Source organism: Lissotriton vulgaris, chromosome 4_1 (assembly GCF_964263255.1).
Source record: "Lissotriton vulgaris chromosome 4_1, aLisVul1.2, whole genome shotgun sequence".
Classification (NCBI taxonomy): Eukaryota; Metazoa; Chordata; class Amphibia; order Caudata; family Salamandridae; genus Lissotriton; species Lissotriton vulgaris.
Window position 1 is genome coordinate 30741385 of NC_141691.1, and position 254270 is coordinate 30995654.

Sequence of the window (254270 nt, forward strand, 5' to 3'; positions counted from 1 at the left end):
TCACCTTCTGCAGTTATTTTTTCTTTCTGCACTACTCTTGCCAATTTCTGCAGCTTTTCTTCTTTCTGTACTTCTCTTGCTACTGTCTGCGCTTCACTTTCCTCTTTCTGCACTTCACTTGCCTTTTTATGCATATTTCTTCCTTTATCCTCTCCTCTATTGCTTCTGTCATGACTTCTTTTGCCTGTTTTTGGAACTCTTTTACCTCTTTCTGCATTTCTCTTGCCTCTTTCTGCACTTCTCTTGTCTCTTTCTTCACTTCTGTAGCCTCTTTCTGTACCTCTCTTGCTTTTTGGGTACCTCTCTGGCTTCTTTTTGCACCTCTTTTGCTTCTTTCTGTACTTCTCTGTATTTCTCTTGCTCTTCATTATATACATTTCTTGCTCTTACTGCATGCCTCTTGCCTCTTTCTGCATTTCTCTTCCTTCTTTCTGCACCTCTCCTGCTTCTTTTATCACCTTTCTTGATTCTTTCTGCATCACTGTTTTCTCTTTCTGCATCTCGTTTGCTTCTTTCTGTTCCTCTCTTGCTTATTTCTGCACTTGACGTGCCTTTGTATGTATATTTCTTCCTCTATCTTCATTTCTCTTTCTTCTTCAATCACTTCTCTTGCCTCTTATTTACTTCTCTTGCCTCTTCCTTCACTTTCCTAATGTCTGTCTGCTCTTCTCTGCCTCTTTCAGCACTTCTCTTGATTCCTTCTGTACATGTTATCTTCTTTCTTCACTTATTTTGCTTCTTTCAGCACTTCTCTTGCTTCTTTCCTTACCTCTCTTGTTTTTTTCTGCACTTCTATTGCATTTTAAGCACTTTTCTTGTCTCTTTCTGCACATCTATTGCTTCTTTCTCTCTTGCCTTTTACTAAACCTCTGTTTCATCATTCTGCACCGCTCATGCCCCTCTTGGCACATTTCTTCTTCTTTCTGTATTGCTGCCTTCATCCCCTCTATTGCTCAATTCTGCACCCCTCTTGCTTCTTTCAGCGCCACTCTTGCTGCTTTCTGTACCTTTCTTGCTTCTTTCTGTACTTCTCTTGCTTATTTCTGCTCCTCTCTTTCCTCTTTCTGCACTTACCTTGTCCTATTCTGCAATGTTTCTTCCTCTTTTTTTTTGCTTTTTCTTGCACTTCTCTTGCTTCTGTATTAACCACTTATACTTGCGCTTCTCTTGCTTCTGTACTAACCACTTATTCTTGTTTTAGCACCCTTCTTGCCCCCTTTGGAAGCTTGCTTGCTTCTTTCTGGAACTCTCTTGCTTCCTTCTGCACTTTCAAGGCAAAATCACAGACATCCAAGACAGCTACAACACTGCCAACCCAGCCTCCGCCGCCGAGACCAACACCTCTGCAACCACTACCTGCACCAGCCGCCTGACCGCCTGACCACCTGGTCCAACGTCAGCGATGAAGACACTATCAAGACCATGTACTCCATCCAGTCCGGAACCCCATCTGACCCATGCCCACATCACCTTTTGAACAAAGCCAGCACAGCCATGGCACCCCACCTCCGGAAAACAATCAACATCTCCTTCAAGACAGCAACTTTCCCGGATAGCTGGAAGCACGCAGAGATCAACGCCCTACTGAAGAAACCCAAGGTGGACCCCAAGGACCTGAAGAACTTCCGGCCCATCTCCCTGCTCCCTTTCCCGGTAAAAGTCATGGAGGAGATAGTCAACAGCCAGCTGACTCACTACCAAGAAAACAAGAACATCCTAGATCCTTCCCAATCCGGATTCCACAGCAACCACAGCATCGAGACCGCCCTCATCGCCGCCACCGATGACATCAGGATCCTCATGGACAAAGGAGAAACAGACGCCTTCATCCTCCTGGACCTATCAGCCAGCTTTGACACAGTCTGCCACCGCACCCTAACAGCACGCCTCCATGACGTCGGAATCCAAGAGAAGGCCCGGCCTGGACCACATCCTTCCTCTCCAGCAGAACCCAGAGCGTCCGCCCCCCCCCCTTCCGATCCAACACCACCAAGATCATCTGTGGTGTTCCACAGGGATCATTCCTCAGCCCGACACTGTTCAACATGTACATGGCACCACTCGCCCACAGCGCCCGACAGCACCGCCTCAACATCATCTCCTACGCCGACAACACACAGCTGATCATCTCCCTCACCAAAGACCCCCGCACCACCAAAACCAACCTCCAGAGAGGAATGAAGGCCGTCGCCGAATGGATGAAGGAGAGCATACTGAAGCTGAATTCAGACAAGACAAAGGTCCTCATCCTCGGCTCCACCCCCTCAGACTGGGACCCCCCAGAACCCACCCACCACACACGCAATCTGGGGGTCATCCCCGACTCTGCCCTCTCCATGATCAAGCAGGTCAACGCCATCTCCACTTTATGCTTCAACACCTTTCAAATGCTCTGCAGGATTTTCAAGTGGATCCCTTCCGACACAAGAAAAACTGTCACCCAGGCCCTCGTCACCAGCAGACTGGACTACGGGAACGCCCTCTAGGCAGGAACAACAACCAAGCTCCTGAGACGGCTCCAACGCATATAGAACGCCTAGGCACGACTGGTCCTCGACGTCCCCCGACGCAACCACATCACACCCCACCTGAGAGATCTGGATTGGCTCCCTGTCAACAAGAGGATCACCATCAAACTCCTCATCCACGCACACAAAGCCCTATACAATGCCGGACCAGCATACCTTAATGGTCGACTAAGCTTCTACACCCCTACCTGCAGCCTCAGCTCAGCCAACCTCACCCTCACCACAGTACCACGCATCCGGAAAACCACCGCCGGCAGCAGATCCTTCTTCAACCTCGCTACCAAGACCTGGAACACTCTCCATACCAGCCTACGTCAGACCCAGGACCTGCTGGCCTTCAGACGACTTCTCAAGACCTGGCTTTCGAGTAGCAGCAGTCCCCCTGCCCCCTGTGCCTTGAGACCCTCGCGGGTATGTAGCGCAGTCTACAAATGATTGATTGATTGATTGATTGATTGATATTGCTTCTGTATGCACTTCTCTTTCCTCTTTCTTCACTTCTCTAACCTCTTTGCCTCTTTCTGCACTTATCTTGATTCCTTCTGTGCACTTCATCCTCTATCTGCACTTCTTTTGCCTCTTTCTGGGCTTTACTTGCCTCTTTATGCACAATTCTTCTTCTATCTGCATCTCTCTTGCTTTTTTCATCTCTTCTCTTGCCTATTTGTGCACCTTCCTTGACTCTTTCTGCGCTTCCCAGGCTATGTTCTGCACCTCTCGTGCCTCTTTCTGTACTTCTCTTGCCTTTTTCTACAATTCTATTGCCTCTTTCTGGATTTCTCTTGCTTTTTTCTGTACCACACTTGATTCTTTCTGCACACCTCTTGCTTCTTTCTGTACTTCTCTTGACTCTTTCTGCACCTCTCTTACTTTTTTTCTGCACATCCCTTGCAACTTTCTGTACCTCTCCCTCCTCTATCTGCACTTCTCTTGCTTTTTCTTTTATTTCTGTACCCCTCTTGCTTCTTTCTACAGTTCACTTTCCTCTTTCTCTACTTGTCTTGCCTCTTTATGCACATGTCTTCATCTATCTACACCTTTCTTGCTTCTTTCATCACTTCCCCTGCCTCTATATGCACATCTGTTTGCACCTCTTTTATCACTTTCTGCACCTCCATTGCTTCTTTTAGTACTTCTATTGCCTCATTCTGCAGTTCTCTTGCTTTTCTCTGTATCTCTATTGCTTCTTTTTGCATCTATTGTGTTTATTTCTGCAACGTTCTTCTTCCTTGTCCATTTCTTTTGTTTCTTTCTACACTTCACTTTCCTCTTTCTGCACCTCTCTTGCTTCTGTCTTCACTTCTCTTGCCTAGTTTGCACTACATTTGCCTCTTTCTGCACTTCTCTTGCTTCTTTCTGTACCTCTCTTGCTTCTTTCTGCACCTCTCTTGTTTCTTTCTGCAATTCTCCTGCCAGTTTCCCTACCTCTTGTGCTTCTTTCCGGACCTTTCTTCCTATTTTTGCACTTCTGTTGCCTCTTTCTGTATCTCTCTTGTATCTTTCTGCACCTCTCTTGCTTCTTTCAGTACTTCTCTTGCCACATTTTACACCTCACATGCTTCTCTCTGTACCTTTCTTCCTCTTTCTACAGTTCAATTGGTTCTTTCTGCAATGCTCCTGCTTCTTTCTACATCTCTCTAGCGTCTTTCTGCACCTCTCTTGCTTCTTTCTGCACTTCACCTCCTATTTTCTATATCTCTCTTACTTCTTTCTGCTCTTCTCCCGCCTCTTTCTGCAATTCTTTTGCCTCTTTCTGCAACTTTCTTCTTCCTTGTCCATTTCTCTTGTTTCTTTCTACACTTCTCTTTCCTCTGTCTGCACCTCTCTTGCTTCTGTCTTCACTTCTCTTGCCTAGTTTGCACTTCATTTGCCTCTTTCTGCACTTCTCTTGCTTCTTTCTGTACCTCTCTTGCTTCTTTCTGCACCTCTCTTGTTTCTTTCTGCAATTCTCCTGCCAGTTTCCTTACCTCTTGTGCTTCTTTCTGCACCTTTCTTCCTATGTTTGCACTTCTGTTGCCTCTTTCTGTATCTCTCTTGTATATTTCTGCACCTCTCTTGCTTCTTTCAGTACTTCTCTTGCCACATTTTATACCTCACATGCTTCTCTCTGTACCTTTCTTCCTCTTTCTACAGTTCAATTGTTTCTTTCTGCAATGCTCCTGCTTCTTTCTACGTCTCCCTAGCGTCTTTATGCACCTCTCTTGCTTCTTTCTGAATTTCACTTCCCATTTTCTATATCTCTCTTGCTTCTTTCTGCTCTTCTCCTGCCTCTTTCTGCATTTCTCTTGCCTCTTTCTACACATCGCTTGCTTTGTTCTACACTTATCTTACCACTTTCTGCACCTCTCCTTCCTCTTTCTGAACTTCTCATGCCTCTTTCTTAACATTTATTACCTCTTTCTGCACCTCTCTTGCTTTTTTCTGTAGCTCTCTTGCTTCCATCTGCACCTCTTTTGCTTCATTCTGTACTTCTCTGTCTTCTTTCTGCACCTCTCTTGCTTATTTCTGTACCCCCTTGCTTCCTTCTGCACTTCTCTTGCTTCGTCCTGCATTTCACTTGCCTTCTTCACTACTCTCTTGCCTGTTCATGCACACGTCTTCCTCTATCTACACCTCTTACTTCTTTCATCAATTCTTTTGCCTCTTTTTGCACCTCTTTTGCCTCTTTCTGCACTTCTCTTGCCTCTTTCTGCACTTCTTTGTCTCTTAATTGTCTTGCCTCTTTCTGCACATTACGTCCTCTTTCTGTACCTCCATTGCTAATTTCTGCATCTCTGTACCTCTTTTGCTTCCTTCTGCATCTCTTTTGCTTCTTTTTGTAACTTTCGTCCTCCTTCTGCAGTTCTCTTGTTTCTTTCTGCACTTCTCTTGCCTCTTTTTGCACTCTCTTCCCTCTTTGTGTACTTTCCTTGCCATTTTCTGCACCTCTCTTGCCTCTTTCTGCACTTCTCTTGCCTCTTTTTTTATTTCTCTTACTTTTTTCGGTACCTCTCTTGCTTCTTTCTGCACTTCTCTTGCCTCTTTCTGCACTTTCTTTTCCTATTTTTCCTTCTTTCTTTCCTCTCTTCTTCCTGTACTTCCTTTTCCTCTTTCTGTACCTCTCTTGCTTCTTTCTATACTTCGCTTTCCACTTTCTGTACCACCTGTACTTGCTTCTTACTCTACTATTCTTGTGTCTTTCTGCTCCCCTTGTAGCTCTTTCTTAACCTCTCTGTGGCTCTTTCTGCACTTATCGTTCTTCTTTATTCTCCTATATTGTACTTTCCTTGCCTCTTTCTGCACTTCTCTTGCTTCTGTAAGCACCTCCCTTGATTCTAACAGTATCCTTCTAGCCTCTTTCTGCACCTCCCTTGATTCTTTCTGCAACTACTCTCTTGCCTCTAACAACACTTCTCTAACCTCTTTCTGTACTTCACTTGCCTCTTCATTTACATTTCTTCCTCTTGTTGCACCTCCCTTGCCTCTTTCTGCACTTATCTTGCCTCCTTCTGCACTTCCCTTGCTTCTTTCTGCACTTATTTGCCTCTTTCTGCACTTTTCTTGCCGGATAGGTAAGGGTAGGAAACTGTGGCCAGGAGACTGTGTGGTTAGTTCGTGAATTACATGCCACCTCTCCCGACTGACAATACGTTCACTAGGGATAGTCCTCTGGTAGAAGGCCCTTCTCACCCAACAATCATCTTGCTACTAGGCAACCTCCTCCACTACCCATTGCCAACAGATTTCTCCCTTTGAGTGGACTGGAGTCCTGCAATTGACTGGATCAAACTGAATTCTAAAAGAATCCTGGACACCCCCAGACAGTTCCATCCCAGAAACACACTGGTCTTATGGTGCTGTCCTGGAAAATTACAGGTCTTGCTTCCAAGTTTAGTGACCCTAGATGGGTCTTGTATGTCAAACGATTCCATATAAGTGTCTTCAAGAAACATGGACAATTGATAATAGCTTTTGTCTGCAGGGACTCACTATTTATTTTGTACCTGCAATGCCTTTGTGGCTAATAGGGCCAGTAGGGCTTAAATATGTTTGTTAAAATTAATTTGAGTTGGTTTATCCCAGGCCTTAAATGGCAAGCTCACACACTTCAGGGTGTACGACTTACATTGCCAGGTTATTCTTCAATGGTTTTAATCAATTTTTATAATACTAAGGGAGGACAATCTGAAACCCCTGGAATGCCTCGCCTGGATCGCGCCTTGAGTTGTATTCCAGCGATGGGAGATGGTCAACTGCCAATTGCCCTTGTTGGTGATTTTAATTTCCCCAGAGGTTTGCTCCTTCAATGGTAGTTGTTGGTTGAATGAAGGCTTACATTTTGTTCACTCACAGAAGGGGTGGGAGTTAAATGAACTTTTTGATACATACAACCTGGTCTTCACTATGGATAAATTGGCAAATTCACAACATTTAGCAAATTGTCCATCCTATAAAGGGAGGGGTAGTGGTTTGCTTATCGATTTTATATGTGTATATCTCCTAATTTCTCATTTTAATATCTTTTCACCCCTTTTAGTAAACCCAATTCATTATACCTAACCCTGGACATCGCAGTAGGCCAAAAAAAACATTAAAGAGGTGCGCTCATGATCTTGTCCATTGTTGGACAAAAGCCGAAGGCAGAATTGTACTTAGGTGGACCCTAAGCATCTTGTTTTCTTCTTGTCTGCATGATTTTACCATTTGTCTGGACAGTGATGTGGGGGGAGGTATTAGAATCATATGAAGGCATGATTCGGAGGGTTTGCAAACTCCTGATGCCCACACTCACCAGTACTCAGGAGTCACTAATCCCAAAATAGTTTGACAGGGATTGTTCAAGAACTCTGCGCCATTTAAAGGCAGCCTTAAAGCAGTCCCAGAGGCACTGGCAATTGATTAGAAATTGCAGGCGGGCCTACAAGTTGGCTCACTGCAATTTACAGGAGTCTGCCTGGGAGGAGCTATGTCAAGGCTGTGAAACCTGGGATAGTTGCCTTTTTTAAGGTGGTGTGAACAGGCCTTGTTTCTCTGTTGGTCCTAGCTTGCTTTTATGTCATCATATCCCGTGGCAACTCTGGGTGGCTCATTTTTAAGTGGGGATGGGATAGGTTCAAGTTCAAGTTCGGTCATTTATATAGCGCACTGCTCACCCAGAGGGTCTCAAGGCGCTGGGGGAAGGGGTACATTATTTGTCGAATAGCCAGGTTTTAAGTTCTTTTCTGAAGGAGATGTGGTTTTGAGTAAGGCGGAGGTGAGTGGGGAGAGAGTTCCAGGTCTTGGCAGCAAGGAAGGAGAAGGATCTGCCACCCATGGTGAATTTTCGGATGCGCTGGACTGCGGCGAGGGCTTGATTGGACGATCTTAGTTGGCGGGTGGGTTTGTAGAAGGACAGTCGGGTGTTGAGGCATTCAGGTCCTAGATTGTATAGGGCCTTGTGTGCGTGGGTGAGAAGGCGGAAAGTAATTCTTTTGTTGACGGGAAGCCAGTGTAGGTCTTTTAGGTGTCCGGTGATGTGATCTTGGCGAGGGATGTCTAATATGAGTCTTGCTGATGCGTTTTGGATGCGTTGGAGTTTATTCTGTAATTTTGCTGTGATTCCGGCGTATAGTGTGTTACCATATTCCAATCGACTCGTGACCAGCGCGTGGGTGACAGTCTTTCTTGTCTCGAGGGGGATCCAGCGGAAAATTTTTTGGAGAGAGCGAAGTACGTTGAAACAGGAGGATGAGACTGCGTTGAGTTGTCTGGACATCGAGAGAGAGGAGTCTAGGATGAAGCCAAGGTTACGTGCATGGTCAGTGGGTGTGGGTGCTGTGCCCAGGGCGGAAGGCCACCAAGAGTCGTCCCAGGTGGAGGGGGAAGATCCTAGGATGAGCACTTCCGTTTTGTCTGAGTTGAGTTTTAGGCAGCTATGTTTCATCCATCTGGCTACTTCTTTCATGCCTTCGTGAAGATTGGTTTTGGCGGTGTTGGGGTCTTTGGTGAGGGAAAGGATTAACTGGGTGTCGTCTGCGTAAGAGATGATGTTGAGGTTGTGTTGACGCGCGATGGAAGCGAGTGGACTCATGTAAACGTTGAAGAGGGTGGGGCTGAGTGAAGATCCTTGTGGTACACCGCAGATGACTTCGGTGCCCTCTGATTTGAATGGGGGGAGGCGGACTCTCTGGGTTCTTCCAGCGAGCAACGAGATGATCCAGTCCAAGGCTTTACCTTTTATGCCGATGTTGCTGAGGCGTTGTATAAGGGTGCTGTGGCAGACTGTGTCGAAAGCGGCGGAGAGGTCGAGTAGAATGAGGGCCACTGTTTCTCTGTTGTCCAGTAGTGTTCGGATAGCGTCAGTCGCTGCAATGAGGCCGGTTTCGGTGCTGTGTTTGGCTCAAAATCCAGATTGAGATGGATCGAGGGAGTTGTTGGATTCAAGGAAGGCAGCGAGCTGGCTGTTGACGGCTTTCTCAATGACTTTGGCCGGGAAAGGGAGGAGGGATATGGGTCGGTAGTTTTTGAGTTCAGAGGGGTCTGCTGTGGGTTGATTCAGAAGGGCGCTGAGTTCGGCGTGTTTCCAGCTTTCTGGAAAGGTGGCAGAGTTGAACGAGCAGTTGATGACATCACGGAGATGGGGTGTGATGATGGAGTCAGCTTTGTTGAAGATGTGGTGGGGGCAGGGGTCGGTTGGCGATCCAGAGTGGATTGAGTTCATTAGGCGGATGGTGTCTTCAGTGGTGATTGGGTTCCAGGCGCTAAGGTTGTTGGTTGGCGGAGTAGGATCTGAGGGGGGTGCAGAGGGTTGATCGCTGGGGGTATTCTTGAAGCTGTTGTGGATGTCGGCAATTTTGTTGTAGAAGAAGGAGGATAATGCATCGCAGAGGTCTTGAGAGGGAGTGATGTCGTTAGATGCTGCGGTAGGGTTGGTGAATTCTTTGACAATGTTGAAGAGTTCCTTGCTGTTGTGGGCGTTGTTGTCGAGACGATCTTTGAATGCTGATTTCTTGGCAGATCGAATCAGTTGGTGGTGTTTGCGGGTGGCTGCCTTAAGGGTGGCCATGTTGTCAGTGGTGGGCTTTTTTCTCCATGTTTTCTCCAGGGTGCGGCATACTTTTTTGGATTTTTTAAGGTCATCATTGAACCAGGGAGCCTTTTTGCTGGCTGATTTGATCTGGTGTTTTTTCAGGGGTGCTAATTCGTCAGCACTGTGGGTGATCCATCACTTGAGATTGGTGGCCGCTTGATTTGGGTCCAGTGAGAGGGTGGGAGGGTTTTGGTTGAGTGATGTGAGGAGTTGGTCGGAGGTGAATTTGTTCCAGTTTCTCAGAGGAATGGGTTGTGGGCGGTTGTGGTTCAGGCTGGTTTTGTAGCTGAAGTGAATACAGCTGCAATCCGTCCAGTGGAGAGCTGTGGTGCGATCGAAGGAGATATGCTTGCTGGAGGTGAAGATAGGGTCGAGTGTGTGTCCGGCTGCATGGGTCGGAGTGTCAACAAGTTGTTTGAGTCCGAGGTTGGCCAGGTTGTCTAGAAGGGTGGTGGTGTCACTGTGGCATCCGTTAAAATCGGCACCGAGTGGTTTTCACATTAGATGAAATATAACAACAAATGATTGCCTTTTACAGAAGCTAGGCCCCCGGCCAGATCTGTTTAAACCTAATATTGAGGTTTATGCCCTGCTATTAACACAGGTCTTAAATATTGCTGCAAAGGAGGGGTTACTACATTTCTGGTAACTGTCGTGATTGTCCCCATATTTAAGAAGGGGGAGAAAGAAAATCCACAATGCTGTAGGCCAAGCTCACTTTTGGATGCCATTGCTAAGGTTCTGGGGAGGGTGGTGTTATATAGGCAGTCTGACAGGGCAGAAGAGAATAATATCTTGAGTGACGTCCAGTATGGATTCGGGGTATGGAGTTGGACTGCAGACCAATGCCTCAACCTCCAGCTATTTATCAATAAATGCACTGTGGCTCGACCAGAATCCCTACATCTCACGTTTATGGATTTGAAGTCCACTTTTGATAAGGTGATTTGAGCTAAATGTTGGGCTCTGCTTAGCGAGCTGGGGGTCGATCCTAGTACTGTGGCATTTTATCTGATCTGCACTCAATGACCTCAGCCTTGGTGCATTTCTCTCAAAGAGCAGCACATACCTAATCATTTGCAACCTTCGACCGCCGGGCCCCCAAAGCAGTTTTACAAGTCTGTCCCAGCCATTTTGGCCATGCAGGTTACAACCGCCTCCAACTTCACACTATTAGGTGACCCCAATCTTCACATTGCTATGGAACTGAGGGACGATTTAGCGGCCCTACAGTTAGACCAACGGGTTGATTCAGCCACCCACATTAAAGGTCACCTCCTGGACCCGGTGTTCAGTAACTGCACCGAGCTTATGGTCGGGTGCCCAATCCGTTTTTCTTGGACCGACCTCTCGCTTGTTCCCCTGACCTGGACCACTCGCAAGGCACCCTTTCCTAACCCTATTGCAAGGAACTCCAGAAACTGGGCTAGACTGCCAGTAGATTCTTGGTCCACCCATCTCGCAACCTCCTGCCCCCACCCAAATGAGGACCCGTGTGCAGCCAACCACGAATTTGAAGATTGGATCGCGAAATCCATTGAGGCCACTCTTCCCCTTGGTAAAGTCACGCTGAAACGAGCACGAAAAACTGCTCCCTGGTTCTCCAAGGCCCTTAGGGAAAACAAACACCACTGTAGGAAATTGGAGAGACGTTGGCGCCTGGACTACTCCCTGGATGAGAAGTCCCAATATAGAGAGGCAATTAGCGCGCACAAGGATGAGGTAAAAACTGCCCAATCAGTTTATTTTTTGGGGGAAAAATAATGCGAGCCAAATCCAAACCAAAGGACATTTTTCAGATAGTAAAAAGCCTGACTAACCCCCACCCCCTTCTGTTATGCAGCCCGGTAATACCATAGCCCTCTGTAATGACCTGGTGGAATTCTTTCATCAGACATTCCACCATATTTACTCCTCCTTTCCTACCATAGAATCAGCTCCCATGGTTCAGGGACCGGCTGACTCGATAGAAGCCTTATCTCAACCCCGGGCTATTCTGGAACTCTTTCCACTGCTATAGCTCGAGTCCACTGAATCTTTAGCCCACCAAGCAAAATTAGGCTCACCATGTCACCCAGCTCCACCAGAGGCAATGTTATCAGTACTTCAGGTCGTTCTGCCTACCATCATGAACCTCCTGAATGCCTCCATCACCTCCTGTATTGTCCCGCCCGCTTGGAAGCAGGCTATGGTCCGGGCGCACTTAAAAAGCCAAATTTAGACCCCAGTGATTTCAGTAGTTATCGCCCGATTTCCCTGCTCGCCTGGGTGAGCAAAATTCTCGAAAAGCACATCAACATCCATCTGATGGACTTTCTCGAGACCAACCAGCTGTTGGGTGCCTCCCAGATGGGCTTTCAAACAAGACACGGGACGGAGACCGCACTGCTAGTGGTGACCGAGGAAACCAGAAAGATCTTAGACCAGGGGGGATCAGTGGCGGTGGTCCTCCTTGATCTGAGCACAGCATTCAATACGGTCAGCCACAACACCTTGCTGAACCGTCTCTCGAATGTTGGAGTATCAGGCAGCGCTCTGTCTTGGCTTAAGTCATTTCTGAGCAATAGGTCGTTCCAAATCTTCGAGGGAGATACGGTCTTTGCCAGCAGACTATTGAGCTGTGGGGTTCCACAGGGTTCCTCTTTAACCCCTGCGCTATTTAACATCTACATGAGACCACTGGCTGAGGTTGTCCATCCGTTTGCCATTAAAATCATTTCCTATGTGGACGACACGCAGCTAGTGGTCTCTCTGGTGCAGGAGGACGGCCAGTCAACACCATCAGGGCTAATGAAATGCCTCGAGGAAGTAAAGGGATGGATGACAACATCCTCCCTCAAACTGAATGGGGACAAAACTGAGCTGATGCTCCTGGGCCCCATAACACCCCTACACTTTGACTCCCTTTGGCCCTCAAGCATGGGCACCCCCCCAGTACCTAAGGACAATATAAAAAGCTTGATGGTATGGCTGGACAAAGCTCTGTCCTTTAGCACCCAGGCCACTAAACTTTCTGCAACCTGTTTTAGCCTCCTTAGGATGCTAAAAAAAGTTCTTCCACTCTTACCTATGGAAGCCAAGCAAGTGGCCGTTCAGGGCCTGATGCAGTCCCGACTGGATTTCAGCAATGTCCTGTACCTCGGCGCCCCGGACTATACTCTGCGCAAGCTGCAGATAGTTCAAAACTGCGAGGCCCGCACATTGCTCCAGCTGCCCCGCAGACTGTCAGCTAAACCGGGACTGCGCTGCCTGCACTGGCTGCCAGTACGGCAAAGAATCACCTTTAAGGCAATGTGCATATCTCATCAGGCCTTCTGGCATAAAGGTCCAGTAATCAGCCGTGAATTAATTTCACAATGCCATCCCAGTAAAAACCTTTGCTCTAGCCAGGCTTTCCTGGATTCAGTTCCTAGAATAAATAGAGCAAGAGCTGGTGGCAGAATGTTTTCTCATAATGCCGCCACGTTGTGGAATTATCTCCCCTTTCAGCTCAGGTCCAACCCAAACCTGTCCTCATTCCGGAAGCAACTAAAGACATCAATAACTGTCCCCTAGTTAATACCTAGGACAAACTGCCACACTTATCTATCAGCGCTTGGACGCCCCAGGGCAGCAACTGCGGTTTACAAATGTATGTTTCATTTCATTTCATTTCAATAAGCTGTAGGTTCGCTGGGGTGCATACATACACCTTTTTTGTTAACTTTGTATTTGAACTGGTTAGAGTCCACAATCCTATCTGTGTTTTCTAGCTGTCTTGAGATCAGGAACAGATTTTTTTCCTGTTTTACTATATGCGGACAGTGCGGTTCTGATGGCTCTGTTTGCACAGGGGCTTGACTTTCTGCTGGCCAAGTATGTGCTTTTTATGGAACTCCTGGACCTCTTGCTTAGTTGGGAGTGGGCCCCAAATCAACCAGCAGTAAGACCTCTAAGGTATCCAATTTTACTGTATCCAAAGTCAATGACGTCCCATATTTTATTTGATGCCAAAAATTGTTGGAAACCACTGGTGGAGGCCAAAAGTCCATAAAAATCAATGGGACAGTTTTTAGTTTTGCACATAGTCTTCCTTCCAGGGCACCAAGGGACCGTTTAAAAATATAGCAAGCTAAGTGTATCGCACTGCTGCAATATGGTGGCAAGGTTTGGGGGTGCACTAAGGTAGATTGGATTCAGACTATGGAGAACTTTCTGTGCATGCTGTACCAGGTCCTCCAGTCCACCCTGGCATTTTCTGTGCATGTAGAATTAGGGCTTGAGTATGTCTCAGACCTAGTCACCCTAATCCCACTTTTTGTTCTGGATAAAGAGCTGGAGTAGGAGGAGCTGAAGTTAATTTGGTTGATTCCAGACTACTGTCTGTCTCTAGACTTGGTATTGAGTATTCCATGGTTTGCTCACGTTAAGGCATCCTTTCTTTCTTTAGGTAGGCCTGACATTTTTGGGGAGTGCTACAAGATTGTGTCTGGAATGCTCCCATTTGGAGAGAGAAAGTCTAGAACTTCAGAATCCAGTACTTAGGGGTCACATGCTTCTAAAATCTGTACAGGGGTTGGAGCCATACCTTTGTTCATTTACTGCAAGACATGTTTTTAGATTTAATCAATTGCATAATTACATGGCTGCCCTGCATAGGTGGGTTCATCGGAAGTGATTTCAACCTGATGAAGGGCATCCTTTGGCTGCGACAATGTGTCTCCACAGGACTTGCTTAATCATAATGTTTTGCTCTTACTTCAGTTGGCCGAGGAACCGTGTTTTAGTCTCTTTGCTGCAACCATTGCATTTTAAAGCATTTTAAACAAGTTAGGCCTGCCTTGTTGTATTACAGATGCTGCCCACAGTCCAGGTGATTTACTGTTTTATCCTTTTTATGGGCTGTCTGGTAATCGAGGGAATCAAGACCTGTTAAATGTTTCATGTGTTACCTATTTTTTTATAAGTAATTGTATTGCCCGCTTTTATTCTTATCTTATGAATCTGATTTTATCATCATGGATTTGTATTCTTATATGGTGTACCAAATAAGGATTTATTGAATGTATTTGCTAATGGCTAACAGACACACAACTATCAGGGGAGCCTTTCTTACTTAGAATTGTCCTGTCAGTGCCAATTTCCCCAAATATCCACAACATTCCTTCCCAACAACTTTGTGATAACATTTTCAGCATGTGAAGTACATTAGTTATATTTCTTCTAAAAGTAGGACTCCTGTTTAAGGCGTGGGTTATGGCAGGTCTTATCCCATAGCATAGTGCCCTGAGCATTGCTTTATCAAGGCTGGATGATACCAAAGCTTTGTTTAGAAGGCCTCCTGTCATACTCTCCAAAAATCATCAAATAGTACAGAATCCTGTAGTTAGACTCAGTAAATCTGAACATGTTCGATGACTTGAAGATTCCTTCCTCACTAGCATTTTTTAATTTAGGCTGTTGTGCCTGATTGCTGACTGTACTCACACTGTGGCCTCTTCATTCTGTGCAGAAAGACAAAATCAGCCTTTGTCATCCCTCGTATAGGGCTACCTTTTCCCACTTCTGTCTCGTAGACTGTGGCATTGGTAACATTCAACATTGGAACGAGTGTCAGATTAGCATCAAATTGATCAAGGGTTGTTAGGATCCATTTTTGAGTTCTTAATGAGTGTCAGCCCTACAGAGATTGTGCACGTATTACACAGGCAGACATTTAGTTCAATTTGTTGTTCTTTTTGAATAAGTCAGTAAGATTTGGCTGTTAAAACTTTAATCACCCTCTAAAATATTTTTGTTGCAAAATCAGAAAGGTTTGTCTTGACTCAATATGTACGTGAGCAGCAAGTTCACAAAAGAGCATTCTCTAGTCTGAGCAATGCTACCCTCAATCTCTCGGGTATTCAGACATGTATTTGTTCTTTCAATAATTATATCAATTAGCTTTTCCTCAAAGAGGAAGGAGCTGCTGGCCCTTTGCTCCTCACCTTCTACAACTGGTCATCGGTCAGTTCGGTCACATTTGCAGGATCATTGGATGACCTTTCTAGAACTACTTCCTGTCCTGATATTGGGTCTCCCTAAAACCTAGTACAGTTTTATTGGAAGCCCAAATGAATTGCCACCCACTAGATTTCCTCTTAATATATATTTTGTAATCCCTGAATTATGAGCTACAGTCACTGTATGTGCCCAGATGCTAACTGAGATCATCCTTTCCTATCTAACATAACATTTATGAGATTTCTTCCTGTGAGGACTCCACCGAGCCAGGTTTTATCTGTTTTTGGCATGGCCACTTGGTCCTGCCAAACAAGTGGATTAGAGTTTTTTCTCTGGAAAAATTTGGGAAACACTGGGTGGTCATAAGTTAGAGGTTCCTTGTAGATTGTGGAAGTTTATATCACAGAAATGCAAGGAAAATTCACAAATGTAGGCACAGTTTGTAGGGCATTGTGGGTAAGGAAACATCACGAGTTCCATGTGTGGCAAAACACTCATGTCTCTCTTCTGTGATTAGTTTTCAGAAATGTCTGACATTGGTAGGATTCCCTGGGTTACTGCTGAACCTGGGCCCATAAACTGTAGCCATCCCTTTTGGTAATGTTGCCACATTGCACTTTGGACCCTTTTCTTTGACAGGTACTAGTCCTACCCACGTAGGAAAGGTACAATTTTTATTCATAGATGTGGAGGTAAACTGGGTGGTAGTTAATCCATGGGTCCCAACAGAATTTAGATCTTTACATGAAAGTAATGCAAGGGAAATATGTTTTCAACCAAGGTTTGAGGTTTGCAGGTGCTTCAGGGTAAATAAATACCTAGTTAGAGCCACATAAGTCACATCACCGTGAACTTTCTAGATGACAATTATATAAAGAAATATATGGGTTTGGTAGGTGTCCATAGGTACCTGCTGAAATAAGGCCCAACAGCCACAGTTATCCAAATACAAAACAAAGGGTCAGTTTGCTAAGACAAGACACACAAGTGAGGGTCCATTTTTATCAGGAGACTTGGGGGAATAATGGTTTGTACGAAATGTGTGGATCACCACAGACTTGTATGTTTTTAACCAACGTTTGAGGTTTGTAATAGATTTGGGGTAAGAAAACCACTCAAGGACGGATTCAGAGAGGTAGCCTGGGTTTTCCTGCAGAAGCGACCCAGCTAGGTCTGGGTGAGGCTTGCATGCCACCAGGTGAGTTAGCGCTCAGTCTCAGCAACTCACCCTGGTCCCTCTCTCAGACAAAGCACCATTGTTGTTTTCTATCTGGCTTAGGCACAGGGTCCGTTACAACCACAAAAATATGCAATATTGTAACAATATTCCCCAAGTAATGCTCCGGAGAATTTGTTAAAAATAAAAGAACAGGACATTCTTGTAGGAATCTGGCCCCGGCTGGACCCTCCTCAGAGCCCTCTGCCATGCTCTTCTCTGAAATCTCATTCAGACCCTCAATCATCAATCACCCAGACGCAGGAGCCAGACGAGGGCTGGTCAGGCATACTGTGCTTTCACATCTGGCACGCATCTGGCCTTCGCTCACTTAGATAAGCTGCACTGCTTTAATGACTGTGCGGCACACACCCACATATGACGGACTTGCTGCACTGGCCTCTAATGTTATATAGCGTATATAGCGTATATAGCCTACAATAGCTCAAATATTCAAAATCTCCATGCCCCGCCACGAACCTTAGCAGCAAGAGCAAGAACCGGCTCACACATGTATAGATGTTGTATACACACTTTGCTATTACTTGATATCACTACGATGTGGTGGTGATAGATGTTTGAGCTCAGGCATTGTGGGTACCAAATAAAGCAGACAGAAGTAGAATGAGGGAGAGAACTTTGAATAATTAAATATAGCAATATTGTGATTAATAACCTAACCAGTAAAATCAACAAACAGCATGGAACTACGCCTCTCCTAAAAAGGAGATGAAACGTAAAAAATTTGAAAATTAGTAAATTAATGACGTAAAAGAGCTTTGTTAAATCAGCAATAAGATCCATATTTAGACGCTCAAAAATACAAAACAGAGCCTGGTCTGTGAGAAATCTAGAGGACATGATGGATATAGACCAAATTGTTTCCCTTTCACTAGCAAAAAGTACTTTATCTTCAAAATAAATCATTGAATTTACTCCAAAAGTAATACAGATTAAAAATGGCAATTCACTACTTTCTTTCGTACTCTTACTGTCACCCAAAGAAGATATACACAAATCAATTACTAGGATTCCACAGCCTGTAGTGGTCCTGCCGAATGCTTGTTTAACTAAATCACACAAATGACAGTGAGACAGAGGCTTGGAGCCATCATACATTGAAAAAAAAGGGACAGTGAGTCAGAATGTTGGAATCAATTTACACTACCCAATGAAAAGAAAGTCATGTAGTCAGATACTTAGCTCTGATTGTTTTAGACTTTAGATATCACATCAAAGGCTCTTGAATACTGATCGAATACGTTTGACTTACAGAAAGCTCTGTTGGTATCATTAGCAGAATGTACTGCAGCCATTGACTCTTGCTTTGAATAAATAGACACTACAATAATGGAGTTATTGATGGAGGCCAAGAAAACATAAAAAGTTAATGAGCAGCACAACTAACTTAACCAGTGTTGTACTTTTAGCCTAATTATTGAAAAAATTACAATAATTTGCAGCAATTGTGTATATACTGGTAGAAGAGATACAAATTATTAAGGCACAACTCCATCTGAATACGGATAATAATCTTACCACATCTACAACAGACATTAAGAAATTATCACAAAATATATCCCCTCGATGAAATACTTAAGTTCAACAACCACAAAACAAACACATAATAACAGTTGAAATGGATCATAATCAGGATCCCTGTGGTAACATTGACTGTGAAAGTCCTAAGTCCGTGGACCTGGTAACTGTTATTAATGCACTAGAATTGTGTCATGAAATTTGTATTCTAAATAAAAGTTTGATGTCAAATTGTATAATGGAATATGTAATTTCAAAGAATAAACGGGACAAAATCAGAAAACATAATGAAAAGAAAAAGAAAATTTAAAAGCCAATCAAACTAAAAGAGTCAACTGAGAAATTATTTCTAACGTTTAAGCAATCAAGAAGATCTGAAACAAATACAAATCAGCATAACAATATAACTTTTTCTGCTAATGGACAGCAGTTGTTAATGTTAAAAGCTTGCCTTAGAAGTTTCAACAAAGGTAAACAATACATGGTTTGTTCTCTAACCAAGACCTAAATGGAGGTGATTTCAACTCAGCAGTTTCCCAACAAATCTACACAAAATAAAGCATGCAACATATTAATTCAAATATAATAAGCTCAGAAGCTCTATTAAAGGTCATGAAATTACCAGGAGTTACAGCAAGAACCAACCTCACACAAACAGCAAATATCTGATCAAGCCAGTTTAACCTGGTCTGCTATGGATAGTGACCCCCATTAGAAACATCTACTCTCCATTGTAAACCAGCCTTTAGTAGAAATAATGTAAAAATGGCCAATCTCATATAAGAGCAGTAATACTTGTTCAACACAAACTATCATTAAAGAAGATACACTTTTAAATAAATGTATTTTCATTGGAAACAAACCATTAACAAATGTTGATTTAGTGCAAAAGCTCATGCAAATGGAGGGATCTCAAAGGGAAAACACGAAAACACTATTTCAACTCCTTTTTAAATCATGTGGTAACAATGATATCTTAAATAGATCTAATATCTTGAAACTATTGGCAGCACAGGAAGATCTAAAACATCTGCCACCCTCATATATAGAGGCTATAGAATTTAGGAGCGGTAATCTGTATGAGGCCACACTAGTAACCGGGGTATCATCCAAAATGACAGCTCTGATATATCAATCCGAGCTCCATTTCAAATAGATACGCTTTGAAATTGCCAACAGTGAGATTGACCGCGATTCATCACCGCGCAGTTCCTTGTTATTTCGGCAATATATAAAAGCTCCAAAGGTCTATTTGGCCTATTAGAGGTAAGTTATACTATAAAATGTAGCTCCCTTGATGTTTATAGCTAACGCGCCTTTAACCATTACTCTAGTTACTTACTGGCGCACTGTTTTCCTTACCAGATTCATGCCTTCTTTTAAAACGACAGCCAGAGTGCTGCAAAATTGAATATCCGACCTGCCCGTTAATAGCGGAATCTCGTTACTAATATTTTTAGGTATGTGCTAATTTAATTCATGCAACCTCAACACAGTTGGTTGGGTTAATTTCTCCTTCTTGTATACACACTGTTGTGTAACCTTAACAGATAATATTCATGGTGCTATAGTGCATCTGTTAATCTGTAACGTCTCTGCTCAACATGAAGTGACCTGCCAGTGGGCAAGATAGTTGTCTAAACATAATAGGGGACTCAAATGGCAAACTCTATTTTATTATTTGCTGTCCGCTAGGATAATGTTTGATGTTTATTAACCACATTGTTCCTGTAGTAAGAACAATACAAACATTTTTCCCCCTCTTGCCTTTTATGTAAACTTTATTCATTCATGTCTTTTTGATCTTAGCATTTTCATAGTGATTGACACGCTCGCCCTATTACCACAAATATCACTAAGACAAATCAGAACCTGATGGTGCAGTGCCGTAAGCTACATTTTTCAGGTGAGAACTTATAGTATCGCATCCTTGTTCTCTCTACCTCTAGTCAATTGATAGGTATAATTGAAGCAGGGTTATAAATATAATTTGTGTGAAGGTTTTATAACACTGGCACATGTGCACCTTAATGTTTAGTTCTTTTATATCAGAAGACACTTTTGCCTTGAACAAAATGGATATCGAAATGCGGCTAGCCCCCATTCTGTCTTTTGCTGCTATAACAACATTACAGTACCGCCCTATAGACAAGAAGTTATTTTTACTGTTATCTCATACAAAATATTATCATCTAATAATTGGCAAGATTCTGTCTTAGTCACCTTCATCTTCGGTATCTAGTTCTTGGCCTATATGCGCTTTCTCTTTACTTACACGCTCTGTCTTGAGTTCTGTTACTCCCTAATGTAAATTCGAAAACTGTTATGTTTTTTAAAAATTAGAACTATGACTATGTATGTACCAGCAATTAATAATTTACTCAGGTAGAAAAGTCTGTAAAAATCTGTATTAAAGACTGTCTATTCTAATTTTAATGTTAGATTAATTATATGATGGTACTTTCCTGACGAAGACACTTGGTGTCGAAACACGTTGAAGAAACCGTCACTACTTCACCCTTACCATCATTTTTAAATGTTATGTTCATGTCTGTTTTAAATATTATGTATATGGTTTTGTATTAAGAAAATTATTAAATACTCTGATGATTTTTTTATAAAAATAGTTTTTTAGTAAAGTGTCATTTTTAATTTGCTGGTTTTCTTTGCACTTTGAAATTTTGGTTTGCTTGGGGTTGTTACTTGTCATTATATTGCTTGCCCTGACCCAGTAAATTGATCCACAATCAGGGTGTCCTTGTTATTTACCATTGACTGCCTACTAGTGTACATATTAATATAGAAGACTGGGATTTTCTTGCCCTCACTCTCAATCAAAATAAAACAGATTGACATGATCAAAAATATTACAAATGACATAATCAAAAGGATTTTACTTGTTATTGGAACAACATGTCTCAAAAGAATCGATGATTTTGGGAACAAAAACCAGCAAACATGGAAATAAATCAAAAGAAACAAGTGGGCAATGCCCCTAAGTATACGTAAATACTTTCATGGAACATTGAAGGCTCAAGAAAGCTACTCTTAGATCCTGATCTTGAAAAGTACCTAATGAGCTTTGAAGTTTTATGTTTAAAAGAGACGTGGAATTACAGGAACAACCATTAGGAGGATTTGTTTACATTTTTAAACATGAGCAAAAAGCAACAAAACATGGTCATCTGAAAGGGGGATTGTTTAAATATGTATTACTTAATAACAAGTCTTCTCATACCTGTCTTCCAAATACCAGTCTTCCAACTAATGCAACATTCATACAAGAAATAGTAATAGGTAATTGGAATTTTGGAAAAAACCTTAGGTCCTATTATAATTGTTAACATATACATACATCCAAGTTTAGTTCAAATACATAGGAACATAACATTGATACCATTTTTTTTAATGGCATTGGAAATTTCACACCAGGGTATCTCATATATAGTTACAGGTCACTTTAATCTAAACCTGGAAAATTTCCAGTGTAGAAGAGGAAATCTAAAAAGAAAATATATTCATTAAGGAATTCCAATCCAAATCTCAGTTAATAAATTGCATCACAAACTCTGGAGGCCCTTGGACTCTGGGCATTTTGATGGGCACACCCATGGCGATTTCCTAATAAGATCAACAAGAAAATCCAGTAAAACAGATACAGTCTTAGATTACACGTTGATATCACTTAAGTTTTCTGGGAAAATCACTTAATGTTTCTGTACCTAACAAGAATGAATGTATCCACCTGTAATGAAACTGTCCTCATGTAAAGCGCTCTGATATCCTCAGGTCTAGTTTGTGCTATATGAAACTAAAAAAAGAATCACATTAAAATTCTTAACATATTGACTCAAGCTTTTGACAAAGCCTTACAAGACTTGAAAGCAAAAGACATATGGTACTTGGCACTTCTTCGCAACAACTTTAAAAAAGTATAAAGAAGACGCGCCTGGACAACCAATGAAAATTATATGGAATTACACCCTCAGAAATATTTTACAACACTACTTAGATAATTTTATAAAAACTCCATTTACGATTTTGTTTAGGTCAAACACTAGAATATATTTCCAAATGGCAACCAAAATCAAAGAATACAAAGCGCAGGCTGTTCCAATTATATGAAGAAAGCACATTTTAATGGTCGGTCAGATTTTACTAACTGAATGAAAATTTTTACTGAAGAAAATTTTTAACTTACTTTTTAACTAACTTATAAATAATTTACCTTACAGTGGATCGGCAAAATTAAAATGCCAATTATTCTTAAAAGTCAGTGTTTTACAGAAATGCATGGGTCTGGGAGGTTTCCCTAACGTCGGAGCTAACCTCAAATTCAGAGGTGTACAAATAACTACTTTTCCTAAACACACTATTTTGTGTACATTTCAGTTTTCCTTTCTACCCATTTTTAATTTTTTTATTTTACCACATGCACTGCTTTAGAGTCAATACAAAATGACAAAGGGTCCTGCTCATTTATTGGCTCTGGGTTTCACATTTATTTAGGGGAATCTATAAACCCTATATCTCGATGGAACTAGAGGAGTGTTTTTGACATAAGAGACAAATGTAAATCGACCATTGTGACAATAAGTTAAAGATGACCCATGGGATTTCCACAAGTTTCTTCACAAAATGCAAGTAGGCTGAAACCACAAAAATCAGAAAAAATTGACACACTACTGGAAAAATGCAAACACTGGTAAAAAAAATGTTGATTTTGATACAACTGTATTTTTTCATGGAAGATGGAAAGATTGTCTTCCATGGACAGCAAAACTTTCATTTATGCAATTTTTTGAAAAAAAAATACATGGCTCTTTGTGCAGCACTTTTTCAAATTTTTCAAAAAAAGGCAAAATGTTGCTTTATTTTGGTTATTTTCTCAATACATTCCAGAAGCCTTCACAATCCCCAGAATGTTGTAAAAAAGGACCCAAATTTGGTGTGGATACCTTTGGTGAGGGAAAAGTTATAATGCTGTATGAACAAAGTTCCTCAGATAGCAAAAAAAAGGGCTGAGCATTCTAGGACGAAAAGTCTTAGCTAAAGATGTGATGGAAGGTCCTCTTACTTATTGATTGATTGTGAGTGTAAGAAACTGATTTAATAATTTGGATGATGGAGATTCACTACAAGTAAGACAACCACTAACCTGTTGTGTCCAGTCAACTTTCAAATATTTAACACATGAGCTTAACCCCTGGTAGTTCTGGTACAAAGTAGACAGGCTAAACTAGAAGAAAATGTGCAAAACATCTAGAAGTAACAAAACACTTAAAATGTAAGAAACACAACACAATACAAATCTGACTTTAATTCATAAAAATAATTATAAAAACAGGGGATAAATGACACCAAAATGACAAAAACCTAATGAGGAGATTTAGAGAAATGAGTTTCCAAACATGCAAATGAAAATTCACCAAAGAAAAGTAAATCACTGATGATAATCTATGCTTGTAGTTGACTGGTACCTAAGTGTGATTTCAGTATTACCACAAGGAATGTAGGTCGGATATAAAATAGGTTGGTTCAGGTAAAAGATTTTACCTTGAGACTTAGGGGCTCATTTGTAAAGTCCGCCCGCTATAGCCCTGAAAATGGGACTGCCCGCAATACATGCAGTGGTCCAGCAACTAAAATTAGGATGCACTTGCCACACTGGCGGGCATATCCCACATTTTTGACATTGCGGCAGGCGGTGCTGAAAGCACCGGCCGTCGCAATGCCAAAAATGCAAGTTGTGTATTCCAATACACAACATGACAGGCACAGCGAGGTGCCTGCCATGTTGTACATTGAAATGCAGGGTGGTACCATAGGTACCCCCCCATGGGCACCCCCCACCCCCCAGAATCCCTGGGGACCTGCTATAGGCCCCCAATGTTGAAGATTGCATGCCTTTCCGTGGCGGCAAGGCAAAAGCCCGCATGTATCTTAATATGGATGGCGGTGTCTACCAGACACCGCCACCATATTAACAGCTTTTCCACCCGGTTGACTCGTCGACTGGGTGGAAAACCGGCGGACGGTTTTTCCGCCGACGGGGTCCCCCCACTGTAGTAATATGGCAGAGGGAATTTGCATGCGGGTGGGAGGAAATTTAGGGCGGATCGCGTGGCGATCCGCCCGACATACTAATGGGCCCCTTAGTCTTTGGAATTAAATTTAAAATCCTCCGGCTAGACAATGGCAAGAGTTCCGTGAGGCCAGATAGCCATCAGACAAAGTTACACTAAAGCTGATGATTTGGGCAGAAAAAGTCCTGACCTAGAGAATTCCAATGTTGTGCTCAGATAAGTCCTCTTTTCGGCATACTATTGATGCACCTTAGCTCATCCAAGAAATCTATGGTCAGAGTTGGGGCCTGATTTATAGTTTGGAAGGACAGTTGTTCTCTATCACATGTGACAGATATCCCATTCAGTGTACTATATGCATCCAATGGCAACTGTAATTCCGTGGAGAGGATGTACGTCATATTTGTGACAGAGCAAGCAATCTTCAGAACTCAAATCAAGTCCTTAGTCTTATTTTTCAGAGCTCATAATTCTCCAGTGGGACAAGATTGAAGATTTTATGCAATGATGAGTTACGCAGGACTCATACCTTCTTGCACATGGCCCACAGAATTAGTGTTGCAGAGGAGCTCCGGATGGGAGAAGTCTGTTTCTTTAGCCAAGCAAATTAACAGCTTGCACAGATTTAGTTGGGTGGTTGGTCCGGGTGTTCAAGAGGTCTAGAGTTCATTTTCAGAGGTGGTAGCACTCTAGTAAGAAACAGCCAAATGTCTCAGGACCTCAGAGACAGAATTTGAGGGTCATGGCTCACTCCAGTAGATGCTACCTGAGGGTTCTAGTCCAGCTTCAGTTGCTACTGGTCAGCTGGGCTCTTCAGGAAAAAAGCCACAGCAACCAACATTGTAATTAAAGTGAGAATTGCACTGGGTGAAATCTGATATCTTCAAGTCAAGTTTTCAAGCTGTTTCTGTCTCCAGAGCTAAGCTCAGCCACATGAGTGGGGTACAGTTTTAACAGGATGAATGTGTGAACACAGAGCTGTTGAACACTTGTTATTAATAATTGGATTTCATCATATTTATGGTTTCCAAATGTAGGTTAGTGTGCAAAAAAAGAAATTTGTATTAAAACTACCATCTAAATCATATAACAGTATAAGTAACTCCATATTAAGTGATTTACAAATAACCACTGTTCCTAAACTCAGTATCTTATGTACATTAAAGATTTTTTTCAAACCCATTTTTACTTTTTTAAATTTTTTCACATGCATTGCTGTATAGAAGGTACACAATGAAAAATCATTGTAAGGTGCAGTTCATTTATTGGCTATAGGTATTATATTTGTTTAGGGGAAAAAGCTTTGAGCACAGCTTGTGTGCCCACCCAGAGGTGGAGCCAAGATAATGAGGAGTCCCCTGCTCTATGGTCATCCCAAACCAGTTCTAAGGGCATCTTCCCCCCACTGGGTTTGGTGCCTGCCTGACTGGGAAGAAAAGGGCTTGTGACAGGAGTGTCTGCTATCAGCAAAATCTACCGACAATTAAGAACTCAGTGGCCAGAATCACTCTCAACCTCCTGTGCTGCACTTACTTCACTCCACACCTGAAGGAGCTCCATTTGCCCATATTCACAAACAATCACAATTCAAACTCCTCACCCACACTTTCAGGGCACTACATAACACTGGCCCAACATACATCAACAATTGCATCTGGTTTTACAAACCATCCATACACCTCTGAAAATCTAGGCTCCTACTTGCAGAGATCACAGGCATGCGGAAAACTAGGTCTGGTGGACAAGACTTCTCCTACAGAGCCCCTAAAGCGTTGCACATCCTGCCTCTACACATGGGAGCATCCTGCTCACTTCAGAGCTCCTAAAGCGTTGCACAGTTTGCCTTTACACAGGGGAGCCTGTGCCTCACTACAGGGCCCCTAAAGCATTGCACAGCCTGCCTCTACACGGGGGGGGCGCTACCTCACTTCAGAGACCCTAAAGCGTTGCTTGGTCTACCTTTATAGAGGGGAGCCTGCACCTCACTTCAGGGCCTTCAAAGCATTGCATGGCTTGCCTTTACACAGGGGGCCAGTGACTCATGTAATTGCCCCTAAAGCATTGCATGGCCTAACTTTACCCTTGGGAGCCTCCCCTCACTTTGGGGCCCCCAAAGTATTGCATGGCCTGCCTCTATTCATGGGATCCTCCCCCTCACTTTGGGGTCCCAAAATTCTTGCACGGCCTGCCTCCAACCATGGGTTGTAGATCACCATGGGGTAACCCAGTATCCCTCAGAACCTGGGCAGAAAAATTTAGTATACACAATGGTTCTGTCGGGCATGCTAACTGATTACTTCAAACTATATATCCATCTTATTTAGTTAAAGGTTATTTTATAAAATTATGAAATGACCGCATTTGTCAAAAAGCAAATCCCATACCAAGGAGAACAGTGTAACACTATACTTTTTTAATCACAGTATTTGTTTCATTCATGAAAACCTTTGTTTTTGATACACATAAATTAATCAAAACAGTTCAAGAGTACTTCATAATAAACAGAGCATATTTATTTATTTATTTAAGAAGCTTAAAGAGCGCACGGCTACCTCCAGCGGGGGTGTCCCGGCGCTAAGACTACTTGTTAATCAGAAAGGGGGCTACCTAGTTCATGACTATCTGTCACAAGAGCAAGTCTGCACCAGAATTTGCTAGCTAGTGCTTGGAAAACAGCCATATGAATACAGTGCAAGCAAAGTGACATGTGGTGCACGCGTGAAAAAGTGAATTATATACAACAAGTGAGAGAGGGGTGGGAGGGGAGAGGGTTTGTGGTGTTTTTTACTAAACACTTTACAGGCCAGTTTCTATGTTGAGTTATAATACACTCAGCACACCACTCCACTTGGCCTTAGGAACTGAAAGTCCTGAACTGGTCCGTTGATGGTAATAGCGTCAACGTTTCAACCCTTGAACGCCTTACTTCGGGGTCTAGGGCGGGTCTTCTTCAGGACTTATGAGGATGGGGTAGTGAAAATGTGCCTTTGGGGCATTCTTGAGTTAGGAGCCCAATGGGTATTCGGAATAGTCACCCATCAATTAGAGCCATTCGGCTTCTAGAACGTGTGCTTCCTGACGATTCAGAATATCGAGTCCCTGTATGATTTCCACTATTAGTCGGGACGATCCTCAGCTACACCTCAGCCACATCAATTTGAGCGATCTGATGTCTCACTCGTCGTGCTAGATCATTGGAAAGCCTTGCGCACAGGGTATGAATACCTCTATGCACTGCACTGATGCACAGCCTGCAACCATGGGAGCCTCCCCCTCACTGCAGGGCCCCAAAAGCACTGCACAGCCTGCCTCTGCCTCACTTTGGGGCCCGAATGCATTGCATGGCCTGCCTCCCCACATTGCAGCCTCTGCCTCACTTCAAAGCCACAAAGCATTGCACGGCCTGCCTCCACACATGGGGGCCTCCGCCTCACTACAGAGCCCCTGAAGCATTGCACGGCCTGACTCCACATATGGAGCCTCCACCTTACTCCAGAGCCCCTAAAGCATTGCATACCCTGCCTACACACATGGGAGCCTCCAACTTACTCCAGAGCCCCTAAAGCATTGCCTACCCTGCCTCCACACATGGGAGCCTCCACCTCACTCCAGAGCCCCAAAAGCATTGCAGGGCCTGACTCCACACATGGCAGCCTCCGCCTAACTGCAGAGCCCCTAAAGCATTTTACGGCCTACCTCCACACATGGGAGCTTCCGCCGCACTACAGAGCCCCTAAAGCATTGCATACCCTGCCTCCACACATTCGAGCCTCCACCTCACTCCAGAGCCCCTAAAGCATTGCACGGCCTGACTCCACACATGGGAGCCTCCGCCTCACTCCAGAACCCCTAAAGCATTGCATGGCCTGCCTCCACACATGGGAGCCTCCGCCCACCTCCAGAGCCCCTAAAGCATTGCAAGGCCTGACTCCACACATGGGAGCCTCATTCCAGAGCCCCTAAAGCATTACACGGCCTGCCTCTACACATCGGGGCCTCCTCCTCACTCCAGAGCCCCTGAAGCATTGCGTACCCTGCCTACACACATGGGAGCCTCCACCTCACTCCAGAGCCCCTAAAGCATTGCAGGGCCTGACTCCACACATGGGAGCCTCACTCCAGAGCCCCTAAAGCATTGCACATTCCACACATTGGGGCCTCCTCCTCACTCCAGAGCCCCTAAAGCATTGCATACCCTGCCAACACACATGGGAGCCTCCACCTCACTCCAGAGCCCCAAAAGCATTGCACGGCCTGCCTCCATACATGGGAGCCTCCGCCCACTCCAGAGCCCCTAAAGCATTGCACCGTCTGACTCCACATATGGGAGCCTCCACCTCACTCCAAAGCCCCTAAAGCAATTCATACACTGCCTACACACATGGGAGCCTCCACCTCACTCCAGAGCCCCTAAAGCATTGCCTACTCTGCCTCCACACATGGGAGCCTCCACCTCACTCCAGAGCCCCAAAAGCATTGCACCGTCTGACTCCACATATGGGAGCCTCCATCTCACTCCAGAGCCCCTAAAGCAATTCATACACTGCCTACACACATGGGAGCCTCCACCTCACTCCGGAGCCCCTAAAGCATTGCACGGCCTGCCTCCACACATGGGAGCCTCCGCCTTACCCCTGAGCCCCTAAAGCATTGCATACCCTGCCTACATACATGGGAGCCTCCACCTCACTCCAGAGCCCCTAAAGCATTGCACTGCCTGACTCCACACATGGGAGCTTCCAACTCACTCCAGAGCCCCTAAAGCATTGCACGGCCTGCCTCCACACATGGGAGCCTCAACCCCACCCCAGAGCCCTTAAAGCATTGCACGGCCTGCCTCCACACATGGGAGCCTCAACCTCACTCCAGAGCCCCTAAAGCATTGCACTGCCTGCCTCCACAAATGGGAGCCTCCGCCCCACTCCAGAGCCCCTAAAGCATTGCACAGCCTGACTCCACACATGGGACCCTATTCCTCACTCCAGAGCCCCAAAAGCATTGCACAGCCTGCCTCCACACTTGGGAGCTTCCACCTCACTCCAGAGCCCCTAATGCATAACACGGCCTGACTCCACACATGGGAGCCTTCATCTCACTCCAGAGCCCCTAAAGCATTGCATGGCCTGACTCCACACATGGGAGCCCCCGCCTCTCTCCAGAGCCCCTAAAGCATTGCATACCCTACCCACACACATTGGAGCCTCCGCCTCACTCCAGTGCCCCAAAAGCATTGCACGGCCTGCCTCCAAACATGGGAGCCTCTGCCTCTCTCCAAAGCCCCTAAAGCATTGCATAGCCTGCCTACACAAATGTGAGCCTCCACCTCACTACTGAGCCACTAAAGCATTGCATGCCTTGCCTCCACACATGGGAGCCTCCACCTCACTCCAGAGCGCTAAATCATTGCACAGCCTGACTCCACATATGGGAGCCTCCACCTCACTCCAGAGCCCCTAAAGCATTGCACGGCCTGCCTTCACGCATGGGAGCCTCTGCCTCATTCCTGAGCCCCTAAAACATTGCATACCCTGCCTACATACATGGGACCCTGCACCTCACTCCAGAGCCCCTAAAGCATTGCACGGCCTGACTCCACACATGGGAGGTTCCACCTCACTCCAGAGCCCCTAAAGCATTGCCTACTCTGCCTCCACACATGGGAGCCTCCACCTCACTCCAGAGCCCCAAAAGCATTGCACGGCCTGCCTCCATACATGGGAGCCTCCACCCACCCCAGAGCCCCTAAAGCATTGCACCGTCTGACTCCACATATGGGAGCCTCCATCTCACTCCAGAGCCCCTAAAGCAATTCATACACTGCCTACACACATGGGAGCCTCCACCTCACTCCAGAGCCCCTAAAGCATTGCACTGCCTGACTCCACACATGGGAGCTTCCAACTCACTCCAGAGCCCCTAAAGCATTGCACGGCCTGCCTCCACACATGGGAGCCTCAACTCCACCCCAGAGCCCTTAAAGCATTGCACGGCCTGCCTCCACACATGGGAGCCTCAACCTCACTCCAGAGCCCCTAAAGCATTGCACTGCCTGCCGCCACAAATGGGAGCCTCCGCCCCACTCCAGAGCCCCTAAAGCATTGCACAGCCTGACTCCACACACGGGACCCTATTCCTCACTCCAGAGCCCCAAAAGCATTGCACAGCCTGCCTCCACACTTGGGAGCTTCCACCTCACTCCAGAGCCCCTAATGCATAACACGGCCTGACTCCACACATGGGAGCCTTCATCTCACTCCAGAGCCCCTAAAGCATTGCATGGCCTGACTCCACACATGGGAGCCCCCGCCTCTCTCCAGAGCCCCTAAAGCATTGCATACCCTACCCACACACATTGGAGCCTCCGCCTCACTCCAGTGCCCCAAAAGCATTGCACAGCCTGCCTCCAAACATGGGAGCCTCTGCCTCTCTCCAAAGCCCCTAAAGCATTGCACAGCCTGCCTACACAAATGTGAGCCTCCACCTCACTACTGAGCCACTAAACATTGCATGCCCTGCCTCCACACATGGGAGCCTCCTCCTCACTCCTGAGCGCTAAATCATTGCACAGCCTGACTCCACATATGGGAGCCTCCACCTCACTCCAGAGCCCCTAAAGCATTGCACGGCCTGCCTTCACGCATGGGAGCCTCTGCCTCATCCCTGAGCCCCTAAAACATTGCATACCCTGCCTACATACATGGGAGCCTGCACCTCACTCCAGAGCCCCTAAAGCATTGCACGGCCTGACTCCACACATGGGAGCCTCCACCTCACTCCAGAGCCCCTAAAGCATTGCATGGCCTGCCTACACACATGGGAGCCTCAACCCCACCCCAGAGCCCCTAAAGCATTGCACACATGGGAGCCTCCACCTCACCCCAGAGCCCCTAAAGCATTGAATACCCTGCCTCCACACAAGGGAGCCTCCACCTCACTCTAGAGCCCCTAAATCATTGCACGGCCTGCCTCCACACATGGGAGCCTCCGCCTCACTCCAGAGCCCCTAAATCATTGCACGGCCTGCCTCCACACATGGGAGCCTCAACCCCACCCCAGAGCCCTTAAAGCATTGCACGGCCTGCCTCCACACATGGGAGCCTCAACCTCACTCCAGAGCCCCTAAAGCATTGCACTGCCTGCCTCCACATATGGGAGCCTCCACCTCACTCCAAAGCCCCTAAAGCAATTCATACACTGCCTACACACATGGGAGCCTCCACCTCACTCCAGAGCCCCTAAAGCATTGCCTACTCTGCCTCCACACATGGGAGCCTCCACCTCACTCCAGAGCCCCAAAAGCATTGCACCGTCTGACTCCACATATGGGAGCCTCCATCTCACTCCAGAGCCCCTAAAGCAATTCATACACTGCCTACACACATGGGAGCCTCCACCTCACTCCGGAGCCCCTAAAGCATTGCACGGCCTGCCTCCACACATGGGAGCCTCCGCCTTACCCCTGAGCCCCTAAAGCATTGCATACCCTGCCTACATACATGGGAGCCTCCACCTCACTCCAGAGCCCCTAAAGCATTGCACTGCCTGACTCCACACATGGGAGCTTCCAACTCACTCCAGAGCCCCTAAAGCATTGCACGGCCTGCCTCCACACATGGGAGCCTCAACCCCACCCCAGAGCCCTTAAAGCATTGCACGGCCTGCCTCCACACATGGGAGCCTCAACCTCACTCCAGAGCCCCTAAAGCATTGCACTGCCTGCCTCCACAAATGGGAGCCTCCGCCCCACTCCAGAGCCCCTAAAGCATTGCACAGCCTGACTCCACACATGGGACCCTATTCCTCACTCCAGAGCCCCAAAAGCATTGCACAGCCTGCCTCCACACTTGGGAGCTTCCACCTCACTCCAGAGCCCCTAATGCATAACACGGCCTGACTCCACACATGGGAGCCTTCATCTCACTCCAGAGCCCCTAAAGCATTGCATGGCCTGACTCCACACATGGGAGCCCCCGCCTCTCTCCAGAGCCCCTAAAGCATTGCATACCCTACCCACACACATTGGAGCCTCCGCCTCACTCCAGTGCCCCAAAAGCATTGCACGGCCTGCCTCCAAACATGGGAGCCTCTGCCTCTCTCCAAAGCCCCTAAAGCATTGCATAGCCTGCCTACACAAATGTGAGCCTCCACCTCACTACTGAGCCACTAAAGCATTGCATGCCTTGCCTCCACACATGGGAGCCTCCACCTCACTCCAGAGCGCTAAATCATTGCACAGCCTGACTCCACATATGGGAGCCTCCACCTCACTCCAGAGCCCCTAAAGCATTGCACGGCCTGCCTTCACGCATGGGAGCCTCTGCCTCATTCCTGAGCCCCTAAAACATTGCATACCCTGCCTACATACATGGGACCCTGCACCTCACTCCAGAGCCCCTAAAGCATTGCACGGCCTGACTCCACACATGGGAGCCTCCACCTCACTCCAGAGCCCCTAAAGCATTGCCTACTCTGCCTCCACACATGGGAGCCTCCACCTCACTCCAGAGCCCCAAAAGCATTGCACGGCCTGCCTCCATACATGGGAGCCTCCACCCACCCCAGAGCCCCTAAAGCATTGCACCGTCTGACTCCACATATGGGAGCCTCCATCTCACTCCAGAGCCCCTAAAGCAATTCATACACTGCCTACACACATGGGAGCCTCCACCTCACTCCAGAGCCCCTAAAGCATTGCACTGCCTGACTCCACACATGGGAGCTTCCAACTCACTCCAGAGCCCCTAAAGCATTGCACGGCCTGCCTCCACACATGGGAGCCTCAACTCCACCCCAGAGCCCTTAAAGCATTGCACGGCCTGCCTCCACACATGGGAGCCTCAACCTCACTCCAGAGCCCCTAAAGCATTGCACTGCCTGCCGCCACAAATGGGAGCCTCCGCCCCACTCCAGAGCCCCTAAAGCATTGCACAGCCTGACTCCACACACGGGACCCTATTCCTCACTCCAGAGCCCCAAAAGCATTGCACAGCCTGCCTCCACACTTGGGAGCTTCCACCTCACTCCAGAGCCCCTAATGCATAACACGGCCTGACTCCACACATGGGAGCCTTCATCTCACTCCAGAGCCCCTAAAGCATTGCATGGCCTGACTCCACACATGGGAGCCCCCGCCTCTCTCCAGAGCCCCTAAAGCATTGCATACCCTACCCACACACATTGGAGCCTCCGCCTCACTCCAGTGCCCCAAAAGCATTGCACAGCCTGCCTCCAAACATGGGAGCCTCTGCCTCTCTCCAAAGCCCCTAAAGCATTGCACAGCCTGCCTACACAAATGTGAGCCTCCACCTCACTACTGAGCCACTAAACATTGCATGCCCTGCCTCCACACATGGGAGCCTCCTCCTCACTCCTGAGCGCTAAATCATTGCACAGCCTGACTCCACATATGGGAGCCTCCACCTCACTCCAGAGCCCCTAAAGCATTGCACGGCCTGCCTTCACGCATGGGAGCCTCTGCCTCATCCCTGAGCCCCTAAAACATTGCATACCCTGCCTACATACATGGGAGCCTGCACCTCACTCCAGAGCCCCTAAAGCATTGCACGGCCTGACTCCACACATGGGAGCCTCCACCTCACTCCAGAGCCCCTAAAGCATTGCATGGCCTGCCTACACACATGGGAGCCTCAACCCCACCCCAGAGCCCCTAAAGCATTGCACACATGGGAGCCTCCACCTCACCCCAGAGCCCCTAAAGCATTGAATACCCTGCCTCCACACAAGGGAGCCTCCACCTCACTCTAGAGCCCCTAAATCATTGCACGGCCTGCCTCCACACATGGGAGCCTCCGCCTCACTCCAGAGCCCCTAAATCATTGCACGGCCTGCCTCCACACATGGGAGCATCCTCCTCACTTCCTAAATTCTGCAAGAATTTTAATACCTGGCTTTTGGATTCATCTGTCTAGGCCCTAAAAGTACCTATACTCACACCTGCTGAGTTTCAGGATATCCCCTCAGGTGATCATGCATTCTCCAAGTCTGCATAACATAACAGGCAAATATTAAACCAAAATTTAAAAGTTTAATTGGATTGGAGCTAAAATAACTTGCAAATGCAGTAAGAGAAATTATTCAAGTTGTAGATTTTTGCAATATAAAGTGAGTACAGGTAACACTTACTGAAAGCAGTAGAATATTGCAATGGAAAAAATGGCCTCCGCTGTTACTAAAAAGGAATTCTATGATGATTATTTTGAATCAAGACAGTATATACAAACCTACTTGGCCCAGCAATCTGAATTTTTTGAGGATTTAACTGAGATGTTTAATGGTTTCCTCAAGATTTTCACATCGGGAGGTATGTATTATCTATGTTATTTCATGTCCACAGACTATATGATTTCTTTATATGTTCTTATGAATTGATAAACTCAACCTGAGTAACTCAGCAACGCTCTGACCTACCTTGCATCTCCTTCTGCTGGATGTTCTTCCCATTATTTGCTAAACATTTACCACCACTCTCTTTGCAATTAGGGTAAAAATGATATTGTTGGAGAACAGGAACAATGTGATCAACTTAAACGCAAGACACAAATACTTAAGGAAGGCACTGATAAATGCTTTTTTTACGTGATTTTTTACACTAGAAGACAGTCCAGGTAATGTTTGAGTGAGAAATGCATAATTTTGTATTTATTATTTTGTAAGAGAAATGTTATCATGAAAGTGAGACTGTAATACATACAGGGTCATCTTTCTCTTCCATTACCATATACTTGGTTCTGCACTTTGTTGAGCTCTTGGTTATTTTGGATTTGCATTCCTAAAGGAAGTCAAATGTATTCTTTTATCTCCGATTTTTATTGCATCATCTACCTTTAAAATGTTCACTTTTTGGGGATCACGTAAGTTCAATGCCATATGTTGCAAAAAGTGTGTTGTTTGAGAGAGGGCAGGCGCCACTATTTGTTTTCATTTTTAAATTTGTATTTGCTGTATTGTGAATGGGTTGGAATTTGGATTCGAGGGTTCAGGGCAGGTCAGTGTGGAATTAGTGGATAGTAATGTAAGGGGAAAGGACCATGTGAGATAGTAGAAGAGAGGGGTTGTATATGTTTCCTCTCTTTAATTGTGTTGCTTCTATAGTATGTCCAGATTTGTAATGTTACTGTTTGGAAACTAGTACTGGGAAACAATTTGAATGTATTTCTCATATTATCACATCAGTAGAGAAATATTGATATCAGTCATAAAGTTTAGTATGGATTCACAGATGCTTAAAAACAACCTAACGACATCAAAACCAAGCAATGACAATACACTCCAGTATCAGTTAGAAAAGAGATTCAAGACAAAATCAATGCACTTGAATAAATACAGCACAATTGACCACAAAATGACACTTGTTCACATTATGCTCAGTGACAGGATGACCCACAAGGTTACCACTACATTGTGCACAATTGCAAAGACATGAATTCCACAAACAGAGTGCTTACACTATTATTATCTCATAGGTGAAACATGCATTGGAGGGAACACAACCTTATATAAATATCACAGAAGCAGCAGTAGTAATGCACATTAGTTGTAGAGTCAATCACATTCCTTGAATGATCATCCCTGGACTCCAAAATGTTCCTACATATAATCCATGCAAAAGATACACATTTGGTAATTAATGATTCTCAAAGCATACTCATACCTAATTCCTAGGAGGTGACAGATGGGCTTAAACTACTTTTTGAGATAATCTGTCTAAGCATTGCAATAAAAGAGAAATGGTGCAAAGTTTCAATCTCCAGATGGCATGACTGACAAAGAGTATTGTCACAAAACTTAACTTCCCAGCAAATACAGAAGCTGTTAATTGGAAAGATTCTATATCTGAATTTTTTATACATTTGTTTGGCTAACGGACACTCAATCTTATCAAGAAATTATTCAAATAACATGACACCGTTAAAATCCAATAACCCACCCATTAAGCTGTCTGACTCACATGTATGTAGTTCTTCATCCCATAAGAGAACCTTTAACTTTGGGAATGACTTAGAGAAGGACAATTCCATGCTCTAGTCTAGAGAGACTGTGCCACTATTTGAGGTCTTTTCCAGGTATTAATTGTTTGAGGAGCCCAAGCGGCCTCCGTTGGTTATGTGTGCTGCTGTCCTTGTCTGCTATGTTACTCTGAAGATTGACACGATTATCAAGAGTAAGGCCAAGTGATCTGACTCCTGTGTCAATGGCAGGAATGTTGGTCATCCATTCTTGTACTGGAATTTTTGATTTTGGAGGTGAAATCAAAGAAATACTGTTTTAGTTGGGTTGAGTTTTAAATTGTAGTAGGAAATCCAGGTTTGTATCTTCAGGGGAGATTTGAAAGCATGGTACCATCCTCTGGGGATAAAATTGGTATATAAATGTGGGTATTGTCAGTATAAAGGTAGAAGAGAATCCTAGAGTTTCTGAGAATCCCACAAAGTGGTTCTAGGTAGAGGTAGAAGAGGGTTTAGAAGAGGATCAGATCTTGAGGGACCAATCCAATCCAAATAAAGCTTTAGTCGACGTGTTAGGTCATTGAAGCACATAAAAATACATCTCCATAAGACAATAAACCAAGACAATAAAACAATTCCATAAGACATCATAAAACTGATAGACGCCCAAATGGATTGATGAATACAATTACCATAAAAACACTCGATACAATTTAAAAATGCAATTAAAATGATTATGATAAAAACTTTGTAGCTATACCATAATGGAAGCTACAGATTTCCAAGCAAACTAGTTTAAGGAAAGGCAGATGATTCCACATGTTATACTTTACAGCATGACATTATCTCTCTTGATCTAAAGCTTAATCAAGGAAACATGCTCTTATTGGCCACGCCCACCCAAGCTATTACGCCATTGCTATGACAATCACCTCTGTTGTGTCAGTTCTTAGGATTCTTTCAGCTTCACTGGACCTTCTTGTCCCCAAGAACTTGCAAGTTGGTGACAACCAGACAAAGTGTTGGGTGTTGTATCCAGTACATACAAACAACAAATGGGCTAATGATTCCTTACAATGCTGGCATACTGTTGTATTCCGCTTTCAGTGTCCGTATATAGGTGTTTATGATACATGTCCTTATGTAGGCACAATTCACATTTCCCTTATATAGGCATAAGATCCCAGTCCTTATTTAGGCATTAGCCATGCTACCCAAATACAGGCATGGTCACTTACATTCGTCGACCCCAACTTCAAAACGAGTTCTTAGAACCTACCTGGCAGCCAAGACATGGAACTCCCTCCCCATCCACCTTCGGCTGACCCAGGACCATCTTTCCTTCAGGAAGCAACTCAAGACCTGACTATTCGTGCAGTAACGTTTCCCCTCCCCCAGCGCCTTAAGACCCTTCCGGGTGAGTAGCGCGCTATACAAATGTCATGATTGATTGATTGATAGAAATCAGACCCATAAACTCTTGGGAGTTCCCCTAGTACAGGCTTATTGATTTCTCAAAGAACTCATTTATTATGCATGAACCTCTACTCCTTAAGGGTTCATTCCTGACGTCTTCCTCTGCCCAACTTTACATCAATGCTAACATACCAAGGTACCTACCAGGTATAAATATACCTTCTCTTGCCCAAACAAGTAGGAGGAGACCCCGACTTTAGAGGAGACCGTGTCCCGGACTGACGCACTGACAAGAGACGATGTCATCTCTGCCCGCAGAGAATCCAGCTTACAGTGTTCTGACTCCTTTTACAGGGTGTTAGAGTTCGAGACTCGGAAAGAGATTCCAACCTCTCTCATTCTCAAGGTAAGGAGCTGACTAGAACCTAGAGGGACTCTTGGCATACCAGAATCTTGGCATACTAAAATTTAGCATACCGTACTATAGCCTATCATACTATAAAATACATCACCTACTTCTTACTTTGTACTACACTTAGGTTAGGTACCATGGGGTAGTACTAATTAGAGAAGCAACTTATGAGTACTCGCATTTTTAGCTTAAGTTGTTTATGAATATACGTGTCATAGCTAAAAGATAATGCGAGCACAGTATTATTTCTTTCTACTGCTTATGTTGTACATAATATATCTTGCATACTGTCTTGTGATTGTAACAGCTCTTATCTCTTACACGAGAAACAAGACTGTTCAATAAATTCTTTTATTGAAACACCCGTCTATTCTTTCTGTGTAACTTTGAAGAAACTAAGCATGCACGATTAGTTGAGTCAAACTGTTATCGGTTGTTTCCACAATTCTTAGAGTGTTCCGATTCTAAAGGGAACTGAAGTTGTCATGTTTATGCAGTGCCAGAAACGGCTCCCTTCTTGTTAACAAGGAGTTTCTAGTGGCCTCTGAGTTAGCTGGTACAAAATAATTAAGTTTAATATACTCAATAGGGGCATTCTGACCTACGTCCCATGCCATATCTATAGGGTATATTATTCCAATACGCAGAGCCTATTATCGAAATAGGAACTACACTACAATGCAAGACACAAGTCATTGCTAGGTTTGGTCTATCTACTGGTAAAGACTCTTAGTGGCAATGTACCCACCCTAAACTGGAAATATAATTTTTGCTCATGGAGCTTTGTAATAAAATTCCAATATTGTTCCAGCCTGGGGATAGGCTTACGGTCCAAGAATCGCCCCATAAGGGAAGAGGACTCACAACTTCACACTGTATTATTCTGGACCATTTCCTAATACACGGCTTTCAAAGTTGTTTTGGGGGGAAAAGTAGAATTTTTGGGATCCACCCACAGTGTATTTACACCAATATTCGATAGGATAGCTCTAAGCTCCCTCAACCATTTTATTTAGTATGATGTGTTGACCCTTATTATGTCTAGGAAACCAGCTGCATACTCTGAAAGTTCTGGGGTAGACCATTGTCTACGCCAATACAAAAGAAGACATAGTTTAGCAGTGTCTTCAATTGGCTTCCTCCCAAGATCATTCAATAACGGGTGTGTGGGGGTAGTCTGTGGTAAGTTGGTAATTTTTCTAAAGAACTTATTTTCTGATAGTGTGAGCTTAACTAAATTCTCCTGCCCCCAAAGCTGAGCACCGTATAAGGCGGAGCTATTAACTTTCTTGTTATAGATCTCGATTGCCGGGCTTATTGTCTTAGAGAATGAGGTGGTATATTCCTTGTGCAGCACCCCCTCTAGTTGTTGATATTTTAGGGATGCTATATCAACCTGGTGAGCCCGATTTAATCCCTCCTGTATGGTTACCCCTAGGTATGTAGTCTCCTTAACTTGCTCTAGCAGGATGCTGTTCATTTTAATGCCCCCTTGAAGGCCCTATGCAAATTAAAGGCCATTAGTTTCATTTTTGACACATTGGCCTCCAATCCACGCCTCAAGCAGAACTCCTGAAAGATAGTTAAAGGTCTCTGGAGGCCACTCGGCGTCTTGGAAATAATCAATGTGTCCTCTGCGAACATTAGTATTGGTACTTTATTTCCTGCTAGTGTTGGGGCATGACGTTGGGGTAGCCCTCATAAAGTTCACTATTCCATTGATGTATAAGGAAAATATTGTTGGGCCATCACACAACCATGGTAATCTCCCTTCTCTCTAGGGAAAGATTCTGTACATTCGCACGGCATACCCCGTCGAATCTCAACCTTGTTGTCCTTGTGCATTCTAATGATGAGTGTCAACAGGACTGATGGTAACCCTGTAATGTCCTCCATAGTCTAGCTCGTGGTACAAGATGAAATGCTGACCTAAGGTCAATGAAAAGGGCATACAAACTACCCTTGCCCAGGGTGACTTTTACAAAAAAGCAAGATAAACCGAAACACCTGGTCAATACTGCTAGTGAAAGCTCAGAACCCTGCTTGTAATGGCGATAGAATTCTAAACTCATTGATCCATTCTTGGACTTTGTTGAGCAAAGAATCTATTAAGCTGATCGGCCTATAATTCCCTTGGTACGATTTTCCCCTTTTTTAAAAACTGGTATAATTTCAGCTCCTTTCCAGGCGTCTGGGACCGGCGGACCCTGGGCTATGGCATTTGTCAATAGGATGATGTACAGACACCGTCTATCCTTATCATAGAGGAATACATCTCCCTTGGAGTCCATCTGGACCTGGTACCTTTTCAGCCTAAATAGAGTTAAGTGCCACTTCAACATCTGCCTTGCTAAAGGCTGCATCCTGGTCAAAATGTTTAGCTGTATCGCCCTCTATTTCATACTCATTTGCAGCATCTTGGGGTTTGAATTAGTTTTCCCACTCCGACTATGAGACATGGTTTTGGTGCTGGCAGCTCTGCCCACCTCTACCCCATTTGTGTACATTCCAGAACGGTTGAGGGTTTCTCCTAACACATGCCTCCCTAAGTTCCTCCTATCTTTTATCGTCCCATTCTTTCTTTGCCTTTGCTTGGGTGCCCCGATAGGTAGCCCTAGCTACTCAAGCCTTTATTGGGACACCTTCTTTAAGTCTGCACAGGCCTTTTTACAGTCTTTGTTGTATCATTTCTGTGTTTTAGGAATAGCAACCTTTTTAGTACTACCCTTTTTTAATAAAATACATATGTAGCTAACCAACACATTTATTGTGTGTGTGGATAGGTTGCACTAAGGCCATCGCATTTACTACACTGGCCTGGGCCTCATTTGGAGCATGACCAATATCCTTTTTTGATGCTACCTAATGCTTTGGGTAGATCTGTTATCTTATCCCATTTAAGTCGCCTCAAGTCATTAGATGAAACAACGTCAGTGGTGGAATATGTATCCCGTGATTCATGGGGAGCCTTATAACTTAGAAGATTCAAGTTCACACATAATGGGCTGTGGTCACTTTCTAATCTATCTTAAACCCTCATATCCTTAATGGTATGCCAAAGAGCTAAGCTAACCAATACATGGTCTATCCTACTAACACTATAGCCATTGTCAAAAGTGGTAGACCCCATTTTTTCTGAGGGTGTACGGCCATTAACTGCCCGCAATCCCTTCTTTATACAGATTGATTTGAATAACCTCATTGGTCAATCTTTTTATTGGGTCAAGCTCCAGCTTTGGGATACCCCACTAAATGTCTTCCTCTTCTGACAAATTACCCTCCTCACTCATTAGAGGCCCAAACGTTGTGTTCAGATCCCCTGCCACAATGACATTTGTGTCTGTCTGTTTGATATCAAGAAGATCGACAAGAGCCGCCAAAACTTCCGACTTCTTCCCTCTGGTACCTCACACATAGACATTATATATACCAATGGCCCTGTCTGTTTCCCTAGCCAATCTAACAGCCTGGATGTATAAGTTCGAACTACTTGGATGTCTAACCCTAGTTCCGTTCTCACCCAGATTGTCAAGCCCCTGATGGTCTCCATCTTACACCTTTAGTGGCCGGAATATGCAAATATAAATATCTAACACAAAAGAGGGGGAGTTCTTCCCAAGTCTCTTTAAAGAAACATATATCAAAACCCTCAATAAAAGCATGCCACTCCGGGGAGCCCAATTGTGAACGTAATCCTGCGATGTTTCAGGAACACAGGGTTTTTCTTTAGGGGATTGTACAAACAGCCAAATGGCCAATTACAACATTTGAACTTGAGGAAATCGGACTACCATCCCTCCTTTTCCCCTCTTTTTGTCTAGTTGGAAAGAGTGCAGCTTCTGAGATTTGATCCAACTCTATAGGTAAGTGTTCAAAGCTTAGGTGGAATGTTCATATTGATGGTATTAGCTATTTGATAGTACTTCTGCTTTAGTGGCAATGTTAGTCAGTCAATGTTTTCTAAAGTAAAGCTTCCCTTAATCCTAGATAGTTTCTGGGTGAGGGAGCAGGCGTTCTCATTACTCAGGGGGGAATGTCTAAACTGAATTGCTGACAGTCCTGGCTGGCTCATACAAAACTATAGAGCAAATAGATTTTCTGCTAGATCAGCCCCAGTCATAGTGAGCTTGATACAATCCAAATGATGAGCTGATGAAACAACCTACAAGCTTTTGCTATGTCTTCCCTTATCACCGATCGGCATCCACTGACATGTTGAATCCAATGAATAGTTGTACTTATTAGGGAATACTTGTTTTGAAGAGATTTGCTTGCTTCAAGCTTTGGTACTTTCACCATAAGAGTTCTATGAGTATTGGGGAAATCTGTGGAATGATGGACGCGTTGCCTTTGTCTCTACCCGACCTCTGGCTGAGTAGGATGCAATGTGGTATTGTCATTATGCAGTGATGGAGCCCTCATGAATGCTGTTTTATAAGAGCTGTCAATGTTACTAGCAGTACGATCTGGAGTGAGTCTAGGCTTTGATAGAAGTGACCTTATATTATCTATCCTGGTCCTGCTCAAACTGGATGGATCCCTGCCGTCAGTGTTTTTTATTACTTAAGGGCAGTGACTGGTGTAGCCCTAGGTGTTACCTGAGTGGCAGGAGTAGCACCCTGCAAGCATACAGTACAGCTACTGTCCCTTCCATCCCCATTTTGCGATGGAACAGATGTTATTAGCTTGACCATCAATGTTAGATCCTCTATCTGACTTCTCATTGATCCCATTTCCTGGCTCAATAAAATGAAGTGTAATAGCATATCTTAGTGCTCCATAATCATATCTGGCCATACAACCCTTCTCTGCACGGGTGAGGTCTGTGTCATCTGTGTTGACTGTACTTCTCCTTCTCCACTTATTTCGTTCTCAGATATGTCTAACAAACAAGGTAGTCTGTATTAGCTGGGCCCCTGCTACCCCTATCCCCTTGTTGTTGTTATTAGACAATGTATTTTTATGTGTTTAAAAGAACATTACAGGGATGGTAGGGGTAGTGTAATTTGGATGTTGGATCAAACTGGGGGGAGTTGTAGTTCAGGTGGGTTGAGTAGTGGGCGCGGACTCCAAAAATAACCTTGCCTTCCCCAATTAGTGTATTTATCCGATCTAGTACACAATTACTGCCTGCATGCAATTGGAGCTTCCTTGCTTTTTTGCCCCTACTACCTCGCATTGTTCCATTGCCTCCAGCCTCACCCCATCACTACTTCCACCAGGTAACTTTTTTCCCCATAACTGTAAGTTACAAATTAAATAATGTGACCCCTTCAGACAAACAATTCACCCAGCGTTTATAATAAGGCTCGTCACCACAATGTGATTATACCTTACAAGCACGATCCAGAGTATAGCAACCTAGAGGAAGAAATAATACACAATAAGTACTGGGGCCCACTATTTCAATCTGACAGTATCATCCATGGCTTAGTCGCTCAGCCAAAGTCAGCAGGGTATAAACAGTACCTTGGGGATTTTTAATAATCTCCACGAGGACTCTACAGCAACTCCACATCCAGACCTAGAAAATGAATATTGGTTGTCATGCCCTTCCTCTTCCTGCCACTAACAGGCATTGGTGCTTTGGGCATCAGCAACTGCTTTTGAAGCACCTCCTGGTGCTTCCTAGTGACACAGATGGCCGTGCGCCACGTCAGGAATGCTGGGAAAAGTGGTCCTCTCATGCTGCGTAGATGTGGGAGTGAGCGGGAGCAACAGACCCCTGATGTTGCGTTCTCCACAGACCGGGTAGGCAGCTGGTGAGCAAGCAGAATGTGGAAGAGAAAAGGTTGAGGGACCTCTTGGTAAACACTGACTGGTCTTAAAAATGAGTTGCCGATTTCCTTTTTCACAATTTGGGAACGTTGGAGAGGTAGGAGTTCAAGAATATGAAGGAGGTAAAGCCTGTTGAAAGTGTTGAATATGGTAGATAAATCCTATGAGGACCAGGAGGCAGGAGTAGCCAGAGTCAGCGGTTTGAAAGTGTAAGGCTAGTTGTAATACTACACAACTTTCAATGACTTAGCCTGAAAATGGGAGTGTGGAGACTGGGTGGTAGTTGCTCATGTTTTCTAGATCGAAAGGGTGTTATTTCAAGAGGAGTGATTTGACCCATTTTTAGTCATTCTGGGAAGAGACCCTTATCAAGAGAAGAATGGACCATTGTGGTTCATAGGGGAATGGGTGTTTGGCTAGAGATTTGCTGATAGAGTCTGGATTGGCCTCCTGATGATGGTTTAAGTGTTTTACTTTGGTGATAGTTTTATTATAGGTCCTGCTCAGTGACTGGAGTGAAAGATGACCATGATTGGGGTGTCTTGCATGGTAGACACTCAACCATTTCAAGGGAATCGCTGTTGGGAAGCCAAATATGGATGTGATAGTGATAGAGGGGTTACTGGACTGTGCAATGACTTTGAACAGGAGCTTCAGCCTATTATTTTCAGAATTCACAAGGTCACCCAAGTGGGGGAATTCGGCTCTGTGAATTTAGTCTCTGTATTGATTTAGCCATACTGAGGTGAGATGGGGAAGCCCTTTTACCTACACAGACCGTGGGAGCTGAAACTCCAGCCAGCATCGCAGCAGTGCAATGCCATGGGTGGAGGTGCCTTAAAGCTGTCCATGGCTCCAGCAGCTCGTGAAGCCCTTTTAGCAACATGGACTGGAGGAGCAGAAACTCCAGCCCCCAGCCAGCATTGTGGCAGTAACGCCGCCAATGCCATGCCAGGAGGTGCTTTAAGCCATCCTGAACTACTGCAGTGCAGGATGTGCCCGGGCAAAGCCTGGGACAAGGGCAGGCCCATCTGTGCGAGTAAGTAACAGGAAGAGGTAGGGCAGGGCAGGGTCATCCCCCTTGGCTTTGGTACCCTGTGTATCTAGGACCCCTAGGTAATACTTTAAATGGCCCTGATTGTAGTTGATAAAAAGTAACTACTTTTTTTAATCAAGTACCCAGATTGTTTTGTGACCAAATTTGAACCCTGAGGATAGGTATAGCTGGGAGAAGGGGGTGACTAATAGGTACAGAAGAGCAAGACTTGAGAGAGGGAATGAGTACAAGGAAAAGACAGGGGGTGCCCAAAGGTACACTGATAATAACAACATTCAGCATAATAATAACCAAGAGGGACACGCCAATCAGTGTGGAATAGGTACAGATAGACCACCATGAGAGCAGGACCATTATATTGCGCAGCTGAAGCGATATCCATATTCAATATTGGAATGTGGCTGGATCATCGTTTACCGGGTTGAGGACCTGAAAAACTTTGTAATATAAGCACCATCGACTGCAGGGGTGCACTGTTGACTTTCTGTGCTATACACCTTGTTGGGAGCTCAATTTTCTAACTTTTGGTTAAGACGATAGTCAATGGAACTGACAAGGGGTCTGTCTGTGAACTATTGCCAACTGTTTTTGTCTCTTTTAATGAATTTTGTCATTAGTGATAAGGAAAAGGTGGGAATTCCCAAAGTACACTTGGGTGGGGGAGGCACTTCTTTTCCATCCTAATCAACAAATCATGTTGTTATTATGGGCAACCGGAAGGCTATAGAGGGACCAGATAAAGGGAAATCATTGAGGATGAAAGAGTGATGATCAAAACTGCACCATTGAAGAAATAGATGACCTGATTGAAGAGGTCGAATCAATGCTAAGTAACAAATGCAAACCCGCTAACATGCATAAACTAAAAATCACCACCTTCTAAAGTACATGTCCCTCAGGTTCCCAAGTAGAGAGCACTACACATTGGGCCAAACAAAAGAAATAATTGAGCCCCCACTCTGTGCAACAGACACCCATCAACCACCACCTATGCTTTTTACACAACGCAAATGCGATGCCTCATAGGAGATGAAGACATGTGCCTTAAATGAGTTAACTAGTACTGACACTTGTAGGAGGACCCACTGCCCATTGTGGGATCAAATAGGTTCTCCCCTTTCAACTCTGAATAAGTGCCAGATGATGACCTAATGGTTAACCCTGTACAGAATTCCAACCCAAACATGCCTACACAACAACATGGTAACATACAGGGAAAAGCCAGTACAACATATAGTTTGTCTAAAGTGCCGGAAAAACAGGTCCACAGTGTGCAAACCAATACCAGTGCTCAACTAATATTGAGCTTGTGCAGAGATTAGACGCTCTAACAGATGAGGTTGCTAAAGCAGTAATAGGGAATTTAACCTGACATGCTAATTTAGATAGGGACACGGCACCAGAGGAACCTCTAGGATGCCGTAGGGGTCACCCGGCTGACTCTTAATGAGCTGAAACTACCAATTTAAGATCACAACACCTTTGCTACGTCGGTAAATAATTAGAGGACATGAGTACTGACTTACAAAGTAATAATCTTGAGGATAGGTGTAGCTGGGACAAGGGGATGAGTGGTAGTTACAGAAGAGCAAGACTTGAGAGAGGGAATGAGTACAAGGAAAAGACAGCCCACGCCCGAAGGTACACTGATAATAAAAACTTTCAGCATAATAATGACCAGGAGGGACACGCTAATCAGTGTGGAATAGGTAGAGATAGACCACCCTGGGAGCAGGACCATTATATTGCACAGCTGACGCGATATCCATCCACTAGTGGTTCAGATCAGAGGCAGACCTCCACCAAATATGAAACAATTGTCAGTCCCAGGACAGTAGGATCGAAAGTGTATATGACAAATGTCCCTAAACTCAATCGTGTCCCTAAACTCAATCGTGTCCCTAAATTCAATCTCTCTTCATATAAGGAGGATGAAGAGTCATTAAAAAATAAGGGAATACATTGGATTTGACACAAGAGAACCTGCCTATCAGTAATATATTCAGAGATATTGGAGGTAGAGTGCCTGTGAATTAAAATGTAGCTCATGATACTGTACTCTACTTTAAAAACAAAGAGCATAGCTGATGGGTAAATATCACTTGACTTGAGAACATGTCAACCTTCGAGCACCGGTGGGATACAAATTGCACAATCCCTGCAGCATAATAGAAGGGATCCATCAAGAGCCTGCTAATCCCAGATTATTACAACACCCTTGTCTTTCACAAAATAATCTGGAGGCAGTCGATCGACTGCTAATGTTTGTCCCCAACACTTGATCGATGTGACAGGCTCCCAAGCTTGCCCAATGAAAATAAAACTCCAATTGAACCTTTTTTAACCTACAGGTTAATCTTGCAGAATATAGGATAGATAGAGAGATAGATTCTGTCCCAGCCAGCCCTCAAACCCAGAAAGAAATAACACAGCTATTGGAACATAGCATGGCTAAAACGTAAATTAATAGATTGTGAATGGCAGGAGCTTATAAGGCAAAATGACTTCTGCCTGTTACAAGAAACCTGGGCACTAGATATCCCGTACAATCTTGGTTATAAAACAATCAGTTTCAGTGCCGTTCCCTCAATGAGAGGCAGACCATCAGGTCGTCTGATACTATGGGGAAAAATCACCCTCAATGCCGAAACATTCCAGCTGGAATTCCCAACACAGGAAATTTTGGGGGTAACAGTAAAAACACACAATAAAGCTTAGTGAATACTTATAACAGACCAGGACCAGCTAGTAAGGAATCTCAAGTGATAGAGTCACTTTATAAATTCTTAAGTACTATAGATCACGGGGCAGTAGTAATTGTAGGGGGAGATTTTAATTGTAAACTCAAACCGGCTGTGGGGTTGGAAACTATTTTTGAGGAGGAGGATATGGCAAATGGTGTCCCACCTTATGAGGCAGGCTCTACTGTACCCTGCACAATTGTAGTGACATAATTGATCTGACTAGTTTCAGGGCAGGGACTTTAATGGCCCTACATTTAAAAGAGGATTTTCCAAGAAGTAGAATTGACTACATAATGGCTACTGTTAATTCTCGGGCTAATATACTCAATCTAAAAGTAGATGCCAGAGATGATAGTTTTTTATCTTAGGCAATTGTAAAGCTATTATGAGGATCTATAATACTGTCTCTGATGTCACAGGCCATTATATAGATTTATCTATACCAAAGATCCCTATAGTGTAGATCCATCGCACTATGATAGAGAAACTGAAACAGATCCTGAGTAAACTCCCCAGAGAACATGAGGAAGCTGGGGCAGTTATTCACCCCTAAACTAACCACTGGTATAACAGTGAGTGCTAGAAAGCAAAGAGTGAGTTACTAGTGGCTGTGAGATCTGAGAATGTGAGAGCGAGCATGAAGGGATAAAATGGCTAGATATACAAAATTACTAACATCAACAAAAATAGATTGGGATGTTTATGTCTGGGACGACTTGATCATTGCAGCTAAGAATAAGGACCATGCAGGTTTCTTGAGACGATTAGCTGCTCAAAGCAGACACAATTATACCCCATATTTTAGTTTAGAAGAAACTATGGCGGCTATTGATGCAGTCAAGCCAGGGAAAGCCCCCGGTCCTGATAAAAAGCCTGGCGACCTCCTGAAACATGACAAACCGCTATAGGGAACTTGCATAAATCTTCTTTGGAATGCTGTAGCGACAGGAGCCCCATTACCAGAGTAATGGAAAGGGCCCGAAATTATCCCGATTTCTAAAAAGGGAAATCAACAAGATCCTGCTAACTATAGGCCTATAAGCCTAATCGACACCTTACAAAAGATATATGCTAAGTAGATTTTATCTAAACCTAATAACAGAATAAAGGGAAACAACACTTTATCGCAGTATCAAGCTGGGTTTAAATAAAGAACAAGCCCAATCGACCGGGTCTTTAGACTTCTCTGTATAGGTTGGAAATATACTACTGTATCTAAAAGACACCTGTACTTAGCTTTTATATACTAGAAGGCCACCTTTGATCTTATTCCCAGAGATTCTTTTTAGAACTCCCTAAAAAATCGGGGTGTACCTGAAGATCTTCTATTACATATAGTCAGATTACATTAGAAGCTAAACTGACCTGGTATTTGCACCTGCAAAAAAGCAAGACTATTTTGCGTCAAGACACCTTGCCAATACCGAAAATCATCAAAACAGTGTAATCAAGGCTGTATCTCTTGAGGCAGACCATCAGGTCGTCTGATACTATGGGGAAAAATCACCCTCAATGCCGAAACATTCCAGCTGGAATTCCCAACACAGGATATTTTGGGGGTAACAGTAAAAACACACAATAAAGCTTAGTGAATACTTATAACAGACCAGGACCAGCTAGTAAGGAATCTCAAGTGATAGAGTCACTTTATAAATTCTTAAGTACTATAGATCACGGGGCAGTAGTAATTGTAGGGGGAGATTTTAATTGTAAACTCAAACCGGCTGTGGGGTTGGAAACTATTTTTGAGGAGGAGGATATGGCAAATGGTGTCCCACCTTATGAGGCAGGCTCTACTGTACCCTGCACAATTGTAGTGACATAATTGATCTGACTAGTTTCAGGGCAGGGACTTTAATGGCCCTACATTTAAAAGAGGATTTTCCAAGAAGTAGAATTGACTACATAATGGCTACTGTTAATTCTCGGGCTAATATACTCAATCTAAAAGTAGATGCCAGAGATGATAGTTTTTTTTATCTTAGGCAATTGTAAAGCTATTATGAGGATCTATAATACTGTCTCTGATGTCACAGGCCATTATATAGATTTATCTATACCAAAGATCCCTATAGTGTAGATCCATCGCACTATGATAGAGAAACTGAAACAGATCCTGAGTAAACTCCCCAGAGAACATGAGGAAGCTGGGGCAGTAATTCACCCCTAAACTAACCACTGGTATAACAGTGAGTGCTAGAAAGCAAAGAGTGAGTTACTAGTGGCTGTGAGATCTGAGAATGTGAGAGCGAGCATGAAGGGATAAAATGGCTAGATATACAAAATTACTAACATCAACAAAAATAGATTGGGATGTTTATGTCTGGGACGACTTGATCATTGCAGCTAAGAATAAGGACCATGCAGGTTTCTTGAGACGATTGGCTGCTCAAAGCAGACACAATTATACCCCATATTTTAGTTTAGAAGAAACTATGGCGGCTATTGATGCAGTCAAGCCAGGGAAAGCCCCCGGTCCTGATAAAAAAGCCTGGCGACCTCCTGAAACATGACAAACCGCTATAGGGAACTTGCATAAATCTTCTTTGGAATGCTGTAGCGACAGGAGCCCCATTACCAGAGTAATGGAAAGGGCCTGAAGTTATCCCGATTTCTAAAAAGGGAAATCAACAAGATCCTGCTAACTATAGGCCTATAAGCCTAATCGACACCTTACAAAAGATATATGCTAAGTAGATTTTATCTAAACCTAATAACAGAATAAAGGGAAACAACACTTTATCGCAGTATCAAGCTGGGTTTAAATAAAGAACAAGCCCAATCGACCGGGTCTTTAGACTTCTCTGTATAGGTTGGAAATATACTACTGTATCTAAAAGACACCTGTACTTAGCTTTTATATACTAGAAGGCCACCTTTGATCTTATTCCCAGAGATTCTTTTTAGAACTCCCTAAAAAATCAGGGTGTACCTGAAGATCTTCTATTACATATAGTCAGATTACATTAGAAGCTAAACTGACCTGGTATTTGCACCTGCAAAAAAGCAAGACTATTTTGCGTCAAGACACCTTGCCAATACCGAAAATCATCAAAACAGTGTAATCAAGGCTGTATCTCTTGTACTTAAAGTCTATGAATATAGGGGACAATCTGCAACCCTCTGTGATGTAGAAGTCTGTGAGGGTACCTAGCCAGAATACGTTTGTGGGGGATGAAAACAAGTTTTTAAGGATGCTATTATATATGCCTTTCTTTTGCGTTGTAGCGCCTACCAGAAGGAATTGAACTTAGTAATTTGTAGGGTTTCTAAAGAACCCAAAATGCATTGGGCTTTTTGTTTTGTTGGAAATGTTATGTACTATGTGTAAAAACCAAGAATATGGAATTGCAGAGATTTTGTAACTGTAAATTATTCTTTTTTGATTACGAATTGAAAGCCTTTTACAATATAATTTGATTGAAGAATAATGACAATGCTGTCTTAGAGTTCTGATTACGAATTGGGTACTGTTCACATACAGATTAACCTAGCACTAAACACAACGAAACCTTAGGGACAGAGGCTGAGCTCTTCGCAGACCTGGGTGTTCCCAGGCCTCAACAGTGCCTTTAGATACACCCATGATCCCTATGACCCTAGATCTGATTGTAAAGTGCATAGACCATTAAGCCATATTGAGACCGTTATTATTCTGGGTCCCTGTGTGGACCACAGTAGAACTCAAACTATAAAGTGGGGTTAATTGAGATCTTAAGATTTGACCAACATGTTACCCTCCAGTTGGTTAGGCATGTGCGCCTATGGTTTTGCAAATTAGGGTTTATTCACTATAGGGATGTATCACATTTCTTAACGTCGTTCTCAAACAAGATCTTGACAATACATTTTGGGCATTTATGCAAAATAGTATCCACTTCAGTACCGATATAGGTAGGCTAACATCATAGTTCCTGTTAATCAAACTATTTCCCCTTTTTGAGCAATATTTGGACAAAGTTCAACCCCAATTGTCGAAATCCCTGTATATGATGGTCTGGTTCGAATTATAATACAGCAAAATTGTTACACAAAAATGGCAATGACAAAGAGATCTACTGCCCTCTATGCCAATCAAATGCAGTAAAAAATAATTCCCACTTACTGTATTTCTGTCCAATGTCCGCAATTCCAAGAAAAAAATGGATCAAACCCATCAGTCCAAATTTGGGAATTAGATCCCATTCAGGAGTTACTAGGATTTTGAAAATTGATACATTGCAGAAAATAGTTTTTAGTGTTAGTAGATATTTATTTGCTGTCAATCTAATACAAAAAGGAAAAGGCATGACATTTTAATTTTTACAGGTCTAGTTTACAATTCAAATGTTTTAAATCTTAAGTACTTCTTTAGTATGTACATGCACCTTTTCAAACTTGCACTTTATTTATTCCTGCCTTGAACCCATACCTCTTATACAATAGCAATTCAAGTTTAAGTAAATCAAATAACTGGCTTTGTATTTAGATGTATGTTTCCCTTTTAACAAGTTGAGAAATCTGCTATCTATCTTAAAGGCAATGTTTTATCCATTGTGACTGTTACAGGGGAACCAGGGAATGACTACTTTTTGATGGTGTTTACTCAATATGTATGTATTGTTTTGATGCGCATCGTTTATGGTTTTTCTTAACCAAATAAAGATCAATGAATGAATGAGATAGTGCTTTTCTCCATCTTTTCTCAAATTTTCTGATAAGCATTTGTTCTCATAAAGCTCTTTAGAGAACCAGGGCCTAGAGGGTTTTTATTCTAGATAATTTACACATCAGGGGTGCACATTTGTCAATAAGGGAAACCATGCAGAAGTTATATTTGTAAGTGGTTTTGTTAATGTCAAGATGAGGTATGATCACAAGTGGGGTGGAAAAGGCCATGAATGCCATAGCTTCTATGTCAAGGTTGGATGTGTCTCTAAACCATATTTTCTCAATTCTGGCTTGCCAAATTGTTTTGTTGTAAGAGTCAGTTAGAGAGAACAGGATTTGTATGTGATTGAACCAGTCGGCTGGGATAGGGTCCTATGTCTTCCGGTAAGTGGAATTGGAGATTATCAGATCCAGAATGGTGCATTTTTGGTGTATAGGTTTACGGCAGTATCCACATAGCAGTTGCCAATGTCACCCCAGTGAATGTTGAAGTCATCAAGGAAGATATTGTTTTCAGAGCTGATACATTGAGAGGTACATTCCTTGATGAAGGTGTTGCTTTGTCCAGGTGGGTGGTAAATCATGTTCAATCTGAGGTTGGAGGTAGTAGATGTGGATAGTTCCACCAACATGCATTTAACAGAGTAAAGTTGAGTAATTGGGAGAGTTCAGCATTTCAGAGGTTTCTGTGAAGGTTTATGTACCCGGTTGCGCCTAAACTGGAGTAGCTGCGGGGAAGAAGAAGGTCTAAGGCATGGTTAGATGAGACATTGAGCCATGTTTCCATGAACATTAGGATGTCAAGATAAATGGGTCAGGATCGAGTCTGATCAATCTGAACAGGGTTTGACTGTAGATTAACAATCGTAAAGCATGCACTTCAGTGAGGAGATGTTTTCTTTCTGATTTGGCTGTTACAGGACAGTAGAAGGCGTTTGTATCATGTTAAGAGGGGATGAGCATGCACTAGAATGGTATACACACGTTTTAATGTGGTCAGAGATGATTGTGGGGATCGAGCATCCCCCACAAAAAGATAAGTCGAGGGGGTAGTAGAATTTGAAGCTTCATTACACTTTAGGAGATAAAGTAGTTCCGAGTTGTCTAGGGGTGCTTGTGTCCATTTAGGTCTGGGTAGGGGGCTGTCTCTTGCAAAGGGGATCAGGGAGGGTCTAGAGGGGGTGATCAGGGTTGGAGTGAGGAGAAGACAGAGAGTCACTAAGCTGGAATAGAGCTGGTGTGAGGGTGTCCATTCTTTGAAAGAGGTGTGAAAACAAGGAAAAGAGCTTGGTGAACAGATGCCAGTTATGTTCACTAATAGTGTGAGGATTGGGGTGGGCTTCCAGCAATAGACTCTGAGGGTTTGAGGTTCAGGAGCGGGAGATGCTGGTTGTTGGTGTCTAGTTTTGGGAGTAGTTCGGGCAGGGATAAATAAGGTAGGGTAGAAGGTGAGATATATGGACCAACTGTGGGGAAGAAAGAAGGATGGTGACGGCAGCCAGAGAGGGAAATAATGGTTTGTGGAAGGTAGGAGAGAAAGTGGAGCGATGGTCTGTGGTAGGGATGTTCAAGGTCTGAAATTGATGGCAAGCTATGGGTTGTGGGAGGCATAGCAGATTGGAGAAGGGTCCAGCGTAATGGATGTTGTCTAGGTAGACTGGAAGAAGGGTAGAGTGGGTGGAGGGTATTATTGGTGGATGGGGAGGGGGATGGTAGAGGATTGTAGGAGGGCCTTAGGGTGAGATAAATTCAGTCACTCATGTCCAGGATTGTCATGTTGGCTTGGAACAAAATTTTTCCATTGTTGTACATGGATACAGCAAGGTTGTTCATGAGGCCAAAGTGGAACAGCATTTGAATTTGCATCCAAAGAGGGCATCAGAGAGAGAAGAGGACGGGAGAAAACTGTGTAAGGATCTGATTCATAGGTCAGTTTTGTTTGTCAAGAGGAATGAGGTCAGTTTGGAGGAAGCCCTTGTGCTCTCTGTGGTATAAGTCTGTGAACAGGGTATCTGGAAAGTCTCTCAAGGGTCTGTGTTTCAATTTCTTCATTGCATATATATGGTAAGATTTGATCTTGAAAGCATTTGCTCTAGAACTGGAAAGGGGCGCTGCGGTGAACTGGCGGGAACGGGTGTCAATGACATGTTAGAGGCTGATGCCAGGTGTAAAGTAATAGGTATTGGCGCAAGCAATCATTGTTTGGTTAAATATATTCTTAATGAGGTTATCCACAGTCTTGCACGTTGCAATGTTATAGAGGAAACAGGGCAATTGCATGGCAGATACAGGCTCCAATTGTGAGACTGAGGAGGTAAAACCTCAGTAGTCCTTCAGGAGATTGTCTAGGTTAGGATATTCATGTGTGGCAGCCTGGAGGAGTGCTCGGTCGCATGGAGTAGCAGCTTCAGGTTGCCACCTTGGTGAGGGCTTTTACATTTGGAGATGGTTTCTGTTGTTGCAGTTGGAAGAGATACAAAACTTTGCTGGGGTAGCATTATTAATAGCAACTATTACTGGAGATATTCCACAGTGAATGTCACAGCTAGTTAGAGTAGAAGAAGATAATGAGGCTCTTCCTCACTTGCTGTATAGTGACATGAAAGATGGAGCCGTTGACTGAGTTTAGCTACCCACTGAGTTAATGCCTGAGCAATAGAGGGAGTGTAAAGAGGTGTTTGAATGGTTTGCCAACCTCTTCCCGGTGTCTCCAGGGTTGGTACTTGTGAATGTGCATGTCTGTGTGCATGACATAGAAACAGGATACAGTCTGCCAATGAAGAGCAGGGTGAGCATAATATCAGACCCGGTTTAGGGATGCATTAAGTTGAAGGTTACTGAAATATTGGACCTGGTGAGCATGATATGATAGGATAGGATAGGATATACATTTATATAGCGCTACTACCACTCCAAGGAGCATCTTGGCGCTTTGACTGGTGCAGCTGCGAGATTGTCACAGCTCTCCTTTACTCAACCAGGGAGCAGGTTCACACTAGAACTTTCCATACTGAGTCCGCAAGGCTATAGATCCATGTTTTAAGGGATTTCCTAAACTTCTGTTCGGGAGCAATCGTGCGAAGTTGGTGAGGCAGTTTGTTCCATGCCTTTGCACCTATTACCGTCAGGGATTTTCCTCCCTTTGTCACCAATCTGAATTTTGGAACTATCATCAGATTGGCTGTAGCGGATCTCAGTTCCCACATGGGATGGTATTGCTTGAAGTTTTTGCAGAGGTACAATGGGCCCTGCCTATGGAAGGCCCTATAGGCAATCGTCAGGACTTTGAACAAGATACGCTTCTGAATTGGGAGCCAATGAAGGGCATCCAGCGCAGCAGAGGCCAAAGATTTCCGTGGCCATCTAAGTACTAATCTTGCCGCCGCCTGCTGGACCATCTGCAGTCTGTGCAGGGCCGATTTATTTGCCCCTGCATACAGACTATTGCAGTAGTCCAGTCTAGATGTAATTAGTGCTACTGTGACTGTGGGTCTGGCTGATATGGGAAGGTAATCAAAGAATTTCCGAAGACCCTTTATGATATTGAAGCATGTACCAGCTACTTTCTTTGCTTGCTGTTTAAACATGAGTGTCTTATCAAATTTAATCCCCAAGTTACGTGCTGCCATGATGGTATTAGGCGGGAGTTCTGCATCCTCTGGCCAGCACGTCTGGGGGGAAAAAGAGTTGTTTAAACCAAACGGCAAAATTTCCGTTTTAGCGGAGTTACGTTTAAGATGATTATCTGTCATCCATGTAAAGGTCGCCATCATACATTCCTTCAGGGTCTGTTTGGCATTTGCCAAGTCCTCATCCAGGACTAGGACTAGCTCTGTGTCATCAGCATAGGCTATTGTGCTGATGTTGAAAGAGGAGATCAGTTAAATCAGGGGGACCATATAAAGATTGAAAAGAGTAGGGCTTAAACTCGAGACCTGTGGTACCCCTGACCTCAATACCTTCTCTTCGGAGCAAAACTGTCCCAGCGTAGTTACCTGGCGTCTGTGTGTCAGGAAGTTTTTAAACCATTTTAACATTGAGAGGTATGGTAGTCTGTGAACTATAACTGTAATGCTTGTACCAAAGCAAGGGCCTACTGCTTCACAGTTATTAGCCCTTAATGAGGTAACCAAATCCAATTCCCATTCAATTCCAAGAGTGGATGAACTGGTGGCTCATTAGATGTTGCAAAGTTCTTGAGCACCTGAATCTGATCAGTAGATATTGGGAGATGGCTTTGGAACCAAATGGTAAGGGGAAGACTGCATATTATACTTAAGACGGTCTACATTAGTTCAAAGTGATGCCCTTTGTGATGAAGAATGCTTATGTTAAGCATGGGCGAATTTTGCGGATCTCGCGTTCGCGAATTTGCGGATTTGCGAACTCGCAATCCGCAAAATCCGCGAATTCTTGCGAATTTGCGGATTTTTTTTTTTGTGTTCGCAAGGATTTCTGCCAGTTCGCGAGGGTTTCGTACCAGTTCGCAATTGCGAACTTACATTTCGTCGCGCAACGGTCGCGAATTATGTTGTTTCTACGTCTGGTTCATCATCACAGGTTCCCAGCACCCTCTGTTTCACCACTGCAACCCTCTGTTACATCAATGCCACCCTCTGGTTCATCATTACTGTAGATTATGGGGGGGAAAAGCAAGCACACCATCCCTGCTTCAACTCAGATGAATTAATTTGGGGTTAGTTTATTAATGTGTCACTGTTTTAAAATTCCAGTCTGGCACCTGCTTCCTTATCTGTAATTTTGCTTTCTGTTGCAGTGCATTTTTTTTCCCCAGGACCTTCTTTGTGGCCTACTTGTAGCTATTGTATGAGCCTGCTGTGAGGGTCAGAGCAGGGTCATACAATTGTTGCAACTAGCAACTGAATTCTGGAGGGGCCCCAGTCAGGAAGCACTACCGGGAATTGTTACTAATGATGAGTTTGAACTCTTGCCCCTGCCGAGTGCTTTCACTTTTGAAAAACTCGTTTTTCTGCAATTTCGCGGGGTTCGCGGGGTGCGAACACGCGCAAGATCGGATTCGGAAGCCGCAAATTCGTGCGAATATGCAATTTGTTTTTTTTGCGGCGTGTTAGTTGGCAAGGTTTTGTGCGTTTTTGCGAGCCGCTCGTAGCGCAAGACGCGAAGTTACCCTCGCGGTCGTTCAAGGGCGCAGCCATCTTGTTTGCCTGACGTATTTCCGTTTCCGGGCGCGAAGTGTAATCTCGCAAAGTCCGCGGCTTGCCAGTACAGTCTCGCGCGTGTTCGCAAGGAAAATCTCGCGCGAACTTACCCGCGCGGTCGTGAACGGGCGCGGCCATCTTGTTTCTCATTCATTGCTATGGTTCTGGGCATGGTCTTTGTATCCTCTGTCAATCTCTGCCATCCTTTGCTTGTTTGAAGTTTTTTTTAATCTATTTTACTTATTATCTATCCCTCTATTTTTCTAGCCCTATATTTTTGTGTTTACTGCTACTTTTGGTTAATTTTAAACTACTTTTGTAAACTCTTTTCTTTTCTTCTCTTCCCTATTCTATTTTCTTAATTCCTTTCCGCCCAGACCATGGTGAAGGGAGCCGGGAAGCATCCCGAGAAGGGGAAGGGTCCCGCACCCCGTGTCCGGCTCCCGTGCGGGCGTTTGAGGGGGGAGCTAGTGATGCCACGGGAGATCTTTACCCCGGAGGAGGTGGCCCAACTCATTTTTTATGTTCAGCGCCGCCTCCCCAGGACCATCATGGGAGGCGGCAAGATCAGTGCCGGGTACGGGGCCCGGGAGCGCCGGAAGCGGTGGGAGAAGGTGTGCCAGGCCATTTACCACCACTCTCGGGTCTGGCGCACCTACAACCAGGCCACCCACCGCTGGACGGATGTCCTGACCCGTGAGCGAGATCTGCTCGACCTCCTTGGCCTTGAGATCCCTGGGCTTGGTGAGTAGTAGTAGCTATGTCTTTACTACTATGTTTTCTCCTGCTGTGTTATTATATTGCAAATTTTTGTTTTTTACCAAGAGCAATAATGCTGCTCATTACATTGTAGGTACATTTTATTTCAAAATCTTCTGTGCATTTCAGGTACACTGCTCTCCTTCTCAGTAGTGTTGCTACTATGCTTATTTGTTTTAGATTTTGTGTTCATTTCATTGGCCTGTGAAATTATGTATGAGTGTAGTTGAAAGAACTGCGCAATGCTACACACTAAGGTTCAGATTTTTAATTACCGGCGCATCCCTGCAAAGTTGCAGGGATGCGCCAGTAATTGTGCGTCACGCCACCATCACCCATGGTGCGCCGTATTACAATGCGGCGCGCCATGGGCCCAAAACGTCACCAAAGCGTTACGCATCTGTGCCGTAAAGGTGGCGCATTGCTGGAGTTGCGTCGCAACGATGGTGCAGCTCCATCAATTCTCTGGGGTGCCCTATCTCCCCAATGCTGCGTCAAGCCGTACGTCTGCTTCAAGCAGGCGCAGGGTTTGAGTCACGCATCATTGTCCTCAAAGTGACTGATTGAAATCTTGTAGATTTCCCTCAGCCACTTTTAGGATGCGTTCCTGCGCAGGAACGCCCTCCCTTGCGCCGGAACACCCCTATTGGCGCAGGGCTTTACAACGTGATGCATCTCCCAGATGCGTCACGTTGTTAATATACGCCGCACCATTGCGCCTCTTTTGTGCTGTCGCTGCGTCACAAAAGTCACGCAACAATGGAGCAAAAGAGCCGTAAGGGCCTTATAAATCAGCCCCTACAGACTCAAGTCCAGTCCTTCCTTTGTACACATGGCGATAAGAAGAAATAGTGGTGGTGGATTAATAGTTTGAGTATTTTAATGACTGGTGAATGTAGTAGGAAACTTTAGTGTTGTCGCTGATCTTCAATCACGATGGACTTTGGCTGTCACTTTGCGTGCTGCGGACTGCTGCCTGCCAATCCTAGGCAAACCTTTTTAGTACTTTGTTTACTGAGTTACATAGGGTAGTTTCCAATTCGACGGTCCGCAAATCAAGCAATACTAAAGTAATGACGTAGTCGACCACATGAGATTGGTCAATAATATATCCCGTGGAGTCGTTCCCTATTTGCTATTTCGCAAAAATATGTTGTTACTTTGTTAGTTCTTTTTTAAATGTTTGATTTGGTTGAGAAATAAATATCATCCATGTTTTCTGTTTTTCTTTCTTTCATGTTGTACATCAGCTTCCCCCAGGGGCAAGAGGAGGACACAGGAGGAGGAGGAGGAGGGTGCTGTTGTCGATGCAGGCCAGGACCGGGCAGTCGAGGGCTCCTTTGCTGGCCCCAGTAAGTTTTAATTTTAATATAGAGTACTTATTTTTTCCTAGCGTTCCTCATTCGATTTTTTCTAAATCGTCTTTGATCTTCTTGTAGACAGGATCTAAATTCTTATCCCTATGACTCCGTGTGGTATTACTAGATTATTCTTATTAGTCTGTCTGTGTAGCTAACTAAGATTGCACATTTGGCATTTCCATTGGACTCCCATTCTAGTCAGCAATAGCTCTATGCACTGAGTGTAGTCCTCTGGGATTGTCCATAATGTCTTTTCAAGTATTCTAAATGTTTATGCTTTGACCATTGCCAACAATAAAAAGGTGAATGACCACCACCAAGAAATAATAAGATACTACTTTACTTTTGGTTTGGATAGGACAATCCATTCTACTACTGTTGCAGGGACAAATCTGCACAAACAGAACTATGGACACTAAATAATGCATCGCTTAGCTTATCAATTATAATAGGTGCTGTAACTGTTAGACTTTCCACATACCTCAGTGATAACAGACTTTGTAGTTGAACCCCCAATCTCCTTACTGACTAGATAGTGTGGCAGAGTCATTTAGCTCCCAAAGTCACCGATGGCAGAGGCACGGACTCATGCTTGCAAAAATTCGAAAACCTTTAGCTCATCCACTCTAGTCTGGAGGACCAAAAACCACAGAGTCTATTTAAGTTTAAAAGCTTTATTAAAAGTAAACACATTTATTAAATTCAAGTTTGTCATAAAAGTGAACGTGTAACTGAAAATGGAAAAGTGCTTAGTGCTGACGATTAATTGGACACATTTCTTGTGGTCGAGCCGAGCTCTCACCTGGTTTGAACTTGATCCTGCTCGTGTTCTTAGAAGTCAAGGTTCTGTCTGTTAGGAGAAAAAGTGGTGCGTGTTAAAAAGTAAAAAGCAAACATTCATCAGTTGTGCCAAAAAGTGCAGCAAGACAACAGCCTTCCCTGGAAAAAGGGACATTTTTACTCTAGAGTACACAGTCAAAAATTATTAAATTGTACACTTTTTTTCACATTTCTTTCTTCCTCCTAGACCAAATATTATATAGTAGTGAGTGGTGTATTCTAACATTATTAAATGTACTTTGTAGGTGGAACATCTGGAGACGGGGCCAGCGCGGAGGTGGTGGCATTGGACGAGGAGGACAACTCTGGGGAGGAGGCGGTGCAAGTGCCGGAAAAGGACATGCCTGTGAGGGTTCACACGGTGGTGGCGGGCAGAGGTAAGCTATACATTCCTTAGTCATTGAGATTGAAGACTGCAGAGTGTGCTTTCTTCACGGGTGTATTATAAAAAAAGCAGGTAGTAGCCTCCTCTAAATGTACTTCGACCTAGCTGTGAAGTTTTTGGCGAGAAGAATCCCAATCAGATCTGAGGTGAACTTGATGGATGGGATGAACGAAAAGCGAAAGAAGGGTGTAAGTAAGTGTGGAAGCACGAGAAATGTAATGATGACTGGCAAAGAAGAATGATATGTGTTTGCTTGGTCCCCGAGGTGGCTGGGAAGGTAAGAAAATGGTATGGTGCATGGCTGGGTGAATGATGAAGCAAGGATGGGTGGAAGGAGAACAGCCTGGGTGGGTGAGACAGAAACTGTATGTGTGCAATATACTTTGAATGGATGGATGCCTGGATCATTCATGGTACTATCTGACTCTTAGATAGCATATGTGAATCTAGAGAGAGTAGACGGTCACTGGATGAACTAAGTGTTACTTTGAAGAGCATGTAACACCGCACCCGCACGTCCGTTCCAGTGTAGGAAAGGCTAGGAAAAGAAGTTGTAACGTTGTCCAAAGACTACCATGAATAGTAGCAGTAGTTTGTATTGCAACTGCAAGCACAGCATATATGCAGTTATTACGGTGGGCACTCCCTACCTCCCTTAATAACTTTAGTTTAGTAGTAGTACGTCATTCATGTGTGGGGGTATCACTGTTCACTCAATAATAAGCAAAGCACCTAAAGTCATCCCATATGTCATCAAATACATCCTATGTGAAGTGATAGATAATCAGATAATTTAGCTTCTTCATTTTCCTTTTCTAATACTCATTTGCACTGTAGGGTGAAAGCTAAATTAATTAAGCAGTAGCCCTTTTAACAGAGTATTCTCAGTGCCACCCGTAATAGAAAAGTAAGAGCTTCACCACCTGCATGTACTGGACCGGTACAGTAACGCAAGTCTGTCTCACTCACCATGGTGTGCGTCTGTTTTTCTCGGGTGCAAGTTCACTGCGCTGGCATTATGCCGGCTTGCATAAGATAACGTACCAATTTTCCTAAACAAGAGAGAAGAAGAAGAATAAGAGTGGTGTACTGTCATAGTCGACTGTAATAGAAGTCCATAGTGCTCGTAGAATTTGTTCCTTAAACTCCCACTAATGTTAGAGCAAGGATGAAGAAGTCGGAGGTTACATAGATACTGTCCTCAATAGTTATGCACTGTGCTTTCAATTTGCTACTTGTACTGTGACAACTTTCTGCTCAATCATTTTGTGTTAATCTTAAGGAGCATTGGTTACAGACTATGTCTTTCTTTTTTCATGTAGTTGCTCCTTCCAAATCCAAGACACCATCAAGGAGGAAGGAGCTGGCTCGAATGGCCCGGCAACGGAGGCTGGATGCCACTGTTGCTGAATATCGGCGGCTGGTGGCCCTGGAGGAGGAGGAGACGCAGTCTGGAACAACAACAACGTCCACTGGGACAGCTGCCTCCTCCTCCGTGCGGGCTGCCAGCCAGCGCAGTGCTCCAGCGGTACGGAGCCGGGCTACCAAAGCCAAACGCCACCGCCCAGCAGCAAAGAAAGCAGCTGCCCCTCACAGGATTTGCAAGGCACACCGGCGCCGCTTATCCCTCAGACTGTCCTACCTGGAGCAGGAGGTCCATAATTATAAGAACGTGGTGGAGGGCCTCCGCTTCGAACTTGCCACCCTCCGCAAGGAGCATGATGCCCTGGCTGCTAATTCCAACAGCACCCTGCCATAGTGTCCCTTGCCCCTTTTTTAGAGACTTTTGGGGGGTGGGAATTGGGAGTTGTGATTTTTGGGGACTTTTGAAGGACAATCGTTGGGGTTAGGGAGGGTCTTGCGGGAGATTCTTTTGTTAGGGCTAAAAAAATATACTTTTTGAAACTTTATCTGACCATACCTGTTTTTTACTGCTTTTGAGTCTGGTGGGTGGGGGTTTAACATAACAGTAAGTTTGTTTTCCTGAATAGTCCTAGGACTTTAGTAGTACTACCGTCAATCAAATCTCTCGTCTCTCCTAATACTCCATTATACTACCTCCAACCAAACGCCTATCTTACCTGTAATTTCTGTTTGCAAGTAGGGCTAGGCCCAGGGCTGGCTCCACGGGAAACAGCAAATAAGGTTGGCAATCCTGGGCGGATAAAATTTCCTCATAGCGGTGGTACTAGTGGTGTGACACAGTGGCAGTTGCTTGCCTATGAAAAAAAGAAAATGAAATCTGGTTTGTCCTCCTGAGCAATACAAAGGTACAATACAGAATATAGCAGGTGACAGAAGTACACTAGAACAGTGCCACGTTGTAGCCTAACAAATGTTAAAGTATAACTAATTCGGTTGAAGTTCTTTGACATTAGCCATGGGTCTTTGTCAAGCAGAGTAAGAATATATCCTCGGATTTCTTCACCAGCCTGTTGCTATCACCTTATCCTCCCCAGCAAGTGTGTGGATTTATTGCTGTAATTTAGTCACACATCAATCAAAACCACACAGCCCGGGGGAAGAGGGTTAGGGTTTGAAAAATGGATGGGTACGGGGGTTTTTGGGAAAGGTTTTGGGAGACAAGAAAAAGTAGCACAGCATGGACGAACAATTGTGAACATAAACAAATCTTTGGGTACAAACCTATCCATCAATCTTTGAAAGTGCATACACTACTGTAACTGCATGCATGTCAGTTAAAAGTAAGTAGTACTTTCGACAACTGTGGAAGAAAGAATGCGACAGTACAGGGCGTGGGTGGAAATATTGATAACTATATTCAACATAAGGTCTCTGTAGCCAGATACCTGAGAGCCTTGCTGGTCACTATAAATCCATTCACAACAACACTCAATGGGGTTGGTCTGGAAGGTGTCAGGTTTACTCCCCGTGATCCAGTCGATGCAAATATGGTTCCACCTCCAAATGTCACCAACACCCAGAAGTGTAAACACAGGGTGTTCGAGGCATTAGGCGGGGGAGAAAAATAACAAACTAAAATAAAAAATGTGGGATGGGTAAAGGTAGGGTCAGCAGGGAAAGGATACCTGTAACAGAAGACAAGACAGGCATCAGTGAAGTGCTGTCCTAACATACAAGGGTACTCTCATATAGTCTCACTAAATAGTCTGCAAGTCTCCCGCCTACTCATGGGAAATGTAGTTTCATAGTACGGTAGGCGCTTAGGGGCTGCGTAACCTGACAGAAGGTATAGTAGATAGAAAAGGAGAAATTGCTTTTTTTCTAGGTGTCCCCTCACTCACCAGGGTTGCCCCTTGGTGACATGCTTCATCATTGGGGCCATCCCAGTCCTCTACGGCCTGGGGCGTGCTGCGACTTGCGAATTACGTAGGAGCACTTACAAATGACTATGTGTGGTGCAGATGTGATAGTGGAGTGGACTAAGTGATGTGTTAAGGGATCAATGTAGAAGCAGAGAGAGAGCCAAGAAATGCAGTCACAGTCAGAGAAAAAGGCAAGGGATACTGTATCTATGTGGTTGTAGTGGTCCTGTTGGAAGTGGTAAGTAAGTTGCCCGCAGAAAAAAAATCCTCCTATTAGCGGCACTCCTCCATTGCAGCCGACGCTTCGTCCATCGATGTTGGTCACCAGAAGACACCCTGTCCACTGCCTGCCTGATGCTGAATTGTGGCTCGCTACTGTGAAGCCTGACTCCATCCTTTTTTCCCCATTGCAGAGACTGAAACCCGGCCTGTAATTATTCAACGAAAAACAGGAAGTGATATAATATTACAACACCACTGATAAATAAATATAAGGTATGTAGGCTGTGGAGTGCAAAAAGTCACAATTTGTTTTTCCTAGTAGACAGTACAATGTTTTCGAAAGTGCGTACTCTGAGTCACCTTTTGAAGGATAAATAAGTATGGGCAAATTAATGTATCGGATCTTGCCCCTCAAGCTAGGTGTACTTGAAACTGTGTTTTAGAACAAAATTAGATCTTCCTAGCAGTGCTCCCACCCAGACCCTTACTAAAGCCAGTCGCAAAAATGTAGAAGACCCCCAATCAAATCTCAAAAAACGAGGCCTAGCAGAAAACTGGTGACAAAACTTACTTTGAAAGTAAAAGTAGGCCGAAGTACCCTAATTACCCATTACCCACCGTGGATTGCATTCAAACCACTTGCAAGCAACCAAGCAAAAGTAGCCATAGCCAGCATCGCTCCAAGACTCGAAATCCCCCCCACTCAAACACATGCAATAGAAATACTGCTAACCCTAACGAACCCTAAGTTAAGAATAGTGGCAAAGGCTTTCTTTAACTATGCCAAATCCCCCCTTTCCCACCATGGATTTTCTTTAAATGACTTGCAACCAAAATTACACATTCTCACGAGTTTTGAAAAATCTAGAACACCCCGAAACACATGCAATCCTGCTGCTAGGGCTAACCCTATTGAACCCTAAGTTACAAAAAGTGCCAAAACTAAAGGCTTTTCCGCGCGGATTTTGTCCCAACCACTTCTACCCGGTATTAGACCTTCCCAGGAATGCCCCAAGACCCGGCAACCCACCCGCCAAGAAGCGTAACACCCCCAAACAGGCCAAAAGCAAAATCTCATACTTGCAATATTTCTGGGCCTTCGGTCCAAACGCGCTGCGTAGCTAGGCCATAAGTCGGGGTTGGCACGACGGATTTCCTGAAAAGCAAATGCAATCAAGATTAGAGTGTCCCAGCAGTGCTCCCAGACCACGAAACTCACCCACAAACACCAGGAAGCCCCCCAAACAGGCCCCCGAAAACGCTACATAGAGCAAAATGTCAGAAATAGCCCAAAAAAAAAAATCGGCCTGGATTTTGTCCCAACCACTTCTACCCGGTATTAGACCTTCCCAGGAATGCCCCAAGACCCGGCAACCCACCCGCCAAGAAGCGTAACACCCCCAAACAGGCCAAAAGCAAAATCTCATACTTGCAATATTTCTGGGCCTTCGGTCCAAACGCGCTGCGTAGCTAGGCCATAAGTCGGGGTTGGCACGACGGATTTCCTGAAAAGCAAATGCAATCAAGATTAGAGTGTCCCAGCAGTGCTCCCAGACCACGAAACTCACCCGCAAACAGACGGAACCCCCCCTAAGAGCACCTCAAAGGCAAGCAAGTCATCAAAAACACAAAAAAAATTCCGCCTGGGATTTGGTCCAAAACACTATTATCCGGTATTAGAGCTTCCCAGCAATGGCCCCAGAGCCGTCAACCCAGGAGAAAACGAGTAGAAGACCCCCAAACAGCCAAAGAGCAAAAGTACAAAAATGGGGACTTAGTCACTTTTTCACAAATTTCCCAAATCACTCTGCACGCGCTCTGCAGCTAGGCCCTAAGTCCCCTCTGCCACCATGGATTTGCTTCAAACCTCTTGCAAAGTAAAGTATATATAGCCAGCAGTGCTCCCAGACCACGAAACTCACCCACAAACACCAGGAAGCCCCCCAAACAGGCCCCCGAAAACGCTACATAGAGCAAAATGTCAGAAATAGCCACAAAAAAAATCGGCCTGGATTTTGTCCCAACCACTTCTACCCGGTATTAGACCTTCCCAGGAATGCCCCAAGACCCGGCAACCCACCCGCCAAGAAGCGTAACACCCCCAAACAGGCCAAAAGCAAAATCTCATACTTGCAATATTTCTGGGCCTTCGGTCCAAACGCGCTGCGTAGCTAGGCCATAAGTCGGGGTTGGCACGACGGATTTCCTGAAAAGCAAATGCAATCAAGATTAGAGTGTCCCAGCAATGCTCTCAGACCACGAAACTCACCCACAAACAGACGGAACCCCCCCTAAGAGCACCTCAAAGGCAAGCAAGTCATCAAAAACACAAAAAATGTTCCGCCTCGGATTTGGTCCAAACCACTTTTAGTGCTTCCCAGCAATGGCCCCAGACCCGTCAACTCACCTGCAAAGAGGTAGAACAACACCCCCACAAGTGCTGAGTCTTTCTTCATTGGGCGTAAACCAGCCCTCTGCTTTGATGGAAATAGGAGTCTGGAGGAGGAGGATAGAGGAGCATGTTCTTCTGAACTTGTGAACCTGAGGAATGCAGACTGCGGCACCTTCAAATAAATTAGCAAACAAGTGAAGACAGTTCTGCTGATGGGCTTGTTTTTGTGATTATCTGATTAAAGTTTGAATTATATTAACTGTGCACAACAAAGAAAGACAGACACACAGGAATAAAAGTGAATAAGGATGAAAAAGAAAGTTATTGATTCGTTGTCTCATTTTCAGGGCTCGAAGTCGGTATCACGGTCCAGGAATAAGAATAAGGCTTCGTCATCATACTCTGCGAATTCAGCCAGGGTGAGGTCAGTGCCACCTGACAGAGTAGAAATTCCCTCATCTATGTTGCTGGCCACCTCCTCTTCATCCGGCACGCTCTCTCGTACTCTTATATCTGGTGGTATGAGGTGCTGATTCATCTTGATCATTGTTAACCTCTCCACATTTTTGGGCGAGAGGCGGCTCCGTTTGGGAGTTACAATCCCACCAGCCGCACTGAAAACCCGTTCAGAAGACACACTTGCGAGTGGGCAAGACAAGTAGTTTATAGCCAGGTTGGTGAGCTGTGGCCACAATTCTTTTTTCCCATGCCAATACGCCAATGGGTCAGAATTAACATAGACCTCTGTGGAGTCATTCAGATAGTCCTTCACCATCGACTCAAGGTCCTCCTCCAAGGTTCCTCCACTTTGCGTAGCTCTTGCTGTGCCTCTGACCTTTTGAGAACCAAACCCACGCAGAGCTAGCCAATCCTCTTCAGCCTCCAATGTTTCTGTTGTCTTTCGTGCAGATGATCCGGTTGCCGGTGTCTTTAACGGCTGAGAGGTCACTTGTGCCACAGCCACAGGTGCAGAAGTGGATTGTTTTGACTGGGGATGGCCTGCTGATGTACTGCCATTTCCTTCAATTTCCAGCCGTTCTGTTTCAAACTTCTTGGCTGACAAGGCTAGCCAACGTTTGTACTTTGTAACATCTTCATCACCAAAAGGAAAGAATGCTCTGCCTGCCAGCGCCTTTTTGTAGCGTGGATCCAGAATAGTAGCACAAATGTAATGCTGTTCTGAGTGGATCTTTTTAAGACGTTCATCACCTTGTAGGAGCTCTAATAATTGCTCAGCCAGAAGCAAAGAGTCTTTCTTTTTGTCATCTTTTCGAAACACAGAACACACCTCCTTCAGTTGGTCCTCCAGCATGTACAACAATGGGATAGCTTTTCCCAAATTAGAGTCCTCCTTGCTGACTGCACGCGTGAAGACCTCAAAAGGACGAAGCATGCGTGTTAGGCTTTCAACTATGTTCCATTGCGGCCCACCCATCCTCAGCTCCTCTATACCCTCTTTCAAGAAATATTGATCGAGTTGCGTATACTGCTCATACAGACGCTCAAGCATGTAGAAGGTTGAGTTCCAACGTGTTACCACCTCCTGGATGAGTGCTTTCACTGGCATTTGACATTGATATAGCATGCTCCTCAGCTGCTTCCGGGCCTTAAAAGAATGCCTGAAATGCTTGCAAATTTTTCGGCAGTTCTCCAATACACTGTACGCTGCACTGCGTTTATTACCCAAGAATTTTTGGACAACCAGGTTTATACAGTGCGCCAAACACGGCACTCTGAAATAGTAACCGTCCCTCATGGCCTTAACTATATTGGAGCCATTGTCCGTGGAAACATAACCAACCTTGCGTTTTAGTGGGGACAGACAGTTAAGGACCTTTGTGTTAAAGACATCCAAAATGTTTTCTGCTGTGTGACGTTTCTCCAAACCAAACATGGCTAGTGTTGCATGTTTCCGAGCACCTTTAAAAACAATGTTAGTGTCAACACCTGAGTTTAGCTTTGCTTTAGCCCCTGAAAAAGAGACCCAGTGTGCAGTGATGCACATGTAATCAGCGCCTGCGCCACTGGTCCACATGTCTGTTGTCAGATGTATAGTGTGAACAGCACTCTTCTGCAAAGCTGCCCCAATCACCTTCAGAACATCTTCATGTAGTGCTGGAACCGCAACTCGGGCAAAATAGAACCGGCTAGGAACCTTCCATTTAGGGCAGAGCGCTGTCACTAATTCTAGAAAACCAACCCCTTCTACAAAAGAAAAAGGGAGAAGGTCCAGAGCTAGCATTTTAGCCAGCTTAGTGTTATACAGACGGGTCATTGGGTGGTTGCGTTCATATTGCGCTTCTGTAAACAACATCTTTTTAATGTTGCCCTGGACCAATGATTTACGGGATGATGATGATCTCTTCGACCCAGTTACGCTCGCTGATGAACTTTTCCGCATTGATGTCTCACTCTCTCCCACACTCTTAGTGTGGCTCCCATGGGGTGTGCTGCTGACATGGGAACTGGGTGTAAGTGAAGTGTTTGAATCGTCTTCTTCTACCTCCTCGTCATCAGCAGATGACAAATCAACGTTTTCATTACGTGCAATTCCGGCTTTCTTGACCGCCTCTAGGTGCGGAAACCATTCGACAGCGTGCCTTCTCTCAAGATGACCTCTCTGGCCTCCGGTACCATAGTTAGAACCAAGCTTACCACGACTAAATCGAAGCTTACAAAGGCTACAAATGGCTACGTTTTCCTTTTTTGGGCAAACACTAAAGAAGTCCCAAACTGGAGACTTGAAATGTCTTCGGGGGCCGGAGGAGGCGGCGATACTGGTGGTGGTGGTCCTGCTGCTAATGACAGATGAAGTGGAGGATGTGGATTGCCGAACTTCAGTACGTTTTGCACTTTCACCACCACGAATTGAGGTCGAGGACGAGGTGGGTACCTTCTTGCGAAGAAATATGGAAGCGGTAGGTTTTGGTGTACTACTTAACTCCAAATCTAATGATTCCATTTCCATTGCCTCCTCGCCGACATCATCATCACGCTCAGCAGCTTCTCGGGATAGGGTCAAAATGTCTCTTTGCTGCATGCCCGGTGGGGCTGCAGTGACCTTTGTGATGACTGGCTCGTCGTCATCGTGAGAGGCTTCATCACCAGCAGTATCTGTCACTTCTTGTTGAGCCTCATCACACTCCATAGGTTTGAGTTTTTGGACGACCTTCCTTTTACGCTTAGGTGCCGGTGTCAGATCATGGTGTGCCTCTGCCTCACTGTCAGACCGCAGTTGTGGTTCCCAAGACAGATCACTTGCACCAGAACGAGGTGGGCTTGAAGAAGATGTAGACACCCCCCTTGATCTTTTCCTTGCTAGGGATGTGGAAGACAATGAATGATCATCAGGAGGAGTGGCTTCCAATGATACCTCAGCTTCAATGTCGATTTCCAAATGTGCCCCTACTTCGGGAGGAACAACTATTGTGGGCACTTGTGAACCTCCATGCACCTTTGCTTGCGCATCTCCTTTTGCTGCCTCTCCTTCTACATGTACTTGGGCGTGTACTTGCACATGGTGTTGTTGTTGCGGCTGTGGTTGTTCAACACTTGTCAGATGAGTTACAACAACCTGTGTTGATTCAGGGACATTGCTGCTACTTTCTTGCGATGAGCCAACATCACTGGTCGATGGTGATTGGAGAAGTACACTGACTGCCTCTGAAGCACTCAAGGGCTTTGACTTAAGTTGGCGTGGTGGTGGAGGCACTGAACCCAATGGAGCAGGGGTGCTGCTCTCAGGTTGGTCCCCAGCAGATCCTGCTGCTGCAGGCGTACTTTTTTTTTTGCTCCCAAAAAAAGTGGCGGGTGGCACACCAGCCTCCTTGGTAACTTGCTTCTTCTGCTCCTTACTAGCAACTTTCTTGCTAGAGGAGCTACGGAGAACTTTCTTTGGGGGAGGGGCCATCTTCTTCAGAGCAGGTCAGACAGCAGGCCGCAGTTGCACGAATTGTAGAGTTGTCTGAGGCCAGACGTGACGTCGCGTGACGTTATGCTGCACACACACACCGCTGCAGGACTTCTTCCTGGCACTGGTGGTTCTCTTGAGTCTTGTGCACCTAAAAAAAATGGAAGACAGAGGAACATCAGTTCAGTTATAGAGCACAAAAAAATCGAAAAACACTGCAAAATCAGCACAATCCCAATCCATCCATGCCCTCCATAATGTTTAAATTCAAGACAACCCACAGAAAGACTAGGCCCATGCAAGACTCACTACCCCTGGGCATAAATAAAGGTTGAAAAGTAGGCAAAATGGTTGGAGGCCTAACAACAAAGCCTGCATTCAAAATGGCCACTTGCCTGCCAGCACATGGCCAGTGCCTGTAGCTGCACTCAAAATGGCCACCAGCCACATGGCATGTCCCTCCCCATGAACACACCCAAAAATCGAAAAACACTGCAAAATCAGCACAATCCCATTCAATCCATGGCCTCCATGATGTTTAAATTCAAGACAACCCACAGAAATACTAGGCCCATGCAAGACTCACTACCCCTGGGCATAAATAAAGGTTGAAAAGTAGGCAAAATGGTTGGAGGCCTAACAACAAAGCCTGCATTCAAAATGGCCACTTGCCTGCCAGCACATGGCCAGTGCCTGTAGCTGCACTCAAAATGGCCACCAACCATGGCATGTCCCTCCCCATGAACACCCCCAAAAATCGAAAAACACTGCAAAATCAGCACAATCCCATTCCATCCATGGCCTCCATGATGTTTAAATTCAAGACAGCCCACAGAAAGACTAGGCCCATGCTAGACTCAAATACCCCTGGTGAAAAGTCCACAAGTACAGGCCCAAAAATCGAAAAACACTGCAAAATCAGCACAATCCTATTCCATCCATGGCCTCCATGATGTTTAAATTCAAGACAGCCCACAGAAAGACTAGGCCCATGCTAGACTCAAATACCCCTGGTGAAAAGTCCACAAGTACAGGCCCAAAAATCGAAAAACACTGCAAAATCAGCACAATCCTATTCCATCCATGGCCTCCATGATGTTTAAATTCAAGACAGCCCACAGAAAGACTAGGCCCATGCTAGACTCAAATACCCCTGGTGAAAAGGCCACAAGTACAGGCCCAAAAATCGAAAAACACTGCAAAATCAGCACAATCCCATTCAATCCATGGCCTCCATGATGTTTAAATTCAAGACAACCCACAGAAATACTAGGCCCATGCAAGACTCACTACCCCTGGGCATAAATAAAGGTTGAAAAGTAGGCAAAATGGTTGGAGGCCTAACAACAAAGCCTGCATTCAAAATGGCCACTTGCCTGCCAGCACATGGCCAGTGCCTGTAGCTGCACTCAAAATGGCCACCAGCCACATGGCATGTCCCTCCCCATGAACACCCCCAAAAATCGAAAAACACTGCAAAATCAGCACAATCCCATTCAATCCATGGCCTCCATGGTGTTTAAATTCAAGACAACCCACAGAAAGACTAGGCCCATGCTAGACTCAAATACCCCTGGTGAAAAGGCCACAAGTACAGGCCCAAAAATCGAAAAACACTGCAAAATCAGCACAATCCTATTCCATCCATGGCCTCCATGATGTTTAAATTCAAGACAGCCCACAGAAAGACTAGGCCCATGCTAGACTCAAATACCCCTGGTGAAAAGGCCACAAGTACAGGCCCAAAAATCGAAAAACACTGCAAAATCAGCACAATCCTATTCCATCCATGGCCTCCATGATGTTTAAATTCAAGACAGCCCACAGAAAGACTAGGCCCATGCTAGACTCAAATACCCCTGGTGAAAAGGCCACAAGTACAGGCCCAAAAATCGAAAAACACTGCAAAATCAGCACAATCCTATTCCATCCATGGCCTCCATGATGTTTAAATTCAAGACAGCCCACAGAAAGACTAGGCCCATGCTAGACTCAAATACCCCTGGTGAAAAGGCCACAAGTACAGGCCCAAAAATCGAAAAACACTGCAAAATCAGCACAATCCCATTCAATCCATGGCCTCCATGATGTTTAAATTCAAGACAACCCACAGAAATACTAGGCCCATGCAAGACTCACTACCCCTGGGCATAAATAAAGGTTGAAAAGTAGGCAAAATGGTTGGAGGCCTAACAACAAAGCCTGCATTCAAAATGGCCACTTGCCTGCCAGCACATGGCCAGTGCCTGTAGCTGCACTCAAAATGGCCACCAGCCACATGGCATGTCCCTCCCCATGAACACCCCCAAAAATCGAAAAACACTGCAAAATCAGCACAATCCCATTCAATCCATGGCCTCCATGATGTTTAAATTCAAGACAACCCACAGAAAGACTAGGCCCATGCTAGACTCAAATACCCCTGGTGAAAAGGCCACAAGTACAGGCCCAAAAATCGAAAAACACTGCAAAATCAGCACAATCCTATTCCATCCATGGCCTCCATGATGTTTAAATTCAAGACAGCCCACAGAAAGACTAGGCCCATGCTAGACTCAAATACCCCTGGTGAAAAGGCCACAAGTACAGGCCCAAAAATCGAAAAACACTGCAAAATCAGCACAATCCCATTCAATCCATGGCCTCCATGATGTTTAAATTCAAGACAACCCACAGAAATACTAGGCCCATGCAAGACTCACTACCCCTGGGCATAAATAAAGGTTGAAAAGTAGGCAAAATGGTTGGAGGCCTAACAACAAAGCCTGCATTCAAAATGGCCACTTGCCTGCCAGCACATGGCCAGTGCCTGTAGCTGCACTCAAAATGGCCACCAGCCACATGGCATGTCCCTCCCCATGAACACCCCCAAAAATCGAAAAACACTGCAAAATCAGCACAATCCCATTCAATCCATGGCCTCCATGATGTTTAAATTCAAGACAACCCACAGAAAGACTAGGCCCATGCTAGACTCAAATACCCCTGGTGAAAAGGCCACAAGTACAGGCCCAAAAATCGAAAAACACTGCAAAATCAGCACAATCCTATTCCATCCATGGCCTCCATGATGTTTAAATTCAAGACAGCCCACAGAAAGACTAGGCCCATGCTAGACTCAAATACCCCTGGTGAAAAGGCCACAAGTACAGGCCCAAAAATCGAAAAACACTGCAAAATCAGCACAATCCCATTCAATCCATGGCCTCCATGATGTTTAAATTCAAGACAACCCACAGAAATACTAGGCCCATGCAAGACTCACTACCCCTGGGCATAAATAAAGGTTGAAAAGTAGGCAAAATGGTTGGAGGCCTAACAACAAAGCCTGCATTCAAAATGGCCACTTGCCTGCCAGCACATGGCCAGTGCCTGTAGCTGCACTCAAAATGGCCACCAGCCACATGGCATGTCCCTCCCCATGAACACCCCCAAAAATCGAAAAACACTGCAAAATCAGCACAATCCCATTCAATCCATGGCCTCCATGATGTTTAAATTCAAGACAACCCACAGAAAGACTAGGCCCATGCTAGACTCAAATACCCCTGGTGAAAAGGCCACAAGTACAGGCCCAAAAATCGAAAAACACTGCAAAATCAGCACAATCCTATTCCATCCATGGCCTCCATGATGTTTAAATTCAAGACAGCCCACAGAAAGACTAGGCCCATGCTAGACTCAAATACCCCTGGTGAAAAGGCCACAAGTACAGGCCCAAAAATCGAAAAACACTGCAAAATCAGCACAATCCCATTCAATCCATGGCCTCCATGATGTTTAAATTCAAGACAACCCACAGAAATACTAGGCCCATGCAAGACTCACTACCCCTGGGCATAAATAAAGGTTGAAAAGTAGGCAAAATGGTTGGAGGCCTAACAACAAAGCCTGCATTCAAAATGGCCACTTGCCTGCCAGCACATGGCCAGTGCCTGTAGCTGCACTCAAAATGGCCACCAGCCACATGGCATGTCCCTCCCCATGAACACCCCCAAAAATCGAAAAACACTGCAAAATCAGCACAATCCCATTCCATCCATGGCCTCCATGATGTTTAAATTCAAGACAGCCCACAGAAAGACTAGGCCCATGCTAGACTCAAATACCCCTGGTGAAAAGGCCACAAGTACAGGCCCAAAAATCGAAAAACACTGCAAAATCAGCACAATCCCATTCCATCCATGGCCTCCATGATGTTTAAATTCAAGACAGCCCACAGAAAGACTAGGCCCATGCACCACTCACTACCCCTGGTCAAGGCCCCAACAACAGGTCAAAAATCGAAAAACACAAAATTTTACAAAAAAAAAAAATCGAAAAACACAGAAAAATCAGCACAATCCCAATTCATCTATGGCCTCCATGATGTTTAAGTTCAAGACAACCCACAGAAAGAATCAGTCCACCCACCACTGAGTACCCCTGGGCAAAAGGCCCCAAAACAGCCCAAAAATCGAAAATCCCAAAATTTTAGTTGCAGCAACTGTAATGCCCCAAACAAACTTACTTGTAAAATTTCTAATCCAACAGTGATCCAAACAAAGTCAAAAAGGCCTCAAATCCAAAGATCCAGCAGCATCCACAAAAAGTAATCCTTCCAGGTCCACATCCAAATGAAAAGTGACCAGGAGATGGACAAAGCACTGGGAGGAGCCTGCTGAACAGGAACAGGAAGTTGAAGACTATGGGGCACTTCCTTCCTCCTACCCCCCTGCCCCCTCCCCAAAATGGACTCCTCGCTAAAAAAGTGCAGGCAAATGTCAAACTAAGGAGTTATTCACATAAAAATCATCATTTCTAGAAGGTTTATGCTGCTTGCTGGTGGATTTCTTGTGCAGAATTGCAAATTTATATTTTCGCTCGCCGCATCTCAAATCTCGCAATTGCGAAGTACCGCGAGACGTGATCTCGCCGTACTCGCGTTGACAAACTATCGCTGGCAAGCCGCGATGACGTAATCGCGCTCGCCAATTCCCGCGGGATCACACAGCAAGATCCAAAATGGCGCCGCACTCGCAAACTATCGAAAAAAACAACTCGGCAAACGATGATAAACGCCGCGCGCCGCAAAAATTGTATCACCAACGCCGCGCGCCGCCAAAAAAATCCGCTCTGTGCGAATTTGCGGATTTTGCGGGAAATCCGCAAATCTCGCGGATTGCGGATTTCCCGAAAATCCGCAAAATCCGCGAGCGGAACGGATTTTCCGCCCACGCTTAGCTTATATCACTTTTCAGCAACCGGTGAATCATGTTCTCGTAATTCAAGACAGGAACATCTGAGACACCGAGGATAGGTTTCAGGTATGATACATCAAGATGAAAAAATGTCATATGAGGCTGACCTCTGTAGTCTACCTTGGATGTGAGGTGGGGAAAAGGAAGGTTTACCTGTTGGATGCCAAAATTCATTCTGTGATATATTTGGTAATGCTTACCAGTCAGACTTAAGTGAGGGTTTTTTTTAGGTTACACCCAGCATTACAGGCTCTTTGTGGAAAACTATAGAAGTTGAGATGCCCCATTGTCTGCTTAAACCTTCACAGAGCAGCCAATGCAAGTGGTATTGACTGAGGAGTCTCCCAAATCATTTGATGAACTGATGAATGCACTGTGCACCGCACCTGAGATGAAAGAACCTGACTCGAGTCAGACTTTTATTTGATTAAAAAAACTCTCTGACAAAATATTTGGAGCAATGTTAGCTCAACTGGATGACAAAGCTAGAGAGCACCTGGTAGCCATTATTTCTAGAAGATTATTACCCAGAGAACATAACGGTGTGTCTATTGAGAAGGAGTGTGGGATTTGCTCAGCTTCCACTCGTATTTCTGTTGAAAAGGGATAAGTCATTAAACATGTTGATGGATATAAGGGGAGATCATGCCAAGTTGTTAAGATGATCTATGTCTTTGAAAGGGCTAGACTTTGTTTTGGAGCAGACTAAGCCATGGGATGGCTAATTGACTTGCCAGTAAGTTTTACCAATCTGAGCATGCAAACTGTCCGGTTTAGGAGTTGGTTTGTGGTGGTCTGATCTGGGAAGACAGTCTGTTGGGACAGAAAATTCTGCAAGTTAATCATGCTCCCCTTACCTGAGTATCCCAACTGTGTTGATGGCTTGTACCCAAATGCAGCTTTTTTGGATGGTGTATGTTCAACATGGCACAGGCCAGTATCAATGATTGTCGTCTTGTTTGCCTTTCCCAGGAGTAAAGCAGCATGAGCACCATTGAGGCAGCATACTGTGTAATGGTCAGTAGGAGTGGACAGATCCTATTTATCCTGTGTCACTAGAGTGAGACCTACAGTTTAATTCAATTAAAGTTACACTGCTGTGCTTGACTCACCTGTGGCCTGCATTGGTTTCGTTTGAAGTGCTGCACAGTGCTTGCATGCTGTGAACATGAGCATGGTATATGTCTGCTTGTGAATGGTACCCTACTGGGAAAATGCAGAACAGTATGTGAATGAGATGTGCATGTGCTAGGCATATGTGTGTCTGTGAAAAGGAGGAGAAACTATGTAAGATGTCTGCCTGTGACTAGGACTGGGGCCAAGACCTCCTGTCTGTATGAGAACATATCACCCAGGGTATCTAAGACTTCCTGATCTGGAGCCTAGAGCACCAGTGTCTGCCCTGTGAAGAAGAGGAGGCAGAGAGGTCCACTAAAGATTCCTAGTGAGTGGAGCCTATCTGTGAGGTGTTAGGAGAAGGCTACTGCACTGATAAGGTCTGTGCCAGTGTGCAGGAAAAAGGGAAGAAGGTGACCCTCATGTGCAAGAAAAGGGCAGTCATGAAGGGAGTAATGACTGATGCTCCACCAAAAGGGTCACTGCCCTATGCAGTGGTAAGTCAGCAGCCCCATATGCTAGGTGAGGCAGCTGAGAAAAACTTGCTGTTCTGAGTAGGCCGTAGCCCATGTGTGTAGGAAGGTGGATATCTGACTATGGTTACCCCCAAACTTTTTGCCTGGTGTTTAGCTGGTTTTTGACTTAGTTGGCCTGGGATCCTGCTATTCAGGGCCCCAGGCTGATTGCTCTCTCCTTAAAATGGACTCCATGTACCTTAGGTGCATAACACAATTGGAATTGGTTCACCTTATAGGCCCCTGTAACAGTGTACCATAGGTACCCAGGGCATAGGTGTAGCCAAGGCCTACCAGGGGCTGCAGCATGTATTGTGCCACCCCTGGCCTGGCCTCCATATTTGACACAACTGGCTGATCACTCAGCTGGGGTAAGTTGGTGTAACCACCTCTTACTTAGGTACAGTATGCCTGTGCCTAACCCTAAACTGGACACATATGTTCCTATCAGCCACTCCTATGGAAGGCCTCATCAATCCTGGAGGCAGAGTGCTTGGAAATATGTGAGATGGTGCTCTAGCATGAGCTGAGCCTGTCTGCAGCTGTCGGGAACCACTCCCTAAGCTGTTCCGGGATATTGCCATACCATATACTCTTAAGTGCATTATAATCCTCGCGGTTAAATGCTATCTTTGGTTTGGCTTTATCAAAACATGTCAAGTAAGGTGTCATACGAATTGGAATACTATCCCCTCGCCAATTCTGGCGACGGGGATAGCATTCCACCCTTCTAGAGGGACACGACATGTGTGTAGCCTTAACCCCGGTTAAAGTTAACCAGAGCCTCAGCATCACAAAATGGATGCTGCCACCACAGACACATGTCTGACCTCCTGCTGCTGGGAGTCCTTCCAGCGAGGAGGGCCTGGACAAAGGGTTTCCTGCCTGGGGAGGTGCGAGCACCACCCCAGACAGGGTTTTGTGTATTGGGTAGGACAGGGCTGAATAGATTGAGACATGCCTGGGGCACACAAGGTGTCCCTGTGCATAAGCCAGCCCAAACCGGTTCTGGGGCTTTCCAGCCCCAGTCCTGGCGAGGAGCTGGACAAAGGAGAGGGGGTGTAACCACCCCCCTTCCTGGTCCCACCCATAGGGGAGGGACCTAGTAGGTGATCCACCCCTCAGATTGGGAATAAGAGAGGGAGCAGTGCCATTGCACAGCAGATCATCCTGAAATCAACTTTAAACAAGAAGAAGACTGGACTTCGACATTCTGCTGCACAGAAGACTGAAGAGAATCTCCCTAGTGGCCTAGGAGGGGCCACCCTGTGAACACAGGTATCACCCAGCACCTCGACGTCTGCTTTGCCGCCGCCTCCCGCCGGAGCCCGAGTGCAAAGCCTGACAAGACACAGCTTCCCAGACTTTTCCTAGCCCGATCCACAGTCTCTGCAAAGAAGGGACCCGTGGAGGCACCGAGAGACGTGGGAGCGGCCATCTTGAAAGACCCCCGAGACGCTGACTGCGCAGCACCCGAGGCACCCTCGACTCTGTGCTTTGGGGTTTGAGAAGCCCCACAACCGAGCAGCATTTGCACCAAAGATCAGCCCTCCAGCATCTCCACGATCTGCGTGGGGCCCTTTTGCTTTTTGCCACTCGACTCGCCATCCCGGCCGCTTGTCACGTGGTCAGCGGCCATCTTGGCAACGAAACCTACAATTTACACTATGGGTCTGGTTGCTCCAGACCTGCCCTCGCTCCTGTAGAAAGGAGTACCCGCTCTGACCTTGCTGGTCCGAGTAATAAGCCTTTTTCACTTTCCCCGTGGCTTGCGTTAGCCAAGGCTTGTTTGCTTCAATCGAGTTGCCGACACCGCCATCAGCTAGAACCTTCAAGGGACAGCTCGTGATCGACTCCTGGACGTCCTTGACCTCTTCGTGTCCACGTGGCTGCAGAGAGAAGCAACACCTTATCACCTGTTTGCACCCGACTTTGCCTGGTTCCAATCTGGTTCCACGGTGGTCACTGGTCAGTGACTTTGAACATTGTCCCCTCTGCTTTCAGGTCATCACCACTTCAGATCCACCCTTGGATCCACCGGACACTTCTCCTTCACATCGCCTGCAGCATCTTCAGCTTCAAGCGCCAAGAACCTGCGTGTCAGAACCCGACGCCACTTCGACCCTGTGCACCCACTTCCTGTGGGTGAGGTAACATTGCAAAGCCGGTGTCCCTACACTGGTACACACCTCTAGGGTCTGTGTCTTAAGTTTTGTTCCTCTAGGTTCAGCGGAAGTGCCCTTAAACTAACTTTGTGTACTTTTTACGCACCATAGCCTTTACATTGGAAAGTGCGTGCACTTTGAACACTGCACCCGAGTCCCGTGGGCCTTTCCCGACTTAGTTATTTCCAGTCTCGAATAGCTCCAGCGATTCCCAAGGCCCTAGGCCTCTTCACTTTCCTATTGGTATCTCTTATACCACTTTCTTAGTATATGGTTTAGGTGGCCCCTAGGGCTCATCCATATTGTGCAACTTTTGTGTATTTTAAACTGTCTTGTGATTTAACGCTTGTGCTTCTGTGCTCATAAAGAGTCCAGGGGATTTTATAGTTAATAAATCAATATATATTTTCAATATATATCTGTGTGGTGTCCCTTTCATTTGGTATTCAAGGGGGTTGTGTATGGTATAACAGCTGGCTTCACATGCCTTTCAGAGTTTAGCCTAAGACTGCTTTGTCCACGTTACCACTAGGATAACTGGTCTACAAGGTTGAATTACAACCATCATCATAAGGGTTGCTTGGCATGGTACAAAGTGATCACTAGAATTAGTGAGCATTATATACCAGGCCAACTTCTCACATTGGTGAGCAGCGGATTGGGATCTGAGCTTGCTGTTGTTTTACCATTACAATCTTTGAGATTATCATTTGAAAGATCATACAGGTACCTGCTAGGTACATCTAAAACAAGACTAGTATACTTAAGTTCTACTGAACTTAGTTGTTGTAGAGCAAAGGGAGTAGCACACCCTAGCTACAACTACTAGATAGGTTTAGTAGGTAAACACCAGTGTAGGTAGATTGCAACACATCCACCCACACTAGAGCAATGTCTGGAGCAGAGGGGTCCAGTGGACTTACTCCTGTTGAGAGTGACCCTCCAAGGGCACCATCCAAATTTGCTATTTTTTCCTTTAAGGAATTAAGACAGCTTTGTGTCTTAAGGGGTCTGAAGACAGGGCCTTCCCCTACTACAGACCACCTAAGAGAGCTCTTAGACCAGTCTGAGACTCTAAAGCCCTCTAAGGCAAACCCCACAGGGAATGCTGAAGGAGGCCGTCCTTCAGAGGATGACACTGTAGACACCCCTGCCCCTATCATCCTGGTAGATGAGGAAGCCTCCACCACTGGAGCTCCTCAGGTAGATGAGGAGGAAGAGGAAGAAGAGGAGGAGGTGGAAAGCAGTGAGTCAGATGATGACAGAAATAGTCAGGTGCTGGTCAGTAGACTGAGCCAGGCTAACTTAAGCTTACTTGGGAATGAATCAGGTAACAACCCATTCAGACCCCCAGGTGGACTTAACCAGAAGCCTAGGAGGAGAAGGACTCACTCAGGTGACTCTGACAACTCCCATGCTTCTAGAGGTTCTCATGGTCACTCTAGAAAGAGGATGACTAGCCCTCAGAGAAGGGAACATGAGGCCAAATTGAGAGAATCTCAAATTAGAGAGGCTGAATTGAGAGTCCAGAGACAAGAGTTAGAAATTGCCCTGGCCCAAGAGAAACTTGCTAGAGCAAGACAGCCTAGAGAGAGTGGATTAGGATCCACTGGTGGCAGCAATATCCAGAAGGATAAAGACAGGTCCTTTGATACAAGAAACCTGAGTAAGATTGTGCCCCCCTACAAAGCTGGGGATGATATCCATAAATGGATTACTGCAATGGAGAGAGCCTGCAGAGTACAGCAGATCCCTCAGGAGCAGTGGGCAGCAATCTTGTGGCTCTCCTTTGAAGGTAGAGGCAGAGACAGACTCCTCACAGTTAGTGATGGGGATTCTAGAAACTACATGGTCCTGAAGAGTGCTCTGATTGATGGGTTAGGCTTAACCACTGAACAGTACAGGTTAATGTTCAGAGATACCCAGAAGACACAGACTCAGGACTGGTCTGAATTTGTTGAGTGTGCCACTAAGGCTCTGGAGGGCTGGTTGCTGGGAAGTAAGGTTACTGACTATACAGGATTGTATAATTTAATTATGAGAGAGCAAATCTTAAGTAATTGTCAAAATCAGCTTCTACATCAGCACCTGGTTGACTCTGATCTGACCTCCCCACAAGAATTGGGTAGGAGGGCAGACAAATGGGTCAGAACCAGGATCAGACCTAAGAACCAGGGTGGTGACCAAAAGAAAGAGACTACCAAGCCTCAAGAGAAGGGTGGGGATAAAAGTAAGGAAAAGACTTCCCCAGGGCCCCAAAACTCCAAGGATGGGGGTGGGTCCCAAGACACTTCTACAACCCAGAAAAAGCCTTATTGTCATACCTGTAAACAGGTGGGGCATTACAAAACAGATAGCTGTTGTCCCAAGAATGGCAATAAGGAGAATATACCTCCAGGTAAGGCTCCAACACCTCCTGTCACTGTTAGCAGTGGTCCCCCAGGTGGTGGGAGCACCCCCAAGAATTTGGGTGGGTTTACTTTTGGAGGACAGGTGGACTCTGGCCTATCCAGGTCCCCTAACTCAGATACTCTTGTCTATGAGACTGGCATGGGGTTTGCCAATTTCACTGCTTGCCCAAACACTTTGAGCAAGTATAGACAGGAGCCCCTCATCAATGGCTTGAAAGTTGAGGCCTTCAGAGACACAGGGGCTAGCATCACCATGGTGGCTGAATGTCTAGTCCCCTCAAGGCAACTTTTACCTGATGCCAGATATCAGGTGACAAACATTGATGGCATAGAAACCAATCATCCCATGGCAGTAGTCAATCTTAGCTGGGGAGGTGTCACTGGCCCAAAGAGAGTGGCAGTGTCAGCAAACTTGCCTGTAGATTGCCTACTGGGTAATGATTTGGAAATCTCAGCCTGGGCTGAGGTTGAACAGCAAACCCATTCTAGAATGGTAAATCTCCATGGAAAGGTTAGTGGGGCTGTAATGGCTACAGCCCCAATTCAAGATGTCCTTCCTGAAAAGGTTGGGAGGGCTGAGCAAACCTCAGCCCCATCTTTAGATAACTTCCCTCCTGGAAAGAGTAGCAGGGCTGTACTAGTAACAGCCCATACCCAAACTGAGTCTCCTCCTGAAAAGGTTGGTGGGGCTGTGATGGCCACAGCCCAAACTCAAACTGATACATGGGTAGTGAAGCCTGAAATGATGGATCACTCCACCCAAACAGAGAGCATTGAGGAGGAAGAGAAATCTCCCTCCCACCAGACTTTAGGAAAGGATCAGCCTCCTCAGGGAACTGATCTTACCCCTGATGAAGGAACTGTCCCAGAGGTTGTTAGGCCTGGCCTAACAGAGCCTCTGATGGCAGTGGACCCTTCTCAGGTGGGACCCAGTCTGAAGCAGGTAACCTGCCCCTCTCTACCTTGCCTTACTCAGCCCAGAGCTGCAGAGGACAAGAAGGACAGTGAGACCCAAAGGGCCCCCTGTCAAATAAAGCACCCCCATCAACAGATTAGGGGCACCGAAACTAGTAGCCCTAGTGAGGTGCAAACTTAAAAAACTCCTGAGGGATCCCCCTTAAAAGTAGTTAGGGACCTCCCCCAGATGGATATTGTTGGGCACAGCCAAACCTGGGACCCTAAGGGCCCAAACCTGAACTGTCCCTCCAGTAAGCCAAACAGAGGGACTCAGCCTCCAGCTTTAGGTAGCCAGAGGTTGACCCTGAGAGCACAGTGCAACTCAGTCAAAGAAAGAAAGGCACACATGGTGGAGAGTGATTGGAGGAAGCTGAGCCCTACAGAGGAAACTCACTTCAGTACTCCATCCCAACACCAGCCTTTGACTTTGCAAAGACACACCACAGGTAGAGATTCCCTATGGTGGAGACCCTCAGATACCCTTAGGGTGAGGGATTGCTTAGTGGACCATGAAACAGGGGGTTACCAAGCCAGAGCTGGTACTTCCTTATATGGCCACTTAGGCAATATAGGCTTACCTGGTCAAGGATAGCCTTATCTCCTTTCGTTTGGGGGGAGGGGGTTATGTAGGAAGGTGGATATCTGACTATGGTTACCCCCAAACTTTTTGCCTGGTGTTTAGCTGGTTTTTGACTTAGTTGGCCTGGGATCCTGCTATTCAGGGCCCCAGGCTGATTGCTCTCTCCTTAAAATGGACTCCATGTACCTTAGGTGCATAACACAATTGGAATTGGTTCACCTTATAGGCCCCTGTAACAGTGTACCATAGGTACCCAGGGCATAGGTGTAGCCAAGGCCTACCAGGGGCTGCAGCATGTATTGTGCCACCCCTGGCCTGGCCTCCATATTTGACACAACTGGCTGATCACTCAGCTGGGGTAAGTTGGTGTAACCACCTCTTACTTAGGTACAGTATGCCTGTGCCTAACCCTAAACTGGACACATATGTTCCTATCAGCCACCCCTATGGAAGGCCTCATCAATCCTGGAGGCAGAGTGCTTGGAAATATGTGAGATGGTGCTCTAGCATGAGCTGAGCCTGTCTGCAGCTGTCGGGAACCACTCCCTAAGCTGTTCCGGGATATTGCCATACCATATACTCTTAAGTGCATTATAATCCTCGCGGTTAAATGCTATCTTTGGTTTGGCTTTATCAAAACATGTCGAGTAAGGTGTCATACGAATTGGAATACTATCCCCTCGCCAATTCTGGCGACGGGGATAGCATTCCACCCTTCTAGAGGGACACGACATGTGTGTAGCCTTAACCCCGGTTAAAGTTAACCAGAGCCTCAGCATCACAAAATGGATGCTGCCACCACAGACACATGTCTGACCTCCTGCTGCTGGGAGTCCTTCCAGCGAGGAGGGCCTGGACAAAGGGTTTCCTGCCTGGGGAGGTGCGAGCACCACCCCAGACAGGGTTTTGTGTATTGGGTAGGACAGGGCTGAATAGATTGAGACATGCCTGGGGCACACAAGGTGTCCCTGTGCATAAGCCAGCCCAAACCGGTTCTGGGGCTTTCCAGCCCCAGTCCTGGCGAGGAGCTGGACAAAGGAGAGGGGGTGTAACCACCCCCCTTCCTGGTCCCACCCATAGGGGAGGGACCTAGTAGGTGATCCACCCCTCAGATTGGGAATAAGAGAGGGAGCAGTGCCATTGCACAGCAGATCATCCTGAAATCAACTTTAAACAAGAAGAAGACTAGACTTCGACATTCTGCTGCACAGAAGACTGAAGAGAATCTCCCTAGTGGCCTAGGAGGGGCCACCCTGTGAACACAGGTATCACCCAGCACCTCGACGTCTGCTTTGCCGCCGCCTCCCGCCGGAGCCCGAGTGCAGAGCCTGACAAGACACAGCTTCCCAGACTTCTCCTAGCCCGATCCACAGTCCCTGCAAAGAAGGGACCCGTGGAGGCACCGAGAGACGTGGGAGCGGCCATCTTGAAAGACCCCCGAGACGCTGACTGCGCAGCACCCGAGGCACCCTCGACTCTGTGCTTTGGGTTTGAGAAGCCCCACAACCGAGCAGCATTTGCACCAAAGATCAGCCCTCCAGCATCTCCACGATCTGCGTGGGGCCCTTTTGCTTTTTGCCACTCGACTCGCCATCCTGGCCGCTTGTCACGTGGTCAGCGGCCATCTTGGCGACGAAACCTACAATTTACACTATGGGTCTGGTTGCTCCAGACCTGCCCTCGCTCCTGTAGAAAGGAGTACCCGCTCTGACCTTGCTGGTCCGAGTAATAAGCCTTTTTCACTTTCCCCGTGGCTTGCGTTAGCCAAGGCTTGTTTGCTTCAATCGAGTTGCCGATACCGCCATCAGCTAGAGCCTTCGAAGGACAGCTGGTGATCGACTCCTGGACGTCCTTGACCTCTTCGTGTCCACGTGGCTGCAGAGAGAAGCAACACCTCATCACCTGTTTGCACCCGACTTTGCCTGGTTCCAATCTGGTTCCACGGTGGTCACTGGTCAGTGACTTTGAGCATTGTCCCCTCTGCTTTCAGGTCTTCACCACTTCAGATCCACCCTTGGATCCACCGGACACTTCTCCTTCACATCGCCTGCAGCATCTTCAGCTTCAAGCGCCAAGAACCTGCGTGTCAGAACCCGACGCCACTTCGACCCTGTGCACCCACTTCCTGTGGGTGAAGTAACATTGCAAAGCCGGTGTCCCTACACTGGTACACACCTCTAGGGTCTGTGTCTTAAGTTTTGTTCCTCTAGGTTCAGCGGAAGTGCCCTTAAACTAACTTTGTGTACTTTTTACGCACCATAGCCTTTACATTGGAAAGTGCGTGCACTTTGAACACTGCACCGAGTCCCGTGGGCCTTTCCCGACTTAGTTATTTCCAGTCTCGAATAGCTCCAGCAATTCCCAAGGCCCTAGGCCTCTTCACTTTCCTATTGGTATCTCTTATACCACTTTCTTAGTATATGGTTTAGGTGGCCCCTAGGGCTCATCCATATTGTGCAACTTTTGTGTATTTTAAACTGTCTTGTGATTTAACGCTTGTGCTTCTGTGCTCATAAAGAGTCCAGGGGATTTTATAGTTAATAAATCAATATATATTTTCAATATATATCTGTGTGGTGTCCCTTTCATTTGGTATTCAAGGGGGTTGTGTATGGTATAACAGCTGGCTTCACATGCCTTTCAGAGTTTAGCCTAAGACTGCTTTGTCCACGTTACCACTAGGATAACTGGTGTTCAAGGTTGAATTACAACCATCATCATAAGGGATGCTTGGCATGGTACAAAGTGATCACTAGAATTAGTGAGCATTATATACCAGGCCAACTTCTCACAATGTGCAATGGAAATCTGCAGACTCTGTATGCTGGGTAGATGCCATGCAGAACCCCGCTGTGCTGATCCAGTCAGAGCACTGTGCAATGGTGAACCCTGTTGTCAGAGGCCTCCAACAGGAGCGAACAAGAAGTGTGAACTGGGCAAGACCACGATTAGGGGGTGAGAGGCTGCAGTTGAGAACCGAGCAAGCTTATACTGTGACTGGTAACCAGCGCCAGGACCTTTGCAACCCCACCAACTGTGAGAAGAGCTAAAGAACTTATGAAGCTTGGTAGAGCTGCAAGGACACCCCGGCAACTGTGACTGCATAACAGCATGTGAGGAAATCGAGGGCCGCTGAGTGCAAAGAATTTACCAGAAATAGATGCTGCAGCTTCAGTGCCTACTGAGGGGATGGTCACTTCGATCCTGCTGGTGAGGAAAGAATTCCTGGTTCTGTAATCCGAATTCCAAACGAATTTGTGCTGGCGATGAACCATTAAAGAGGTTAAATACCGTTTTTTAAACCTTGGTTTGTAATTTGTTTAAGATGTTACATTCTTGGCCATGCCAGGTTTCCAGACCGTAGGACAAGGTTGGTAGCAATTGGGCTGCCATGATTTTTAAAAGATGCCCGTGTGAAGGGCTTTCCAGTTTCTTGGATAATTGTTTATAGGCAAATATTAAGGATTGGGCTTTTGATGTGATCTCCTTTTTCTGCTCCACCGTTGACAGATTTCTTGTCATTTTGATGCCCAAGTATTTATAAACACTTGTTTCCTCTATTTGACAGTTCTTTGCGTACCATTTATAGTTTCCTTGTCTTGGGCCCGCTAATCTTACCACCTTGGTTTTAGATGTATTCAATTCTAAACCTTGAGCGTCCAGGTAGTCTATAAGTTTGTTTATTGTCCTTTGCAGCCATATCGGAGTTTGACTTACCAGGACAATATCATCTGCATACTGTAAGTAGTGAACCGGCTACTTTGCCAAAATCGGAGGGTGTCCATTTATTTGTTTTAAATGACTGTTCAAGTCTGCTAAGTATAAATTAAATAAGCATGGTGAAAGGACGCAGCCCTGTTTTAGTCCGTTTGTTATTTTCTTTTTTTAAGAGACTCTTTGTCCGTCCCCAAGTTTAACAGTGGCCCATGTTTCACTGTTTAGTGATTGTATTGCATTTATCAGTGGCTGTGGCAATCCCCATGCTTTAAGTTTCTTCCATAAACGGTCCCGCAGCACTCTATCGAATGCCGCTTTTAGGTCAATGTAGCAAGCCACTAATACTCCCTTTTTCCTTTCAGCTTTTTCCGTAAGAATTGTCAAGGCTGTTAGGTTAGTAATGGTGCCCATACCCCGTCTGAAGACTGTTTAGAATTTTGGGATGATGTTGTTTTCCTCTGTCCACTCTTGTAGATGTTCCAGGATACATCCCTCCCGACCCGTCAGTTGCGATCTACCTCCAGAAAGCAGGTGGTTGTCCCCAGATTTAAAAGAGTTCGCCTGGGTGGACAATCTCTGACGGTAAAGGGAGCTCAAATGTGGAACGCTCTGCCAGACGCTCTCAGACACGCTCCCAATCTGATCAATTTTAAAAAACTGCTCAAAACTCACCTCTTTCAAATCCATGAATAGCTGACTCCTTTTCCACTCTGATTCAGTTTCGACCCCGCGCCAGGACAGTCTTGACTATCGGAGCGCGTTATAAATCCACATATAACAAATAACATAACATACATGAGGCATAGAGTTTGGCCTCTACGTCGATCAGGGCAATCAACTTGTAATTCCCGGGTTCTGTTCTGGTGCCGCTCTTATAAATTGGGTGGAACAGGTTACCGCTCCAGGACTGTGGGATCTTGTTATCTCGGAAAACCTGGTTAAAAAGAGGTGTTAGATATTTTGCCCAAACGTCCGGGTCTCGTTTGAACAGGGCGTTAGGTAGCCCGTTTGTGCCTGCTGCTCCTTCTGCTTTCAGATTATTTATCAATGTTTTTATGCGTTTAATGGTTGTCAGAGTTTGGTCATCTGCTTCCCAGCTGAACTGGATTTTTCCACTTTCGATAGTAGTACTGGTTGTCTCGGGGTGCATTTCTTTTTCCTTTACATTCAGTGACCTTGCTGCATCCGCCTTTTCTGTTCCTAGTTCAGGGTTGTACACATTATCAATGTATTCTAACCAAGTTGTTTTGCTTTCCAAATCCTTTCATTAATTTATTGATTATGCCCCAAGATTCTTTACTGTTTGGTAATTTACTTGCCCACAGCAGATCTTCCCATAACTTTTCTCTGTATTTCCTTTTTTCCACTCTTCATTCCACCTCATAGTCTTTTCTCATTTTTTGAATCATTCCGCTATCTGTGTTTTCCCCATTTTGATTGCTTGCGCTTTTTGTCTTACCTCTTTGGCAATATTTATTTTTTTGTTTCTCAGCTGCGTTGTGTACCATGGCTCTTTGATAGCCCCATGAGTACCTTTGCTTATTGGTTTTGCCGGAATTTGTCAGGAGTGCTTCACATAGATTTACCCAGTTACTTAATAATTGTCCTGCTGACTCCTCAGCATTCTCTATGTGTTCGTTCACCATGTTCATTATGTCTTCCATGATGTTTCCTCTCCATTTAAGCTTCTGTAAATTATATATTTCAGGCCATGCAGCTAATGATGCTACATACTCCTTTTGCTTAATGTTTAAGTATAATACTGTCTCCTGAGGGAAATGATCGCTCTCAGGTCGTGTTGAGATGTAGAATTTGTCTACCCGGGGAGTTAACTCTTTACTAATTATCGTATAATCAATAATTGATTGCTTTTTTCCACAGGAAAAGGTAATACCGGCCGGTTGATCTCCCTTCATGTTTCCATTTAGGATGACTAGGCCTAGTTTTTTCAGCTTGTTTCGTATATTTTGGTTTTTATTCTAATTCTTAGTCGTCTTTCCTCCTGTCAGATTATAGTTGAAATCCCCTGATATAATCATGTCGTGATATTGATGTGTGACTTGTAGTGTTTTTATTAAGTCTATTAAGTATGACAGTTTCTCCTCTTTTTTGTTCTTTGCCGGATGAATATATATGTTGAGAAGTATTAGCTTATCTCCCCCACCTTCTCCTGTGCGGGGAGATTTTCTTCCACTTTTACTATTTGGATACAGTTTTCTCCGGAATCCATTTCCTCCGTATTCCAGTCATTTTCTATTGCAATGTATGTGGACAACCCCCCTCTTGGATGCCCATACTTGGAGGTTTTTTCCGCCATTATGTGGAATTCTTCGTAGCTTTACAAATGCTTTGGAGAAGTGTTCCAAGTTTCTTGTAGCAATAATACTTTAAAGTTACTTAAATAGGTGAGGGTTTCTTGGTCTTGTTGCATTTTGTTAAAACCGTGAACGTTCCAGGAGCAGATCATGGTCTTTTTCTTATTTTGAATTACAGCCTTATTGTTTTGTTCCCCCCTTACTGTGCTGTATTCTTCAGGATCGATGTGAATTCAAGGTGAGGGTTAAACAGGACCAGTCTTGACTTTCTTCCGACTGTGTGGCTGTTTTGCTATCCGTAATATTTTGCACGCCGGCTCCCCTGCATGTCTCTTGATTTGGTGACGTACTTCTGGCTCCTTTTAGTACCGTAGGAGAATTTCCCTTTATTTTCGGAAACCCGGATGCCTCGTTATTTATTAACGGGTATGGGTATTTGATTAACGGTGGATATGATATTATTATGCCCCAGGTTGCAAAGGTCTCCCTGGTGGAGAAGATCAGTTCCGTTGTCTCAATCGATGCCCATGTTGTTCTACTTACTTCCGAATCCATCTCCATGTTTGTTTGGACAAATGCTAGTGCCAGGAGATCGGACAATGGAATTTCCCTTAATTTTGGGATTTCTCTAAATAATCTCATTATGTTACCCCTATTTAGTATGTCGTTTTTTCCCTTCGTTTGATATTCGGACTTAAAGATTCGTTTACGGCCTGTTTCTGCTCGGTTTTGTTGGGGAACCTGATTTCCATTTTGTTCCCTTTTTTTCCTTGTCCTTTCCCCCGCCTTAGCGTAGATCGTGCGTTCGATGGTGGGCAGTCCCTTTGAGCTTATTTTCGGCGTTTTGGCTTCTTCTTCATTTTAACTTCTATTGTCCTCCTTTATGCTGAGTGTTTTTACTGTCCTAGTCTTTTCCATTTGTTTTTTCTCCGATAATGTTTAACACGTCCTGCCTTTTTTGTCCAGGGTAATTGATAGATGGAAGTCTGTACTTGTGGCTCTTTCTATGTACAGTCCGGGCCTTTTTTTTTTCCTTTTTGACCAATTTGTTTTGTCTTCATTGCTTATCCATTTGGTCATTGCCTCCTGATGCTTGGTTTTTGAACCATCTTCGCTTTTTGCTTCAGGTGCTGCTTTCTGAGATGTGTCTTCTATTTCTTGTAGTCTTGTTGTTTGTTTGTTTTTATCCCTTCTTATCACATTTTCCGTCTCCACCCCTGTGTTAGTTTTTGATTTTTTTTTTGTTTTTTTGATTGCTTTCCACCCTTTTATTACTTTGCTGTCAGCAGGGTCTGGTGCACACTGGTTGCTTTGCATGAATGTTTTGCCATCCCTCAAATTGACTGGTGTATTTGTTTCTTCGGTGTTTTGCTGTGTTGTTAGTCCATCGACTGCTTGCTCTTGTGCACTGTTGTTAGCGTTTTGTGCAAAAATGGCATAATTTTGTTGTTTTTCCCTGCTTGGTTTTTGAGTTGGCGTTCTTCCTGGCTTTCCGTGCTCGTTTGTGTTGTCTTTTGGTTTGATTTTCCAGTACACTTGGAGCGACAGATGTATTGTTTTCGCCGTGCCTATTGCCCTTCTCATTTGTTATATTTACCTCACCTTTCGTGGAGTATTCTGCAGATTCCGTGCTTTGCCTCATACTTCTTTGTTTTTTGATCATTATAATTTTACCTTTATTTTCTAAACACGATGTTTCTTCTGTTTGTTTACTTGCTTGCGCTGCACGTAGGATCTCTGTCAAAATTTCTGGTAGACATGCCAGTTTATCTATTATTTTGCCGCAACCGCAGCTTTGATCCAAAACTTTGTTTTTGTTTTATCTGGCTTTTTTTGTTCCATTAGTTATTTGATCTGCGATTTTATCCAGCTTGTTATTGATTCCTGCAATGTGGGTTGCTATCAGGTTCATTAAATCTACCTGGACATCCAATTTGTCCGATTGAAAATGTAATACCGTGATTGCTTGCTGTAGGCTTTTTAGTAACAAATCACTCCAAGTGGTTGTTTCTTTGTTTATCGGTTGTATTAAGATCCCTGATATGGAATCAAACCCGCTTACCGATGAAATGGTGATTGGTGACTGTGTTTTTTTGCCTCCTAGTGGCGAACCACTTCGCCCCGTGTTTTCTTCTTTCCAGAAAATGGGGCTAGGGGTGAATTTGATGGGGGTTGATACTGTTCCCATTTCAGCTCCCATTTCCTTTTTTTCCTGCTGGTTTGTGTCTCTACGTTTTCCCGGGTTAGTTGTCCCTAATTCCCCCTCCTTTTGAGTCTTAAATTCCAGCATCTATATGAGGTCTTCTTCCTCTGTTATTGAAAAAGATCTTGACAAGTTTGTCTTTTGGATGTTCGGGTTAGTTGTCCCTAATTCCCCCTCCTTTTGAGTCTTAAATTCCAGCATCTATATGAGGTCTTCTTCCTCTGTTATTGAAAAAGATCTTGACCAGTTTGTCTTTTGGATGTTTCCTTGTTGTATAACTTGATCTCCGCCTACACTTTGTCCCCTTAACATATACCTTTGAGTGGTTATTTCTTCCTTGCTTCTTTCATGAATGGCTCTATGTTGGGATGTTGGTGGAGATGTATGTTTGGGTGCCGGGACATGTATTTGTGCTGTCGTCTTTAAAAGCCATTTTTTTAAAGCAGATTTCTCTCGAACCGGTCTTTCATCCTTTTCTTCTGGTGCTCTCCCTTCTTTTTGTTGACACTCTTCTGGTTGTCTCGACGTTGCTTCTAGGCATTTGTCTCCGGCTGTTTTTGGTGTTGTCGCGTGTAAAGGTTTTATGGGAGTTTGTAGGTTTTGAGCCTCTCCTGTGTTTGCATATATTGCCGCCATCGGGTCTTTTAGAAATTGGAATGTGTGCTTTAGGTTTTTCCCACCGAACTTAAATGGCTCTGTAGCTATAGTAAGGATCACACTCTTCTCTTGTGGGTTGGAATCCTCTTTTAGCTTGCTCTTGTTTCCAGATTTATTAGCCGCTTTTTTTTTAGCCCGTTTTATCGCTCTTTTCTTCTTTTTATGAATGGGGGCTTGGCGAACTTTTCCTGACCGCATATCCCCAATTCACTACTCCGATTGGTGATAAGACTGATCCCGGTGACTTGTTCTGACCCCGGTTCTGTTCTTTGTGGCTTCCATTATTACGGCTGTCCCCCCCACTGCCAGGGTGTTCTTATCTCTCCAGTCAGGGATGCTGGGGGCACTGCTTTTCTTCACCACGCCTCTCCTCCGGACTCTCGCCTCACTCACAACTTCCGGCGCATCCTCCCGAGTCTGTCTGCTCCCTCTGCGTTCCGCCACATGACAACTCCCCCTCCGCATCACCCCCTCAGCTACCAACCCTCACGCTAGGTGTGGCGCAAGGCACTGAAGGGTGGCCTGGGGCACGACACACGACACAGGATTGGGGCAGCTGCCGTCAGGGAGGGACTGCGTTGGAGTGTTGCAGTGTCTGGTAATGTCTGTCAATGTGGTGGCTTTCTCTGTCGTGTCAAGTGACTTACAATCAGTCCCGTCAAAATATAAGGTGCATACTTGGATCCCTCTGTTGGGGCCTCAGGACACAAGATCTCAGCTATATTATATTAGCTGTTTAACAGTTTTTATCAGGCAGTCCACCGTGGTTTTGCTGTTGCCTGCTAAGTGCTGGTGCTTGTATAGTCGCTTGTAGTTTAAAAGTGCTTAAATTGGAGCTTAGAATTGAAGTAGTGCATTTGGTCCCCCAGTAACTCTGCCGTGTTTGGTTTCCTGCTGGGGTGCTGCTCGCTGCTACTTCTGCTGATATCTTTGACTCACCCCAACTGGACACTCATGTATTACTGCTGCTGCTTCTTGTATTTTGAGTTGTGAACCTGTGTTCACCCCCTTATGTCTACCTCCTGCCCAAAAAGCCTAGGACTGTTCCGATCATGCTACTAATGAGAGGCAGGTGCTGAATGAGTAATTGACCTAGTTGCTCAGGATGAATAGAGTTCTACACATATACATTTTTCCTAATATCTAGGCTTTTGAAATGGACCTATTAGAGGATTGAGAAAAGGGACTTATATAGGATGATGAGGATCCTGGTGACGAATTCTGAAAGGAAAGTAAAGAAACTACAAAAATAATTTGAGACATTAGATAATTAAATCAAGGAAAAAAGAATTGATGAACTATCAAACTTATTTGAGAGATGAAAAAAAGCACAAATTTAAAAGAAATGATGGGGATTATGAAACAGAAAGGACATTTACATTCGCTAGGAAATATAATGATGTCCTGGCTAAACCAACCACGAATAAGAGCATTAGGTACCACCTCTAGTAGTGTTTCGCTCTTATCAATTTAGAGTGACCAGAGAGATGGATCCGGTATTATAATATCAAATAAGGCCTCTTTTCTTTTTTTACAAGATGGTCAAAGTTGCAGATTAGAGAACTGGGGAAAGGGCACAGTGGGCATAGGAGAAGAATCGGAAGATGAGGGCAGAAATATAAGAAAAAGCATCCAAACAAGTTTATCAACCTGATCAATGCAGTTCAGGAGTAGAGTCTGTGATTGGGCGATTAAATGCAAACTCAATGGCTAATAAATGATTAATTGAGAATTATAAATTTATCATTAAAAGTTCTGGTACAACATGAAATGTATGTCCTTAGTAAGGGTTTAAGTTTCTGTCTCCGAGAGAAATGTAATTTTCTTAAAATACATTTAGATCTTTTCAGATTTACACGCAATTTAAAATGAAAACAATATTTCAGAGAACATCCCCATGTGCCGTGTGTTGTATCCAAAACAACAGAAATGTCAACCTTTTCCATCTCTGACCTAAAGGGAAAAAGATGACTGTGGTAATCTGAGACAAATAGTGAATGACCTTCATGTAAAAGAGGATTTAACCTTGAACAGTATGTTGAGGTCGTCTTCTAAATGCATGCCCCTGAATATGCAAGATACTGCAATGGACCAGGTTCCCCATAGAGTGACTTCTGATTTGTACAAATTAGAAAATTCCCACTGACATATACAAAATTGTAAACATCATCATAAGGATATGTTATACTTCTTAAGAGCTGATGAAAAAATTCTAATATGAGATGCCATTAAAGGGGTGAATATTGTTCTGTTGAACAAGGAAGACTATTTGAATCAGATCAAGAGACTGCTTTGTAACCACATGTGCTATGAGGAGCTAAAAGGTAATCCTGTTTGAGATGTAGAGAATCATATCAATACTTGACTAAGGGTTTGGCATAGAACATTCCTTTTAACAGACCTGGAATACAAATATCTTCAGGTTAGATATCCAAGATATCCCTGCATTTATACTCTGCCCAAAATCCATAAGACAGCACACGTTTCACTGAGCAGGTCCATTATTTCTGGGACTGGGTCCCTCACAGGGCACCTAACCAAATATGTGGATTGTTTCTTGCTTCATAAAAAAATTAGGGACCTAGAGTGCATAAAGGTCTAGCATGAATGCTCCACTGTTAATCTCAAAAGAAACAGGTATGCTGTTCCTAAGGGGGACAAAGGGGTATACTTCCTTTTTGGAAATGGGGCCTTCACACACCCATGCTTCATCATCAGACTTGCTCCTCATCAGGACTGTGCTGCAATGCCTGACTGGCACCATCAAGGAGATCTTTGTCCACAGCTGTGATATGAAGTGCATCAACACTTACGATTTTTCAATCTACAAAAAGGGTATTTAACTTGCACTTCAACATCAAAGTGTTTTTCCTGACCGGTCCAAAAAACAGCTGAGAAAAAACCCTAGCAAACTCCCTCAATTATGACATAAAGGTAAGGGAGGGGAATGGGATAGATACATTAGATCTGTAGCCAAAACATCCCTGAAGATAACAAGTGCCAGAGAAAAACAGAATGTCACCAGAACAGCCTAAAAAACTTTAACACCACTTTTTAATAGCCAAGGTTAAGGTATCTTTTCCTTAATGTTGAGTAAATGTAGCTCATTGCCTAGGAATAAAAGGGGAACTCCATCCGTTCTAAAAAAAAACTGAAAATCTTCTTTCTTTAAGTCAGTATGTTCTAACCGACCGGCACTATCAATGCTGCAAAAAAGATGCATTTCCTTACTCATTTTACATCCAGCAGTCTCAAATTCAGTGACTTTTTCAGCTCCACACCAGACTCCCCTAGGAACCAAATAAGTGAATAGCATCTTCATCCAAGCCAAAGATTTAACCACAATTTATAAAACCATCTTGATATCTTTAATCCAAACCAAACCAGATAAATGAACTAATTAATGTTCACCCAAATGAAAAAGCAAAACATCTGGGCACATTCAAACAGAAACAAAATGAGATAATCACAGCAACAGCTGTCCCCATTTCATGTCTCCCTCCCCCACCAATCAATGTGGATTTTATTTCAGTAGATTCCTACATTTCATTCAAAGGTTGCTTTTTGGCTTGCTTCGAGGCTCAGTTATTTAAAGGTTTCCGATTATCTAAATAGAAAAGTAAACTCCTGCAGGACCTGAATGAAAAACAAGAATTAGCAAGCATATAAAGGCTAAGCATCTGCAATGTCCCTAATGTAACGCAAGCACAAATCTTTTAACATCACTGATGGAAAAAACAATGTTGTTGCTTCAGACGCAATACACATTTTAAAAGAATGAGTACCAAAACAGAAAGGATTTTCCCGAATGTGACAATGAACTTTTCTCATCACCCAAAACACCTGTGAAGGTACCATTTCAGTGTTTGAAAACAAGTCCTGAAATTGCTCCCAGAGCTGCCTTGAAATCTTTCCACTAATTTTCTTATATGTTGCTTTCGTGCATTTACTTATTACAATATTTAAATTGTTTCTCCTGAGGTGGAAACATCCTCAACGCTCAGCCCGCCGAAATGGCATCTACCTAACAATACCGATAACCAAAAAGCTCCTAACAATAACCAACCCATGCATAACCTAATCAAAAACAGAAAAACATATGGCAGGAAGGCTCCTGTCCAAACGAAGCAAGATTTTCATAGATACTGGATTCCTAATGAATTTACCTTTTTCTTTTCTTTTGCCCAACCTTGTAACATGTGCCTCCCCTCTCACTCGCCGAATACTCGTAGCCCCAGAAAAACATCCCATAAAAACCTAAACCAGTTCACTTACCGGCAATTGTAGTAGCTCAATGTAATAAATAATAAAACAGAGCACACCCTCTACTTCATTTTTGAGACCTACAGGATGCACCCATTCCCCTAGGACTCACTGCGAGCGATTTGTCCACAAACTCAAGCATTGTCAACCTGCTAGTTCCCATACCTCTTGCGGTATATGTGTGTTTTCTGCTCATCTACTCCGTGTACCAAACCACATAATCTCTGCCACTTTCAATGCGTCTGCGTTATTATTATTCATACCTGAGACATGTTTAGCTCTAGAAATATTATTTTACATCAAGCAACCCAACATAACTCCCTGCAATAGATTAAGAAGAGTTGTTATCTTTGGCTGTTTGTCTATTACCCAAATCCACAACAGTCTTATTGTCAAAGTTAAAGTTGACAGTTGTTTGGGCAAGTTTTGAACCCCACACTGATAAGGCCACTAACAGCAGGAAGAATTCAAAAAAGGCAATGCTCCTCCGTTCTTTGACACATTTGACCGGCCAGTGTTCTGCACACCATCTGCCTTCCCAGAATAAGCCAAAGCCATTAGAACTCGCTGCATCTGAAAACATCTGCAACATCCATACAAAATCCAAATCAAAAGACCACATGGTGACACCATTGAAACCTTTCAGAAACATCAACCACACTTCAAAATCTGCCCTAATTACTCTATATTTTGGATCCTGTGACGTGGCAACTTGGCTACAGACATAGCAAAACCTACCCTCCTACAGAAAGTTCTTCCTGCCCTCACCACACAACTAGAGAAGTACACATTCCCCAGCAGGCAATTAATTTGTTTCAAACATAATTTTGAAGACAACTTTGCCTTTTCAAGCAATTTCACAATTACTTAAAATATCACAGCCTGCAATCTTGCATCTATCTATTGGGCACTTCTGTTTTTTAGGGGGCCAAAGGTACTTCTAACTCATGTGCCGAAGTCTCAAAATGATGGAGTTATCTCTCACAATCCTGGGTACCTGCTGCACCAATAAACAAAAAGTCATCCAAATAATGATTGACCAATTGGTGACCTGTTCTGTGAGCAAAACACCTTTGCAAAAATGTACTGAATGCCTCAAACAGCTTACGGGAAATGGCACAGCCTTTCGGCAGCACTTTGTCTATGTACAATCGATTGGCAAATGTAATACATAACAGAGAAAAGTCCAAAGGATGAACTGGTAGAAATCGACATCTTAATATCACATTTAGCCAACTCAGCTCCTGGGCCCACATCTCTGATCAATGCAATGGCTACATCCACTGATGCAAACTGCACTGCAGTGTCATCTCTTGCAAGGAAGACATCACAACTGTAACTTATTTGCCCAGTTTCTGCCTTACAATATGAAGATGCTCCCTTGTTGATTTTTAATAGTCCGCACACCTATAAGTCCTAGGACCTTGATAACAAAACCTAAAACCACATTCCAACCTTGTCACCTCCTTCCTATTAGAGTAAACTTTAACCCAGTTACTCAAATGTTTTAAATTTATTGGCCACTATCTCCCCAAAACATTGAAGGGTTGCATATTTTCCCCTACATTTTTTAAGTTCATGCTTGTACTTGCAGGGATTCCGTGGACAATATCCCCTGTTAAAACTCCAGAAGGCACCAGAATTGGGATTTTGTCCTCTATTCCATGTCCCCACCCCCCTGAAGTGGCCTGCCAAGAGTGGGCCAGGGAAGAACTGCTGCTTTCTCCAACATGGTGGGAGGGGGTCTTTGTGGATACATCCATTGCAAACATAATTCATTGTCAACTTCCCCCCATGGTTTATCCGGAATGGGCATTAGTCGAGCCTCAGAGTCTGTGTAATAATGTAACTATACAGAACACCCAAATTTCATGTGGGCCTTACTAATGGTATCAATGTATTTGAATAATGACATTGGTCATTCCAGAAACTTCTTACAATAAACACTAGCAAATATTTATAATGCTGATGCTATGTGTCAATTGTTGTGGTAAATTTCAGTCTTTTTTCTAACTCCCATGCTTCTTCTCTAGAACTTTATTTCAATTGTATCTTTCTATGCAGAAGCTTGCACACATCCACATATTTACCCCTCCACATTTTTCCTTAGCTGCATTGCTAGGATAAACCCCCAAACATTTTAAGCCATCAGTTGCACTCTTTCCCCTTCTTCTTTAGATTTTTCTGTCTTTTTACAAATCCAACTGGGATATCGCCTCCATGACCCCATTTTCTTAGTCATCATCTTTTTCATTATTCTCTTTAATTTTCTCATATGTGTTCAGTACTTGATTCTGCACCTACACCTTAATAAAATGCACTAGGTCTAGATAACTTAACTTTTTAGTAAAATGGTTTATTAGCACCCTAATATTTCCTCCACTGACTCTCACCTGTTCTCAATGTGCTAGATGGTGCAGGTGATGCCTACTTCCACTGTCTTTTGCTTCTAATCCGGTCATGACCCATCATCTGACAAGTGAATCCTTGCTTGCCTTCCCTTTCTGTAACACATGACGCTTGGGAACATTATTAGAAACCCCTTTCTGCCCCCTCAGCTCTCTTGCAATCCCTTTATTTGTTCCAACTGGGTATCGACCCTTCTTCCATTTCATCAACTTCTTCCTCATAATCAAACTCACAGTCCCATTGATCCTCAATACGCACAGAACTTACACTTAGGCATTCACCATCTCCCACACCAACATAAAAATGATTCAAATCCATTGTTTTTGCCTTTGGCAGAGCAAACTTATTTTCTTGTGATGTTGGGACAGTTAGATCAAACCTCTACCTCTCTTCATGGCAGTTCACCCAGGACACTCTAGACCTGGAGAAAAAATCATAACTGCATCTGATTTTTGCGTGCAGTATTCTTCCTGTTGCTCCTCTGCAAGTTGACAAAACTTGCAGGGGCTGGGGTCCTTTGGTCTGCTTGACTTAAACCCTCCTGTTCTTTATCTGCCTATCCAAGTACCCATTTTCCCATCTGCAAGGATTTCTAATGTCTAGAACTGCTTGCAAATTCCTCTTTATAGTCTTGCACCACCTTTTCACCTTGGAAGAATACTGCCTTTCCTTCATTAGTCCTTTTGTTATAGCCCACATCTCTTTCCGCCCCTCCTTGAACAATTTCCACTCCAGGTGACTTTACTGTGTTCACAAAAATGCCACCTTTCTTACCATGTGTAATTGAAGGTAAAGACCTTTTTACACAAGGCTCCACCATTTTTTAAATTGCCACTTTAACGTTAGATGAACACCAGCTTCTTCCTGGATAAGGGGCGGTGCCAACATTGCACGATGCACTACAAAAACTGGGCACCCTGGGCCCCGCCTCTCACTAGCAGGGCATTTCATTGTTGAGATGCTCACGCGTGGCCTCTCCAAACCCTACCAGTTGAGGTCTGGTGAGCAAAGCCGCCACTTGGTCATATTCAAATTCTCTTTCCCCTCCACTCGACAAGAGCATTCAGTCTTCCTTCCGACTTCTGTGGCTATGAACACGCCAGTACTGCCGCTGCCACCCTGCTCGCAGCCACTTGTTGTAGGCGCTCCATACCAACCCAGGCTCGTGAAAGCACACCGGATTAGATTAAGTCTTCCCTGCCTGCTTCAGTCAAAACTTCCCTCACTGCAGCCGCTTTATCAGCCATAATTACTTTCTCATAAACAGGCAATATTAAAAGCAGGATAAAAACTCTACTCCTTACCTCAGGACCACCGCATCAGAATGACACACTTACAACAAAAACCCCGTCACTTAAGCTCCGCCCCATGAAACCCCAACCAATAACTGCTACATGCCAGGCATGAACCTTCCACCCACCTGAGGCATCCAGAATATGCTTTCCCCAGGAGCCCTTAATGCACATGGTATAAATGGGGATTCTGTTTGCTTGGACACACATATGTATATACCTAGCAAATGGTTTAAGGGATTAATGTGTAGATTGATGGATCTTGTATTATGAATGCATGGTCGCTATGCAACTCAGGAAGATACTACTGTGTGTTTATTCAATAATAAGACAGGCGTGCCTGAGGTATTGCTGCGCATGCTTTGATTTGCTGAAGGTGTTGTTCCGCACAAAGTAGGGTAGAAATAATTTAATTCAATTCAAGCGGATACTGCAGCAAACTGACTTTTTGAGAATGCATGATTTTTTTATATATTTAAGTGACCTCTTGTTAGGGAACACGTAATACATTCATGGTCCACTACATAAAGTAACCTGTGTGCCACTGTTGGTGAACAGTTTAAATATCAACAGAACACCACTGTGAATGCTGAACTAGGATGCAAATAAGCGACCCTGAGTGATTATGTATAATTTCACTTGTGTGACATGCACGATGCAGTAATAGTGTTTGCTCTTAATGGAATCGCTTCAGTCAATGCCCCTCATCTTTCAAACAATATTTAGTTAGGGCAGCCACTAATTCTTACTTGGGCACTCATTAAAATTGGATATGAGGAGTTCCCCTAACAGAGTATCAATACATTATCAAGCGTATTATCATTGGGGTAAACTTGTAATTTAAGAATTAACAATGTGTGTTTTATACCATGTAATCCCGTAGAAAATGTTGGGTGACAGAATTCAGTATTGCAAAAATGGGAACAAAATCAAGAAATCTGTATATGGACCAAAATAAATACAAATTCAATGAGACAGTCAAAGAAATCCAGGAATTATCTATGGCAGTCCAATCCCGAACAAGATATGATGAACAGTCCACGAGGCTTCAGTAGAAAATGTTCTTATTAATGATTTTTCAGATCAAATCCCCAATGTAAATGACATCCAACACAAGTTTTGTCAGTACTAGTCAGTACTCAGTCTTTCTCAAGGCTAACAGCCGGGTCTGTTGGATCCAGAATCACCCCAAATGTAATGGAGGGTTTGAAAAGCACTAAAAACAAGATCCAGGCGCCGTCATAAATTACAGTCAAGGTAGTCCCCACTAGTGGAACAATGTGGTGTGCTGAAAGTAGGACACAATCATGTAGAAAAAACGCAGGCTCACGTCACCTGAAATGTAATTTGTAGTTACATTTGCACTATACCCATTCCCTGATGCTATATACTCCTTACAGGTGGTGAAACCAAATACAGGAACAAAATAAGTAGTGCCAGACAAAGCCTCCTGTACCTAAGGATTACAGACTAAATTACGAGTTGGAAATGCCAAGGAGGACCTCACGACCGTGATGTGTCGAGTCCCTGTGAAAAACAAATCTCCTCCAAAAGTCACCGCGCATGGTAAGGCTCTGAAGTCAGTTCTGACTTGGGAGCGTTACCAGGTGTGGTGACTTTTAACAGACTTGGGAGCATTACTATGCATTACCATGCAAGGTGACTTTTGAAGGTGATTCATTTTTTCTGCTTTACTGATGGCATGCAATGGCCCATCGCAGGTGACCATGTGGGCAACCGTCATTTTGGGGCGCCAGTGTGGGTGTGTGTGTGTGGGTGTGTGCGTGTGTGTACATGATGCTTCTTCACACTTAGACTCCATGAATGCCACATTGCAGATTTCACAATTTCCAACAAACCAGTGTGTTGTGGTAAGTGAGGTGGACAGTACAGCATGTGGGATGGCAGTCAATTTGCCCATATAATAAAACAACATGCAATCATATGGGAAGAGCACATCAGAATGACAGCTGCTTCCAAGAGAGAAGTTAGAGGTAGTGATAAGGAAGAAGATTTTATCAAGTGACGCAGCACTGTGACTGTCACCATTAGTATGCAGTCATCACACACACAAATCCTAGCGTGGTATATGGAAAAGAGGGACATGGTCAGCTCAAAACATCCGAGCAGCCTACCTGCTCCCAGTAGCTCAGTTGAAGGGGGAGCCTCACAAAAACAACAGACCCAATAACCGATTATTATTCAAGTCTATGTTCAGCAGCGAGTCATTGTTCTTCTAAACCCATGAGGGAAATCTGGGCAAAATGTTAGCACTAGACCTCCTCCCTTTTTGGGGGGACAGAGAGGGAATTCTCAAATTTTTGGAGACCTTTGTCCAAATTGGAAGGTTCCAAGACAGATCTATTCTTTCACAGCTGCTATGCGAGTGTTACACCATCAAGTGCTGCAATTGATTGGTGAAGCAATCTAGGGGAGTATTTTTCATTAGTCCATGTCACGAAAGACATGTAGAATAGTTGTCGAGTTACAAACTACATGTGCATCACTGCAGACTGGGTCTCCTACAAAGAGTTAAATAAAGGCAGGCCGAAGATATCATAATTACTGTTGCTTTTCAAGGTGCTGGTTAGCAGGCAACACTTCCTGTGTTTTCCATGGAGGAAGAATATACAGCTGCGAACATCTACGAAGACTTTACTATGAGAGAATACAAGTGATTTCAACCCAGATGTCGCAGCACTATACTTGTTGCTAATGATAATGGAAGCAATGTTGTTAAATTCAAGGTTGATCGAGGATACTTGAGACTCCAATGTTTATCATATTGCATCAACTTAATTTTGCATGGCTTTATCAAAACCATAACAAGTGGTTAACACCATACTGATCAACTGTTGCAGGGTGTGTACTCTATTCAGCCATTCAAAGCAGAGAATCAGTTAAGAAAAATTAGGCATGCTAATGTAGTCATTTAAAGCCCCATGGAGAAGGTCCCATCCTCTTGGCCCTTCTCCTGCTACATGCTGCAATACATTTGTGAGAAGTACACGTCTATTAATGAAAATTTACTTCAAAGGGGGGGTATTTGCCAATTCCATAATGATAGAGGTTGACAAATGAATGCTAATAGAGTGTTTGGTCCAAATGCCATTGCCTTTGGAAAAGAGTGCCCTCAGCCAACCAATCCCACTGTTCCATATGCTGCAGGAACATTGCAAAGGTGGAACAAACATCAACCAATGTAATAAAGAAGCGGCTGATTTGGAGAAAAGCTTATTTCTTCGACTGAACACAAATCAATGGATGCAAAAAGAGATTGCGTCCTCAGAAGAGTACATTTGTGCCACAATGCTGGAACTATGATACAAACAAACGGTACCCAATTTCATTTTCATATCATCACTATGTTTGTATGCAATTGGATCTTCAGGAAGGTAAGTACTAAAAAACTGCATTCCAATATATACCTGCTACTAAACATACAACACTTATAGTATAACTTTTAATTCCAATCTCTGCCTGGATGTAAATCTAGTGAAAAGGCACAGGTAACTGAGAAATAGAATATATCAATAGAGGATATGGTAGAAGGCTACAAGGATAATGAAACAGAAGATTAGTTGGCTCAAGAGTCATTGTGTGTTCGCTATAGGGAAACGGAACAGTCTCCAGAACTCAGCAGGATGGATATAAAATATCCTGCATGTCTGGTAGTCAATGTATCCACAGAGTTGGTGTTCATTGAAGCTGGTGCAATTGTCATGGATACCACAAGTATGATGAGTCATCTTCCCATCAATGTCCTCCGGAACTCTACTTTTAGGATTAAAAAAGCAACAAAAACCCAACAGAAATGTATGCTGTAATAAAAGACAAAAATGCATTAATTATTTGTTACTGCAATTCCAAGCACCAACCATTGATCAGTTATGTACCATGAAGATGGGCTAGTAACTGCTTTGGGAAGCATGTTGTTGACAAGTAAAATGTAGTCTGCGACTGATGATTGAGCTAATAAATTCATATTAATCAGTCAGTGGCCCCTGTATGTATTTGAATCAGTTGTGGAATGTGTTAAAAGCTGTGTACAGAACAAGAATGAACGAGAATGCAGGTATACATATAAGAAATGCTGATGTTGGATGCAGTAGTTATTAATGAAACTATCAGCATGCAGTCAACCAGTTCTTTTAAAATGGGGCTAAATACCCTAGAGGGTATCTGAGCACTGAGGCCCCTTCTGCTTAGAAAGGGTTTGATTGGAACAGCCAGGTCTTAAGTTGTTTCCTGAATTTAAACAGAGAGGAAGAGGTACAGAGGTGGGGGGGAGGGTAGTTCTAGGGCTTCATCCTCCACTGTTGCTTAGGTGGATGCTGGGGGTGTGGGCGAGGGAGTGTTAGGAAGAACTCAGGTGCCTGGAGTCTTGGTGGTAATTCAGGTGGTAGTTAATGTATGCCAGTCCTTGGTATGTAGGGCTTTGTAGGCATGGCTCAGAATCTTGAACTGACATCTCTTCTGAATGGGGAACCAGTGGAGCTTCTTGATGTGAGGGGTGATGTGGGTTTGCTTTAGTAGACCAAGGCTGAGTGTGTCCACTGAGGTCTGTATGGTCTGCAGTCTATTCCAGAGATGTGTTGTGACTCATACATATAGTGTGTTGCTCCATCCCAGCATGCTGGTCACTAGAATTTGAGTGACAGTATGTCTGGTGTTGCTAGGAAGCCATTTAAAGAACTTACAGAGCATGCGGTTAGTGAGGAAGCAGGAGGAGGAGACTGCGGTATTCTGGCTTTTTATGGTAAGCTTGCTTTACAGCATGATGCCGAGGTGCCAGGCATGACGTGAGTGGGTCAGGGTCCAAGGACCCATAAGGAGTTATTCTAGAAAATCAGCACTTCTGATTTGTTTGTGTTGAGTCTTAGACAGTTATCTTTCATCCAGCCGGTGATGATCATCATGCACCTTCAGAAGTTGAACATCACAGTGAAGGGGTCTTCTGGAACTGAGAGAATTAGCCGGGTGTCGTTGGCATAGGATATGATGTTTATTCCATGGGTTCTGATGATATTACCCAAGGAGGGGATGTAGGTGTTGAACAGTGCAGGGCTGAGGGGTGAGGTTTGAGGGATGATGCAGATGTTTTGGATTCAGAGGTGGAATGCAGTAGCCAGATACTGTGGTTTCTTTCATTGAGGAAGGAAGCAATCCAATTGAGGGTTTCCAATATAACTAAGCATCTTTATAAGGGTGTGGTAGGCTATGGTGTGGAATGCTGCAGAGAAGGATCAGCACCTCTTTTTCGCCCCAGTCAAGGACGGTTCTGATTTCTTTGTGGCCATGAGATGGGCCGTCTCAATGTTGTGGTTGGTTCAGAATCCAGACTGTTTTTCACCAAGTCTTTAATGAGTTTGCGGATGATGACCTTCTCGGGGAATGTGACAGGAAAGGGGAGCAGAGAGATGGAATGGTAGATCTTGAGTTTGCTGGGTTTGGCAGGCAGTTTCTAGAGAAATGGTTTGACCCCAGCATGTTTCAATTAGTCTGGGATAGGGATTGTGGTGCTGGAAAGGTTACAAATGTTCGTGAGAATGTTGTTGATTATTTTGGTTTTTGCTCCCAAGGTTGAAATGAAGTGGGAACAGGGGTTCGAAGGGGTTTATGAGTGGATGGAATTCATTATGGCTGTGGTGTTTCGTCTGGTGAGCTGGTCCCAGGCAGTGAGCAGGTGGTTGGGGTTGATGTCTGTGGAAGTTGAGATTGGTAGCATTGGGATTCTTTTTCCCGTCCCAACTGTATTGCTATATTTTCTTGTAAATGCACATCAATAACTCAAATCGGAGCTCAACTCCTAGTTATTCAGAAGTATTTTCACTACATAATTGTCACAATAAACCCATGTCTCAAGAGAAGTTATACACTATTAGAGGAATACAGTGCATGCTGAGCTCTGTCCCCAGTGCATAGGAGAATGCACTTATGGCCTGAACTGTATTGATCATTCTATGATCAGCGACACCCAGAGGGATGTTCTGTGATCATATGTAGACATTAGCCAGAAGAGGAGGCAGTGAAACCGAAAAAATATATCAAACTTGGCCTTCCTCTTTGCTTCTTTTGCCGAGGTCATGATTGTGAATTGGGAGGCAGGGTTAACCCTAAAAAGTATCTTTCCAAAGAAGCAGTATTGTCCCCAGGACAATATTATTGGTTCACAATCCCTGATGAGACATAAGTCTTTCCAATGACAAGAGGTTTCTGCTTGAATAATCTTGTGTAACATAAATCTGATTGCTAAAAAAGGTTGTTTTTCTTTATTTTGTGTCCCCTAAAAACGTGAACCTTCCTAAGAAGATATCGTACACCTTTCCTTGTATTATACTGTGTAGGGTAACAGTGCGACTACTCAGAAGAGTTTATCAAGAGCTCCTAGTTTGGTACTATGCCCAAGAGCATTTTCCTTAGTCTATGTCCCAACACCAACAAACCACACAATCCTATTAGGGCCATACCTAAATGGGTGTTATGACAATGGAAAACACACAAGCTGGAATAGAAAATGTGAGATCTGGAGAATAAAGCAGGCACTAGATGCCAAGGTCCCAGATTCCTAATACCAAAACAATTTACCAAAGGATTTTTTTTCTATTATCTTCAATGCTTTATTTATTTTATTTATTTAGTTGCTTGTATAGCGCAGGACTCGACCCCGGAGGGGTATCTCCGCACTTGATTCGCCAGATGTGCATCAAAACAGAGCTCTAGGAAGGCATGTGAAGCTATACTGTCAGGAACAGATGTGTCTTAAGTGTTCTCCTAAATTTAAGATAATCGGTAGTTTGTCTCAGGCCGGGGGGAAGTTTATTCCAAAGGGTGGGGCGAAAATAGGATAGGGCTCCCCCTCCCTGCCGTTCCTTTTTAACCGTCGGGATCTGTAGCAATAGTTGGCCGCTGGAACGAAGCAGACGTTCCAGGTTATAGATGTTGTATTATTCAGTCAAATATTGAGGGCCTGAGCCAAACAGACTTTTGTGTATGACACAACAGATCTTAAACTTGACCCGTTGACGAATGGGCATCCAGTTGAGTTTTTCAAGGAGGGAGCGAGAAGGCGTTCTAGGGGGGACATTTAAGACCAGTCTTGCTGCGGTGTTCTGGGCCACTTGCAGTCTGCTGAGTACCTCTTCATTAGCAGACAAGAAGAGGCCATTACAATATTCTAGCCGGCTGACTACAAGGGCCTGGACAAGAGTCTTTCTAAAAATGTCCGACAGGAATGGAAATACACGCCTCAGAAGTCCTATCATCTGAAAACAGGACCATGTCACCTGGTTTGCGTGCTCTTTTAACAGAAATCCCTGGTCCAACCGTACACCTAGGTTCTACACTGTCTGTTTAGGGTCGGGTACAGGTCCCAGATCGAGTGGCCACCAATCCGGAGACCAAAGGAGAGGAGCTTTCCCGAAAAGCATGGCCTCTGTCTTGCCCACATTACATTGTATTTAACAACAAGGGGTGGTGATGGACAGAGTTTCTGAATTAAGCAGAATACTCTCACCCAGTCAAGAGATCAGGGCTAAATCCAACACCGTTTTTTAGCTCACTGCACCATCCCAGCTCAGAACCTGGCTATATGCAAATTAGTCTGTTCCTGTCCCAGTGCATGATGGGAACAGGGCAAACCAAACTACCAAGCCAATTCTTACACTGGGAAGGAAACAAGCTTCCAGGGACCGGTTTCTGGAATTACAGCCGTCTTCAGCCCGGCTTGCTTGAATCCTGATGGTGCAATGAGCAAGGGACTCACATCTGAGTATACCTTTCCACGCTTATGGTGGACAACATATTTAACAACAAGGGGTGGTGATGGACAGAGTTTCTGAATTAAGCAGAATACTCTCACCCAGTAAAGAGATCAGGGCTAAATCCAACACCGTTTTTTAGCTCACTGCACCATCCCAGCTCAGAACCTGGCTATATGCAAATTAGTCTGTTCCTGTCCCAGTGCATGATGGGAACAGGGCAAACCAAACTACCAAGCCAATTCTTACACTGGGAAGGAAACATGCTTCCAGGGACCGGTTTCTGGCATTACAGCCGTCTTCAGCCCGGCTTGCTTGAATCCTGATTGTGCAATGAGCAAGGGACTCACATCTGAGTATACCCTTCCACGCTTATGGTGGACAAAATATTTAACAACAAGGGGTGGTGATGGACAGAGTTTCTGAATTAAGCAGAATACTCTCACCCAGTCAAGAGATCAGGGCTAAATCCAACACCGTTTTTTAGCTCACTGCACCATCCCAGCTCAGAACCTGGCTAGTCTGCCCTGTTCCAATGATGCACTGGGCCAGGGACAGACTGATTTGCATATAGCCAGGTTCTGAGCTGGGATGGTGCAGTGAGATAAATAACGGTTATGGATCAAGCCCTGATCTTTGGACTGGGTAAGAGTGGTCTGCTAAATTCAGACACTCTGTTAATCACCACCCCCTTTTCTGAATCGTTTTTGGCCACTATAGGTGTGGCAGGGTATACTCAGACATGAGTCCCTTTCTCACTGCACCATCAGGATTCAAGCAAGCCGGGCCGAAGAAGGCTGAAATGCCAGAAACCGGTCCCCGGTAGCTTGTCTCCTTTCTGGTGAAGAATTGGCTTGGTAGTTTAGTCTGCCCTGTTCCCATGATGCACTGGGCCAGGGACAGACTGATTTGCATATAGCCAGGTTCTGAGCTGGGATGGTGTAGTGAGATAAATAACGGTGATGGATCAAGCCCTAATCTTTGGACTGGGTACGAGTGGTCTGCTTAATTCAGACACTCTGTTCATCACCACCCCCTTTTCTGAATCACATTACATTGTAGGCAGTTAGAGGCCATCCAGTCAGACAGTGCTCTCATTCCCCCCGCAAAAGAATGTTTGATTGCGGGAGTGAGGGTCTGGAATGGAAACAGAAGCTGAGTCTCATCAGCATATGACACTGGCGTGAATCCATATATTCTCAAAATATCAGCTAAAGGGGCCACATATAGATTGAATAATGTGGGACTTAGACATGAGCCCAAGTGGGACCCCCTTGGTGAGCTCCCTAGAAGTGGAACGGTAGGGGCCCAAGCTGACACTTTGTGAGCGGCCTGAGAGAAAACTCTCAAACCAGGACAGGGGCCAATCCTCCAATCCCCACCTTCTGCAAGCGGCCGAGAAGAATATCATGCGAGACCATGTTGAAGGCTGCGGAAAGATCCAACAGCACCAGAATCATAGACCCCCCTCTGTCTTGTGCCATCCTGATGTTATCTGTAACACAGAGGAGCTCTGATTCTGTGCTGTAGTTGGGTCTTAAACCAGATTGTGTATGATCAAGCCCTCCTGATGCCTCGATAAATTTAGACAACTGGGTATTCACATGTTTCTTGGTCAGCTTGCTTAAATAAGGCAGAAGGGAAATTGGGCAGAGGTTGGATAGGTCTGTCCATTGTGAGGCCAAGTTCTTACAAATAGGGTTAACTACAGCTCTTTTCCATTCTTGGGGTACCCGACCCTCCCTAAGAAAAAGGTTTATTATTGATTGAATCATAGGGCCAAGTAGGTTGCATAAAGAAGCAGCCATTTTGACAGGCAGGACATCCAGAGTAGATCCTGTTTTAATATGATTTATCAATAAATTGATGTCATCTAATCCAATCTCCGGGAAGGCAGTGAATGTAGGTGTACATATGTCACTATTGTATGGACTTGATGGTGGAAAAGTACTGACAGCGTTATCCTTGCAATTAATTACTTTTACAGCTCTATTTTATTTTCAAAGAATAGGGAGATGTCATCACACAGGGATTGAGAGAAATCATCAGGACTCTCACAGGCTACAGGTTTTCCAAAATGAGTTCTTTGGAGGAATTGCCTGCCTCAGTCAACTGTAAAGTGAGACAGCTCCTCCTTGCTAGCCTGATATTTTTGTGGTATAAGGACAGGGCATCAGCATGTTCTTTCCTGCTTTCCTCTTTGTGGTTCTTTCGCCATACTTTTTTCCAGCCTCCTACATCCCTGTTTCTCTATCCTAAGTTGTTCAGTATACCATATCTCTTGTTAGGATATGGGAAGCTGTTTATGCAATTTCATTGGGGCCAACACGTCAACTGCCTCAAAAAGAGAGGAATTAAACTTAGATAAAACAGAATCCCCAATGACCTACAGAAAGTGTGCATAGAACGAATGGCCTAGCTAGCCAATGGGTTCTATGCACACTTTCTGTAGGTCATCCAGTGTCACCTTGTGCCATTGTCTACGCCATTGAGGCGGAAGGGCCGGCTGTTTATTTGGTTTATCCAGGCCAAGGAGAAAGAATTTCAACAGAAAGTGGTCGGACCAGCTTACTCGGGTCGAGGGTCGACATAATATCTTAGCACAGTTAGAAAAAATCTACTTCAGAGTGTGGCCTCCTATGTGAGTGTGACCTTTATTGTGTATTTCAAGCCCTAAAAGGGAGAGATCTGAGAGCAAAGACAGCGTCTCAGGAAGATTGGGGATGTCTACATGAATGTTGAAGTCTCCCAGAATGAGAACATCTTCTTTAGCTTTAAGATGTGGGGCCAATAGTTCGGTCAGAGCTAAAGTGAAACCTGTGTTAGGCCCAGGAGGGCGGTAAACAGGGCGGTAAACAAGAGCTCCCTTCCAATGGGTTTTAGATGCCGAACTGATCTTAAAGATCATGACCTCCATCAGGGAGCAACTTCTTTGCTCAATTACATTACCTTCAGTCCTTCCTTGTAAACTATCGCAATACCGCCGCTGATTTTTATCGGGCGGTCAAGCTTTAGCATTTTATATCCGGCAGGAAGCCCCAAGGCAATAGCAGGGACCGTATGTGGTTTTAGCCATGTTTAGGTGGTTAAAAAGCAAATTTCAGGCCTTGTTGATGTGATAAGGTCCCAGAGTTCACAATGATGTTTTGGTAAGGAGCGAATCTTAAGAAGAAACATCTTCAGGCCCTTAGGAGCCATTGTCCCCTGTGTCTTGTGACCTCTGATGGTGTCAGTGTGGGATGCCTGGAAGTGGCAAAAGGTGCATGAAAAGGGACCCTTTGGACATGGCCAAGAGTTACGAGCGCAACCCACTAAAGGCATTGGTTGCAGATTTTTTAGGGTTTGAGCTGAATATTTGATGTGGTGTTCCCCAGTGGGGTACGTACCATGTTGGGCAGAGTTCATGGCCCCTGGCCCCGTCTGGTCACGGACGAGCACAGACTGGCGACTCTTTGGCTATTCTTCGGCGTGTCTTCGGCTCCCCTGCGCGTGACCGCTGCGCGCTCGGGAGGGGACGAGGGCTAAATAGCCCTGTGAATACAACCACTAAAGCGCTAACCGCTCAGTGGTGAACAGGAAGTGCCTGGCCCTCCCTGACCCACCCTCCCCGCTACGGTACTGGCTACCGCGTCGTACCATGGCGGGCAGGAGTGGTGATCGAGCCCAGGCTTCCAACTGCTCTGAAAGTACCGCCCCCCCCACCCCTTAAATCAGGATAAGGGGAAAGTGTGAACAACAGCGCATTTCAGGTACAAGCTAGCGCGAGTGAACTAGCAGTTTCAGTTGTCAAATTCCCATTTTAAAATTAGCAACAAATAAAATGAAAGCGTTTTAAAATTTCACATGTGCAGCATAAAGCACAATTTAGGCACATTAGATGAACTAGCGGGTCGGGGAACTCTGCCACAGCCACCTTACCGCAGCTCACAGATGCTCAGGCTCAACCTAAATAGCACTGTGAATACAACCACTAGACGCTAACCGCTCAGTGGTGAACAGGAAGTGCCTGGCTCTCCCTGACCCACCCTCCGCGCAACGGTACTGGCCACCACGTCGGACCGAGGCGGGCAGGAGTGGTGATCGAGCCCAGGCTTCCCACTGCTCTGAAAGTACCGTCCCCCCTCTTAAATCAGGATAAGGATAAAGTGTGAACAACAGCGCATTTCAGGTACAAGCTAGCGCGAGTGAATTAGCAGTTTCAGTTGTCAAATTCCCATTTTAAAATTAGCAACAAATAAAATGAAAGCGTTTTAAAATTTCACATGTGCAGCATAAAGCACAATTTAGGCACATTAGGTGAACTAGCGGGTCGGGGAACTCTGCCAGAGCCTCCTTACCGCTTAATTCAGATAGGTATTTAAAACTCATAATATTCACAGCTTAAAGTAACTACGCTAACCTTTGCAACAAATACAGAATGTACTTTTAATCCAGTTCTCCAAACTGTGCAGATCAGTTTTAAAATGGCAGTTTCAATCAATAATTTAGATATGGTGTATCAAATACCTGACCCATTCACCTCTTCGGATATGGTTCTCAACATATAGAAAAATCTGGCCCTGCAAATCCTATGTTCCCTAAGAGTCTATCAAGAATAAACTTAATCTTTCTTAGTTTGCTTACAAGCCTTGACATCTCATTTAAATAAAGATTTTGTGTTGCGGTCGTCTGTAAAAGATGGAGAAGGTTTGCACTTTGATGGAGCAATACACATAACACAATGCTGACGATGAGGTGAGTCACATTTTTGGACTGTAGGGTTCAGCAAAATTCTTGCATTCTAAGAGGTAATAATTACTGAGAGCGGTGGCCAAGACTATGATTGTTCATCTCCTAAAATGCACAAGTCTCATATTCTATTGTGTGTAACAATAACCTAATATTATATCCCTCCTCATACCACACCTCTACTGCTTCTAAGTACCATAAGTTAGAGTTGTTGTTGTTACTCATATTAAGAGTACTCAATTTACAAACCTCAAAAGGAAGGAATGATCAGGGCTTAAAACTTGTAACCTACAGATCTTCCGTGCTTGACTCAACAGCAGTCCTGAAGTCACTCACCCTCCTAACAGAAGTGTTCCCAAATTCTTTTAATAACCTTCTAGGCTGAGTTAAATTCAGACGAAGGTCTGAAGCTGCATAAAATAGCATGTAGGAAGAATGATTAGACCGTGTATACGTCTGTTAATTCCCCTTCAGTCATTTGTATCATGTTATATATATCCAATGCTCTAACTTTTGAATATTTCTCTAAACAGGTGCTGTTGAAGGAAATACTCTGATTCAAATATATTTGGCCCCCTTCATCCATTATACTGTTCCAATCTGTGACTATTTCACTGAGATCGTTTTTGCCTCCCCGCACGATAAATCCATTGAGGAGGTAGAGAAATGGCTGAAGAACAAACCGGATGCTATGGACTTGAGTGATATACAGAAGCAGAGAAACTGGTATGTAATAAGGATTCTACTGTATAATATGATTGTCCTATTTGATTTCTTCTTCAAGTCTTGATTTATATCCTTTCTAAAGAACTTGAGTGCTCACAGAGTGCGGCACACCTGCCAGGGTAGCGTTTAAGGATATGTGTACAGTTTTGTATTGCAAATTGAAGCTAAATTTGAGTCCGATTGAAGTGCATTTACTCACCTTCAATTCCCCCAATATCACAAACCCTCCACCCCTGCTCTCAGGATATAGGTTCTGTACATAGAGTACATTCACCTCTATCAAGTAAGTGTGTTACATGCAACTTTGGAGTCACACTAGCAGTGTACAGACCATGTGGAGTACATATTATCCCCAGCCTCTGATTTTATTATATATGCACCAGTCCTGGATGTGGAACAAGGAGCTTATTATCAAACATCCCCAAGTGTGCAACACACATATGCACACACTGGTTGAAGCCTGAGGAACTTGGGTATTATTGCAAAAGCTTGGACTGCTCCTTCTGCAATACAGATTCTGCTTCGTCATCTATAGCCCCGGCACAACCTCAAGTGGACATTACTTTACATACAGCCATTCAAATGAGGACACACATTGCCTCTGCACCCATGCCCTATTAAAGGTACAGTAATAAAGACGTTGTCAGGAGGCACACTGACTGTGTTCCACAAAGAGGTGGGATCTAGGCCCTGAGCCCACATATGTAGCCCAAGGAAAGAAGAAAAGGGAGTTCTATAGAACCCCAGGATATGTCTCTGCAGCGAAGGGTGCTCTCACTCACTGTACCAACCTGTGGAGAGATGTCTGCCCCTTTCAAGAGCAGGCCGCATTGCCACCAGCATAATGAAATGTAAACAGGTGGCTGCAAACTGGTGGTTCTCTCACACTAATGTGCTGCCCGCAGGGTAGGCACTACATTTTGACTGCTCTCAGGGCAGTGCATCATTGTGCTAGTGAACACTGACCTGGTCTGTGCCTAACCCTGAACATGGCAGGGTACCTTATCTGTGACATGGGCCCAGGTGTTCACGGTAATTGTGCATTCATATTCTGGGAAAGGAAGTTCAATTGATGAGCTTCAGATTAAACAAAAAGGTTGATATTTGACATTTCAAAGCCTGCTTATGCCTTTGAACAAGCTTTATTCGAGATATTTTCTCATAAAAGCACAGCATAAAATCAAAAATTACAGATAAAAAACAAATCATTTAACATATACATATTCTTAAAAACAGTTGTGCAAGCTCATACAATACAAAAGTATAAAAATACACATATATAATCAATTACATTGGAATTTGTAAAAGGAAAAGAAAGATATAGATCAGGTTAACTAAGCCCACCCATCAGCCGCCGCCTGATTGCCCAAGCCCACCCTAGATATTTGGCTACTCCGAGAACTATCGACTCCTGGCTAGATGTACATAGGATTCTCATTGCCACTGCACTGTGTCGTGTCCCAAGATTTTTACATACTGGAGTCAGCCTGCTTATGCAAAAAATATGTATGTCCTAGTCGAAAATAAATCACCCAGAAAGTAATAATACCAAAGGGTGCAATATTGAGCAGATATTCTATTATGAGCAATTCCACATTCTGGAATTTTCAGTGAGGGATACTTCACTTATACCAGGTATTGTCACTTGTTTCTGAGCTATGCAAAGTAGAATGTGCAGTGTTTGCCATAAAGTATGTGACATGTTCTTCTAGGATAACTTAGTCCTGGAAAAAATCCTGAGATTGGTGTAACTGCAGTACGTAAAATTCCAATGCAGGGTCAAAACTGTGCTAGAGCCTGAATTAAGAGTTGCACCAAAATTGTAATGGGAGCCTTGGTTTTTAGTCTCTCTGAACAGGAGCTCACACTTTAGGGATGTAGGGATCTACTCAAGCCACACAGCCAGCTAAGTGACAGACCACACATGCAGACATCCAAGTGCCATTTCTCACACACTGCCAGCCAAGCACTATCCATGTACATCAGCAGCCAAATATCATCCACACACATCACCGGCCAAGCACCATCCAACACACAACATCAGCCAAGATCAAGCCCATATATGTGGCCAGCAAAATGACAGTGCACACATAGCCAGTTAAACACTAGTACATGTACTTGGTGACTAGTGGGTTTTCTTCTCCCACCCAGGGGGGCAGATCAGGTGTACTAACCACCATCTCCCAACCCTGGGGGCAGAAAGACTGTGCCATTGATTTGGGGGGGGGGGGGGCATTGGCATATCTATTCGGTGCAGCCCTATCACTACACATGCTAAAATTAGTCCCTGGTGTCTAGTGTGTTTTCTGCCCCCAGAGAGGCAGATAGTGGGTTGCTGCCTATATCTGCCCCGGGGGCAGTAAGACTGTGCCCAATTTTAGGATGAGGTAGGGGCATTGGTATGCCCCTTAAGGGTAACAGCCACCCCTGAAAAAAAGTGTCCCTGTTGCCTTGAAGCCTTTCTGCTATTACCCAGCTATGCTCCCCATGGGGCACAAAGACTGTGCCCATTTTTTGGGAGCAAGTGGAGTCATTGGCATGCCCATTCATATATTCAAGATATATTCAGAGCTGAATTATATGCTCCCTAAATAGACCATAACATAGTCACTACCAATATGGGGGGACCCCGATGTTTAATGACATAAATCAGCGAAACTAGGAAGGAGTCTCTTACTATGTTAAGAAATAGCACAGATGAACAAAGCAAAAATGGTAAAAATAAATAAAAAAAATATATAATAAATATTACGTCGCTCAAAGAATATTAGGAGATAGAATGTAAGCTCGTTCTATGGACCGTAAAATGTCCGCCGCCATCTTAGGGAGGTCGGGTGGCCAAAATAGAAAGAGTAAACGGCTAGATGAAACTGAGAAAAACCTCTTACTGTATTCAAAAAAGGAAGCAAATACAAAAGTTAAAGAGATAAAAATAAGTAAAGAATAATAAGTCACCCCAGGACTGTTGATAATTATTCCTAACCCTAGCCTGAATATACAAAAAGGCCGGGCTCAATTTCTAGATGGTACCAAACGTACAATAATCGCAGGTTGCCCTCCCCCAATCCAAGAGTACAAAAGGTAAAAGGTAGAATTCTCACATCTGGTCCAGGTATCAAAGCAAAACATAGAATCATAACGGGACCCCAAGAATCATAATCCCTCTATGCAGACTAAATAAAGAGCCAAACAAAGAAAACACGGTCAAACAATGGCATTCTCCCATGGGAGATGCTCATTAAGACCGGTCTTGGTTGTCTGAAGGGTATATATCCAGAACACTTTCCTCTTCAGTCTGAGGGCGTCAGTGTTTCCATCCTTGGGTGTATGTACCCGTTCTAAGATCAACCATTTAAGATCATTAATACAGTGTTGATTATCTATCCAATGCTTGACCAGTGGGGCTCCAGTGCGTTTGTTGTTAATTGATGATTTATTTTCACTAAATCTAATTCACATTTCTCTACCTGTTTCCCCAACATAAAGGCAAAATTCACATTCCCCCATTGGAGATTAGATAAAGTAATCACATGGCCACAAATATTGGCAGCCGCCACATCTGTGGGAACCTAGAATTGGGTTAGTACCAGTGATAGAACTTTGAACCATTGAACCATAACTGTAGCTATCCTGTACCGCCCTATTCATCATTTGGGCTTCCTCATACCGAATGACTCAAGCGTTCACCTGCGGGGACCAGATGTATGTGTCCCATGTCTTCGCATGAACTGAATGGAATGAGACCAGGATGTGAATGAATCTGTAGCTACTGAGTTGCAGTGCAAAAAAAGTGAAAAAGAATAAGAAAATGTGTGGTTAAAATTGGAGAAAATGAGAGAAATAAACAATTTTAATGGTGTCCCTCATTTGCCCAACATTTTAAAACAGTGCAAGAATAGCAGTACAAACAAATATCCGCTTTACGAAATATGTGGTCAACATGTTTCTACTGATGGGTATCCTTTAATACTAGCAGGTATCTATAGGTAGCACTCACTTTTTATAGATTACTATATTTTTCCTGGAGGTTCTTGTCATATTTTAGTACAGAGTTTTCTCTATCCCAGACCCATGGACATTTGTTGTTTGCTTATGATTTTGTTTTTGGGGGAATGTGTCCATGTGGTCGTTAAACATGCCCTCGGACCCTCAATAAGTGGTTTGTTTTGATATAGTTAATCAGTTCACCATTCCGTTCAATATTTTACCTTATATATACTTAAGCCTGTATATTGTTCCTTAACTGATGGTGACCACTTGATTCTTGGATGCAGACATGTCCTTTTAGTAATCTTTTACTACTTTTACTTAGGACATTTAATGCTGTGTGATTAAAGCTGAAGGAGCTGCACCCACAGAGCATACATGGACAATTTATGTATGCTAAACAAGTTCTGGCAGTCCACGGGCTTTAGAACCATGGCTACACTAATGTCTGCAGAAACCCCCTCCTAGCAGGCCCCTCGAAGAAATGAACAAGAGACTAATTCAAATTATGTATAGGCTGTGCTAGTGTAAAGACCTATGTAGGACATTCTATTTTATTTTAAAACTCATATTAGAAAGTTTCAAAGATTCTATTGACAATGGTGAAATGAGATTACAGAACAATTGCAACCTATTTTGAGGGCGATAAACACATTACCAGTGACTACAAGCGACAAAGAAAGATATCTTCTCACAAAGAACTTGGTCATGTTACCCTTACAAATCGGTCTTGGTTTTGTACGTCATTCTTCAAGAATGTTCATAGATCTCATGGGCCCTCCTCTGCCTCCTTGTAATCCTTGTGTTAACAGATGGCTGAGTGCTCATCGCCATGTGTATGACACTCCGTCTGGAAGCTGGCTCCTCCTGCCCATCACAACAAAAAATACCTGATACGCAGTATTTCTTTAAGGTCTCACTGTAGAATTCAAAACCTGCTTCTCAGGGGTCTCACTGATACGTAGTCCTTTAAAAGCAGCAAGAAGTTGACACAGAAATCTGGAATACCAAAAGACATTTTATTAAACTCACATGAGTTGAGGCTGCGTCACACAGAAGCCGTGGCAACTGAATGAGGCAGTCTGCAGAATACAGAAACCTGGGGCTTTTTATATGTTTTAGAATTACATAGTAAGCATAAATGCAAGGGGCAGTCCTGACTCGTGTGAGCACTCAAAAAATACCTAATATGGACATACAAGTTCTCTTTGTTCAACCACGTGGGAGGAGCTAACAGTTTTCAGAACGTAGTAAACACATTCCTTTCTGAAACTAATCAGTAACAGCTGCAGACCCTACCGGGCATTTCTGAGCATGCGTTAAAGTGGAGGAGGCTAAAAATGTCCTGTTACTGGGCAGTCTTCAGGCGCAGCTAACAGGAAAGTAGGACAAAGCATATGGTGAGCACATGGCAGCACATGGCAGATAAGATGGCTGCCAGAAATACAAAATGGCTTCTATAAAGCGGATAAGATAACTTCTAAATACAAGATGGCTTCTGCTAACGCTAACCCATTGCTGCCAATTTACAACAGATGGCCGTTTTAGCGTTAGCTGAAGACATTATATGATCCAGTAGGAACATAGAAAACATGTGCTCATTAATTTTCACGCAATTTCATCAATTTCCTAATTCATTGCTAGATAAACATTTTCCATTTTAAACATTTCATTAAGGGTATGAGCAAGAATACAAAAGAACGGGACATTAGATCATAAACATACATACAGACAGTAGGAGAAAGTAATGACCACTATTACAGAGAAAATTAGCATTTTCACAACCTTAAGCAAAAGCAAATCCTAAAATCTTTCAAAAAACACTATATACTCAGGTGAAACAGTGGTAATCCTTCAATGCTAAACAACGAATAAGAACTGAACCTTCTCGCTCACAAAGTTTTAAATTAAGGTAGAGATAGTACAAACAAGTAGTTAGGTGCTACCTGGGTTCCTCCTTCTGAGTCTTGGAGGTTGTAGTGATGTTTGTGATAGCGCTATTCCAGTCGGGAATGGCGACCCCGGACGCACACTGGATCGAAAAATTTCTATGAACTTGGTATATTTTCAAAATAAAGTTTTATTTAGAACATTGAATTTTCCTTATTGTAATCCTTAGTTCTTCACATAATTTCTGAATCAAAATTATACTAGGCCCAATGCATTTCGGGCAATGCTGCCCTTCATCAGGGGGATTGATTTGCTACAAAAAGATGAAACACAACTGTCATATATTCGTAATCAATTGCATGCGAGTATCATAATAGTGCTATTTGCGTGTTATTTAACCACAAACATCATTGTTAACTCTGTACATAAACATAAATGCACAATTTTTATAAATGTACACAAAGCATTACCAATCATGTATAATGTGCAGCAACACAAATCATCAAAATCCATAAAATAACTCGGTCTAGTGCATGTAATAATGAGATTATTTAACAGAAGCATGTGTCCTACGAAAAATGAATCAGAAAGTAAATGAGCAGTATTAAATGAGCATTGAACATACCTTTCAAGTTGATGGAAATATTTTGCCAATATATTAAATCGATGCGTTTAAGCCCAAAACAGCTAACCCATGGTAAATGAAATTTAAAAAAAAAAATATTTAATGTTATGCGTACCAAAGACGGTGTGTCTCGACCAAAAGTTAGGTAGTGTAGTAATGGTCGTACCTGAAAATGTAGAAAGCCACCATCAGACAAGGTCGTAAACTGTGTTGTTTGGGTTTACAGACCATGCTCTGTAAAAAGAACCAAAGCGGTTCAATTTCAAGTGCCGGTACTAGGCGGAATTAACTGATAATCTAATAAAATGTGGAGATGCTCATAGCACTCACCTAATGTCTGGCGATTCATTAGCCACCGGGGTGGTCCTGCCGTGTGTTCGGAAAAGTGTTTGGGGAGATTTTTCGCCAAAGTCAGACGTATAACCCTCCCGACCCGGAAATGGTGTATAAAAATGAGAAACGAAAAACGGACACTGTGTAGTTTCTAGGCAACATGAAAAACGGACACTGTGTAGTTTCTAAGCAAAATAAGCGGAGGGTGTTCAAGTAAGAAAGCGCGATATTTGAAATGTATGCGAGTGTGTACATAAGTAAGTTAAATAGCCACATACAAAAATGCGTGTCATATGTCAAGGTGTCAAAGTCTTTACGAGTCAAGAAATTACAGAATAACATGTCAAGTACTCGTAGTCAATCAAAAGCGCAATTAATATTGTTCAAAACACACATTGTGATGATAATTAAATACCTTACCGAATCCTTGTGCATATGTCCAACAAAACAGCATGTGCATAATTACTATATACAAAATGGTGAAGGACAATTTGCCGTTTTTGTGCACACAGTTTTCAATAAAGTTCAAAATTGGTGTATACTATTTACAAGAAGCAGCTTAAATCCACGCGTTCTTTAAGACCTTTCGGTTGTGCCGTGTTCAGATGAGAGATCCAGAAAATTTCTCTTCTTAGTAAATTTTGGGTATTGTCTCTACCTAGTAGAACCGGGACTGATTCCAAAACAAGAAAACGTACTTGACTTGGAGAATGATTGTAGTTGTTGAAGTGTGACGCCAGAGGAGATTTTGCGTTCTTAGCCCCGACACCATATACGGTAATCTCAGCTAATGGTCCAGTTCCTTCTTCAAGGGAAAAAATGAAAAGTTTAGGTCACCTTTAGCAAGAGTCACAAATCTATAATTTCATCCTTAGGTCCAATAAAGGAAATATAAATCTAGGACTGCCTGTTCCTTGAGGGAAAGGGGCAGTATCGTGACTCCTGTATATCTCTTTTATTTTACTTCAATACTATTATGGCCAAATTTTGACATACACTGGTGAGGTGGTGTCTATTCATGTCCACAGCATGCAAACATCATGTCTGTGAAATTTTACCCAACTGTTGTACAGCGACACATATCCTCATACATGTCCCCTCACAACAGAGGCAAACTTGTAATAATATCAAAAGCAGCAACATGAAACAAAAAAAAACATGTGCCAAGCCATCAGATATACATGCAGTATACCAAGCACAAAAAAGCATAGACAAATTGCAATAGCACATGTAAATAAGCAGTGACGCATGCATTCATGCAGCCCAAAACCCAAAATCCAAGCCTGCTTAATTTGTCAGGCTCAAAATCAAAATTACACCAAAATTACACTTTCATGTACTCTCACCCTGCTTTTGACAGGAGATCACCAATCAATGGAGATCAACTGTCAAATAAAACGTACAGCGTCGCTTCCGACACACAGGACCAGCAGGAACGATTCATAAAGGAGAAAATGCAAAATCATGAAAAAAATACACAAACATTTCTTTTCAAAGAAGTCATAATAAAAAAACATCTCTTTTCAACATACCGCTGACACAGCACATAACACACAAAATCTCAACTGTTAACCAACCATCCTTTTTTAAAACACGCTAACCCACTTTAATATTGACTGTCCAAAAATAAAACTCTTTCACAGACGCTCTGCGTATCCCGTGCGCTAACCCCCCCTTGAGGCCCTGCTTTTCTACTGTTACTAGACTGCTCAAGAATGCACTGCTCGGAGACAAAGCCCAAATTTAATAGGCTGCAGATATCGATGTGAAAGCCTCACACAATCCTCTAATGTGCAAGCTTGAATTTCTGTTAGTCAGAGAAGCTTTACCAAGCAGTGATTTCTCCATCTGTTTTCACTTACTGCTAAACCCTCATACCACTGAGCTTAAAGTCAAACTCTGCCTGGTGCACTCCGCGCTCCTTAGCCCTCCTTTCCATTCCCTCACTCGAGCTGACAAAGGCAACAAGCCTTCCAACTCTTTCTAACCTGCAATAATCAACACTATTGAAAAAAACACACGTTATATAAATGACTAAAATTCATTTATTCTTATATTATAAAACATTTACTGTGAACAATTTGCAGAACATAATAACATAGCATGCCAGCTTTAGAATAAATGTTTGCTACCACCCTATGCAATGGTACTCATTTTATCAACCTTACATGAATGAACGTCTAAAGGGGCCCGCTAAAGTTAGAACCTTCAACCCTGATATTAAACATAAACCTCTGCACCAGGCACATTGGCTCACTGAGCTATGAAAAACAACCTTGAATAATAACAACCCACAAGTTTGTATTATACACAAATATGCATTTACTAAAGCCTGAAACACCTTAAAGCTATTGTAAATGGCAAGAATGCTGTTTAAAAGGCTATTTAACTCAATTTCGACTTTTATCTTTGGGGCACTAAAAAATGAAAATCCTACAATTGCATTACTTAGTGATCATCCTGTTGTTGTTTACAGATTGCAAACATTGGACATTAGACATATCTCATATAATTCCTTAGAAAAATGAGTTTTTACGCCTGCGCCAAGTGAAAACCAACATGAAAATGTCCTAATTATGCAGTCACACATTACTTAAATCAAATTTTAATGGTAGGAGGTCATAGGATGAGTATTAAGCTTTATAAATATCAAAACCAAATAATAATATCAAATAATTTTCCCATAATTCTTTCAATAAAACCAATTATCTGTTTTTATGATAATTCCACATATAAATATAAGCTGCATCCCTCGCCTATCATTTTTAGATGCATTCATTAATGAGCCCAAGCACAGAAGCCTAACTTAAAACATAACAGATTTTTGCGCCACCTTTTTTGTTTTTGAAAAGGACAATCACTATTTAGCAGCAGAACCAAGAATATACTTTGAAAAAAATGCTTAAAGAGAGGAAAACCGCAATTGAAATGTCTCCCTGTGATACAAAATAATGAACCTTATTTTTGTAACCCTCAAACACTATTCTGAAATGCAAAATTCAAACCGTAATTAAATAACGGCTAAGCCCTGGCTAAATAAACATTACAATGTTATTCATGGCCTTTGAAAAACAACATCTGCTGCCTTAACGGCAGGAAGGGCCCTGCACAGTGCTGAAACCTGAGCACGCTTTCAGTCTTACTGAAAACAGACATTTCAAGTTTTAAAATGCGTGTGCAATAAGATGCATTTAAATGTAGCAAAGATTCACTTTAGCTGAAGTGTGTGCCTTTTACATGTACGACAATGCATGTAAGTAAAAAATGCTATAAATTTGTTTTCCTACAAAACACACAATTAATTTTTGAGGCCTTTCATATTCCTAGTGAATGTGAATTTTAACTTTATCTAATTTAAGCATTTAACATTTTGCACATATGTTTTTTTGCTTAGTCTATAAATTAAATAGTAACATATAGCGATTTTAGCATGTGACATGGTAAATTACTGCATTTTCATTCAATTTCCACCTAATATTAATTAATCTAACATTTCACTTAAAAGACTGGAAACATCAAGAAACCCACAAACACACATTAAGCTCATTTCAGATAGAGACAGAAAGTGTTCAAACACTCAGGACACACAATACAGCGCTTTAGGCATTGGTTTCATAAATTGCGCCAACGCCATTCACATACAGAAGTTAGACTAATGGGAAAAACCACATAGACATTTAAACACACATTTAACCCACAAATCAACTCTCAGGACGAAAACAGCCCACAGACTGTACTTAAACCAAACCATTTGTAAATACTAGTTGTAAGTCATATTTACAAGAAACGCTTTTCAATAGTGTTTCAAAAGACTGCAAAACACAGCCCAACAGACTTCTGTAATACAGGAAGCCAAAAATACACTTAATTCACTAGCTTTGGCTTGCAGAACACCAAAAATCGTTCTGCATATCTCCATTCATAAAATTGCACAGAACAAAGGATCCTTATATGTATTATGTCGATATTTTATTTCCCTGGGGATACAAAATCACCAAGGAAGAAATATGTTTTTACACCTAAACCTATTTAAGTATCCCTTCTAAGGGAAGCCGGCTAATTTACTTCACATCATATTATGGTACCGTCCAAAAAAGCAACACATTCGTTGATGTGAGCTTAAAAAAACAGGCATGACCAAAATATTGCAGAATATACAATATTAAACTCAAAATGGTGCTTAAAATACCCTTCGTACGTGCAACGCTCAAATTTCAAACAAAGTAGAGAAATATCTCTTCATTACCTGCCTACATGTGTTGCAACGCATATATCCCAAATCCTAAACCAAATATGACTAGTCACTCAAAACAAACAAACAAATTAGTCGCGGCAAGCGTATCCTAAAACTTCCTTGCCAATCAAGACTACCAAAAGCTCGCAGCAAGTACCGTAGAACGATTCTTACCAATCAAGAGTGTCTAAATTCTAACTGCCAAGTTCTGAATGACCTAACGGTCTCTCTTTGTTTTTTAATACTCACGCCAAAAATGTTCTCAGTCAGGGGTGACATCATGTGGAGGATCAAAATCAGGAAGATCAGAAACACACTGGGCTGCAGACACAAGGAATCACCAGAAGCGCTGTGCACAGCATACCCCCTTAGCAGAATCCAGTCCCGTGCTCCTCAGTAGATTTCTGTCTCCTGACAAGATGATCACTCCTTCAGATAGCCACCTCTCTGATGAGGCCCACGTTGGCGCGCCATTCTGTAGAATTCAAAACCTGATTCTCAGGGAGTCCTTTAAAGCAGCAAGAAGTTGACACAGAAATCTGGAATACCAAAAGACATTTTATTAAACTCACATGAGTTGAGGCTGCGTCACACAGAAGCTATGGCAAGTGAATGAGGCAGTCTGCAGAATACAGAAACCTGGGGATTTTTATATGTTTTAAAAAGACATAGTAAGCATAAATGCAAGGGGCAGTCCTGACTCATGCAAGCACACAAAAATCACCTAATGTGGAAATACAAGTTCACTTTGTTCAACCAAGTGGGAGGAGCTAACAGTTTTCAGAACGTAGTAGTAAACACATTCCTATCTGAAACTAATCAGTAACAGCTGCAGACCATACCGGGCATTTCTGAGCATGCGTTAAAGTGGAGGAGGCTAAAAATATCCTGTTACTGGGCAGACTTCAGGCGCAGCTAACAGGAAAGTAGGACAAAGCACATGGTGAGCACATGGCAGCACATGGCAGATAAGATGGCTGCCAGAAAGACAACATGGCTTCTATAAAGCGGATAAGATAACTTCTAAATAAAAGATGGCTTCTGCTAACGCTAACCCATTGCTGCCAATTTACAACATCACTACTTACTAAAAAGCTTACGGTGATATAGCATGGTACAGAATGCCTGAATTTTTATATGTGCAACATATCCAACTCTAACTGTATCTATTGTTTGCCATGATCAGAACACCAACTGCAATGTGCAACTTATGTGTTTTTATAAAGTTTAAAATGTGCACATTTTTTTCAGCGTATACACTGTTGCTATTTTGGGTAGAGTAACACATTTTATAGTTATGGCATTCACAGTTGCAGTTTCTAATATTTTTAATGCAGCGCATGGACTGTGCTTTGCTCTTGGTGCCAAGTTTGGCATACCCAGCTAGTAGCACTCAGAAGGCTTGTTGACTGTAGTTAGTCAGACAACAAATTTCACCCAAATTTGAGCTGTTCATTTCTACAGACAGGGAACTCAAATCACTGACTGAAGTACTAAACAGGTTTCATTTGTTAAGTTTTATTAAGTCTCAAATGTACCCCATGGTAGACCTGCTAAATATATTCATGAGGTCTTAAAATATGGTGTCACTTCTTGTAATGTCACTTTCTTTGAGGTCATGGGTTTTGATGCCAGTTCCTGTGATGATATGTGCCATTGTCACCTGCTGTGATGACTAGCTTGGATGCTCCCACCACTTCGTTTTTTTGGTCTTGCATCTTGCATATTAGCCTAGTGGCCATTGCACACTGCTCCTACTGCACCAATGGCAAATCCTATAATTCAACCTACAAGTAAATGTCCCTTGTTGCAACATCTCCTAGAGCTTTATCATGAATCCACATTAAAGCCAAGCCAAAAAGACGTGGGGTTATCTTAACACAATCAAAATTATGTCCTTCTCAAATACATCCCGGCTGGAATATACTCAAAAAGTCAAACCACTGACGGCAAGAATAAACAGCTCCCGCCCGTCATAAATCACGGTTGCCATGTGCTCATGACGGCAGGGAGCCGCCCAAACTCCGCCAACTGATTAATTCTCCCACACAGGCGGGGAATTAATCGAACGTGGCCTAATCGGCAACATTCGGATGGCTCCCGGCTGTCATGAGCATACGACTACCATGACTCTTGGCGGATGTGAGCCGTCCTGATCATGGATGTGGTTAACAGATGGTTGGGTTGTAAATTAGTTGTCAGAATTTACTGTTAGGTGTAAAGAATGACAACATTGTTTTCTTTATCTCTCACACCTAATCATGCTGTTCTTTTTTATATGTTTCCATTTTTAGTGATGAGAAACTAAATATAGTCCGCAGAAAAGCCAAGCAAGTTCTCAAGTGTGATGTCTTGAGCAGTACCCCGTTGTCACCAATAAGCCTGCCTCAGGCTGACTGTCTGCTGCTCACACACTGCCTGGAGCTCTTTGTGATAGACAAAAGACCTTCTGCGGTGCCCTGAAAAATATATCCTCACTGTTGAAAACTGGGGGGCATCTGATACTGAGCCTCACCCTCGGATGCACATACTTCATGGCTGGCACTGTCAAGTGTCCACATTTGTGCCTCGATGACGAGTTTGTGAGGAATGCTGTCATCGAGGCCGGTTATGTTGTTGTGGACCTTCACATTTGTCCTCGGAAACTCAACAAGTCATACGATGTTTCAGATTTTACTGCTATTTGTAGTTTAAAAGCTCGCAAAGAAAGAGAGATGTCTTCTGACTCATAAATGCAGTACTGCTGGAAGCGCGAGGGACAAGGCAGAACCTCCAGTATCATTCAAGATTTATGATTACTACCGGAAAACTGCAAGTGTTCTACTAAGCCAAACATGCTATGTTGATAAACAACCAAGAATAAACATATTAGTGAGTAGTTGATAAATAAAATGAGTCATGATGAACTTTTGCTTCCCTCACACAATTTTCTTTATTGCATTTGGATGACAGAGTCATTATAAAATAATCTTCTGTCGCCACTCAGATAGAAGGAAAGTTCTGTGCTCCATTTTAGGATTTTATGTTCCAGTGACATCCTGGTAGGTCCTGTTAGTCCTCCTTTTTCCCCTCCATCTGTAATTAACCCGCAAAGTTCACCCTACACACAAATACCAACATTCCATGTATCATCACATTTTCACATGCAAAAGAAACATTTGATGGATGGAATGCTTACAATGCAAACATTCACCCCCAGTCACACGGATCTGGGTTAAATCCATCATTCTTTTGCTCACCACACCACCCCAGATTTTACTCAGCCATATGCAAATCAGTCTTTACCCTGTTTCTTGAGGGAACAGTCCTGCCCGAACTGCTGAGTCAGGTCCTCACTGGACTGTAAACAAGCATCCTGGGACCGCTCTTAGGACATCACCTTTTATCAGCCAGGCTAGCTTGAATCCAGTGGTGTGATGAGCACGGGACACACGTCTGGGCATTTCCTTCCCACTTAGGGTGACATATGCAAAAGCAACAGTTGACGCACTGAATGCTGACAATGCAAACAATCACCCCCAGTCACAAGGATCTGAGTTAAATCCATCATTCTTTTGCTCACTACACTATCCCAGTTTGTACCCAGCCATATGCCAATCAGTCTTGACCCTGTTCCTTGTGGGAACAACCCAGCCCGAAATGCCAAGCCAGGTCCTCCCTGGATCAGAAATAAGCATCCTGGGACCAGTATCAGCCAGGCTAGCTTGAATCCAGTGGTGTGGTGAGCAAGGGACCAACATCTGGGCATATCCTTCCTACTTAGGTCAACAAATGCAAAAGAAACAGTTGATGGGCAGAATGCTGACAATGCAAACATTCAATCCCTGTCACAAGGATCTGGGTTAAATCCATCATTATTTTGTTCACCACACCACCCCAGTTTGGACCCAGCCATAAGCAAATTAGTCTTGACCTTGTTCCTCGTGGGAACAGTCCAGCCCGAACTGCCAAGCCAGGTCCTCCCTGGACTGGAAGCAAGCGCTGTGGGACCAGTTTCAGGGCATCACCCTTCAACAGCCATGCTAGCTTGAATCCAGTGGTGTGGGGAGCTTGGGACCAAAGTCTGGACATACCCTTCCCATTTAGGACGACATATGCAATGGAAAAATTTGATGGATCGAATGCTGACAATGCAAATCCATCATTCTTTTGCTTGCCATCCCACCCGAGATTGGACTCAGCCATATGCAAATCAGGCTTGACCCTGTTCCTTGAGGGAACAGTCCTGCCCGAACTGCCGAGCTAGTTCCTCCCTGGATTAGAAACAAGCATCCTGGGACCAGTATCACCTGGCTAGCTTGAATCCTGTGGAGTGGTGAGCATGCGACCCATGTCTGGGCTTTCCCTTCCCAAATAGGGTGACAAATGCAAAAGAAAAAGTTGACGGACGTAATGCTGACAATGCAAACATTCACCCCAGTCACAAGGATCTGGGTTTAATACAACACTCTTTTGCTCACCACACCACCCCAGTTTGGACCCAGCAATATGCAAATTAGTCCTGACCCTGTTACTTGTGGGAACAGTCCAGCCCGAATTGCCAAGCCAGGTTTCGCCCTGGACCGGAAACAAGCATCCTGGGACTGGTTTTAGGGCATCACCCTTCATCAGCCAGGCTAGTTTGAATCCAGTGGTGTGGTGAGCACAGGTAACACCCACATCTGGGCATACCCTTTCCACTTAGGGCAGACATATGACAATGAAAACCTTCAACCCCATTCACAAGGATCTGGGTTAAATCCATTATTCTTCTGCTGGAGAAGTGCGGCTCAATGGTTAGAGCGGCAGACCCTGATGCAGAGGTCTACCCCGGGACCAGGGTTCAATTCCCCGCCTCGGCGGGTCTTGGGCTCGAAATTCCACGGACCTGATAATTCTCGCCTCGGTGCCTATTCCAATCATGGAGTCCCACTCTGCAACTCTGGGCAATAGTTGCCTAATCTCCACAACGGCCCCCCCAAAGGATGCCTGGCCTCCACCTTGGGGGTTCCCAGGAGTGGACGCCTTACACGGAAAGCCAGGATGGGTTCCACAGCGGTATTTATACAAGCGCCTTGAGACCCTTGCAGGTGAGTAGTGCGCTATACAAGTATCAATTTACATTTTTTTTCTTTTGCTCACCATACCACCCCAGTTTGGACCCAGCCATATGCCAATCAGTCATGACTCTGTTCCTTGTTGGAACAGTGTGGCCCAAAATGCCATCCTGTACCGGAAACAAGAATCCTGGGACTGGTTTCAGGTCATCACCCTTCATAAGCCAGGCTAGCTTGAATCCAGTGGTGTAGTGAGCACGGGACCCACTTCTGGGAATACCCTTGCCACTTAGGGTGACATATGCAAAAGAAACAGTTGATGGACGGAATGCTGACAATACAAACATTCACCCCCAGTCACAAGGATCTGGGTTAAATCCATCATTCTTTTGCTCACCACACCCTCCCAGTTTGGACCCAGCCATATGCAAATCAGTCTTGACTCTGTTACTTGTGGCAACAGTCCAGCCCGAAGTGCCATGGCAGGTCCTCGCTAGACCGGAAACAACTTCAAACAAGCATCCTGGTACCGGTTTCAGGGCATCACCCTTCATAAGCCATGCTAGCTTGAATCCAGTGGTATGGTGAGAACGGGACTCACGTCTGGGTATACCCTTCCCACTTATGGTGTCATATGCAAAAGAAACAGTTTATGGACAGAATGCTGACAATGCATACATTCACCCCCAGTCACAAGGATCTGGGTTAAATCCATTGTTCTTTTGCTCACCACACCACCCCAGTTTGGACCCAGCCCTCACATTCTCACAGAATCCTGGCTAAACATTCCATGAACAACAATGCTCTCACTGCATACTGGCTCAACATTCCACGCACCACCACATTCTCACAACATCCTGGTTCAACACTCCATGCATCATCATGTTCTCACAGTATCCTGAATCAACATTCCACTGCATGCCCGCTCATCAATTGTATTGAAAGATGCATAGGGTCACTGCATCACCTGTCTCCTTCAAAGAGGACAAACAGACATGCTTTATCACTATGAATCTGTGTGACTTCAATTCTGTTTCTCTGTCCTAATTGGACTGGTTCCACTTCTGCCTCCAATATAAAATAAATCAATTAATATTCAGAAAGAAATACCCTGTGGATACAGGATAAACACACACTATCCTCAGGGGGACAGAGCACTCTCCAGAGGAGTGATAAATGCTTGTATCCATGAAAGAAAATTAAGGAGAGGCACAGCACACACACAAGAATTCCAGTTCATGAGCTGTATGAAGTAAGCAGATATATGTGTGTGTGTGTGTGTGTGTGTGTGTGTGTGTGTGTGTGTGTGCTATCCTTCCATCCAGATGTAATGAGTCTGCTGAAAAAGGAGTTGTCACCACGTGTACTGCAAAACCCTGAACATCTCTGCTATTAAGTGCAGCAACAGAATACATCAGTTTACCAGGGATCTCTACAACTGTATTTTAATTTATAAAATGTGCACTGGGAAATGGTCATTAGTGGACAGAGGGCTGTATACTAACATCCAATGGATGATATCTACATGATACGTGAACCATCTATGATGCACATTTGAAGGCACACACGCAGGGCAAGAGCATTAAAGAAAAACATACAAGACCCATGCAATGTTTGAGAAAATGGAAAATAATTTTACTGAATTACTTTATTAACATTTTTCGATTGCAAAATAGAATCAAATGCAAGGTCTAATTCATCACCCATCCCACCTTTTTTCTCAGTGAGCTACACTCTTGTTTGACCTTTCAGCAAAGTATATTGACTTTATCAGAACCTGGCACAGCTAAGGTACAGTGTTACCAGCAAGTACAAAGCCCATTTGTCAAGTATTGAGAGGAGAGGTAGAAAGCAGAGCACCACAGGTCTCAGCAACAATGGGGTCAACACACCCTGGAAACAGAGGACATTTCATTCAGGACAGAGACAACCTATTCATTTCCTCTTTGTAGCTGATATATCTGCAATTATTATTCATATGTAAAACAAACAGATGTTTCTTTTCTTGCATGAACAAAAATAAAGCCTTCATAATCTGCCAGGTCATACAATTGATTAACCGTCCTAGGAAACACCTCCTGTTCCTCAATGACAAAGTGAGCATCCCCTAGCGCTTTCCTGACAAAACTATCATCGATAGATAGATGGTGAAACTTAAGGCTACCAACCATGTAAAATGTCTGTTCGAGACAAGCTATCAATATTAAATGCCCTCCATTTTTTAACAGTGATGAGACATTTTTTAAGGCACTGCAGAACTCCTCTTTATTTGGTTCATGGATCTCCAGACAATGAGATAACAGCAGGCAGTCAGCCTGTGGCAGGACAGTGGGAGGCAGCGGGTTACATTTGCTGACATCATGTTTGAGAACTAGTTTGATTTTCCTTTTTAACTTATTTTGCTTCTCAGTCCATTCTTCCCTAAAAAGAAAGAAATAAACACAATTAATATTTGTTTTATCATTGCCTAAACATGCTCTTTCATTTAGTGCGAAGATTTTTCCAAAAGTAGTGTGTATAAGAAAATATTCTGAGCCAGATGTACAAAGGCAAACTTCATGTTTGTGTAAGTCTGGACAGAGGTCTCCACAGATAACAGGTCTATCTTTTTTTGTGTGGAGTTCTTCACTCCTGCTGATGAGTCTCTGCACTCATAAATGTATTATTAAATAGCAATTTGGTGAATTTTGACAAGAATACACATACACAAATATGTGCGTTTACACTTGTGATTCAGGACGTGTGTATGTTAGGGAACTATATACACGTGCTACAAATATAGTAGGTCAAAGTGTGCATTTTCTGATCTTACTCCACTCCACTGAAGTATGTTGCACTGAGAACTAAAGAAAATGTTTCTTTAATAAAGCATTAAAACACCCATTAAAATACTTTATAAAACAAAACACTTGTGATTTTTCATCCCTGTAATGCACTTTTCCTCACCCAGATGGAGTTTGTATAGTATTGTGTGATGCTGCAAACATCATAATGACAAGTTTGGTATCCCATGGTGTCTGCTCCACATAGGAACGCAGATATACACACACATTCACATGTATACAAATGCACCACATACATGAAATGCCCTCCAATATGGTGCTTTTGCTTCCAAGGTCCAAATTAGTTACTACTTCCTTAATGAGACGCAGTAATATATACAACTTTAGCCAGCTGCAAAGTATGTTGGAGGCTTCACTAATCTCTTTAAGAATTTGGGCTAAACAAATGTAGCCTCCATCAAAATCCTTGAAGTATATCATAATATCATCAACAAATAAAGATATCAGATTTGGGTTTGATGTCCCCAAAGCAGATGCCCCATATTCCTTCCACCTGCATTAATTTGACAGTGAGTGGCTTTTGGAAAGCAGTTTGAGCAGATCAATAAGGCATTCGCAAAACTGAATTTTGTCAGGATTTTGAAAATAAACTCTCCCTCCAGGGTACCAAAACCTTCTTGAGTCAGTCAGTCAATCACTTTTATTCGATTTTTGAGAATCATAAAAAGGCACAGAATACAGATCAAGAAATACACAGTAAAAAAACAGTAATAAGAATATCTACATAATATATCTACATATTATATCATACATCAAGTCATCAGATTACATTGAATTTTTAGAATAATATATATACACAGGTTATATATCACAGTATATTGAAGAAAACATTTCATATAAAACATTTAAAACATCAGAATATGTATTAAAAAAACATTAAGATATTTCGTTTATAGTTAGTCCTTTATTTCCTTTGCTATGCCTTTTGTTAATACGGACTCCTGCTACTAGAAAATTTGCAACATGAACAGTGATTTGTGCATTGTGCAAAAGTTGCAGAAATAAGAGCGCTGGCCTGACCTGTAAAAAGCCAGCCTCTTGAAGGATTGGAACAAGATATTTCCTCCTGATTTGAGCGTAGTGATCACAGAACCTAATAAAATGTAAGGTGTCCTGAGATGAAAACTGATCACAGTCACATGGCTTAGCATTATCAGGTGTATCCCATCTATAGTAGGTGTCCAACAAAAAATGTATCAGGTTTAAACAAAATCTAATTAAAAGAAAACGATGAAATGGTTTATTAACAAAGACCAGGTAGGGTTCTGGGCCTGGGACAGTCTTAAGGGCAACATTTCTTCTAACCATTGTTTATTTTAGCGCTATATCCTCCTGCCCTGCTGTAAAGAAGTTTATCAATGATGTCTTTATCATCTTGACATCCTCCTTTTGAATTCCATCAGGGTAGTTGAAAAGATTGATGCGTCCCACCTGGGTTAACATTGTTTTTACGTACATCAACCATGGGATCTTTAAGGCTCCATCCATAGTCAAGCAGTCTTTGAGGAGTTTGTGATTTAATGAAATTTCCTCATTTAGCCAAGTTTTTAGCCAGGAAATGACAGGGGCAGATTTTATGGTGTCTGAAACATACCCAGTACCTAACTCTGAATGGATGGTAAAAGTAGGAGTAGACTGGGGGACGGAGAGTAATGATGTAAAAAATCTATTTTCTGCCCTCTGGATGAAGATTGGGTTTGTATATCCCAATATAGAGGCTCCATAGATGGCAATTGCTAGACATTTGGTATTATAAACGTTAAGAATAGCGTTCATTGGACATGATCCCATTTTTTTAACAAAATTCAAAAGGGCACCAGCAGATCTGGTAACTGCATTTGATTTGGACTTATGTTGGGCACCCCATGTTTCCTTTATCATTGAATAACACGCCCAGATAAGTAAAGGAAGGAACCCTTTGTACTTCCTTTCCTGTGCAGATAAAAGTTATGGGTTTCTTTTTCCTGCCCTTGAGTCCCATAATCATAACGTGCGATTATAGTGTATTTATTTTTAAATCTAACAAGGTCATAAAGTCCCCAAAGGAAGCCAATAACTTATTAAGGGCCACACCTGTTCATGCCAAGAGGACTGCGTCGTCCGCGTACAGGAGGACCGGAATGTTAGTCTCTCCTGCACGCGGGACGTCAGACCCCAGGGTGGAGAGCGCCGGCTCAAGTGCGTTTTATATACAAAGTAAAGAGGAGAGGGGCAAGGATGCAACCTTGCCTCACTCCTCTCTGTGAATTGAAGGGTTAAGTGCATCTACCATCTTGAGTAACTCTGACCGAGGCCTCTAATCCTTGGTGGAGATTGCTAAAAAAAACACCAGTGATCTGTCCATGCCCATTTCCAGAAGGACTCCCCACAGCCTTGACCTAATAACCAGGTCAAAGGCTGAGGAGAGATCCATAAATGCCATGTACAGGGCCCCTTTTTTCACTATGGTGTATTTACTGATGATCAGATGCAAATTAAGGCACTGATCAAGTGTGCTTCTTTTGGGCCTAAATCCGTATTGGGCATTAGATAAAATTCCCCTGCCTTCTATCCAAGATGTTATCCTGCCCAGAATGACTCTGCCCAAGATCTTATCAGCAGAGTCAATGAGGGAAATAGGTCTATAGCAGGCAGGGTCACTCTTTAGGCCTTTTTTAAAGATAGGTATAATAATAGATCTTGCCCAAGATTGTGGGAGCATGCCATCCCTTTCACAGTTAAACACGTTTGTCAGAATTGTGGCCCAGAATTTGGGTGCTGCCTTATATAAATCTGCAGGAACCCCATCAGGGCCCGGCGCCTTGTTCTTGGATGTATCGTTTATGGCTTTTTCTACGTCCTCAGGATCAAACGCTTCAATGAACTCCATATTAGGCTGAATAGGGCAATCCTGTATTTGGTCAAATATAGGCTGACTATAAATGTTACCAAAATGGGATAACCACTGATCGTCAGGTATAACGCACTCCACGGCATGATTCTCCGCCCCTAAAAAATAGTGGTGATTGATCACCTCCCAAAATTTAGAACTATCCCGGAGGACCTCTGGTGATTGGAGATCATTCCATGCCTGTTCTTTAATGAGCTTCTTCCTAATATAGACAGCCTGTTTGTATGCCTTACTGAGTTGTATTATTTTTGGTTTGTTTCTTGGTGACTCTTTTAGACCCTTTAAGAGGGCAGAATGGGCCCTAGAACAATTAGTATCAAAGCACCGTTTGCCTCTCTGCCCCCAGCTTTAGTTTTCAAAGTTAGGTCATTATTTACTTGCTGGCATACTCGGTTGAAGGCCTGTACAATAGTATCATTAGGGGAAACAAATGCCTACCTCCTCTTTAACCTTTGCTAGAACCTCTTTTAGGAAGGTAATCGGGGTCACATTGGACCATTTTAACCTTCTACCCTGGTCTTTCATTATCAGATCTGTCACAGAGTACGTGCCAGATTCTTTAGAATCTTTAAAATCTAGTAATCCATCCTGTGTGACCTCTAGCACCACAGGATTATGGTCCCTAAAAATAGAGTCTACTACCCTATAGCTTAAGATAAAAGTCAAAATAAAAGATGAGATGAAAATATAATCAATAACTGAGCCTGTATCTTTCCCTTTAAACGTTATTGGTCTAGGGCCTAATGGGCAGCAACTTGATTCGTAAAGGTTAAAAGTGGCCAGAAAATTCTCCAAGGCCTCCCCATATTTTGTATGCTCAAAGTGTGTGAGGAGCGAGAGAGGTGGGCCACCCTTATCTTCTATAGTGCAATTCATACAACAAGGATGAGTATTGAAGTCACCCATTAGGATGATCTCAAAACTACTTTTAAGCAATTTATAGCTTTCCAGAAATTCCTCAAGTAATACTAAAAGTTGATTAGTGCTGACAAATTCAGGGGAATTATAAAAATTTATCAATAAAATGGTGATCGAATTTGTCATTGACAATTCTACTACTAGAAAATTAGGGGAACAAGTCTGTAACTGTTTGGCTTTCCCTTTCAGGTTAAGTGAGAGTAGTATAGATAGGCCGCCCTTAGCTCTGCCCGACACACTTGGAATAGCAGAAATGCTAAAATGAGCAAACCCATCTAACTCAAAAATATTGTCTGTATCCCAAGTTTCCTGAAGGGTTATAATGTCAAAAGATGAGATAAAACTCAGCCAATTCTCATCTTCGGCCTTAGATCTTATGCCTGCAATGTTCCAACTAAGGATCCTACAGGTCTTCCTGCGTGTTAATGGAGGGATCTGATTGGTATCTTTTGTCCTCTGCAGTCAATCCGAGTTATCTGAGTCTGAGAGAGGTGCAAAACGATTAGATAAAGGGACACCCTCTGTCTGTTTACTGTTCCGATGCGATGTCAATGTCGTGATTGGTGGTAAACACTGAGGGGCAAAAACTGAGGCCCCATCCTTGTGTTGCATGGCAAAGTGACATGGCCCTAAAGTAGGTATAATTTTGTTCCGAGCTACCTTTTGTACAAGTGAGTGAGCCTTTATACTCCCCCGCGGGGGGTAAAAATACCCCAGAGGTAGTGGTCTAATTGTATTGTTTGTGATCAGGACCCATCCCAAAATAATTTTTCTGCCACTTCTTTCTCAGAGAAGTTGATGACTATACAATCTCCCACAATGTTCTTGTCCCCATGTCCTACCCACCCTACCCTTCTGGCCATAATGATGCAACGGGTTATATCAAGTTCACCACTAGAGTATTGTTTACACCATTCTCTAGATTTATCTAGCAGGTCCCTGGTAGATTCTTTCTCATTTTGGAGCAAAAGTGGGACCCGAGTTATTACTGCCACATAGGGCACTGCCTGAGGTGGTAAATGCAGCCTAATAGTGCTAGCAGAACTACGGTTAGATGAGTTGTGGGAGATGTTAGAGCATGTTTTCTTGTATGGCTGGAATGGAATTATATTGTTGTGGCATTGGATTACTAGTACCAAGCTTAGACACATTTTGAGATAGGGTTGGTATTTGGGTTGGTGGAACATCTGTTTGTAGCAGGTGTGCATTCAATGAGCTAGCTTTAATCGCTGTGCATTCCATTAACTCCAAACTATGAGTTTCATTAGTCTTATTATCATTTATAAGCATTTGTTCTTTGGCACGAAAATCATTAATAAATGAGTCAATTTTCTTGCACCTCTTGAGCAACCCGGCCAAGCAAGTATTCAAACAATCAACAATGTCTTTACCAATTTCTTCCAATATTGGTTCTAGGCGGGCATTAATCAGTTCTTCCAGTTTATCCCCCATAGGTAGACAAATGTCTTTAACAAAGTCCTGGTGAGGGGAAGCAGGAATACCTTTCCCCCCATTTTTCTTAGATTTCTTTTTAGTTTTGTTGGGAGACATAATTTGACCCAGTCCCTGATTCTCTATGTGGTGCTCTGGGGAATCATTAATCTCTGGGTTACTGACAAGTAATGTCTCAACCAAAGGGCAATCAGGAATTGCTACCGAAGGTTGTGAGGGTTCAACAGTAGAGTTACTCGCTTTACCCAGTTCCAGTTCCTTTTCAGCGTGGGCTATTTTCTGATTAATAGCTCCTACCGCTGATGTAAGATATGAAGTAATAGTGTCTGCCTTCCGGGGAACTTTAGCGACTTTAGCCCCCTGACCATCAGGTCCCAGATGTTTGCGCTTACCCATTATTCCAATCAAGGGGGGTGGCCCAGCCCAGCTTCTTCTGGCCCCTGATGGCCACAGATGGCCCGCCCTCTGCCCGGGCTCAGCCCGGCGATGCCCGCGCGCGTCCCGGGAGGGGTGTCTGGGCTTTATGCGCCTCCAGGCGCGGAGAACTGATGCTGCTGGTGGCGTCCCGGCGTCCGAGCAGGGGACGCTGGGTACTGTAGTCCTCTGTGTCCGCTCCCCCCTCACTGCGGCCGCAGTGGCAAGTGCGGCGGCGGAGGAGAACGGGAGAATGAGGGCGTGATGTGCGGCAACGCTGTGAAGCTGGTAAAAAGCTTGCTTCTTTGTGCCCGAGTGTCGGAGCCCCCCGCACCCCAGCAGGGGTGTCTGGGCTTTATGCGCCTCCAGGCGTGGAGAACTGATGCTGCTGGCGGCGTCCCGGCATCCGAGCAAGGGACGCTGGGTACTGTAGTCCTCTGTGTCCGCTCCCCCCTCACTGCGGCCGCGGTGGCAAGTGCGGCGGCGGAGGAGAGCGGGAGAATGAGGGCGTGATGTGCGGCAACGCTGTGAAGCTGGTAAAAAGCTTGCTTCTTTGTCCCCGAGTGTTCGAGCCCCCCGATCCACAGCAGGGGTGTCTGGGCTTTATGCGCCCCCAGGCGCGGAGAACTGATGCTGCTGGCGGCGTCCCTGCATCCGAGCAGGGGACGCTGAGTACTATAGTCCTCTGTGTCCGCTCCCCTCTCACTGCGGCCGCGGTGGCAAGTGTGGCGGCAGAGGAGAGAGGGAGAATGAGGGCGTGATGTGCGGCAACGCTGTGAAGCTGGTAAAAATCTTGCTTCTTTGTCCCCGAGTGTTCGAGCCCCCCACTCCCCAGCAGGGGTGTCTGGGCTTTATGCACCTCCAGGCGCCGAGAACTGATACTGCTGGCGGCGTCCCGGCGTCCGAGCAGGGGACGCTGGGTACTGTAGTCCTCTGTGTCTGCTCCCCCCTCACTGTGGCCGCGGTGGCAAGTGCGGTGGCGGAGGAGAGCGGGAGAATGAGGGCGTGATGTGCGGCAACGCAGTGAAGCTGGTAAAAAGCTTGCTTCTTTGTCCCCGAGTGTTCGAGTCCCCTTCTTGAGTATGAGGAGCAGGCAGAGAGGGGCCAGGAGAGTAGAGCCTCCTTGAGCGTGTCAAGTCTTTGTATGTTCGGAGATGCATTCTATCTCGAATTAAAACGACTTACCTCTGGGTGGATCAGCTAAGGGGGTTTAACTTGCTAGATGTTTTCCAAGGTTTATATAATTGTATTTGGAAACTGTTTTTAGTTCATATGAATCAGTGTCTTCTAAGGGCCCTTGAAGTGTAAGTATTGAGAGTATTACAACTTCTCATTGCAAGCCCTCTGTCGCTGCTGCCTCATAGACAGAGGCAAGACGATATGCAAGGTGTTAGCACACATTTTGTAAAACTCCACATGAAAGCTTTTGGTGCCTGATCTTTCCTGTAGCGAATTTTGATATGGCATCCTTCCTAACTTTAACTGTGATGGGAGCATACATCTTGCCACACAATTTAAAGAGTATTTAGGGCTGTGGCAATGGATGGGCATTACAGAAGTTCATTGTCTCCTCATTGGGTGCTTGTGTTAGTTTTCAGTGTGTAGTAGTAGTTATAGAAAATTGTGAGAATGTTTTTCTGAGTTTATACATTGTCTCCTCATATGGTTCTGACAGATGTTATGTGGACTTAGTTGCTCCATCTTCATCAATATGGATCAGAGCAGTATAGGTGCTATCGCCCAAGCATTTTGCATCTTTCTGGTTGAGAGCTTGAAGGCATGCTTGAAGGGTTAAATATTACGTCAGTTGTCTTAGAAATTGTATATGGGCGACTTCTGTCTAAACTCCCTCTAATGGGATGTATGGGCACTAAACGCCGGTTTTATGCAGTGATTGTGTGCAGCCGCCTCGAAGGTCTCCCATTCATTAGGAGGTTATTAACACATTTATCTCAAACTATTCCTGTATTGATCTACAAGTGTGCCTGGAAAAGCTATGTCTTCTAGTATTGCAATTGTAAACACAACAAGGCTTTGTTTGGGGGGTTGTGCATCAGCCTAGGTTTATTTTCACGTGAGTTTGATTGTAAATAGTCCTACTGAGGTAGTTGAAGGAGAGCAGACTATCTGATCCATGTGCACATATAAGTCACAAGGGAAGGATTAAAACGGGTAAAGCCAGACACTAAAAATCTGATGTCTTCAGACTTCTATCAGGAACCATTTGATAAACAATTGTGAAGAAGTCTTAGCATTGTGTGTTGTTTGGAGCTGTGAAAGAGAACCATGTGACCTTTCTATTGTAGTGTCTGAAAAGCAGTTGAAATCTAGACCCATGAGCCACATAGCATTGACCAGCTTTACTAGCTTCTCAGATAGCGGGTTATTTGTTTAGGGCGTCAGTACTGTCTGATGATACTGGGACTCTGCCCAAAGTGCCCTCCACCAGGAAACATCTACCCTCCTAGTCTGATGTGACTAAGTGTGCAGGATATACCCAGCCATGCACAAGCTTGGCCCCTTCTGGCATAGGCTGAGGAGGGGTTAATTTGGCACAGTGTACAATGGTCATAGGTCTTGCTGAGGGCACACCCATGTTTTAGCAATATTTAGTCTGGAAGCCCTCATAAAGGGAGTGAATTGGTAGTAGAACGAAAATTAGTTGGGCTCCCTTAGACTCCCATGGTACAGTTTGAGTAAATTATGTGATGAGTGGGGCCAGCTATTAATATAGAGAAGAGGCCTTGGGGCTGATCAGGAAGTATGCAAGAGAGATCAAGAGTCTACCAGTGACATCTAGGAGTCAGCAGAAGTCACTCTACCAGACGCAGTACTGGTAAGGTGATAGGAAGTCGTGAGGTAGAGCTTGACCTCTTCTTTCTAGCAGGAGAGAAAACCTTAACTCAATGAAATGAGTCCTTCCCAAAGATGGTGGCCCAAATACTGACAAGGAAAAAGGGGAATCATTTGAATCTAGAATCCCCAAATGGATTGCCTCCATGTTTAGTGATGGTGATAATATCAACAAATGGTTTGCAGCATTTGAGAAGGACTACACAATGAGTTGGAAAGGTCACAAGCGCTCAGGCCTGTCCACTGTGGGAGTGATTTTCAATGAAGGGCAGAGATAAACATCAGACCCTTAATGAGGATGTGGATGAGTCCTATTAGCATAGGAAGGAAACCTTGATATAAGGATTTGGACTCACCACAGAGGAATATAGATTGAAGTGTAGGGATACCCATAAAGGTCTACACAAGACATGGGTTAATTTTGTTGACTCTTCAGTTAAATGATTAGAAGGCTGGAAGAGGAGCAATGAAGTGGACCCTTTTGATAGGTTGTATAATTAAATTATTAGAGATCACATTTTAACTAATTATACCTCAGAGAATTTTGATCGGAATTTGGTGGATTACAAGTTATCTTCTCCCAGAGAGCTGGAGAGGATAGCTGACAAATAGGTCAGACCCAGGGCATAGAGAAAGACCCATGGCGGGAGTGACCAGAAAAAGGGTGCTCAGACTTTCCAGCAAGAGAAGGAAGTGAGCAACACACACCATAAAAAGAAGGAGTAAGTTAAAGGCCACAACATTCTTCTAAGGAGAGTGGGCCTCCTCCTTATTTTAGGAGACACCGCACACCTCATCCTCCTGGACCTCTCAACCATCTTTGATAACTTCTATCAGTGCAACCTATGTACAAGACTTCATGACTCTGGCATCCTTGACAAAGCCCTGGAATGGATCCACTTCTTCCTCTCTGGCCATATACAGAGGTCAGACTACCTATAATCCTCTCAGACCCCACAGAGATCAGCTGTAGAGTGCCTCAGGGGTACTCCCTTTGTCCAACTCTTTTCAAGATCTACATGCCCCCGCTCGTAGCCATCATCAGGAACTGTGGACTCAACATCTTGACCTATGACAACGACACTCAGCTGATTAGCTCCCTCACTAACTATCCCACAGTCACCAAGAACAACTATCACAACAGGATGAAGGCAGTCGCCATCTGGGTTTAGAACAGCTACCTCAAGCTCAACTCGGAGAAGACAGAAGTCATCATCATGGGCTCCATTACCCTGAGCCTGGGAAGATTCCTGGTGGCCACAGCACGTGAAACTGCCCACACCCACAATCAAGGAACAAAACCTCTGCAGCTACCTGGACTCCTCTCTCACCAGGAGCCTCCAAATCAACACCTTCTCAGAATCCTGCTTCCTCACCCTTCACCTTGTTCAAAACATTTTCAAGTGGATCCCCATTGAGTCCAGAAAGACGATCATGCACACAATCATCAGAAGCAGAATTGACTAAAGCAATGCATCTCCCAGAGATTCCTCAAGAAACTGCAGAACATTCAGAATGCCCCCGCCAGACTCATTCACACACACATCAGTAGCAGAATTGTCTGAAGCAATGCATATCCCAGAGATTTCTCAAGAAACTGCAGAACATTCAGAACACCTCCGCCAGTCTCATTCTCAACATTCTCAACATCCCCCACCACAGCCACATCACAGGCCACCTGAAAGACCTCAACTGGTTCCCAGTAAACAAAGGAATCACATTCAAGGTTCTCACACATGCCTACAAAGTCCTACATGATGCAGAACATGTATACCTCAAACACTGCCTCACATTCCAGGCAACCACCAAAGACCTTTGCTCCACCCAACTGGTCCTAGCTACTGTCCCACACATCTGCAAGACTACAGCTAGAAGAAGATCCTTCTCCTACCTCCAAGCAAAGACCTGGAACACTAACTCCACACCTCAGCAAATCACTGTCATTGCCTCTCTTCAGGAAGGACCTCAAGACCTGGCTTTTCCGCTGACCCACTTTGCCCTGTTGGACCAGCATCTCCACCCAACAGCACCCTGAGACACTTATGGGTGAGTAGTCACACTTCGGAAGAAATCTAATTGATTGATTGACTGTCATCAGCAATGACATAAAAGAGGAGATGCAGCATGCTCTAAAAAGTCCTCCCGTGATGGACGATCCCAGGGTTTGGCTAACGTAGGAGTGGGGGCAGAAGTGTACTCTAGAGAGGCCAGAGGATAACTGAGGGTAATTTGTTCCCCTTGGTGGTATGGGATTGAAGCCCTGTCCGTTTACTTCTAAACCTGGAGAAGTTTAGACAAATACCAAAAATCTACAGGACTGAGGTAGAGGCTCAGCGAGTAACAGATGCCAGTGCCACTATGGTGACAGCTAGACAAGGACACTTGGTCCAATAGTACAAGACTTGGATTGAGAACCATCAACCTTTTAGCAAGAGAGGAAGGAACAGCAGCCTGAACAAAGCAGCCTTGCAATAAAATATATACTATGTCTGTAGGCAGCGTATCTACAGAGCGTATCTTCAGTGAAGAAGGAGTATTGTTATGGTCAGAAGGACCAATATCTCAAAATGAGCAGGGATTGATTGGGAATAAAGTTAATAAACATGTCATGACCAGAAGGCATTCCTGTGGATAGGAGCAGTTTTTCAGACATCACAAGTATGGAGAGATATCATCCTCTAGAAAACTTCCCAATATTTGGGAATGAGGTCTACTCTCCAGATTGAAAATAGAAAAAATAACAAAAGAGAAAAGTCTTGTATTAACAAAAAAAGAAGACAAGGAAGTAAAGATTTTTTTTTAAGATGTTTAGTGCCTAGTGTAAATACATTTAAATAGTGCAGTGTGCATAGCAGAGATACTCGTGGAAGGTATTAGCATTGACTTGTGACTGAATGTTGAGTGGTAACAAAGATGGAAAACAAATTCAAAGTTAAGGTCAACCTTTAATTTCACAGTGGCTAATCAAAGGTATCTAAGTCAGCAGTGGATGGTTCCAGACCTTTTCCTGAAAAAACATTCGCCATTGAAATGTCCTGCTGTAAGTGAAGATGCAACGTCCTGCAAGTGTTAGACCTGTGAGTCTTATTGTGGTCTTCCTCAGTCCTTTTATCTATGTACCTCAAGTTTTTGCTGGACTAATTCTGTTGGCCCTAGGATTTGGCCACTGCTAACCTGTGCTAAATTGCTTGTGCTCGGTCCTCTAATCATGGTGTGATTGGCATATACCTGATTGGCATGTATAATTTACATATAAGTCCCTTGTAGAGTGGTTTACCATATACCCAGGGCCTGCAATTTAAATGCTACCAGTGGCCCTGCAGCACTTATTGGGCTACCGACTTAAGTAGCACCTGAAAACATGTTCTAGGCCTGCCATGGAAGCCTGAATGCAGCTTATAACTGCCATGTCGACTTAGCACTGAAACCCCTTTACCAAGCCTTAAACTCCCCTTTCATTACATATACATTACCCCTAAGGTAGGCCCTAGGTAGGCCATAGTGCATGGTGATATGCAAATTATAAGGTCGGGAATATACTTTTAGGTTTTGGTAGTGAAAAATAACCCTGGGCGAAGGACTTCGCTTCGCCCACGAATGTTGCCTACTTCGCCCTTTGCAAAGTAGGCGAAGCAGGCAACACTACGCCCACTCCTTGGGCATAGCGAAGTTGCCCGCCACCCGCCTCCCACCCGCCCTCCCGAACATACCTAATTTTAGTAAATGGGCAAATAAAAATAAATTAAAGGCACTTACCTTATCCGCTGCGTCCCGGGTCTCCCTCTGCTCGGCCGCGCATGCGCATTGGTTATCAAGACGGCAGCGTGAACGAGCAGAGGGAGACCCGGGACGCAGCGGACAGGTAAGTGCCTTTTATTTATTTTTCTTTGCCCATTTACTAAAATTAGGTACGAAGGGGAGGGGGGGGCATGCGGCGCGTAGTGGGGCTTCGCGAAGTTCGTAGGTGGGCGTAGTTTCTCGCCCACTTTACGTAGCTTTGCGTTGCCCCACTACGCATACTACGCCCAGGGTTAGTGAAAAACCTGCAAATTAAATTTTCACCATTATGCTGTAATTTCCAATTGGGAGCAGGTGGACAGGTCATATTGTGTAACTATGAAAATGTAATGTAAATTCTCTTTAATGGTAAAGTCGGATTTGTCATTACAATTTTTGAAAATGCCACTTTTAGAAAGTTGGCATTTGCCTTCCATTACCCCTTTGCGCCTGAATCCTGTCTTGGGTCACATGACTGGGTGTAGCTGACATTTAGACTTTGTGTATTCCTCCCAGTCAATCACAGATTAGAGTGATTAGGAGTGTCTTACTGGGCCATCTGCTGTCAGGATGGGGTGGAGCAGAGCACAATAAAACTTACAGCCGAGTCACCTGTGCTCTGCCTTCATACAATAGGCCTAATACACATATAGTGTCACTGCAACCAAGGGAGTCAGAAAGTTCCATTCACTTCAAAGAATCTTTCCAGAAGCTTCTCCCACATTCCACATGAAGGTCCAGGGATATAAAAAGATGACCTTCAAACCCACAGTACACATCGGGCACTGTGGATATTCTGCCAAGAATATGGACTGCTGTGCTGCTAAAATGGAATGAGCTACTGACTTTTTGTGCTCACCTGCTACCCTCTTACTTAGGGAAGGAGAACTTAACCTGCAACTTCATCTTGAACACAGGTGTATGAAAGTTACATTTATGTAAGGTTACCTCCTCACATCCAATGCAGATGGTTATGAATCTAAAAGTGCACTGCAGCCTGCTGCCCAGGCCCCAGTACCAGCACTCTCTCCATAAAATTGATATGTGGCAATTGGCATTCCCAATTGACAAGTATTTTACACTCTTATACATCCCTAACATCTGGTACCAGTAGAATCCAGGGTATGGCTGGTAAAGAGGTCCCCAGGGCTAGCAGCAATATTTGTGTTACCCTGAGTGACCCAGGTAAACTACTGACAGCAGGCCTGCATTTACAGTCTGCAAGGACAGTGGAAACTAGTACATTTTGACTTTGCCTTCATCTCGTATGGCATAGTACAGACATTGCTTTCAATGAGACCAAGAGGCAGGGTTTCTTATATTAACGGCGTGGGCATGTAAGCTTGTGTGTGTATGTCCCTGTAGTGTACTTTATCATTAAAGTGCGCTATAAATAATTGACATTTCATAGGATAACAGGGGCTTGCTCAAGGGTAAACCCAGGGTCACAATCCCCACTATGGTACCACCTAAATATGTTGATATACCATAAATGTTTCTCACCTTGTTCCCTAATAATTCCTGTGTTCCGACTGGCCGCCCACGTTTGCTGCGGCCAAGACCGGATTTATTTATTTATTGCCATTTGTAAAGCGCGACAAATACCCGCAGGCGTCTTGGCGCTGGTTAATTTGCAGATTTCAGATCGATGTTAACGTGCTCAACAGTTACCTATATTTAGCCATGTCTTAAGTCTCTTACGAAACTGGAGGAGGGTTGAACAAGTTCTGATGTCTAGAGGGAGAGTGTTCCACAGTTTTGGTGCAGCGACCAAGAAACGACCAAGGAACGACGGTCGCCCCATGACACTGTTTTGGCGCGAAGAACCACTAAGTGATTGTAATTGGAGGACCGAAGCTGACGGGCTGGTTGTTATGGCATCAGTTGCTCTGTTAAAAAATGTGGACCTTGCCTGTTTAGCGCTTTATAAACTATACATAATGACTTAAATTTGATCCGGTTCTGGATCGTCAGCCAATGAAGTCGTATGATGGCATCCGAGATGGCCGCATACTTTGGGATTCCAAAAACCAGGCGAGCCGCCGTATTTTGTATCGACTGCAATTTTCTCATGACTCTGGTTTGCGTGTTTAAAAGTAGGCCATTACAATAATCCAGTGATGTTAAAACCAGGGAACTAACCAAGATTCTGATCTTCTGCCAGGCAGTGTTACTACTCCCAAGAGTCAGGAGCAAAGGCCTGGGTACCTCTCCCCTCTCAGGATGGCTAGATCAGCTACACATCATGTCTGTAAGACTAAACCAACTCTGATATGCATCAAGGCTGCCTCCCCATGCACTTTTGCTCTATGACATATTGTACATTAGGTAGTGAGTAGGTATGCACCACCAGTAGGCTAGCCACACCTCTCGGGTGGGCTGTCTGCTCTGTACAGCTAAGGAAGACTTCTGCTGTTGTTAAAAAGTGGTAGAAATAGTGGGATCCTGGTAGTATTGGTGTCCTACACCCCGAGAAATGGTCACTTCAGGGACTGATTATCTACGGGGCTAGTATCCCATTGGCCACTAGCACTTACACAACAACTGCCCTGCAATCTAGTATGTAAGGGCCACACCTAACACCAGACCCTGTGCTCTGATCCAATTTGCTTCAAAGAGGAAAAAGAAGAGGTATGAGTCGACAACAACAGGACTTACACAAACCAAAAAAGGAAGATTCTGGACATGTGACAACACTCTTTGATTGAGGCTCATCATAGGCAAAAGTTCCCCCAGACAGAGGAACCCTGGGAGGGCCAGAAGCAACCGCAGACTCCCTTGGACTAGTGACAATAGTCCCCTGCAAACTACAGGGAAAACAATACCCGGGTTCTAAAGGCCTCTAAGGTATCGTCAAACTGCAGATGATCCTGTGCATTTTGTAAACTATAGACCTGCCCTCCCAAAGTTTTAGGCACATACCGTGTTCCCTGGGACCACTGGAGGTCAAAGTAACCATCTACTGTGCTTACCGCTGCTAAGGTGTCTTGGTCGCCAGTCCGGCATGACCTCTTTACTTGATGTTACGGCTAGAGATAACTCCATACAACTTTTCTCTGCCACCAGCAGCTCCCCTGTTTGTTGTGTGTTTTTTAATCTTGTTCCCCACATCACTGTATAATCAGTAAATGCAGCTCTCCCGCAGCCCTTGTTCAGCAGCAGGGACAGCCAGGACAACTGCACCTGGGCTCCATGTAACTGACCGTTCTGTTTGTTTGCACACAGGTATCTTGTGGTTCTCCTGAATCTACTCAGTTTACCTGTACCCTGAATCCTCATGCACTATATGTACATTGACTTTCAAATGTCGTCATTTTCTTTTCTCATTGTTCAGTTCACCCCTGACCCTAGTGCCAGAAGAATGAATTTTTTCATAATATAATTTTACTTAACCTCGACTTTTGGCTACTAAAGACTGAGTTGGTTAACTGAACGGTCATCTTACTTCATAGAGAGATGTGCTGTGCTCATGGATTTGCTGAATGCTGTGTTTGTCAATCTAACGTCCTTCCTGCCCAGCCGATCTTCAATTCCCAAACCCTCCTTCCGACATTTGATAACTTTCCCAGCCCCCTCCCTTATCTAGGCCAGAGAGGGGCATCAAAGTGCAGAGAATAAGTTATAACTATCATAGCCCAAGTCAAACTCATTCTGCGACTTGAATCTTCATTATGCTCACCTTACCATATGTGTCCTGCTTTATACTGTGTTAATTTACATTTGTCTATGTCTTGGATTTTCCACTCACACCGGGACCTATTCACAAACAACATTTTGTAGTACATTTGTAGTACTGCATTAATACTACCAATGCACTACAGAATGCTATTGACAATGCAGAGATGCTCCTTTGTCCCCCGTATCTTTATCTGTTCGAAGTCTTAGACATAGATTTAACTTTCAGTAGTAAATGTGGTGGATAAATAGGAGAGTGCTGGAAAACAGAAAATGCTTACTGCGAAATTGGAGGGGTTAAGGAAGGAGTAAATTAGGGTTAATGGGGGGATATGTCATAGTCAAAAACAGTACTTTTAAAGTTACTAAAGTCAAAACAACCCAAAACTAAAAACATTCACTCCAACAAAGAGCTGGAGTGAGTCCAGCACAAACAATGATCAACCACTTTCTGCAAGACCCTTAAAATAAAGGGACTTAAAATAAATCCCCATCGGAAATAATGTGAAATTAAATTCAATGTTTAAACTAGTTTAAAATAAAGATGTTTAATGTAGTTTCTGACAAATTACTTATTATAACTACAAGCGGTATTTGCTCTCCGCTAACTTCATGAGTTTGCCCTACTGTCACAATAAAGCAATCCCAAATTATATTCACAGTAGTGTGCTCCACCCCACGGAGTTGGAGAATGTACACCAACAGGAGAGTCGCCGAGGAGCCTCATCACCCCTGATATTTTTCCTCTGTCACGCAGCTTTGTGCCCAACAACTTGAGGCTGCCTGGATCTGACATTGGCTCCTGAGCTGGCATCCTAGGTGACCTTCAACAACACATTGCGGATTTGTTGAATAGTTTTTTTAATAAATACAGAGACCCAACACTGTGGTCAGCTCCTGTCTTGAAAGTTTCGGGGTGATTCGACAAGCGGGGGCTGAGAAAAAAGGGGGTCCCAAAATGTGTTTTCCCCATGTAATTTTCCATAGGAAACTTTAGACACAGCTACTGCTCAACGAAATTACACCAAATTTGGCAAAAAGGTAGCCCTTGGTTCAGAAAGAGACATTTTTGTTAAATGGTGTAAAGGCATTCAGTAGTTTTTTTTATATTAAAGGAAACATAACTTTATATATCTGGGTGGAGAATAACCACACATCTCATTGTGAGATCTGATTGGCTGTCAGCACTACATCCTTAAAGTGCTGGCAGCCATCTTGGGAACAACATGCATGACAACACCCCCTTGAAATGCATTGTAGTGAATAGAAGGTTTTGAGGGTCACCAAAAGGAGAACTATAAAGGGTACTAACACAATTTAGTTACATTATAAATTATTTGGACATAAACTACTCCCAGGCTTCCTTGCAACCCCTTAACTTCTAACACTAGTCTCAGTGGACCAGGAATGCCCCTCCTTTCCTACAAATTAAGTTTAAATAAATTATACAGTATAACATATTGTATATCTTCACGTGCTGTATATGATATTTTATACCAACATAAAGCATAAAGACACATTTGTATATAATTACCATTATTTAAAAATGTACATTAAATGTAAATGTTTATATATAATCCCTCAACACCACAAGGAAGCAGAGCACACACAGGATTCCAGGCTGCTGCCTCGGCATTCGGCATGACGTGTTTTGTAATTAAACTTCCTCAGATGCCGCCAAGATTTTCAAGTTATTTCCCAGCCCACCTTTTTAAGCGTCATGCGCCCCCTGCGATAGGCTAAGGCACCGCTGGCCTTGTTGCCTAGGGAAAGCCCGAACCCAGGAGTTTGAGTCTGTGCGGAACAGACACCAAAACCTAAGTACTGGCACCAGTGGATGGTCTCTGCTCCCTTTTATTCATGCTGGCCTTGATTTTCTTGTGTGGGCGGTATAGCACCTCCCCGGGTCCCTTACTTCACTGCTGGAATCCCGAGTCAGGCAAGAAAACACTGCTTGAGTAAACAATGCATTCCCACATGATTCAATGGCTTGGCACATTCCGGGTATGCAGCAATCAGGCGTTACTAAAATGTTTTGAGTTTCCCCAAAGTTGCCACAGAATTTGCCGGATGTTTGTGGGGTGGGCACTCCATAGGTGCTTGTATCTGCACCTCAAACATCCACTCCACACTCGCTCAATATATACATACATACACGCATATATACATATATACATACACGCATATATAAATACACATTTATCCATGCATATATACACATTAGGGGTGGGCAGTGAATTCTTCTCCTCCAGCAGAGTTCTCAGAGTTTTGCTCAGTCTGAGCTGTGCTTGGAGCATGGAGTTCTGGAAAAACTTTGGCAACCATCACGTGGTGGAGTTTTTACTCGCACACTTCTCACCATCTTAAGTTGGCAAGAACAATCAGCTAGACTGCCTCTTGGTGCGATTTCTCAATTTGGGTGGTCGCAGCAAGTCACCAATGCTCACTTTCAGAAAGCTGTCGCTCACTTTGAGAACACTTCAGCTCTGTTAGAAAATCTACTCCAGTGGCAGAAAGAAGCAGCACTCGCTGGCACATTTTCTGGTCCCATTCATGCTAATTTTGCAGTGTGGGACAACCTCCTGCCACCAAAGATCAGTGCACGCAGTGTGCTGTACCGAACTCTGCTGCTCGCGTAACTTGCAAAGTTTTTAGGTAAATTCTTTGCTGTATACTCTGTACGCAATGAACAACCATTGCAAGGTGTGGCTCAGTTATTGGCTCTGGGTACCTTTCAGGTTCTTTGTGAACCTACAAGCTATTCCTGCAACTAAAAAGGTTCAGTGGATGTAACGGTATATTAGTTTAAAAAATCTAGCATACTAAGAACAAAAAGCTGGTATAAATCTAGGCACAAATGGCTATTTTTTTCAGCACAATTTTAATTTTCTTTCATTTCAATTGTTAGGTTCTTTACAAAAGCCTTGAAGCATCTCCAAAAATCACCACTTGCAGAATTCAGAATGTTGTTTCAAAAATGTATGGCTTAAGAGGATCCATTATTTTTTTCATACCAATTTATACCATTAACTGGAAAGCGGTTGAAAGCACACAAAATAGTGAAAATAGCCTATGTCCCAGTGGAATGCCAAAACTGTACATCATTTTTTTTGGTTTAAATTTGTTTTATTAATTTCCGAGAAAGAAAAAAAAGAACAAAGACAGTGCATTGCAATATAGAGTCCATGAAAGCGTGTAAACAGCAGCTTGAAGTAGCCCCTGTACATAAAATGCACATGCCCTGCTAGAACTTTCAAGCCCCACGGATGATAACAATGCATGGGTCTAGATAAGAATCTTCTGTGAACCCAAGCTAAAAGAAAAATGAGTAACACCAACAACCAACAAACCCTTTCCCCCGCTTCCCCCCCACCCCTTCAGTGTACCAATTTGATTGAGTGAGAAGGAAAATAATTATAGGGTGCTCACTGCGCCTCCGTCTCAGGCTCTGCGACGGCATGGTCCGCCTCAGTTAGGCGTAATAGGCAGAGGTATCTTGGGCAGGCAATTTCATTGAATTCCTGGGATAGGAGTGCCACAGTGGTTGCCAGGTCATGTGGAATGTGGCCGTGGTCTGCGTGAGTGTGGCTTGGATACATTCCATCCCCAGTGTTTACCAAAGTTTGTGCAACCAGCCAATGTGCGTGGGCTGCGTGTTGGACCCCCAGAGCGAGAGAATATGCTGGAAGGCTGCCTGAATCGCCAGACCCATTTGCCGCCCTCTAATGAATTTCAATGGGAAATTGGGCGTGTTCGGGAGCCCCAGAATGGTGTAGGCAGGGAACCGCGGGATTTCAGTGTCAAGGGATGTGTCTATGCCATTAAGCACCGACTCCCAATATACTTTAACCTCAGTGCAGTCCCATAGGAGGTGCGTCAAAGTGCTCAGCTCGTCACACCCCCTCCAGCAGGTCGAGCTCCGAGATGGGTTGTTTCTATGTAGTCTGGCTGGGGTTAATATGTGGCAAGTTTCACAGCTGTCTCCCTACCCAATGTGTTCCTAGCCGTGTGGTTGGCCCTTTAGTAAATTGATTGCCACTACCGGGTCGTGAGTGCTCTTCCCATTCCCCTTCCCAGCGCCTCTGGCCGGCTGAGAAGGAGGAAAAAGCATCTAATAGAGATCTGTAATCAATCCTCGGTCTGATTCCTTCGTAACAAGCCCCATTTACAAAGCCTGTTATCTTCCTCCCAGCGAAGGGACTAATCTCTGGCTGCATAAGCCAGTGGCGGAGTTGGAAATATTGGAAGAGCTTTTTTTTTTTCAGTTTAGTAAAGTTTTATTTTGTTTAAGAATAAAAGTACAGCATAATATAACAGCATGACAAAAATCAGAACCAATATGGGAGAACAATGAGAGATAGATGGAGAGGAAAAATGGTTCAGATAAAATATGAAAAGGAAGAAAATGGAAGAAAGAGAAAAAGAAAAGAAAAAAGAGGGAGGGAGGGTTAGGGAGGGGGATAATAGGATAGGAAGGTAGAGAAAGGCAGCCAGGTAAGGTCAGACTTAATTTTTAAAGTGACAGAAGAAGAAGAAGCAATTGCAATTCTGTGCTCATCACATATGAAATTCCACCATGTATGCACAGACAATTTAGTGTTATCCTTCCAACAAGACAAAATTACTTTGAAAGCAGTTGCAATGAAAAGATCAAATAATTTAGCACTATATGAGTGTAGGTCTAGAACATCAGATAGGGAACCTAAAAAAACGTGCAGCGATGAGAATGGTTCAGAAAAATGAAAAATACGCATGCAATAATCCCAGACTGAGCTCCAAAAGGTAAGAACAGAGGGGCAAGCAAACAAGAGGTGTTTGAGTGTGCCAGGGTGAGAGGAACAGGACCAACAAAGGGGGGAGGATGAAGGGGAGAATTTTGTTATGCTTACAGGGGTAATAAGAGCTCTATGGTATAGAAAAAAAAGTGATTGAGTAATTCGAGCTGAAATCGAAGTCTTAAACAATTTACACCATAAGCGATCCCAAACATTAACAGATAACGAGAAAGATAAATCAGTTTCCCAAACAGTTTCCGTAATGGTTTTAGGTCTAAGACCAACATTATCTAATAATAGTTTATAAATTAGAGCAGCTTTGGGGATTTGTTGAGTAAAAAAAGGATATAGAGGAGTAGAAAGAGTAAGGGAAGGGAGGAGATCAAAAGTAGGAAGGGTAGATAAATGAGATAAAATGGCAGAAGTAATAATGTCATATTCTTTGCGAAAATGTACAGGTAAATCAAACATGGTTTGCATTACAGAAAATGAAATAATGGAGGAATCAGAGAAAAATTGGTATACAAACATAATATCCTTTTCTTTCCAATACTTGAAATAAAAAGATTTACCCTTATACTTAAGATATTTGTTATACCATACACTAGAGGAAAGAAAACATTGTAAGGGGGATGAATCTTTCGAGAATACCGTGTGCAGTAGAGTATGTGAGTATTTCAGTACAGGGTGAGTAGTCATGAATGAACAATTTGACATAAAAAGAGATTGTTGGAAAGTAAAATCTTTTAACAAGGATCGTTCCGCTTCAATCCATCTGGGCAGAGGGGTATCATTGAAATTGAAAGCCAATGAGAAAGCTTGTTTTATTAAAAAGGCAGAGTGGTATGACTGAAAGTCAGGGAAGCGAACCCCACCTTCAGATTTCGGGCGTATAAGTTTATATAAAGCAATACGAGGTCTTTTATTATTCCACAGAAATTTGGAGCAGATGGAGTTCAGCCGGTTGAAATATAATTTAGGGATTTTCACAGGGAGCATGGAGACAGTGTACAAAATATGTGGGGAAATCATCATTTTAATGGTGTCTAAACGACCCCACCATGAAAGGAAAAGGGGAGACCATGATTGAAGAAGTGATTGAATTTTTTGAGTAAGAGAGGTAAAGGTCAGTTTATGTGTTTCACCTAAGGTAGAGGAGAACCAAATACCCAAGTATTTGATCTTGGAGGGACACCAGGCAAAATCAGTTGATGCAAACATATATTGGTAACAGGATGAGTTTAAGGGTAGGACCTCCGTTTTAGAGAGATTAAGCTTATAGCCAGAAACAGAGGAGTATAAGCGGACTTCTTCTAAAAATGGAGGAAGGGAAGAAACAGGATTAGCCTTGTAAACCAGGACATCATCGGCATAGGCCGAAATTTTTGTCTCAATCGATGACAATTTGAACCCATTAATTAAGGGGTTAGAGCGGATTTTAATGAGGAAGGGTTCAAGGCAAAGAATAAAAAGTAAAGGGGAAAGGGGGCAGCCTTGTCTCGTTCCTCTAGAAAAGGGGAAACATTTTGAGAATTGATTATTAACAAAAACACTTGCACGAGGAGCAGAATATAGTAGTTTAACTAAAGAAATGAAAGAGGGACCAAACCCAAACCATTGTAATGATTTAAACATGAAATTCCAATTAATACGGTCAAACGCTTTCTCAGCGTCCAGGGATAAGGCAGCTAGGGGGGCTTTAAATCGTTTACTGTGTGAAATAATATTGGCAAAAACACGGGCATTGTCAGCAGCAAGTCTACCTTTCACAAAACCAACTTGATCAGTGCTGATTAGCAGAGGGATAAGGGATTCAAGGCGGGCCGCTAAAATTTTGGCAAAAATGTTACAATCGTAATTAATGAGGGAGATGGGACGAAAGTTTTTACAAAGGGAATGGTCTTTGTCAGGCTTGGGGATTATGATTATTAGGGCATCCAAAAAGGATCCAGAGGCTTTGGCATTAGTAATAAAGGAGTTAAAAAGTTGTAAAAGATGAGGAACAAAAATAGAGTGCATGGTGGAGTAAAATTCAATTGGGTGACCATCTGGGCCAGGGGCTTTCGATTTCTTTAGGGAAGTAATTGCCTTGAGAATTTCCTGAGGAGTAATTTCAGTTTCTAGTTGAAGGAATTCTGTAGGGAGAGATGGGGTAGGTCTTTGAAAAAACGGGAGAGGTCATCATCATCAGGATGCGTATCATCAGTATATAGGAGTTTATTGTAGTTATGGAATACTTGTGCAATATCCTCATCAGAAGAAACCAGTGCGTTGGTTACTTCGTTGAGTATGGGGCCAATTGATTTTCGTTCAGATTTAATTTTGAGATAATTTGCTAGCATTTTTCCAGCTTTATTCTGACCCCCATGGAATTTAGATTTAATCTTCAAAAGGGTGTTACAAGCTTCAACCGTGGCAATTTGATTGAGGTCAGATTTGGCTTTGATAAGTTGGAGGAGAGCGTGAGGATTCTTGGAAGAAAAGTAAGAGTGTTCTAGGATCTTGATGTTGGAGAGTTGGGCGATATATTTAGCGCGGTTGAGTTTCTTTTTTTTAGATACATAAGAAATTGTGAAACCACGTAAGGCAGCTTTAAAGGCATCCCAATTATTCGAAACTGACGTGTCATTAGGTAAATTGAGGGAAAAGTATTCAGAGATGAAATCTTTAACTTTAGACATAAAAACAGAATCGGAGAGAAGGAACGTGTTAAATTTCCATCGATTAAAAGAGGAGGAGGTTTGGGTTAGGTCAAAAGTGGCATAAACAGGTGCATGGTCCGACAAAAAAATAGAACCAATTTCGGACTTCTGAATCGCAGGGAGAACGGATTTGCTGACTAGAATATAGTCGATTCTGGACCTGGTGTGGTGAACATTGGAGTAAAATGTATATTCGAGTGAGTTCGGATTGCATGTTTTCCACACATCGAAAAGGGGACGCGAGGCAATGGCTGATTGAAAGGATTTATGTGTCTTATCAGGCTGGAATTTGGAGGAAGATAGTCTATCTGAAAAGGGATCTAACCATTGGTTAAGGTCACCAGCTATGATAATGTTAGGGCAGTCAATGGAGGAGATGAGGATTTTGATGTCAGACCAAAATGTAGGATCTGGTCGGACAGGCCCATAAATATTTAGGAGCACCATTGTTTTGTTTTGTATAACCACTTTTGACATAACCCAGCGACCTTCATCATCCGATTGAGAAGAGAGAATTTGAACATCCAAACCTTTACGAAATAGTATAGCAGCACCACCTTTTTTATCAACAGCAGGAGAAAATACAACTTGACCCACCCAAGCCCTCTTAAGTTTCAACGATTCAACATCTGTACAATGAGTCTCTTGGAGAAAAGCAATCTGAGCATTTAACTTGGATAAGTGGGACAGTACCTTTTGACGTTTAACAGGGTTTCCAAGACCACGAACATTCCACGTTACAAAATTACACATGATGGGAGGCAAGGTAGGAGGGTAACATCTGGGTCCAATACACTGCAGGTGAACAACTACAAGGAGAGACAGTGGAGACAAACATGTTAGAAATGAGAATCAAATACAGAATATGAACAAAGGCAAGGAAAATCGGATAAATATAGAGAAACAGTAGACGAATGAGCATTTCAAGCATAAGGAAAAGAGAAGGGGAGCAATGAAAAGTACGGGAGGTAACAAGAAGAAAGAAAGATAGGTATACAAAAAAGAGCACGGAACATAAATGAACAAGGGGAAAACATGCAAGGCCTGTGAAAAGAAGAAAAAGAGAAGAAAGAAGGAGAAGGAGAAAGATAACAAACAGATCAGGGCAAAGAAGCCAGATCTGAGAGAAAAGAGAATACCGAGACATTAGGAGCATGGAGACGCCGGCGAAGGCGCCAACCCCACAGAGCGAGGAAAACGCGGGAATATAGATAGTAGATAAACAAAAAGAAGAGAAGTCGTAGTAAAGAATTACAGGGAAGAGACCAGCACAAGGCCACAACAGTCGTCAAGACATAAGATAAGTGAATGCAGGAAATAGAAAAGCATTATTTTCAGTCATTGGTGTCCATAGTGGAAGCAGAAGCAGAGACATTTTGGAGATACTCTCGAAGCTTCAGAGGATCATCAAATGTACGGGAACGGCCATTGTGAGTTATTTTGCAGAGACAAGGATGTAGGATTCCATATTGAATGTTCAAGTCTCTCATACGTGGTCGCAGATTGAGGAACTCCTTGCGACGTGCATTTGTGGCGTTTGATAAGTCCTGGGCAATAAAGATGGTATGACCCGACCAAATGAGGCGAAGTTTTAGTCTTGCAGCTTTAAGAACAGTCATCAATTCGGTGAATTCAAGAAAAAGCAGGATAATACCTCTAGGTTTGGTCGGGTTGGACGTGGGACGGCCCAAACGGTGAGCACGCTGTATGTTTAGAGGAGTAGATTCTGGTTGGAGTTCCAAAAGTTCATAGAGGAATTTGCGGACGAAGGACACCATGTCAGCCCCCTCAAGGGACTCCGGAACACCATAAATACGGAGGTTATTCCTCCTGTTACGATTTTCAAGGTCCTCTGTGTGAAGTTTCAACTGCTGTATCTCCTTTTCAAGAATAGGAATTTTCGTAGATACATCCTGGACGTCACTGATGCGTTGTTCTAGTTGCAGAACCTTGTTCTCCATGACAACCCATCGATCTTCAATCTGCTTGATCTTCTCGTTAGTTGCCAACATAAATGGTTGTAAGCCACGAACCTCTTCTAGAATGGAATCCAGCACAGGGTTCGGAGAGGTGCGAATTGGAGATGGAGGGTCATTCTTAAGGCGTTTCGGTTTGGTACCGGTGACAGACGATCTCGCATGACCCGCGTCCTGAGACATGATGCCAGCAGAGGGGCAAACTAGGAGGACCGCAGGGATGGAAGCCACACCGCAATAGCCAAAAAGTTGAGACCCTATATGTATAGCTAGAAGAGGCGCTGGAAGGAAGAGGTCCTATAAGAGGTAATAAGGAGCAATGGAGAAGCAATACCTCAAACTCACAGGGCGTGCGTTGAAATGGAGCGAAAATCAATTCAATACGCAGTCAAAAAACCATCCAGGAATATGGCAGTATAGAAACAGCAAAGCGTCCATATTAAATGAGACCCAAGGGGATCAATTGATATTCCACAGAGGATTGTGAGCAGATGAGAGGAAGTTGTTGAACATTGCGCCAGAAACACCACAAAATGGCTGCCGCTATGCAGTATTAATATAATTAGAAGCTATGAAGAGAGCTGTGGCGCCAAAAGTCATGGAGGTAGAGTAGGAGCATAATGGGTGTTCCCTACAACATACCTTATCAGAATATGTCCATTGGTTGCAGCAGGAGGACAACGGGCTGTTGAGGCGGCAAAGATGAAAGGAAAATGGAACGCGAGCTCGGCGGCACAAAATGGCGGCCGCTCGCGTCCCGCAGCAGCCGAGGAATATTCAGCGGTAAAACTTGTCGAGAGCGGCAGTTAGGAGAGCCGCTGCATCGCGCAACACACGGGAACCATGTTCCGCCGTGCAGGGATGCGATTTGCTGGTCTCCGCATGCGAGGAAAGTATCGGGAAAACAGCTGCAATTCCCGCGTCGTCACGGAGCTCACGGAGGCAGCGCCATTACTCGCCGGCGCGTAAGCCACGCCCCCATATTGGAAGAGCTGAGGCGATCTGATGTCGTAGAATTGTGACAGGGAGGAAAATGATATGAAGCCTTCTAAGTCAAAGAGTTGCCATGCTGATCTACATGTGGAGCCTTGCCATTGCGAAAACATTTGGGGGTCAGTGCCCGGAGGGAAGTCTGGATTGTCTAATAGAGGGGTCAGCGGAGACGGGACTAAAGTGCGTTTCCGCTTAGTTGCTACCGAGTCCCACACACCTAATAGCGTGCGTGTTATGGGTGATTTCTGTGAGTAGCGTGGTCTGTGAGTGTGGCAGAGGAACAGTATTTTCCTTAGGGAGGTCTGGGCCATAGCCTTGTCTTGGAAGAGCCACCTCATCGCTGATTAGGGTCTGTACAATTCCACCAAGTATCGCAGTTGTGTTGCCTGAAAGTATTAATGCCGGTTGGGAATCCCTAGGCCCCCCTCGTCCATCCTCCGGAAAGCTAGCTGTCTGTTCATACGCGGTCGCTTCCCCGCCAAGATGAAGTGCTGTATCGCCTCTTGCAGCGAATTGACAGTACCAGCTGGGGCTAATACTGGGATAGTTTGAAAGATATATAATATTCTTGGGTAATACTTACATTATCACCACCGCAATGCTCCCTAGCAGTAACAGAGGTTGTTGCTGCCATCGTCTAAGATCTTTATTGAGCTGCTGAGTGACTTTGGTATAATTTAGGGCCACCGTTTGTTCCGTAGATGGCGTGAGGGTGATAACCAAGTTGGGAAGCTGTGTTTGGACTAGTAAGCCCCCTCCATATGTGGGTGATCCGTGTTGTGCGTGGGCATTTTTACCCAGAGGTAGTATCATTGACTTACCTCTGTTCATCTTGAGACCTGACACCATGCCAAAGGTCTCCACCTCCTCCAGAAAGGCTGGCACTGAACGGCTAGGATTGTCAAGCGCCGCCAGGATATCACCAGCATATGAGCTGATTGGGTGTGGCTCCCCGCCGAAGGTTATGTCGTGGATGTAGGAAGGTGGATATCTGACTATGGTTACCCCCAAACTTTTTGCCTGGTGTTTAGCTGGTTTTTGACTTAGTTGGCCTGGGATCCTGCTATTCAGGGCCCCAGGCTGATTGCTCTCTCCTTAAAATGGACTCCATGTACCTTAGGTGCATAACACAATTGGAATTGGTTCACCTTATTGGCCCCTGTAACAGTGTACCATAGGTACCCAGGGCATAGGTGCATCCAAGGCCTACCAGGGGCTGCAGCATGTATTGTGCCACCCCTAGCCTGGCCTCCATATTTGACACAACTGGCTGATCACTCAGCTGGGGTAAGTTGGTGTAATCACCTCTTGCTTAGATATAGTCTCCCTATATCTAACCCTAAACTGGACACCTATGTTCCTATCAGCCACACCTATGGAAGGCCTCATCAATCCTGAAGGCAGAGTGCTTGGAAATATGTGAGATGGTGCTCTAGCATGAGCCGAGCCTGTCTGCAGCTGTCGGGAACCACTCCCTAAGCTGTTCCGGGATATTGCCATACCATACACTCTTAAGTGCAATATAATCCTCGCGGTTAAATGCTATCTTTGGTTTGGCTTTATCAAAACATGTCGAGTAAGGTGTCATACGAATTGGAATACTATCCCCTCGACAGTTCTGTTGACGGGGATAGCATTCTACCCTTCTAGAGGGACACGACATGTGTGTAGCCTTAACCCCGGTTAAAGTTAACCAGAGCCTCAGATCCACAAAATGGATGCTTCTGCCACAGACACATGTCTGACCTCCTGCTGCTGACCGAAACTCAGCAGAGGAGGCCTGGACAAAGGATTTCCTGTCACAGGGAGGTGTCACACCACCCCAGACAGGAGATAGTGGATTGTAGCAGGGAGGTTTGAAAGAAACCAGACAGTGCCTGGGGAGCACAAGGCTTCCCCTTGCATAATCCGGTCAAACCGGTTCTGGGGCAGCCCAGCCCCAGCTCCAGTGAGACCTGGACAAAGGAAAGGGGGTGTAACCACCCCCCTTCCTGGTCCCACCCATAGGGGAGGGACCTAGCAGGAGATCCACCCCTCAGATTGGAATAAGAGTGGGAGCAGTGCCAATGCAACTCAGATCATCCTGAATCAACTTTACACGAAGAAGAAGACTGGACTTCGACATTCTGCTGCACAGAAGACTGAAGAGAATCTCCCTTGTGGCCTAGGAGTGGCCACCCTGTGAACACAGGTACCAACCAGCAACTCGACGTCTGCTTTGCCGCCGCCTCCCGCCAGAGCCCGAGCCCAGAGCCTGACAAGAACCACACTCCCAGACCTCTCAGAGCCCGATCCACAGTCCCTGCAAAGAAGGGACCCGTGGAGGCACCGAGTGACGTGGGACCGGACCTCTTGGAAGACACTCGAAAAGCTGACTGCGCAGCATCTGAGGCATCCTCGATGTTGTGCTTTGGGGACTGAGAACCCCCACCACCGAGCAGCCCTTGCACCGAAGATCAGCTCTCCAGCATCTCCACGATCTGCGTGGGGCCCTTTTGCACTGTGCCACTCGACGCGCCATCCCGGCCACTAGCTACGTGGTCAGCGGCCATTTTGGCGACGAAACCGACGATTTACACAGCAGGTCTGGTTGCTCCAGACCTACCCAAGCTCCTGTAAAAAGGAGCACCCGCTCTGACCTTGCTGGTCCGAGTGTTAAGCATCTTTCAACTTCTGCCTGGCTTGCATTTGCCAAGGCCTGTTTGCTCCGATCAAGTTGCCGACACGGCCAACAGCGAGAAGCCTGCGTGAGACAGCTCGTGACCGACTCCTTGACGTCCTCGACCCCCGGTGTCCACGTGGCTGCAGAGAGAAGCTACCTGACAACGCCTGTTTGCACCCGACATCGCCTGGTTCCAATCTGGTTCCACGGTAGTCACTGGCTAGTGACTTTGAACACTGTCCCTTCTGCTTTCAGGTCTTCACATCTTCAGATCCACCAGAACTCTTCACATCGAGCCGCCTGCAGCATCTTCAGCTCCAAGCACCATCAACCAGCGTGACGAAACCCGACACTACTTCGACCCTGTGCACCCGCTTCCTGTGGGTGAGGTAACTCAGCTCCGCCGGTGTTCCTACACTGGTACACATCTCAAGGGCCTGTGTCTTAAGTTTCAGCTCCATAAGTCACTTGGAAGGTTCCTAACTTTCTAACTTTGTACTTTTTACGCACCATAGACTTTGCATTGGAAATGGCGTGCACTTTGAACACTGCACCCGAGTCCCACGGGCCTTTCCCGACTTAGTCACTGCTAGTCTCGAATAGCTCCAGCGATTCCCAAGGCCCTAGGCCTGTTCCCTTTCCTATTGGTATCTCTTATACCACTTTCTTAGTATATGGTTTAGGTGGCCCCTAGGGCTCATCCATATTGTGCAACTTTTGTGTATTTTAAACTGTCTTGTGATTTTACGCTTGTGCTTCTGTGCTCATAAAGAGTCCAGGGGATTTTATAGTTAATAAATCAATATATATTTTCAATATATATCTGTGTGGTGTCCCTTTCATTTGGTATTCAAGGGGGTTGTGTATGGTATAACAGCTGGCTTCACATGCCTTTCAGAGTTTAGCCTAAGACTGCTTTGTCCACGTTACCACTAGGATAACTGGTCTACAAGGTTGAATTACAACCATCATCATAAGGGTTGCTTGGCATGGTACGAAGTGATCACTAAGAATTAGTGAGCATTATATACCAGGCCAACTTCTCACAGTGGATATTCAGGTTATCGCAAATCCTTTGTTCTAGCGGTTCGATGTAGAGCACGAATAGGAGGGGTGAAAGAGGGCACCGCTGTCTGGAGCCCCGTTGGAGTTCGAAGGGGCGTGAACTCAGTCCATTGATACGGATCCGTGCCTGTGGGTGATGGTAGCAGCTTGCTACCCATGCACGAAAGCGTTCCCCAACCCCAAAGTGTAACAAAACCTTTTCAAGAAAGCCCCGTTCAACTCGGTCGAATGCCTTTTCAGCGTCGATGGCCAGGAGAATGGAGTCTGATTGTTGGAAGTGGGCTTTGTCAATTGAGTGTAGGACGCGCTTGGTATTATCACTACATTGTCTGCCAGGGATGAAGTCCGACTGGTCTGGCTCGATAATCCCCGGGAGACAAGGGCCAAAACTTGAGGCGCGTATTCCCATGAAAAGTTTGAGGTCGAGATTTAGTAGGGAGATCCGTCGGTATGCGGAGCACTGGGACGGCTCCTTGCCCAGCTTAGGCAGCACATTGATGTCCTCTTCCAGCATGTTGGCTGGAATGGAGCCAGGACCCTGGAATGAATTAAATAGTTTAGTAAGAACCGGAGCGAGGATCGGACAGAAGAGTTTGTAGAAGCTGAAAGAGAAACCATACGGACCCGGCGATTTCAGGAACTTTGAGGCGGGAGATGGCGCTAACCGCCTCCTCAATTCTGATGGGAGCATCTAATGACCCTGTGCTCGCTGACGTAAGTGCTGTGACGGCTGTGACGCGCAGGTAGGCGTCGGTCCCGCCTCCTGGCGTAGGATCGGCCCTGTAAAGAGAAGCATAGAAGTCCCTGAATGCACCCGCTATTTGTGCCTCGTTGTGAATCTCCTCCCCTTCTTTGTTGCGTAGGTTTAGGGTTTTTGAGCGCTGGACTTTAGCCGTGGAGCGCACTCGCAAGGATGCATCCCATTTTGTTACCCCCCACATTATATGTATGACGTAGTCTAAGAGCGGCGTACTCGGCTTGGTCCATGTCCAAGCTTGCCAGTTGAGCCCTGGTGGCTTTCAACTGTTTCCAGATTCTTGGAGCTCCCGTGCGACTGTGCATTCGTTCTAATTCACCAACTTTAGTTGTCAGGGATTCTCGTTTGGCCACGCGGTCTTTAACCTCTGCCGTCGAAATGGCTATCAATTCGCCCCTCTCCAATCCTTTTAACTCCCCCCACACAGCCGCCACAGGCATGTCCGGTCTGTCATTAAGTTCAAGACAATCAGTGATGCATTTGCGGAGTTGGTGAACTACCTCTTTATGCTGCAGGAGGGTTTCGCTCAGCCTCCACCTACCAGGTGGTCACTTGGTGGTATGTGGGACTCTGAGTGTTATTTCTACGGCTTCATGATCGGAGATGGCAGCTGGGGTAATATCCACATTGTTAGACCTGGCATCATTGGCATGAGTCTCTCCTCCAATTTTTTGTCTGTTTGCCTCCTCTGTTTACGATGTTTGCTGGAATATTGATTTGGGCACTGTGCCACTCCTGATCAGTGCCACAGTGCAAGTGCTCCCTGTGTAAAATTACTGTATTGATTGAATTCCATGTTTGGCTTATTTGGTTTACTGTCAGTCCCTAGTATAGTGCACCAAGAGTGCCAGGGCTTGTAAATACAAATGCTGCTGGTGGGCTTGAAGCACTGGTTGTGCCACCCACAGAAGCGGCCTAGTAAAATATGTCTAAGGCCTGCCATTGCAGAACCTGCGTGCAGTCTGGTACTGCCATGCTGACTGCGCAAGTACACCTACTTCCCAGTCCCTAAAACCTTCCCTTAACTTCATGTTAGTCACCCCTATGGTAGGCCCAAGGGCAGGGTGCATTGTAAGCATAAGGTAGGACAAGCTCTGATGTGTGTAGCATGTCCTAAAAGTAAATTACAGCCATTTTCGCTTTTCAGTATTGTAAGGCTACCTGCTCTCCTGAGGCCAGACTTGGATACTGGAATTATTACACTATATAATCCTAACAGACTCAGCGAGCATGGTGGAAAGTCAAGTTTAGTATCCCTGGACTCAGAATTTGATAACACATCCTTTAGGATGGATGGTTTTTAGATTCTGAGTTTGAAACTAGCACTTTTAGAAAGTGACTAGGATCTTGTCTAACTATTTACCGGTCTCTGCAGATTTGGTCTATGTGTGACAGGAGCTGGGTGGCTCCAGAGGGCTGAATGAGTCAGTGTGGGTTGAATGAGGCATTTGCATTTAGAGTGGGGGAAGAGTATCTCCTGATAGCCTGCCCTGCCTGACACAATACTGGCTCCACCTCCTGCCGGGCGACTGATGGCCCTGCCCCTGCCAGTGACAATACTGGCTCCACCTCCTGCTGGGCGACTAAGGACCCTGCCCGGCACAGTGAATAGGCCAGGTGCCTCGCCCTGGCAACACCCACAACAAACCCAGGATGGGGGGAAATTCCCCTGCATGGACATAGGGATCAAAGCAGAAAAGGGGTATAAGAGAAGGACCCCTGAACCAAGGAATTTAGATCACTTCTGACAAGGAAACCTATACCAAGGACAAGAATCCTGCTGATCCAAGGACTTGCCTACCCCTTCTGCCAGACTGCTGTTTGCTGGGGGGAATCCTGCAGTTGCTTCTTTATTTTTGCCAAGGAACAAGGAGAGAGGAACTGAGTGTGTACTCTCAAGCTTTGCCAAGAAAATCTCCAAGGGCTGGAAGAGTGCCAGTCTCCTGTTGAAGTCACAGGGCTAAAGGACTTCCCCATCTGCTAAATTTGCCTGTTGCTGGAACTTGGGAGTCAAGTATATCTAAAAAACCAGCAATCACGATGCCGCCGACGCCGCCGAATCCAACTCGACATCGTGAGTACGACTCCAGTGTCCCGCACCTTCGCCGCCGGCCGCCAGGCCCGATCGACGCCAGTAGCGACGCCGCTACCGATCGCCTCGACATCGCAGCCCCTCTCAACGCCGTGAGTGCTGCTCACTCTTGCAACGTCGACATCGACAATGACGCCGTATCCTGCTTCACCACTGTGAGCGCTGCTCCGGCCCGACATCTCTCAACGCCGCTGCGGATCGCCCCGACTCCGAGTCTTGATCGACGCAGACGCCCCGACGCGATACTTCTCCACGCCGTGGATCATCGTTTTCTTCATTCTAAAAGGTACTGTGTTTGTGGGGTCTGTTTCAACTCCAGGCTTGACGTAGCGCTCCTCGCGGTCGACGCCGAACCTTTGGAATAGCTTTGCCACAACGTCGTGTGACTCCAGTGGGGGTTACATTGTTGCCAAGAACTGTGCTTTAGAGAAGAAGAGTTACTTTTGTTGCTAAAGAACTATTTACTAAGAAGAAACTTTACCTGAACTATTATTTTTCCTTCCAAAGAGTATTTATTGAGATTGTGGTATTTTTGTCATTATTTGGTCCTGTGCTAAGCCTTATATAAACATCCTTATTTTTATAATACCTTCTGTGTTGTGTCCATTTGTGGTGTATTCACTTTATTACTGTATGTGGTAATAAATGATTAACACACTGCCTCTCAGATAGGCCTGTCTGGTCTGCCAAGCTACCAAGGGGGTGAGCAGGGTTTATCTGAGTGTGTGATCCCCTTGCCCTGACTAGAGGAGGTGGGTCCCTATTTGTCAGAAGTATTTACCTCTGCCAACTAGAGACCAGCCGATTCTAACACACATCCACTACCCGGGTCTTCAACGCAGAGGAGCCTATGAAGTGGTCTAATCTGGCGTGGGAACAAAAAGTGTAGTGTGAGCTATCGTGGTGCTTGATGCGCCACATGTCCCTAAGCCCTCTATGTGCCAGCCATTCTTTACCAGTCACCGAAATGGCGCAGGCGCTTCCAAAACGGTGACCCGATCTGTCTTTCTCCTTATTCATCACTAGGATGAGGTCTCCACCAGAAGTAGGAAGGGGTTGGGTGAGCGTAAGGCCTCCGACAGGGCAATCTTGATAAAAGGTTCCTGACCCGTGTTTGGGGCATAGAGGGATCCCACCGTCATGGTCATGCCTCCCACTGTGATGTTGTGATCCAGAAGCCTGCCATTAATTTCCCCGACCTTGTCTCCCATCTAGCCTTGAAAGTGTTTGGCAATCAGAATCGCAACCCCTGCCTTCTTTTCGGGTGTGGAGGAGAAAAACTGTGGGGGGAAGGCACAGGATCGCATCCTGTGCCAATCCTTGGCGAGTAGGTGAATTTTTTGGAGTAAGCAAATTGCGGCCCCTGAGTTTTCTAAGTACGAAAGGACAGCGTGCCGCTTCATTGGGCTTTTGAGCCCTTTCGTATTCAGTGTAAGGATTTTCAACTTGGCTTCCAACATTCCGGTACAGGGGGGTACTCTTTGTGCAGCCTACTCGCCTCCTGTCACACTGTACCCTGCGCATGGTCCTCAGCCCCTATTAGCACACTGGTTCCTACCCGCCCCACCCCTGCCACGCAGCGCACCCAACATGCACACCTCAACCCAACCATTCGCCTTCCCCGGTGTCCCCCCAGCCACTTGCACTCGTCCCCCAACTCCCAACAAAAGGTACCCCAAAAGACCCTCCCCTACATGGTATCATAGGCCCAGGCCTAATAACACAGGCCCGTGGTCAAGTTCTGAAGAGGAGTGTGTAGCAGTGGCCACCTCCCTGGCTCCCCGCCCCCCAGAGCTAGCATCGTTTTGATTTGATTTGATTTAAAAATGTGTAAAGCGCAACAAATGCCTGGAGGCGTCTTGGCGCTTGCACTAAAGAAATCAATTTCAGAGAAAATGCATGTGTTTAAATGTCTGTTTGAAAAAGCCAGGTTTTCAAAGTTTTCCTATAAATAATGAGGTCCGAGCTACTTTTGATCAAGATGGGTAGACTGTTCCAGAGCTTGGTTGCTCTTACCAAAAAACATCTGCCACCCCATCGAACTTGCCTGAATCTAGGTGCTTGCAACAATTTGTGACTAGCAGATCTAACATTCCTCGTGTGGGCATAGTATTTTACTCTGGAAGTCAGATAGAGTGGACCTCTGCCATGAAGTGCATTAAATGTAATGCATAATGCCTTAAAAGCTATTCTTTTTCTAACAGGCAGCCAGTGCAGTGCCACCAGTCGCTGAGCAACTGATTCGTGTCTGGGAATGTCGCAGTCTGCAAGCGTTGAAGATTGCTTAGATATTGCTTTTGGATTCCAAGGTATAGTGCGTTGCCATAATCCAATTTGGATATTGCAAGGGCAAATACCTCTGTTTTCAGTGACTTTAGAGGGATGTAAATGTAAATGTAAATGTATTTGAGCTTGTATAGCGCACAGCTACCCGCAGTGGGTTTCCTGGCGCTTGCTTAGAGAACCCGTCCTGGTATTCCCCTGTGAGATAACCCCGGCAGGGTATCCACAAGGTGAAAGCCAGGCATCCTGCCGCAAGGGGCCGTTGTGGAGATTAAGCAAGCTATTGCCCAGAGTCGCAGAGTGTGAACCAGTGAGTCGAGAAGGCACCGGAGCGAGAATTATCGAGTCCGTGGAATTTTTGAGCCCAAGACCCGCCGAGGCGGGGAATTGAACCCTGGTCCAGGGCCGATCTCAGCTTCCTGGTCTGCCGCCTCTAACCCCTGAGCCACACTTCTCCATATAAAAGCTCGGATCTTTCTGAGCAGCTTGAGGGTAGCCCAGAACCTTGCTGTGAGGACATTGATCTGACAGGTGAATGTTAGCTTATCATCGAAAATCACCCCAAGGTTTCTGACTTTAGAAACAGGTTGGGGACATTCGCCCAACTCAGAGGGCCACCAAGTCGATGACCAGCCCAGAGGGTTAGTTCAGAAGAATAAAACCTCTGTCTTACTGCTGTTCAATTTCAAACAGTCTGCCTGCATGTAGCTATATACCTTTGACATACAGGTGTTAAAACGGTCTTCCACCTCATTTTCATTGTCAGTGATTGATACCACAATTTGGGTGTCATCGGCATAGCTGATTACAGAGAAGCAAAACTGTCTGATTAAGGCTGCGAGAGGAGCCACATATACATTGAAGAGCATGGAGCTCAATGCTGATCCCTGAGGCACTCAACAATGTAAATTGAAAATGTGTGAACTAGTACCTCCTACTTCTACTCTGAACGATCTTTCAGTCAGATAAGATAGAAGTAGATCCAATGCTAAGCTATTCACACCCAGCTCAGACTGTCTAGAGATAAGGATGTTATGATTGACTGTCTCGAAGGCGGCCGACAGTTCTAACAGTATCAAGGCGGCCTTCCCACCTCCATCCAAAGACTGCCTGAGTTCCTCACTAGCCGTCACCAGGGCCAATTCCGTCCCATGCCCTTCTCTGAATCCGTTCTGGGAGTGGTCCAGTAGACTGTTTGAGGAGATGAAGGTGGACAGTTGAGTATTAAGCATTTTCTCCAGGACCTTTGCACAGAACGGAATTCTGGAGATTGGACGATAGTTATTGGTATCGGGAGCACCAATGCTCTTTTCCATGCCATGGGAAACTTCCCACGCTGTATAATTCCCCCAAATATATCCATCAGATAAGTGCTGAGTTCTTCAGCACATAATTGATAGATCTTGGGGAGGTAGGGGTCAGAGGGAGCTCCGGATTTAATTTCTTTGATGGTTAGCCGAATTTGATCCCTTCTAGGTGGGATGATAGAAAAATTCTGAGTCTCTGTTCTGGGAAGGGCATTGGTTTTGGGCTCAGACGGAATTGTTGTATTGCTAAAGGAATCCCATCTCTTTAAGAAGTTAGTCTTTGGAGGATGTGTCCTTTGAAACCTATTGGATGGCCAGGGCCTGCTCCTGAGCAATGGTGATAGGATCTGGTTTCAATTTCGCTGTGTGCGTGCGTCAGCGGCCGACTCTTTGCCACCCGCTCCTTGATGGGTGCTGTGCAGGACCCGGCGATGCAGAACCCTCCCACTGCTCGATGCCCAGCAGGTCGCAGGTGTCATGGAGAGATCTCAGTTGATGCAGAGTCCTGTTCCACTTGAAAATCAGACGGAAGGGGTGACCCCAGGAGTAGAGAGCCCTTTGTCCTGCAGGAATGCCTTAACGACTTTATATGCCTTCCTTTTTTGAAGCGTGATGACGGAGAGGTCCTGAAATAAGGCCACTGGGTGCCCTTGGTATGTGAGAGGTTGTTTCTGATGGGCCTCCCGCTGAACCCTTTTCTTCAAGGGGAAATCTGGAAAAAAGGCCAGTATATCTGGCGAGGGGGTCGGGGACACGTCGTGCCAGACCCACCCTATGCGCTCTGTCTATGCGAATGTCAAAGTCCGCCGATTCCCCTAATATTTCCCGAAACATTTCCTGCAAGTAGCTGGTGACGTTTGATCCTTCTGCGTTGGATGGTACGCGCCTGACTCGAATGTTATTGCGGCGGGATCTATTTTACAGATCCTCTGCGTGTGCTTGCAGGTCAACCTGTTGATCTCGTAGGTGGAGAAGTTCTTGCTGAAGTTGTTCCACTTCTTCGCTTCTAGTCTGGTCTGAGTCCTCGATGGCCGCCACCCTTACCCCCAGACCATCCACCTCACGGCGTACCTTGCGAAACTCCCTAGCCATATCTTGCTTTAATAATTGAAAATCCTACGGCAGAGAGTTGAATAACATCCCCATCTTCCTGATCAGCGAATTGCTGTGACGCCGCTGGAGAGGTGACCCCCTTCTCTTCTTTGGGGTACCCTTAAGGAGCATGTTGGTGATCCCCTCGAGTTAGTCCCCTCCTGGAAGCTGGAGATCTCTTGTACCGGCCCTGGTCAGGCCCGCGTATGTTTAGGTGTCGAGCGGGAGCTGCAGACTGTAAGCTCCTCGGAGTCCGCGCGTTGGTTGGGGAGGGTGGGGAAGAGTGCCCTCGGCTTTGTTTCCCATCAGCAGGCCCAAAACAGCGCTGTGACACAGTGAAAGTGTTGTCAGATTGGGGAGACCCCTTGTCCCCGCAGGTCGCTGGTTCTGGCCAATTGCCCTGTGCCATGTGGTGTCTCCCTTCTTGAGCTGCTCCCTCCTGCCTGCGATGAACTCAAGAGTCCTGGAGGTTGTGGCTTAGGACTTCTTGTGGGGGTGGTCGGGACAAGGTTTGTGCCACTCAGTTAGTGCCTTGGTCTGTAGCTGAAGCACTGGTGCAGCATCCTAAATGGAAGGGGGTATTATCAGTCAGCGATGGTAAAGCAGCAGCAGGACCCGGACCTACACCCCTCTCGGAGGCCCTCGCAGTCACATCAGCGCCCTGGCCCACCCAGCTGCTCGGGCATCCGGGTCCTACCTCCCGCTCTGCGTTGCTCACCATCTATAGAGGATGTCACATAGTCCTCCTCCAATCTCCTTGCTGGTAGGGGCTCTCCACTACCCCTGCAGAGCCGGCACTTGAGGGTGTGCTAAGCTGCTGGAGGGGCGGCCTACGCCTGCGCTGGACAAGGCCGCTCCACACTGGGCCTCGATTTATGCATACAGGTGTAAATACGTTAGCCTATCAGGGGAAGACAAAATAGGTGCTGTGCAGTGCACTTGCATATTACTACATGAACTCTGCTTCATTATGGTTACAGGAGCTATTAATTGTAGATGACTTGTCATTTTCTTGCCATGGCTCTCAGGTCTGCTGCCTGAGCTGACCATGGCCTACATCAGATTTTGCTCCTCATGGTGCAGTCTATATATGTTTTATTTGTTTTCTAATAGCTAAGGTTCACCAGCTCAAGACTTAATATACACGGAAGGATCATCTAAGGAATCTCAGCTTAGAGACACAGAACAGCAAACACAGATTTGAATGTACAAGTAGGTTTAGGTTAATTTGATCATGATGAATTCCAAAACTTATCTTTGTAGTTAGGATAAAAGAAACAGTGTATACACTGCCCAGACACAGCCTAAGGTTTTGAGGTCAAATTACAATGTCTTGCAGTCATGATCTACAATACAAGCTCATCATTGTGTGTAGAATATTTTCATTAAAGTTGCACAGACATGTGCCTTATGCTGTGCATAGAAATGTCACTTTTCATTATGGAGTACCCAAACAGTGCTACATGGAGCTTTTTAAAGTTTCAGTCAAAAATAGGACAATAGTGGTTATTTGTTCATCTGACTAAAAGACATGTATCCTGACAGAAGCACTGAAGAGATGCCTATGGAGCAGACGTTTCCCTTGACCTGAACAGATTGTCCAGATTTTAGACTATCCGGGTCAAGCTGGAGCAGGTGGCAGTGCTAAGCATGTTACCTTGGTGTGTAAGCAGCCGCTGCAGTATCAGAGTAGTAAATTACAAAAAATGTCAACTTATATCATGGTGGTGGCTGCAGAAATGCATGTACAAGTGTGACGGGTGGTATGAAATGAAATGGCAATTTATAGACCGCGAAACAGTCACCCTAGGGTGTCAAGGCGCTAACTCATTGAGACCTAATTTTGCCTGAAGAGTTCGCAGGCGCTTTAATGAATAAACAACCAGGTCTTCAATGCTTTTTTGAGGGCTAACAGATGTGTCTCCTGTTTCAATTTTATAGGTAGAGATTTCCACTATTTAGTTGCGCCCAATACAAAGCTTCTTCCCCCCCCAGGACAATTTTTCATTTCTGGGAACATGTGCAGAGGATGAACGAAGATTGTGTGCTGGGATGTAGGGTATCAAGTTTCATTTGAAAAAACCTGGTCCTATACCCTGTGTGGTCTTAAAGACAATACATAAAGCCTTAAACTCAATACGTTTGTGTATTGGCAACCAATGTAAGTCCTTGAGTGTCTTTAACACAGATCTGTGTCTTGGGATATTCAGCAAGAGCCCAGCCGACGCGTTCTGCACAAACAGCAACCTGATAAAGAGCCCATTGCAGTAGTCGGCCCTAGAAAGGACAAAATGCTGAGACCACTAATTAAATTATTCTCAGCCACTGATATTTCTTCGGTCCACAACCCAGTCCATTGTTTTTTATCCAATCAGGCTCATTCTGCTATAATAGGAACAGTCTCTCTGGCCCGAGCGGACAGGTCTGATCTACTTTGAATCGGAGCACAGACATCTTCAGTCATGTCTTTAGACTATTTGACCTCTTCTGTCGACTGCAGCTTGCTGCCAGTCGCACAGGTGTGATCATGCGACCCTTATTTGGACATACGCATCGCTTGGCATATCGCACCGCCAAATGTGAAAAACATGAAGGTTGAGCATCTTAAGTGTGATAGGTCTGCCCAGACGTATGTCTGTAGAACACTGTGTCATAGTGATCGAGCTACCCCCTACTGGTTACTTACTAAAATGTGTTCATGCTTGGAGAGAGCCTGGTCTGTTAAACAGGGGTTGTCGGATCCTATTGGAGTAGAACCAAGGCTGATTCACATGTGCCTCATTCCTGTCTGGAATGCCCTAGTGGGCAGAAAACTATCAACTGGATTATGGCTCAGAGTAATTACTAGTGGACAAGATTAATTTCAGCAATTTATTTTTTTTGCTAGTTTTTATAGTGCAATCTTGACCCTGTGTGAAGAGGTCGCAATAGCCAAAACCAGCCTAGAGTTGCTTGTGATTTTGCCCGAAGGTGACCCAGTTTGGCAGTTTTGGCTGAATTGTTCCTACTAGACATGTATCATTGACATATTTCTAGTTCTTATCGGATGTGGCATGCAGGGAAGAAAATGGTGTAATGGATTTGGGCTCAGAGTATTTACCAGTGGCTGAGATTTATTCATGCATTCCCTCAATCAATTGTTGTTTTCCACAGAGGGCAGAGAAAAGAAAACATATCTTCTGGTGCAATAGCTTCATCCTCTGATTACAGACACGTGCGAGTTCCATAAGACAAAGCTTAAACTTATTAGGTCATTTCTTTTCTGATAGGGGTATGACACCAGAGCTTGTTAAATTACAAGGGCTGATCCCACACAAGATGTTTGCATGGTACTTTCCTTACTTGCCATGGCAAGTTACTGGTCCAGATACATAAGGGACTTTACATGTTTTTTTTTACATTTCTTTGGTCACATAAAATTCAAAAAGACAGTTAGAATGCTTCTGAAATATGTAATTGTACACCAGACATGGCACCAACACATTCTTTTTTTTTTAATTGAGCAGAGCATTAGGTACATAAGATACATAATATACTTGAACTCGTAATTAAAAACCATTTGTAGAAAACAGATACAATAGCTTTTAATTTCATAATAACATTTTAGACAAAATATAGCTGTAGTAGCTGATAACATCATCGTCTAAAAATTGCAAGGTGCAATCATCTAATAAAGTGCAGGAGCAGGAAATGTTGCTGATGCTTCTAAAGTGTAGTAGCAAGTAAAGTGCTAGAGCGTTTTTAGCAGAAATAGCGGCTACAACTACAACATCATAATAGATTTTTAGACAAGTTATGGCTGTAGCAGCTGGTGACATCATTGACGGAAAATAGCAATGTTCAATCATCTAATAAAGTGCAGCAACAAGTGATGTGTTTTATCTAGGACCCCGATCAATATTGTGACCCCATGCCCCTATACGGCTATAATCAATACATATCCCTATAATGGCATAATACTCAGAGCCATATTTCAGTAACTCGCCTCTGCAGCCCATGACACAGCAGAAGCCACTTCCTTAGATTCCTAGATAGCACACCGAGTTCTTTCAACATACCAAACCCCCAGCAACCTGGGAAAGCCCCGCTTGCTTTGTTTTGATTAGTAATAGAACTCCTGCGAGCACTGTAAGAATGACCAGTTCTTAGTGACATCTTTATTGACGTCTTATGTCCAAAAACTTACGTCAAACTCTGCACCTTTCAGGTATAAATATACCAACGTTGCCTTAAGCAAACACACGGTGGTGGTGAATACTGGAGACCAACAGCTGTCCCCTTGCAGAGAGCCCAGCAGATGCGAGAAGCCCACGGACGCTACCCCTCCTCCTTGACGCGCTGAGAAAGACGCTGTCTTTTCTCCTGCCGAGAAAATCCAGCTCCGGAATTTCCAGCCTACCCTTGCGGGTGACTGGGATATCGGGTCCTAAGAAGGAGATACCAGACCTCCTACATTCTATTCCAGAGGTAAGGTGCTGACTAAACCCTTAGAGAGAATTCTTGAATCAAACTCTTGGCAAAACCAACTTAACTTAAACTGCTACTTACTTACTCCCTCCCATGTATTAGGCTTAGGTCAGGTACACCGGGGTAGGCGTAGTTAGAAGAACCAGTTGAGGTCATTAGCCAATGTATATATGAATGTATATATTTTATTCATTTTAACTATCTTATGGCTAAGAAACCATATCAATGCTTTTACAGTATTATTTCGTAATACTCCTTTTACTGTAAGCAGTTTTTATAATGACAAGTCTTGCAATTGTGGCAATTCATTTCTCTTGCATGAGAAGGAAGACTGCTCAATAAATAATATCTTTTATTGAAAACGCCAGTCTCTCTATTCTCTGCACCCTGGTGAAATTAAATATGCACAACTGACTGAGTGAAATAGCTGTCTATTGTTTCACACGACTCTAGAGATTGACTCTTATTCTGAGGAGCAAAGTTGTCATGTTTATGCGTTTGTCGGAAGCTGAATCCCTTCTTGTCTGAGCCAGGGAAGCTGATCACTTCCTATTCAGTCAAGAAAGTTTCCAGTGACCTCTGAGCTAGCTCGCGCAAACCTAAATTAAGTCTAAAATAGTCAGTAGAGACCTAGAAGACCTCAGTCCGACGTCTACACTGCTGTTTATGTTATTCCAATGCGCAGGGCCTATAGGGAAAATAGGAACTATACTACATGGCTCCCAACGTTTGGTATGGCGATAAAACTAACGCAAGACGTTAGAGTAACGTTAGAGTAACTCTGTCGTGCTTTTTCACACAGACCCTTTCTCCCGTAAATACTCCAATAGACGTCTGGAGTGGGTGGAAGGTTAAAATCCGCAAGAACTTAGTAGGAAGAGATTCCTATGTAGAGTTTCTGGTTTATTCAACGTTGAAGGATACAGTGTTCCAAAATATTGTGCACCTAATCTTTGTTTCCTTGGAAACCTGCTCTGCAAACTTTCAATAATACAATGTCAAATAATGGCAATAACAATGGAACTAATGAAGTTGCAGTAGACGCAAATCAACTTGGTTTCGATGTTACAGTGATTAATGAACCGGATGCAATTATCATCCCGGTAAACATAAGAAAATCTATAACTTCAAAACTTATAGAAAATGGACACGAATATCGGCAGACAGAGGTATTCTATTCTTGGATAAACTTTCCAGCGGCAAACACTACAACACACGAGTTTCACTATGACAAAATAGAGGAACCACCGGAAGAGTACGCTCCTTTCGAGGAGATTGAAATCCCATTAAAATACCAAGATCACCTGCTCTGGTTTAAAGGCGCCCTAAAACATAATGATCACATTACCAGGCTCGGTCCACTAGGTAGACCAGGAGCAACGTGGCCGGTTCTAGCCAGCTACACACCACATCCAGACATTGAAAAAATGTCAAAAGAAGAACTTTTAGCACAGCTAAAATTATATATTAAAATTCACAGACAGTTAGTCCAATATGTAATGCGGACTGCAACAGTCCAAACAGCTGTTAATATTCCACAGCTAACCCCTCATCAGGGGAACACAAATAAAATCACACCACAGAATATACAATAATGTCTTGGAAAAACTCCTACAAAACGGGAACAAATTCCTTTCTGGTTAGCACAGAAAATTACTCAAATAGAGGCAGTATTCCCGAATGCTACCCCTATTGAGAAACACAGAATTCTGACTAGAAGCGACCACTGCGCCCTCCTCGGCCTGGTCGCCCCCACGCTCCCCACCTGCTCTGCCTGCCTCCTACCTGCTGCCTGCCTGCTGACGCCGATCCGGAGCCCCAGCCGTCGCAGGGCCGCTCGTCCTCGGATCCCCGGCGCCCCAGCCGCCGCAGGGCCGCCCGCATAGGTTTTCGCACTGATTCTTGCCGCGACCCCGCCCCCCCACCTGCCGATTGGCCCACGCGCTCCCAACCTCCCAGCGGACCCTCCCTCCCGGCTCCCTTCTTATGACGCCCCCAGAGCGACCGCACAGCGGACGCGCGCAGCGGGAGCACTGACTGAGCGCCGAAGGTGCGCCAAAGGTAAGCCCGTCTGCGCCCGTCCGCGCCCGGACCGCACCCAGTGCCAGGACCCCTGGCCCCTGCCGTCACCAGCCCACCCGCTGGACCTACGACACCACCGAACTCAACGCCCTCAATGCCGGCCGACTGCCGGGCTGCTACCGAGCCAGCCCGAGACGCACCCACGGACCCTTCTGCTGCAACGCCTGCAAGTTCACCTGCATCCGGACCTGCACCACTCCAGCAGTGCTCAAGACCTCGACGAGCAACAGCAGCAACCACCTGAAGTGCATCCTGCTCAACACCCGCTCCGTCCACAGACACGCCGGCGAGCTCTGGAACCTGCTCGACACAACGTCACCAGACGTCGCCTTCCTCACAGAAACCTGGATGAAAGCCTCTTCAGCGCCCGACATAGCCATCGCCATCCCAGACGGCTACAAGATCATCCGAAGGGACCGCATCAACCACACCGGAGGAGGCATCGCCATCGTCTACAGGAACACCATCCGCATCACGACCAATGTGAGAAGTTGGCCTGATATATAATGTTTACTATTCTAGTGAGCACTTTGTATCAGTCCAAACAACCCTTATTGATGATTGGTTGTAAGTCAACCTAATAGACCAGCTATCCTAGTAGCATGGATACGAGCAGTCTTCGGGCTAAACTCTAGAGGGCGTGTTAAGCCAGCTGTTATACCATCACATATACCCCTTGAACACCAAGTGAAAGGACACCACACAAGTGTTATGAAAATAAACAGTGTATTTATTTAGATCACAACAGCCCTGTACTCTTTATGAGGACAGGGTACTAAGCACACAACAAAACTCTTACGAAAATACTTTAAGTTGCACAATTTACACAAATGCCCGAGGGGCACGGAAAACCATATACTATGGAAGTGGAATGCGAAATTACTAGCAGGTAAGTACTGGACTAATAGGCTTTGGAATCGCTAGGACTACGTTACTGAACCTTCAGATTACTAGTAGGAGGCCTAGGGGACTCGGGTGCAGAGTGTGCACTCTCACGCGGGATGCGGGACAAAGTCTATGGAGGCTAGTAAAAGCAAAGTTAGTGTTCTCGGGCGAACCCGATAAGGTAGGCTGAAAACGAGAGTGGATCTGGACCCTTGGATAGTGAGGCTATGCTGGGGCACCGAAATGCTGAAGTTACCTAGCCCAGGGGCTGCGGCTGCATAGGTCTGAAAAGACGTCGGAAACCTTCGTTGACGAACCAGGAGCCTGAAAGAAGGAGTTGCTGGCAGGCGACCAGTGAAGATTGTTCGATGGATCCAAGCCTGGATCGAAGATGGATGACACCTGTAAGCAGAGGGGACCAAGTCCTGAATCACTAGTCAGTGATCAGATGGGCACCAGGATGGCACCGGATGGAGTCACCTCGACCAGGTGAGTGGGCGACGCTGGGCTCTGCAGTCTCACGGACCAGGAGGCGTTGTCAGCAACCAGGATGGAGGTGCGAGCTGCCTCACGATGGTTGCTGCTGTCGACGTCGCTGGACCCAGGATTGGGGCAACAAGTCTTGGCAAATTCAAGCCCACGCGTTGGACCTAAAATGGCGTCTGGAGTGGACCAGGAGGGTCCGGGGTGCTCCTCTTGTGGAAGGGAGCAAGGGCCAGTCTGGAGCAACCAGACTAGCAGTGGTGATGTCGTCGGTCGTCGTCAGGAAGGCCACAAGCCAACGGGCTAGTAGCCAGACAACGCGGTGAGCAGCCAAAAAGCAGAAGGGCCCCACGCAGATCTCGTGGATGCTAGGGGGCTGGACTTCGGTGCTGGAGCTGCTCAGGGTCGGGGCCTCTCGGACCCCAAAGCACTCACCAGAGGATCCCTCGGCGGTCGTGCTGGAAAGAAGTCGTGCAGTTCTGATGATGGTCGGTCCCTCGAGGTCTCGTCGCACCTACGGTTCTCAGCTTAGCTGTAGAGGTAGGTAGAGGTCAGAGGTGCGAGGGAAGCCGGGTCTCGTCGAGCTGGTCAGTCGGATTCCGGAGGAAGGACGTGAAGCAAACCGCAGTGTTCTTGATGGTGCCTGCGGGTGCAGGGTGACTACTCCTTAGCCACAAGGGAGAAATCTTGAGAAGAAGTCGAGAGTTCCTTTCGTAGAAAGTAGTATCTTGATTCAAAGATGATCTAATTTGGAAGGGTCCCCGCTCCTGCCTTTATCCTAAAGAAAGGGGTGGGTACGCGACTAGATCCTGCCCTAGGGGTGGGACCAGGAAGGGGGGTGGTTACACCCCTATCCCATGCCGGACTTTCCCCAGCTCAGGGGCTGGTGTGCCCCTGGAACTGGTTCTAGCCGGCAGATGCGTAGTGAGCACCGGGGTGCCACTTGCAGTCACCTTCCTGTAAAGCCCTGCCTACCCAGGATACACAAAACCCTGTCTGGGATGGTGCTAGCACCGCCCCTGACAGGAAACCCTTTGTCCAAGCTCCCCTCGCTGGAAGGACTCCCAGCTGCAGGGGGTCAGACTTGTGTCTGTGGTGGCAGCATCCATTTTGTGATGCTGAGGCTCGAGTTAACTTTAACCGGGGTTCACAGTTACATACATGTCGTGTCCCTCTAGAAGGGTGGAATGCTAACCCCGTCGCCAGAATTGGCGAGGGGTTAGTATTCCAATTCGTATGACACCTTACTCGACATGTTTTGATAAAGCGATACCAAAGATAGCATTTAACCGCGAGGATTATAATGCACTTAAGAGTATATGGTATGCGTTATCATGGAACAGCTATTAGGACTTGGTTCCGCAAGCTGCAAACGGGCTCAGCTCATGCCAGAGCACCATCTCACACGATTCCAAGCACTCTGCCTTCAGGATTGTCAAGGCCTGCCATAGGAGTGACTGTTAGGAATCTGTGTGTCCATTTTAGGGTTAGATATAGGTATACTATATCTAAAGCAAAGGGTGATTACACCACCTTGCCCCAGCTGTCGTGCAGCCAGTTGTGTCAGATTTAGATGGCCATCCAGGGGTGGCATAATACATGCTTCAGCCCCTGGTAGGCCCTGGGTACACCTATGCCCTGAGTTACAGGGTCTGATAAGGTGGCCCAGTACCAATTGGATAATGCACCTAATGTACATGTGTCAATTTAGTGAGAGAACAGCAAGGCTGTGGGTCTGATTAGCAGGCCCACAGCCAGAGAAAGTCGTAAACCAGTGAAACAAAAGCAAAAAATCTGGGTGATCATAGGATTGCAGACCCTACTCTTCTACATGACCCCCCCCAAAAAACCTTGGGACAATAAACTAACCTTGACCAGGTGAGTCTTCTTGCTCTAAGTGGAAATACCTGGAGAGCCCATCTGCATTGCCATGATCAGTGCCAGGTCTATGCTCCACTGTAAAATCCATCCCCTGTAGGGAAATGGACCACCTAAGCAGTTTGGGGTTTTCACCCTTCATCTGATTTAGCCATAAGAGGGGCTTATGGTCGGTCTGAATCTTGAAATGAGTGCCAAACAAGTATGGCCTCAGTTTCTTCAGGGCCCAAACCACAGCAAAGGCCTCCCTCTCAATAGCTGACCAATTTTTCTCTCTGGGGGTCAGCCTTCTGCTTATAAAAGCAATGGGCTGGTCATGACCATCAAAATTCAGTTGAGATAGAACAGTTCCCACACCCAACTCAGAAGCATCTGTTTGGACAATGAATGGTTTGGAGTAGTCTGGACTCTTAAGGATAGGTGCTGTGCACATGGCCTGCTTTAGGTCATCGAATGCTTTTTGACAGCCTGCTGTCCACTGAACTTTCTTTGGCATCTTTTTACTTGTCAGTTCATTAAGTGGAGTCACAATTGATCCATAATTCCTGACAAACTTTCTGTAGTAACCAGTCAGGCCCAAGAAAGCTCGAACCTGAGTCTGGGTGGTTGGAGGAGCCCAGTCCCTGATTGACTGTATCTTGCTCTCCAGTGGCTGAACTTGGCCTCCACCTACAAGGTGGCCCAAGTATACAACCTGTGTCTGCCCTATCTGGCACTTTGTGGCCTTGATAGTGAGACCTGCTGCTTGTAGTGCCTCTAACACTTTCCTCAGGTGGACCAGGTGATCCTCCCAGGTGGAGCTAAAGACAGCTATATCATCAAGATATGCTGCACAGAAGTCATCCAGCCCAGTGAGAACATGATTCACCAGCCTTTGGAAGGTGGCAGGTGCATTTTTCAAACCAAAGGGCATTACCACAAATTGATAATGCCCACCAGTGGTAGAAAATGCTGTCTTGGGCTTGGCATCCTCAGCTAACCTGATTTGCCAATACACAGCTGTCAGGTCAAATGTACTTAAGTAGTTGGCAGAAGCCAATCTATCTATAAGTTCATCTGCCCTTGGTATTGGGTGGGCATCAGTCTTAGTGACTGCATTAAGGCCTCTGTAGTCTACGCAAAACCTCATCTCTTTCTTACCACCCTGGGTGTGAGGCTTTGGCACTAGAACTACTGGACTAGCCCAAGGGCTATCTGAGGGTTCAATGACTCCCAACTCCAACATTTTCTGCACTTCTGTTTTGATGCAGTCTCTAACATGATCAGGCTGCCTGTAGATTTTACTCTTAACTGGCAAGCTGTCACCAGTGTCAACCTCATGGGTACACCAATTGGTTTGACTGGGTGTTAGAGAGAACATATGCCTGAAGGATTGAAGAACTTGTTTGCAATCCTTCTGTTGATGTTCAGAGAGGCTGCCACAAAAGACAACACCATCTACTGATCCATCATCAGGATTCTGAGTGAGCAGGTCTGGGAGAGGGTCACTCTCTTCCTCCTGTCCCTCATCTATGGCCATGAGCAAGCTCATGTCCTTCCTGTCGACATATGCTTTGAGCCTGTTCACATGGAGCACCCTGTGGGGGCTCCTGGGAGTTCCAAGGTCCACCAGGTAGGTGACCTCTCCCTTTTGCTCAAGAATTGTGTGGGGCCCAGACCATTTGTCTTTGAGTGCTGCTGGGGCCACTGGCTCCAACACCCACACCTTCTGTCCAGGCTGATATACAGTCAGGACAGCCTTTTGGTCATGCCAAGCTTTTTGGAGTTCTTGGCTGGCCTTAAGGTTTTCAGATGCCTTTTCCATATACTCAGCCATCCTGGAGCGGAGACCAAGTACATAGTCCACTATGCTGGTTGCAGGCTTTTTGAGAGGTCTCTCCCATCCTTCCTTCACCAAACACAGGGGTCCTCTCACAGGATGCCCATACAGAATTTCAAAAGGGCTGAAGCCAACCCCCTTCTGTAGGGTCTCCCTGTAAGCAAACAAAAGGCAGGGAATCAGGACATCCCACCTACGCCTGAGCTTTTCAGGTAGTCCATGAATCATCCCTTTTATGGTCCTGTTGAACCTTTCAACAAGCCCATTGCATTGTGGATGATAGGGTGTAGTGAACTTGTAGTTGACACCACATTCCTTCCAGATAGCAGTTAAGTAGCTTGACATGAAGTTTGCACCTCTGTCAGAGACAACCTCCTTAGGGAAGTCCACTCTGGAGAACACTCCAACTAGGGCCCTTGCCACTACAGGTGCTGTAGTGGTCCTAAGTGGAATAGCTTCAGAATACCTGGTGGCATGATCCACTACCACCAGTATAAACTTGTGCCCTGATGCTGTCTGGGGTTCCATTGGACCAACAATGTCAATCCCCACTCTTTCAAAGGGCACCCCCACCACAGGCATTGGTATAAGGGGGGCCTTTGTTGTGCCACCTGACTTACCACTGGCTCGGCAAGTGACACAGGAGCGACAAAACTCCCTGGTATCTCCATTCATGTGAGGCCAGTGAAAGTGTGAGACAAGCCTGTCCCAAGTCTTTGTCTGGCCTAAGTGTCCTGCTAAGGGAATCTCATGGGCGAAGGTAAGAAGGAAACCTCTCTGAGACAAGGGGATGACCAGCCTCCTGGTTGCACCAGGCTTGGGGTCTCTTGCCTCAGTATACAGGAGTCCATCATCCCAGTATACCTTGTGGGTACCTGTGGCGTTCCCAGCAGCCTCAGCAGCAGCCTGCTGTCTGAGGGGTTTAAGGGAAGGGCAGTCTAACTGTTCCTTCCCGAGGTCTTCTCTTGAGGGTCCCCCTGAGCCCAGAAATTCAACTTGATCAAGTTCAAATTCTTTAGGCTCAGTTTCCCTCAATTCCTGTAGGTCAGCCTCCTCTGAGACTTGATCCTCAACGTGGGGCAAGGGGGAAGGCAATGCCTTAACCCTACTGCTCTTCTTCTTGGAAGGTGTCTGGTCCATTGTTCCAGGATCCAGCACCTGTTCAGTGGGGCATTTTCTGGCCTGTGACCTAGTCACAGCAAGCACATGTGCTGGCAAGCCTAACATCTCCATGTGAGTCCTCTGCTCCACTTCTGACCATTGTGATGACTCTAAATCATTGCCCAACAAACAATCCACTGGGAGGTCTGAACTAACTACAACCTTCTTTTGGCCATTTACCCCTCCCCAGGAGAAAGCAACAATCGCCATACTATGACTGGTAGTGACGTTGCTGGCATTGGTCACCAGGAAATCTGTACCTGGCATGATCTGTCCAGGGTCTACAAAGTTAGGTGTCACCATGGTGACACTGGCACAAGTGTCCTTATAGGCCTGAGCCATTTTGCCATTTATCAAAGGTGTCTGCCTGTATTTGCCCAAGTATTGGGACTGACATCAGGGGATATATCCACATCCCCTGTACAGACAAGGACAGCCTGAGTGAGTGTGCCAACTAAAATGGCATACCCCTCAGAACCCAAGGTTAACCCAACTAATCCCTTGGGAGGTGCACTACCACTGCTGACTGTACTAGGGGGTGCAGTTGCCTTAGGGGCTGCAGTGGCAGGAGTTTGCCCTCCTTTCTTGGTACACTCACTAAACCAGTGAGTTTTACTTTTACAGTATTGGCACCACCTTTTAGACTGGCCTTCTTGATTCTTCATCTTCTGGGAAGCCTGACCCCCACCCTCTTTGGATTGTTGGGGACCTTTCGAAGACTTCTGGTCATTTTGTTCACCTTTGGTATCTTTACCCTTCTGGTCTGCTTTCTTCTGACCACCCTGGTTCTGGCCCTGGTCAGATCTGAGTGAACAAGGTGCTGATGCAACAACTGGTTCTGACAATTGTTTAAAATCTGTTCCCTCATGATCAGATTGTACAATCCTGTATAATCAGTAACCTTACTGCCCAGCAACCAGCCCTCCAAAGCCTTAGTGGCACAATCTACAAAGTCAGACCAATCCTGAGACTGAGTTTTCTGGGTATCCCTGAACAGCAACCTGTACTGCTCAGTGGTTAGGCCAAACCCATCTATCAGTGTACTTTTCAGGACTTGGTAATTGTTAGCATCCTCAGCTCTAGTAGTGAGGAGCTTATCTCTACCTTTACCTTCAAAGGAGAGCCACAAGACAGCTGCCCACTGACTTTGGGGGACGCACTGGACAGTGCAGGCCCTCTTGAAAGCAGTTATCCATTTGTAGATATCATCCCCTTGTTTAAAGGGGGGCACTATCTTACTCAGGTGTCTAGTGTCTAAACTCCTGTCTTTTTCTCTTGGGAGAATGCTGCCACCAGTGAGATCTAACCCACTTAACTTTTGCTCTCTAGCAAAGGCAAGCCTCTCTTTGGCCAGGGCAAGTTCTTCCCTTTCAATCCTCAGATTGGCTTCCCTCATTTTAGCTTCATGCTCCCTTCTCTTAGGGGATGACATCCCTCTATGAGAAGAGGTCTGAGAGCCATTGGTTCGAATGGATCTATTAGAGCCTCTGGATAGAGACCTAACTCGTCCATTCCCAATGTTAAGTCTGCCTGAGAGTGGCCCTGGGGGTCCCCCAAATCCATTCTCATGCCTACTTAAGTTTGTCCTAGTGAGTCTACTGACTTCTACCTGACCTTTGTCTGCCTCATCCCCTGATAACTCATCTTCCTCCTCCTCCTCAGCATCATCTGCTGCCTGGAGGTGGAGGTCAGGGTCACCAGTGGTTCCCTCTAGGGGAGGCATGTTCCCATCTGGATTAGAAGAATCTGGGTTAGCAGTTCTCCTGGCATCATAAGTCTCTAAGAGACCAATCAGAAAGGGAATGGTAGGGTTAGAACCCTGTTTTAGCTTCCTGGAGGTACACAATTGTCTCATCTCCTGGAAGCTAAGTGCTGCATATCTGGACATGACCTGTGGAGGGTCAACTGACACAAGGGGAGACTCAGAGTTTCCTCCTTTGTCTGACATGCTGCTTTTCTAGTGTGGTGTAAGTGATGCACCTACCTACACTATATGTTTGCCTACTGATCCCTTGCTAAGAGTTGTAGTCAGGGTGTGCTAGGCCCTGTTGAACTACAACAGCTGGTTCAGTAGAACTCAGAGTATTCTAAGCTAAGTTATATGTACCTTAAATACTTATGTGATCTTTCACAATGATATTCTTAGGATACGTGTGGTAAAACAACAGCAAGCTCAAATCCCAACCGCTGCTCACCAATGTGAGAAGTTGGCCTGATATATAATGTTCACTATTCTAGTGAGCACTTTGTATCAGTCCAAACAACCCTTATTGATGATTGGTTGTAAGTCAACCTTATAGACCAGCTATCCTAGTAGCATGGATACGAGCAGTCTTCGGGCTAAACTCTAGAGGGCGTGTTAAGCCAGCTGTTATACCATCACATATACCCCTTGAACACCAAGTGAAAGGACACCACACAAGTGTTATGAAAATAAACAGTGTATTTATTTAGATCACAACAGCCCTGTACTCTTTATGAGGACAGGGTACTAAGCACACAACAAAACTCTTACGAAAATACTTTAAGTTGCACAATTTACACAAATGCCCGAGGGGCACGGAAAACAATATACTATGGAAGTGGAATGCGAAATTACTAGCAGGTAAGTACTGGACTAATAGGCTTTGGAATCGCTAGGACTACGTTACTGAACCTTCAGATTACTAGTAGGAGGCCTAGGGGACTCGGGTGAAGAGTGTGCACTCTCACGCGGGATGCGGGACAAAGTCTATGGAGGCTAGTAAAAGCAAAGTTAGTGTTCTCGGGCGAACCCGATAAGGTAGGCTAAAAACGAGAGTGGATCTGGACCCTTGGATAGTGAGGCTATGCTGGGGCACCGAAATGCCGAAGTTACCTAGCCCAGGGGCTGCGGCTGCATAGGTCTGAAAAGACGTCGGAAACCTTCATTGACGAACCAGGAGCCTGAAAGAATGAGTTGCTGGCAGGCGACCAGTGAAGATTGTTCGATGGATCCAAGCCTGGATCGAAGATGGATGACACCTGTAAGCAGAGGGGACCAAGTCCTGAATCACTAGCCAGTGATCAGATGGGCACCAGGATGGCACCGGATGGAGTCACCTCGACCAGGTGAGTGGGCGATGCTGGGCTCTGCAGTCTCACGGACCAGGAGGCGTTGTCGGCGACCAGGATGGAGGTGTGAGCTGTCCCACGATGGTTGCTGCTGTCGACGTCGCTGGATCCAGGATTGGGGCAACAAGTCTTGGCAAATTCAAGCCCACGTGGACCTAAAATGGCGTCTGGAGTGGACCAGGAGGGTCCGGGGTGCTCCTCTTGTGGAAGGGAGCAAGGGCCAGTCTGGAGCAACCAGACTAGCAGTGTTGATGTTGTCGGTCGTCGTCGGGAAGGCCACAAGCCAACGGGCTAGTAGCCAGACAACGCGGTGAGCAGCCAAAAAGCAGAAGGGCCCCACGCAGATCTCGTGGATGCTGGGGGGCTGGACTTCAGTGCTGGAGCTGCTCAGGGTCGGGGTTTCTCGGACCCCAAAGCACTCACCAGAGGATCCCTCGGCGGTCATGCTGGAAAGAAGTCGGGCAGTGCTGATGATGGCCGGTCCCTCGAGGTCTCGTCGCACCTACGGTTCTCAGCTTAGCTGTAGAGGTAGGTAGAGGTCAGAGGTGCCAGGGAAGCCCGGTCTCATCGAGCTGGTCAGTCGGATTCCAGAGGAAGGACGTGCAGCAAACCGCAGTGTTCTTGATGGTGCCTGCGGGTGCAGGGTGACTACTCCTTAGCCACAAGGGAGAAATCTTGAGAAGAAGTCGAAAGTTCCTTTCGTAGAAAGTAGTATCTTGATTCAAAGATGATCTAATTTGGAAGGGTCCCCACTCCTGCCTTTATCCTAAAGAAAGGGGTGGGTACGCAACTAGGTCCTGCCCTAGGGGTGGGACCAGGAAGGTGGGTGGTTACACCCCTCTCCCATGCCGGACTTTCCCCAGCTCAGGGGCTGGTGTGCCCCTGGAACTGGTTCTAGCCAGCAGATGCGTAGTGAGCACCGGAGTGCCACTTGCAGTCACCTTCCTGTAAAGCCCTGCCTACCCAGGATACACAAAACCCTGTCTGGGATGGTGCTAGCACCGCCCCTGACAGGAAACCCTTTGTCCAAGCTCCCCTCGCTGGAAGGACTCCAAGCTGCAGGGGGTCAGACTTGTGTCTGTGGTGGCAGCATCCATTTTGTGATGCTGAGGCTCGAGTTAACTTTAACCGGGGTTCACAGTTACATACATGTCGTGTCCCTCTAGAAGGGTGGAATGCTAACCCCGTCGCCAGAATTGGCGAGGGGTTAGTATTCCAATTCGTATGACACCTTACTCGACATGTTTTGATAAAGCGATACCAAAGATAGCATTTAACCGCGAGGATTATAATGCACTTAAGAGTATATGGTATGCGTTATCCTGGAACAGCTATTAAGGACTTGGTTCTGCAAGCTGCAAATGGGCTCAGCTCATGCCAGAGCACCATCTCACACGATTCCAAGCACTCTGCCTTCAGGATTGTCAAGGCCTGCCATAGGAGTGACTGATAGGAATCTGTGTGCACATTTTAGGGTTAGATATAGGTATACTATATCTAAAGCAAAGGGTGATTACACCACCTTGCCCCAGCTGCCGTGCAGCCAGTTGTGTCAGATTTAGATGGCCATCCAGGGGTGGCATAATACATGCTTCAGCCCCTGGTAGGCCCTGGGTACACCTATGCCCTGAGTTACAGGGTCTGATAAGGTGGCCCAGTACCAATTGGATAATGCACCTAATGTACACGTGTCAATTTAGTGAGAGAACAGCAAGGCTGTGGGTCTGATTAGCAGGCCCACAGCCAGAGAAAGTCGTAAACCAGTGAAACAAAAGCAAAAAATCTGGGTGATCATAGGATTGCAGACCCTACTCTCCTACAACCAACACCAACGACACCCTCGCAACCGCCGAGCACCTGCACTTTCAGGTCCACATCAACCCCAAGTCCACCCTCAGAGGCACCCTCATCTACAGACCCCCGGGACAGCGCACACAATTCAGCGAAGACATCGCCGACTTCATCAGCCCGCACGCCCTCTGCTCCGCTGACTACATCCTCCTCGGGGACCTCAACTTCCACGTGGAGAACAACAACGACCGCAACACCACCACCCTGCTGGACAACCTCGCCAACCTGGGACTCAAGCAGCTGGTGACCACCCCCACCCACTACGCCGGACACGCACTCGACCCCGTCTTCTCATCCAGCAAGGACATCGCCTTCAGCCACGCCACCAGAATCCACTGGACGGACCACAGCTGCGTCCACATCAGCTTCGCAAGGACCACGATCCACCACCACCAGCAACAGGCTGCACGCAGGAGCTGGAACAAGATCACAGCTGACCAGCTCGCGACCTCCCTGAGCATGAACCCTCCCGCCAGCACAACGAACCCAAGCCAGGCGGCCAACAACCTCACGAAGTGGATCAGCGACTGCGCAGACGAGCTCGCCCCCCTAAGGACCCCGCCCAGCAGACCCGGTAGCAAGAAAGCCCCATGGTTCACCGACGAACTCAAGAGATCCAAGAAGAACTGCTGAGCCCTCGAGAGAACCTGGCGCAGAGACCCAACAATGGACAACATGACTGCCCTCAAGCTCGCCACCCGAAAACACCACCATCTCATCCACGCCACCAAGAAAACTGCATTCAAGGAACGACCCGACAACAACGCACACAACAGCAAGGAACTCTTCAACATCGTCAAAGAGCTCTCCAACCCCAACGCCGGAAACAACGACATCACCCCTTCGCAAGACCTCTGCAACTCCCTCGCCTCCTACTTCCACAACAAGATCGCGGATATACACAACAGCTTCAGCACTCAACCAACGAACACCACGACCGAACCACTGCCCCCCACCACCACCCTCCGCGCCTGGACTCCGATCAGCACCGAAGACACCGTCCGCACGATGAACTCCATCCACTCCGGATCTCCAACCGACCCCTGCCCTCACCACGTCTTCAACAAGGCCGACGCTGTCATCGCACCCCACCTGGGGGACATCATCAACACCTCCTTCGACACCGCTACCTTCCTGGAGAGCTGGAAGCACGCCGAACTCAGCGCTCTACTCAAGAAGCCATCGGCTGACCCCACCGACCTCAAAAACTACCGCCCCATCTCGCTGCTCCCGTTTCCTGCAAAAGTCATCGAGAAGACCGTCAACAAGCAGCTGGCCGCCTTCCTTGAGACGAACGGATCCCTCGACCCCTCGCAGTCTGGCTTTCGGGCCAACCACAGCACCGACACCGCCCTGATTGCAGTCACCGATGACATCCGAGCGCTGCTCGACAACGGAGAAACAGCAGCCCTCATCCTCCTCGACCTCTCTGCGGCCTTCGACACTGTCTGCCACCGTACCCTAGTACTCAGCAACGTCGGAGTCCAGGAGAAGGCACTGGAGTGGATCATCTCCTTCCTCGCCGGAAGGACACAGAGAGTCCGCCTCCCTCCGTTCAGATCTGAAGCCACCGAAGTCATCTGTGGCATCGCTCAAGGCTCCTCGCTCAGTCCAACCCTCTTCAACATCTACATGAGCCCCCTCGCAGACATCGCACGCCAGCACAACCTCAACATCATCTCCTATGCCGACGACACCCAGCTGATCCTCTCCCTTACCAACGACCCCGCCACCGCCAGAGCCAACCTTCACGAAGGGATGAAAGAGGTAGCCGAATGGATGAAGAACAGCCGCCTGAAACTGAACTCAGATAAGATGGAAGTCCTCATCATGGGATCCTCATCCGCCACTTGGGACGACTCCTGGTGGCCCCCCGCCCTAGGCAGCGCACCCAAACCAACAGACCACGCACGCAACCTGGGCTTCATCCTGGACTCCTCCCTCTCCATGACCAGACAAGTCAACGCCATCTCCTCGTCGTGCTTCAACATCCTGCGCATGCTACGTAAGATCTTCCGGTGGATCCCCACCGAGACCAGGAAGACGGTCACCCAGACCCTCGTCACCAGGCGTCTGGACTACGGCAACACCCTCTACACCGGAACCACCGCCAAACTCCAGAAGAGACTCCAGCGGATCCAGAACGCCTCAGCACGACTCATCCTGGACATCCCCCGTCGCAGCCACATCTCCGGACACCTGAGAGACCTGCACTGGCTCCCGGTCAACAAGAGAATCAACTTCCGTCTCCTCACCCACGCACACAAAGCCCTACACAGCCAAGGCCCAGGATACCTCAAGAGCCGCCTCAATTTCTACGGTCCCAAACGCCAGCTTTGATCGACCAGCCACGCCCTCACCGCTGTCCCCCGCATCCGAAGAGCCACCACAGGGGGACGGTCCTTCTCCTACCTCGCCGCCAAGACATGGAACTCCCTCCCCACCCACCTCCGCCTGACCCAGGACCACCTCACCTTCAGGAAGCAACTCAAGACCTGGATGTTCGAGTAGTAGCAGACTCCCCTCCCCCAGCGCCTTGAGACCCTCTGGGTAAGTAGTGCGCTATATAAATGCGATGATTGATTGATTAATTGATTGACTATCTGCCTTCCAATGGGGGTCGCACCACATGTGGAGGACTGTGACACTTGTGGTAAAGTCTTTGCTTCCATTTACACAAAAACACATGGTGTTCCGTCCATGGCGGTAATACCAGATGTGCTAAAACAAATTCAGAATGAATACGGTCCAGAAGCAGCTTTAACTCTTGGTATGAAATTACTGAAAGACTTCAAGCAGGTCTCGGCTATATTACTAGCCAACATAAAAGGAGAAGCAGCATCTGTGGCAATCTGTCAAAAATTGAAAGAAACAGATATAACAGATCAACCAATTGAGCTTGCCAGAATAATAGAAAAATGCTACGAAGAATTAGGTAGAGATAGTTTGGGTGGGAAACCTGTAAAACCCCAACTACTCGAAAATCCTGAAAAATTATTTATTAACAATAATCTAAACACTCCTGAAAAGAGCTGGGATGGAAATAAACAATCCACTCCCAAAGAAAAAGTTTTCCAGTCCAGAGGAAGGTCTCCTCGGCAGAGGGAAAGAACTCCGAATCGAGAACACCAGTCTCCCCAGAGGGAGCACTCTGAGAAAAGATATAACCTTAGAATTAGGGATAACTTGAAAAAGCCTGATAGATATCAAAGTATTGATACACGTCCCTCTCGATCTTTTTCTCAGAAATCGGAAAGAAGAGGACGGTCAGATCCAAGGGAAGTGCACACCAAGTCCAAAGACAAGGAACCTGCTCAAAGTAAAAAATTACAATTTCCAAGAAAGAAGGTAGCCAGTATTAGAGTAAATGAACAAGCTGAGAATACTGAGGACACAGCTGAAAAACGGAGAGTGGGCACAGACAATGCTAGACAGTGCAGCAGAAATCAGCATAGCTCGCAAGATCCTGATGAGTCATCTGGAGACAGTGGACACGAATGAATACATTCAAGTAGAAACTGCAGATACCAGAGTTAGTGAACCTCATAAGATATACAAAATAACACTGCGTATAGAGGGAGACAAGACTAGGAAAATAAGGGGTCTATTTTGGGATAATGTCTCAAAAGGCTACGACATCCTGTTAGCCGGGAAAGATTGGCCCCCAGAGTTTGTCAGGGAGTGCCCTCATGGCGAAGAAATGATTATGCCTGCCTTCTCAAATCACATTCCAATTCACACTAAATATATATATGCAAGGAAATGGGCAGTAGCCCAGGCACCAGCATTATATAAGAATCATGTAGGATGGGATGAGGACTCTCCTCCTCACAAAATCCAGTTAAAATGTCAACCAACTGCACAAAGGCAGTACCCAATTAAGCAAGAAGCTAAAAAACAGGTCAGGGAGATTTTAGATCATCTTGAATACCAAGGGGTGATTGAAACATGCACCTCCCAAATGAACAATCCTTTGTTTCCTGTCTCCAAACCGAACGATTCGTATCATCTAGTCTTGGACTACAGACACCTTAACTCATGTTGCAAAACATTTGCGGTACAAAAGTCACACAGTGCGGCACTAATGAATAACATAGTTCGCAAAAAATACAAAACAACATTAGACATATCTAATGGGTTCTTTTGTCAAAATATTGCACCATAAAGCAGGTACTTGACCGCTTTCTCAATATTGGGGTCACAGAAAAATTTCTGTAGGCTCCCACAGTGATTCAAGAACAGCCCAGGACTATTCTCAGCCAGAGTAACAGAGTTACTACAAATGTATGATGACGAGGCATTATCTTATGTTGATGACATCTATCTCACAGACGACGACTTGGATACTCACTTGAAAAGAGTGAACACCATAATACTTGGGTTCGCAGCGGAGGGTTACAAATTCAACTTTAAAAAATCAAGAATTGCCCATCTAACAGTCTTATTCTTAGGATACGAATTATCAAGTGAACGAAAATGCCTAGCGGACAACTTCTTAGAGAAGTGCGCTGTACTCCAAGCACCGAAAACGCTGAAGAATTTACAATCAATTCTATGCTTCCTGAATTTCGGAAGAACTTACATTCTATGTAAGTTCTTCCGAACTCTACAAATTAATTAAACCTGATTTTAAACCAATCAACTGGACTCAAAAACACACAGAAATTTTAAGATCACTGCAAACAGACATGTTAGCTAAAACTAAATTGGAAACACGGGACAATACACGCAACCTTGTAATCCTGGTCATCCCAGGAAGATGCGGATTCATGTACCTGCTGGGAAACTCCTCTCCATCTTTGTCTCCCAGCAGCTGGCTCGACTGCCTTGGACCTGTACCCACCCCCAAGCAGGAGATTAAGAGCCTCGGGGTTTGGCTTGAGCAGGACCTGTCGTTTAAAACCCATGCCAAAAAGACTGCTGGCGTGTGCTTTGGCCTGCTCCGCTCGGCTCGGAAGATTCTACCGCTGCTTCCAGCGGCCACTAGGAGACTTCTCATCCAGGGACTTATCATCTCGCGGCTGGATTTCAGCAATGCGTTGTTCCTGGGTGCTCCAGAATCTACCATGAACAAACTGCAGCAAGTGCAGAATGCGGCCACCAGGCTTCTGACGGGTATCCCCAGACATCAATCTGCTCGCCCTGCGCTCAAGGCACTGCATTGGCTCCCTGTGAGGGACAGGGTGAAGTTCAAGTCACTCTGCATCGCTCATAAAGTCCTACAGGGGGCAGGTCCCCCTATTCTGGGGAAGATGGTTCAGCCCTACAAAGCCCTCCGCTCTCTCCGGTCTGACCACCAACATCTTTTGCAGGTTGGGAGGGTGAAGAAAGTAAGAACTGGTGGCAGAAGGTTCTCTATAAATGTAGCCACTCTGTGGAATTCTCTTCCCCTACAACTTCGCTCGGAAGCCAGTTTGCTTCGGTTTCGCAAGCTTTTAAAAACTTTTCTGTTTTCTGCCTAAACCCCCGCATTACTCTGTAGTTTTATTCCCTGTTGAGCGTTGGGATGCCTTTCTGGTAACCAGGCGCTATATAAAACTCAGAATAATAATAATAATAATAATGTACCTGACCTCTAATGAGGGAGAAACGGTACCAATAGCTTACAAATCACATTTGTACCCACAAGCAGAAAAAACATTCAGTCTCACAGAAAATACTGTAAAGGCAGTTCAAACTGCTATAACGAGAGAACGAGCACTAGCGGAAGGCAAAAGAATAACTGTTTTCACAGCAGAATCAGCCTTCGAGGCGCTTTTCAGCCCAGTAAATCTAAAAACAGTGGCACTAGATCCGAAATGGATACAGTGGGAAAATTCTCTTGCAGCAGAGGACGTGAAATACTATTTTGTCCCGAACATGAATAAACTGAATGATTTAAAATATGAAAAAGAATTTCCTTTGCTAATCGAAATTCTGCCCCTTGAACAGTACTCCTGTATAATATATACAGATAGATTTGTTCAGCATTACAATGTAGATGATAAATCCTACAATGCAGCCTGCGCGATTGTTAAAGGTCCCTGGCTCTGCGGTAAATTCAGACCGAAAAATAACAAAAACTGAATCACTGAGAAAATGTTCGGCTCAGCGAGCTGAAATCAGATCTTTAAAGATGGCACTTGAAAATGCCGAACGTGAATTCCCGACACTAATCGTGTGCGATTTGCATGTTTGCGTCAATAATGATTTGCAGAACTAAGTTCAAAATGATTACAAAGACGACACAGGTGCCACAAACAAGCATAACATGCTTTGGAAACAAGTAGTTCTTTTACAGAAAGAACTACAAAAGACTCACGTGATACATACTTTGAGTCATCAACGTGATGGCGTTCACGTTGCAGGGAATTCATTGGCTAATACAGCCACTAAACCGGCTTCCGTAGCCACAAAAAATCGTTCAGAAAAATACATAGACGGGGAAACCATGCTGGCAGTAAAAACGTCTTCAAAAGGCAACTGTGCAGCACTACCTGTGAACTATCCACTCAATTATACATACTTAATTGATGCAAACTCCGTTCCTTTTGCTCGAATTCCTGGAGTGGGGGATAGGGCAATTCCAAACACGAATCAGAGAATCTTATTAATAGCAGATGCACATATGGGTGAAGGTCCAATGCACAAACAGATAAGGGAATCTCTGACTGAATTACAATCAGAATACTGGTGGCCGGGGATGAGCCTGCACCATTATAAATTTGTAAAGAGCTGCCCAGACTGCGACAGAGACCGCAGTAACGAGTCAAGCGGAGTAATGCCATGGACATTTCTGAAGGTAGCATAGGGCTATCTACACATGAAATCCAGCGTCCTAATACTTATTTAAGACTACATTCACTTAAAAATGAGGCCCCAGCGCTCGGCTGACAACAGAACTGTTATAAAAGATTTGCGAGTCTTTATCGGCACATACGCAATTGCCATGCTTCATTCTGACCAGGGTCCTGCTTTCAGCTCTCGAGCTTATAAGGAGGCCATCACCAGAAAATTTCCGACCAATCTCTCTGCTTCCATGGCTGTCCAAACTCGCAGAAGCCCATGCTAACAACAGTCTGTCCCAACATATAGTCCAAAATAACATCCTGGACCCATCTCAAAATGGGGTCAGACCGGGCCATAGCACGGAGTCTGCTCTCCTGGCCACTACCGAGTACCTCTGGACGATCCTAGATGCCGGTCAAAGTGCTGCGCTGATTCTTCTCGACCTCAGCGCGGCCTTTGATACGGTATCCCACGACATCCTTCTTATTCGTCTGGAGACATTCGGAGTATCTGGCCTTGCTTTAAAGTGGGTCCGATCTTTCCTCAAGGACAGATCCTTCCGGGTCTCGGCACCCCCTTCCTATCTAAACCTCATCCTATTGCACAGGGAGTTCTGCAGGGCTCTGCGTTGAGCCCATCCCTTTTTAATCTCTATGTGCAACCTCTTGCGGCAGTGGCCAAAAAGTGGGGCCTGACACTGGTGTCGTACGCCGACGACACACAGCTGGCTATCACTCTTACGGAAGGCCCTTCCATCCCGGCCTCTAGATTTAAAAACGGTCTCTCCGCAGTAGCCCAATGGATGACAGACAACTGTTTACAGCTCAATGCTGGAAAAACAGAAGTGCTACTTCTTGGTAAAAACACCAGCCATTGGAATGAGCACTGGTAGCTGTCTTCCTTAGGCACCATCCCACCCCCCAAATCCCTAGTTAAAAATCTAGGAGTGTGGATGGTTGCCTCACTTAACTATCAGACCCATACCAAAAAAGTCGCTGGCACCTGTGTCGGCATGCTGAGGAGTCTAGGCCACATACTCGGCTTCTTTGACGCTAAGGTCCGCCAGCTTATCATTCAAGCAACTATCCTCTCGCGTTTGGACTACGCCAATGTACTCCTCCTAGGTCCCAACAAAGGAGAGATAGCACAACTGCAACGCGTGCAGAACTCTGCGGCCAGAGCCTTAGTCGGCCTTCCTCGCAGATGCTCGGCCAGAGCTACAATTCGCAAACTACACTGGCTACCCGTTGACTCCAGAATTAAATTCAAAACCCTCATCATTACCTTTAAAATTCTCAAACTCGGAAATCCAACACTGCTACGACCTCTTCTCACTCCCTACGCTTCGTCTCGCAACCTGCGATCCTCTAACCAGCACCTTCTGTGCGTTCCTCGCATAAAACTTTGCCGCATGGGCGGCCGCTCCTTTAGGGTTCTGGGAGCCAAACTATGGAACGATCTGCCACAAAATATCCGCTCCATAGAAAGTCTACCTGCCTTCCGAAAAGCCATTAAAACGCACCTATTCCCCTCCCCCTAACTCTCCTCCCCACCTTCAACTCTCAGGCCAGGGTCTGTGGTTTCTCTAGCGCCGGGACGCCTCTTCGCTGAGGCAGCTGTTTGCGCTTTACGTAAACTATAGAATAGAATAGAATAGTATGGGCATTGGATTGCGATTCTCTTGTCCCTTCCATCCTGAGGGAAACGGTGTAGTGGAAAGAAAAAAACGAGACATAAAGCAATCTATAACGGCAAAGGTATTAGGTTTGGGTGATGGGTGGGTCCAGCATTTAACAAGTGTCCAACGTAGTCTTAACAACTTGCCAAGAAATTCTCTAAAAGGTTTCAGCCCGTACAAACTATTGTTCGGAACTAGAATGTATGTTCAGGACTTAGATAGTTTTGCTTCAGTGGTAGAAGATAAGAAAAAAGACTTTGACATCCAAGATCGCTTGGCTGTTTTACAGGACTTAAATGAAACAAGAAAAGCCCTGAGCAACATAAAGTTAAAGCAACAGCTAATAACCACTGAAGAGACACCACCTGTCCCAGCAAGACCTGTCTGGATTCCAAAGATTGGGGATCTGGTCAGAGAGAAAATAGCGGTGAAGAAGGAATTTGGGCCTTCTTACAGAAAAGCAGTACCTGTCTTAGCAATCAACGGAACAAGATCAGTAGTACTACCGCCCCTTGCTGGTAAAAAGGCGAACAGAGTTGTATCAATCGACCTGGTAAAACTACAATCATGTGGCCTATAATAAATAGCAGGCCCAGTGGACTCCCGAGAAGTAACAGAATACCCAAATTTTCTAGTATCCAAGAGGTTCAAACTGAAAGACTAATCACATTTGATAAACCTGCAGTGAATAAAAAAGGACTATGCAGAAATGCCATGGAACTTGTGCCTCTTGAAACCCAAATTGAAACAGTTTGTCATGAAACACCAGTCTACAATGATGTGGCATCAGAATGTGCTAATGAAAGCCAAATGGGAAAAACAATTCCAACGATCAACAGAACTGCATCTGGCTACTTCATCAATTTCGATAACTTTTCTGAAGATCAAAGCGACCCTGAAGTGACGCCAGAAACAAAGACTTTTAAAGAAAAAGCAACAGAACTATTTCATCAACTCAAGGAAACTTATCTTATTTCTCCATGGTTAGAATTTTGGATGGGGCTAGGTGTATTTTTCCTCCTGCTTTGGCTCATCATTGTACTTTGTTTGGGAAAATTCATTGAGGGAAAATACAGTTCAATGGACACAGCAAGTCAGAACATCAACTTAGTTCTGAAGCCTCACAAATCATCTCACATCGAGAAAAGAGAACTTTCATCTGTAAATGTCACAGCCATTCCAATACCCGGCGGGGTAGTTTGGGACAAGACAGACTACGAAATATATGGCCCGGTCGAGCTCTTGAAATATCCTCATCAGTTTAAGGTTTCATTAAATGACTTTGTAAAACCAAGTACATTCTCTGATGATTGGGACTTTAAAAGTATAAATGATGTGATATTGGATTTAGTTTTATCAGCAAAATTTACAGAACATGATTATTTGCAAGGTTCATCTAATTATGAACAGATGTACTGTTTTACTCATTATGCAGACCACTATTTACATAAATCTGCTCAACCTAGAAATGTTTTTAAATATAATCAATGGGAACATTGTGCTACTCCACCTAAAAGCAGTTCAAAAACATTCTATGAGAAATTCCAATACTTCTCAGGGTTTAACACAAGTAATGCAGAAACATTTTATTTTAAACTGTTGGATAAAACAGGGACAAAAACCATGCTGACAAATACTAAGTTGATATATTCAGAAGCATTTTATGAAAAAATGATTACATTTGGTTTTGATTTCTGGAAAAATAACATTGAAACAAAAACCATCTGGGGTACAAAAGATTGGCAGGTACAAGGCATAGAAGCATTATTTCAAGCCTGCATGATCCCAGAACAAATAATGTTCTTGAAGGACACAATTCAACAAACAACCTGTCTTGGCCTAGCCAAGATTAAAGACCTTAACAAACCGTCAATTCCAAAGCCAATACCTGATAATACAACCACAGATATTGAAGTAGACGTATCCCAAATTTTAAATGAAAACAAAACACATCCTGATTGGAAAAAGTGGCTAATCTGGCCTACAGACACGAATAACTGTCAAGATAGATCCCTGAACAAATTACAGGGGTTACAAATGACCAGACCAGACCCTAGATTCTCCCAGAGACAACATCCAGGAATAGTAACAACTTACAGTGTAGGGAAACTATGCCTTGAACGGCTACAAACATCCACACTGGCACAAATTAAGCATCACTTGTCTTTACTTAAAGATGGTGCTGACTTGCGTGATTTCATAATGGGACCACGCAAACAGCGTCAAAAACGTTTCATAGCGGCCAGCATATATGCTGCTTACAACGAGGCATGGAAAGAAACTCAATTTGAAACAGCCGAGAAAATACAAGAAATTGATCGTAATAATTTGGAAAAATCACTTTCTGTGGTGGATAATGGGTTAATGACTCTGTCCTCCAGAATATATTCACTGGACAGTATTGTAACATCTGCTATTGATATAATAGACCAGGTCTTGCTAATGTTACAACATGGCCAGTCCCAATTACGTTCTATTGTACAGCTAGGCTGGACGTTGCAAAATCTCCGTTCAGGCTATGTGCCATGGCGTTTAATCAACACAACGTCATTGTTTTCTATCTTTAACCTTACTGATAAACAAATCAGTTTGGCACAAAAAGGAGCAGACTATACAATCCTGAGCATCGAAAAACTTGAGAGATTACCATTGACAATGTCAGAAAGACCTGTCTTTGAATGGATAATACACGGGATTATCACAATTCCGATAACAACTTTCCAGTTTAAAAATTGCCTTGAGTATATACCGGCAGGCCAGTATGAAAAGTTGGGTAAAGGATACATTAAGTCATCATTGAAATTACCTTATACACACATATGTTATAGTGACAAGAACAAAATTGTATTTCTTAGTGGTGATAAGTGTAAACATTCACTAAGCGGTATACTTTTGTGCGAAGGTATTAACTTGCAAGGGGCCTGTGAGGGTACTTCGAATAACCTTTCGTGCCACCAGCATGGCACACCTGCAACACAGATAGAGCCATTCTTTAGGCAACTTTCTAACAGGAGTTATGTTCTAATAACGGATCACAGCTGTTGTGGCTTGGTGCCAGGGAAAGCATATCTCTTAAGCGTCAGCTCCATGGTCACTTGCTGTATGCAAGCATTGTATCCAAATGGCCCTGGAGATTCAGTGGCTCCGATTTGGCCTCCTTTGAATATCTCTTCTATACAAATTGATACTTTAAGCAGAATGAAGTCTGTGCTTTTACAGACAACAGTGCCCATCACGTCATCAAAAGAGACGTATGATCTCCACGTTGCAAGGACCACTGCAGAGAAACATACACTTTTATCAACAAATTGCCCGGTGCATTTCACAGAAATGCTCAGCCAAATCCTAAATATGTTGAATGCCAGTGGTATCTCGAGTGTATTTAAGACAATTTTTTCGGGACTGTTAACACCCTTCGAAGCAGTCCTGGGCATCTTTCCCAATTTTGTCCATTCGATCTTTGGCGGCCTACCACTACTTTTGGGACTCGTAGCAGGTATTTTACTTTTTGACCCTCCTGCTCCGATGGCAAACCAAAATGCAGACATGACTCCGGCAAGGATGGAAGAAACGATCCTAGCAATACGCTACCGGGACCGCATAACTAAAGTCCTTGGACTAGCCCGGCTAAGAGATCTGAATATGACCTGGTTTCTTTCATTTAGAAATATATGGCAGACCTGCTTCTTACCTGTGCTTCGATGTATGCTATGCAGAGAGGAATGCGTGTTAGACACCTGTCTTGCACTACAATCAGCAGTACCAATGTATGTCGATACTTTGCTAAGTCCAGTAACGACTCACGCATCGTGTTGTCCCCAGCCGTTACCAATCCTGATGACGGCATTTGTTGAGACTCCTGCGCTACGACTAGGTTGTGGCAGTGAAGCAAGAAATAAAAGCAACATCACCCAGGTACGACCCTCTGTGAGCATTGCTGTTCCTGAAATCGATGATAACAATCATTCTCACAACTGCCAAGTTACAGCATTATCGAACTTAGTCGAACTGTCACCTGAATATGTAGACCAATTCTTTGCGAGCCTGTCTGAATTGATGTTCTCCCCTGAACAGAAACAATAACTTTTTGGAAAACAATCCGGCACACAGCGTTCCCATGAACTCTGAATTCGGCCTCCAGCTTTGATAAACAAAAGCTACTGAATCACGTTTGGAACTATGTTTTCACCGCTCACCATGAAATTTTTTTTTTCCAAAATTTCCAAAATATTTATCTTTTTTCTGGCACACGTACTTTGCTTAAAGTAGAACTATTCATAAAGAACAGAGCTTCTATTTTTAGTAGATCTAGAGACAAAATATTACCTCAGCCTGTAGCACATTTTACAGCAATTGTGATGAAATAGTGTCGCCCTTCTTTTCTGTATTCAGAGACATTTTGTGTGTAATTTTTCACAAAATCGTTCAACTGAATATATATGCAAAATTTTTTTGAATGACTACTCTGCTTGATAACGTACAGTACCTATTATCATTTTCATGTATTTCATATACACCATTTCAAATGCTAAATGTATTTTGGGGTGGGTAGGAATACACGTGCATCTTATTGCTTTAGTTTTGAGTAATTTGATGGACATAAATTCGTGGAGTGGTGATGTGTTTTATCTAGGACCCCGATCAATATTGTGACCTCATGCCCCTATACGGCTATAATCAATGCATATCCCTATAATGGCATAAGAATCAGAGCTATATTTCAGTAACTCGCCTCTGCCGCCCATGACACAGCAGAAGCCACTTCCTTAGATTCCTAGATAGCACACCGAGTTCTTTCAACATACCAAACCCCCAGCAACCTGGGAAAGCCCTGCTTGCTTTGTTTTGATTAGTAATAGAACTCCTGCGAGCACTGTAAGAATGACCAGTTCTTAGTGACATCTTTATTGACGTACTGGAGACCAACAGCTGTCCCCTTGCAGAGAGCCCAGCAGATGCGAGAAGCCCACGGATGCTGCCCCTCCTCCTTGACGCGCTGAGAAAGACGCTGTCTTTTCTCCTGCCAAGAAAATCCAGCTCTGGCATTTCCAGCCTACCCTTGCGGGTGACTGGGATATCGGGTCCTAAGAAGGAGATACCAGACCTCCTACATTCTATTCCAGAGGTACGGTGCTGACTTAACCCTTGGAGAGAATTCTTGAATCAAACTCTTGGCAAAACCAACTTAACTTAAACTGCTACTTACTTACTCCCTCCCATGTATTAGGCTTAGGTCAGGTACACCGGGGTAGGCGTAGTTAGAAGCACCAGCTGAGGACGTTAGCCACTGTATATATTTATGTATATATTTTATTCATTTTAACTATCTTATGGCTAAGAAACCATATCAATGCTTTTACAGTATTATTTCGTAATACTCCTTTTACTTTACGCACTTTTTATAATAACAAGTCTTGCAATTGTGGCAATTCATTTCTCTTGCATGAGAAGGAAGACTGCTAAATAAATAATATCTTTTATTGAAAACGCCCGTCTCTCTATTCTCTGCACCCTGGTGAAATTAAAAATGCACAACTGACTGAGTGAAATAGCTGTCTATTGTTTCAAACGACTCTAGAGATTGACTCTTATTCTGAGGAGCAAAGTGGTCATGTGTATGCAGTTGTCGGAAGCTGAATCCCTTCTTGTCTGAGCCAGGGAAGCTGATCACTTCCTATTCAGTCAGGATAGTTTCCAGTGACCTCTGACCTAGCTGGCGCAAACCTAACATAGTCAGTAGAGACCTAGAAAACCTCAGTCCTACGTCTACACTGCTGTTTATGTTATTCCAATGCACAGGGCCTATAGGATAAATAGGAACTACACTACACAAGAAATGTGCTAATGATTCTAAATGAAAGTGCTAGTGCCTTTTTATCACAAATAGCAGCTACAGCTACCGCATCAATATATAAAACAGGTGTTAAATTCCCTCTTTAAAATGTTCTTAATCATTATAAAACTTCAATTTTCATTCAAATTTCCTAGTGGCCCCCAGCCGTCTAGTGTAAGCTTCTTCAAAATTTCGAGTCCTTTTCATTTTATCAAACCATTTCAAATGAGAGGGAAGTACTCTTGATTTCCAATTCTGAAGAAATAAAGAATGGGCTACAGTACAAGAAATAAGTAGAGAAACTTTCTTGGCCTCTGTTAACATCATTCTATCTCTGCAAAGTCCAAACAGTGCAGCCTCGGCTTTGAGCAAACACTCTTCCCAATTACTAGCTCAATGTCAGCAACAATTGCCTTCCAAAAAGGCCTTAACTGTGGACATGCAAAGAAAATATGGTGCCATCCGCCTTCCCCATCTACCTGACAGCAAAAACACTTTCTCGAATCCCGGGAATCTTTTTTTTAGGGCACAGAGAGTTAAATAGGAAAGCAAACGTGATAGGAAGGCTATCCTTTTAAAATTTGCTGCACGCAGGGATTTACTTACTGGAGGGCATAAGGCCTTCCAATCATTCAGGGAAAGAATACATCGCGTCATGGGAGCTTTACCCTGTTTATGTAATAACCGGTAGCAGTTCCCTACAACACTAACTTTGGCCCGTGGATCCAACACAGACAACTGCTCCCTAGTGATGGTTAATATATAAAATGCAAAAATGTCAATGTTGAATTGTTCATAACTTAATAATAACTTATATTCCTAGGGTCAAGATCCTGATTCCGGAGACTTTTAGACAGAAAATAATTGAGGTAGCCCATGAAGGATATCGTGGAATTGATGCCATAAAACAACATCTTCAAGAATGAGTCTGGTTTTCTTACCTTGATGACAGGGTTGAATAGGAATTAAAGGCCAGCCATCGATACAACTACCTTTCAACAAAAACTGTACGCCAGCTATTGAACATGTTACAACGGCTGAAGCATGCATGGGAAATAATAAGCAATAACTTATTCAGTCCACTTGACAATGGACATTGTGTATTGGTGATTGTGATTGAATATGTATGATTCCAACTAAGTAAAAATCTTTCAGCTACACACTCAACACTGAAAAACTAGACAGCATCTGCGTGACATGAGGTGTTCCAGCCATAGTAAAGTCTAGTAATGTCCCGCCTTTCAATAGTCAACAGGTTAGAGATTGCTTGGATTATTTTGAGAATAAGCATCGAAAGAGCACACCTCTGTGGCCACAAGCCAATTGGCTTGTTGAGTATTTTATCAGAACTTTAAAAATTTCAGTGCAGAGTGCCGTCCTTTAGAAGCTCAATTTGAAAACTGTATTGAATGACACCTTGAGAGCTTATTGTGCAACACCACATTAGACCGTAGGTGAATGTCCTACGAAAAGAGCTTTAAACACCAAGGAACCCCCATGGACCAATCAGAGAATGAAAGATGAGATAACAACTCATGAGAATGACTTGGAGAACAAACAAATGATGAATGTGTATGATTATAAAAGTCGAGATGCAAAAAACATTGTCTCTAAGAGAGGTGATACACGGCTCATGTGACAGATACAGAATGAAATCTGACACTCTTTTTGATGTAAAACCTTTCCAAGCTGTGGGAACTAAGGGACACATGGAGACTGCCTAGCTTTCTGAGAAGTCTATTTTCCGAGACTCTTCTCACTTCAGGCACTTTACTAATCATTCATCAGATTTAATAACTGAAATAAAGACCAGATCTGAAACATCAGCAGCTGCTGGAGCTTCCACACCAAAAAGGGAGGCTTGGGTGGAAACAGTCTGATATTTCAGGTAAGTCTATAAAACTTTGCCTCTTTTAAAAAACATTTAGAAGGAGCTGAAATGGAAAGAGATGAGCCAAAGTCTCCATCATATATTATCGCAGATTGGAGAAAGTTTGAATTATACTGTGTCGGGTCATTCATAGTTGTTTTGGTCATAAGCATATAGTGATTTCTTGCATTTCATAGTAACATTTCTCCACCTTCAGATAAGGTTAACACATTTTTCAATCACCAAGGCTTGATGTTGCCACTAGCAGCAGAATTTTGAGAAACTAGATTGCATAAGAGAATCAAGTGGATAAACTATCAAATTCTATAAGAGAAGGCTTTGCTCAAAAACTAAATTTGCCATGTTCTAATGAGGCTTCCTTGCAAGCGTACATAGCCATCAACATTGTTTGCTCCAGGAGCCGGTCATGGTCATCCTTCAGCTCAATGAATTATGCCATTTCTCACATAAGTATTGACAGAATCTTTCCCTCAATGCATGCATATGTTTGTATTGTATTACGACCAAAGTGCATACCTTGACGGAGCTAAATCACATCCACCAAGGCATGAATTTCATCAGGTGACCTTGTTACAGTACGCTGATGATGTGGCTCTGATTAACTTGACAGGCATTGCTCTTCAGAGGTTCTTAAACAATCTCTACTCTTACTGTGGTCAAAAACTAAATAATGGGGAAACTCACAAGAAAATCTGATTAGTAAGGAAGGTCAGGAAAAAAGGAAGTTGTCTCCTGGGTGAAGTACCGGTCTTAAATATAGCTTGGTGTCTGGCTGCAGGAACTCTTTTCTATTCATTTGCATCTGTAGTCAATAAAGCCATACACCGCCTCATTAATTACAGCTTTTCGATATTCCCACTGCAAATTGCAATCAATCAGTCAGCTTTGGCACAAGGGCTTTCCTGGTGAAGTTCAAGGACTTTTTTAATTCTGCACAAAGAAAGGCATTTCACATTCTATTTCACCTTCTTTAACCCCTTCCCTGCTGACGACAAGCTGGACTCATCATGGCACACAGTGGACATGTGCTGATGATGAGTCCAGCTCGTCATGAGCTCCACCCTCGGGGGAAGCGCTGGTGCTCCCCCTGCGGGTGTCCGATTTCGCCCCCACAAAGGGGGATGGCAGCGGAAGAGCTTCCGCTGCGACCCCTGACCCCCCCAATGGAATCCCATGACGTCAGCATGCACAGTGCGCGCTGACGTCATCAGGGAGTCCCCGATGCTCGGGAAGCCATTTGCTTCCTGAGCGTCGGTGGGGCAAGGTGAGTTTCCTCAGTCCCGGGGGGGTTTAGGGCAAGCATCGATGCATCAGGGGATAGGAAAGAGATTTTTCTCTCCCCTGATGTCTCTTTGCAGGACATTTCTGCCTCACGATCGTGCACAGCGTCACAATCGTGCGGCGGAAATGCCCCCAGTAGCACCAGGGATTTATGTAGGAAGTGACCCCTTGAGAAAGGTGGGGGCCATTTTAAAATTTTATTTTCTGCTCCCCTGGGGGCAAATTGGCCCATTTTCTCAGCCCTTTTGCCCCCAGGGGAAGCAGAAAATGCCACTGGGCACCAGGGATTGTTATGGGAGCATTTGTTTTTGCAATGGAAGCGACCCCTTGGGCAAGGGTCGCTTCCTAGAGGGGGCATTTTTCAGGAATGTTTTTCTGCCCCTGGGGGCAAATCGGCCCATTTTTTCTGCCGTTTTGGCCCCGGGGGGGGGGGGGGCAGAAAAATACCACTAGGCACAAGGGATTTATATTTTGACAATTTCATTAGAATAAACGTGGCCTCTTGGGCAAGGGTCGCTTCCAGGAGGGGGCCCATATATATATATTTTGATTTTCTGCCCCCCTGGGGCAAATAAGCTTGTTTTTTGGTCGTTTTGCCCCCGGGGGGGAGAAAATGCCACTAGCCAACAGGGATTGTTTTGGGGCCAATTTTTTTTAAATGGAAGCGACCCCTTGGGCAAGGGTCGCTTCCTAGAGGGTACATTATTTAGGAATGTTTTTCTGCCCCCCCCCCCCCCCGGGCAAATCAGCCCATTTCTTCAGCTGTTTATTGGCCTTTCTGGCCCACTAGGCCCTAGGGATTGTGTTTTGTAGTGTGTGGAAGTGAGCTCTTGGGCAAGGTTCGCTTCCAAAGGTGGTTATATTTTTGGATGTTTTTTCCTGCCTCCCCCGGTTGGTGCCAGTCAGTCTCTTTTTTTGTCCTTACTGCCCCAGGGTAAGGGGGGCACAGTAAGGACAAAAAGAAGACCTACTGGCACAAAAGGGGCGGGCAGAATAAACATCCAAAAATATAACCAGTGTCTTGGTGGAAAACCTCTACTAATCCCCATTGGTCTCAGCCCGATTTGAAGGCCCATCTGGCCGAATGTCCATTTGGGTAGCGACATTGTGTGTTATAATTTTAAATTGTTATATTGTTTGTGAAATGTAATACCAATTTTTTTATTTCTCTATTTCATTCTTTCTAGTTTAAGGCTTTTGCTGTTTGGATTGTTGTAGGTTGCGGTTTTGTTACTGCTGGTTTTTTCAGCTTGTGTAGTTGCATGTGCTTGGTAAGTGAATGTATTTCGTACTATTTACTCTAAAGTAGTTTAATTTCCCTAGATGAATGTGTTTTTGTAAATGGTGTAGTAATAGCAGTTTGGTTGGCTTCTGTGTTTTGATTGTCAAAAGCTGTTTTGCATTAGTGCTTGATGTGTACTTTGTTGTCTAATGTGTAATTGTTTTTTTTTCTTTCTAGTGGGATATCATTGCTTGTTGCTGTATGTCTGCAGAGTAGGTGCTGATGAGTGTAGCTAGTTATATTGTTTTGGAGTGTATAGATCTTTGTGTTAAAGCCTCACTTTGTTCACTACTTACTTTGCACAGTGTTGGTTGTTGTTGGCTTGTTTGTGCAGTCTCCTTTCTTAGTAAGGATAATGGCTAGCTGCAGAATTACTGCTTAGCAGGCTGTTGGTAAGCTTTTTGAGTTTTCCTCTGACCTTGGTTCAGAGACTGACTCCGATTCAGAGGCAGAGGTTGGAGGGGAAGATTCAGGCAGTGAGTTTTCTCTTCACATGGAATCATCGGATGATGAAGCTTCTTATAGTGCTGATGAAGTGCCTGTGTTAGAGGAGGACATTGATGTGCCAGTAGTTGGCCAAAAGGAATCTGGGCTGCAGCCTAAGGGCTGCAAGGTTTCCCTTTGTTGTACGTTGGCAAGAGGCATCTGGGCTACAGGCTGCGGCTGCAAGGCTTCATGCTGCTGTGGTACGGCAAGAGGCATCTGGTGCTGCTAGGCTCCTGTTGGTGTAGTGAGGTAAGAGGCATCTGGGGCTGCTAGGCTTCATGTTGGTGTAGTGCGGCAAGAGGCATCTGGGGCTGCTAGTTTTCCCGTTGGTGTAGTGCAGCAAGAAGCATCTGAGACTGCTAGGCTTCCCGTTGGTGTAGTGAGGTAAGAGGCATCTGAGACTGCTAGGCTTCCCGTTGGTGTAGTGTGGCAAGAAGCATCTGGGGCTGCTAGGTTTTCCATTAGTGTAGTGCAGCAAGAAGCATCTGAGACTGCTAGGCTTCCCGTTGGTGTAGTGCGGCAAGAGGCATCTGGGCTGCAGGCTGGGGCTGCTGCACTTCCTGTTAATAGGGTTTGCCTCTGGGTTGCCCCTGGCCTGGTGCAGCCGGCATTGCCAGACTTGTGTTCCAGGGTGTAGAGTGAATACTGAGAATTGTTTGCTGATACAATTTTTTCAGTTGTTTATGGACGATGTGTTTTTGGCAGGGATTGTAAATAGACTAATTTGTATGCAGAACAGTTTTTGAGGGACAACCGTGCCAGCCTTAAGCCCCATTCTAGAGCTACCCGGACAACTCCCACAAATCTTGAAGAGATTGAGAAGTTTTTGGGATTAACTTTTTTGATGGGCTTGCTAAGGAAGCCATCAATGTCTTCATATAGGTCTATTAGTCCCTTGATGGCAACGGCTATATTTCCAGCAATCAAGAGTTGTGATCGGTATGTGCTTCTGCTTCGGATGATGCATTTTGTCGATAATGGTTTAGCATTTAGCGTTGCCACGAGATTACCCTGATTGTGACCGTCTTTTTAAGATTCGGCCTGTCCTTGATAACTTTGTTGATCGTTTTTCTGAGATCTATGCTCCTGGAAAAGAAATAGCAGTGGATGAGTCTTTGGTGTTATTCAAGGGCCGCTTGGTTTTTAGGCAATACATTCCTAGTAAGAGGGCACGCTATGGAATTAAACCGTATATGCTGTGTGACAGTGGGACTGGATATGTCTCTAGTTTCAGGGTGTACACCGTTAGGGAGTCCAGCATTAACCCCCCTGGTTGTCCTTCTACTTTTGGAGTGACTGAGAAAATTGTGTGGGAACTAGGTAGAGGATTATTTAACAAAGGCCACCATTAAATGTAGATAACTTCTACACTGGTGTGCGGTTGTTTGAAGAATTGGCCAAAGTGGGCACTGTTGCTTGTGGCACAATGCGCTGTAACCGTAAAGGTTTTCCAAAAGAACTTGTTTGCCAAAAACTTGTACAGGGACAGTGTAGTGCATTGCAATGTGAGGAGCTTCTAGCTGTGAAGTTTTCAGACAGGAGAGATGTGTACATGCTGACTACCATCCATGATGAAAGCACTGAACCTGTGCCTGTTTGGGGTCAGGCTGCTGAAGTGTGCAAACCTGTGTGCATTTTAGACTATAATAGGAACATGGGTGGTGTTGACAGAATAGATCAGAGGTTGGAACCTTATGCTGATCTTCATAAGGCTTACATTTGGTATAAGAAGTTGGCTATTCATCTTTTCCACTTGGCCACCTTTGATGCTTTTGTTGTGTTCCAGAATTCTTGTCCTGAGTCAAAGATGCCTTTTGTTAAGTTTCAGGAGTCTATAATAGGCAGCCTTGTTCTAGTGGAACAGGCAAGTCTTCCTAGAGTTGGAGTGGTGGAGGATGTGGCTAGACTGAAAGTTCGCCACTTTCCTGAATACATTCCTCCCACAACCTCAAAATCCTTTCCCACTAGAAGATGTAGAATCTGTTGGCGAAGAGACGTGCAGAGGGAGACTCATATGTACTGCCCCGGCAGTCCTTCTAAACCTGGATTGTCTTTGTCAGCTTGTTTTAAATTGTACCACATGCATACGAATTTTTGGGAGTATCCATGAGTGGTAAAGTGAACTGCCTGGTCTGTGTTGTTTAATATTTTTTATTCTGTTTCAAGGTTGGCATTAGTGCATGTATGTAGTTTCAGATTTTGTGTTAGCAGACTTGTATGTATTTGCAATTGGTTTGTGTTATTTTTTTGTTTAAGAAATTCTAAATGTGATGGCGTTGTGTGCAGGCTGGTGCTTGGATGGTGGTGTGTGGACTGGCACTTGGCTGGCAGTGTGAGTCGATTGTGGCTTGGCTGGTAGTGTTCGTGGACTGGCACTTGTCTGGCGGTGTGCGTGGAATGGCCCTTGGCTGGCAGGGTGCATGGACTGGTGCCTGGGTGGCGCAGTGCATGGATCGGTGCTTGGATAGGGGTGTGTGTGGTTTGGCACTTGGCTTGCGGTGTGCGTGCACTGGTGCTTGGATGACGGTGTGCGTGGAATGGCACTTGGCTGGTGCAAAAGCAGTTGGTTTTTCAGCTAAAATTGAGGTTTGCAAGGGATTCTGGGTAAGGAAACATTGGGGATCCACGCAAGCCATACCTCCTTGGAAGCCCCCGGGTGTCTACTTTCCAGAAATGTGTGGGTTTCAAAAATGTACTTTGCCTAAAAAAGGGTAATTTTTCACTGCAAAATTGAGGAGTAACCACGTTGCATTTGGCGCCGTTTCCTGTCGCAGGCACTAGGCCGACCTACACAAGTGGGGTACCATTGCTCTTGGAAGACTTCGGGAAATGCAGGGGGGAAGGATATTTGTGGATCCACTCAGATTCCAGAACTTTCCACCACAGAAATCTGGAGAAAATGTGTTTTTTGTCAATGTTTTAGATTTGCAAGGGATTCTGGGTAACAGAACCTGATGGGAGGCAGTCAAGTCACCCCATCCTGGATGCCCCTAGGAGTTTAGTTTTCAAAAATGTATAGGTTTGCTAGGTTTCCCTAGGAGACGGCAGAGCTAGGGTTCAAAAACTACAGCTAGACACTTTGCCAAAAAAAGGGTAATTTTTCACCGCGAATTTGAGGTGTGACCACGTTGTGTTTGGCGCTGTTTCCTGTCGCAGGCACTAGGTCGACCCACACAAGCTGGGTACCATTTTTCTTGGAAGACTTTGGGAAATGCAGGGTGGAAGAAAAATTGTGGATCCAAGCAGATTCCAAAACTTTCCACCACAGAAAGGATTTTTTATGGTTTGCAAGGGATTCTGGGTAACAGAACCTGGTGGAAGGCCGTCAAGTCACACCATCCTGGATTCCCCTGGGTGTCTAGTGTAAAAAAATGTATATGTTTGCTAGTTTTCCCTAGGTGCCTGCAGAGCGAGGGTTCAAAAACTACAGCTAGGCAATTTCCCAAAAAAGGGTCATTTTTCACCGCAAAATTGAGGTGTGACCACGTTACGTTTGTGGCCGTTTCCTGTTGCAGGCACTAGGACGACCCACACAAGTGGGGTACCATTTTTCTTGGGAGACTTTGGGGAACGCATCGTGGAAGGAAATTGGTGGATCCACTCAGATTCCTGAACTTCTCACCACAGAAATCTGGGGAAATTTGCTTTTTTGTCAATGTTTTAGTTTTGCAAGGGATTCTGGGTAACAGAACCTGGTGGGAGGCAGTCAAGTCACCCCATCCTCGATTCCCCTAGGTGTTTAGTTTTCAAAAATGTATAGGTTTGCTTGGTTTCCTTAGGTGCCGGCAAAGCTATGGTCCAAAAACTATAGCTAGGCACTTTGCCAAAAAAAAGGGTCATTTTTCCCTGCAAAATTGACGTGTGATCACATTGCGTTTTGCGCCATTTCCTGCGCAGGCCCTAGGCCGACTCACACAAGTGGGGTACCATTTTTCTCAGAAGACTTTGGGGAACGCAGGGTGGAAGGAAATTTGTGGATCCACTCAGATTACAGAACTTTCCACCACAGAAATTTGGAGAAAATGTGTTTTTTTGTCAATTCTTTTTAGGTTTGCAAGGGATTCTGGGTAACAGAACCTGGTGGGAGGAAGTCAATTTACCCCATCCTGGATTTCCCTAGGTGTTTAGTTTTCAAAAATGTATAGGTTTGCTAGGTTTCCCTAGGTGCCGGCAGAGCTAGTGATAGAGCGCGCAGGTCACCCGACTAGTCTTTTACCAAAATACTCACCTTGGCACACACTTAAGAAACTCACTAATTAAGCAGGCAACCTTCGCTCTATTATCAGTGTATTTTACACATTTAGGACCTTTGAATTTTCTATACCTTGACTTACCAATCCACCTCACCGGTACCTAAAGACCTAAGGGATCAAGGGTGTTAGAATAATAGGAAACATATAACATTTGCACTCATATAATAACCAGAGACTCAGGAGAGTTTTAAACTCTTCATCATCAGCTATATTTATCAGCTTGTGTCCAGGCAACCATGCTTGCCTCATTGCTCTTCCCATTAGTATTTCATGAGGACTCAAGCCTGAGTTCCGGTCTGGAAAACTTCTGAGTCCCATCAGAACAAAGAGGTAAAGCAACTGGCCACTCTCGTCTGGTAGATTCATACATCTTTCCCAATCTTCTCTTGATTGTGCCATTCAGTTGTTCTACCACTCCAGAAGCCTTTGGGCGGTATGCACCGTGCAGTTTTTGCTTAATTTTGAATGCTTCACAGATTAGGCCAATTATCTCATTATTAAAATGGCAGCCTTGGTCTGATTTATTCGTTACTGGAAAACCGAACCGAGGTGTGAGTTCTCACCTTTCCTTCCTCTCCCAATTTGTTGCTTAATTTTTGATGTAATGTGTATTTGTTTTCATTCTCTGTAACATTGTGTAGCCTAATGTAAAGTGCTCTGATACCTATGGGTCTAGCCAGCACTGTATATAACTCATAAATAACGTTCCTCTGAACTTCTGTTGTACCTTTGACAACGCCCCCTGGGCATCAAAAATGTATGTACTCACCTCGATGCACGAGCAACCTTGGCCGATGCCCGGTGGAGCTGTCACATGCAACTAAAGAGGAGTCTGGCACTGGTTTTACCCCCTCGGCCGTCACCTACCCAGTCAGACATCCAACATTGTTTTCCTCGTTTCTCCGATTGTGTATTCCCTGCCTCCCCTTCCTCCTCCCCCTGTGACTCTGATTTAAGTGATATAACTATGTAACCTGTAACTCGCTGTAACTCATGTAAAGCGCCCCGATACCTCCGTGTCTAGCCAGAGCTATATACAACTTTTCAAATAAAAAATTAAAATAAAATAAATAAAATATTATTCCTACGTGTGGGGTATGCTTCCACCCATTCTGAAAATAGGCAGACAATGACAAGAATGTATTTTAGTCCTCAACAAGGTGGTAACTGAATGAATGTAATGTAAAAAATTCTTATAGTGCGCAGCATACACCGGACGGTTTCTTGGCGCTGTTCACTTATTCGGTAAGAGGCATCAGGAGGAGGTGAGAAGTGCTTATGTGTAGATGCTGCGGAAGAGGTGAGTTTTGAGGAGAGACCTAAAGTGAGGGTAGGAAGGAGAGAGTCTAAGTTCCAGCGGGAGAGAGTTCCAGAATGAGGGGGCAAGGAAAGAGAATCTGAGACCTCCGTGTTTTTTGCGCCTGAACCTAGGCGTCTGGAGGAGCGCATGGTGAGAAGATCGGAGGTGCCTGTAGGGGGCGTAAGGGTGCAGAAGGGAGGAGATGAAGGAGGGACCGATGACGGCCAGAGATTTGTGGGTCAAGCAGCCTAGTTTGAACTTGCAACGCTCCGATGCAGGAAGCCAATGAAGGGCTTTGAGCAGAGGGCAGACGTGGTGATATTTAGGTTGATGGTAGATCAGGCGAGCTGCCTGATTCTGTATCAGCTGTAATCTTTTGATTTGATATTGTGGGATGCCTGTAATTGTATGAAGCAAACGCTCTGCCTTCCCAATCTTTCACAGTAACACTGTGGTTTTCTTTCCAGGATTCATCAGGTGTCAAATTAAACATCTTTGGCAAAGTGCTTCTGCTATATTCCTGAATCTCTCATTGAACCAACTCTGTCTGAATAACCTAATCATGGCATCTCTTCCCAAGTGTGAATCTCTTTGGAACATCCTAGCGATAGGAGCAAGCAAACAGTCTGGTAACACAGGCCTACCATTGAGGTAAACAATGACACCATCTTCAACCCTTCTCTGTCAACCTATCTTTCTCCACTCTTCCTTTTCTTTTGGTTCTGCTTCATTTTGCAGGTCTCTCACTTCTTCCCACGTTCTCACACTTTCAAGCAACATAAGTTGGCAGCTGTTTTCGCCTACTTCAATTTTCTTGTTTACAGACATTCTAAATTTGACACAATGTTGGGCTAACTGGTCAGCATATATGTTACCAACTGTCACTTTGTCATTTCCAGATTTGTGAGCAGCGCTCTTGACCACACCCACTTCTTTTGGCAGTTGGAACGCTTCGAGCAAATCCTTTACATAATGACCATTTTTGATTGAATTACCTGAAGAGGTCAGAAACTCCCTCTGCATCCATAATTGGCCATAGTCATGCCTCCACACTGCGGCGTCCCCTCCACACTGCGGCCGCGATATGCTGGGAACTGCGGCGGTGGGAGGGGCGCAACCAGCGGGACCAGTGGGGCGGAAGCAAAAGCTGCAAGAAGCCTGTGCCCTCAACAACGGCAAGAAAAGGTAACCACCAAAAGAGTGCAGTTCTTATTACTAACAGGAAAGAGAAAAGTGGGGCATCGGAGGGTTTAAGAAAGGGTTAGGAAGGGATTGAGGGTCGGATGTGCACCCTCTCAAAAATGAGTGAGACCTTTGCTATTCACAAAATGCACCTCTAAATGTACTACTGCCAGAAAGTTACAAAAACATTGTCAAATTACTTGGCTCACAACTGAGTCATGTACCTTACAAGGCCAATCACTAATTCTATAAAACTTGTCTCAGGGAAATCAATGAAGATAGAAACTTAAAATGAAACCTCAAGGAAGTGAGCGTAAATTAAAGCAAAATCTTTGAAATAGTGGACTGCATAAATTATCTTCAAGTAATAAAAAGTATTAAAATAATTTATGAAAAGGAAACATATTCACCTATAAAACGTAATACATATTTCTATGTAATTTTCGAATATTTTACAGCCTTTTTAAAATTAAATAATTGTATGGTTAATTTAATACTGTGTCTCACAGTAAAACTGGAGCAAAATAATTATGATTCAATTGAATATATTTATATTAATTAAACACTAATTGGAAATGCAGTTCATAGTACAGTAAATTTTTCCTCTAGTACTACATGAACATTGCAACTTTCCTGTGTACTTTACCATAGGCAGTCTCCCAGTCATGGTGGAGATCACCATATGGTAAACTCTAAGAAAAAAACAAACCTGCTTATATTACTTGGAAACACAATTGGAGAAGTGTGGCTCACGGTGTAGAGCAGGCAGACCCGGAAGCTGAGGTCAGACCCGGGACCATGGTTTAATTCCCGACGCGGCAGGTTCTTGAGCTCAAATGTCCACGGACTCGATAATTCTCGCTTCGGTGCCTGCTCTAATCATGGGTTCTCACTCTGCAACTCTGGGCATTAAGCTTGCTTAATCTCCACAACAGCCCCCTGCGGCGGGATGCCTGGCTTTCACCTTGGGGATGCCCTGTAGGGGCTATCTCACAGGGAAAAGCCAGGACGGGTTCCCAAGGCAAGCGCCGGGAAACCTCCGGGTAGCTGTGCGCTCAATAAATGCAATAATAATAATAATAATAATAATAATTGGTTCATGTTAAATGTTAATTTGAATTATTTGTTATATATTTATTTTAAATTGTGAACTAAATGTGGTGGCTACAACTGAGAGGCTGCAGAGCCTCTCCCCTGTACACCTGTTACCCATTGGCCAGTGGTAGGAAGGCTTGAAGAGGAAGCTCTGCTGCTTGTGGTAAAGGGATTTTTTTCTAAATTTTCAGCTCACTCATCTTGTTTTTCATTTGAATAATGACAATCTTTGCGTAGGGCGTGCTAATGTCACTACTATGGAAGTGAATGTCAAATGACCCAATCAGCTTCTTTTTATTGTCGCTTTATGAGTGCTTGGGGCATATCTCTTCCCCCCAAGCACTGATTGAGTTGGAAGAGGTATCTTTAGAAAGGGAAGAATTTCCCTTTTCCAATGGTATTTCTATCTAGCAAATTTCTGCTTTGGTATCTATGCAGTAGAGTGATCCCCAAGCAGTAATCCACCCACTAGACACCAGAGGTTTTGGAAGGTGGAGCTGCCCCTTAGACAAGGGATTGTGCTCCTACCAACCCTTTCCCCCAATGTTTTGTCTTTGTGTATCTCATTAGAGGCAGTTGGGGTTATTTCCCTCAATTCCTCCCACGGCTGTCACAAAGCCCACTATTCATCAGGGAAAAAATAGTTGTTAGAAAAAGGGTGGGTAGGTCAATCACAAACATGGCCATTACATCATAAAGGGTCCAATGGTCTTTCTACCCTGTGGTGGTTTGCAAAAAGACCACTCGACACCGGGGAAAATAGTAAAAAAAAAGTGGTATGAGCTCTCCTCCATGCACATGGCCATGCACCCTCCTCATAAACAGGCAGTACATTATTTCTGTCCCCCAGAGTTGATATATATCGGGATATACCCAAAGCTGCCTCTAAATCTTTGGTGCCATATCAGCCCAGTAGGTCCCTTCGTTCAAGCAGTCAAGCCTTGCTAAAACCCCCGTCCACAAAGAAGTCCAGACAAGGAGACCGGGCCTTCTCCTCAGTCGGACCTGCCCTATGGAACAGACTGCCCCTCGAAGCCAGAACAACTACTAATCACCTATCCTTTAGGAAAATACTAAAAACTATCCTTTATCAAGAGGCATTTCTGTCCATCTAATTAATGTTCCTTATTCACCGACTGAGTTTCCTACTGCTGGTACAGCGCGGAGATACCCTTACGGGATTGATTCTTGCGCTCTAGAAGAATTTAAAATAAAATAAAAATAAATAAATAAAATAAATGTGGCAGAAAGCCCACTAGACACCATTGATTAAAAAGCTAAGGAGTGGGGGCTGCCTACCATGGGCATGGCAATGACCCAACCCCAAAAGTGAGTGATAGTCCTAAAAGTAGAATGGTCAAGATACAGAACCTCCTGGTATTTGAGTGGTGTTTTTGCTTAAGCAAAGTATCACAAATATAAGATTTGATATACATACTGATAGGTCAGTGAGGTAATTGAATATGTCAGTAGAGAGGTATAGTATGATTGCTTAGTACATTTGATTTGATGATCAGCTTATGGAGCCAGGTGCCTCTTTACAAGGATATCACGAAGGACAGCCTGGTGTTTCAGCGCTAGTTATCATAAACTGTCACTTGAAGTTTTCATCATGTATGTCCTGGACATCTGCTCGGCCTTTCTCATATTAATTAATGATGTCTGGTCATTTGTCCAGAGAAGTCAACACTCATTTTTGTATGTATGTATGTGTGTGTGTGTGTGTGTTTGTATGTGTGTTTGTGTGAATTTTTAGTGGAGTGCTATGTATCCTTCCAAATGAAATGAGTCTGATGAATGAAGTACTGATTAATTGAATTAGGTTTTGTAAAACTACATCACCTAGTGCACTGCAAAACACTGAAAGTCTATACTATCAAGTACACCAAAACAATACATCATTCAATTTGTCAAGTTATGTTCATTCTACAGTCTAATTGTGATTTCTACAGCTGTATTTTAATGTATAAAATGTATATTGGGAAATGCTCGATAGTAGACAGAGGATTTGTGGTATTGGGTTCCCAAGGCCTACATGCTCCGCAGAAATACCCACTTACACCAAAAGAACTGTTGGCACGGACTCTGAAAAGTACAAAAGAGATGTTTATTAAGACCCCATGGGGTGGTGGTACATTCCTACAGCACCCTTCGGCAATGCAAGAAGTATCACACCGAACGTTGGTGCAAGTCCTTCTTTTATACACTTTACAGGCAATAAAAAGGTAGACGGTACAAGGTTACAAGGTTTAGGTACATATATGGTCATTTTTGGAACACAGCCAACTCATGGGAGGAGTTACAACTCCACTGGTCAGTTTTGGCGGAACATTCCTGAGGGGTGACTGGTCAGTTGGAACTGCGCATGTACAGGCTTGAGCGTTACTAAAAATAGCCTGTTGCTGGGCAAAACTCGAGTGGTCAGCGGCACGGACAAAGGACTAAAGGGCATGCTGACCACGAGGCCGCTCATTCCCTAAAATGGCCGCCGTAGCATACAAAATGGCGTTTTCAAATAAGGCCAAGTTAAGGGAAATAACGTGTAGCAAAGCTAAGCGCTAACCCAGCCATTGTCGAATTACGACAGACGACCCTTTTAGCGTTTAGCTGAAGCTACCTCATAGTGGACATAGTCGGGACACTCATCTTCGATATCAATTGACATTATTTGAGCTACTTCTTTATGAAGCATCAATTCTTTTTGGGCAAGAGCTCGTCTGGATGGAATACAAGCTGATAAACACATAGAACATAATGCAGGGCCACATTGTATACATAAACACACAAAGAATAGTATCCCAACTATGATACATAAAATCGTCATTAGCTTCCAGCCCCAAGTACTAAGCATTGACCAGAACCACCCCGAAAGGGTCCATGTACCATTGTCCGGGTGTATTTCAGCAGCAATTTTGTGGAGTTTGGAAATAGCATCATATACAGATGGTGAGTTATCAGGCACGTAAACACAACAGCTACTTCCGATAATTCTACATGCCCCCCCTCGATCAGCTAGAACCAGATCAAGAACCATTCGGTTCTGAAGCGTAACAATTTTGGATATTTGAAGTTCTTCCGTTATATTCCCCAATGCGAAAGCGGTATCGTTAGCTACAGCCTCAACAACACGGGTCAGTCGTCGTATTTTCCGACTATTCAAAGCAGCCCCCACAAAGGAAAACAATCCCAAATTGAAATCTACATATTGTTGTAAGGCAGTATCGGTCTGGTCAATATCATCCAAGACCATAGCACGTCTAACTCTATTTAACATAAAGTCGTGGTATAAAACATAATCATTATGGTACATTGGTGGGGCAATGAATACAGGGGGCAATACAAAAGAGATATAACATGTACCTAGCCTTCCTAACGGGAGCTGATGATAGCCTTTATTACCACAAATGAAGTATGTATTTCGAGATGCCACAAATGATATGCCATTCGGACTGTCAAATGTAAGTGTGGTGTTACATTCACTTTTTCCAACCGGGATTGTACCTTTATTATGTATACAGAGCTCAGCCTTAGTATCTATGAAATTAATGACATGAGAGCTGGACATGTTAATATTCCGTTGATTGCTGTAAATTCGAGGTGCAGACACGTTGTCAGGGCGGTACTCTTCCCATTCGAATCGAGTACCCTCAGCTTGTGGATAGCCATCCTGATCATGATAACATATCTTGTTTAAACGGAAAAGCACCCCCCCTTTTGTTGGCCATCGCAGAGTGAATAGAAGAGTATACCAGGCATTGCAGGAACCATTGTGGGAAAACGGGAGTGGGATGAGCGGTGTGCCCCCTTTCTTCTGATGCCCAGGCAACATCCCACACACCCAACAGTTAGAAGTGTTCATCATATTATGAGTATGATGCAAGATTTGAATAAAGCTATTGTTCAAGTAAGTCTGTTGGTGCCGTTCTTCATGATAGGGTAAGGTGAAGTGAAAATGTTCAGATGGAGCCGGGGTAGTCGGCAGCAAATGTTCTCGTACAGGCACCACAAGTTCTACTACCCAGGCTATCACTGCTATCACCACAATTGTCAGTACGAACAAGATGGCACCAAGAATTCTCTTGTCTCGTGATGCAGAAGACGCCATAGTTCAAAAGTTCACAATGTCACAAATACACAACTATAAAAAATAAAAACGTTAGTGCTGAGCTCCGAGGTAGACGTTGTTTTCTTCTCCGGGGTCAAGACGGGTGTCGCTACTCTTGGCAGAACTGATCCCCCCCCCTTGAGATTCCCGGCTTCTGTTTCACAAACCCCAGAGCGGTAACCAACCAGTCTCGCACCAAAAAAAAAAATCTTCTTCCTATCTTGACCGCAGATCGTAGCGCTGTCGTCCAGAAACAGTGTGGTCCGGGAAGGCTCCCTCAGATTCGGCCGACGTCACAGCTGGGCTCTTTTCTTTGTCCAAGATGTCTTTGTAGTCGGACAACACCGTAGGATTCACCAGGTCCGGAGAGACGCGACGGCAGTGAGTTGAATGCACCCACCGCTTTCTGTTGGTCACTCGCACAGCCGTTCGAGTCGCCAGTAGAACTTGCTCGGGGCCACGCCACCTCGGTTCCAAGCTGTTCGCTCTCTCAAACGACTTAATCATAACATAATCTCCAGGACGGAGATCATGAGCCTCTCCAATGGAATTGTCAGGGAGCGCTTCCCGAACCTGTTGGTGAATAGAAAGCAAATCATTTGTTAATCGTGCCAAATAATCGTTCATCATTATACAAGGCACATCATGTAACAATCGCAGCTTAGGAACTCCCCATATGTTCATAGGCCTTCCAAACACCACTTCGTACGGTGTGAGGCCAGTTCAAGAGTGGGGCACTGATCTAAGAGAGAGTAATGCTAGCGGCAAGGCATCCGGCCACTTCAATGACGTGGACGCCACAATCTTAGCCAGTTTTAATTTCAACGTAGCATTGTAGTCAAGTCAAGTCAAGTCAGAGAATTTATATAGCGCACTACATACCCAGAGGGTCTCAAGGCGCTTAGGAAGGGGAGGAGGATTACTTGTCAAATATCCACGTTTTAAGTTGCTTTCTGAATGCTAGGTGGTTCTGGGTAAGGCGGAGGTAAGTGGGGAGTGAGTTCCATGTTTTAGCAGCCAGGTATGAGAAGGATCTGCCTCCCATGTTGGTCTTGTTGATGCGAGGTACAGTGGCGAGGGCTTGGCTGGAAGAACGTAGTTGGCGGGAGGGGGTGTAGAAGGACAGTCGTGAGTTGAGGCATTCCGGTCCAATGTCGTAGAGTGCCTTGTGTGCGTGGGTCAGAAGTCGGAAAGTGATTCTCTTATTGACGGGTAGCCAGTGGAGGTCTTTCAGGTGACCAGAGATGTGTTTGTTGCGCGGGATGTCTAATATGATCCTGGCTGAGGCGTTTTGGATTCGTTGGAGTTTCTTCTGGAGTTTAGCGGTAGTACCTGCGTAGAGGGTGTTTCCGTAGTCCAGTCGGCTTGTGACCAAAGCATGGGTGACCGTTTTCCTGGTTTCGGTGGGGATCCAGCGAAATGTTTTTTTGAGCATGCGAAGAATGTTGAAGCAGGATGAGGATACGGCGCTGACTTGTTTGTTCATTGAAAGTGAGGAATCCAGGATGACGCCTAGGTTCCGTGCGTGGTCTGTCGGGATGGGTGCTTTTCCAAGGGCTTCCGGCCACCAGGAGTCGTCCCATGCAGAGGGTGATGTACCTAGGATGAGGACTTCTGTTTTATCTGAGTTCAGTTTCAGACGGCTGTGTTTCATCCATTCAGCAACTTCTTTCATTCCTTCGTGTAGGTTAGTTTGGGCGGTGCTGGGGTCCTTGGTGAGAGAAAGGATTAGTTGAGTGTCATCCGCGTAAGAGATGATGTTGAGGTTGTGTTGGCGGGCGATGGTCGCGAGGGGGCTCATGTATACGTTGAAGAGGGTGGGGCTGAGTGAAGATCCTTGTGGTACGCCACAGATGACTTCAGAGGCCTCGGACTTGAATGGTGGAAGGCGGACTCTCTGGGTTCTTCCGGTGAGGAACGAGGTGATCCATTCAAGTGCTTTTCCTTGTATTCCGATGTTACTGAGGCGTTGTAAAAGGGTGCTGTGGCAGACTGTGTCGAATGCTGCAGAGAGGTCGAGGAGGATGAGGGCGACTGTGTCTCCATTGTCCAGTAGAGTTTGAATGTCGTCTGTTGCTGCGATGAGGGCGGTCTCAGTGCTGTGTTTTGCTCGGAAGCCAGATTGTGAGGAGTCGAGGGATTTGTTGGCTTCGAGGAAAGCGGCGAGCTGGTTGTTGACAGCTTTCTCGATAACTTTGGCCGGGAATGGAAGGAGCGAAATGGGGCGGTAATTTTTGAGTTCGGTGGGGTCCGCTATGAGTTTTTTCAGAAGGGCGGTGAGTTCAGCGTGTTTCCAGTCTTCCGGGAAGGTGGCGGAATTGAAGGAGCAGTTGATGATGTCTCGGAAGTGCGGTGCTATGACGGAGTCTGCTTTGTTGAAGATGTGGTGAGGACATGGGTCTGTGGGGGAACCTGAGTGGATGGAATTCATCAGGCGGATGGTGTCCTCAGTGGAGATTGGCTTCCAGTCGTTAAGGGTGTTCGCGGGGGGAGAGTGTTCAGCATATGGTTGGGAGGGTTGGTCTCCGGGTTGGTTTTCGAAGCTGTTGTGGATGTCTGCAATCTTGTTGTGGAAGAATGAGGCTAGGGAGTCGCAGAGGGCTTGAGAGGGGGTGATGTCATTGGAGTTGGCCGAGGGGTTGGAAAATTCCTTGACGATGTTGAAAAGTTCCTTGCTGTTGTGGGCGTTGTTGTCAAGTCGATCCTTGAATGCTGTTTTCTTGGCCTTTCGGATTAGTTGGTGGTGAGTGCGGGTGGCGTTTTTGAAGGCGTCCTTGGTGCTGGTGGTTGGATCTTTTTTCCAGGCCTTTTCAAGGGAGCGGCAGAGTTTCTTGGACTTCTTAAGATCATCGTTGAACCATGAGGCCTTCTTGTTGCCAGGTTTGCTTTGACGTTTTTTCAGTGGTGCTAAGGTGTCGGCAGTGTTGGATAACCATAGGGTGAAGTTGGCGGCGGCTTGGTTTGGGTTATAGAAGTGGGCTGGGGTGTTTAGAAGGAGCGATGAGGAGATCTGGTCGATGGTGATTTTGTTCCAGTTTCTTTGCAGAGTTGGTTGGAAGTGGTTGACGGGTTTTGGTTTGTTGTAGGTGAAGTGAATGCAGCTGTGGTCGGTCCAAAGGAGAGCCGAGGTGTGGCTGAAGGAGACGTGGTTGCTGGAGGTGAAGATAGGGTCGAGAGTATGACCTGCTATGTGGGTGGGGGAAGTGACCAGTTGTTTAAGTCCGAGGTTGGCGAGGTTGTCCAAGAGGGTGGTGGTGTTGCGGTCGTTGTCCTTTTCAAGGTGAAAGTTGAGGTCTCCCAGAAGGATGTAGTCTTTGGAGGGGAGCGCGTGTGGAGTGATGAAGTCCGTGAGGTCTTCACTGAATTTTGCGCGGGGTCCAGGTGGTCTGTAGAGGAGGGTGCCTCTTAGTGTGGTCTTGGGGTCGATGTGGATTTGGAAGTTCGACAAGACCTGCTGACTGAGGGTGGAACACAGCATGAAACTTCTGCTGGATCCCCAGCCCCTTTAGTACATACTCCACAATTTTCCCAACAAAATGAGGACCATTATCACTCCACAAAAATTTGCAAACTCCAAATCGAGGGAAGTACTCTTAGAGCAGAACCTTAGCTGTTGTCAAGGCTGTATTATCTTTCGTGGGGAAGGCCTCAACCCATTTGCTAAAAGCACACACCACCACTAGGACATACTTAAGGTTATTGCAACGCTCAAGCTGGATGTAATACATTTGAAGTACCTCGAATGGTGCGGAAGGTGGAACGAACCCTCCTTTCGGAGTATGCGTCCCTTTTGCAGGATTATGCTGTAAACATATTAAACAGGTCTGCACTACTCTCTTTGCAGTATTGGCAATCTCAGGATGCTCCCAAACTCGTGTTAACAATCGAGTGATTGCAAGAGCCCCCACATGTGCCAACCCATGTGTCATCTGGACCATCGCTTGCAAGTAAGCTGCAGGCAATTTCCATCTCTCCATATCCTTGCTCCTCCAACAACCCTCGTCATCCAGTACCCCTTCTGCTGCCCATGCTACAAGTTCTGCTTCAGTCGCTGATTTTTGGATGTCTAGTATCTCTGCTCTAGCATCATGCCATCGCTCGGCCTGCGACTTCGCTACATACATGGGGGAGTCATTTCGAGACATAGCTGTTTGTCTTGCTATACTGTCTGCAAAGGCATTGCCTTGTCCCACTTGGGTAGTGACCTTTTTATGTGCACTGCATTTAATTATTGCTATTTTCTTTGGGCAAAGCAACGCGTTTAGGAGATCATGCACTAGTTCTCCGTGCATAATGTGTACTCCATGAGAGGTCAAAAACCCACGCTCTTTCCAGAGTAAACCGAAGTCATGCGCTACTCCGAAGGCGTACCGGCTGTCTGTGTAGATGTTCACACATAGGCCAGCACTCAGTTCGAAGGCTCTTGTCAAGGCTATCAGCTCCGCTGCTTGAGCCGATTTCTGAGGTATTCGTGCTGTTTCTACCACCGTCTTAAGTGTCGTGATCGCATATGCTGCAGAAGTCGTGCCATCTGGCAGCCTCAAACACGATCCATCAACCCACAGTTCCCCATCCACATCTGGAAGTGGCATATCCTGTAAGTCGACACGACCCTTTGTTTGTTCCTCAGTCAAGAAAACACAATCATGATGTTTTTCCTCCTGGCCCTCTTCAACCGGATAAGGCAATAAAGTGGCAGGGTTCAGGGTAGCACATCTTTTCAGTGTGATATGTGGCGCCAGGAGTGTGAGCTCATATCCTGTTAAACGTGCGCTCGTAAGATATTGAGTCTTTGTTTGATTTAACAGGGCATCTACTGCATGGGGAACTAGCACCAACAATTTGTGCGACAAAACTATTCCCTCACTCTGTCGTATAGCTACCGCTGTTGCTGCAACTGCTCGAAAGCACCCAGGTAACCCTCGTGCTACAGGATCAAGAATGGCTGAGAAGTACGCGCATGGCCTCTGCTTATCCCCGTGTGCTTGCACTAACACTGATAACGCGCACCCATCTTTCTCGTGCACGTACAATGTGATAATCTTTGTGTAATCTGGTGTACCTAACACGGGTGCAGAGCAAAGGGCCTGTCTCAATTGTTCAAAAGCATTCTGACATTCATCTGTCCATTCAAGGGGCATTGGTGTAGTTTTGGACAGTAACGCTAACAAAGGTTTGATAATGTGCGAAAACCCCATAATCCACTGTCTACAAAAGGACGTTAGTCCTATGAAGGCACGTGCATCTCTCTGAGTGCGGGGGACTGGTGTGTCTAAAATCGCCTGAATTCGATCTGATGTTAATGCACGCCCCTCCTTAGACAAAAGATGACCGAGGTAGGTCACCTTGGGTCTACAGTATTGCAGCTTTTTCTTAGAGACTTTATGGTTATTCTGAGCCAAAAAGGAGAGCAAAGCAAGTGTACTTTCCTCACATTGTGCATAAGTGTCTGCAGCCAACAGGAGGTCATCAACATACTGTATAAGGGCTACTCCGGATTGCAATTCAAAAGAGTCAAGCTGTCTCTTCAAAGCCTGGCTATAGATGCTAGGACTCTCTGTGTAACCTTGAGGAACACGACAAAATCTATACGATTTATTATTTAACGTGAAGCCAAATAGGTATCTGCTGTCGGGATGAATGGGAATGGAAAAGAATGCGTTTTTGAGATCAATGACAGAAAAGGTCGTTGCTGTGGGAGGGACCAACGTAAGCAATGTTGTGATATCAGACACCACCGGGTATTGTGGAATGACAATTTTGTTAATTTCTCTCAAATCAATAATAAATCGATAGACTTTATCGTCAGTGTCTTTCTTAAGGATCGGAAGAATAGGGCTGTTACAAACATTGTAAGGAACTTCCTCCACTACTCCTGCAATGATCAAATCCTGAACAATGTGCGTCAAAGCAATTTCACCTTCCCTAGAAATCTTATACTGTTATACACGTGGCAAACGTACTCCCTCCTTGACAGTAATGCGAATAGGTGGAATAAGCATCTGTCCCACATCCGTATCTGAGGTCGCCCACAACGTGTGCGGGAGAGAGGCTAATGCTTCAATTTCCTTCATTGTACAAAATCTGTCTGAATCTGGATAGTTGTCATTCAAAATAACCCGCACTCCTTCAGGAGCGCAGCGAATCGTTGCTCGAAAATATTTGAGCAAATCAATGCCCATAATGTTATCTGGAGTGTGAGGCGACAACAAAAATGGACAAAAACTGAAAAATTTGTCAATACAAAGTGCAAGAGGTTGTGATAGTGGGCTAGGAGAGGGTGTGCCATCAAACCCTATACATGTTATCGTTTCGCCAGACAGGGGAGCCCTTGGAACCAAGTTTTTGGACAAAGCACTACGAGTAGCTCCTGTGTCAACTAAAAACTGATCAGTAGAACCCAAAATGCCCGCTGATACATATGGACCTCTTTGATCTACTGGCACTTCAACTGATTCCGTATCCCATCCTACGCAGTCCTATGCATGAACATAATCCTGATGCTCCACATTCTCACCCTCCGAAATCTGATATTGATTTTGTCTATCAAAAGTATTTCGTTCATCCTGACCACGGCCCCTCGCTTCAAACCTATCACGATCACTTCCGCCACCTCTCACTCCTGAATAATTATTCCTCGACCTTCCACCTCCTCGACCACGCTGACTACGTTGCTCACGAAGCACCGGACAATCTTCAGCCCAATGCCCAAACTCTTTACAATATGCACATTGGTCCTCAGCAATGTCAGTACGACCGTACGACGCATTACCCCCTCCTCGCCTGCCTCTATCATTCCCTCTGGATTGCGCCTTGCGAACCTGCGCCAACATCACCTTCGTTTTCAATTCCTTCGTTTTCTTATCTACACTTTCTTTAGCCTCTAACTCCTGCCGCTCATAATACTGAGCCATAGTTAACAAAGACGCAGGGGTCGCCGTGGTCCAGGAACTTTCACTCGTTTTTAACCGCTTTGCAATCTCCGGTAGGAGATTAGCCACATACTTATCAACAAACAAATGCCTACCCGTATCATCTGTTAACGATTGACCACTGTAATCATGAAACGCTTCTTCGAACCGTGTAAAGAAATCTGATACCGATTCATCTGGCTTTTGTTTGCACGAAGCTAGCATAGTCCAATCGATCTTTTTAGGAGGAACAAGCGTTTTTAGTTTATTCAAAATAGCCGCTTGGAGTTCTAAAATTAAATCACATGGTTTGCATGCAGGTTCCCTGTCTAAGTCAGCCTGGCTTATCTCTTTCCAAGTGGCTCCAAACATCGTTTGATCATTGGACCATCGCTTGCAAGTAAGCTGCAGGCAATTTCCATCTCTCCATATCCTTGCTCCTCCAACAACCCTCGTCATCCAGTACCCCTTCTGCTGCCCATGCTACAAGTTCTGCTTCAGTCGCTGATTTTTGGATGTCTAGTATCTCTGCTCTAGCATCATGCCATCGCTCGGCCTGCGACTTCGCTACATACATGGGGGAGTCATTTCGAGACATAGCTGTTTGTCTTGCTATACTGTCTGCAAAGGCATTGCCTTGTCCCACTTGGTTAGTGACCTTTTTATGTGCACTGCATTTAATTATTGCTACTTTCTTTGGGCAAAGCAACGCGTTTAGGAGATCATGCACTAGTTCTCCGTGCATAATGTGTACTCCATGAGAGGTCAAAAACCCACGCTCTTTCCAGAGTAAGCCGAAGTCATGCGCTACTCCGAAGGCGTACCGGCTGTCTGTGTAGATGTTCACACATAGGCCAGCACTCAGTTTGAAGGCTCTTGTCAAGGCTATCAGCTCCGCTGCTTGAGCCGATTTCTGAGGTATTCGTGCTGTTTCTACCACCGTCTTAAGTGTCGTGATCGCATATGCTGCAGAAGTCGTGCCATCTGGCAGCCTCAAACACGATCCATCAACCCACAATTCCCCATCCACATCTGGAAGTGGCATATCCTGTAAGTCGACACGACCCTTTGTTTGTTCCTCAGTCAAGAAAACACAATCATGATGTTTTTCCTCCTGGCCCTCTTCAACCGGATAAGGCAATAAAGTGGCAGGGTTCAGGTTAGCACATCTTTTCAGTGTGATATGTGGCGCCAGGAGTGTGAGCTCATATCCTGTTAAACGTGCGCTCGTAAGATATTGAGTCTTTGTTTGATTTAACAGGGCATCTACTGCATGGGGAACTAGCACCAACAATTTGTGCGACAAAATTATTCCCTCACTCTGTCGTATAGCTACCGCTGTTGCTGCAACTGCTCGAAAGCACCCAGGTAACCCTCGTGCTACAGGATCAAGAATGGCTGAGAAGTACGGGCATGGCCTCTGCTTATCCCCGTGTGCTTGCACTAACACTGATAACGCGCACCCATCTTTCTTGTGCACGTACAATGTGAAAATCTTTGTGTAATCTGGTGTACCTAACACGGGTGCAGAGCAAAGGGCCTGTCTCAATTGTTCAAAAGCATTCTGACATTCATCCGTCCATTCAAGGGGCATTGGTGTAGTTTTGGACAGTAACGCTAACAAAGGTTTGATAATGTGCGAAAACCCCATAATCCACTGTCTACAAAGGGACGTTAGTCCTATGAAGGCACGTGCATCTCTCTGAGTGCGGGGGACTGGTGTGTCTAAAATCGCCTGAATTCGATCTGATGTTAATGCACGCCCCTCCTTAGACAAAAGATGACCGAGGTAGGTCACCTTGGGTCTACAGTATTGCAGCTTTTTCTTAGAGACTTTATGGTTATTCTGAGCCAAAAAGGAGAGCAAAGCAAGTGTACTTTCCTCACATTGTGCATAAGTGTCTGCAGCCAACAGGAGGTCATCAACATACTGTATAAGGGCTACTCCGGATTGCAATTCAAAAGAGTCAAGCTGTCTCTTCAAAGCCTGGCTATAGATGCTAGGACTCTCTGTGTAACCTTGAGGAACACGACAAAATCTATACGATTTATTATTTAACGTGAAGCCAAATAGGTATCTGCTGTCGGGATGAATGGGAATGGAAAAGAATGCGTTTTTGAGATCAATGACAGAAAAGGTCGTTGCTGTGGGAGGGACCAACGTAAGCAATGTCGTGATATCAGACACCACCGGGTATTGTGGAATGACAATTTTGTTAATTTCTCTCAAATCAATAATAAATCGATAGACTTTATCGTCAGTGTCTTTCTTAAGGATCGGAAGAATATGGCTGTTACAAACATTGTAAGGAACTTCCTCCACTACTCCTGCAATGATCAAATCCTGAACAATGTGCGTCAAGGCAATTTTACCTTCCCTAGAAATCTTATACTGTTATACACGTGGCAAACGTACTCCCTCTTTGACAGTAATGCGAATAGGTGGAATAAGCATCTGTCCCACATCCGTATCTGAGGTCGCCCACAACGTGTGCGGGAGAGAGGCTAATGCTTCAATTTCCTTCTATGTACAAAATCTGTCTGAATCTGGATAATTGTCATTCAAAATAACCCGCACTCCTTCAGGAGCGCAGCGAATCGTTGCTCGAAAGTATTTGAGCAAATCAATGCCCATAATGTTATCTGGAGTGTGAGGCGACAACAAAAATGGACAAAAACTGAAAAATTTGTCAATACAAAGTGCAAGAGGTTGTGATAGTGGGCTAGGAGAGGGTGTGCCATCAAACCCTATACATGTTATCGTTTCGCCAGACAGGGGAGCCCTTGGAACCAAGTTTTTGGACAAAGCACTACGAGTAGCTCCTGTGTCAACTAAAAACTGATCAGTAGAACCCAAAATGCCCGCTGATACATATGGACCTCTTTGATCTACTGGCACTTCAACTGATTCCGTACCCCATCCTACGCAGTCCTATGCATGAACATAATCCTGATGCTCCACATTCTCACCCTCCGAAATCTGATATTGATTTCGTCTATCAAAAGTATTTCGTTCATCCTGACCACGGCCCCTCGCTTCAAACCTACCACGATCACTTCCGCCACCTCTCACTCCTGAATAATTATTCCTCGACCTTCCACCTCCTCGACCACGCTGACTACGTTGCTCACGAAGCACCGGACAATCTTCAGCCCAATGCCCAAACTCTTTACAATATGCACATTGGTCCTCAGCAATGTCAGTACGACCGTACGACGCATTACCCCCTCCTCGCCTGCCTCTATCATTCCCTCTGGATTGCGCCTTGCGAACCTGCGCCAACATCACCTTCGTTTTCAATTCCTTCGTTTTCTTATCTACACTTTCTTTAGCCTCTAACTCCTGCCCCTCATAATACTGAGCCATAGTTAACAAAGACGCAGGGGTCGCCGTGGTCCAGGAACTTTCACTCGTTTTTAACCGCTTTGCAATCTCCGGTAGGAGATTAGCCACATACTTATCAACAAACAAATGCCTACCCGTATCATCTGTTAACGATTGACCACTGTAATCATGAAACGCTTCTTCGAACCGTGTAAAGAAATCTGATACCGATTCATCTGGCTTTTGTTTGCACGAAGCTAGCATAGTCCAATCGATCTTTTTAGGAGGAACAAGCGTTTTTAGTTTATTCAAAATAGCCGCTTGGAGTTCTAAAATTAAATCACATGGTTTGCATGCAGGTTCCCTGTCTAAGTCAGCCTGGCTTATCTCTTTCCAAGTGGCTCCAAACATCGTTTGATCATTGGTCTTACGAATCGACCTCCACATATCGGGCGGAAGAATTAATCCAAAGAAAAGATCTATATCAACAAGAGTCATAACACAAGAGGAAATGGCCCCCACCACCCCTTCATAGAATGCGGCTGGATTTTTACGAAGGTCAGGTAAAGCGTTTTTCAATGCCATAATATCTGCTCTGTTCCAAGGCGTATACACCCAATTATATATAAAATACCCCTTTGCATTTGCTGATGTTTTATCCTCATCCGTACCGGCCCCTTTAGGGGGAACATACAAAGGTGCAGCTTCACGCATAGGCATAACATGCACTTTAGAATTCTTATCTGAACCCAGGATAGAACACTGTTTGGACTGCTCCGTCGACCCTGGCACGGACTCCTTATCTTTTTTCCCTTCTTCCCGCAATCTGGACGCCTCATCCCGTAGCTGGAGCAGTCGTGTGAAAAGGTCATCAACATCTGCAAGAACAAATAAACCTTTATCCAAATTCTCACGATGGACTGACACATCCTAAGGTTCTAGAGTCTCTGAATGTTTACGAAATCAAGTAATAACTTTGTCTGCAAAAGTATTCAAAAAACACATCAATTCTCGTTCTGTTCATTTACTCCTTTCAGCTATAACTTCTGCCACAGTTATATGATTCAAATTTAATTTTCTAGCATAACTACGCAAATCCGCGGCTCTCTCCGCAGATAACCTGACACTCGACTTATCCTTCCCATCCGACTTATCCCATTCTTCATCACCAGAATCTTCAGTCGGAGCCGTAGGCTGAACATACGGAGGCGGAGATCGATCTAATAACGAAAAATCATCAATTTCATTATTAAGGACAGGATAAAGCGGTCGTCGAATAGGAAATTGACCGGTCGTTTGCAAATTACGTTCCCGTGCCTCCCTCTCTTTCTTTTCCTGCGCCTCCTTTTCCTCAAGCTGTAAAGCTTTATCTCAAGCAGCCTTGCGCTGCTCTTTGTCCGCCAAGGCAACTTCACGCTTCATACGTTCACGCACCGCTTTCTCCCACATTCGCACACAGTCAAACATATTCTATCTAGACCTGCGCTGAAACAAACATTGCTCCACAAACTGAACCTTTCGCAAATCAAACGACCCATGTAGTGGCCATTGCAACTCGGGATTGGTTCTAGTGTATTTATGCCATAATTTACTGTACAGTATAGGGGGAAGGCCGAATTTCACATACATCTCACGATTGGGAGTTCCCTCTGGAGGAGCCGGCTGAGATTCCGCTAACCTAATTGTGGTACCATTTCCAAGACAGCACATCCCTCGGAGTGTGCTTAAAACAGGCATGTTCAAAAAGTATCACGAAAGCATGATACCATAAAAATGGCACTTACAGTACTTCACACAAATGTGCCGCTCAGAGTACAAACAAAATTAGAGAAACATCTCTACATGCCTGCCTATGTGAAGTGCACTACACATATATATTCAAAGTTCACAAAGTCAAAATGTTAGCTAACTCAAATCGTAGTCACAATCATAGAACTTCAGTGAGCGTCCGTAGACTACCTTACCGATCACAAATCTTACCCAATCTCAAATATCCAGATTCCAACTGCCAAGGTCTTTGATCGAATCAGCCAAACGGGCACTGTACAGCAACGCAGACGATCAGGATCTCAGTCGGAGACCGGCGCCACCTGGAAGGTCAGATCAGAAGGAAGGGAAGAAAACACCGTGGGTGCCAAGACTCGGGTCACTCAGTGACAGCGTACGCGTCCATGGCGAGTTTTCAATCCTTCGTCACGACCTCTCCTTCGGGCATCCGAGTCGCCGATGAGTCCCTTCATGGTCGCCAATTTGTGGTATTGGGTTCCCAAGGCCTACATGCTCCGCAGAAATACCCACTTACACCAAAAGAACTGTTGGCACGGAAACTGAAAAGTACAAAAGAGATGTTTATTAAGACCCCATGGGGTGGTGGTACATTCCTACAGCACCCTTCGGCAATGCAAGAAGTATCACACCGAACGTTGGTGCAAGTCCTTCTTTTATACACTTTACAGGCAATAAAAACGTTGACGGTACAAGGTTACAAGGTTTAGGTACATATATGGTCATTTTTGGAACACAGCCTACTCATGGGAGGAGTTACAACTCCACTGGTCAGTTTTGGCGGAACTTTCCTGAGGGGTGACTGGTCAGTTGGAACTGCGCATGTACAGGCTTGACGGTTACTAAAAATAGCCTGTTGCTGGGCAAAACTCGTGTGGTCAGCGGCACGGACAAAGGACTAAAGGGCATGCTGACCACGAGGCCGCTCATTCCCTAAAATGGCCGCCGTAGCATACAAAATGGTGTTTTCAAATAAGGCCAAGTTAAGGGAAATAACGTGTAGCAAAGGTAATCGCTAACCCAGCCATTGTCGAATTACGACAGACTGAATCCTATCCTCCAATAGAAGATTTCCACATGACATGTGAACCATCTATGATGGACATTTGAAGGCACACATGCATGGCTAGACCATTAAATAACACAAATTCTTTGAGAAAATGGACAATACTTTTATCGTAATATTCAGATGCAAAATGGAATTAAGTGTCAGATAAATTCATCAACCAATCCACCTCTTTATTCACTGAGCTGCATTCCATCTGACCTTGTAGCAAAGGATATTGACTTTACCATACCCTTGCAGAGCTAAGGCACAGTGTTGCTAGCAAATACAAAGTTCAGTTATCAGCAGGGAGATGAGAGGCAGAAAGCAGAGCACAACAGGTGTCAGCAGCAATGGGTTCAACAACCTGATATACAGAGGAAATTTGATTCAGGACCGCAACAACTATTAATTTCCTTGTTGTTGCTGATATTTCTATCTATTATGATTCATAAGTTGATCAAACAAGAATTTCTTTAAAGCATGAACACAAATAAAGCTTTCATAATCTGCCACATCATGCAATCGATTAAGCATCCTAGTAAAACCTGCAGCTCCTCAATGACGAAGTCAGCATCAACCAGTACATTCCTGACAAAACTCTCATCTATACATAGATGGTGAAACTTAAAGCTACCAACCATGATAAATGTGTGTTGTAGATAAATTATCAATATTAAATGCCCTTCTTTTTTTAAAAGTGAAGAGACATTTGTTAAGGCATTGCAGAACTCCTCTTGATCTAAAGCATAGACCGCCACACAATGTATTAAGAGCAAGCAGTCAGCCTGGGGACGTACAGTGGGGGACAGCGGGTTACTTTTGCTGACAATGTATTTGAGAAATGTTTCCTTTGAACTTGTTTTGCTTCTCATGCCATTCTTCCCTAAAAGAAAGACAGAAAATAATGCACAGTGTTTTTATCATTGGCTAAAACGTGTTCTCTCATTTAGTGGGTGGATTTCAATATTAGTTTGTATATAAAAATAAAATCTGAGCATGATGCACAAAGGTCAACTTCCATGTTTGTTTACAGTGGGGCTCAGTTCTCCACAAACAAACAGATAAAGGGCTTATCTTTTTATACATGGAGTTCTCCACCCGATTGTGAAATCTGTGCCCTCATAAACGTACTATTTAAATGCAGTTTCAAAAGATTGAAAAAGTATACACTTACTCAAATGTGTATGTTTACCTTTGTGGTTCAAGCCATGTGTATGTAGCCACTCCTCTGAATAGTGTTGTAGTAAGTGATTACGTAAATGTTTCTTTATTAATGCATAAACAAAAACCTTTACAATAATTTATAACACAACCGACTGAATGAGGTTTCAACCCTGTAATAGATTTGGCCCCTACCAAGACGAGTTTGTATAGTAAAGTGTGACTAAACAACCATCATGATGACATGTTTGGTGTCCATGTTGCATGCTTTTCACAGGCACACAAATATACACACACACATACTTGTATACGAATAACAGAGCAATTACAAGTATACAAGAACATAATAATCACCATACCAGACAAAATGGAGTTATGTGTTGGCTATTCATTACAGTACACTACAATATCCTGATAGTGGTCATGTAGTCAGGCTAATACACTTAGGCATTAAACACCATGTATGGAAAAACACAATCATCTGCCTGGGATAAGATCAGGTGAGTGAGGAACTCTCTTGGGGGAATCTTCAGTTGTGGGGATAAAAAAAGACAAGGGGTACAGGGAAAAAATGCTGAAGAAGCTATCATACCTTCTATCTCAAACGCAATGTGAGTAAAGTCATCTAGAGACCCTTGTGTCCACATCCAGAAAAGGGAACTTAATATTCCCAAAAACCTTTAGATTCCCTTATGTTTTATAAATGAGCTGCTCATAGGAAGCCACTTTGTACATCTCAGTCAACCATTCATCATGGGTAGTAAGCAGCTGTAAGCACCAATGAGAAAGTGTGGGTCGCTGGAATTGTGGAACAAGGCTGCTTGTTAGGATAATGTGGGGGGGGGACAGGACAAGGACTAAAATAAATGAATTTCCAGTTCCAAAACATTAGGAAATAAATGTACAGGCAATCATAAAAATGTGACCGGTGTCACATACGGGCTGGTTGCATCTCCAGCAGTTCAAGATGATGTTGGATGGTGACATTTTACAGCATCCAGGATAAGCCCTGGACTATTGTGAAAATATAGAACTATATTGGGTTCTCTGGTGCCTCTGTCCAATTCCTTTTCACAGTAGAGCTAAGAAGCCTTACATGATATTTACTTACATAACCCAGTAGTTCAAACATGGTGTGGTCCCAGAACAGTATGTAGACAGTGTTTTTTCTGCATGTATTGCAGTTTCTGAAAGGCAGGTGGATGAAATGTCTCCAGTAACATTTCAAATGACATCAGTATGCCCACCAGTAGTAGGTGGTCTAGTCCTACAAACCACAACTTTTTTCATTCTTCACAGAACATGGTTATCCCCATATTTAATTGACTGCATTATCACATAGTGAGAATTGAGATGCAATATGGCATTGAATTTCATTGAAAAAGCTTAGGGGAGTAGTTTTATATCCTTGCTGTATTCTAGGTTGTTGGACTAGACGGTATCCTGGGCCGGTACTAGAGAGGAAAGACGTTGGATAAACCTCCTGCCTGAATCTGTTGTAGGTTTCAAATGACCTACAATATCAATGCCTACCCTTTCAAATAGGGTGCCAAGGACAGGTTAGGAGTTCAAGAGACCTTTCAACTATTTCCCCCCTCTTTCCACTGGCATGGACGGTGAAGTAAGTTCTACAGAATGCATCTTAGAAAAACTTCATCCAAAACCAATAAAAGTGAGTACAAGCTTAGCTAAGGACTTACCCTGCCCCAAATGCCCTGCCAGTGGTATCTCATGAACTAGCCCCAGTAGAAAGACCCTGTAGCATTGGGGAATTACCAATGCCTGTATTGCTTCATGCACAGGTGGCTTAGTCTCACTATAAAGGACGTCATTCTCCCAATATATGTGGGGAACACCTGAGGATTCACTAGCTTCCTGGCTTCAGCTTGCTGCCTCATTTCCTCTTGATTGGGCACCCTTCTTTGCCTTAAAGAACTCCTCCCTGATGGGTCCTCTTTAATTGTTGTATCCAACACACTCAGGCAGGTCACCAAGGAAGGGAATGTCTTCCCTAGTAGTCTCTGGGGTGACCTCCTCTGGCACCCCATCTACCTCCACTATAGGATATTCGGGGACTGGTTTCCCATGCCCCTTGCCATTTCTTTTTTGGCAGCTGGGTGGTCATTTTGTTCATGTGCAAGACCTGCGTGACTCATTTACCTGGGAAACCATTGACCTGGTGTTCACACAAACTCAATCAGGTAACTCAAAAATTGTCAGGTGTGACCTGAGCTCTACTTTCTTCTAGTCAATGTGCTCAAGATCATGCCCTAGCATACAGTGCCCAGGCACGCCAGGGCTCACAGCACATTTCAGAAGAACTAACACCCTCCCACATTCAAAGGGAACGAGAGCCACGGGGTTGTGACTCTCCCACTTGTCTGCTACTGCAACCTAGTGCAATATATTAGGAATCAACTGCTCCGAGCACACCAAACAACGCTTTATAGTAGTCATACTGGCTTATGTGTTCCTCAAAGTCTCCATTCTGTGCCCATTGAAAGGCATGCAGGCTTTGAGTACAATCTCCTTGTCAATAGAGTAACCTCACTGATGTCTCCCTACTAACTGGGGTCATCTCCTCCACAAGCACTATGCTTGTCAACCCCAGGTGTTTCCTCTAGTGGGAGGCTGTGTCTTCTTGGGGCACTTGGGATCACACTTGTAATACCCATACTCACAACATGCATTGAACGTGGGGGCAGAATTGTTATGATTCTTATCAGAGAAGCCTTTTCAGCTCTCCAAGCATCTCATGGCCAAGGGAGAGGTCCTCTCTCCTCATCCTGTCTGTGCTCTCTCCTCACAATTGCCAATCCACCTCCTGCTCTTCTAAAGTCAGTAGCGGCCTGTGCAGGTAGGAGCAGTGAGGATGGGTGGGAGGATTTCAACAGATAAAAATAAGGGGAAAATCATTATTTATATAATTTCTCTTCGTGGTCATCCGTCGAAATCCCCACTCCTGGCCACACCACTCTTATTTACACTGACTGCTCCTGTCTGAAGTGGGCTGCCACCATCACACCTCCTCAAAGGCCATAAGGCCATAAGGGCTACCTAGAGATCCAATTTGATAGACTTCATGTCTACTTTTAGTCCCATCTGTTTACAGAGTTTCAGACGCTCTATCCCGGCTGAGTGTTTTGAAGTTGCACAGATCTTCCTCTATGGTGCAGGAAAGGAAGGTTGTAAACTTACATTTAGAAAAGTAAGGACATAGCTAATTGAACAAGCATTGGAATTGCCAATAGGTCTCGCCTTTGGGATCTTATAAGTGTTTAGTTATCCAGCACAATATCCTTGGTGCAACAACTTCAACTGCTGCATCCCTAAAAACTTATAATGTCCCAAAGGCAAAACCTATTGTCTATGCTAATGCTTGTTTAACTTAGAAAAAAAGAGGGAAAAAACACACACATTGTGAGCGTCACTGCATCTTTGCTGTAAATACAGTTCCAAAAACCACATTTTCAAATCTCTGCTCCGTATCGTTAGATGAAAAATCGGGCTTCAGGCTTACTCACAAAAACCATATTTTCATCTCTAACCATTCAGACACGTACTTGTGTTATATCACATGTCTACATAACAGTAAGGTCAAAACATGGTCATTAATATAATTATAGTAGCACATAAATCTAACATAGCACACAGTGCACTCCAGGGCAGCTGCCCCGACCAGCATCACTTCCAAACAAACAATTCATATACTGCTAGCTTCATCAAAGACCCGTTTTGCGAGTCTTTAATAGCGATTCATAAGGAATCGCTATTACAGACTCGCAAAACGGGATTCAAGTAGGAATCGCAAAATAAATTGCGATTCCTACACATTCCTTATTTGCGATTAGCAAATTGCTAATCGCAAATAAGGAATAACTCCCCATTCATTCCTATGGGCCGATTATGAATCGCTATTAAAGACTCGCAAAACGGGTCTTTGATGAATCTAGCAGTATATGAATTGTTTGAATTCCTATGGGCATAAAGGCCCATAGGAATGAATGGGGAGTATTCCTTATTTGCGATTAGCAATTAGCTAATCGCAAATAAGATAGCGATTTCAAGGGGTGCTTTTTACTATTTTTTCGCTATTTACCACGAAGTCAGGCTTCGTGGTAAATAGCGACCAAATATTGCGAATTCGCAATTTCTAATTGGTTAATGAATTGCATTTAAGGAATCTCTAATAGAGATTCCTTAAATCCAATTCCTCGCAAACATGCGATTTCGCAAATATCGATTTTTGCATTTGGGATGATGAATCCCAAATACAAACATTGCACTCGCAAAGGGCCAGATTCTCAGAATCTGGCCCTTTGCGAGCGCAATTTACCTTGATGAATCTAGCAGCAAGTTTGTTGCAAAGAATGGGTGAATTTGAAAAACCATGCACGATAATAAGATCAAATCAATTCGTCAGATACATAACATGCATAAGAAGCAGATTGTGTGGGATATTTTAATGGAAATACAGTATAGGGAGCCCCATGAGAGCTACCAATAAACTAGGTGCTACGACATCTACTAATAATATACATGCCACTGGTAGACAGGGGTAGCTAGATCAGCTAACTAAGCTAGAAGGGGCTTGTATGGGCCACATAAAAGTGAACAAGCTGTGAGGGTCGGGTATTATACTAAGAAGGGTGGTTGGAACATTCAGTGCACTTGTAATTGTAATGGACGTACTGGTGAAGCCAGAGGGCCTGCCCACATTACAAGAAGTGAAGAGACAGGCACACATTTATTTGCAGGGATTGGCATGTACGGTGGAGCAGGGGAGGACAAATAACTTCTCAAACTGGAGCCAGAGAGCAGAGGGGTGGTAAAGCAGGGAAGAGGAGAGTGGAGGAGGAGGAAAGGATGGGCAAACTAGAAGGGGGAAAATGAAGCAGGGATCATTGGAACACAACCAACTATTTAAATGGGTGCAGGCAAGAGGGAATGGCAGAGCTAGGACGCCTTTCAATAGGAACCAGGATTAGAGGGGTGAAGGCAAGAAAAAAGAGAGAGAGCAGTCAGCAGAAGGACACTGGTATAGGAACACAAGGAAGGGAGCAAAATAAATATAATCTTTGACACAGACATTTGTTTAATCGAGATCCATATTTTAAGTTGTGCTGTTTTCATATTCCTAAACCTTAAAAGCTGCAGTGCCCCGCCCAAATGGCACCTTGAGACATCATACTTATTTTGGTAGAAATTAAACACTGTGTCCACCACCCCCTCTGAAAAATGCGAGACCTATTGACCATGCCAATGCTTGTTATCAGTCGTACGTGTGCACTTCCTATAGCGACTGGCCCTTTTCCCCCAATTATATATGTGTTCTTCAAATCAGTTTCTTCCTCAAAACTTTATCATTTCATGAGTTCAACTCATTTTAAAGAAATATTCACTGTTTCCGATGGGCGCATGCTTTATAAGATTGGTTGGCTGAGATTTCACAGCTGTTCTGAACAGGGAACATTAATTGTTGTTGCCTATGCAGCTCCTGTGTGTGGGGAACAAGCCTACATTACATATATCAATCTTGTATGTGCTATTGCTTAATTTGCACAAGTGGGGCCAATGGCACATATATTTGGAACCGTTACTTATTTTTTTATTATTAGCTTTGTTTAAACTAGCGCAAGACAAAGTAAAGCGAGAAAGACGGGAAAGAAGTAACAAGGCAGGATTGGAAAAAAAAGAACCTTCACGAGCAAGATAAAGAGACACAAACTATAACATGCATAAGATGGAGAGAAGACTAGACACACTTCGTAAACAGCACTGCATGTGACAGACTCCTAAACATAAAGTTGGCCCTCTGCATTTATCTATGGTTTGCAAAGCATGTGCGTGTGAGCTCGCGAGCCTGTGTCCTACAGTGGGGTGATCTAATGGTCAGAGTTGTGGATCAGGACCCAGCATCGGATCAGCATCCAGCGATTCTGGGTAAATCAATTACTCTGCTCGCTTCTTGGGACCAAACAAATGCCAAAGGCTTTTCTACCTACGGTCCGCTAAAAACAGGGGTTTTAACAGAAAGTGCACTTAAACATAAAGCGAGTACTAAAAGAGACAAAGGAACACGCACAAACATCTGGATCTCACCATTCACAAGAAATCGTCACTGGTGGTTTGTTCCGACTGGATCGATCTTTGACCCTGCCCGCAGGTAGGTCCCCCCCCAGCCGCCGCACGGTCCTCCCGTGACGCTGTCCCTGCTGTTGCCTGGTGCCGCTTGAGACCCCTCAGGTGATCGCCGCTTTGTATTGTGCTGCTATTGGAGCAACGACAGAACCCCTCCCTTTAGCGCCTTGAGACCCTCACGGGTGAGTAGCGTGCTCTATAAATGTACTGATTGATTGATTGATTGGATGGACAGCTCACGCTTCACTCACATATCAACACCACCTCTAGATCTCTAGACTGCCCTCGGTGGAGAAAACCACTGCCAAGGGCAGTACACTCTCAGGCATACCCCCACAACAATAAACAGCTTGTAAAATTCCCGCAACCAATCATAAGTCTCTATTCAGGCACTGACTCTATAGCCAATTAAATAAATTGGATGGCTGACACAGTGAATCGGCAGGCCCCAAATTATTGAATTCGCAGGTGCTGGGTGTTTGGACTGGTGAGTCCCCCTGCCCGATGTAGAAGGGAGAGGGTGTGGTTGCCCGCCCGCTGAGCCGCATTGCGAATGAAGCCTAAGCGGACGGGTGCTGGGTCGGCTCTCTGTAGCTGGGGGACCCTGGAGGGGCATGTTTGGTGGCAGGTTGGTGATCAGAGTGCTGCCGAACAACTACGGGGACCGCAGCCGTGATAAGGGGCTGACGAGGACCGCCTTTAGCAGTCGGACTCGGCTGCAGATTTGGGCGCAAACAGTGAGTAGTGGAGCGGACTCCAGGTCTGCATAGGAGGTTCCCCCCTTGAAGGAAACCTGCGCGTCCTGCTGGCTCCCTAGTGTTTCCCTCGCAGGAACGAGCGGAACATATGATGGCGCTGGCTCCCACCAGGAGATCACCAAAGGTGCACACATTGCAATAGAAAGCAATGCAACGCGTGCACGTTTTTGGGGAAAAAAAGCTGATCAATTGCACGAGGTATTTTCCAATGCAGTGCATGCACGCTGCGTAGACGAGACCTAAAAACTAAGGATTGATATAAAACGAGGTTACTGTGATGTCAAATTATATATCAGGGATTTGTGTGTAACACAAACCACTGTATGGTACTACACAAACATAAATCCTGATCCATACCACAGAACACCAATGTGAGAGATTGGGTTCTTGGTTGACTGTGGTGTGGCCCTGTTAAAGCAACAGCCCCAATCCTTCACAGGGTGAATCACAAAGTCACTAAATTACCCTATGCTTAACCCTGGGTAGCCTTGCACAAAAGCAACCAGGTTTAACATAGATTTAATGTGTCAATTAATCAAGTTGAAAATGACAACACAAGAAAAACCCAAACCCACTTTGAAAAATAGAGTACATTTTGATAAATTATTTAACAACAATCAAGCAAGACAGGGTTAACGTTGAAAGATAAGGCTGACCACAATGGACCGTGGTTCAGATACAAGAAACAGAAGATTGGGCCTAGTCAGCACTTACCTTCCGACTTAGAGGAATGCCAAAAAAGGAACAGTTCAGTGGGGCAAGTCTGCAGGAAATGTCCATAGAAAGTGTGGTGAGGATGTCTATATTCGAAATATGTTGCTGAACTAGAAATAAAAAAACTCCAGTGGAATGAAGCCGAGGGATGTAGTCGATGACAAGTCCTTGAGGTTGGATACCACTTTAGCGACAGACAATTTAAATAGATTTGCTGCTGTGTAGAAGAACCTAGCAATAGAAACTGCAAAGTCTATCCAAGCGGAAATGCATTTAGGGTGGAAAGGCAAGCAGGTTGGTCCTGAATCTCAGTCCCAGTCATTTGAACCAAAGCAGTCTGCAGGCACGAAGGGCTCAGGGCAGAAAAATGACACCTTCATGAAAGTGACATTTTCAACATTGTAATGAAAATTTGGAATTTACCATTAAAGAGGGTTTATCACTGCAATTTCAAAGGTACTAAACACACCATATCTGCTGGCTCCCCATTAGGAATTACAGCTTATTTAAATGTAATAATATATCTCCAATGTTATGTTAAGGAAGGGGTAGGCCTCACAGTAGTGATACATGAATTTTGGGAGTTTTTAACTACCAGGGCAGGGAAGACTTTAAAGTACCTGTACAACATTTGAATATTAGTCAAATAACAACATTTGAATAACACAGCGCACTGTCCTCTGGGCTGCCCAGGACCTATCTTAGGGGTGACATATGTCATAAAAGTGGTGTTTAAAGGTTGGCAAGGGGGTTTAAGGGCCACGTTGACATGTTAGTGTGACCCTGCATTCAGGCTGCAATGGAAGGTCTGAAACATGTTTTGAGGAGCTAATACTTGCTGCAGACCCAATGGAACTGTTATGTTCCCAGGTTACACCCATGTAGCAAAGCCACTCATTTCTAACATTGTCCTGTTGTTCATGAAAACAATTCTGCTGTGGCCATTTGCACATATTTTAAAGTGTGACAATATGGAATTAGTTTCTCTTAAACTAAATTTATTACACACCTAGTTCGCAAAACATTATCTCGATGCCTCAAACACTATGTACAAGTCCTCTTTATGTACTATGCACAAATGCTGTTTTAATTTTTATCCACAGAGCAATAACATCACAAATCTATATGCACATCGCAAGGCTGTTTTCTATTGTAAATAATGAGCATTTCAAACATTATTAGAGGAGGAACTTCAGCTGACACCAAGGGTCCCTGCATTCGAGACTTCACCATGCAGCGGTCTGGCATCTCTGTGAGGGGGTGTCCAGTTTGTGACCAAGACGGGTTCCTACATTCTCTCCTGCCAGGTAATGGGTTTGGATTGTCCCTTGGGGTTTCTTGGCTTCATACCTACACACACTGCAGGTACACTCACAGTAGGGATTGCATAGTAGGAGTATGACAAATGACTGCCTTGTTTATATGTCTTTATATATTCACTGATTCAGCACCATGGAAGAACCACATCTACTATTCATGCTTTCGGTGCTTGTATTCACTTTCATCTGCTTTTGTCTAATGATTATCACAGCACACGTATTCTATACAAGAATGATGCTCGTTCAATAAATATATTGAAAATGTCCCACTGTCTATCCTCTAAATATTTCTCTAAGCACAAGTTAGCACAAGTAACAGAGCAAAAAGTTATTTTCTGTTTCCATGATCCTTGAGGGGTCAGGGTTGTCATGATCAGTAGTTGCTAGAAACCATTTTCTCCCTGGAAAGGTAAGGGGAGCCTATGGTAACCTTGTGAGCTAGCTGGTCTATAAGCCATCATATCATGCGGCAATGCCCGGAATCAGTCTAGGCACAAAGGTTGTCCAGCAAATGTGCAGGTCCTATGGATTGGTAAGAACTACACGACATGGCGCCGCCAGCGTTCTTTTAGTTCCTATTTAACAGTAAATCTGAGCAGATCAGTCATGCTTTCACAGGACCCCTACTCGCCTCCTAAACCAGAGACATGTGTGGTGGGAAGAGAGATAAGCCTCAGCTGAGTATGTATACCCTATGTATTGGATATGGGTTATTCAAGCGTGTAAAATTAAAGTCTACCGCATTGTGTAAACCCTATCTCCATAAAATTCATGTTTGATTAAATTCCTTTTTAGATAACAATGACTGAAAAAGGAGATGACAATGAACAAGTAGCAATTCTAAATTTCACAGCAAATTGCAGATGTGCAGTTGCAATGAGATTACTACAATACGGCCTCCCGGCAAAAGGTGGAGATGTTACCTTCCTGATAGAGGCACTCAAAGCATTCAGAACAGAGGTATTTTATTCTTGGGTTAAATTCCCAGCTGCAGATGTACACACAAAACGGCTTCACACTTACATTGAAGATGAAACACCAGATGAATACTTACCAAGAGCACACATATCGGCTTGAAGGCGTGCTCTCCCATACTAAAGAAAAAGAGAGACTAGGTCCACTCAGTAAAGAAGTGGTGACCTGGCTGGTCTAACCTGCATATTCACTGCGCCCTTATTTCACTGATTTAGATGTGGCAAAACTATGCACATTATTAAAAGACTTAGTAACAATTTACAGAAATTTCACACAGTTCATAATGTTAACACTCACAATTAACCCTGCACGGACTGTTCAGACTTTACAACTACAGTGCCTACTACGGGTATAAGCCCGTAGACGCTGAATGCTGTTATGGGTAGGATTTACCCCAATATAGGCCTAGGTAGCTACACAACTGTTTACCTACATTACAATGCATATCTATTCTGGCTCTGACCTTCTACCTAGTTATAGGCTGAATAAATGTTGATCAGTAGTTCCGAAACTGGCCTAATGTATTATGCTTTAGGATTCCTAGTATCATATCTTAATCTCCTGCCCAGGACATACACAGTAGGATTTAACATCTCCTGTATAATAACTCTGTACAAAAGTCAGCACTAACATCATCTTTGGCTGACATTTCTACTATTAATAATGGCAAGCCATTACATATCTAGGTAGAACGCCCTAAAAAGACTTCTTCTTGGGTATAAAAGAAACACATCTTTGCTGGTGTTTACATTCTGACTGTGGCCCTGTGTTTAGCTCATGAGCTAACAATGAAGCCATGATAGGTTTGGGTTTTGCAACAAGGTATTCTCCTCTATATTATCCTGAGGGAAATTCGATTGTGGAGAGGAATAAACTGGACTTGAAGAAATCTTTAACAGCGAGGATATTAGGCTCTGGTGGCAGTTGGGTCAATCACCTATATGGGGCCCAGAGGGCACTTAATAACATGCCAAGAAGTTTCCTCGAGGGCCATACTCTATATGAAGTCCTGTTCAGGATTAGCATGTGGGTACCTGACCTTGACTGTGGCAGCAAAGTGGTAGATGAAAAACCATTTGACATCAATGATCGTTTAGCAGTTTTACAGAAACTCAATTAATTCCGGGCAATACAAAGCAACATCCAAGTAAAACGCACCACCACTGGAGGAGTGAAAACTGTACCAGCAAGACCTGCCTGTGTCCTGAAGATTGGGGAGCTACTCAGAGAAAAGAGTGTGAACAAAAAATAATGTGCGCCATCTTACACCATGCCTGCTCCTGTCCTGGTTTTTGAAGGAACAAGAACAGCACTCCCCAAAAAAGAAGACCAAGTAAGCAACTTTCTGTCCACCTGCCGAAGAATCTGCATTCATTTCAGCCATTCATTTAAAGCCTGGAAACAGAGGCCTCGAAGGAGCTCCACTGGTTGCCTATCAATCAGAGTATCATCTTTAAATCTCTCTGTATTATCCATAAGGCACGACAAAAAAGGACCAATACCCCTCCAAAAAAATCTAAAAAAATACACAACAGGCACCTACGTCCGGGAACAGAGATTTAAAAAAGTCAGACAAGGAGGACATATTTTTACTGTCAATGCAGTCCGCAAATGGAACAAACTACAAGCTTCGTTATGACCTCATTTCGACCTGCTAAAATTCAGGAATGCACAGAAAACCTGGTTATTTCCTCACTAGCGACTCGCTTCTCAGTTTTTTGATCTGCTGTCTTCTTACATAGTGGTCTTAGCGCCAGGATACCATTTTTTGTTACAATGTGATTTATAAATAATTATTACATTACATTTCATGGAGTTAAGTAGGGTAAGTATTTATTTTGTATTATTAGGAAAATATTTTATTTAAGAAATATATATTTATCTTTATTTTAATGTATTGAAAAAAATTGTGATGAAATAGATTTAGGCACTCTGGGACCGGATGCATGGGAAACAAGGGTTTTGGGTGGAGGGTGTATTAATACTCAAGTTTTAATTTTAATACTTAAGTATTATTTATTACTTAGTTTAATGTAAATAATGTAATTTAAAAAATAATATTGATCTTTATTTAAATGTACTTTTTTAAAATATTAATTTTATAAAAGAGGTGTAGGCGCTTAAACTGGGATGGGAAGCATGGAAATCTGGGGTTTTGGGATGGGGAGAAATAATACTCAAGTATTCAAACGAACACATGAGTAAAAACACTCATGTATTCGTTTGAATACTTGAGTACTATTTATTACTTAATTTAATGTAATTAATGTAATTTAAATGACAATATTTATCTTTATTTAAATGTATTTTTTAAAAATATTTAAATTTTTGAAAAAAAAGGCTTAGGCACTTAACCTCTGGTACGGTATTCATGAGAAACAGGGTTTTTGGGTGGGGGAGTGTATTAATACACAGGTATTAGTTTGGATACTTGAGTATTATTTATTTATTAATTTATTGTAATTAATGTAATTTAAAAAAAATGTATTTATCTTTATTAAATGTATGTTTTGAAACTATAAAAATGTTAGAAAAAAAAACTTTGGCACTTATCCTCTGGGACAGGATGCATGGGAAACAGGGGTTTTGGGTTGGGGAGTGTATTCATACTCATGTATAATTTAATTTTTTTCCTTTTTTTATTACATTTGTTTATTGAACAGCTTGTGAAGTATACAGTTGGTCCCCTATCAGAGGCCAAAGCGGACATCAAGGATCTCAAATGATAAAAGTATTTTCCATAAAGTAAAACAAAAACCCTTGAAACTCCCCACCTGACTCAACCGACCCTCCCCCATGGCACTGTAAAAAGGTACTGTGACCTCAATGAAGAATACCATCACACACAGAAGATTCACAACATATAGAAGACCCAAGGTAAAAACAGACCGAGAGCATCAGGGTGCAGCATCCATTGCAAATCAGGGTTACCCAAAAGGAACACAGTTAGAGGGGCCCAAAAGTCTTTAGGGTGTGAAGTATCAGGCAATTCCTCGGCATAAATCTCAATTTGTTCTTTGCAGTACAGTAAATCCTGGACCTAGTGTTTCAATGTTGGGGTGAGTTTGGAACCCCAGCATTGCGCCACAGCCCTCTTAGCCAGTAAGGTCGAAACAGCCACCAGTCTGCGATTGCAGGGTTTAACATTCTTTACCCAGCCTAATAAACAAACCTTAGGAGTACATAACACAGGTTCAGACACCTCTGTCGTAAACGTGTTCATGACCTTACTCCAAAATGTATATATTTCCTTACAATTCCCTGTGAGATGAAACAAATCTGCATCCCCCTGCCGACAGCGGACACAGCAAGTGCTTTCCCGCAGACAAAAGTGCATCAGTTGCATTAAGGGTATAATATAACTGGTGCAAGTATTTAAAATGGATGATGCAGAGGTTCCAATTTGCCGTTAGGTGGCCCGTCAGGGTGCAGCAGAACCTCCAGACATTCAGCGACAATGAAGTCCCCAGCAGCGCCCCCCATTTTTTATATGAAGGGGAATCAAGCTGTTCTCTTTCCCTAAGGGATGCATTATATACCTTCATAATCAGGCCTATGCAATCCACACCTGCCAGCACCACCAGCAACGGCCTGGGTTCAGCTGGCAATCGGGATAGATGGCTCTGATCGCTTGCCGCACATGCACATAAGTGAACTTAAACATGAACCCCCAGTCCTTGCCGCCCTGCACGTCAGAGATCGACCGAAACTGGCCATATTTATACAGATCCCCAAGCTGTGTTATCTCCGTCTTACCAATGCTTTAAGGGCAGCCGGCTCTTGTGCAGCAGAGATGTCCGGGTGCACGGTGAGCAGCAACATGGGGCCATAGGGATACTGCAGCAGTGCTGCGTTGCGAGTGCCTTCCATGCCCAAGCTGTACAAAGTGTGGGGTTATTTCAGTTCTGGGTCCACCTCCCCCACCAGACAAAGCGGCCACGACAAGGGCCATCGGAAGGACAGCATCAGCCTCAATAGCTATGTGTGGTTGTAATCGCTGTGGAAAGAAACAGTAATGTGCAAACTGGGCTGTGCACAGAGGCAGTATAATCGCATATCAGGGGCCTCGAAGCCTCCCCGCTCGAACGGTAATACCAGCACCTCCCAGCTGCATCAATGCTTCTTGCCACCCCACACAAAGGACAGTAGTGCTGACTGAAGCGAGTTAAACACAGCCAGTGTGAGGCGGATGGGAATGGGTCCCTGAGCCCAAATTGGTTGTGAAAGATCTGGGAGTAAAACTGGATCAGGAGCTCGCCCTGAAACAACACGCCAATCAGGTGGTCGGCTCCTGCTTCCATGTTATTGGGCTTCTTCGGAAGGTATTCCCTCTGTTACCTGATTCCACCAGAAGAACACTGGTACAGTCGCTCGTGCTGAGTAGGCTATTATTGTAATGGATTACTGCTAGCCGCTAACAAGGGGATTATCGCAAGACTACAGGTTGTGCAAAACACTGCTGCACGCCTTGTTCTTAACGTCCCGGCCCGTACTCCATTGAAACCCCTGTTAACCAAACTTCACTGGCTTTCAGTAAAACAGAGGGTGATGTTTAAAATATGCTGTATCATCCACAAGTGCCTCACAGGGAAAGGTCCTGAATACTTGACAAAAAAAATTCAATTTATATGTTCCCTCCAGATCTCTTAGATCAGGAGATCAAGAATTGTTATGTGTCCCCAGGTTTAAGAAGACAAGACAAGGGGGAAGGGCCTTGTCAATAGCCGGCCCGCAGTTGTGGAATGATCTCCCTATGGAAATCAGACTATGCAAAGAACATCTTCCTTTTAGGAAAAAATTAAAAACTTTCCTCTTTTGCTACTAGGCTAACCATCTAGGAAGGACGGATATATGACTGGGCCCTTTTTGCTCTCAGATGATGCCAAAGGCGCGGAGATACTCCTCTGGGAGTCGATTCCTAGCGCGGTACAAGTTTGCAAATAAATAAATAAATAAATATTAATAAACAAATAGAGTAGTTTGGGCAATATCGTCATCTTAACCACTGTGATGTGATCCAACAGGGGAAGCGGAATCTTGGCCCATCTCGCTGCTCGATCAGTGATGTGAGTCAGGGAACGATTCTCAGTAACCACCACCTCCGGGTCTCTGTGTAGCCAAACACCTAAATATTTTGCTGGGTCTGTTGATCATGACAATGGGAAGTCCAGGTCCATGCGCTGTGTGCGTGCCATCAATGGAAACACCCACGACTTTGCCCAGTTAATGTGAAGCTCTGAAAAGTGTTTGAATTGGATATATTCCCTTAGCAGGCCTGGAAGATTCATTGCCGGCTCCCGAACATACATGAGCATATCATTGGCGTACATTGAGACTACCAATGGACGCTATCTGAATCGTAACGCTGCCTGTGCATGATGCTGGTGGAGCTTACAAGCCAGTGGCTCCAATGCAAGCATGAAAAGCATTGACAACAGGGGGCAACCCTGCCGCATGCCACATCGAATAGGGAACACAGTGGAAACCCAGCCATTGACTGTCACATGCGCCACAGGTGCCTCATATAGTAGTTGTATCCATTTTAGAAAAAGGGGGTTAGCCCCATTCTGAGCAGGACCGTGAACATAAATTCCCATTGCAGGGAATCAAATGCTTTAGCTGCATCAAGCAGCACAGCAACCACTTGAGAATCAGCTTCAAAATAATGCAAGGTAGAGAGGACTTTGCATAAGTTGTGCGCCATTGACAGGGCAGGGTTTAAGCCTAGTAGCAATCATTTTTGACAAAATCCTTGCATCTATATTTATGATGAAGAAATGGCTGTAGGAGTCACATTGACTGGCAGATTTGTCAGGCTTGGGAAGCATAACCAGGAGGGCCTGTTTTAACATGGGGGGAGTGTACCCTTTTCATACGCCTCTGCAATGACATCCAAGAGTCTGGGTGCATGGTCATTAACATAGGCCTTGTAGAACTCACTAGGGAGTCTGTCCAGGCCAGCCGCTTTACATGTGGGCAGTGACATAATGGCCAATTTTACATCATCTACGTCAAAACGCTGTGTGAGGTATTCACAGTGGTTGCCAGACAGCCACCCCAACGCGATATTGTCTAAGTACACATTCATGTCAGCAGCTGACACATACGCCATTCCCCATAGAGGGTGCACCACCCTACTAATATCAGGCGAGTTATAGTGTGCTATACCCTCAGAGTCTAGCATCTATGTGATGTAGCTCTGACTGTGAGGTGCAGCTAGTTTCTGAGACCCTTCCCCTTAATAGAGGGCAGTATAGTGCCAGCTTCTGATCTACTGTATCATTGTGTTCCATTTCCAACTGCCATATAGTAGCACGTTTATGTGGGACTGGGTTTTGGGCATATTCACGGTCTAGTGCAGAGATGTCACAGGCCAGTTTCTGATCCGGCATCGCAGATCTTTCAGGACATCTGACTACGCTCCCATGCGGACACCTCTGATGGCGAACCCCTGTGCTGTCTACCGAGCTGGTATTTACTTTGAAAAAATGGCCGCGCCTATGGTACACCTGAACACCTGTCAGAAAGTGAGGAAGGCTGCAAATTCTATTAAAAAGGGGGAAGCTCACAAGTGGGGCCTGCTACTGTAACATAACAGGGGAATCGTCTGACAATGTTTTGGCCAGGTGGCAAACATCAACAACCCATGTGCATGTAACCTCGGAGAGGAGCCAGTAGTCCAAGTGTCCCTTGTGCCATGTAGAGTGGAATTTAATGTACTTTGGCGGATACCCGGGTGTTGCTTGCGCCAAATATCATGAACAGGCTCTGCATCCAAAAACCCAATAAAGCGGCAGTTACCTGTCTGTACCGTGCTGCCCTTCTACCTAGTTTGTCCAGTTGGCCATCCAGGCAGGTATTGAAGTCACCCCCAGAGCAATTCGGCCAGAGGAAATTTCAAGATGCGGCTCCAAACATCTGTAAAGAAGGAGTGGTTGTCGACGTTTGGGCCATAGACATTCACCATAAGAACCCCCACACCACCAAGGTTCCCATGGACCAATGCTACCCTGTCGTGTGTATCTGTTTATGTATTAAGCACAGTAAATGGGACCCCTCTCTTGACCAATATCATCACTCTCCTAGCGTATGAAGAGTAAGAGGAAGCAACCCTCAGCCCAGCCCAACGGGCACCAACATTTTTCTTTGAGAGCTGCATAAGAAGCGTTTCTTGTAGAAAAGCCACCTGGACATCCAGCCTGTCTAAATGTGCAAGCACAGATCTTATCTTCTTGGGACTGTTTAAGCCATGCACGGTCCATGTAAGAAACTTTATGTTACCGCCCATGGATATGCCAAATCAGATGTGGTCAGCAGCTTGAAGAATATCATTGAAAACATGCCACGGAGGAGCAGTGCAATATGAAAGTGCCATCCATCCCACCCAGCCTGTCCCCCACAACCGCACACCCACTTCAGTGACCTACACTTGCCAAAGCCATCCCTTCCCAAAATTAACAATCCTCAACATGGAGAATAAAATATACAGAACTGTTTTTGGGGAACGGCCATAGGGGGTAACACCAGAGTGCTACTAGCCTCCCACTATGTGAGGGGTGGCTGATCAGGTCAAAATATATGTCCTAGGATAGAGGAACTGGTGCCAATCAACAATTGCATCAAAGACAATCAATCATAACAAGCAGCTATTGTGAGTGCTCAAGGACCACAATGGATGTGTGCAGAATGCAAATCCACGGAGGAAGAACAAGCAAGTAGTACAAAGAGTTGCCCATATAAGCAACCAACAACCTGTGCGCAGACTGCAGGATGGCATGAGAAGACGGCAGCGACATCCACCCGCCACACAGTTCTCAGTGCATTATATAGGAGAAAGACACATGATAGGAGGTAAATTCGGGACCTGGCTCATTGAGGGGACAAGAAACGGGGGTAGAGTATGCCACCTCTGATGTAATTGGAACTCGCAACAGAGGAGGGTGAGTAGAAAGGACATCGCAACAGAAGTGTAGTGGACAACTCCCCCACCCCGCCCATATTGTATAAGAGCAGTAGACATAGGGTACTAGCATAGAAGGTGAGTCCCATTCTCAAGCTGGCCCAGAAAGCAGGCCCAATAGCAGCCCACTGCACTGTTATATTTCCTTCTCAGACTGTTCAGTTGTGGCTTCAGTTGTTACATCCCCACCTTGGGGGAAGTGAAAATTTTGAAGTTTCCCTCCGACCCAACCCGGAGGCGAGCGGGATACAGATTGGTGTATGGAATTTTTTCGGACTGAAGGATTTTTTTCATTGCTGCAAATTCACGGCGCGCCGCATGGACACCTACAGTAAAGTCCGGGAAAAGGACAGTGTGTTTCCTTGGTGACAAATGTTACCCATGTCTCTGGCCAGCCAAAAAATGACATTGCGGTCCCGATAGTTCAATGGTCGAGCAATGATAGGGCGAGGTGGAGCACCCAGGAGTGGTGGGTGCGCTCAATTATGAGCATGGAGGATAAGTGCTTGGAGCCAAATATTTCCTTAATTAAATTCTCTACAAATGTCTATCTTTCTACCAGTGTTCGTGGATTCGAGAAGGCCCTTAATCTGGATGTTATTTCTGCAGGACCGGGCCTCCAAATCATCGTTCTTGGCCTGTTTAAGTGCCAGAACTTTTTCCATGCTGAACACCTTGCCAGCAACCTCACTAAGTCTGTCCTCCACAGTGAAGACCCGCTGTTCCACCTCCCCCATTTTTGTGTTTTCCTATTCCATCTGGGTGCACATATGGTCCAGTCTATGATTTATGGTGGACATGCCACCCTCGATGGCCAAAGGCCCAAGCAGCAGGCAGAGCACAGGACCCCAACAGTATGTTTAGCAAACAGCAAGAGGCTTCCCCTGCAGCCCCACATGCAATCACACGTGGCGCTAGGTCCGGCTATCAAGCCAGGGGTGGAGATATGGCACAGCGATGTATAGGCAACCCCATTGAGCCATCTGCCGCTTGGGGATTATAGGCTTGCCTGTATGCCCATGCCAACTGAAGCCGGAGTAAAAGGGCAGGGGAGTGTGAAGTCAGGCGTATCACCCAGAATCACTGAGAGTCAAGAGCTTTAAGCCACAGGGGACCAAATGGGGCGTGCAAGTAGTAACAATCCAGGGTGCAACATCCCAAGGAGAAAAACAACAGCATTGAGTGGTCAGTGCGGTCATCCATGCATCCAACATACAGTTGTCGTGCAGATTACACCAAGTCATAATTGTTTTTCAATATAATACTGTTGTTTACACTTTCCAATGTATTATTTATAAATTGTACCACAGAAGCATTAGTTTTTTTGTACTTCTTTCTCTGTTCATGTTCTTCCTTGCCCTTCCTTATCTCATTACTATGGCGGAGGGTTGCAGATCTTAATCTTAAAATAGCTCTCATGGCAACTAATCCTCAGTTATTCATAAGAAGAGCACCAGTGGTGATAGCAAGAAATTTAAATAGGACCCAGCCTCTCCTTAAAGTCACCTCTCTCAATTACTATGGAGGACCTCATGGACAAACTTAAAATGTTCAAACATTTATGTTAAATACAACTACTAACGTTCAACATCTTGATGATAAATGGTCCTCTCTTGAAGCAAGGGTCTCTGACTTGGAGCTTCAATCATTTGAATTCCGAGACACATCTTTAAAGATGAACACTTTCTAAGAAGCTTGAAGCTCTTAAAATACAAACCGAGGATTTTGAAAATTGCAATCACAGGAACAATCTTTGAATTTATGGAATAGCGGATGGGGCAGAAGGAAGCATGATTGCTTCCTTCAAACAAAAGTGTCCAAGATAATGGGTCTTGCTATCAGTTCCACCTCAACATTTAAAGAGCTCACCGCCTGGGAATAAATCTTTTATTTTCAACTTCACTTCGAAATACAGAAGAATTATCATTCTGTTTCTACATTACACGCAACTTTTGCAAGTATTCACCACTTCGAAACAGCGAAAACAGATGGTAGACCTAAAAATGAAAAAGAAACAATATACAAGAATGTTTACATCATTTTGATGTTACCTTATTTCAATATGAGCCACTCATGTGTGACAGCATTTGCTAAATATTAGAGGTTGCTACAGTACCTTCTGTTCCTGCTGTTTTTAAAAGACTTTCATATTTCCATGTGGAACACATCAGCTCCACAGCTAAGAGAAGTGATTTCCGAAAGCAGCCATTATAAAAGTGTTATCTTCTATTAACAGTTGAAATTAGGTTGTCATATCTTTCTTTGACCAACCCTGCTGTATTTTCACACAATTTGAGATTCCTCTACCATCATATGTTTTCATGGCGTTAATTGTATCTTCAGATTGAGTTGATCATTTTCTTCTGGTCTGAGAATATAACAATTGTTATTGATTACAAGTGTTGCATCTCAGTGGAATCAATCAATCAATCATGGGCATTTGTATAGTGCGCTACTCACCCGGAAGGGTCTCAAGGCGATGGGGGGGAGGGGTCCGTTACTGCTCGAAGAGCCAGGTCTTGAGGAGCTTCCTGTGATTAAAACGCTTGACTCTTAGACCCTCTTCTTTGTAGAGCCAGCACTAGTCATCATAAACTGTCACCATGAAGCTCTCAAGTATTTTCTTTTCATTATTAATGTCCTGGACATCTGCTCATCCTTTCTCATTTTGGTTAATGATGTCTGATAATTTGTCTAACAAAGTCAACAAACCTGCTCGTGTGGCATGTGTGTGTGTGTGTCTAGGAACCTGGAGTGCTATGCATCCTTCCACATGAAGAGAGTCTGCCGAATAAAGTATTATTTAACTCTGTCACCAACAATACTGCAAAACACCAGAAATCTGTACTAACAAGTG

At 44.7% G+C, this 254270-nt stretch overlaps 1 pseudogene across 1 annotated transcript; it reads left to right on the forward strand.

Annotated features, from left to right (window-relative positions):
• The first annotated feature begins 34558 nt into the window (after positions 1 to 34558).
• Positions 34559 to 127725, forward strand: LOC147718274 (nicotinamide N-methyltransferase-like; annotated as a pseudogene). Its single transcript, XR_015309966.1, has 3 exons — positions 34559 to 34720; positions 113620 to 113812; positions 127176 to 127725. The product of XR_015309966.1 is annotated as a nicotinamide N-methyltransferase-like (transcript).
• Positions 127726 to 254270: the final 126545 nt, after the last annotated feature.